Here is a 254327-nt window from a genome sequence, read left to right as displayed (position 1 = left end):
TAATCTTTTCACCAATTAAAATTATAAACTTCTTATAATTTTGTAATAGGCATTTTTTGTGTGTTCAGTACCTAATTTAATTGAAGTTACGGCTGATTTGACGATTTATCATCCTAACGTATCTTACAAGCAGGTTACTAACCTACTTGATGTGTCTGTTCAGATGATAGATCGCTGTAAACAACTGTCCGATTTAAATAATACGATACTTTCAAGCAATAGGAATAATAAATGATGCATGTTCAAGTAAGACACCCTTACGGGGGTGTACTACGTAAGTATATTAATGCCATGAAAGGATGGCAATATCGTTGGTTTATACTTGTATAAGACTGTAGAATGTCATGTAATATAACACCTCACCAAGCTCGTTTACAAGCTCGTGTAATATAGTAACCAAAGTATAGTACTTACGATAGCGTTTATACATCAATACAGGTGATATATATAATAATTAATTATTATTAATAAGGCGTTCATTATTAAAACGTAAATGTTTCAGTATAATTAATACGTTTATAGTATTCTGTAAAAAAAACATTTTTTTCAAATTTATATTTATGTCAATCTTAAAGCAAAAGGAAAAGGTCAAAGCTGCAATTCTCTCACAGAATAAATGTCAAGGACACGAAATTAGGTGAAGGTGCACAAGCAAGTGTTTTAACGTGCTTAGAGAACAGACTCGATCAGTTTCATTATTGCGTGGCCCTCGTGAAGATCATAACATTTACATGTTAAATAATGATAAAAATTTAAATGGGTGTAATTAATAGAAAATCTCGGGAAAAGTATGTCTGTTGCATCTACTTCAGAACTTTTAACTGAATCTGCAGGTGTTAAGATTTATATGGCGGAAAACAGTGCGTCAATCGATACAGCCTTTACGGGGGAAATTTGTATAATATTGGAAAATATAAAAAAAACGAAAGCAATTGGTAAATCTTGCGGATTTCATTTAACAAAATCAAAATGGGATCCTTATCCGTGGATAAGCCATATCGAAACCGGGAGTATTGCCGATCACGCTGGACTTAGGTAAGAATAAGAGAAACAACGAAATAATCTGTTTTATTTTGTCTGTTAAATTTTAGAACTGGAGATTGTTTAATTAGTATCGATGGAAAGGATTTAATAGGATTAAAAGTAAAACAAATAGCGGCTTTAGTCCATCATTATGAAGGATGTGATTTAAAATTATTTATTTGGAGATACATTAACGAAGGAGAAAAAGAAACAGGAATAGCTGTGAAAGGACCGTTGCCAGAAGTGGCCTGTAAACTTGCGAATGCAGTAGCTGGAGTGGTCTGTATACTCTAATATTAGATAGTTCCTTTAAATTTGTCTAGATACACCTTATGATATTTTAGAAAAATAATTATTAAATTCATTTAGACACGAGCTCTAGAATGCCCAGTTTGTCTGGAAAGCTCACTGCCTCCAGTTTCTCAATGTGTTCATGGTCATATCATTTGTGTTGGATGTAGATCGAAAACACATCGTTGTCCGATTTGTAGAGTTAGACTGGGTCAAGGAAGGTGTTTGCTTGCGGATAAACTTCATAAGTTATTTCAGGACATTTTTGACATAAAAGGCAATGTAAATAACGATGCAGAATGTCACACGCGAAATCTTCAAGATCGGCTTTTTGGTAAAAACAAGAAGAAAGAACTAAAACAAACAGCAGAGAAACATGATTTTACAAATACGAAAACACGTCAATTATTATTAAGCAGATTATTTCGCGGTGGATTGGAGAAAGCTGCTTCAGCGGATAATTTAACAATAGTTTCCAGTGAAAAGCCAAATGCAAATACTGCACCTGTAGATTTAAACCCTGATGAACATGCAAGTTTTTATGATCGAACGAAATCTGCAAGTACTGGAGAATTGTCAAAAGAGACTATGAAAGATGTTGACAGTCATTTGCAAACTGATGCAACTGTTACCTTAATATCAAGTAGTAATAGTTTAATGTCCAATGTATCTCCCACACCAATTTGGGGAGGCTCTATAGATTCTATAGCCTGTACCCAAATAATGTGTCCTCTTTCAAGGCAAAGTGGATGTAAAGATATTATTACACCTGTTACAGTATTGGAACATTTGAGCGGAATTCACGAACTACCACAAGTTCATTTTTATTCTATTTGCGCTAAACTTCCAGTACCTCTTCCATTTGGTTCAAAAGCTGTTTACATATTACACTATGGTGAAGATCTCTTTTTCTTTCAGGTATATTTTTTAAGCTCGATACAGTTATTTATTTCGTATACAAAATAATGTTATCAATCATAAATATACAGTGTGAAGATGAAATTGTTTGGATCAGTAGTACCAGAGGGGGAAAAATACCATGGGAATGGACTTTATATGGTAAAGGGCAGAATGGCACTGAGATAAAAATACGTAGAAGTGTTGCAAGTCTTATAAATCCCATGATGTTAACATCCCAACACATTGCCCCCTTACCAAATGCTTTGTTATTGTACACATTGGACATTCAACTAATAGAATGTCATTCAAATGAACAGTTTGAGATATAGAATATACATAAAAACTATTAAAAATTAAAAAGTACATTATATTTTAGTGTAAAAAATATATAGTATCACAATATTAATATATGTATATATATATATATATAAGTAGTTATTATATTACGATGCATTATAGAATCCACTATAAAAGAGGATAGTCATCTATTAAGATTAACATGCAGTAACAAATGGAATTATTAAAATATACATTATTAACTTTGTAAAATATATAAATAGATAGCACATTATAAAACCATGTTTCTTGTTTTTTTTAAACATAAATGTGAAAGACATAACATTCATGCAAATATGCATTTAGGGAGTTTTACGCAATATATCATCCATGTATGGTTTAAAAAAATCAAGCTGACCAGTTTTTATGGCTTGACCCGCCATGATGTCATACGCATACTTTAATACAGCTAAGTAGTTTTCTTTTCCAACAATATTTAATTGAACATTGAAGACATGTGTATCACAGGAAGGCATCATTTTTTTCCCAATTGGTATACAAAGATTTCTTTTTTTTATATCAGGTTGTCCATCTGTTACTTCAGCTTCTTCTTTCTTCTTATCTCTTTTGGGACAACTACAAACTCTAACAGGAAGTCTTCGGCGACCCAAAATTCTCCTATTACAATTTTCCAAAGTAAAAATTAGTTCTGTTGGTCTGCGATTCATTCCAGATGGACAACTGTTTTTACATAAAAATTTGAAGCACACTGGAACATATTGAGAACCAGGTTGTGGTCTATTAAGGGGTATCACTATAGACAGATGTTCACCTCTTTCTTCATACATGGTAAGATGGTGTGTACAACGAACAACATGTTTGATCACTCTGGGGGTTATATCTCTATTACTTGGGTTATTTGGTGCCATGTGATTATGACATCTTCTAACTGGATCACTAGCATACTGATCTAAACTAAAAACCATGGCAGTACGTAAAAGAAGACCATCTTCAGGTGGTTCCCACTTAAAACGTAATGGCAGTGTTTCTTCCATGTTGATAAATACTTTTTTTAATACTTGTGAATACTATATAAAATGAATAAATTTAAATTACATATTTAAGACATTATTGTATGTAATTAATAACAGTTTAATTATATACTTACTACCCAATTCTTACTGGAATCCAGATTACCCAGTGAAACCTGAAAATTATAACGACCAGGAAACTCTTCTTTTATTGGAATGGCAGGATCAAATTCTTGAAAATACTCTTCATCTTGTTCTTCTTCTTCATCTTTCATTTGCTTTTTAGATTCCAAATATTGTTGTGGCAAATCGTACTTTTCCTCCATTTCTTCTGTTATACTTTGCATCCAAGATCCACTAACTCCACTAAATAAAGCAACATAACATGTAATATATTTAATACAAGCGAAAACTAAAATATCGATATGCATGAGAATGTAATATAATAATTATATATCAACACTTCTTACATATCCTTTACTAGTGCCTTATATTCTTCTTCACCTAATATATCAGACTCTTGTGAGTCTGAAAACCCATTTGCAGTAGTCATATTCCATCAAATATTTGCTAGATTTGTCACAATAAACCCGCATATAAATATAAATCACGTTGCGGTGAAAAAGACGCCATTTGTATCCGCGGGAAAATCATTCGTTGAAATAATGGTCGATTCTCAATTATTTAAAAAATCGTACTATCTGTTGGAGCTCAAATAATAATGTATTTTATATCTGAAGGGCTTCCAGGGCAAAGAAATAAACTCATTAACTCGTTAACTCATCTCAAAATCAGTTATAATACATGAAATAGTAGTATTGTATAATCGGCGCTTGTGAGGGTATGCGTATTAGGAATGTTAAAGATAATACTCTTTAACAAAAAAAAAAAAAAAAAACAAAAAAGAAATTGTTTTCTCTTCCTCTTCTTAATTAATATTTTAATTTATATCTTTTATACATGTTCATCTGACTTTTACCTTATTAATAAAAATCTATCTATATTTAATCCTAACGGGATTTCTAAATTCTGTCGACCAATTAAAAAGTATCAAGCTATAATCGAAGACGCTTACATGCGGATACTTCATTCGAAATCGTATAATTTCCAATACATCGGTAACAGACAACGTTGATTTATTAGATATTCACGTTAGCCTCTTCCGGTCGTATAGAACAACGAGCAAGATGGGTCAGTGGTCGATGTTAAAATTACATTGTTTTTAAAAGTGTAAATCTGAAATTGATAATTATATGTGTTGTTCTTATCGACTGTTGAATTTGTTTTAATTATAGTTTCGTTAAACGTTTCATAGAAGATTTTGAAATAATAAAATGAAGATTAAATGTATTAAACAAAAATGATACATAACCTAACTTTTTGATTCACAGGTAAACCTCGTGGTCTTCGTACTGCGCGTAAACATGTAAACCACAGACGCGATCAGCGATGGAATGATAAAGACTACAAAAAAGCTCACTTGGGAACGCGGTGGAAAGCCAATCCATTCGGTGGTGCTTCTCATGCTAAGGGTATTGTTTTAGAAAAAGTGTATGTATATTTATATTATTAGTCTGTTATTATATCATATTTATATTAATCTCTTCGAATTGGAATAAATTTCTATATGAAATTTTAATTGAACGATTGTATGTTTTCAGTGGTGTAGAAGCCAAACAACCAAACTCTGCTATTCGTAAATGTGTACGAGTGCAACTTATCAAAAATGGCAAGAAAATTACTGCTTTTGTACCTAGGGATGGTTGTTTAAACAATATCGAGGAGAATGATGAAGTTTTGGTAGCAGGTTTTGGTCGTAAAGGTCATGCCGTGGGTGATATTCCAGGAGTTCGATTCAAAGTAGTGAAAGTTGCTAATGTTTCGTTACTTGCACTTTATAAAGAAAAGAAAGAACGACCTAGATCATAAAATCATTGTCATGTATTTCTAACAAATCTATAAAAGATTTTTAAATCAATTAATATTTTATTAATTAACCGTTTTAATTAATTACTAATTTACCCATACCTGTAGAAGTTTTTACTTTTACAAAAGTACAAAAATACAAACGCAAAGACCGACGTTTAAAAAAACAGTTAAAAGAGAATTAGTATTACAAATCAATAAGTATGAAAATACGCATTCTTAACTTCTATAATATATGTAATAATAACATTTTTAATAATTTCATTCAATGAAGTATTTAACTTTCCTACTATAGTACATTGGCATTCAATATTTCCCTTTTTGCTTGTAGGAACTGAACATCAAATAATTTTAATTTATATAAATTGACATTAATTGTATCAAATATAAGCAAGTATATAAAAATATACAAAATCTGCCTTAATGATGAAAAGTTTGAATTTATATTATTAATATCAGCATTCCTGGAGTATAATGCATTCTTGATACTTTTTGCATTAAATGTGACCATGAATCAATGGAGTAATGCGCGCACTTCCATACAATTTCTTTTCTCTTCATTAAGTAACAAATCTCAATCATTTTCATTAGTTGGTACAATCAGTAAAGAAATGATTCTATATGACAAATTAACTCAGAAAGTAAAATATAGCTTCTTCATTTCTGGTTCATTTTCAGAAATATACTTTCTTATAAGGAACTTTTTGTAGTTGTAGAATTAATTATAGGCAACTTTATATACATTTTTTAATGACATTATTTTTGAAATCTGTTCTATTACATTGTTGCGTGATATTTAAAAGATTCTGCCTGTGGAGTGCTGAGGCACTCTGCCTGTGTTTTAACTTCAAACAATTCGGAAAACTAATTCGACGTTTAATTGAAGAATCACACGGCAAGAAAAATTAACTTAAACAATAACTCATATTTAAAATTGAATTATAATAGATTAAGTACTTTAAAAAAAGTTTTGCCCTTTAATGAAATTTATTTAGACTCTGAGTTCAGCGTGACGGTTCTAATGATTCTACGATTCAACGATTCTAACTTTTTAGGTCGCAGAGCAGCCTATTTCTCTGCTCGGATTTTACATGACAATCTATGTTTTATTTATTATCCAATAACACAAATAGTTATTAACTAATGCCTGTAAACGTTGATTTAATTGAAGTTTATAGTATTAAAAAACGTGCGATTTATATCTTCGAAATGCATGTCTTATGTAACGAAAGTAAATACGAAATTTGAAAGTGATCACAGTTATTATTCATTAACAATTCTAACTTTTAATCGATAAATTTGTTAAATAAACTTTGTTCATTGCCTCGGCCACGCTACTGTATAGTTAAATTCGCCGCGGTAGCTTTAACCCTACTGTAGTACAAGGTATTTACGCTAGAGTGAGCCACAGGATTATACTGGGTCACAATGTTCATATACTGGTCACACATGTTCTCCCTTTTTCAGATTCACAAATAGGTGATAATTTTTTATCCTTTAGATCATAGATGCTCATTTAGATCCTTTCGCAAATTTTCAAAATAGGTATGGAATAATTTAACTTTGGTTTAGCATTACACATGAGTATACTTGAATCTTCATTGATATGATTATGTATTGATGTGATATTGATACGATATATATATTTAATATATCATGAATAGATCAATGTCCATCTACAATTTGTATACTGTATGGATATACATATGTCACGTTACTTTATGGCGGGAACATGGCGGGAATAACATGTGGCGCACCACGGCAATGTACGTCAAATGTACGAAACAAACGACTCCAATATGGCGAATGTGAGGGACAGTGATACGTCGTTGTGGCTTCATAACAAGCTTGGAACGTCAAATGATAGCTGGACTGGAAGTTCAATTTGTTCACAACTCAACGCAGAAGTATTGCGGAACATTAAAGACTGTTTTCCAGATCTTCAAACGCAAGTTAAACTTAAATTACTTCTTTCATTTTTCCACATTCCAAGACGGAATGTCGAGGAGGTAAGGCACAGTTTGTTTGTTACAAATATCTAAGGCGCGAAAAAGTACAGCAATTTGTTCTTAAAATACACGTAAAAATATTTATAACGATGGCTTCAATACATTGAATATTGAATAATCCATAAAATAAATTTATGAATTTTAATTATTTATACTTCAAAAAAATATGTAATGTATTGCTTCATTTTTAATATAATTGATATTTGATATTTGATGTTTTAAGCTTAATTCTTATGTATAAATACAAATATATATGAATATATATATATATATGTACATTTGTAATTTATAATTTTATTAAATTGTGCAGTGGCGTGTTGAATTGGAAGAAATTATTGAAGTGGCATCATTGGACAGCGAATTGTGGGTATCAATGTTATCCGAAGCGATGAAGACATTTCCATCAACAGGTTCTTTGAATACAGATATTACTGATTTAGATGAACATAGGCCTATTTTTGGAGAATTAGTTAATGATCTTCGGAAACTTTTGAAAAAACAAAATGATCCAGCAATGCTTCCTTTGGAATGTCATTATCTTAATAAGACTGCTCTTACTTCTGTGGTTGGTCAACAGCCTACCCCAGTCAAGCATTTTACTTTAAAAAGAAAACCAAAAAGTGCTGCATTAAGAGCAGAGTTGCTTCAAAAGAGTACAGATGCTGCTAGTAATCTAAAAAAAAGTACTGCTCCTACAGTGCCTGTGAGAAGTAGAGGAATGCCTAGAAAAATGACTGACACAAGTAAGCTTATATATGTAGTTCTAGATAGGATTATCTTGAAAAAACAAAAAGAATATGAAAATATAAAATAATATATTATTTGCAGCACCTCTGAAAGGCATTCCTAGTAGAGTCCCTCCAAGTGGTTTTCGCTCTCCCTCACTTACAAGCTCTTCAATGTCTAATAGGACACCTCTCAGTAGTAGAATGCGCAAAGATGGTGGCATTAAGTTATTAGATATTAACGAACAACCACTTGGCTATGCTCAAGCAAAGAAACGAAAGAGAATGATGGAATTAGAAGAACAACAGAAGAAAGTTGCGGAAGCTCAAGCAGTGGCAGCTGCCGCAGCATCAACAGCTACGGCTACAACAGAAACATCGACTACGCCAGAGTATGCTCAGGGTTTAACTTCGATTAATCCACCTGCTACTCCAATCACCCCTGTAGCATCTATGCAATCTTATACAACATCTACTCCTCCAAGTGGAGCACCGGCAGTAACCACGCCACAAACTCGTATGTTTTTGTATATAGTTACATATGATGAACAGAAAATAATTCATTTTTTTTTTTACTACAGCTACAACGCCAAGTACACCTTCAACTCCAAGTACAGTTGTACCTGTTGCGACACCGACAGTTATTACACCAGTGGAAAGTACACCTGTCGGAGTACAAACGGTTAGACCAGCTCAGACAGTTACACAAATTCGTATACAAACTACTGCACAACCTGCCAATGCAGCAGCAAACACAAGAAAAGGCTTGTCTCTCACGGTGTGTAGAAATATTTACAATATTGGATTCATACTTCTATAAGATCGTTAATTTATTTTGTGTATTTGTAGCGAGAACAAATGTTGGAGGCGCAAGAAATGTTTAGAACAGCTAATAAAGTAACCCGGCCAGAAAAGGCCCTTATTCTAGGTTTTATGGCTGGCTCAAGGGGTATGCGCCTGTTTGTTACAATCTCAAATATCTTTCAATATAAACACTCTTATCTATCATCTTTTATTGCTTAGATAATCCTTGTCCGAAATTGGGTAATATAGTCACAGTAATGCTCTCGGAAAATATAGAAGAAGTGACGCAACCGGATGGTACAAGTGTACCTATGTTAGTCGAGACACATTTTCAAATGAATTACACGAATGGTGAATGGAAAAGGATAAAAAAGAATCGACGAATCGTTACAGAAGAATCAACGTCCGCTACAACCCCTGCTTCCAATGCAAATGCAACGGCTTCCAATTAAACAAAAAACAAAATAAAAGAAAAGGAAAATAAAAACGAAAAAAGAGATCTTTTTCGGATCGCGATTATATAAATCAATGACATTGCCGTTGTTTGGATGACTATTTTTAAAGAAGCTCTGTTGTATAGATAGTTAAAGAATTTGAGTGCAGAGGGCAAGATGTGGCCTCTGTAAGCAGACCTGTATATCATGTTTTAGTAGTAAGGCTTCAAAGTGCGGTGTATATTTTAAAGTTATAAGAGAAGAACTTGTGTTACTTCAAAAAGATAATATGTAATAATCAAGAAATACATCGTTTCCACTTTTCAAAATAGAGGATGAGTCAAATGGCGAATGCATTTTTTATTGGACACAACGTATATAACGTATGAACGTAATTTTCAACAAATTTCAAACCCTATCTGAAATAAAAATCTCTATTTTTAACGTGTATCTGGTTTCACTGACAATGAACAAATTATCATGAATCATCAGTTAATTATAAAGTTAAATATTATTTATCAACGGACAGTGTGATATTTTCCATTGTAGGAGAAACCAAACGTTATTAATTTATATGCTACGATTATCGTTTATATATAAATAAAATATACATATAAATTATATGTTTCCCCACTGAATAAGAATGAACGCAAAACTTATAATATTGTTATTTGAATAAAATATGGTTATATTGATAAATATTTAATTTTATTAACAGTTACACCTTATCAATCAATCGAGTACGATCGATTATATTGTTCGAGAATTATTCAAGTATCGAGTTGAATATCGAAATATTGGCGATTCCGAAGATCAGTTTTGTATTTTAATCCTACGTTTGTCGCCCTCTAACATTTCACTGTAGGGGTATCCTAATTTCTGAAGAGAATATTTCGTAAGAAATTAAACAATTATTTTTATAATAATTTGCACGTGAATAAATCTGTATGTGATTGAAATAAATGTAATACAGTGATTTTTCGTAATTATTTCTTATTAAAATGCGCTGTTCACAAGAAAAGTGAATTATATAACCTCTAAGAACTACAAGCTATCAAACCTTCGGAGAGTAAGCTTTCAATAAGTATTATTTTGTGAAGTAGCCTCGTGTTCGTTTAAATACTTCCCCATCCACGTAACCGGTAATTTATATATTAATAATGCTTCGATTGTTAGCATCTTTACATTCCCACACATGTAAGGTAAGTCGATTAACTTGATAGAGATATCAATCATTTAATTCATTTAAGTTCTGAAGTTTATTTTAATATGTAACGTAATATATACATTTACAGACACTTGTTGCAACATCAAATTTGATGTTTAAAACTCGACAGCCGACGTTAGTGCAATACGCTCGAAGTCTTTTCGTTAGTAGCAATCTTTTTTCCTGTCAGCTTCAGATTCAGAAACCTGCACCTGAGTTTTCTGGAACTGCCGTCGTTGATGGTGATTTCAAGGAAATCAACTTGAGTGATTACAGGGGAAAATATGTTGTTCTTTTCTTTTATCCTTTAGACTTGTAAGTTTTAACGATAGAGAACGATCAGAGGAAAACAAATATTTTCTCTAAAATAAATACAAGACTTTATTTTTAGCACATTTGTGTGTCCCACTGAGTTGATAGCATTCAGTGAGAAAATTTCAGAGTTTAAAGCTCTGAATACGCAAGTAATTGGAGTTTCTACAGACTCGCATTTTAGTCATTTAGCATGGACTAATACGCCAAGAAAACAGGGAGGCCTGGGTGGCAATTTGGGTTATCCTCTTCTCAGTGATTTTAACAAGGAAATATCGGCTAAATATAATGTCCTTCTCCCGGATTCTGGAATTGCTTTAAGAGGCCTTTTCATCATAGATAAAGAAGGAATATTGAGGCAGCTTAGTGTAAATGATTTACCAGTGGGCAGAAGCGTAGATGAAACATTGAGGCTCATCAAGGCATTTCAATTTGTTGAAAAACATGGAGAAGTCTGTCCTGCTAATTGGCAGCCAGATTCTAAAACTATTAAACCAAACCCAAAAGATAGTAAACAGTACTTTGAATCAGTTAATTGAACATTGCGAACGAACCGTTTTCATTAACGTGTAACATATAATGTATTGTAATATGGAGTAATAAAATACTTGTAAATATCACGAAGACGGGATAATATGCGTCTTATAATCTTACGTAATTTTTAAAAATTATTCTTTATTTTAATTTCTTTCTTTTTCTTTCAAGCTGTGAAAAATACGAGCGATAATATGCGCGTTTATGTAATCCGGCCGCTCTTAGACGGAACTTTTTCAGCTTCCAGATGGAGGATATGTATATTCAGACTCTTGAATCAGAAGCAAAGGCCATGAGGGGACTGTTTGCGGTGCTTGAATTGAAAATAAGAAGGGGGAAAAAAAGGTACGTGAACAGTCTCGTACATACGCGCGTGATACAGAGGATTCAAGGGTCAAATCTGGAGTGTCAGTATAGAAGGAGAACAGCAATCTTGTATTGGTCAATTTTATTCTTTATGGCGACGAAAGTAATGACGATAGGACAAATCTCTGAAAGTCTGTTTCGGATTAGCTTCTCTTCTTCATCTTTCCGCAGTGAAAGTAATTCTTCCCAAATTTGTGTAAGAAAGGAGTAACGATGGAAAGGTATAAGACAGATTATTATCATAGCTTAAATGATTACGGGATAATTTCATTTAGAAATCGCTTAATATCCTCTACTAATATAAAGATATTTATTTTATCGAATCGATGTATTTTTTTCAATCAATCAATCAATAGAAAGTTTTACGTTTAGATTAATATTGATCGTTATCAAAGAGGTCTGAGTGGCGGAAAGGAGGTCGATCTAGGGAATCAGTGGAACCGCATTAGCGATGAATTTAAAAGAGAGCTTATTATTTCATAAAGAAGATACCGACGCCGGTAACGCCCCCGAAAGAAGGGATAAAGTAACCAAAGAAGAGGGGTTGGAAGACGAACGATGTATAAGATAGACCGAGAAGCAGGGAAAAACTGAAAAGCGACGCCAGAGATAAACGGCTCATCCTTTCTCGCCCTATAAAATCCAATCCTGCCTTTTGCGAACCGAAATCTTAAGATTAAACATGTTCCGTCTCCTCGAGTCCTGTAGAGTCGTCGCGCATCGATAAGGGATATTGCTCGCGTCCATTGAATAAAATCTATTCGACATCTATCAAATCATTAAAATATTGAAATATTCATTTTCTTCATTTACCAAAAAAAAAAACTAAAAACAGTTTCTAATCTTTCATTCGGAAACGTAAGTATGCCTTGATCACAGAAACTGAGAAGCTGAAAATAAAGAGATTTCGTTTTTTCGCGTTTACGCGTACCATTGCTACAATGTGCTTCATGTCGCAATATTTTTTTGTAGAGAAAAGTAGAAATACCGATGGACAAAGAGGTTAGACAAATGCTGAATAATCGGCTGAAATCGTGGCACGCACGTTTGAAAGTATCAGAAAGAAACTTATGAATTCAATCGTTGCCACGATAGCAAAATAGATTTTTTCGTCGACTCGCGCCTTCGTCTCTTAGAAAGTTTGCGAAATCGAATTACATTCTGTTCTGTTTCTTTCCTTCATTTTATTTCTCCGTGATTGTTTCGCCGCAACGATTATCGAACCACATTTTTACGTTCGCCAATTCCGTCGTAATGTCTGTCCGATTAAGAGTGAACGTGGATTATGTCATCGGCAGGCGAACGCGGATTTTCCTCCTCTAATCGACTTTCTAGTCGCCTATCGTCGTCGGTTTGTTCCGCCCCCGCGATTGTTGGGGCTGCGACCATACGGCTTCTTGTTCTAATTGCTCCTTTTGTTGCCAGTAACGAACGCTTAACTGACCTTAACATTTATCCTTAACGTCGCTGTTCACTCTAGTCTGGTTGTTAAACTTTCATACCGAACTTGATCCATTAATTTCGTAATATAAAACGGATGGTGTTTAGACACTTTAGATTAATGCATTAATTTCGAGATGAAAATGTAGATGGAATTTGGGATAGATTTGTTAGAAATATTACGTCATTCTACGTATAACTAAGGCGATTTTTTTGAAAGTTGAATTTAAAACGATTAAAACTGTTGCTATGAAGGTTTTATAAAATTGGAATAGAAAGATTAATAAAAAGAAATAAACAATTGATCAAACACAGGTAATCTTTTATTTTCATCTAATATATGAAAAAAAATCGTACTACTTATGGGGTGGTGACCTGATATAATTATAAAAGAAGATACTAGATCATTTTCGCGATAAAAATTACGACAAAAATCATGCTGAAAGTAAATCTCAAACACTTCAACGCTCTACTCGTAATCGCCGCAAATTCATCGGTGCCAAAGATCTCACGCTACATTCTGTCACGCGGATAACAATAAGCGGCAAGTCGCTTAACTTTGTTAGCATCGTCTTCACCGCGATTATAGTCTATAGTCGTGGCGCTGGTTGTGGGCGCGTGGACAAGAAGTAAAAGGAGAAGAAGAAAGAAAGCGAGTCGACTGGCGAATCGGCCGGTTGTTGTCGAGCGGAGCCGATCGAAGCGAGCGAACGCGCGCGTCAAAGAGCATCCTCTATCGTTTTCTCGTGAAATAGAACTCGCTGGTCGTTTGAGTCTCCCTTTCTCGTCCTTCCCCTTGCTCTCCTGTCAGCCACTCGTTTTTTCCCTGCCAGGGATAGGAGCCGTCTAATAACCTCCCGGCTGAGGAGTACTGTGAAGCGAAAAAGGAACATTTTCTTAAAGGAGCATTCAGAGCGCGGCTTGATAGGTGGATATTATAGTAGCTGGTGGTAACCCTCGCTGCCTAGGCCCGGTCGGTGGCGAGGAAGCAAGGCAAGGAGGGAAAACGTGGCGCGGCCACGAAAACGAGACACAGAGAGGAAGATAGAGAGAAATGGAGCGGCGGGGTTGTACCCAGTGGAGGCAGGGGAATGCATCCATCCATATCCATCCCGGGGTGGCTACTGGGGCTTTGATTACTTGTTTTAATCTTCCGACTGCCGACTGGGCGAGCATCTGTCACTCAAAATCCGTAATTGCACCCGCTACCGCGGCGGTGTGCTCTTCCACCCCCTCCACCAGTCGTTGATTCGTGGCAGAAAGCCCGCCCATGTTGCTTTCGAAAGGGGCTGGCTTTTTGCTTTGAACACACTGCCATTACTTTCTTATTGCTCGTTTAGCACTTTCACACTGGCTTTCCGGTTACAAGGCGCATTCGGAGGTGATCGGCTAATCGGATTACCCTGCTGCAGCCGCTCCACGAATTCCTCCTCCTTGACTGCTATCTCCGTTCGACTGCATCGGTGTTCTCATCTCTCTTCAGATGGATCGTCACCGTTCCAAATGGGACACGTTGGCAACGTTTCACGGTTAGATTCTCTCCGTTGCACGAAATCGTGAAGAGACTTTGAAAGAGACCCTGGTCTATTGAGAAGCTTCGATCTAGAAGCATTAGGGAAAGAATCGACCACGTTAGACTCGCGTTAATCTGGCAGTTAGCATTTGGACCGATTTATCCGATTCTTGGTCTTGTCTGGTCTTCACCAATAAATAGTCGTATTCGTAAGTAAACGCTGTATTCGAGTCGTTCGGAAACCGCATCGATCCGTTCCGTAATTCGAAAATTATAGAAAAGCGATGATATGTTATATACGTTGCTATTTAATACGTTGTGTAAATTTACCTTAGGACGGATGAACTTATGCAAATGAACTATTTGTTTCTTGAGAATCGAGTGTCGTTCATGTATTTATGTAGTTGAACTAAGAAATGAATAAAAACTCAGTTGGATCAATTCGACTTCCGATAGGTTCGTCTAGTGGTTACCGGAGGTAGAGGAAAGTAGAGGAAGGAGAGGGAGAGAGAGAGAAAGAGAGAGATAAGGTTAGATAAACAAAAAAGAGGGAAATGGCGGAGAAGAAAGAAAAGCGGCAAGTATTAAATGAACGACTCCCTTATGTAGGCAAGCTGTGTTCGACAAGGTACCACTGGCAGTCCACTCTATCCACTTACCGCACGAATGGACGAGGTGGTCATCAGATCGATGAAAAGAGATTCGCGACACGCCACCGGTACATCGTTGCACGCTAAAACTGGCCTGGTATCACGTTGGCTTACAACGAAGCCAATCCGGGCCTCCTCTGGCTCGATAGGGGGTCGAAACTATAGCGCCGGCAGCGTGATCTAATTGTACCCACTCAAACCGGATCAAAACAATGCGGTACGCGGGCTCGCGCCTTGCATTTAACTAAATGTGTCTTTTGTCATGGCCATTGCCCACCCACCGTGTTCCTGAATTAGACGACAAAGATCGGTTTCTCGTTGTTTACGTTGCTTGGCCATTGTATCAGGGTTAACTTTCCGCGCTCATCAAAGCTCGCTTAATGGCGCATTTAATTACAAATGACCCATCGATCTTTCGATCTCTTGATTTCTTCTTTCCATTCGAGGAGGTGGTTTGATAGCGATGGAATCTTCTATTTGATTTTCCGAGAGATCGAGAATCAATAGGAAGGTATCGAGCTTTTATCATTATCTGTTAATACGAGTAATTTAAGCAAACTTTGCGTATCTTTGTTATTTTAATTTTTAATAATTAGTTTACGCGTGTCATGAGACGGAAAAGGATGAAAATCGCTGCTTTATCCTACAGTCAGATACTTCAATTCCAGCACTAATCGTTGATCCAACAGAAATTCAAAAGAGATTCTAATTCTTTGGTCCGCGGCAGCGAGTACCAGCCCCTGACGGGCATTATTTCCGTCCAGACAGGACGTAATCGTTCCTCCGACCGATTTAATCTGGCCGATTCCACCCCATAGCAGGCAGGCGCAATCTCCGCGATCGCGTGAGCAAGAAAAGAAGAAGCTCGTAAAAGCGCTTCGCTGGGATTTCTGCTCTCTAATTGTCGGAGTCATTCGTTCCTTTCACGAACAACGGAACAGATGCACCGACTTTGTATTCGGCAGGCTGCGTCCGGGGAACCAGGGGGGTCCTGTGTCTCTTGGGGTTATTTTCAGTCGATTATCCGGCCGAGCGCGGGGTCAACGCCGTGATAGTTTCGCCTGACAAGTAAAAGAGTACACGAGGACGACTCTATTAGTAGGTTGGAATAGAATCACCGGGGTGGGGAGAATAATCGAGCGGACGACTTAATTTTTCGTCTTTGCTCGCATCGACCAACCTTCGCGAATCATCCACGCGTCGCCCTAGAATCGGCTCGATCCGATTGTTTCGCTGGTGCTTCGTCGACCAATCGCCGACACGCGACGATTCTTTTGTACTCGCGAGAAAGCAGCTTTGGTGGAACAATCGGTTGGTTTTAGGGGTGGAAAAACTAATAAAATGAAATTGTCCGACATATAAAGATACGAATGAAGAGTTTCATTTATTTTGTCTTTGAGATAGGATCAAGAGTAGAGGAAATTAAATTAAATAAATCGATCAATTTATTTAATACTATCTAAACATTTGGATTCGCTTTCCCAAATGTAAAGATGCTAAATTCTCCGTTAAAGTTCCATTCATTCATATTTCCGAGATACACATATCCATCGATAAATCGGAGAAAAATTTATGCGTAAAAAGTTTAAACGAAGTAAACTATGAAGTGAAACGTATCGAGAATAAACCATCGTATTTTTAAGTGGCGGCACATGCTTGTGATTCTCCTTTTTCTATAACTTTAATTATTATCTTGCACGGCTCGTTGTCCTCGGCCGTGTTCCGTGGTGAAAAGCGTCGGGAAAGAGATCGCATGCAGCAAGTAAATGGATGGATGAACCGAGGCGAAAAAGGGTGCCTTTGAGCCGAAGCGAGTCCGTTGCTGCCAGATTAATTAACGAAGCGCTCGCCCGGGGTCCGGAAAAGGATCAACAACTCCGATACCGGGATACCCGGAGCTAATAGACAGGTGGCCCTATCTGCTTAACCATCGTTTCGCCTGGATCGATCGTTCGATGCTGTGGTAATCGCGAATCAATCGTCTCCGACCCTCCGAGTCGCGGTTTTCTCTATCGAGGGATAAGTATCTGTCTTTTGAATTGTTTTATAAAATATGAAAACCGTGCAAAGTTATTTTTAATGTTTCAGATTGTCACACAAGTCAATTATTACAATCCTAATGTAAGATCAGCGTAAATGAAAAAATTCGTAGAAAATAAATTTAGAAAGTTTGGAATTTAGTTATGTTTGTTCAATTTCCGAAGGCCTTCGCCTCTAGAATCTGTTTGAAGCAAAACAAGATTATAATAACCGTCGTACAATTCCTTTAATTTATTTGCTTTTGATTCAAATCGAAACATAGAAACGATCATCCTTTTTAACTGTTCTAGAAATTTCGATTCTTCATCCGCGTAATAGCACACAGAAATATAAGAAACACGTTGCTTTTCTGCAATTTATCGCCAATCCATCGGCAATTTCTAAAACGCTTATTCTGCATTGTAAATTCGCATACAGGGAATTGAACAATGTAATTTGACGAAGAGAGGGAGAGGCAGGGGCGAATTAAGAGATATTTTCACTCGTCTATATACCAGAATATCAGGCGTAACTGAAACTTCGATAGCTTTGCTTGTACAATATTAATTACACGCTCGTTCTCGGTTTCGTATTATTTCCTTTCTCGTCGCGTTTCGACGCGCCAATCGCTCGACTAATTGCTCAACCCGTGGCAATCGCAATTACCATTCGTCCTCTCTATCTGGATGGCAACTTTCATTTAACATGAAAGTCGTCGTCGTTGCGGCGCGCGCGACGATCGATCAATGAAAAATTCATCGAACGGAATAAATGATCGGCTCGACCATTATCAATCGTTCTAATGCTCGTCCCTGTTTTCGTTTTTTTTTTTTCATCGGAAAGAAACGTATGAATAAAAAAAAGAAAAAAAAGGAAGAGGAACAAGAACAAAAATAGGATCGAAGCGTTGAAAATTGAAGATAAACTCGAGGTAATTAACTAGGGGAATGAAACTGAACGAATTCTTAAAACCGAGTATATACGATACGAGTTTTATTTGCCGCGTTGAATCGGGGGCTCGTGTCAAAGGTTCGTCCATCTAAGTAATTACCGGAGCTTAGGAGCGTCACAGTTGGGTTCAACGATGTCGATTAAATGCGAGATAAGATACAACTGCTCCACCTTTGTACGGTTCGTGCGTCCCAGAGTAGTCTATTCCTTTTTACAATGCCCCCTTAATCGGACGGTACGTTTACTTGAAATGCTATAAAATTATCTCTCGACGATTATCGTTTATATCTCTAACACCGGAACTAAACTATAAACGACTACCACCGAAGAAATCAAAGTGAAAAATATACATGCAAGAGTTAAAGCAAGCTTTTATTCGTATATGCGTTACAAAAGAATCATTCCAGTCCCTCAAGATGTATCGTTTATTGAATCGATCGTTTCCATCAGTTTGCTAGCGTATTGCGTTCAAAGTGAGAAATTACAAATTTCCGACAGCGAACTAAATTTTCTTGAAATAGAAAAATTTCATTTCGCCTGGCAAGTCTAAAAATTTGTAGATCCTTGCGAATGATCCTCCACGCGATTTAATTAACCGAATATGAATAAAACAAAGCGGCGATATTTAGCGGTATCGGGTGAAACCGCAAGTATGCCGATTGAAATTTCGTCAAAAGGGTTGATTACTGCCGCTTTCGGTATTAGTCTCTGGCCGCCGGTTTATCGTGAATGGTAATACGATCACGAGGTATTGTACATGTTCAACATATGCGGCCTGGTACAGGCTCGCGTTCATCGTGCACGCCGTCGTGTGTATGCAAGCGAAAAACCGGTGAACGAAGAGCGATGCACTTTTCGGAGAAAGGAACAGAAAGCGAGCCGCGTGTTATTTCGAACAATGGTCTCGGCCGATTTAACCTCGGTTTCGCGACGACACGCCCGAGGAATACACCGGAGCCAGTAAACATTTGCGCTGCAATTGGTCTAAAACGTTATTCTGCGAGCAGCGTTTTAAAATATGCCAATTTGTAGGGAGAAACGGTACTTGGGTAATGGGGAAAATGGTTGTTTCGCGTAAAATGCTAGATGAATTCTACAATTTGAATATTTCTGGGACTCTGACAATTCGAAGAGTCGGGAATTTGCAAATTTATAAATTCGAACGCTGCAAGATTCGAAGGTGTCAAAAATTTGATGATTCCACAACTTGTAAAACCATTCGGGTACGACAAATCGAGTAAGTAGAAGCGGCAAGTAATAGAATCGCGGTTGGTCGCGGAGTAGAAAGTCTGAGTGATACTACTGGTCCGGGCCCTCGGTCACACAGAAGAGAGCCGCTCTGACACGACGACAAAGCGTATAAAGAGGGACGATGACAGACAGCTCGGGCAACAGAGTAAAGAGAGGGAGTCAATGGGTATAAGCACTAAGCACGTAACTATGAAAGAAGCAGGGGGTTGCGAATCGTCGCTAGATTAAAAAGAGGCTCCCTTTTTCGCTTGCTCTTTTATGCCTGTGCGCCGCGCCCCACACGCATCATGTGCCTCCCATGTTCATACGTGTATTTGTGCACTGTGCGTGCTAGCGCACACATATCCACGCGAATCTGTACACGCAACGAACGTCTTCTCATGCATGCGTGTACAACAAACGTGCACGAGTATACACACGACCACGCGTTCGATATCTCGCGACCGTCCGCTGTAAAAAGCAATTCGATCTGGCAGCGCGGTCTATAAGCTAAGCCCCCCTTTCACCCCTCTCGTCTCTTTTGGTGGCAGTCTCGCGAACGCGTCAATCTTCCTGCGGGATTCGACTTTCGATGTCTGCGTTCTGGAATGAAAATCGACCGATTTCGTTGGTTACTATCTCGTCAGCGAAACAGAGTATTCCGTTTAAAATTAAACGGCGCTTCCAACCAACGCTTGTTTAAACCCGAAAAGCACGCGTGTAGATCTGTAGTTATCCTATGTACAAATCTATCCTGATACAGAATGTTCGATACGATCAGAACCTTAGAATCAACTTTTCGCCATTACATCTCTCCTCAAGTTTCTCTACTTTCATATCATCCACGTCACCCTCTTCCAAATCACCAAATAAAGAATTTGTTTCGTTGCTTTGTGACTAAACGAGGTTCCAATTGGAGTGACGTGCAAAGGGTGTGGCCGCTGTAACCATTCCATGCTGGAAGGTCTCGATAGATTTTCCAAAAAATTATTCCATTAGAGTAATTGTCGAGCTGCTGCGGAGGCAGGTAATAATAGTCACGGAAGGATCGCGTCCGCGATAATGGCCGCTATAAATTGGCCGTGTTGCTCGTACGGCGAAGCAGAAAGAGCGGGGCGCAAGGAAGGAGACGCAGGATTCAGGCGTCATCTGCGCGGCCTGTCCCTTTTTTCCCTGTTTTTCTATCCAACACAGCTGTTGCGAAGTCGTCCGCGCATTATCAGCCTGATAATTAACTCGATTAGCCGGACGATGAAGCTTTATACAAATGAGCCTCCTTTTACGGCTACAGCAATTAAGCCGTGTTATCGATTGTGTTTCATCGCGAATCACGTGAATTACGCGCACTCGCATGGACGTTCGACCGCTGCGTGTGCTTAAACAGACGTTGGATCACGCGATTTTCACCGTTGATCATCAAGGACCGCGTTTAATTTACTAAAGACCATCGTCGTTGTTGTTGTCGTCGTCGTCGTCGTCGTCGCGATCCCTTGTCCGCTCGTCCATTAGGAATTACTGATTTTTTGTTCTACTCTGGTCTCTCGATCACAGTGACAAAGACAAAAGTGGGTGTAATACCGCAGGTGGTCTATAGGACCCCCATGGTTCTGGAAACTCTGGTATTCTCCCGAGGAATGAGTTTTGCTTGATGTTTTGATGGCACACTCGAATCGATCACGAGATTTGTCGGCGGACAGCGACAGGATGGATTTTAGACGGATAACTGGCGGTTAGGGGAGCCTGAAATCGGTAATGGTATACATCCACGAAATATTCGATGGTTTCGCGGTTCATGGGATTTATCCCATCGTTCAATCGCGCAATCCTATTCGGCGCTGTTCTGCACAGATTCTGTAATTCGTCGGTGAATCGTAGATTATTTCGTTCCCAAGACCGGCTTTGGTCCACTCGCACACAATTATCGTCGTGTTCCCACTAATTTGTCTGGAATTCTTCGAATGCCGTCACGGTTACATTCAATTTAAGATAACGTGTAGAACTTAAACCTAAACTCTAACGAGCAATGAACCGACTTACAACATCGTTATGATTTTTACGCTGCATCGTATAACGTGTTATCGAAGCAAAGAAACATTGTACAGAAAAATAACTTCAGAAACAAACTTCGTAACAAATGTCGCCAGAAAAAAAATTTCATCACGCCTACGGTAATAACTTCCACCTTCTACCACCACGTCCCCATTGAAAAATTCGAAAAAGGTCTGGATATCAGGGCAGAAGTAATGAGACCAATCATTGGGAGGGTGATCGAAGAATAGATTCTTCGAAAGATTTCGTGAGTTTGCCGGTGTAACACGATCGTCACTTATACGAGACCCCGTAGGACACGGGCTTCGAGACCGTCGTCATCCCCTTACGTGTTAAATTACCCCAGGACGGGGCGCATAGAAGTATTGGGAGAGGGGAAGGTTGCAATTCGACTCTAGATTGCAGCCGACAATGAGCTGGTGAATTTTCGATCCCAGGGACAAACAAGATCCTAATACAATTTTTTTTTGAATCCTGGGCTAGTTCGATTCAAAAGTATCAGGGGTGGGGGGTTAATTGATAGGACGGAGAGGATTTTCGAAAGGTACGAAGATCCATGTGCTCGATTTTAAAACGACCATAGAAAGCTTAGTGGTGAAAGAGTAGAAGCAACGTGTTGTTTAACAGGCAGCTAGTTTGCGAAACATATATCGGGTATCGCGAGTGTTTTTTGTTAAAAAAATCGAGAATTTTACAACTCTTTTTTTTTTTTAACTCACAGAGAGTTTCGTGGAGTGGTAGTAAAATTATTTCAGAGGAGGTATCTCTAGTTTCTTGAATTTCGAATACACCAATTTCCATTATTTATATATTTATACAAATTTATTTTGACTCGTTCACGACGGGTATTCCGTCGAGGTTACGATTCCGATGTTAAAGCAGTCTCGTTAAATCGAAAAAAATTTCCTGTCATTTGACGACGCAGCATCCAATGGGAAGAAATAGTTTTTTTCCGACTCCTCCTCCTCCTCCTCCTCCTCGTCCAGTTTTTTCCCTCTTCTTTTTTTCATCCGAACTCCAGAAGCGATATCGACGAACGGCTGAATTTTCCGATCGGCTTGTTAGCGATAGGGAAACGTTGTTCCGCAACGAAGGTAACGACGGAACAAAAAGGAACGAAATTGAAATCGATCGATCAACGCTCCTCGCGGGCTACGCCGTTTCATCGCAATTACCGAGTTAATGAGTCGCTTTAAATATTCAATGCCATCGCTTATTAACGCCAATATAAATCGTGTTTAATCAATCGAACTGCGTTTAATCCATCGGCGACGGTTCCCGGCCATGCGGAGCTAATATCTTCGACGTCGTTGCGTCACGAATACCATTCGCTCGAATTCTTCAACGTGCTTCCATCGATGTTTCTCTAAACGACCATTTTTCCGATGCATTTGCGTACCAAACAGACGTAGTTCGCTACAATCTTCTCTTTCAAAACAAAATTCTGCTTATAGATTCTTAAGTCGATAAAACTAAAAAAGAGTAACAGAATTCATCGAGCTTAAATTATACTACATGTACGATCCAAGCTTCAACGTCCATCCAAGGAACTTCTCCGAGAATTGGCCAAACAACCGTTTCGCTATATCGCCCAATTCTCATAGAGATAGTTGAACACGTCGAAAGGACACTTACCAAACAGCTTGGTAGTGGAAACTCAAACGAGACCGCAGACAAACCTGCGAATTCGGACACCTCGATACGATCGAGTCCTTCCTTCCACTCAACGTGTTGCTCCTAACCAATTTACCTATCGAACCGATACCCACGTGAAAATCATACGAATAGATCGCCGATATTTATGCAAATTCGTATCTCTACGAATATAAATTAAAAATGTACAACTTACATATAAAAATGTTTTACCCACTGAATACTATAACGAGTGTTATACTTTCGACATTTTATACGCAAGATTTGTCCACCTTTAAACTTCCTACAAATGCATAAACATCGGCGATCTACTTGTAAAACGATTTATCATTCGTGAAACACATCTTCGGGAGGATGCTGGTCGAGATGGGAGGTCGGAGACAGGAATCGCAAGGATGCAGATCGAGATACGCAGACAGTAGCCTCGATATAATCGAGTCCCTGGTCGGTTTGAGGCGCGAAAGGACACCGGGTGTCGCAGAAAGGAAAACGGTAAACGTTGGGTAAAGAGGGCGCGGAGCAGAGAAAAGGGCAACGTGTGCAAGCGGAATAAAACTAAAACGAGGGACACGGAGGCCGTTTGGGAGGTTGGAGGAGGTTGGAGGTGGAGGATGTAATCGCTCGGTGGATGAAAGGTTCTCGCGGAGAAAGAGAGATCAGAGGCGAAAAAGAGGCGAAGGCGCGATGGCGCGCGACGGCCTGTGAGAACGATGATTGAAGTGCACGTACTTACGTGCGCGTACTTACTCTGGATGCTGTGCGGCGTGTGCAGATGCAGAGAAACACGGCGGTACGGACGCATTGTCGTTCCTGCTCCCTCGTGGTCGACATCCACCAATGGCGCCTCGACGTTTTCTCCTCGAAAGCGACGATGAATCGGCTGAACGTGCCTGTGAACCACCTGACACAGCATCGCCATTCTACACAGCGCTAAAACTGTGTCGCCCGTTCACCGGATATCCTCGCGAAACCGCCCTGTTCCGCCCCTCTATACTCTTTGATCGTGTTTGCGCGAACGGTCTGGGTTTATCTGTCTTTGGAGACGATTGCGGGGTGGAGACATTGATCGGGAGGAATTGTTGGGAATATCTGAGGGATGTCTGGTTAACCCTCTTTCATATTCCCGTTTCCATTGTGGTATTTTTTAGTGGCTATACATACTCGTCGGGATTACTTTTGCATCGGGATGTGTGTAACTTGAAATTAAATTCACGATCCCAATTGGAATTTTTATGTTTCCAAACACGAGAAGGAAATAAAATTACGTCTAGTAAAAGCGTAACCATGAAACTTTTTTCTCGTCTGTAGCCTTTGAAACTTTCTGGTCTCCACTCCGGGAACAGTCTCGCTGAGCGAAGTCGCGCATTTCACAGCTACTTCTGGCTTTCAGGAAATTCGAAATCAACGCATTTCAGAATGTTCAACAAGAACGCAGGAAACGATTAAACGATGGAACACAGAGTACAATACGAACCGGGTACGGCGGTGACAATCGACGAGGGTCTATCGAGCACTTTCCACTTCACGACGACTCGATTACATAGGCGTTCTAGTGGGAAAACATCGGTTGACTTTGTCGAGAAGCGACATGTTCCACGGTGTGTTAAGTCGTCCACGGGATCATGAATATTCGCGGTCTTATTCGAAGATATTTCGTTGATCGTTCGATATTTTTCTAGCTTTTCATCTTTGTTGGTACATCCGAAGTATCGTCGTTCGAAGCGTTGAACGATGGATGGCTGATCTTTTATACCCTTGAAATTTGATTATTTTTTGATGTCTGCAACTCAATATTTGTAAGATTCAGGACAAAAACACGCGTGGAAAGGGACGATGATACGTGAGAGATGGGATGTTGAACGACGTGGACTGTTGCGTTATGGTTCAACGATCATTATTAGCGATTACGAAACGATCAGCTGTACAATAGTCTGCGTGAATCTCAGATCACAAACGTCCGTACAAAACACGACGCGACAAGCGGTGTGCTTTGCTTTTCATTTTCCTTAATTGACGTCTATAGATTAGGTGGAGAGATATACAATGCGAAGGAGAGGAGAGAGCCGGTATTTCGTAACTATACCGTTCGTTTAATAAAATTAATCGTTTAAATACTTATCACAACAGGTAGAATGACGTCGTAGGAACCCTGCCTGTGTCTTACGGTGTATCTAACAATTAGTTACAATCTCATAGCGGTTACATTTACATTTTTCTTTGAGATTCCTCCCGTTTTATGTTTGCAACGTTCCCGATTAGAAAGAAGACTAAGGAAAAGAAAGAAATTAAAATTTGTGTCAACGGTAGAAACAAGTTTCGTGTCACGTATTTAGAAAAGCGTATAATAAACGAAACGATAGAAAGACATAAAGTGAGCCAGACAGCTATAGAAACAGAGGGAAGGACAGAACTGTGTTTGTCCTGCGCTCATCGACAAAATATTCTTAATAATCGTTCCACGAGCAGTTTCTTATCGACAAGTTGACAGACTAGATACATACTTATATTACAATTGTTCGACTTGCCGGAAGTCGCCAGTCGCGTTGAACCGCGGCGAAAAATCCAACCTCCGACACCGTGACGATCCTGTCCTCTTACGTTTCGATGCATCGTCGCTTGGAACGGAACGCGGATGCTAGTACACGGGCTTGGAACGTGCAATTGAAAGACGTGACGCGACGAACGTGGATAAAACGAGATCGTTTCGTTGCTGAAACGGAGACTCGAGAGCCATCGATCGTGCCGGAACTTAACGAGCCAAACCCGCGATTCCAGCGATGTTGAAAAGCTTTCGGATAGCTTGAACAAGCCAGATCGTGTTTCGGTTAAACTTCTCTCTGTTTTTTTAAAATCGTTCGGTTATTTTGTTGGCGAATTCTTTTACTTTAAATTCCATCATTTTGCATTAACTCTCGGTGATCGTTTTGTTCCTTCATTTTCTAAAGATCCGAGTGATACTCTTTTGTATCGTTCAAATAACTGTTTTTCTCAGTTACAATTTCCCATGTAGCGTTCTTTTCATTTTTTAAGATACGTTGTAATATTTGAAGTTCCTCGTGTTTCTAAGTAAAGTTATATCGTATAGAGTGTTACATAATTGTGATTAAATATTTTAAACCAAATAAGGAGAAACAAAGATGGTAGAAAATATATGATAAAATTTTGTCAAGCTTCTCCTCTCGTCGGTAAGATCTGATCGTGATAAAATATCGGATCACAGATATTCTCTAATCTACCGACTTCCAGTAAACTTTTAAAACAAGACTGACCTCAGAATACTGAAAAATCAGTGTAATTGACGAAAAAGGAAACGTTGAAAAGAAGGGACTCTACCTGGCTCGATCAAGGTCGCACGATCGACGATCCAAGATGACCGAAACGGCAGAAGAAAACGTTTATCCGGACAAGGCGATCGAGGCGAGTCGCGAGAGGGAGACCGCGGTGTCGGCGGTGGTTGGTTGCAGCGGGCCGACGGTCTCGTGAGCCGGACGGTGTTATTGCGAGGAGGATTGGGGTGGTTGGCCGTTAGGCGGCGGCGGCGGGGGTGGCGGCGGTTGTGGGTGTACCTGGTGGGGCAGGAGAGTGTGCGCCTGCACGTGAGCTGGGTGATGATGGTGGTGCTGATGGTGATGGGAGTAGAAGATCGGCTGGGCGGTGGTAGGGGGGCAGGAGGTGCCGACGCCGACACCGACGCCGACTCCTACGCCGACCGAGTGGGAGAGCGCCGACGTGGCGACCGACGCTGGCGCAGCGGCGGCCGGCGGCGCAGCGACCGACACCGAGACACTGCCGGACGTTCCGCTTCCGGCGGACGCCTCGTGATACAGTATCGGCACCCTGACTAGTCTCTGCGCCGCGTGCGCCATGTTTGCTGCCTCCAATTCGGCAGCGAGTTGTCTTTTCCACTTGTTACGACGATTCTGGAACCAGATCTTCACCTGAGTCTCGGTCAACCGTAACGATGCAGCGAGACCGGCGCGTTCAGAAGACGAAAGGTAGCGTTTCATGTCGAACGTGCTTTCTAATTGAAACACCTGCGACCGCGAGAACACAGTTCGCGTCTTCTTTTTTCGTTTCATGCTGCTGGAGTCGCGACCATCTACGCCAACCTGCACGCTGTTCTGCCCACCGCCACCACCGCCTCCACCACCTCCGCTATTCCCTGTGCCACCGCCGCTACCACCGTGAAGACTCGTCGAGTTTGTGGATTCCCCTTCGCCATCCGCCTCCGGGCAGTCGTCCTGCTCGCCCAGATCGTCGTGTCCTTCGTCGCCCGTCGACGGACTCCGTGTCCGGTGCAGACGCTCCTCCCCGTTCTCGTCGTCCAGGTCGTCTGCAGGAAAATGATATACGATTGCTTGAAAATTGTTAGCCTTCCTTGGCCTGTCGAAAATTGGTAGCCTTCAGACAGTTATATACACTGCCGACCGTAAGTATTATATAAGGACATCTGCTCGTTACATTTACTGGGAAACTGCAACAAAATTTTCCTTTATTCGATATTGCCAATTACAAGACGAAGATTTGTAGTAAACTGATTGGAAACAAAAGCAGCGAAAGACACTCGGTTTGTAACGAATATCGGTAGGCGATAGCGTACATTGTAAGAATTTGATTTTGAGTAATAAGATAAGAGGAACCCAATTTGAAAGTTTCCGAGTAAGATTGAAATCGTCGTTCTATAATCGAGAATCGATTCCGTCGTAAAGGGGAAGCTGTAAAAGCGGACGCTTGAATATCTTGTCGTCTAGAACGGACGATAATCGATGCAAAGTAGCGACAGGATAAGATAATGCGTTGGCTTTTGGTAGCCGCAGGAGGTTGCTCATCGATACCGATTAACGCCTCAATTTTCCCGATAGGCGGCCACGCATGTCGTAATGGAAACATATGCTTCCAATGTCAGCGATGATCGGTAGTTCGTTGTCATTGTGGCGAATGCAAGAGTCTAAATGGATACTATCGCCAACGACCGCGCTATAAATTGTCCCACGCTTCCGACGGAAGATATGAAACAGTTTTAGTTGCGATTTAATATTAAAATTACCAATATCTAATTGACCTAAATATATCGTATATCGATTATTACAGTTAAATCACAGTATTATAAGCGGTATGAAGGAAACAGCTTAGTACATTAATACCGTCATTTATAAAAGCTTTTGTATAGTTCATGAAGAGGTCATTTTTATTAAAATAGAATGTTACAAAATTTCCCTGTGAAGTTAGTATGTTCCGTGGTAAGACAAGCAGGAGCTGTTTTATGTATATTGAGAAATAAATATGTCGTGTATTTAAATAAAAAAACGGTGGTTTTATGGAACGTACGGAGTTCCTTATAAGTGACTGTATTTTAGCGAAAGAAAGCATTATTTTTGTTAAAAGTGTTGGCATAATTTTAGTAACGCTGAAAATAAAATTTAGTAGCCACGGTGCTAACTAATTGGTAGACTGCTTGGGAAATTTAAACGTGCAAAAATATACACAACATGCATGATGCGCAAAAATACGACGAAATATCCAAAGTAAAGAACTCGTTATATCATTTAGAGGGTGAAACAAATTTCTATTTAGCCCTGCTCATAAAAATATGAATTTGCATAAGCATCCGCAATCTACTAATTTATCATAGTCCTAAAAAAATTCAAATCAACAAGTATGTACAGGACTATGTGTAGAGTGGTTGATCGTGAGATTTATTAGACGAGATTGCTCGTTGTTGAAACCATCAAGTATATTTAAAATGTTAAATAAATAAGTACAGAAGGGCGCTCGTACTAACGGATTCGTTAAGACAGTGTATAATCGCTAAATATAATCGCTGATAACTCGTTGGTAATTCTGATATTGATTCGCGCGACTTATAACCGCTTGATAACTGTTTTCCTTATGATCGCGTTCGTTCATTTATACTGGTCGGGGGAGAGTCGGAAAATTCAAATTCGTCTTTGTTCGACGGTTGCACGTAGCGGCGACATTGTTTTGTCGGGAGTTTATTTATTCTTACATTACGTGTATCCTAACGATATTGATACCCCGAGGCAAAACAACAACATGATTTGAATTGTCCTGTAGCTCGTGTGCCGCTACAAGTATTTTCGCAAATGATAAAAATCGAAGATTCATTCGAAGGAATCCAAAGTGTTCTCATAGCTTAAATTCGTTTGATTTAATCTCACGATAAAGAGGTCATTATATAATAACGATGAAATTAGCATATTAGAGTAGGAAACGGTGTCTGCAGTTTAATCTTCGTTTCACGGTTTCAACTGGATAATTATGGAACGCGATATTACTAGTATGATGGCGAGTGACGAATCCACGCGGGCAGCATAATTTCACAAATCGTTCTATTTATTCGGGCGATCATTGAATGTTGGTGGAAACGGTTTGGCATATGCTAAACGCGTTAATTAACCGATCCTTTAAAGCGTTTTCGTCGTTGGCATCGGTCGAAACAGAATCGCAGAGATATCCCTTTCGGTATCGTCGATCAACCGGGCCGAGAATATGTGTCTATAAATTGTCTTTGGCCAATGAATTCGATAAATCAATTGGAGCTATTCATCTCGGCCGGCCGTTGCATTTAATATTTAGTCGATTGATAATCCGCTAATTAATATTCTATTTATCCATTTTGATATAATTGCCTCAGATATCGGGAGTAGCCGTGTTTCACCGCTCTAATAAAATATTTGTCGTTTCTGCATCGGTCCTTCGCGCCTTCCGCGCAAAACTCGACTCATCGAGTTGGTTGTACCGCGATCTCGCAAATCCATGGTGAACATCTCGTGTTTCGCGCCTCCATTCCGTCAGTTGACTCAAAGAACCTACAGTTTCCTCGACTGTTCCATTATACCTCGAATTTACACATCTTCCATGTAAAAGATTATCATTTTTCTGTGATTTACACACGAAGAATATCTTGTATAGATAAAGCATGTTTTACAAAAGACTTAGAAATTTTTCTCATAAATCTCGATCTCTATGTAAATCTTGACCTATTGTCCTTTCCTATTTCTTTGTCAAGATGCTAAGATCAGAATTTAAGGTATTTTAGAATGTCAACTGTTACGTGTTACATGTTACGTGAAATGTTTTCTAGGATAACGATCGAAGAATGTGAAAGCGACGAGGTGTTTACGAAACTATAAGCGGTAGGTCTCGCAGTAGGTGCAAACGGTCGTCATCTAGCAGGCTGCCAAGTATTTTGGCGAAGTGGCAGGAGTAAAACGATCGGCGGGTAAGGCGATCGACGTTGGTTTGTCGTGGTGGAAGCCGTGGAAGCCGTACTCGTCGACGTCCACGCTCGCGTTTATACACTTACGTACAACGCGTACGAGCCCTCGTCTTGCCCTTTTCTCTTTTTCTTATACCGTTTCCAGTTTCTTTTACGATGCTCGCGAATTCCCATCTTCCCAAGTGTATTTCATTGCGGATCAATTTCTCTCGTAAAACATCCCTTATTTATACTTCCTTGCAACCAAACAGTACGTCACTTTTGTGCCCTCTACCTCGCATAAAAATCGACGATTTAGTCAGAAGCTACAGGAAGAGGATTGTTTCTTTCAACCGTGAGTAATTGAGTTTTGTCGATGTACAAACAGGCCGTTTGCAAGAAATTATGTCAATCAATCGATCACGTTCTCTCCGCGCAATTTGGGATTGATGTGCAACGATAGATGCATCGTTGATGTCCACGTTCATTCAACGGTCTATTTGCAGATAGAGCGAGCGCACGATTTTCAATCAACGAGTTGTTCCGCACGAGAATGTTTACAAGCCTCTATCACGCACGAGTAGCCTAAATTTATGATTCAACAAGTCGACACGATTTCACGCATAATCATACTACTAGAATGTTTGTAGAATATTTGTACGAGTATATGTATATTCGATAGAAGTAGCTTTCTTGTCAAATGGTCCCTAATCGGATCATTTATTATGTCATCTATGGGTGAATGTATCAAGGATAAACGAGTATGCCGTTGTCCAGTTACATCGATTTCAATTCGAGAATCGAATATAGAATACAGATTGAGATAACGTTATTTGTTTTAAAAGTAAACTAATACTCTAGGATTAATCAATTTAATCCGAACTATCGTCCATCACCTGTCACTTAGTGACACTAAGAAAGGTACCTTGAATTGTTGGTTCAACTTCAAGAATCACTTTCAGTTTCCTAATTAAAGACTATATCCAAATTTTTGTTTAGTGGTAGAATTCTTGATTCTTGGCGTTGGAAACTCACCCCTTTGCGGAAAGGACGCGGAAGCGGGACTGACACGGCTCAAGCTGCCGACAACGTCGCTCGGCGACGGATGTTCCAGCGTCTGCAGGCCGTGCGTCGGCCTCCATGGAAACGGCCAACCGGCGCCACCGGGTAGAACGCCGCGGATGCCGTCGGCATCGACGATATCCGATTGGCCGGTGACCTGAACGGCGTTGCTCAAGGCCGACGAAGCGGCTGCCAACCGCGAGTGATGTTGGTGTTGCTGTTGTTGGTGAAGGTGTTGCAACGTTGACGGAAAGAATACGCCGCCGACGCCAATTCCGACCGGATATCGGCCCGCTATCAACGACGACATCAGGCCCAATCTGAAAACGAAAGATTCGATGAAGTTCTAAAACTTCAGGCCACTGAAGGCTAAAACTGTGTCGATCATTTTTCTTCGAATATTTTCTAGTATCGTGTAACTCGCTTAGTTAATAAATGTGTTACAAGCGAGTATCACTGAAGAAAAAAAACAATTCTCTCTTCCTCTGGTTATAAGAAGTTAGTCCATGAAGGAGTTAATTGTGATTTAAGAGACATGCGATTTTTCAACGATCGCTTCTCTCTTTAATTAGTTTTTGGCGCTACAAATGTCACGAGGATCGTGTAATTGTTTTTCACGGATTGTACAGAGTCTCTGATCCAGATTGATTTACTTATTTTCGAGAAAGATTCAATTTATTTTTCGTGATACGCTGCTTGTTTGAAAAGAAAATGGCAAAGAAAACTTCAGTTGTATCGCCAGTCATAATTGGCAGAGTAATCTTAACGTTCCGGGATTGACATCGTCCAGTGATCCTACTTAAACGAGACACCAGGCTCAACAACGTGATTATAAAGATCGCACGAGACCCATCCTATCAGAACTTGCAAAAAAGTCCTCGATTCTCGTATCCTTCATGCGCAAAACATTTCTGAAGACATTTACTCCGCAGAACGGAAAAAATTGAGGGATTTGGGATTAAAGGGTGGTTGTGATGGGTTCGATTAACCCGGAGGCATTCGCGTAGGATCGGTCACGTTTCACCGAGAGTTAGCTCTGCCGGATCATTTCGGGGCGCGGCGGCGTAAAAGTGAAACCGTTAGCGAAATGTTTGCGCCGGTTGCGAGCCGTTTAAAGCCGCGCTCTAAATAAAACAACGCTAAAAAAAAAAGAGGGAAACAGCGGGATTAAAACACAGCGGCCGCGTTTCCAGCGGGTTGAAGCGTAGCTGAATGCGAGCGTTGCGAGGCTTTACACAGTCGGAACGTGGCCGTGTCCGAGGCGTCGGCCACGATTCAACCTGGTCCTCTCTCCCTTCGTTTCCGCGCTCGAAAAACCGGCAAACGGTTCCAAACCCATTTATCCGGTCCACGGCCGTTTCGTCGAAAACGAGCTCCATTCTCTTTCTTGTTGCGTTACTCGCGAAAAAGGACCAAACCATTCTCTCCGTGCAACCGATTTTTCGCGATCTTCCGAAAGCCATTAACGTCTGCTCGATCTTTGCCACGATGCAAAAGAATTTTTCAAGAGTTATGCCTATTAAGGGCGACGCGAGCCGTGCCCAACAATGACACCAGTCATGGCTCGCTGTTTGTACAGCCTCGTTATTAACGGTGAAAATCCGCTTACGGGATTCCGATGAATCGGTTTACCTTCGTCGAGGATTCTTTTATTCGTTGCCTGTGATCGGAAGTCGAGAGCGTGAATGGAGAATTGGGCATAACAGATCTCGCGAATGAAATAGATGATCGATGGAATCGTAGGTCGTGACTAATTGAAGATTGTTCAGCGATCGAGTGATTGGATGCACGTAATTTTTGCAGAGTAAAAAGAATCGACGTGTAGGACGGAGTAGAATCGTGAAGATGATAACTCGTTAGGGTGGATCGTATTTGGATGATGGTAATTAGCTTTCGGACGAAGGTTTGAGCGGTGAGCGAATATCCGCCATTTGCAAGTTTTCTGGTAAATAGAGCTCTTTGTTACCGGGTTCTTGAAGGTGCTCTTAATTGTAGATTAAGGTAAATGGAGCTCGTAGTGATACCTAAACCTGTCTAAACCAGGGGCAAATCCCCAAATCCGGATATTTGTAAATGGAAGGTTACGTTCTCCTAAGTGCTGATCTCGACGAGGATATTCACGGCTGGAGCACAGCCGCTCTACAGCTTTCGCTTTTCAATGTACACGCAACCGAATTGCTCCTTGAGCTCTGGGTTCGTGAGCTGCAACTTGAGCTGCCGACGCATACAAGGTGCTCAACTACAATTAGAACTCCATTCTACAGATTATCTCGACTAAACTTTCACCGAGAGCGTCGAACTCTTCCATTTTTCGTACATCCATGCGATTTGATTATTTTCACTTTCCATATTAGTTGAACTACGAAAAATTTCCAGTCGCTCAATGGAAATTTACTAAGACAAAAGACTAGCAAAGCTGCTGCCACTTCAAACTTCCCAACGTTAGTGTCTATCCTCGAATAATAACAGCGATACTTTTCAGTGGTACTCAAGTAGAAGTTTCTAATTAGATCTTACCGCAAACAGAGCTGCCAACGTCTAACTATCTCAGGGCGTATCCCTGCTCGCGAAACAGAGAGCTCTCAATTATACCGGCCATTTTGCCGGGTCGTGTGTAACAGCCTGGCGATCGTTATTCCTGATCAGCGTTAAGTGCAGCTGCGAACGCTTGACGTTGCGCTCGGATCGAAAGAGAAACAGAGATAGAGAGATCGAGATAGAGAGAGAGAGAGAGAGAGAGAGAGAGAGAGAGAGAGAACTTAACGCTCTAGCGGCGATTTGCGGCCGGCGATTTAGTTGGTCATCAGAAATGTAGGTTCGAACACATCGTCGGGAGCCGGTACGGCAAGAAGCCCACCGATTCGGAAGCCATATCAGCTCCCCCGTTGTTCATGACTCGTTCGTTCCCTCTCAGTCCGGCCACGAGTTACGATCTCTGATCGTCGAATCGATGCACTTTTCCTCCGGCTTGGTTCATGCTCGTCGACGATCGCCGACCAATCCTCCGACGGTCGAAGCTTGTCGAGTCGACACGCTGCTTGCGGTGGGATTCCTTAATCGTTCGGAGTTGTCGAGAACTGTACAGGGACACTCGTTTCTCATTTGACGTTCCCGATGTTTGTTTGAATATAGTTGAAATTGATTTTAACGAGAGTCTTGTCGCCACTGTGCGTGCAAATGTTTGCAGAGCTTGAGTTACACACTTAGACTGCGGATATTTATGCATTTATAAGAAATTTCAACGCAAAGATCAACTCCGCTTGCAAGTAATTACTACACGAACATTCACGACGAATCCCGAAGAAAGTCACAGTGCGAGAAGCACGCAATTCCAGTTGTCTCGCATCGATAACTGGTAGGGTGGTCGACGCGGCTAGTCGCGGTATAAGAAAAAGAAAATGCAAAAGAGGAGTAGCTGCCGGGGGCATCGGCCATACAGATGCCCCGGGAAAGATAAAAGAAATCTGACAACCGCCTGTTTGTAAGCATCTACTTGGAGGGAGGCCGTTTTCTAAGGAGCCAGGTATAAACACCAAACACTCTCGGCCGTTCGAGGAGCGTGCTCCACCTTTTTCTGCCTAATTCTTGCGCGGCTTACGTCTTCTTAGGTAGCCAGCGGAATGAATGGCCGTGAGCAGAGGCTTTCTTCTCTTCTTTCTACGGGCGCTACTCCTCTTGCTCCGGCTTCTTCCTTCGCTCGATCGATTCAACGAGGGTCCTCGACTTCCTTCGATTCTACTTTATCAACACAACTTCAATACGGCGCATCCCTTTCTTTCTTCTCGCCATCCACTTCTTCTTTTTCTTCTTCGATTTCTTTCTCTTTCTCCGACTTGATCTTTCCCGTTGGCCGGTCGGTGATCTTATTGGCTCGATCGAATGTCCACAGGAAGAAACTCGTTGATTACGAGTCACCCCGGCATAATCGGATACGGACGGCTTCGATGAAACGCGACGATGAATATAATCGGAATCGAACGTCAAACCGACGATATTCTCTGTATCGATTCAACAGCCGGTCGATGGTCAAGCTTTGATTCTTCGATGTGCAGATCCTCCACCAATTTGTCCGTTAAACTTCGCTCTCCCCTATACAGCCATAGTTCAATGGATATATTATCCCTTTTTCTGTATTGATTATTATCCCACCTTTTTACTCGGTCATATTGCCCGCTTGCTCGTACGATTGTACGCTGGTACTCGCGCGCGCGCGCGTTCTAGGGCGAGCGTGCGCCTAGTAAGTGGCATTCTCGAATATAAACTCTTTATGCCGTGGTTAACGATCGCCCGTAACCCGATACGTTTTTGTCGTGTACCGTTACACTAGGGGAGGTAGTTTTCGGTGCATAGTCCGAAGAAGGAGAAGTCGATTACGCACGATGGCGGCCAATCGTTCCCGCACAGCTTTACACCGCCTCGAGACTTCGCCGATTTCCGCGGCGCAAGGGTTTCACAGCGTCGCTGGTAATTAAGGGCTCTCTGCTCGGAGACCGATCGTTCACGCCTCTCATCTTTCTTCCTTTTTTTCTCTCTTTTTTTTTCGTCTCCAGGCTTTGTGCTAATTCGTCGTCGCCGTTGGTGGTTAAACGAGAACGAAGGGTTTTCGTGAAGGGTAGTGAATTGGCCTGAAATGTCAGAACGTTCGAAATAAAATCGTACGAATCTTTTGTTCTGCATAATTTGAAAAGAATTTGCATTTTTCAATGGAAGCTTCCTTTCAATTTTATTGCCGGAACATATGCAAAAATATTGACATTAACGAGGGAAGCGTGCTCTATCCTTATTGAAAGAAAAGAAGATCGCGTCTTTGCGTGAATCTTAGTATCGATAAGGGAGCGAGTTTTGTTTTTTATCGATTTGCCTAACAGCGTTCATGGTTACGTACTGACTTATAAAGTGTCATTACGATGACCCAACAATGAGTTATTGGCTTTCAAAGTACTCGGCTAAATCCGCTACTTGGCTTCATTCCGCTGGCTGCCTGTTACAGGCCAAGTGGAGGATTTATGCTTGTGCTTACACAGGAGACAACTTCATTTCACTGGATTTCAAGGAAACAACTTAATTGCTTTAGCGCGACGCTTGCAGGCTTTAGAAACCCAGACCAGGATACATTCGCGGATTAAACCCTTCGCCAGGGGGAATTAATTACGCCAGACGCCGCTAAGATTTCTTCTCCCATTAAAAACTTGTCCGTTTCCGGTATGTACGGTTTAACCCTCGAACGGGACGTCTCGTACCCTCCAGGATACGTATTTCACTCGTAATGTTAAGGAAATTTCACCAACGTAGGTTTCCCAAAAATCTTACGATATTCGCGTAACGATGACAAAGCGAAGAAACGAAGAACCGGATAAAAATTGTTCGATTCTAAACGAACGGCATTGCTTGTGATGTACAAACGGAATAAATAACGGTAGACCGATCGTTTAAATAGCATTTTATACTGGAGTGGTTGCATATCCGTGCTTTCGAAATCAATTTCCATGAAAACATGGAATAGTGCCGACAGCTACTGCTCTGCGATTTTGGCTCGTTTTTCGACACTCGAAAATTCATCTTACGCGATTAACAGCTCTCGTATTTATACCAAAGTTACGCTACATACACGGTCAAGATTATTTACGTATAATTTCTGTATAACATACATACAATTTACGTATTAACATACACAATTTTCTTGCTCCTGATTGTACAACGAATTTAAGTTTACGCCGCATATATATAGGATTATTCGACCTGTTAAATCATGCATCGTGGATACTAGCAAAAGTAACTTTCAAAAATTGAACGTTTCGCAATCATCCCCATAAAAGACCAGACTCGCGAAATATTCCAAAGTACATGCTTCCCCGGTTTCAGTCGGGATTTTCGATTTCGGCGAGAGAACGGAGGCGTCATCAGCGTCAACGGTAGAATAAAAGGGACGAGAGCCCGAAAGGGTAGAGAGAGGAACGAATCGAAACGACACACGTACGTACAGAGAGGAGAACCGAGGAGGGAAAAACGAGAGGGAGAAACGTGAAAAAAAGGGGGTAGAACGGGAAAAGGCGGAGAAGGAAAAAGAAGGAGAGATAGATGGAAGGAAAGAAGGAGAGAAACTGTGTTTCGACGCGATTATTATTCGTGATCTATTCCCAGCTACCGTTCATTCCACATTTGTTTCCGACGCTGTAATTTACGGGCGATCATACAGAATGGGCTTTATCGTACCTTCCTTTGAAACTTGCAGCACGATCCCACGCTAATTAACGAATCATTCATCGGCGCTGTAATTAACGAGGCCGACTCTGTCGCGGATTATCCCGGCCAGATCTTTTGCGCATAGACGTCATATGCCTGCGGTTACGTTACTGAATATTGTTGCCCCCTTGCAAAGGAGCCCGCGCGACTTTTGCACCATTGCTAAAAGAGTAGTCGAGTAGGCGAGAGGGAGAAAATAAATATATATAGCGCATATATAATATAGTATGCACATAGACATATACAGATATACATCCTTACGACGCTTCCTGTATCTGTAGCCAGTTTTCAATGCCGTGTTCGTGCGAGATTTGTTCTCCTTCTCTCTTCGTCTATCCATCTCCTTCTGTTATTTTCTTTTTGATGGTTTTTCCTTTCTTTTTCCTCTTTTTAAACGGAATACTGTTACATTTGTTGCGCTTCGTTTCCCGGGATAAACACGCGGTAATTAGATTGGACCGCGAGGAAAATGTTGAAGATAAACGAGAAACGCGTTTCTGTTACGCGTCGTCCTTCTGATTAATTTACAGACTCTGACGACGCTCGCACACACGAGCTTCTACCTCTCATCACTGGGATATTATCAATTTTAATACGGCTTTGTCTCGCGCACCTACCGCCCCGCCCCCTCCCCTGCCACTCTTTAAACCTGATAGCTTCGCGCTACACGACAACTCGATACAACTTGAATTATTTTCGACCTTGCTACTCCTTTCTGCAGATTTTTGTTTCCTTGGAGCAGGATAAGAGTCTGTCTAATTGTTCTTTAAGCGATAAGGATCTTGTTATAGAGACAGGAGAAACCGTGGGATATGTTTCAGTTGCGTCCATAAAAATATTCCGCATAAGTATTCGCGGTCTAGTTATTTCATAGCGGTAAAAAAGCTTTCTAGACTCGTTCTTTTTACAGCTATAAAATAAAATACTCGTCGCTCGCAAGCAATCAACCAATTTCCAGCGAAGACGTGTTAATTAATAAACCGACTCTCGCTCCTATTGTTAATTTTCACGACTTTCAGATCGCGGCGCAGATATCGATACAAAATCATTTTCAGACACGTCATATTTTTCAATTGATCCCTTAAAACGGAGAACGGTTTAGATCGAAGGGTGTAGCGGTAGGGGGTTAACTGTTTCTGCAACCCCCTACACGCGTGTATATGCAAAAATGTGGCGAAGCGGAGAAAGATGCGAGGTAAATTCACGGACCGGCTAATTCAGGTAATATTCTACACGGGAATCCTTTCTACTGAAATCTCTTCCTCCCTGGAAATGCTATTACCGTATCAGTTCAGCAAAGGGAGAGAGAGAAAGAGAGAAAGAGAGGGAGAGAGAGGGTTGCACGTTAAGCGTCGAGATGGTCGGGGAAGATTTCACGGTGCAAGCTTTTCGTCTACTTAGCCGACCTTGGTGAGGCCAAGACTCGGATGCCGTAGGCAGCGATTTAATAATAAATCAAACCAAGAAGTGTGTTCGCTTGCGTGTGTTGCTCTCGCTTCCTCCGCGCGGAAGACGCTCGTTGGGGTGGCCGAAACGGGACGGGATAGGTGGCCGTTTCTCCCGGGAGCCTTAGGCTCCTTAACTTCCACTACGCGCTGCCGTCTCATCCGCTGATGTATTATGCACCCGTTGCCTAATTGATTCTTTTCTACTTTCCGCGCCTACGTTGATATTCGATCTTCCATGGCGTAGAGTCTACGGAACGGGGTGCAATTAGTTTTTGTCTAATGGTCTTCTAGAATGGACTTCGTCGTACATATACCGCAAATGTGTATCTCAAACAATATCGCAACACGAGATAATTTAATCTCGCGTTAACAAAATATGAAAACCATCAGAGGGGTATTTCAAGAATGTTCTTTGTATCCTACTGATCGTTCAAAAGATGATTCTTCGATCGTTTGTCGAATTTTATAGATTTATCGATTATCGGAGACATTGAAAATATTTGTGAATCTACCAAATTGTCCGAGCGATACCAAAATCAAGAAATTCTCGTGTGTTCTTCGCGCGTGATACGTATTCTGACGTTTCACAGGAGCAGATCCAAAAATCGAGGAGCACAGCAATGGTCGTTTAACGCGCCACTATTTTACCCATCTGGAAAATTATCGAGTGACGCGCCATCGAAGTACACCCCCTTGTGGTGACAAGCTCGTGCCCCGGAATAATCTTTTCTCTCGATCGAAGTGGCGGGTCCCGATGCACCGTTGGTTCGAGTGCAACTTAATCAAATGGTAAACGGGTGGAAAACAAGCAATTGGAGGCATCGAACCGTTACAAGAGCGAGTAAGCAAGCAAGTAAGCAAGCAGCCGGTTATATAGCGGGGACTCGTCAATCGGAAGGGGGTGTAAATCTGATAAAATCATCTCGAACCCTCCCTCGTCTCTGGCAGCCCCTTGTGGCTCAGCTTGGCCCGGCTCGAGTTCCTTGCCGAGATATATCCGATACAGAGCCGGACGGCCCTAAGTAACGTAAGTAATGTAAGAGGGTGGTTGTTGCTACGGTTGTTATTAAATGAGACAGCCTAATAGGCCCATTACGGACCCCTCGGTCCATTCCCACATAATATAATCCGAAGCTGCAGCCACGCGTTTCTCTTTCCGCTACTTTATCACTCCCCTACCACCTCCAACCACTCTGTCCTTCGACCAAAGTCCACATATATATATACCATTCATACGACCTGTGTATGTTCACCAAAAGAGCATTCACTCTGAAAGAAAATTTCATTTGAAGATCTTTCGTTTGATTCTTGCGCATCGTCCAATATCGTCTTCTGATTTTGGATCACGAGTGCTCGGATATTCCGTTCTCGGTTGGATGTTTCGGATCATTTTTAATGGTGTTATTATTCGAAGAATTGTAGTTTGATTTGTGGCATCCTAAATAGAGATAATGATCCTTTGTTGAACATCCTCGAACAGTAGAAGTATCCAGTTGACCGAGATCTTTTTAACGGGTATGTCTTGCCTTTCACGTGCGAAGCGGTTGCTGGTTTTTTCTCTCGACAAAGTTTGAGAAAATAAGGTAAACCAGAGGACAGCGTTGCGGATCGTTTCGACGCCACTTTAGATAAGTTATTCGAATAATTTCGTTTACATTTATTGCGTCACGAACTGGGATAATGGCACTATACACAATGCCCTCGAAGAGAAAAAAAAGTCGAATTGATCAAGATCTTTCTCCCGAATTTCTTTCGCGTTTCACGTTTGATCGGTTGTTGACGTTCCTCTCCGTGAAGTCTGGGATAAATAAGGGAGAGACGAGGATAATATCGACACACTTTCGATAAGATAATCGAAAAGCAGGATTTTAAAAGTAAATAGCGTCATTGGAGAAAAAAGTTGGCATACACGTATCGATTGCGTTGATTGTGGCCAATCGACGTTAATCGTATGCGGCGGCGTGCGATCGTCGATGAAATAGTTATCGCGCTGGCGGTCGCCGCAGATATAAAATTGATGGCGCGCACTAATTCCTTATTAGTAAACATTGATACCTAACAGCATTTAATGGCGTTGACGTATTAACACGAAATGATAGTTTCACTGGTATGAACTATATTCGACATCGGTGCAACGAATAGATGCTACCGTCGCGTACCCGCCATTCGTTCGACGAACGTGTTAAATTATTCTTGGAAGCGGGGCAGAACTATCGGTAAATGGTCGATTGTTGCGCTTTTCGAGGCTGTTTACATTTCGACGATGACGGCTGGATTTACGATCCTTGCAATTTAGAAATAATTAGTCAGATATAGCGTTATTTAGGTAGAATAAAAGGTCGCTTGGTCGCTTTCGTACGATAAAATGTTACGAGATGAATGATTGCAGAGAGATTAAACGAATTTTGTAACATCTTGCGTATACGAAAACTTTTACTAAACTCAAATTCTTTTCATCGACCTGTCATAATACGCGATACTGTCAAACACAGCTGAAGCTATTGTTTGATAATCGTTTCACGATTGCAAAACTCAGTCGCACAAACAACACGATGAAACGCAAAGCATCCATCAAACCACGGGACCGTTCAGTTCGGTGGACCACCAAAAATTGGTACACTGAAAACTACGAAAATAACCACGCTGAAACCGCACAATATTCAACGTTCAGCGTTCAACGGCATGAAGTTTCATTGAACGACATACAATGTGAAAAAAGAAACAGATCGATAGAGAGGAAAGCATACCTCGACAGCATCGCCAAGTCGGCCGACGCTTGGTGACCGAGCAGGGGGTTCGTAGAGGCGTCGCTGGGCGGAGAGAAAGTGGACGCCGGGCTGGTAGCACTGGTAGCACATACGATCCCCATGTTAGTAGCATTGTTTCTGTTATCTGTCGTGTGACCGACCGACGAGACGCCCCTTTGATTGTTGGAAAATCTCAAGGACGTAGGCGAGGACAAACCCCTTGCAGGGCTGTCGCAGGAGGATCCGATTCTCTGGGAATTCTGAGCGTTCGTCGTTGGCAATGGCGAGCCTCTGTCAACATCCGACGATTGCCTTTCAGCTGACACCGTCGATGTAGAGTCTATAGGAGGTGACTCGGGTCTTCCAAGGATGCTAGAGATGCTGAAGGACGTGTACTGAGGGTTACACGCGGGCCTGAGTGCCGGTTTGCCTACGTCAAAGCTGAAGGAATGGTGATTGTTCAACCCACAACCAGACTTTCCGTTTTTCTCTTGTAGAAGCAACTCCGCCGGTGTCGAGCTGCTCCTCGAACCTTCCAGTTCCAAATCCTCTTCGGACACTACGGATACCTCGATCTCCGTTTCACCAGACATCGTTGACTCGCGTCCAAAGAGTCCGTTCCAGCGACGTTCACGGTTCCCCGAACGGAACACGTCAGTCTCGAGTTCTGTTTCCCCTGGAATGGCACACGATTCGAGCAAACAGTCACCCGTTCCACTGAACACGGCTCGTTGTACGCGTTCGTCCCGTCAGAAGAGCACAGGATGCTCCTCCGCCGACGGTCCGACGGCAGAACACGGTCTATCCGACACGCGGAGCGGTTCGAATCGCGGCTCGCGTCGCATATCAAGCGGAGAGCGTAACACGATGATAATGGTAAACTGTACGGTGTAGACTAGCGGGTTCGTCGCAACGCCTTCAATGGCAGAACGTCCCTGGTCGTGCTGGATCGGAGACGGATCGCTCGATCGCGCGACATTCGTAAGCGATACCCTGGACGACAGGATGATAGGAGACAAGACACTTGGAAGGCCCACCCTTTCCAGAGCCACCCTCTTTCGCCCCTCTCGTCCTTCAACCACCTCTGTCCACCACCACCACCACCTTCCGACTTTATTCGCGCGTCACAGTGTGTGTTATACTGTGCGTATATACAGGCGAATGTATTTGTGTGGGTGTGTATATGTGTGTATAATTGTGCGCTTGTGGTAGCACCTCCTCCCACCACCGCCTACCAACCTGACACGTAGCTGTTTCTCCTCTCTTCCTCACCCCAAACCGATCTTCTCTTCCCCTCTTCGACCCGCTAGTTTATTCGCGAGACGTTGCCGTACGTGTAAAACCGCGAAGAGCAACACGGAGTCACTTCCTCGAGTCACTTTCTCTTCCACTGATCGTTAATCACTCGTTCGCCGGTGTTCCGTTTGTTTTTTTTTCCCACGCAAGATCGATGGATCGCATCCCTTTGTTTCTTTTAATATTTACCACTGGATCGGATTGGATCATCGTTACACGATTTACGAACTATGGTCAAGTACTCTTGCACGAAGATGCACGGTGAACGATGCACAACAGGGTGAACGTTTGGAAGAATCGGTAGGAACAACACGGTGACATCCACTCGCGGAAATCGTCGGCCGCGAGCACGAGCAACGAGGTGAAAGTAGCCGAGAATCGCGAATGCGTATCGTGGCGAATGATGGACTGCGGATGGGCACTGTGCTCGCACTAAGGGTAGGAAAACGCCGGAGAAACCACAGGTCACACGAACGAGGGCCTTACTCGAACATTCGCGCACGCAGCCGGAGCGCGCGGAGCGATGTAGGGAAGCGGAGACGGAGAGTGCGAGCGAGAAACAGCGACGAAGAAGGAGAGAGAGAGAGAGAGTGAGAGAGAGAGAGAAGAAGCATAGACAGGGTGGAGAAAGAGAAAGAGGAGGAGAAGATGGAGACGGAGGAGGGTAAAGAAGGATAGAACGTGGAGTCACGCTCCGAGACTCACGGGGTGGTAATGTTGCGCGTCGGATAGATAGACGACTACCAAAGGACAGACGAACGGTCCGAAGGGATGGTTGAAACGAGAGGGATGAAACACGAACGAAGATAGAAGGGTGGCGAACGCGTTGGAGGGGAGCAGAGAGGATGGCTAAGCTGCAAGTTGCCAGAAGGGGTGTCGTTGTTGGAGGGGCAGGGGGCGGGGCGGAGCAAATGGCTTACCGTGGGGGATGGATGTCGCGATTTCTCATAGGGTGGAGGCGCGATCGATGACTCGTGGCAGAGTGTATCCGGCACGGGGGTAGCCGTAGGTGCGGGCCAATCGCGTGAGCCGCGTCGTCCTTAACTCGAAAGATACTCGCCCTCGACGATCCTGCGGATCGCGGAATGGGGGTGGTAGCGCTGCCTCACCGAACCTACCTACTCTGCCAGAGCCAACCAAGGGGTGGGGATAACACACAACTCCGCTGGCTGGTGGCCGTGCCTCGCCGTGTTACTTATCCATTATAACACTCCAAGATCTTGATTTAAGCCTGCAGCCAGCGGTGAGCTTTTAACCAATTAGCCTTTATAGCCTACCCCCCTCGACACCCCGTTCACTCTACTACCCCGTGCTTCCCCCTGTCCTTCCCTGCTCGCCACCCTTCTCGCCCCTCGGCTCGCGTTCCTCAGTCATCCCCCTCTCCAAACGCCCATTTTAGCTTGCCTCGTCGACTACTCGCTCGCTCTCTCTTCCTAACCGGTGTGCCACACGATGGTAGTTCTCGTACACCTATATCTGCTATTCTATACCAACGTCCTCGCCGCAGTCGCGCGATGTACCCACCTAATCTACTGCTTCTCTCCCTTCCACCGCCACCCTCTAGTTACCTCTATCCGTTAGCTCCCTCTTTTTCTTTACCGTTCTGGCCCTCCTTTCTCGCTCTCTATAACCACATGCATTATGCGCGTCGGTGTATCAGAGCCGCGTATTCGCGCGTGCAAATACCCCGAGAGCACGTAGCCGGCCGCGCGGGGGTGAGTTTCTCGTTCCGAGTCAGGAACCCTCGTCGTCCTCCCGTCACTATCTATGCCTCGCTGTCGTCTTCCGGCTCTCTCGCTCTTTCGCGATACTCGCTCCGGCTTAAATAAGCGACGCCAGGCGACGGAAATTAAGAGTGGACCGCGCGATTCCATCGTGATACCGATATCGTGCTGTCGCTTTTTCTTCGCTCTTCCGCTGCCTTTGTCCACGCCATCCTTATCTTCGTCCCACAAGAGAGACGCGGCCGAGATAGAAATTTCGAGCAAACCATTTTAACGAGCAATTTTCCCCGATAAATAAATTTTTTCATGTAATTTACGCGACAAAGGGAGCAAGTATCGCTTCGGATCTCATCTCGCACCTCTTTCTGCGGAAGAATCACCGAAGGCACGGCCGACTAACGAGTCCGGAGGGCTCCTTTAACGACCCTTTCATCCCCAAGTTAAAACGCGCGCGTTGCGTGGCATAATGGGCCGGTCCTCCCGCGGATCCAGCCGGAAGGGCACAAAAGCGATTCGAGCGTCCGCGTGAAAGCGCGGCCTGCCTCTCGAAAGTAGGAGAGAATGATTACACGGCCAGCGGCATAGGCGAGCGCCACGGAAGGAAAGCGGTCCCCGGTAAAAAGGGTCAAACGCGTACGTTCTCGTCTCGCGAGCAACTCCGTCTAAAGCACGACAAAGCGAACCAACGACCGTTTGTGTGTCGTCGTTCACGTGTCTGTTACCCCACGGAGGTCCTCCGCCTACATAGGTAACGAGAAACCGTTGACCAACCTCTGAAGGGACGAACGGAAAGAACCAGAGGAACGACTCCAGTTTCACCGTACTATAACAAGGTTATATCGAGAGGTACATTCGTTCTAATCGTATCAGCGTTTCGTGAAAGCGACGCTTTACGTAGAAAATTGTCGATGAAATAGTTTATTCGACACGTTATTTGCAAGCTTAATTTTTTCTAGCCAATGTTGATCGGGCAGTTTTATCTATCGTCTATAGTCTTCTAATGAATTCTTCGCTATTTGAACATTTTGTCCTGCGATGCTAGAAATTCGATATAAAACTGATTATAAAGGACAATTAAAAAAATCGTGAATCCGTATAAGAATTACCAAATGATCGAAAATCTTCTAAATTATGTTGTAAACTGTAATCGTAACGATTTATTTGAATTCTCCTCCCGACAGAAGAATGTAATATATATAGATAATAAATGTATCGTGAAAAAGGTTAAAAAGTTAAGAGCCTCACGGATTTACAAATTTAGCGCGTCGATTTCCGAAATCGACCATGCCATTCTCCAAAAAACAGTCTGTCGTGTAACCGGCAAGGCCGGAACACGATGCGACGGAGCGGACCGCCTTGTGTTGTCCGTATTTTACTTTGTGCCCGGTGCGTAAGAGGATTATATACTCTCCGCATGGAGACGGAGATAGGTGTTCGTAAACGTAGGCGAAAAGAGAAAGAGACTCGCGGGAACGATCTGAGAGGGCGAGCGTTTGCCGAGAGACATAGAACGAGACAGCCATCCAGTATACGAAAGACGCCGGAAGATAGAAGATAGAGAGGGGTGGTGGTTGAACAGGGAGGTAAGTGGTGAGTATGCTTCACTTTTCACGGGGGCGCCATTGTTCCCTATTATCCGGCGTGATTAGTCGATGATGCAGGTAAGCTACCACGGGGGGTCCCATTATACTGCCGGCAGAACTACTCAGTCATCCGCGAACTGCGTGAGTTTCGCCTGGAATATTGCGACCATCCTCTAGCAACGTGTCCTCTGTCCCTCCTCTTCTGTTCCTCGCATTCTACCTTCGTCTTTCAACCAGTTAGACGGATCGGTATTCTTTTTCGCAATGGCCCTTCAATGGCCACCGATGCTTCTTCCTCGTCTGTTTCGGAGGCTGCCACCAAAATCGGTCGCCCCGCTGACCTGCTGTGAAATTTATACTCTTACCGTTGCCGCAACAATGATCGTGGCCTCTGCCGGCCGTTTTTACACGGCCGATTTGTATTATCGTGCCGAAGCCGCCCTTTATCCCCGGAACGCGAATCTGCTTTGCCGAGTAATTAGACCGTGCGCCGACCGTATCATCGTTCTCTTTCTCTCTCGCTATCTCGTTCGCTCCGGACAACGTGCACCTGGAAGATCGATCGGGAGGATCGATCGACGACCACGTTTAGCGGGCGACGAGATCGTGGCCGATCTCTCCCGTGGATACGGAAGAGGCTGGTTTTTAGCAGGGACGCTAATTGCGCTGGGAATTCGGTGCAATTGATGAAGCTCGTTTCTCAATTTATCGGAGATTATATTCCACTTATGAATACGTAAAGAGATGAATTTCGTAAATAGCTGCATAGGTATTATACACGAGAACGAGTTGATTCGAGTTGTTACATCGCGATTGTTCCTTCCGGTTGGATGGCTGTTGTTTCAGTGGGAAACTTAATCGCGTGATCGAACACTCATAACACACGACACTCCCGCGCGTGCATCACAATGGCGGAACGAGACGGAAGAACGAGGCAAGGCGGCGCTCGACAGAGATCGATCAGAGTCGAACAACCGTGACATAATACCTTTAACGAGGGATACACGCAGCTGACAGGTAAAGAAGAAAAAAGAAAAGCGTCAGCCAGGTTGGGAGGGCGGGGGGAGTGGTGGAGGAGAAAGATTTCAAGAGCAGCGGTTAGATAACAAGCGATTAACGGCCGGTCACACAGCTTGAAACCTGGTTGGGATAGGGGAGGGACATAATGGCGACGGAGGTAAACGAGGAGCTACCGAAGGTCGTGGAACAAGGCAACGAGAAGAAAAGCCACGGTTCGCCTGCCGGCTCTAATACCTTACATTAAATCCGCAGAGAGAGAGTAAGCGACTAATTACTTGACGCCGTTCACAGTAAACGCGAATTAAAAAGGAACCGGTGGCTCATTTTTACGAGCAAGAGGAGAAAAGACGTTGCTTTTGTCTTGTTCGAGATGGAGCGGTGTTGGTGTCCCTCTACTGGTTCCGCGCTACTTTCGCCGAGCTAATCTTCGTGCGAAGACCGATCGAAGCGGACGTCCAGATCCGCTGGAAAAAGGAACTAGCTCGGGGCTCGCCGGCCCGTGCTCGATCTCTCGTGAAAGAACCGACGCGAGAGAGATCCTCTCGTCGTCCCGGCCAAACGACCGCTCACTCGAGGAAAATTAAACGGCCGGACACTCGATCGATTCGTTTACCTAGGAATTATTCAAATAAGAGGATATTCTAACTTCGGGAATTTCTAATCTATCGTACAAGGAGGGATTCAAGTCTCGGGAACAGTTGAGGGATTTAATATTATAGAAGCTATATCGGTATTGAATATTAAATTTTCCTAGACGCCTGTTGCACGGCTATCGACACTACCTCTCGATTTTCAATGTTTTTAACATGTTTGCGTTCCATATGCAAATCGAAGGCTGCGACATTTCATAAAACTATGGAATGTATGCAAAAGAAACGATTTAGAAAAATATTAAGCGAATCCTTGGAATTCTCTTTTACAAGCACGACGTTAAAAACGCAAGATTTTCATTACATGTACCGATTTATCGATTAAATCGTTAATATTATCTCGTGACTTATGAACGAGAATCGTGTACAACGTGGAAGTATATTTCCAAGGGGAATGGTCAAAAATCGCAATCTTTCTGAATGACCTAAACATGCACCCTTCATTAGCCCTAATCTAGCATCGGTGATTACGTTATCATCTGACAAAATCATCGTCGACCACATCATCGCAGGGCGAAGGGTGACTAACTAACGTAAGAGATAATTTTTAATTCGGCGGCCAGACTAAATTAAAATTGTGAGGACGATACAACGAGAGGGGTGACGAAATGTTGTGGTCAATAATGGCGTTTTCACGTTTTGACCGTCGACGCGGGGGATGCGATCTAAATTTCCGGGACGAACACCGGGGGTAGTGTTAATGGACGAGGGCTAGCGTATTCCCTAAGGACAATCGTGCCGGTCAAATTAGGTAACTTTCGTAAATAGTCCGGGTGTATGGTTTTCTGGTAGGGACGGCACGCCAAGAATTAAAGGTTGCTCATCCGTGCCAACTTTCTTCTTTTCCCGAGGTGTTTCTGTGGCCTCCCAATAATTGGAGTAATTACGGTATTCTCAATACATGAGAAACCTAAGAAACGTAAGAAAAGAACGAGGCGTATATCGCTCAACAACACTCACATGCTTAAGTCGATTTGCAGTAATCGCGTGTGTCGCATATTTCTTTAATATTGTATGATTTTCCCGATTGCATATTTAAATTCGATCGAAGTGTAGAAATTAACGACGAATTAATAATTCGAAGCAGCATTTGGTATCTTTTTATGGACGCATCAGTCTGTAAATTTAATTCATCCATTAGCGAACCTAGCAAAATTATATTTTACTAGAAATGTTGGTATATCTCGCAAGAATGTTGGTGTTGTTTATATAAATCTCACTTACAACATTGGTGATTAGACGTACAGGTGAATAATTCGTTATAAAGCACGCAAACACGAGCTTTTATATTCGGCTTGATTACCAACCGAGCAAAAATTATGGAATAAATGAGCGATCAGATGAAAAAGAGGCATCGTTATTCCGTCGGGGGGAACAATGCAAATGGACTTGTTTGCCGGCCGGTGCATTATGATTATTTTAATAAAGGAACATTCACCGCGTGTTCGATGAAAAAAGGGAATTTAACGAAAAATTCACGGACGAGCGCGATTATGATGGTACAATTACGTAAACAATACCTGTGCGCGAAAATAAGGCTGCGGCTCGTTACGATGGCTGCATAAATGTAATATTAATACAAAGGGAACAAAAATTGCCGGACATTTTACGAACGGGGATATCATTTTGTGCGAAAGCGAGTCGATCCATCAAAATGTTCCGATACCCGATTTCATTTAAAACAGCAAACGCATCCCCTCCCCCCGCCTGTTCTCCTTATTACAGCATCATAAATGAACAACAATTATTCGCGATCTCGTGGCGAATACATCTCGCGATTAATTAAAAAAGTTTCCTGCCTGTGTGCGGGGAAAAGTCTCTGCCCTTGCAGCACTAGTCAAGCGAAATAAAGAAAACCAAAAAAAAGAAGAAAAAAGAAAGGAGGGAAAAGGGAGGAAGGAGATAGGAGAAAAAAAGCGGAAGAAACGAATACATATCACGGCGTTGGTTTTTCGAAAAACTCAATCTTCGATATTCGTTTCACGAGAAGGGGAAACATTACGCTGTATCCATAATAGAACGCGTGCATTTCACAAAACCAATAAAAACGTGGCGAATAAAAGCAACCGAAGGTTCTCGCGGTATTTCGAATCGTATCTGATTCGAACGCGAAACTTCCTTTTAACTCTTTGTGTCTGTACGTTACCGTTCCCTATTCAATACCAGATTATTATTTGAATAAATTCATAGGAAAAACGATTCATAACATGCTCCGCAGTTCTCATTAAATTTGTATAGAATGCGATAACAATGCTTTTAATGGTAGATAAGGTGCGTTTAGATAATGATAGGAAGGAACGATATTATTTATAAAAGGGACCGATATCACGTGAAAAATTATTCCCATCGATCTAACTTCCGCCGAAACCGCGACGACTGTGAAGTTCCTGCACATTCCCGTTGCCTTTTTCCGCGTACATTTTCCAGATGTATTTCGGACGGTTCCTCAACAGGATCGGAAGGAAGCCGGAAAAATTCCTCGGACCGAGCGTTTGCCCATCCGAGTCCACGAAAAGTCGTAGTTTCGACCCTCGAGACTTAAGGCTTACACGCACACCCCTGTCAAAATGCGTGTCCGGCATGTACAAACTGTGCAACAAATTTTTGCCAAACGGATTCGCGAATTTGGTACAATTCACGTGGAAATTTTTCGGACGATTGAAATCAAGTCGAGATCGGACGATTGTGATGATTAAATTGCGTGTTTAATGGAAATAAGTTTAATCACGTGTCGGAAGAGGACTTTGGCCCTTGGCATACCTTATCGATCGAATCTGCACATAATGCGGCACGAAAAACTAGAGGAGTTGTAAGAGGTCTCAGGGGAACATTAAAGTTAATTGATCTCCTAATTTGAGAAATTTCCACCAGTCCATAAACTCTCAGCAGTCGCGTCGACTTTAACGCAACTTTCCGCGCAACCAACTATACGATCGTCTTATGATCTTTATCCAATTTCGTGTTATCATAAACGTCGATTGGTATAGTATGAAATGTATCCCTGAACATCGTACTTCTTGCAAAAATTTCAGCTACTGTTAGAAGACTTGTATCTTTGAACTTAACGCGAATCGGGTTATAATAATTCATTTAAATTGATACTTGATACGATACAGCAAGAGTATGCTACTTATATACCTTTTGATCAAAAGATACGTGCAATTCGAAATTCACGATCTCTGCAAAAATCTATAAATATTCGCAGAACACGGCAGAATTAACAACGATAATTCACCAGTATCACGAAAAATCGACCGATGGATTTCAAAATTTTAACAAGCAAAAATCGCTTTGGTTATGAATTCCTTAACAAACACGTTGGTACTGGAGTGACGATTCATCGACGGCGATAACCCGCGCGACAACTCCCCCAAGTATCGTTTCCATTTCGGCCAAGCGCGTTTCGTGGCCGTCTCGCTTTATCCGGCGTTGCGCGGCGGCGGCGGCGGCGGCGGCTCAAGCGATGGCGTCCGTTCCCCATTAATCCCGCGAACCGTTCAGAAAACTTTTGAACGCGGCACGCGCGCGTGTGTGCGCGTTGTGCAAAGGCGAAAAGAAGACGGTCCGCGGGTTGGGATTTGCGTTTCGGGCCGTTTCTGGCAAACCGAGCGCGCGGAAGCAACGAGAGGCAAGCACAAGGAGGACAAGGGAAAGGAGCGAGACGCGGGGAAACAGACTTTCTTTGCGAAACGCTGAAATGGAAGTCTTGCGCGCGCTCGCGATGATTACGCGCGCGAAAGAAAGAAAGAGTTGGAACAAAGAGAAAGAAGGGAAGAAAGGAAGGTGGAGACGGTACGAGAGGAGCGAAAAAGATAGTACACTACGACCTGGGTCTCCGTGATATTGCCGCCCGGCTAAATGAAACCGCACGTGAAAAAACGCCGGGAGAAAGGTGCAAGAGCGCTCCGTCGACGCTCCGGCGAATCGTCATCCCGACGCCTACTCGTTCGATTTTCTCTACCGCCCACCTCTATCTCGTCCCATCCCAGCAGCCGCCTGCCACCCTCTCGATTCGGAAAATTCCAACCTTGCGCTGGAACGCGTCGCGAATGTTAAATCGAGCTCGACTCGGAGCCGGGCATCGACTTTTATCATCGATCGCCGGATTAATCAACGCTCTTCAGATCGTTTCTGGATTGATTGGTTTACCGTACTGCAAGTGGTTGAATTGGCAATGATTTGGCTTGGTTTTAGAACGAGTTTCGTATCGGTCTTGAGTATTTCTTGGGGAAGATGCGAATTTTCTGCGCAGAATGCGAGAACGTTGAGTCATTTTATAAGAACGTGGTTTCAAAGGCTATGGAAAATTTCATCGTGCGAATTTTGCTTCGATATTGTCATCGGCATTGTATCATATTCTCTATTTCCCGAGAGGGACTACCAATTTCTTTGATGGTAAAATGTCTCTTATAGCGTTTTACGTGCTCGATTATTTTCTCGACTAATCGATAAGAAACATGATTATTATCGAGATAATTATTTGAGTAGATAATCTTCGGGGCGTAGAAACGACCGTATAAACATTTCATGATCTTGTTCGTTCGGGAAGGAGTAACAGGTTCTGGATGGCGAAACGCTTACGTTACCATCTAATGGGATAAATAAAATGGTAATTAATGGGGGATGAATAGATCGATTGTGCATTGAGGCACTCTGGCATGAAAAGAATGTCTGATGAAGTTAGAAGCGTCTCCCTTCCGGTGTCCCTCGGCATAATACCCTTTCGAGTTCCCTTGATGGTATCTCCGAAAGGGGTGGTTTATGACTGCATTATTTGGCGCATGGTTGAGTTCATACGAATGTTATCTCGGCTTCTTGTTGTGAGAAGTAAGTCGACTTTCGTTCTTCGTTCCAGAGATAATCTCGAAACCTGGCAACTTACACCGACAATAAGAAAACCTGTAGCTATTGTAGCAGGAAAATTAACCAAGCGATATTTACCATATGCGAAACTTTGTAATAAAAAATTTCCCCAGCAAAAAAAAAAAAGAAAAGAACAAAAGGAAGACAAAAAGGGCAGGAAACATAATGCAGTGGCGAATATAAAAGGAAAACAAAATGCATCTTGGTATTGGGCATTTTTATCCGCTCGCGGCGTTAAAAGACTCGCGATCAAATTTTCCTCCTTTTCCCAGGGACAGAGGAGAGCCGGCGTCGGATTGCTGTGCGAGATAAAGACATTCGTGGAATGCCAGAGCCCTGGCCGGCAAACAGGCCGCTCCATTCTCTGGCCGTCCGAGCGCGGTTGACCGTTGCCAAAGGATCGTTCATCGCGGAAACGAAAACGCGAATCGTTGAACGCGCGCTAGTAAAAAACGAGCGGCGCACACGCTCCTCCACACAACCGAGTAACGAGAAGAACGAGAGAGGGTGAAAGAGGTGGTTTAGGAGGGGGATGAAGAGACACACGAATGGAGAGATGAGGCGCGACAGAGAAACGAAAAGAGATCGAGAGAAGGGGAGTGAGTCGTTGGTTGGTACGAGGGGGGAGGGTGGTCGGTGGCGTTGGTGCGAGTGAGGGAGGGCCGGAGGGTGTGTGGGGGGTGGGGGCGGGCGGGTGGCGCGATCGATCGGATGGCTCTGGTTGCCTCCGGTTCAAAGAAAAGCCGGCGCGCGGAATCGGGTGCGGTAGGTAAAGCGTGTATACGCGCGACATCCGGCTAATCAGAAAATGTAGGAGTGCGGGAGACTAATAGAGAGTGAAAAGGCATCGAATAAACAAACAGCGTGCGGCGAGGATCGGGAAGCACGGGCAGAGAAACGGGAAGACAAGACGAAAAGGAGAGAATGGTGGGTGTGGGACGAGGGATGATTCGTCGTGCGGAGAAAACGAAGGGAGGAAAGGACGAATTCCTGGCGGAGAAGCAGCCGGTAAGAACCGAGGGTACGAGCGAGAAGAATCGCGCGAGGGAAACGAGACGAGAAGAAAATCGGAAAGGACGGAAAGAGAAAAGAGGAACGACTAAAGAAGATGGGAGGGGGGGGCGAAGAAGAAGGAAGAGACGGTGCAGGCGAAAATTACTGGAAGAGTGAAGAAAGACGATAGACGAGGCGAGGATGCTCGAGGAGAAACGAAGCGAAGCGAGAGAGACGAGGGCGAGATAGGGCTATTAGGGTTGGGTATAGGCGCCGCCCCGGCTATTAGAGGGTTGTTTCACCCCTACCTCCCTCGACGGTGAAACGCCGCGGTACACGCAGACAGTCGACATATATACACATACAAATGGAGCACGCGTGTCCCCCTGTGTACACAGCTACGTGTACTCGCCTCGTCGTTGTCCTCCTCCCTCTCCTTTCGCCGTTGTTTGTTCCTCCCTGTCGGTTTCCTCGACGTGTGATCACACGCACACACGTTAGGCCGCCTCCACGTGTCTAGGCACACGGTCGCGTTATATCGTGTGCACACGTTTGCACGCGGGCGGGGGCGTTTTGTACACGTACACGCGTGGTCGAGTCAGGTTTCCACGGCAACCGGCCGTTGCTTGCGGGAGAGATGCCTTTAATAAGTATCTTCCGTAGAGCGGAGATGGACCAGCCGGCTTTCCCTGTATAAGTGCGCTCACCGCTGCGAGTGTGTGCGCGATCACTCGCGATGCCGAACGTATACGTACGCGCGCGCGTGTATGGACCAAGTCGTCCGACCGCCGCCGTGCCACTATAACGCACCACCTTTCGACGGTGAAGGGTGGTTGGTGCGTTAAACCATCTCTCCTCTCGCTGACTGGACTGGCTCCGCCACCGTTGATCCTCTCCGCGTCTCTCTTTTTCTACCATTTACCACGCTCCGCCGCTAATAGAAGGTGGTGAAGTCACTGCTGCGGTTCTTCGTGTGTGCGTTTTCTACCTCTGTCGGAGCACGAGGCGAGTCTCGAAGGGGCAGCAGGGGCAGGGGGAGAGAGGAGGAGGGGGGTGCAGGACGTTGAAGTTGGGTTGAAGAGAGAAGAAGAGCGGGAGGGGGAGGAGGAGCAGGAGCAGGAGCAGGAAAAGCAAGGCCCGTACCGCGGTTCGTGTGTGCGTATACACACGTGCAGATTTCGAGGGCCGGAGGGTGGAATGCGCGGGGATGGTGATACATCGGTATGCATTTCAGCGGCGGAGCCACCGCTGGAAAAGAGGGAAAGAGGACGCGGGAAAAAGGGCGGAGAAGCGAGCACGAGGAAAGTAGGGGAACCGACACACAGAAGAGGTAAAGAGGGTGAGAAGAGCGAGGCGGCGGAGGGACGGCTGGCAGAAATGGGTGGTCAGGGGGTGGAGAAGAGGCGAACGACGCCGGCGACAGCTCGTCTAAATGCTAATAGCTTTATCGACTGGATCTCAAAGTCCCCGAGTTTCGATTCTTGCTCCACCTTCTCTCGCGCGTAGCACAATCCGCATTCCCATCTGCGCCACATTTCCACGCTCTTTACACCAGCAGACGGTGTAAGGGAAGAAAGGAAACGACACACAGAACCTTTCCTTTTTCTTCTCTCGGTCATCTTCCTCTTTTTACCATCGTTGCTTCCCTTTTTTCCACTCACCGTTCCTTGCTCGTTTTCCACCCTTTGCTCTTTTCCCCCTTTTGTTCAGTCGGTGTTACCAGTGATATCCGCGATTTTTTGGATGAACATGGTCCACCTCCTTCTCCTCCTCCTCCTTCTCGTTGTCCGTTTGTTCTCCCGTACGCCTTCCGGGTCACCACCCTACATCATCTCTCTGTTTCTCTTCCCTTTCTTCAAACTTCGTTCCTACCAAACTCTTTGGCCCGGATAAACGCTTTCGTCCGTTTTCCTTGTCGTTGAATCGAAAGGGAGGAAAAAGGAAGAAAGGTAAAAAGAACGACGCGGAGAGGAAAGAAAAAAAAATATCGACCGGAAGCATGCGGTATCCGCGCGATGCTGCAACGTTGCAACGCAATCGCGATAAGTGCATCCGAGACGGCTATTAGGAAGCAGGCCTATTAAGGGTGCACCGGAGAGGCCAGATAGAGGGAGGGAACACTTTGGAATTTTTTTCGCTTTGACTTGTCGTCTCGCGTCGACAAGCGGGCAAAAGTCGGGGCCGCGCGGCTTTTCTGCCTTAAACTCGCGGCCCCGATAACTAGTTAGCCTGATATCGGATCGGTGCAAGGTTTCTCTAGCTACTATCAGAGAGATTGGCTGGCGCATTGTGACCGGGCCGCTGCATCCAGTGGAACGTTAATATTCGTAGCCAGGGTACACGTTCTGATCGCAATGGCAAGTAATACCGATGCGGAACGCGGGCCACAATGGAGCAACCAATCCTTTTGATAGATTCTGATCAAAGACTCGTTGCTGCTGCTCAAAGTATTCCTCCCCTTTGCGGCAACCCCACCCGTACTCCCGATAACATAACACATCGAGCGTATTCCTCGTTGGAAAAGAGGAGAGTGGCGTAATGCGATTCGCGAACCCGCGAGCTTCCATGCCGAAAACCCGCCACAACGGACGATGCTTTTCTCTTCGATTCGCGGTCTCCAACAGAATACAATGTATGTTTCCGCTTTGGAATAATATTTATTTCGAGGAAACATCTCGCCAGAGGTTGTCTCGATAAATTTCGAATTTTTAAAACGAGGATTAGTTTGTTCGGGGTACTTTAAAGGATAGGAAATACCGTACGGTAACGCTGTTAGGTAATGCTGTAAGGTAATGCTGCAAGGTAATTTGCGAAATGTTGTGTTTTCTTAAGGGAAGATTCGAAGATAAAGAGGAAAATTAGGGGAAATCGAGGGAAGATTGTGTTCGTTTTTGAGCAAATCGACGACCCCTAATTCGAGGTAATTCTAGATTGTCAGGGGCGGAATTATCGAGCTAATTTTCCAAGTAAGAAGGCAGCAGTAAATACTTTATCTTAGGTATCCGTGCTCGGGTATACAGAAAATCAATGATGAATAATCGCAAAGAGTTTTTAACAAGGTTTAGACAATCACGAGGTAACGGAGCGGAAGATTCTTGGATATTCTGTCGGAGGAGCTTTAATCTCAAATATTAACGTGTTTCCTTTGAAAACAGAATTTTATGACTAATGTATTGTATCTATTCCACAAACTCTGCACATCGCTCAGCACCGTTCGTCCTTTGTACTGCGATGCCTTTTCAAAGCAAAGAACCATATTGGCTTACCATAACCGAGAGACCAGCAGCCACGGACACAAAATCTGAACCAAACCTTTGGATACTTTGTAAATCCGAATCAGAAATCAAATTTCAGCCCCCTTCCATCCATCCCCTACGCTTTTAAAAGAAACAAAAAGGAAACAATCATCGTCTCCCCGATGTGGAGGCAAACAAATCATGACCATCTCCAATTAACGGGACTCACGAGATAACAGTCCGGTGGGCAGATATTCCAGTAGAAATTCCCTTCGTCGAATTAGCGAAGTTGTTACCGATCGCGTGGCTCACCGGCCCGCTCTCATCGGGTTGAAATGGTCGCGTGGCCACGAGGGTACTTCTAATTACCGATAATAGCGGTAAAGAGAACGGGCCGAAGTGCTACGGGGGGTTGGTGGTGGAAGCGGTGGTGGTGGTAAAAGCGGTAGAACGAGGAACGAGACGAAGAAGGATAAAGAGGATCGCGATTCGCAAGCAGGAAGAAGAGAGCACTATTGGACGGGGGTGGTGTTTCGATGGGCCCCATCGAAGAACCCTTCGGTTATTCGAAACAACAAAGACCCGCCGGCACCCTCTCTACCGTATCCGCTTCCCCGGCAATCATTTACTCTTGCTGGAGGCCATCGCTCGTCACAATGGCCAAGTTATCCATCCACTCCGGCTACTTGCCCGGGAAACGACCATCGCCCGGGGCTGGCACTCGTCTTCTCCATCGCCTCCGCTAGCTCGCTTTCCGCACGCCACCCGACAGAGGAAAACAAACACACACCTACACCCCTCTTGATCTGTACACCTATCCGCCTCGCGGCTTATGCACAACACCGACGTATACCTTCTGCGAGAGTTACTTTGCGCCGCGAGATTGTTCCGAGCCACTCGCTAAACGTTCCCGATCCTCCGCCGCGCTTTCTAACGATCGTCCGCTGTGTCTTTCTCTTCTTTAAGCCGTTCCCATTCAGCTTCCTTTCCAGTCCGTGCGATCGTCTCTTCTACACGGTGTTCTACGTTTCGTTACGAGTCGGTCCGAGATTTTGGAACAGATATCTTAATCGATGAAACAAGTATCGATAATTGGGTTACGTATGATAACGCCCATGATGTTGCTACTACGGCGCTATATTCTGCGAAGTGCATCGAGCTCAACGTGTATAGTCATGAAAGGAGTCACAAGGTAAATCATAAAGTTAAACAAGTTCGATCGCAAACTGTTTTTCAGCGAATAGTTTTACGATGGGAACTCGTAAGATTTCGAAACTAACTGTACGGTATTTGCCGCTAATAAATTTAGAAAGTAGGAGAAACGAAGGCTTCGTCTCATTCTGCGCGTCTCAATTAACCCCATAGCTTGCTTGCTTGCAACAGCTTTCATAAGTAATTTGCTTATCTGCGAAGATATACGCTGTTACTCCGTAAGCGTTATATTCACAGTGTTTCGCTTCTAAAACTTTTCCACCCTTCGGTGAAATTACTGGCTGGCTCGAGGAGTAAATTTTTGCCGCGCAGCTATCGCATTATGAAGCTATCAAGGTTTCAAAGTAGCAGGCTACGATCCAAGCGTTCCACTAAATCTCCCGTGTTCTCAGCCAAAAGAACTATCCTGAAAATTATAACATAAACAGGAAAACGGGCATGTTTTTTTTCTAAGGCAGTTCGAGGAACAATGGGCGGCGCGTCGGGTGCGCGCGGGGGATGAAAAATGAAACGTCGCCGCGTCGCAACGCGAACTGATTACTCCGCGGTCGACCGGTCGCAACATTTTTATGCGCATTTGCGTGGATTATTTATTCAGTCGGTGGATGTGTTTGTTAAACGCGGAACAGAGAGTGTGGCAGGTTCGCGAAACCTGATGCCGACGTCGGCGTTGTCGGTTCGCGATAACTGTTTGCGTGTTTAAACACAACGCGGCCGGTTTTCCTTCTACTCTGTTCGATGTTAGAAACCTTACACGCTCCCAAAGCTTCTTGGAACAGACTAATTACACCTCGCGATTGTCCTTCGAAACAAATGGACATTGATCCTAATTACTCTGACGGATCTTGAATCGTTTCTGCCCGCTTTTCAATGAGAAACAAAGTGTACAGAGTCAGATCATAGTGGTAAAAATAATGGAGTTTGATTTTGTTTGTAAAAAACTTGCTTCTGTTCGTCGGTTATATTCGATTTGTCGAGTGATAAAGTTGCACTCGCCTGCCATATTTCTCTCAGAAATGCCTCGTCCGTAGAACCACGTTTGCTCTAATAACGTCGAAATGTATTTCGTTTAACGCGTTATGATCTATGAAACTAAAAAATAAACTAAAAGATAGATACCAGAAGAAAACCAATGCTGCCAAATGAACATATTTCAACCGATGCTCTAGCCAAAATCTACAGCTATTGTCGTACTTTCAATCCTCCAAATAACTATCCATCCAAACTATCTAAACGATTCTCAATAACTCTTTCGCCGATTTAAGCCCGCGAAAACATTCTTAATTTCCGTGATCCAGCAAAATCGGTCTGTCGGGAATATTGCTTAAAAATTCAACATCGAGCACCGCGGCAATTTCATCCTTCTATCGAACCGGGTATCCTTAACAAGCAAATGGAAACAAGGAAAAAAGCATCTAGCAAGAGAGCAGATGCACGGGTGGGCGGGGGGATAGAAACGTTCTGTGCATTCAGAGATACGTTTTAGCCAAACTATTTCCTCTTTGGTAAAGGCAGCCTCTCTCTCTCTCTCTCTCTCTCTCTCTCTCTACCTTTTCACTCCTTTTGCACGAGAGATGCACTTATTAGACGATGGTTGTATAAAGCTTGAAACGCAGTTTACAGTCGGCAAGAGGGAAAGAAGGAGAGACGGAGAGAGAGAGAGAGTGTGTATGTGTGTGTGTGTGTGTGAGAGAGAGAGAGAGAGAGAAAGAGGAGGTTGGAGGCCAGTTTAGTTGGCAACAAGAACAGCCGAAACCACACGTACTTACACACCGCTTCGATGTGGGCGATATGTAGTGTGGCGCGGAGAGAGCGGTTAGCTTCAGCGTGAAACTGACCTCTCTCTGTGCAACGGCCAGGCTGTTGCAGCGGTAAACTGCACTTTAGTACTATGGGCCAGCTTAAGCGATATTGAAGCGAAACCCTTTATACACTTAAAATATTTAGCGTCATTATGAAGCGATCGTTCACGCACCGACGCCGTCGACGGCTCCGATAATACCCGTCCGGAATCGCCAGCCGATTTTGCGGACCAGCTTTTCCGGGCGGATCGATCTTCGCCACGATTGAACCCGCCGCGCTATAACTCCATACGTGATTCCGTTTTGAAAAATGTATCGATGTGTTTATCTCCATCAACGCGCGATATTCGCGCTGCGTTAATCTAAATACAGGTTATAGACCGTTTACGCGAGCGAAGTAACAATGGAACGATATTGGGATTGATTTTTACTCGAGTTACGATTGGACGAAGCGAAGGGAACTAGTGTGCAGATATTGCGGGTGAAAGAGGTATGGTGAAATTGTGCAATCGACTAGGTGTTCCATTTATATGTTTACTTATACCGGCTCGTGAAAGTATTTCACTTTTGCAATAATAATAAGTTGGATGGGATAACTCGAATGTAGTTTTGCAAATAAATTCTAGGAACGACGAGTTATCCGATTGTCCTGTTTGACGAAAATCGACGAAATCGTAAGATAGACAAGTGTATAGCGTATAACCTGTAACTCGTCAATTTACTAATATCGTTTGCCGCTAAACTATCGCGCAAGAAATAAAAAATTCTGATAGAGAGACACAAAGATGTGATTTTTACTCGCGTTACCGATAACAAAGGAGACACAGGCAAGAGACGAGTGAAGGTGGGGTCAGTTCAGCGTAAAGTATACGAACGAAAACGTCCAGGTCGAATCGTCCACTGTCTAACTAAACCAACTATTTCCGACACGTGTTGAACCTAGACCAGCAGGTTCGAAGATTCGAGTGATCATCGATGGAAAATGCGGTGGTCCGCGTAATACGGCGATGGAATATCCAAAGGATAGCCACGGGTGTGCCATTAAAAGGACGAAAAGAAGTCCCAGAAGGGATATTGTACCGGGCTTTACGCCGACCTACGGATAGATGGATGGATGATGTCGCACCTACGACACCCACGGACCCTGGTGTTCCCTGGTTTTGCTTCGATGAGCCCACATGTCGCCGGCGAGGAAAGGAGACCAGTCCTGATGGTAGTCGCGCCCCAAATGGACCATACTGGAAATGTATAGAGTCGCTCTAATAGGAAGCAACCGAGCGCCAAGTGGTTTACCCGGCGGGGTGCACGCGGAGAGAGGGCGCGGCCCGCCTATCTGTCGGCATTTATCATCGATTAAATTGTAAACGCCGCTATCCCGTGTCCATCGGGGCCACTATCTGCGTCTATGGAACGCGTCGCTGAACCCGGAATGGACTTTCGAGTAAATGGTGCGCGAGGCGCAAACAGACAGAGAGAGAAAGAGAGAGGAAGAGAGAGAGAGAAAGATTGCCCGCTTGTAAATCGGCCGCGAAATCGTTCACGTTAATGCATCGCGAATTTTCCTGCGGTTCCCCGCCGTTCTTTGCCGATCTCGTCCCTGATTTCAATCGGGACTGCAACATTTCATCGGGCTTCTCGCCTGAAAGACGAGAATTTATCCTAGCAAGCATTTGGGAGATTCGAGATTCGAGAAGCTGAAGCTACAACGAGCAGAAGTTTTTTTATCACTTTTGTAGGGCTAATCGAGGGCTGAAAGGATTGCCGTGGAACTTTTTCCGATAGATGTTCTCTCCTAACAAATTTTTTCTCTTGAATGACAAATAAATAGACAGATAAATAAATAAAGTAGTAATTCGATGAATCGAAGATTCACACGATTTCTCAGACCTTTTATACAACTTTAATCGAGATATGGAATAGCAGATGACCAGTGTAACGTACACAAACCACCGTTATTTCGATTTTTCCAGCATTAATGGAGCGAAAGTCGAATAGCCCGATGTATCGACAGGCGATTAACGTGCACAGCACCGTAATTAAGAATCCGGTCGCATTAGTAGAATTTTCCGGTAAATTCGGGATAATTGTCGCGTGACAGACGGCGATAGGAGAAGCGCGAAATGCTATTTCCGGTAGCGGTGTTCGCGGTTAGACGATCGTAGCTCGCGCGAAATATTTTACCGGCCGCAATAGCGGTGCAATAATTGTCTGGTGGCGGCCAGTTTAACGTTTGTAACCAATCGTCAATAACAAGAACGGTCTACAATATTTCACGATTGGCGGTGGCAACGGGAGAGGGGGATAAAAAAAAGAGAGAGCCGAGTAACGCGGCAGTTACATGATCACTCGCTTGACGGTTCGTAAATCGTTGAGCGTTCGAAAGAGCGGTCATGTTTGAACGAAATAAAAAAAAAGGATATATATATATGTACATGTATATAAATACATATATATATATGTATGTACACGTACATGTACACGGTGGCGTACATAAAACGCATAGATAGACGTACGTAACAACGAAAACAACGATTTTCAAATGCGCGAATAAAATATCGTATCCAGCGTAAAGTCTCGCGAGAAACTAATAATAAAAGGTCTAAAATATCATTGTTGGAAATTGCCAGTTAAACTGCCGGTTCTCCATTGCGATCGAAACTCGATTACTCGAATTACTATCACGAAGAACTTTAAATATCGCGGAAACAAACAAAAAATAAATAAAAATAAAAGGGAAAAAGCGAGTGCACTCGTACAACAGGCAAAAACTCGTAGAACAGAACAGAAAACAACTACCAATCACGGCAAGAGTATACCGCAGGCTGGTATTATGAGCGCGTGTATACGCCTCAGATGATTTCCGGTCAAACTCGTCGATCCTTGCTGTACACTGCTGTAATTTTTATTTAGTACGGCGGTTTATTTACGAAGCTCGTCGACGTGTAGCTTGAAACAGGTTGGAGAGAGACTCTGCCGGTGATATCCATCCATCGATGGCTTGACGGTGATTTTCAGGGGTGGATCAGGGCTCGGTGTAAAGCAGAGAAGGATATCAGGGTGACTGGCAAGGCACGCTGGAACGAACGGGAATACGACGTATCCCGTCGTATCGACTCTATTTATGGCGCTACTTGTCACCGAGTCGGGGGCTTTTGGTCGCTGAAATTTCCCTGGGAATGTTTTTCCGCGCGCAGAATGGAAAGTCGACGGGGATTGAAGTTCGATAGATTGGAGGAACTGCGGCCGGAAACGAGCAGCGAGGGGCTACATTGTACCTGTATCGACATAAACAGCCCGGCCGTATGCTCCTGTTCCGTGCAGCTCTTTGAGACGCTCCGTCGCCTCCGCTTCTGACCGAAAAAGAATTCTGCTTTTTCACAGCAACACCGAAACTCGTGCGGAAATATCGCGACTGGAAAGGCGAGGAAACGTCAAGCCCCATAAATTCCTTAATTTATACGCTCTTCGTAAAATGGACGCCGATTTATCGCGGTCGTTTCGTATCGTCCTGACGTGTCGTACCGAATTCGTCAAAACTGGTGCAAAGATGGTATTCATGGAAAAAGGTGAACCGCGAATCAAAGCGGTATCTCCTCCGTTGAAAATAATACTGGTAATCGGCTCGCATCATCCTTTCGATCGGATGAAGAACAACGATTTCTCAAATCTCAGTGCGAATGATGTCTATCTTAATTGGCGAACAAAGTCGGTGGAGAACCGTGGGCGACTACATTACGTGTTGGTGGAAGGGTCGGGTATCGTCGATGAGAACGTTCCGGCCAGAAATCCTCATTCGCGACGCGCTAATAGAAGCGACAACGGCGCTACCAATTTGTCAAGTCGACAAAGTCTGTGGGCCGTGTCGTCCCCGGCAAGTATCATCGCCCCGGCGTATCCATCCGGGCACGGAAATTTCCTGAAAAATATTCCCTCCCCGAAGGGCGAGAAGTCAACGGCGTTGGAGACAGATAGAGGACCAGGCGGGGGCGAGCGGAATGTGTAGAGAGGGTCAAATAGAGGGAAAGAAAGGGAAAAAGAGGGATGAAAAGGGGAGGAAAGAGGACAACGGAGAGAGGTGGAGGAAACAGTGGAGTACACCGGCCACATTGGCAGCAACAGTGGCAGCCAGCAGCCACCCTACAGATACTACAGAGCTGTTGGACAAGCTGTAGCCTTCACAACCGAATTAGAATGAATCGACCCTTGCCTCCTTCTCTCCCTCTCCCTGCCTCCTCCCACGGTTTTATTCTCTTTACGCGCCGCTTTTACCCTGCCCTCTGCATCCACGGCCTCTTCTTCCCTCTCTCTGTTCCAACCCCGATAATCTTCGTTTCTCCTTCCCAAATCAGGCTCTCTCTCCTCTGTCTCTCACTCTCTTCCTCCGATCGCAGACTTCTCTTCCTTCCCGTTCTTTCTGAAACGCTTCAGCACCACCCTCGGCTACAAACTCCGCAAGCTGGCTTCTGGTAACTGTCTTTCCTGCCTTCTTCGCCACCCCTCTATACGGGAATCCGACGGCGGCCAACCCCCGCCTCGCTATTCCTTCTCTACCTTTCGCTGCTTCTGTCTCTCGTTCCACCTTCCCCGCCATCCCCCTTCTATCGTGGCCGTTGAATATCTCGCTCCTTCAGCCGAGTTATATAAAGTTTTTACGATTTTTCGAGCTCTGCCTCGCCGAGGAGTCAACCCCTCGAAACCGCCCCCTCCGCCGCCAACGTCGTCCCCCGCGAACTACTGCGAACGCGCGCGCGACCCGGGGGATAATCCCGTGTATCTTTCGGATAAGAGACCTATAAATTTGTTTGGCCTGTCACCCACCCCGTTCCCCAGGCCAGAGGCATTAAGGCGGCAAGCTCCAATCTGTTGGTTTACCGGCGATATGGCTGCCGCGGATTCCGAGGACTTCCTATTTCAGGCGACGACACCCTGCAACGAAGCGAGGCGGAAAAGAGGAAATCGCGGGCGATGAAGCTCACAGGCAGTGTACTCGTTCCACGGCTGCCTGTATCCCCGGGCTTTGCCAGGATTCTTATGAATTTCCACCAACCCCGCCATTTTGTCGCGATCTCGATGCCACCCCCTGTCTTTCACGTCGGCCGCTGCGGATTCGATTACGCCCCGGCATGTTTTACAGTCAGATCGGAATTCTATACGAAAACTTGCTCGAAAAATGCCGCTACGTTTCTGTATCGCGAGATTGGCTAAAGATTAACCGTGAAAACAGCGTCTTTCGCCGATACGAAAACCACAATGCCTCCGTTGCGAGCTTTCGTTTCGCCTTTCCAACACCAGACACCGTTTAAAATCGTTCCTCCATTGAAACTCGATCGGGGCTCGGTCGTGCGAACTCTACCTTTCACGCGAATTATTTGTCTCGCAGCAAAAGGGGTTGGTCTTCAATCGTAGAACAGAACCAGCTCCCTAAAAGAGCCCGTGTTTTCCTTTCCTCGCGGCATCGATCCGCCTCCGATGAGGAGGCTAATTGCACGTGAAAACGGCGCGCCTTTAACGCGCTCCTCACTTTGCCAACCTACGTGTATACGAGTATTCGCCATTCGTGTATACGCGTGTGCGATCGTGTGTACGTTTCTAGCGACGCACTGCACCAATTTCAGCCGGCCGATTCATTAATACGTTCCTCCAGAGACCGGCTCTCCTCGCCGCTGTGCTAAACGACCTCATTAGGAGGCACGCCAAACGCATTTGTCGTTCCCGTTCGTGATTTTCCGTGATACTGCTCTCTTGTTATGCAACTCTATACGATTTCCCGTTGTCCCGTTTCATTCTTTTATTATTGCAGACATCGTCTATTCACGACGGTATCGCGCGGAACGGGAAAATTCTCGGTATAATAGAAACTTTTTCAATGATAAAGAAAAGAATGCCGGGGCCAATTTGCGACTAAGGAGCGAGAGCGCGACAGAGAACGCTGGCGAGGGAGTGGGCAAAGGGGTGGAAGGGTGGCGGAGAGAAAGGAAACGGGGCGCGTTTCAAACGGACGCATTAGAATAAAGCGGAAGATTAAAGTTAACGCGTTCCGTCGGCTCTGTCGTCGCTGGATGAATGGCTCGATCGCGTTCGTCATTAACGGTGTTTCGAAACCGTTTACGCTTGGGAAATACCAACATTTTTCCATCGATTACTTCCCTCTCCCCTTTCCGTTTCTGTTTCGTACCACGACCGTTTCTCCTGGTTATTTTTCTCGTTTTGTTTTACGAGGCTGGTAATACAACGACGCTTTTTCCAGAGGGGAATTTTAACGAGGAGTAATTTATCGACGAGAACCGCGAATGAATCACGCCACGCGCGAAAATTTCGCGGAAAATTTATATTCCTCCGACACGTGTCCACGTTCGAAATTTAACGCTCCGCGGAATTTCCCCTCTGCACTCCAACGGGTATGAGAATGTTTGTCCAGAGCGTTCAAAGTTTGCCGACTAACACCACGAAGCTGCGGAATTGGTAAATTCCCTTCTCGTTTCGTAGATAATATATTTAAAACGTGCAGAACACGTGTTATCCGCTTCTGGTAGATTACTGAACAAGGGTAAACCACCCCTGCTCTAGGGTTGTTACCATGAGAGAAAACTCACCTCCTGGTGGCAGCACCAGGCAGCTAAGGGCGCATCCCTTGTGCTGGTAAGCGATGATCATTCGTTGGTAGTTATCGTTCATCTGTAACACAGTATTTTTCATTATCCATCGTGAATGCAAGGTAGAAAGGAAATGATATTTTCCGCAGAACATATTGCGAATATATGTACCATGTGCAGAGAAATTTGTTCCCAACACATTCCGTTATAGGAAATGTACGTAACTTGGGCACTGTCGTAACAAAAGGTACATGATTATTACCATTCGAGAGATTTCGTGCCCATGTTCCGCGTAAGTCTGATAATTCAGTGAACTAAGCATAAGACTAATCCTAAGTACAGGTACAAGTACCTATCCTCACCGATATATCGTAATGTACCACCGAAGATATTTACCATCGATTTTCCAATTACATCTACAAAATTGCAAAATGACTTGTCACGTAAGAATCTACAGGAAGGTCGAAGATTAGGTTCCATAAGATTTCATAAACGAAAGCAACGATTAACCCCGTGCATCGGCGCAAGGTCGCCATCGATACGCAAACTTCCCTTACCACGGAGACCGCGTCACGCTCGATTGAAGCTTCCTCGACTGCGAACAGCCCGGACATAATTTGCCGCGGTACGAGAGACACTAAGAAAGTAGGAGAGATAGAGAGTCCAAGAGGAAGGATCTCCGAAAGCTTCTCCTCCCCCGATGTTACGCCCCTTTCGATTCGGTCTTCCGTTCAACGGTATTCTACTCGAAAGGGTTCTTCTCGGTGTAAAGCCGAGAATCCCCGATATAAATGTCAAGTTCGCCTTCCGGCTTTGCCACTCGAATCTCTTCTCCAGCCTTTTCTCCCTCCATCCGTTTGCGCGTTCCTCTTTCGTCACCGAGGGTGGTTTCGGCTCTCGTTGCCCTTGACGGGGCTGTATCTCTTCTCTCACCCCCTTTCTGTCGTTACCTCCTCCCCGCCGCGGCATACAGTTCCCGAGTTTTCCCTGTTAGTCCCGTGGTTCCTCCCGAATTACCATCCCTTTCGAGTACACGCTTACACTTCGCTTCCCTCAGTTGTAAAGTCCAACCCCCGCGATCTTTCTTCTCCTCCTCGTTGTTCCATGTACCTTGGATATTCGTTTCCTTGTCTATTTACCATTCGTCTCTTTCCGTTTCCTCATCTGGGAGCACACGTTGGCGAAACAACAAGCACAAAGTGCAGAGAGAAGAGAGGAACAACGGACGAGCGTAATCGTAGCGATCTTCGCCCAGCAAGTGAGAAGGCAATTTGGGCGAACCGCACACCAGTGGGCCGGGGAAGGTCCAGCGGATAACGAACGGCCCACGGGGAGGTAATTAACGGTGTTTTCCAACCCCCGGAGTAATGTTCGTCGTTACGACGGCTTCTGCTCGTAGAGAATCGCGTCGAGCTCGGCTCTCGAGAAATCGGCCCGAGCTTTCTTCGACCGCGCCGTTAAGCAACCATTCTACGCTTCCGACTGAATGTTAAATGTCTGACCAAAGACAACCTAATGAAGGAGAACTTTTTCCACGGGATTAACCAGTTAATATGGTTCTTAAAATGGGCAAGTTTTCCTTTCGAGGGAAATTTTCTTTCATTAGAGAAACGTCTAAAAACGTCATACACGCTTCAAAGAAGCATCCAATCCTGTTCGTATCGTAAGAAAATTTCTCCTCTTTTGTCAATTATATCCTCAAGAAAGGCATCGATCTAGTATTCTGTCGTTAATAACGATAATAACTCATTCATTGAATCGCCCCAATTCTCCAGAGTTGTCTTCTCCCGCAAGGGTCTCGATAAACTCTCCAACAGTTCGTAGAATCGGAGGTCATGTACCACATCCAGGAAAATCAACAATCTGCCAAATGCTCGGGAATGGTTGCACCCAAAAATAAACCACCCTTCGACATACATATTTCAAACCCATCGACACAGCCTCTTTTTTTTCCTCTCCAAACATCCCTTATACTTTCAGAACGGTATCATCGTACAAAATCAGCGATCGTTGCAACGATCTCCATCGCGGCGATCGTCCCCATTCTTCGTCCGTGTAACCAAGACGACGCCACGAGGCGGGTGTAGATGAACACGGCGGCAGGTATGTACGTGCATTTGGCGTCGTCGTGGCGTTCGTACACGGACGAACGAAGCCCGTGTACACACACACTTGGACACGACACGCCTACCTAACGCCGCGACTGCGGCGGAACGCGGCCAGAGAGTTGCCTCGCACCGGTAAATAATGCAAGCCGGGGTAATGGCGCTATCTCTGCGCATCTTTTATTAAACGTTCGCTTCGCCGCCCCTTCCCCCGGGCCACCCTCCACCGCCCCTCCCGCCGGCACTCAACTATCCGAGCTGGAACCCACATCCCCTCGGCTGCCGGGTTATTGCCACCCTGACTGCTCTCTTCTTCGCGGAAAGGTGTGCGCGCGGAGGGTCGCCCAGAGAGCACGAGTTGCCTGGCCGTGGCTCATTGTTCCTCTGGCCGAGGCTCGTCGACGTCCTCGATGCACGACGATGCTTCCTTTGGAAATAGGCTGAATTTGATGGTGGTAGATTGGAACGGATGTCGATCTAATTAGAGACTAATATCGAGGATTCGGATCGGTATCCTTCGGTTTACGGATGATCTTGCGTGATATATTTGGGTAGGTTGATACATTTTCGAACTAATTTGGCTTCTCAGCGAGAAAGGTCGATACAGCGGGTTGTAAAGTTTTCTTTTGATAGCGGGCTGTTAATCCAGTTGGAAAGCAATTTCAGAGATTCAGACTGGTATGCCTTGGATCGTGGTCTTTGCGCGAAACATCGGACTGCACTTGAGAGACTGTTCATCTCGTAGATTCGTAACAAGGAAGATTAAGAAATTGTCTATTTTACGCATGATTAAGCTTAGTCGAACGATTCAGAATGTATTTCTCGTTCTACGAATATCCTTTCTGTAGACGGATTATGATATTAGTGTCTCAACGAAGATCCATAAGAAGCCATTGGAATCGCGTAGCGTACCGTAGATCGAAAGACGGCCGAGTGATTCGAGGCGTTCGGAATTCGAGCGTGGAAACGCGAAGGGCTGCGGCGTCGATTTTCGCGGCGGTGCTGATTTCAATTAGCATTATTATTAGAACCGCATCGGCGACAAGGAGCGGGCGATCGTCCTGCTCCTCGTCGGCTTGCACACGCACACCAATACCGCGTCCGAACGCGCAGGTCTCTCACGTACACGTATACGCGGACGGGGACCACCCCGAGCGACTGACGCTTTGCTAGGGGGTGTTTGAAAGCGGTGAAATCAATGCTTCTGTTTGCACTGTTGAGGTCGAACCGAATTCCGTTCTCCCTGCTGCGTGTGTATGAGTCTGCTTGCCGCGTGTGCGTGTGTATGCGTGCAGGCAGATACGGCAGCCACCACGTTCACCGACACACTCCGCCGATCGCTAAGGTGAAAGTGCATGTGGATGGTTGCACGCGCGCCGCCACCGCGCCGGTTTCGCCAATTTTCGTCAGGCAGTTTTTGTCGAAACTCCGACCGCCACCCTCCCGCCCTCCTCCTCCGCCCCTTTTGCTTCGCTTCGTTCGCGGCAGCCTGTCTTTCCATTCGGCTGGAAATCAATCGACGCTGTCGCTCGAGGATTAGATCGACTTGCTCCGATGTCGATGGTAATTGAACGGGGATGGGTAATTTGCGGTGAACTCGTAGCAATAAGTGCGGTAAGTTGAATCACGTGACTGCAAGTATCGGTTATTATTGAGCGTATTCGTGATTATAAGTGAATCAGGATGATCTTGGTTAGACTACCGGGGTTCGGTCTCGTTGGCAAGTAAAATTCTCGAAAGGATAATGGTTATACCAGAACCATACCTTTGCTTAAATCGTTCTTGTTGAAGACGAATCGTTTGATTAAACGTCTACCAGTAATTGTTAGTCGTGATTGACATTATCGTTACAGGTAAAATTTAAAACGTTCTAATGGTTTTTGTAAGAAGTTTAAAAACAGCAGGGATTAAAGATCTTGTTTGAATTATTGTAAAATAGATTTAGGGACGGATACGAGGTGATAAAAATTCTAAATTAGCTAGGTATCGAGTTATTTTGTGTCGTAAATGGCAGGGCATTGATAGATACTAAGCATTCCGTTCCTTTCTTATCCTTTCTCTCTTTCCCTTTAATCCTTTCTTCTTTCCTATTTCCTTCATCTCGTTATTCATTCTACTTGTTTCCTCCTTTCTCTTCATCCCTACCATGCTTATCATTACTACACCATCTTCGTGGAATCATTCTTCCCTTTCCACACACAATTGCTAATCTTCAATAAATTTTTCAATTTAATTCATTTAATAATTAACCGATACAGAACCAAAATATTGAGAAATTTATTCACGTCAACATATGACGGTAGTAAAATTGCCCTCGCGAAATTCTACGTTGCTGTATTCAGGGATTAAACAGTATCTGGTAATTCGTGCTACATGAAATCACGGCGGAGCTTCGTGAATGAGTCTCGAGAAGAAAAGATTGACTGGCAACGTCATAATCCTCGGTGATTCCGTTCCACTAGCGCGAGACAAGCGAGACGCGTCCACATCGCGGCGGGAAACAGCGGCGCGAGTTGAACAAGGAAAGAGAGAAGCGCGGACGCGAAAGATAACGGCTCACAGCCAATCGATCGATTCGCGGAGGCTTTTGTTCGTCTACGGTCCTGCTATCCGATTTAACTACGACAGCCCGGAATCGAGCCGCCACCGTAAGAACCGACTTTATCTCACGTCCCCTCCACGGCCAAGGGATGCTGCGAAAATATTGCTCAATTGTATCCTTACTCCCGCTTGTTTACCAACTCCCCTTTCGTTAACAAAGATCTGCCTTCATCCTGTAAATTTTATCAATTCTTTCACATGAAACTCGTATGAAGCTTGAAACAAAAATCCATCATTTAAAATCCAATTTTTCTACGTTTCGTACGGTGAAAGGTTTACCACGTTTACTTCGATCGATCACTCAGTTAACAGATTCTAATCGAAACATCCCTTTCGTTGATTCTTATTTCACGGTTGTACAAGACAGGATAGTCTCGTTAACACGTTCATTGGTTGAATTTTATGTATTTTGCCCTGCGAGTCCTAATAGACAGAGATATAGTTCGCCGTAACGTTTAATTTTATCAAAATATTATATCATATTTACGTTGCCCTCTTTCTCTGACGATATTATTATTACCGTGATAGTCAACGTGTCAAACTGACGGGACCAATTAACGGGAGCAACGTCTCTGATTCTGCGAAACGTCTCGCAAGAACGAAGGACACTCGTGGGCACAGAACATCATTTTCGGGCAAGTATTTCGGTCGAAGGCGAGTCTATAAATACAGGCAGAGCTTGTACACGCGCAATGGTGACCCTCGTCGTATTCGCAGACACGGGAACGACAGCTATTGAGCTATTACACGCTTAAGTGGAGCAGGCTGACTGCAGTGGCGTGCCTTGCTGCTTCCGATGCGTGCGACTCGACGACCTCAAACTGCTAATCCGTACACGAATCCCGAGGATCGGAGTACAAGCGTTGCCGGAGCTGCACGCTTCGTGTACCGGAAGCTACCGAAGGCGGGGACAAAGGGAATAGGCGGTTGACCGTGGATAATTGGTAACTCTAGTCCGAGCGACTTCCTAACCCGCCGGCGTGTCTTTTCACGGTAATTTCTCGCGGCTGATAACGAGCCGGCCGGGAGGATTTAAGCGGAAACGCGCCGCCACAAAGACTCAGAATTTAGGAGACTTTCTTTGGTTTTAGCTAAGTACGAAGAGGAAATTTCTGTGGCTTCTTTTATGGCTCTTTTGGGTTAATTTAAACCTGCATTAATATCAAATAAAGTTAATGATAAGGTAAAAGCATCGAGAAACGAAGAAACTAAATATTTGATACTGTCGATCAGTTGACAGATCTTCGATGAGACAAGATTCAAAATTGCCGGTGAATTGCCATCGATCATTTTTATCGTTTCCAGTAACGTTTGATAATAATTACGATAAGTGTTGAAACTTAGTAACGTAATAAACGTATTTCCCTCGTAGCACTCTTTACGTTTCGATACCGTTAGAAACTGTTACGAAGAATTGTGGAAGCAAACTATAACAAATAACCTGTAATTTTTAATTTTCTATATGTCGAAATTTAGAGATGTCATTCCTTTATGCCTAAATTTCGACGATTAATACCATTAGACTCGTTGTTGGCAATGGTTCATAACGAACAGCCAGCAGTTCGATACTTTATCTTGCGTCACCTTCGTATCGTCCTATACAAACAAATTTGATTCAGTCCAATGGAGAAAACAGTCTCCCTGTAGCACCTCTGTTCCCCAAGTTCAAAGCGTCGATCAATCGTTAATTCGCGACGCTAATGAGCCAGGCAGCCCGGAAGTACGCGGGTCCGGGGGCACTAAGAGTCCCGAGACAGATCGTTAATTAGCGCCCCCTGTCTATATCCGTGTTCTCGGCTGCGAGGTTAAACGTCCTCGAGAAAGAATCGCCAGGGTACACGGGAGGATAGGTATCCGACGACGAGGTTACGCCACTGTGTCGAGGCTACGGAACGTGGGGTGCGCGAGTGTCGCGCGGGGGTTGGTTATTTCACGGTCCACTCGCTCCACTCACACCCCTTACAGGCGGCGGCAGCGGTGGCAGCCCCTTTCCAAATCCACCCCTAAGAATTAATTCGAGAGAATCGTCCGGCGGCCGAGCGACAGCCGCCTCTTCTGTTCTCTTCCATCGGCCTTCACCTACCCTCTCGGATCATCTTCCCTTAACCCACGGCCACTTTCTTTTCGTCTCTCCTTTCGCATTACGGTTCGCGTCGATCTAACTTCCTCCCGGCTGCTGGCTTGATAACACCGTCGTTTCGAAGGGTCGAGATAAAGCAACGAAGGCCTGAAACGAAGAACCGAGGCGTGGGGAACGCGGCCTTTTTCATTGTCTCCGGTTGAACGGACCGTGAGTCTGATAAGGCTAATTTTCGCTACCCCCGATTTTTCACTGATTCCTGTAATACGAACGCCGATTGATTCGTATTTGGGATTACAATGACTTCTGCCACCGACGTGTAGTGTTCTGGATTGATTTGCACGCGTATGTTGCCGAGGCCACGAACGATGGATAAAAATATTTCACGCTGTCGACGATGGTTCGGTGGAAAATTCCATTGGGCCAGCATACACCGACCATTCGAAATATCATTTTCATTAACTTGGATGACTAATAGGCGTTAGAGATATAACGCTTCCAATGATATATTAGCCTTTCATCGTCGAACAGCTATTTTTCAATTGCTAGACGCGGATCATTCTTCGAACGTGACACTGTGCGTTTGGCTTTGTGTCAATGAAACTTTCCGCTGTCCGTAATTCCGACGTTTCATTTAAACCATTTAAAACCGGTGTCTCGTTACAAAACGAAATGTTTAGGATTAGTATGTTTCGAAGTTTTAACGATAGATCATATTCATATTCATTTTTTACCTAAATTTTTTTTCCCACAATTTTTCTCTATTATCCCTTTTTCGTGTGATGATTTTTGATAACTTCTCGTATATCGAATAGTTATAAAATTTTAGTTTCAAGATCCATATGGCACTTCATCGATTTCAAATTAACCGGACTGACCTCGAATACGTAAGCAAACGCGTTGCAAAAAGTAGTGTGAAAGAAGAAGACGATACAAGCGAATCACCGTGCTGATTCACAAGGATACTGATTTCTGTGTGTCAATGGTCCGCCATTGTCCCACAGGCAGTCTTTATTCGCGTCTTTACCGCGGACCAAATCGGAGCTCCGCCTCGTGTCTTCTAATTTCGGCATCAAAGCAAGGCGCGAGCGATTTTCCGTCAATTGAACGTGGCTGCCTTGAGGACGGGCGACAACAAACCGCCGCTGTATATTACGAACCGTGCGTAGAAGGCTGGATGAGTTTGGACGAGTAACCGCTCAAAGCGTTGAATATTCTTCTTCCATCCGGTTCTAATGGCTCGACTCACTTAGCGTTCTCCTCTTGTTCGTCGTCTTTCCATTTCTACGAAAACGTTGGCTGTACATGTAACACCGTTTAAACGATTATCCTCGCAACGAGGGTTGATCGAAAAGAAGCGGACGGAATCTGTCCGACCCGAGGGACGATTAGGATTTCAGTCCCACGAAATTGATTAAAAATTACTTTAGAATGGTTCGAGAGATGTTAGTTGTTTTATACGAAAGTACGAAAACCTTCGGTAGTTTCTCACGAAGGAAAATTATTCAAGAGGTTGGAGGATGGAAGGACATAATCGAGCGAAAACAAGAGAAATATAGAGTTCGAGAACTTTGTAATGACGATAGTCGCGTAGAGTAATGGAAAATTGGAGCACGCAATACGTAAAGTACACGTAAACGGAATGTAGAATTCGTGAATTTCGTGACAACGATGGTTCCATAGAATAACTGAAATCGAGGGCGCATAATAGCCAAACTTAGAAGAGGATTCGTGATAACAATGGTTCTACAGGATCATTGAAAATGGGAACGCATAATAGACAAAGTATGCTCGATTTGCAGTTGCACCTGTATCGAGTACAGACGTGATCGATCTTTCGTTGGTGCCGCGCGTATGCTGTATGGGATAATCTGCGTGTATTTACTGGCAAAGGCTTACGAGTGTAACGTACGGTATTTTATTTTACACAGGAACGTTCCACTGCGTTCCGACGTGGTTCAGTTTTTTGCAGTTCAGCACAAAAAATTTGCTCGCTAAATCCTTTCGCGCTCATCCATTCGCGACGTGCAACAGACACACCCGGCTAACCGTTTCTCTTCCGTTTACTCTCACGCACACCTTACAGCTACCGGCGTTTTCTCCTTTCTTTTCATCTTCTTCTTCGTTTTTTCGCAACCCCTTGATGAAGTTTACTTCGTTTTTAAAACGGAAAAGGGAGGCGGGCCTCTCATTCGCTGCGACCAACGGACATATGTTACAACGAAGGTGGCGAAAAAAAAAACGACGAGGCTCGCGCGTTTCCGCTCGACGAGAAGTACAGCTTTGATTCCAGCTCTTTAATTTCGCGTTTCCCCCCTTTTCATTTGTTTTTTCGCTCTGTCTTCGTTCCTCTGGTTACACCCACGTTTCACAGTCATCGTTGCCCGTATACAAACGTCATCGCGAATATCGGCGTCGAAATGCGAAATAAGCCGACGCTCGCTGCTCCGTTCGTTTAATTTTTTAATTATACCCGAGCCAAAAGGGGAGGGAAGGGGGGCGATTTACGCGCGGAGCTGTAATCGAGCGCCTGTTATTCTTCGGCCGCGTATCACCGCGTATTTATCTTACCGCTTGGCCGACGGATTCCCCTCTCTCTCGCATGCTGGCGAATTTTAAACGAACCGACAATATCCTCCAAGAGATATGCTCGTTTTCCGCACTTCACCCTGCGTACACCGATTACCCTATCGAAAGCGTCCCACGTGCGACGATCAACGGACACGAGGTGGAAACTACGGACGAAATATCCGAGTTCGAACATACGGACTTTTACTTTCACGAACCAGAGAGCGTATTTCCTTTAGTTCGAGTCCTCGATGGTGCTGCCCGGAGGTGAAGAACGGAGTTGGTGGTCTCTCTCGTCACGGTATATACATTTATATAACAGTGTCTCGTGCAGACCTCGACGAATTCGACACTCAGGACATAACGTAAGACGTATCTACAAATAACGAAGCTAGAATCAATATCCGCAGGAGACACTTGGTCGACGTAATTAAAGCGACTCGCAAACCTCTATCATACACCATCTTACATGCCCCACCTTCTTACGTTCACCTACCAAACGCAGTCTCTTCACCCCCGTCCTTCTTTATTTTTATCGAAATATCCATCTACACAATACGCCGCAACGCCATCGGTACTCGAAACGTATATATATATATATATATAACAATATTCTCTCTTTCATACCAATCACATTCTCTCTCTTCTCCTCATCGATAATCTGCACTTCTCAAGACCTCAACGTCGAACCAACCAGCACACACCTCGACGACTACGAAGGCGAAGACGAAGTCCGCGCGATGGATTGTCGAGTTCGCTACGCGTGCGGATGCGTGTGCGGATGTGGATGCGTCGACAATGCCAAGCCCGTGGAGGATGGCGTGGAGGTGGGTGGAGGACCGGACGCCGTGGCGGTGGTGGCGGACAGGTGATGACCGAAGAACGTCGGCCCTGTCGGAGGATAAGGTGGCGCGGCTGGGTGATAATAGCCAGGTGGCGGCGGCGGCACGGGCGGCGGATGATGGACGTGGGCGTGAGGATGGGGATGTGTGTGCGAGTGTGGCAGCGGGTGCTGATGAGGATGCGTGGCGAACAGGAAGGCAGGCGCGTAAGGCGGAGGATGTGGCGGTGTGGTGGGCACCGTGGGACTATTCACGTCCAGTCCTGGGTTCTGTTTCTTCCATTTGGTTCGCCGATTCTGGAACCAAATTTTCACCTGGGTCTCCGTTAACGAGAGGGACAGAGCCAGGTTCAGACGTTCGCAGACAGACAGGTATCTAGTGGTCTTGAACTTGTTCTCTAGAGCGACGAGCTGTTCGTACGTGAACGCAGTCCTGGCTCTTCTAGGTTTGCCTCCTGTGCCACCGCTCCCGCTGGTTCCATTCTGGCTGGTTTGGTTTTGACCTTGGCAACCCTGTGCCTGCACGCTGCTGGACGACGAAGAGGATGAGGAGGACTGCCTCTTCTTGCAGTTCGACGATGGAACGTTGCTCGTTGCGGTGGTATTACTCTCCCGGCCAGCGTTCGAGGATTCCTGATCCGTCACCCTCATCTCCACGTCCTCGTCCTCGTCCTCTTCGTCAGGGTCCTCGTCCATGTCCTCCATCCCCGTGTCCGGTGTGCCCTCCTCGTCTTCCTGGCCGCTGCCGCAGGCGAACTCGCCCCGCGAGTCACCATCTGAAAATAGCAATAACACCAGAGGATCAGCGGGGAACGTCTCGCGGAGGAAGATTGCCGTAGCAAGGAAAGCGATACGGTGTTGTGTGACGAAAATTGATTACACCACGGGGGGTATAAAATTGCGCCGCGGGTGTCGGTTTACCCATGACAAAGCGGTAACGCGATCCCGGCCGTTGTTTCACACCCTGTCCTCACATCGAGACGCGGAAGATGCGCCGTTCGAATTCGATACCGTATTATACGGAAAAAGTGGGGAAAAAAAGATGATCTCCATTTATCGGAGCGGAAAATAGGCAAAAGAGTGTATAACCAAATCGAAGTTCCAACCTCGTGTAGGAACCCTTTCACCCCATCACCGCTATTGCGGAACCGCAGTCACAGGGTTCGAAACGCGCGGCCGTGCTACGTTCCACGGCAATCAGTTTAACGAGCGTGTCGTCGGTGCGGCCGCAAAAGCTGGTCCCGCGTATCGTGCCGCATTTAATTTAATTTCTGTTTGCTCGAGACACCGTAATCGCGAAAAGGTACTCCAAGCAAGATATCCCAGCGACGATAGGGCAAACCGGCAGACCGACCAACCGACCAACCGACCGACCGACCGACCGACCAACCGATCTCTCTAGCCGACCAACGATCGAAACGCGCGAAACTCGTAGAGAGGAAGCGACCGAACAGCCGGCCGCCTGGAACGAGGGAAAGAGAAAGAGCGGCCAATCGGTCGCTCAATGAGAGAGGAGATTGGAGATTCAATCAGCACGCAGATGTCCCGGGGACAGATATTCCCTGGCTCTGGTCCGTGGAGGCTGGGGCGCCCCTGGGAGGTTGGGGGAGGAGGGTGGGGATAGGTTTCCGGATAAAACCAGAGACAGAGAAGGAGAGAGGTTGGCAGTGGCGCGCGATTGAAAGAGACGGACGGAGAGGACAGGAGCAGCACAGGGTGTATCGGTAGAGAAGAGAGGAAGATACACGGAGAGCAGCAAAGGAAAAAGAGCGAGATGGTGGAACTTTATCCGAATTGGCGTGGCTCGTGGCCCATAGCCCGTAGCCTAGCACTGTGCCTGGGGGTTGCAAGTCCGTAGGGGGCGACGGATCGAGAAGGTTTACGCCGTAATGGGATTTGTATCTCGTTAACGCGCGATCGTTCTTGCCCCGTCGTACAGGCCGCCGACCGACTATCATCTCTCTCTTCCTCCTTTGCTTCCTCTTTCTTTGCCTATTTCCGCCACCGGCCTCGTATCTTTCAGCTCCACACCGTGAGCCACAGGCTACAACTCTCCCTTTCTCCTTCTCTCTTCCTATATGTGTGTACGCTCCGATTGATTGCGTCTAATTGAATCGCGTAATTTATATTGTTCCTCGATCGTCTCTTTTCATCGGCCACCAGGTGCTGCTACGTTTTTCATGCTGACCGATCTCGTGTTCGCGGGTTACTTTGCTCTCTGATTATTCGGGGAAAAAGCGAGACGATGAATTTCTCAGCGACTCGGAGCCATGCGATCGACCTATCCTCCATGCATCTTGGTAATTGACGATCGTCGAATCGATCGTACGCGACACCGACATATACCGTTATAAAGCGTCTCGGTCAATTAAGTTCGAACGCATCCATAATGAATCGCCTCTTATCGCGCTTATCGACTTTTTATAGCGGTACCACCGCTCGAAACCATTTATCTTGTTTAGATCTTCTTCATTAAGCATGATCACGGGTCCAACGCGGGAGAACCGATCGCGGGGGTTGTAGCTTCCCCAGGGGCACCGTAAGGGGGCACAGGGGACGTCAACACAGTCAGGAACACTTATTTCGGTTTTCCTCATTAAGCACAATGACAGAGTTTGACAACGAGCGCGGCGATCTGGGAATACGCGCGCACTCCCCTTTGGATCGCCGCCGATGATGACGTTGACGGAGCGTGCGAGACGTGTCTCTTGGATCGAAGCCTAGAAACGTTCTCGGCGCCACGGACGATATTAAGATCGGTGTGAATCTCAGCCAACGGGGAAAGATAAACGAGCCGGTTGATCGTGATCGATTCGATTGAACGATGCTGTTTGTTTTATTAGCCGACAGCCAAGATTATAGATGGTAAGAGTTGAATAATCATCTCGGTTTTTCGTACATACGGCTTCGTAAAAGCCAAAGCCAGAGGTTAGAAACATATGGTCACGTGTCTAAAATCTGTGGGGTTGGAAATATCGCGGTGGTGTTGATGGATACTGTAGGGGGTCGAAATTGCTTTCGTTAGCGACGATCTAAACAGCAGGCTCGACACGATTGTTCTCGTTAGCTGTAGTCTAATTATCTCCCGTTGAACAAGTCCACTATATTACGCTCCATTGTCTAAAAAGCGATTCTCTGAATTTTATCTTCCAACGACCTTCCCCGACCATTACGAAGGAGCTTGTACTTTCTTACTTTGAAGTGGCCACAAATTTCGCGCGTGTTATCGTTATCGCTAGGAGGTAGCGGGAAAATACGAGCAATTATCATATTATTTCCCCGTGCAGGAACAATGCGACGCGTCCGCGGTCTAGGAACAATGGCTCGACCGGTACAACAGTGGAATCGGTCTCTTAACGAGCGGCGACGATACCATCTAGCCGGTCTCGATAAGAAAAACACGAGAAGTGGCGTTTAACGATATCCAACGGCGAGGTAGCGGTCGGTAATTACAATTTTTCTAGAAATCTAGCGGAAAATCCAGGAGACCTCGAATCGCCGAGTCTTTCGAGGGGGTGAGAGAGAGAGAGAGAGAGAGAGAGAGAGAAAGAGAGAGAGATCTTCTCCGACGACGATCGGTGGCGTGTGCAAAAGGGGAACAGGGCGTAGTGTGGCGGGATGAAACGCGGGGACGACGAGGGAACGAGGGAGAGAGAGAAGTCATTATGATGCAGAAGAGCCAATTTTCTGGGCGGCTTGGCGCGATGCGACGCGATACGCCGCGATGCTGCGCGATTATCATAACAACCGACGATATTATTCCGTCGCCGGATTTGCCGTGGGGGCGGACACCGTTCGCCGCTAGCAGCAGTCGAAACGGATTTCACCGATCGGCCGGCTGGCTCTGATGCACTTTTAATGGGTAGCCTGACCACCCTGGAAGATGGATGGCCTGAGAATCGTGTAATCCCGATTTCATCGCCACGATCGATCCTCCAAGGAATCGTCTCGCCCTTTCGTTATACCGTTCTCTCCTCTCATCGTCCATCCGCAGACATTTCTTCGCGTCCATCGGATCGCTTTTTCCGATTTTCGGAGGTCGAAGACGCATGCGGTTCACAGCGTCGGTTGATTTCGTTTGCAGCCAGTGTCCCGTACCGGGATAAAGGGACGATAATGATGGGGTTCAAGGACTGGTTAACGCAGATTAGCGGAGCAATTTGTCACGCTCCGACAGCCCGCCCTCGCGAACCCCCTCCCCGCGTCTATAACCCCCTACATCAGCCAACGGTGAGTTCCTTTCCTCTGTTTCTACGTCGTTTCACCCTCTTCGTCCTCTCCTACCGCGTTATCGGTACCCGGGATTCTTCCTCTTATCTGTCCGCCAGACTCCATTAAATTCGAAAGTCAACTGTGAAATTGGGATTCGGCGCGCGCGGACTCTCAATTCGATCATCGAGAGAAGATAAGCTTTCCGCGGCAGATGCCCGCTCGGATTAGATCGCTTGTTGTGGGAAAGAATTTAATAAACGTGCCAATTTCTACCGTCCTTGTTTCACTCTTGTCTATTATAAATCAGAATTTCTTCTAGTCCGTTATTCTCTTATCAATCGATCAGTGATACAAAATTTTCATCAATTACGTTCGATATCGAGATTAGACGTCTAGGGTGGTGTTTACTTTCGTTGTACGTCCGATCGAATTGTTTCGGGGCTATGTCAGATGCGTTTATTATAAATAACAATTCATCAGTCATTCTTCACTTGTCGATCGATCGGCGGTACAAAACTTGGACGAATTAAGCTTGATATGAAGGTTAGACGCGAACAATGGAATTTGCTTTCTTCGAGTGGCTGATTAAATGGTTTCAAGGCTATGCGAGACGCGTTTAAGCGGATCACGACGGAACGAGTCGCGCGAGAATGGCATTAGACTCTTCTAACGTTGCCTCTGCATTAACTGCGCGACGTTTGACCGGTCTGGTTCCCGTGTTCCCAGTAAGGCGTCTACATCATCACTTTTGTCGGAATCTCCGTACACGCAAATAACTCTGAAACGAGCGAAATTGCAAGACGCATGGAGAACAAGCTATCCTTCTAGCGTCTAAAGTTAGAACGAGGAAGAAGCGAGACAGCACGCGTCACGAGGTTCGGTGAAGAGGAGGCAAGATGTACCCGGTTTACGAAGACGAAAAAATCACTTTCAAGATCATGGGATCTCGCGGGAGACGAGGCCCATATGTCGCTCGAAGAAAAAAGAGCGCCCGCTGGGCCATGTTTTGGCGAACGGTTACAAGGCGAGGAAGACCCGTTCGAATAAGGAGGAAGCAATAAACATGCAGCTTCGCGGAGAAAAAGCCACCGGAGATTAGGAGACTTTGCGAGTCACTCGAACGCGACAGATTCTTTCCAATTAATCGGTCGCGACGATCTTTCAGACGAAATTTATGGAAGACGATGACGGTATATCGTGTCTGTGATAGACTGGCCTATCGTCATTGTCGCGTAGACGATGTTCGTGACGACCAATATTCGTCAACTCTATTTAAACGAATCAAATCTCCCTCTTAACTTTCCGTACTAGCAGCGACGATATATTTTCTAAGCATACCGATTATCGCACAACGATAAAACAATGTTACAGCTTTTCTTATTCTTTATCCACGAACGTCAAAGAAAACGTAAATATCCAGCCCGAATGGAGATCCTAAAGCGGATAATTAATCACCTTCGTGCACGCTGTCGGCCCGCCGATGTCGTCGGTGCTGAACGCGATTGTGAACGACGCGTCCGCCGGTGAACTTGTTCGGATCCAGGATATTCTCCACGGAGAATGCCAGGCATCGTTTGTTCGCCTGTACGGTGCTGGCAGTCGTGGTGATGCTGCCGGTCGACGTGCCCGTCGTTCGGGCTGCGTTTCCGGATGTACAGACAGTCATCACCGTGGAAGCAGCGGCGGCATGCGCGGATATGTACACAGGAGCCCCGTGGCCAGTGGTTTGTCCGCCAGTCTGAACACACGAGAAAGGATGCACGCCTCGATTCGCGAACGGGTTAAGGAACTGATCGGATCCGCCGCCCCTGGACGAAGGAGCTGTTAAATCTACCGGGCTACTCGGGTTGCTTTCGTCCACTTCGTCTCGACAAACGTCCACTTCTACTTCCTCGTCCTCTTGATAGTTTCCGTTTCTATTTCCAGGATGCACTTCCTCCTCCTCTTCCTCTTGTTCCTCGTCGTCTTCTTCGTCCTCGACGATATTTCTCCTGACGGAAACGTTCCTCTCGTGTTCCCCGTCTTCCTCTTCCTCCTCGTCCTGCTCCTCCTCTTCCTCGACTTCGGTGTCTATCCTCTTCTCCCTGGCCGATGACGCGTCCATCTCGTGGAACTGATCCTTGTCGACGGATCGCAGGATCGGCGAGGTCGACGGCGAGTGTTGCTGACGCACGTTGTCGTAGTGCACAAAAGGTTCGCTGGTGCGTACGTGGAGCAACACGTGCCTCCTTTCTTGAGGTGGTAGCGAGAGCCCGGCACGCATATCCGCTTCCTCCCGCGGTAGCACGACCGGTCCTAAAGGCGACACGGTCCTGCCTTCCTGCATCCTCCACATAACCCTCGCGGTTATTCCTCTTTACCTTACCTCTCGATCCTCCATTCCGTCTTGTTGCTAGAAAACACTTCTCCGCCGCTTGTTTACGTGCACATCCGTGTCGATCCTTCAAACAGCGTGCAACATCCCGATTCTTCGAGACATCACTTACACCGACGACGATAATATCACATTCTACTTTCCCAAGTGGATCATCACTAACTCCTCAACTGTCGTTTTACACACCGTTTCCGATCCTTTCGCGAAATACACCGACGGCTCCGGTTAGTATCACGCCTCGAGTTTGTTCACCGAACTGGCCCGCGCACCGCGAGGGACAACCAACGACGTTCACGGATGACCGTGTGGGAGCGAAAAAAGAGGTATCGTCGCGCCGGGGGTCCAAGCGATCAGCGTGGTCGGTCGCGCGATTAGCAGTGTCTTTGGTAGGCAGAAGCCGCACGCGTCCCGTAAAATCTGCTCTCGGGACTTCCACGTAGAGCCATGGTGGCTGAATAGGTGGTATATCGGCGTATTATTAGTAGCGAAGAACCGTCGTAGGAACGTCGTCGCAGCGGAAAGCAACGAACCCTCTGGTGGGGTGTTGTTCCGCCTCGAATAGGCGTGTCCAACCCCTGCTAGCTTACCAGAGTATTCCGGTATGGTTCGAGGGGCGTGCACGTCTGCGTTCCGCGGGGGTTGCGCGCACACACGTGCTACCCCTTGTTCGTGGTGGGTACCACGAGCGATCAGTGTTGGTTCGTATGTGTGTGTTGCGTGTGTGTGCGCGTGCGTGTGTTGGTTCACGTGCGCGCGAACGTACACGAATACGAAGACGTACTCAGACATCGGCATCGGGACTGAATGGATGGGCACGAACACGAAACGGAGCCGCGTGCAGACGTTTCGCGGCCCCACGAGCGAGCTTTCGCCAGATACTCGGGTATGTACACACAGAGTCTACCTTTCCTCCCTCTCCTACCGTCTATCCAGCCCACTCTCACCCCACTCTCAGCCCGTCCCGCGATCCGACCGGCTAAAGTGGTTTGTCTTTGATTTAACCACCACCGCCGCCGCCACCGCCGCCGCCGCTGCCGCCGCCGCCGCCGACGCTGTCGATGGAGGAACGCTTTTCCCTCCACGCACGTTGCCATCGTTCAACGTTTCCCGGAGATTGTGTGTGGAGGAGTTGCACGCTTTACTCGCTCTCGGTATTCGTGATCGTGAAACGCTGCCGGGTTTGTCGATGATCTTGGTGTGTTCGCCGGCGGGGGCGGGGCGCGTGGTGCGCCTCCAGGATCGTTGTGTACAGTAATCGTGCCGGGAGTATAATCGTTCTGGCTATGGTGGGTATCTCTAACTCTATCTCTCTTCTCTCCTTCTATACTCGTACACGTATACACGGACGCGTACATATTATACAACGGAGACTCTGTTCGTTTCTCGTTCGCTCTTCCGTCTCTTCGTCCGTGATTCTTTGTTTGGCTCATGGTGGAAGCGAGAGTAAACCAGAACCAATACTATACGGTTGGCTAGTCGACCAACCGGTCGACGGGTCGGTCGACCGACCAACCGACCGACGGATAAAGGAACCAGCTACTGCCGTTGCCGTTGCTACTGTCGCCCGTTCACGGTGTTCCGTTAGTGCTGTTGCTGGTGCTGGTGCTGTTGCTGCTACCACCGCCGCTCTTAACTCGGCGCAGGGATATTGTTTACCCGACCATTTAGGTAATTGCTGGCCTACCGCCCTGCCAGCCAATCGAACGTAACCGGCGGATGAGCCTGCAATACCGAGCCCTCCCTCTCCTCCAATCAACTCTCTCTTCCTTTGTCCTCTACGCACGTTGTCTCTGTCTCCTCTTCTGTCGCGATTTTTCATCCTTTTTCTCTCTCGATCCGCCGCATCATCGCGTTGTTCTACCTTGTTTGTCGTTCGATTCGCGTTCATGTTGCAAGCTTCCCTCCGATCATCATCGAATTAGCTTGGGCCCAATCGTTCGACGAGATTGACGCCGCTGCTCTGCCGGCGATGATCGATTCTTTCCACGAAATTGGAGAGACACTCGCGCTCCCGTGGTATCCTCCCACCCTACTCCAACTCTGTCCACGATCGACCGGATCATTCGATGACCGATCAAGCGAGACGATCGCGATACGTCCTATTAATAGTTTGATCGACGACGATTGAAAGGTTACGCAAACGTTTCTCCGGAGCTAAGGGTCCAATTAATTGGCCCGAGGGATGTTCTGTTTGCCTTAAAATTGCGTAATTCCTGGGATCTGATATCGATCGCTCGTTGCAGATTCTGACGACGTGTCTCGTATTACAGATCCTTTTCAGAAAGCTTTCCTATTTACCAAACGCAAATGGATATTTAACAGTCTCGAAGCAAAATTCCTAAAGCGCGAACTCGAGCTAAAAATCCGGAGATTTTTACGCCCTTGGCAAACGCGTGAGTTGAAATATATCATCTTGCTTTGAAACCGCTTTACCAATTAACCGTAAATACCGACGACAGACGAATATAATCATTCCATGGCAAACAGATATAAATCGGTCTATATCTAACCTCAACCTAACTTCACTCTATAGGAAAATAGTTAAATGATTGAAACGTATATTGCCGAGTTCTTGAGCGGTGGAAACGAGAGCGGCTGAAAAGCTGGCTCCTCTGATCCACCGTTAATAAGCTGTAATAATAGGTCGGGGGCGGGCGCGAGTCGCGACCGCGTCGCGAATCGATAGCATAATGAAGCAGATCAAATATTTATAATCCTACGCGGCCGCTTTATCGGTCGAGTTTTACTTCGGTCGTACAGATGTTCCTGGCGGAACGGGAATCGCGTAATCGCATCGTTTTCGGCGCGTCGCTGGCGCATCGACGGATGGAACGACGAGAGCGATGGTTTTCCAGGCACTGGTAGTTGGCAGCCGCCGGACTAATTTTCGACGCGGCGCTCGCCGCGCTCGGCTAATGAGCATTATCGTAAATTTATTTCGGCCCGGCTCGCCCGGCCACCGCATAAGAACTAACAAATTAATTTAATTCGTAAATGACACGTACGGCGTGCACGGTGCATTTACTGCATTGAATGCCGGCGCGCCGGCTGCAGCTCAATTTGCAGCCGGCCACCAAAGCTTAATTAAAAATTTACACCGACAATGTAGCCGAGCAGCGACCGCCGCTCACCGTTCCGCACGTGCCTACTCTCGTCGTTGCTCGGTTTAACTATCTCGCTGACAAAAAGCTTTCTTACGAATGCTGCCGAATGGAGAAATACAAAGAGCGTTTGTGCACGGCGGGGAAACGAGGAAAGTGAGAGAGGAAGATGTGTCACGGTCGACGTGCGACTTTCAAACGCGCTTTATCATCGGATCATCATGTACGAAGGAATAGAAAAGAACAGGTTGTTATCCATCGAATAGGTTAGGGGACGAAAGGGGTTGCGAGGTCGCAGGTGAACACACTGCCGGATTACCCTACCTGGCAAAGTGATGTGGGTTTAGGCGAGCGTTCCTAATAGTTCTGAAACGGTGCACGAGTCGAGGAGCAAGCTAGGTTGATAGATAGATGGCTAGACCGGCAAAAGGAGGAGCGGAGCGAGAGGGTGGCATAGGGCGTGTGGGTGCTAGAGGAGGATAGATCGATAGACATCGGGTGAACCGGGACAAAGACCGAACGATACCGGTCGACGATCCGCCAGAGAAAGACGTAAATATAGAATAAGAGACGATAGGCGAAAGAGAGAAGGGACGATAGAAGGCAGAACTGGAGGAGAGTCGAGGGGCGGGGGGTAGTTTGGAACGGAGATCGAACAGACCAGCCGTGACCAATTTGCGCCCGTTCGTGCTCCCGATTCTGATCCCGATCCACGATTCGCTCACGTCCACATGCATACACACACGCACACACACACACACACGCAAGCATAAACACATTCTACACTATCTCATCCTGGACATCCATATACACGTACGTACACGTATTCGTATACACAAAGATAGAACGAAAACGTAGAGTCGGCCTCGATCTTCCCTACGAGCTGGCCCCTAGCAGGGCCAACGATGCCAAAAGATACTCGTCAGAGAGAAAAGTCGCGCTGTGTTGTCGCTCGTTGTACGCCGGCCACCCCAAAAGTTTCACGCCTATCTGGACCGACGGCACCACTTCTATTCGCGCCACGATAATTGGCCAATTAAAACCGGTCGAGAGCGTTCGAGTTACCTGGCATCCGATAATTATACGGTATCCTCGCGGTGGTTCGACCACGTATCCACGCGACCAAGGGGTGTCAGAAAGGGAGGCATCCGACCTCCTGGCGAAGGGAGGATTCCGAGGCGGAGGATGGATCCTGACGTGGAAGGAGGAGAAGCAAGAGGGAAACGGAGGCTGCCTACGAACGTAAGGTAAGGGGGTTGGGAATCGACTATTCCGATTACGTGGCTTCGGATTCTGCGACTCCCTTTCTCTCTGCCTGGTTCCTCTCGTTCTCTCTTCGCGCGTGTCCCACCCCTCTTGGCTCTCTCCAGGTCTTCCCTCTCGACGTCCTGTCCTCTTCTACGTAAATCAATGCGGCCAGCACGCCCTCTCCTTAACCCTGTGACGCATGACTGGAATATTCCTCGGTTCTCCGCGTTCATCCGCGGTCTGTTTACCCGGACTCGTTCCCCAGGTATCGATATAATGGCGTTCAGCTTCGTGTTCGTGCCCGTTGATTCGATAAGAAGGGTAGCGGCTTGCTTGGTCGTGAACCAGCCTCTGGTCCACTTGATCGACAGCTCGTTAGCCGGCATGTTAATTGATTCGATTTCCTGCCGCTAGGACAAGAGAATTTCCTGGCTTCGTATGGGAATATCTTTTAGGGTTTTTGGATTGTTTCGATCACAAAAAAAAAAAAAAAAAGAAAGAACGCTCGAATCTGTATTTAAAGTTGTTTCACGTGGAAATATTGTACGAAGAGTTATATCGCCATCTATAATAACGATGGGTTTCCGACACGGCAAACAGAATAGAATTATTTGCTTGTTTATTTATAGCTGCGACTACAATACCACGTAATTCACCCTTATAGTCGTTTCATGCATAATTCGAGAATATTCGATCGCTTTCTCAAACGCAAATACCGAGCGTGCCTCAATGCCAATTGGCGCGAGCTCCTTTCGCGTTTGAAATACGATCGAATTCGGTTACACAGGAACGAATATTTAATTTTTTTATCGAACAACACCCTCCGAAAATGAAGAGTGAAACTAATGGAATTGTATCGGCCACGCGATCCGTGATCTATGTCTCATTAAGAATGTTCCAGTTTGATTCATTCCAGAGGCGAGTGATTGATCGTTTATCCCTAATTAGAGATCGGGGAAGTCGTGAAAAAGTAGATGAAATTACGCGTGACACGAGCGGAAATTAGGTTCGTGGCGAACAGAATGATGTATGATCGTTATACTTCAGTAACCTTAGCGACAACTACGTTAAGATACTCGCGGGCCGCTGCTCTATTTCCGATGGAACTTCTTCTACGAGGTAATTATCCTCTTAATTAGAAGCATAATTCCCCGTTGACGTTCCGTGTTCCTTTTGAAGAGAGACTCGAATAAAGAACTAGAGAGAAAAAAAAGGAGAGGCAGAGGAAAAATGGTAGAAGCGAGAAAGGTGGAAGGTTTTTACCGTTTTTACAGTTTTTGACGTGTTGGTACTTTTGCGGTATCATTTTGCTCAAGCTCGTAATCAGCTGGCACAATGCGGTGACTTTTAATGCGTAATCGCGTAAGCGTTAATTGTTGGTGATTACCGGTTTACAATTAACATTTTCTATAGACTATTGAGCATCGATTGATGTTAATTACTAAGCCCCCCTTTGTTTAATAAAGCTCGTTTTCAAACGATTATTGCTGCGCACTCGACTGACATTATTAGCGGATAGAAACGTAATTGAAAACGCGCCCACAAGAATCAGAAATTCCACCGATTCGTTAATACTTTTCTTCTGTTTCAACACCTCGAAAATAAAATTCCGAATCCTTCTAAAACTTCCTAATCGTGTTTCAACGAACGAGACGGATGACCATTTCCACGGTCCGCTGGGATAAGAAAAAAAGCCTCTCGCCATACTGTTCACCGTACGATAATTCAAATTGGGTCGTCAAATCAAATCGATTAGTCGCTACGATTCAAATTGATTATTATAACAAGCTAATTATTATGCAGCTCGTGCACAAATTTTTCCAACGTTCGTGTCAATACCTGTCTCCGGACCTCTCAGCGACGATATACATTCACGATAGACTCGTAAACCTCTTTTTCAAAACGCTCGATCGTAAATGGACGATTCCTAAATACCTCGAAAAACTTCTAAGTATCCGCAAAAGCGTTAAACCGTATCAACGTCCATTCGGCAAATCCAATCGGATCGAGTCGGAGGGATTAAGCGTATCCGGGACAGGTTGCGACAATTTACGCTTGCCCGCAGAGTCTCGGGCTGGCCAAAGATATTCCAGCGGCCGCGTACCCGGCGTAACGGGAACAATGCCTGTAACGGGGATCATAATGGACCTAATGACGACACAGCTTTCCGGATAATTCGATGTCAAGGCAGGAGGAGGACGATTTCCAAAGGACGCGCGTGCGAAGCGTCGAATAGGGCCCAAAGGAGGTGATTACGCGACGCCTCGTACTCGAATGGTGAACGGCTGGTAAAAGGGTCGCCAGTACATATATAATATATCGCATTAGACGCGGGGGAACGAAGCTCGGGTATCGCTTACGCGTTATTATTGCAGCGATACGACACGCTACGGTGTCACCCGTGACCTCCCATGGGGGCCGCGTACCATATCATATACAATATAGGTACCAACTGTCACACCATCGGCGAGAGGCCGGGGATCCCATGGAAACCGGCTAGGCGTGCTTTATGGTGCGTCAAATTAAAAGATTCCCTCCTTTGCGTTCCCTAACTGCGATCTGATCCACTTGCCCGACTAAACGGGACGAGGAGTGTGTCTTTACGATCTGCGTGCTGATGCTCGACGCAGATCGGCCCGCGGAAGTTCTTGCGCTCGTGATTGAGCCTTAATTCGCGCCCAATGGACCGGCAGCCGCGTGAAACTCGCTCAGAGAATTTTCTAATTCCATGGGACGGGATTTCTTAATCGTCTTCGATTGGGATCAGCTACTGCGATCGTTGAATGAGCGCGCGTGACCGAGAAGTTGTGCAATTGCGAGTTTCTCGAGAAAGATAGGCTCTTGGAAAAGAATGATATTATTTTTATACCATTCTGTATTATTCTACAACATAAATTCCGAACATCGAGCAAGAATCTTTATAAACTGAATTATACTCAAACGCTGTTCGAATCGAGGCAGCAACCTTTCCTGTTCAATCGTCTATGAGATACGACGATATTTCCAGATCTCCCACGTCGGTCGTTACCGCGATTTATCGACGGCTATGAGATATTCCAACGAATCTGTTAAATCTTTGTCGACTCGTAAGGTGTCACGAGCATGGATATCGGACCGCGTAACGAATCGGTTCGATAATGCGGCCGATTAGCCACGAATCGTCGCCAAAATTCGAACGGCGCTCGATTAGTCGACCACTTTGCACGTTTCGCTCGAGAAACCGCTTGATACCGGAGGCGTACACTGTCGCGATCTTCACGGGAGTGGTACAGTGCGTGGTTAAACAGGCCGACAGCTATGAATTTCCGGGCGGTGTGCCATCTGCCGCGAATTACACCTTGATCCGTCTTAGATCGTCTCGACGAGATCGTACATCGTGAATAACGCTCGCTAGCGCATCAAATAAACGTGGCCGTTTATTTCGCTTCTTAAAGACGTACGACGAACGCTATTAGATGAGACAAGAGGATGAACACAAAGGGTAAAACGTTTGATGGTGATAATTCGCGGGAATACAATAAGCAACTGTATTCGGATAAGCGAGTGTATTCGTCTGCCGGAGTGTAAGCTATTTTTGCGGTTGCTCGCTTTGTAAATAGTCCTTGGCGCGTTTCAAATGCGGGAAATGATACTGAGTTTATAACGAGACGGTACGAGCAATTATTTGATGGCGTAAGCTATAATCATCGGTACAACATGTTGTACAAACTAGACCATACCATCCATTAAACTTCCAACGATCACTCATTCGATAAACGAATAGACTGCAATAATCATGCAAGTACGAATAGTACTCGTCCGAGGGTTTGCTTAAATCTATGGCGGCTTCCGACTCTCTTAAACGTCAGCCTGTCAGCTAGTGAAATCTCGAGACTCGCGGACTCGATTTTAATTCATCCACGAAAAAGGAGAATAAAAATCTGAACGTACGTAGGTACGTAGAAAGTCGACGGAGTCGGTGACGGAAAAAGGTCCGCGGAGTCACCACAAAGGCCACTACACGCGTCTCGTAACTTCCAATTCGTCCGCGCGTCTCTGTGACGCCGCGCGGAACGCCGCGACGCCGGAGACGTCTGAATTCTTAACGACTGTACGCGTATTAACGACGCGGTCGGTGGCAATTTCGCGCGAAACTTACGGCCGCGGCCCATCGCGGCTCGTTAGTAAAAATAATTCCGTTCCTCACGCCACTGGAGATCAGAAAGCGGCGCGGGCGATGGCGGGGGCGGGACGACGTTGGACGATCTTCGCACGCCGTTGCCGCTCGGATCGAGGGAAAACGGTCGAGAAAGGACGGGACAAAAACGCGAATACGCTGTACACGCGCTGGCAATGTAAACGAACGAGTCTATAAGTCCGCGTCAAGTCGGCCCTGGTGCGAATAAACCCGGACAGTTCTGTCTTAGCCGCCACCTCCTTCTCTTCTTCCTACCTTCCCGCCCCCGTTTCCCGACGCGTTCGTTCGGCCCTCCTCCCCGTTGCGTTGGACGTTCGCCTCTTCAAAGTGTCAAGTGACAAACGGTCCCGCTACCGAGTAGGCGTAGTCGTCGGGGTGGATATAATTTGTCAGGAAATCACCCAATTAGCCTCCCAGTTATGCGGCCCAACAGATTTAACCAATTAGTTTAGCTATGCGAGCCCTAATACATTTCTACGCCGCCGCCGGCTACCGACCGCAGCCGCTTCGCCACCTCTATCTCCCCTTCGAGTTCTTCTCTTTTCTTCTCTGCCTCTCTTCTGTGATTCTTCTTGCGATCCTTGTTTTGCCTTTTCCTTCTGTACGGTTTTACGTTTGATCGGTTGGATACACTACGCGCTGCTTCCAGGCAACGACGAATCGAACGTTCGGCGTGATCGTTCGAGGAGCGAGCAGATATCGGCTGGTTCCGATAGGACAGTGCCGGTGAGAGCTCACGCGTTCTGCACATTCTGAACGCGTTCCACGCGCATCACACCGGGGCCAGGGGAAAGTGGTTAGTATCTATTTATAGAGAGAGCACCGTCGAGCTCTTCTCTCTGTGTTGAATAGCAGTTGAAAGAGAGAAAGGGAGCGAGAAAGTGGGGCTGGTATACAGAGAGTCGAGAGGTGAAGCAATTTGTCTCCCTAATGAGATGTCACCCCATCCGTACGCGTGCAGCCGCGGCCAGTAAGGAGACGGACGGGCCACGGTGAAACCGATCGAGCAGAAATTCTCGGCAACCGTGTCCGTTCTTCCACTTTTTCTACTGGACGCGATTCTTCCACGGGGTTCTCCGCGATCGTGGTGGTGATTTTTTGACAGTGACCGATGCATCGAGCGGCATCGCCCTTTTTCATCCGCTTCGTCGATCGTGAGAAACGACGATCGAGTTATTTTCGATACATCTTAAATTCTGTTGTCCTTAACAAGTTTGGTTATCGCTATCACCTGTGCTACGTGATTAATCTTCTATACAAAGTACACATTATTAACTGTTTGGTACAAGCGGATACGATACATATTTCGATACGAGCAGTTACAATATTGAACTCATTTTCTAATATTGGGTTTCGGCTTGCTACGTGATTATAGAAATGCAAATAAACAAATGATAAATGTAAATAAACTAGCTGGCAATGTAAACAAACAAATTAGGAACGTAAATAAACAAACAAATTAGAAATGTAAACAAGCATAGCAATAGAAACAGTAAGCGAACGAAGAGTAAAAATGCACGATGTTTAACGTGATAAAAGTTGCATAATCGGATATTAATAGCACTTGTAATTGAATAATAGATTTCCTAGCAGCTTCACGTGTGTGATTTAAGAGTAGCGTAAATTTAATTTCAAAGCGAATGAATATAATAACCGAGGTGCCTGATAGGAAAAACGAAAGAAACAGATCTCATAGTTGAAATAAAAATATTGTTATTAAAGATTATTAAATATACCGTAGGAAATATTTCCCTATCTCCCCGTTCTTCAATTCGCCGTAGTAACGTACGTGTTAACTGCCTCGACTTCAAAGAATTATTACTTTTGAGTTACTTCTGATTAAGCGACCACGAGACACGGAAAGACGTCTCGGATAAAAAATGATCCGTCACTCTCTCGAACGAAGAAAAACGATTAATACCAGATTATACAAAGTCTAGCACGTCTATATAAAGCCTAAGCTCCCTGAACAAACAGCACGACGCATAATAACGTTAATGACTGTTCGGTTGCTGTTCCTTGCGTCGAATAAACCATTCCACTCTGGAAACCGCCCATGTCGCGGGCCGGGTCGCAAACGAATATACGTTCGAAGCGATAAAACGAAAGCCATGATTTTGTCAGCGACCTAAGACGTTCCGGAAATAAGCGTTTCGATAGCGCGATAGAAAAACGGGGCTGATGGCCGTGTCGTGGCCACCGTTGGAAACCTTTACGTCAACTGGTTTTTATTCACGAGGCAACGAGCCGCGGCGGCCCGGTTTCGTTAAACGCTAGGGGAATTTTTACTGCTTGGTCATTGGAGGGCGGGGGGGGGCGGTTCGTCGATTTTACACGCTTTTACGGGGTAATCGGCACGCACCGCGATGCCAGCCTCCGAAACGTTTAAGGGCATGAAATCGTCAAATAGTTGTGAAACATTTACCGAAGCGACGGCGAACAAAAGGGGGCTACCAATGGTTTGCGTTCGGTTACGAAAATACGATTAACGTCCGTGAAATATTTATCGAGCTTCCGGTATTTTTTGGTTCTTCGCCGGTATCGTGTTATTGTATTATAATATTGGCGAGTTTACAATTATTTCTGTTGTTTTTTTTTCCATTAGATATGAGAAAGACGGAGAAAGAACGTTAGCAAGAACGTTACAAAGCTTCGCGTATTTTCGTCATTATCCCCAGCCAGGGTTTTTTTCACCGGTAGCAAATCTCTGGCAGTGCTTTAATCGCGGCCAAGAGAGGTCGATCAAATGGGGTAACACGGCACATGGGTAGAGAAATAGAGAGAGGACGGTCAATGGGACCAGTTCGAGTACAGGATTGCTCTGGTCGATTCTAATTGAATCGTCCTTTGGCCTCTAAGCGATCACAGTTCCGCCCACTGTTGCCGACGAGTGAGACGTCCGACTCTCCCGGCCTCTCGGCTTCTATTACGCGTTTCCAGCCGGAGATTCCACGACTCGTCTTATTTTAGGACGCCATCGAGACTGTTTCTTCTCCTCCCTATTTTTCTCTCTACACGGAAACCTAGACTATTCTTCGTCCCAGGCGATAATTGTTGGAAAATTAATTTCCCGTATCGGGAATTGGCGTGAAACGAGGTTCCGTTAAATCGAACGACTTCGATCGAAAGAGAATCGAACGAAATGGAGGAATCGTAGTTGAAATTGGGAAACACCGTTCGATGCATACCTTCTGTGCACGTTAGACGAAGTGAAAGAATTTGGGTGATTCGAGCGATACATCGATCGCGAATTAAGATCTTTTTCTCTTCCAAGAAGACTTGTACGTCGAATCGACCTCCGCTTGCCTTCACCCACGCGGACCACAATTGCGCACGAGGTGTCCCGTTCACGCTCTGCTTCGAGCGTTATTTTTAAAAACCGTCCAAGAATTTCTCTCTCGTTCGACGAAACTTAATTCCGTCCTCGATAAAATCCGCTCCGAATCTCCTCCGTTTTTTACACAGTCAACGTCGAGTGCGAGAGAGAAAGAGAGAGAGAGAGTCGTCGAACGCCACGAGGGGGTAAGTTGCAGGTGCTTCGTGATCGGTCACGCGCTTAAAAACGCTGCCAGCCAATGTTTCGTCCCCTTTTACGATCCAAGTAAGGAGTCTCCCCTTTCGGGAACAAACGGGCCGGCGCGCACGCGTGGGTATTAAATTAATGTAGTCGACTCCTAGGTCGGCGATTAAACAAAGGGTGAAAATTGAGCACCGCGTTCTCCCCGCGGCGGCATCGTGCACGCTTCGAAACGGCGCATCGGCTACACCCACCCTCGGCTATTTCGTCGCTCGATCGCTCGTAACGCGCGCGGCTTCCGGCGTGGACAGCGGCGGTTCCGAGTATCGCGCTGCGCTATTGGCGTGTGTTCGCGTGCTCGTACCTTCACGGACGAGTAATCGTTCCTACACTCTCGTCTCGTTTACTTTCACGGACACGGAGATCAGTCTGTGTGCGCGATCGTTTTCACAAATACACAGGCTACGAGACCAGTTACCAGTTCGTTCGTGTGCGAGAACTGGTCGGTGAGAGAAAGGTGCAGCGGGGGTGTGCACACGCGTTTAATATATGTAAACTCGGCCGCGTATGTATATACGCGTCGGTTATACCTATGTACACATCGGCCGACCGCCGTGGGGCGGGCTTCGTTCGTTGAATGCGGTTTAATATTAATGGGAACTGATGATAAGCAGCGCAAACAAGCGTCGAGTCTCCCGGGAGAGATCTGCCTTCTGTTACCCGGGGTGCAGTGGGGCCCCATACACGCGTACACATCCACGTCAACGACGACGGATAGGATGGCTACGACGACGACGACTACGACCAAGATGTCGACCTGTTTCAGCGGACTAACGTTGCGCACGAAAGTGCTCGGCAGCGTAGGGCACACACGACCATCTTCCCGCAGAGTGGTACCACGATCGTTTATTCGTCACGCGCACACACGTGCGCGTAGTAGTCGTATACGGATTGACGACTTCTACACGCACAGATGCTTACAAATGAGGGAGAACTAGTGGGACATCGTTGGACCAAGGGGGAGAAGAGAGAAGGAGAGACTCGTTTGCCGGTACTTACTTTAGTTGCTTCGTCCTTTTCGCCTCCACCCTGTTCTCTGTGGACGCAACCCCCTTCTGTCGTGGCGAGCCTCTCTTCCGTGGCTCCGCGATTGTGCCCCGGCTAACCTATTCGGTTTCGGCGCGAGTGTTTGCTCGGCAAATTAGAAAACGATCGGCGATCGACTCGCCGAAGGGAGCCGAACAACACGGCGGGGGTTGTTTCGTCGATGGGGACGCGCGCGGGACCTAATGCGCTGCTCGAAATTGCTCGCTAATACGTTATAAATTCCCGGCTCGTTTGTTAACATGCTGTCCATTGTGGCTTAACCGTGTGTGTATTTCTGTTATAAGGATAAGCAGAACGCGCTCGAAGATCGTCCGTCAGGGAACTTTGAAGAAATATACGCAATGATTTATCACGGTCTAGGTCTCATTTCGGAATTTCGAGGCCCATTGCCTGCCAAATTTAGGGCGTATTCTCGGCTCTATGGCTTCCGTTATGTTTCTGGTATTCAAGCTCGCCGTGCTGTACACTATCTGTGCTTGATTAAACGGCTCCACGCTCGCCTACAACGGTTATTAGTACGCTCGACTGAGAAACTGCAATTATACCTGCTCGGCAAGTATTCCCGTTGCCTGCGAATTAATCGTTTAAGAATAAACGGAAAATTCACAATCATATTCGGTTCAATCTTAAGCACGATTCTGTAAACGAGTAATTCTTACGAACAATGAGGAATCCAATTGGAATCCGGAGGAGTCGGACGCGAATAATCGAGCATTGGCAACTAATTTGCGCGACGATCATCGCCGCGACGCTATACGATATCTCGGTGGTGCACGGATATTCTCGTCGCCGCGGCGGAAGCCGCAATGAGAAGTACAAAGCTCCCGCTAGTTTCTGTAGTAGGTGAGAAACGAGGGAATAACGGAGGAGTGAGTGAGTGAGTGAGAGTGAGAGAAAGAGAGTGAGAGAGAGAGAGAGAGAGGAGGGAGAAACGTAGAGTAAGTAGAGGAAGCGCGGAGGCGGTGGTGAGCGGGTGGGAATAGGGATTCCATTATTTAACCGAGGTAGTTTAGGCGAGTATTAGGGGTTTGAGTTTATGACACCCCTCTGCTGTCCGGATTGCCTATTAATACGATATGAGGCTCGCTGTACGGGCTCGCCTCTATTCGCATCATCGCGCCAGGCGAGAACCTACCCAGAGCACGAATTTTTTTATCACAACGACGTTTCGTATGAATGCGAAAATTCCTTTCCCCGCGACGCTCGATTCGAGCCCGACGCAACCCCCACTGGTCCGAGTGTATCATCCCCTTTTCACCGGGCCCGATATCTTTATTGCCTGTTTTCGTTCCACGCAATCTCGCTCGGTAATTTATCCGTTCGCTTTTCGCTCGTCCGATTTTATTCGCCGCTATATCTCACGGATTTTCCGCCAGGGGATTTTCTATTTTTTTCTCTTTTAATCGATCGCCATGGAATCCTCCGGTTCGAGCGCATTTCTTCGAAAATATTACCTTCCTTTCGAAGGACAAAAGTTCTCCGTTAAACTGACTCTTGTTGCGTTCGAATCCTGTTTGGAAAGCTGACCTCGATTACAGATGGTTCGCGACTCCGCTTCGTACGACGGTTTCTTTCAGACACAACGCCGATGAACAAAGGAGGGCTCCTCCGCTCGTGGAACAACAAGCTCCGAGTAACTAGATCGAGAGGATTCTCTGTTACGGTAACGATCTTTCCTGCGCCAGTCATGCTGCGGTCGCGCGATTCAAACTTTACGTAAACGTTTAAAACACCGCCACCAGAGAAGTTTGTACTTCGGCTTATATCCGCGTACAAATTGCCTTTCGCTTAAGAGCTAATTAAGAGGCAGACCCATCCCGTCGGGGAACGATTCTACCGCCTGGCACAAAATATCCCTAAACTGGCGAACGTATCCTGACCCCATGGAATCGAGAACTCGAGCAGAAGGAGCAGCCCTCCTTCTCGTCTACCTATACAGATCGGGTAATCGTTACGACGTACCGTAGACAGATAAGAGCATCGACTGCTTCCGCCTCGATTTCCTCTCCCCTGTCCTCCTTGCCTGCCCTTTCTCTTCCAACTCCCTCGACCGGTCCATCGGTTCTAGAAAGCATAGAATCCTCTTGGATTCCCCGGAGCCGATTTATCCGCGTATACTCCTAAAGTGGCGGGTGATCCTCGATGAACCGTGACTGGTCAGGATTCTAGCGATTCAGGCTAGAGTACGAGCAAGCTCGAGTCATTGAAAGCGTGTTACGTTCGATTTAAGAGTTACGAGCGTCCCGGCGTTTAGAGTATGGCGAACGATCGCTAGGGGTCCGATGGTTTTACAGCTTTTTCTCCCATTTGATTTTTTACTTAGATTTTTCGGATCGTTCGATCGACGAGCGGTGGTTAAGATCATTGCGGACGAGGCAGTTTCGATGGAGGAATGATCGGGGACAGCGTGGATAAAATGGCAGGCTAGTAAACTGTGAGAAACTCTCAGCTGATCTGGTAAGTAGATGCACTGGGGGATCACGCGATTTAAGGGGCACTTAATTGCGTGTGGATGGTGTGACATAAAGCAAAAGTAAAACGGTACATGCAATCGAAATTGGTGATCGTGGAAGTCAATTTATGGCAGACTTTTCTTCCAAAGTTATACACTGGCGCTCTGAATTATTCGTATTAGTAATCGATACGTAAACGGTTTACTTTCCTAAGTTTATTGATTGCGCGAAGTTGATGAAAATAAATGGTAAATTCTAAGTAAATATTGAAAAGAGAAAAAAAAACAAATTTTCTAATATCATCGTTCTTCCATACCTTTTAATTTCTGGACAAATCCAGAAATTAAAAGCGATATGGCTTGCGAACAAGTCCATTACGAATGATACTGTAAGCACTTCCCACGCAAAGTTCACAAACAATGTGATTTAAAACGAGTTTTGTCGCAGTCGATGGATACCAATTATTTATATCGCACAACCGTCTAAAAATCTTCACGACGTTGATTTCGTCCCAAAAACTAGTAAGTGTCTAGTGACTTACGAACAGATGTGTACAATATTTCCCAGTTGTCTCTCGGTTTACCGACGCAATTAAAATTCGCCTCGCAAGCTCAAGCACGTTCATTGCCACGCCATTAATCCCCGAACATCCTACTAAAACCAACAAGCGTCCTATTCTCCCTCCACCAAAAATCCCCACAACGATTCTAGCTCTAAATACCTCTAAATATTCGCCGCGTGCTACGACTACTCTAAAGGAGCATCTGATTCTTCGAGGGAGCTACGACGAACGAAAGAAACGGCATGGAAAAGTAGTCGGAAATCGTAAACTGCTCGACACCTCGGCCCTCCTGGACAAATAAGACGGCGAGTGGAGAAGACGAAGCGGCGACGACAACCGCGGCGATGAGTGGGACGACGCGGTTTGGTGGTACGCGTTTCCACTACGCGGCATTCAGCTTGACACCGCTCTCCGACTCGGTTTGCCTTCCATTCAGCCCAAGAGAACGACGACGACGATGCGGGCCTGGTATGGAGAGAGGCAGAAGGCTGAGGGGTCGGGACGGGACAGCTAAATAATAATTCTCACTTAACTAACTCGGTTAACTAGCTTCGCCGCGGCTAATAATAAAGGCGTCGTCGTGAGCACGGACCGGAGCGGTGTGGGTCGAGTCGGTAGAAGAGAGGATCGTTTTCAGAGGGTGCTACGACGTCGTCGAGTCACAGGCGAAGAGCATGGAGGGGAGGGAGGGACGACCGCGGACCGCGTCGAGGTCTGAAGTCAATTTGTCGGAGAATGCGTTGGCAACACGTGCGGCGCTCGAAGAGCGTCCCTCTTCTTCTCGCTTCTGTTCCTCTCGGAACAGAACAGACCGAACGTCCGTTGAAAAACTCTCGACGAGATCTCGACGGCGCGCGGCCTAGCGGCCGGGAAAAAGCCAGACAATTAGCCGGCCGACGAATTTCAATGGGCCCTAGACCAGCAGTCTGCCACGAAGGAGAAGCCGCAGGGATTTCCAGAAAGACTTCGGTGACATGTGCTCCGAAGCTTAAAGTCAGTGATCTATATCCCTCCTTCTTCGTGGTCCAATTAAGAAAAAAATGGAAAATTAAGAGATTCTGGGAAAAACCCAATTTACAGAGACCCAACGCAGAGTGTTCTCTTCGAAGAAATACAAACGAATAAACAGACAGTCAGGGATTTAATCTGTTTAACAGATCGATGTGTCAGAAGAAACCACCCTACAGATGGACCAATCTAAAACAAAGTACACAAAAGACTATCGGAGAGGGTCGACGGACTGACCACGGGGGTTAAGAAAGAAAGAAAGCCAAAGGCATCGAAAGGTATTTTTTATCGGTCGCCGGTCTATGCTCTCATGAGGTGTATCGTGCCTCTCTCCCCCTCCCCCCGCTCCACATCTCGAGCGGTCCAGGATCGGAGATCCGGGTCGACCTTTCGGTCGTCGGGGGTGCTCCGCAGCCCGCCACTACGTAGGTATCCACTTATAAACACGACCCTACTTACTCTTTCCGTAGTCCTGGCCTCGTAGGACTCGCGTCAGAGCGGTAAAAGGGTAGATAGATACACGGCACGGTATTAGTAGGTATTAGGTGTTGGCCTGGGAAAGGCTGCACGTGCTTGCGAGGAATCCCATCCCTCCTGCGAGTTCGGATAATTCTTTAAGTGCTTCCTTTCCCCCTTCACGTTGCCGCCGATCTCGCCACTCTTACCCGGGGGGGCCGATCCTCGGTCTCGACCTACCCCCTTTCTCGACACCACCCCCTCTTGGAGAAGACCGACGTGCTCGCGGTGCTACAGACTCCAGCTCCGGATCTCTCTATAGATGCGAAGTCGTCGCCTCTTTTTCCATCGTCGTCGTTTGTCGTCTTCGATGGATCGCGAGATCTTCCGCAGCCAGCCAGACGGCTTTCAGCAATTTTACGTGTGTACGACTCCGATTCGGCTTTCACCGCGTTTGAACGCCGGCACCTTCCATCGGAGGCAGGCTCCCCCCTTAATCTTCTTAACGCGAAGTTAAGCATCGTCGAAGCTAGATGCGTCGACTTTAATGCATACGATAATCGGATAGGCTCGAATGGACGTCTAACGCGAACGCGACGCTCTTCTAGATTAATTATCTATTAGAAGGCGGGCCATAGTTAGCGCGCGTCATCCAGAAATCGAACACGTCGTCTTGTAGGTGACGAGGAAGAATTCACGAAACGGTGATGTTTCAAAATTTTTGGGAAAAGATTCGACGCCTGACGCGATTAATCGAACGATCGAGAACGTGTATTGTGAAAGTTGAAAATTGGTCGCTATTTGCGAATCTATGGTTTCCGTATGATATTTTATGCAACTATTTGGCCGATTTACGTATTCCCATTCCGGAGCAACGTGTCGCGCGATAGCGGTATAAATAGAGCGTTACTTTCGCAATTTGAAACGGCAGCTTTCATAATTAGAATAATATTGCCACACGCGAGACTCGTAATTTCCGTAACGCGGCGCAGTCGAGCGGCGGCGTAGTCGGTAAATGACATAATTATCGCTGAATGAGCGCTCGTATCGTGCCGGCGCCCGCCGCCGTGCGGAGCAAAATTACTTCGTAACACCTAGTTTTCCGCTCGGAAGTTCCGCCGCATCCGGTTGACGCAGCGAACGACGAACAAAATAATCCAACACGGAGCAGGAGTCGGGCGTTCTGTTCACGGCGTATCGCCTCAACTTCGTCGACAAGGACATCTAGGAAGCCATTAGAAGGGACGACGATGCCGATGCTTCGCGCGGAAAAGTCAACGAACCGTTCGAAGGCTCCTCGACATCTGGATGAAATTAACTCGACCGGCTCTTCCGCAGACAGACTGTCTGCCGCAGCTTCTCGCCTCCTGTGATATTTTTCAGGAGCGAGGAGACTCCCGGTTTCACCGACAGACCGACGAATCGAGGATTAAGCGACCCATTACGTCCGGAGATCTTCTGTTCGCCGATCGCGGATGAACGATTTAAAGAATCTAAAGTGTAAACGCAGGCGAGCATATTTGTAAAAGACGTGCGAATTCGAGGACGGTGAATGGAAGAAGAAGTTGTACAAATTATTCCTGTCGACGTGGAAAAAGTATCTTCTTTGGTTTTCCGATCGATGACAATCGACATCGTTGGCAGGCTACGCTGACAATGGCGGACAATGGCTGGCGCGGCGAATAAAAAGCGCAAGGTACGCGTGGAACCGGTGAAAAGCATTGAATTCGTCGCGGTGGATTTATAGGTAATTATTTTTCTCGAACGTGTCCGCGCGTTCGACGTCCCATAGGGTGAGAGACGCAGAGGCGGAGGAGGTGGTGGAGACGGCGATGGAGGTTTTGAACGGGGGTTGTGGACGTGTTTCGTCAAGCGAATATCTCCGGCGAACGAGAGCCACCGCTGGGCGTGGAAACTAAAGCCTGATCATGTCGCGGATGTACATTTTCTACGGGATCGTATTCAGAGAACGACGCAGCCCGAGAGATGTGGGGTGTGGAGAACGAGCTGGTGCAGCCAAAAGGGGTGTGGGGGTGTATAACGCGACAATTGTCGGATACGACGATCCGCGCGAATCGCGCGCACAAGGACTTAGCTAGTCCGTGTATATATGTGCGTGAATCCTCACCGCGAGGCCGAGTGGAACAGCAGATCCGGGAGGATGAGTATCGGGTAAGATACACGAGCAAGAATAGGATAGATAGAAGGGAAATGGAAAGGGAAAGAGGGACGGTGAACGACAGTGAGGGCGAGGGGTTGTATAGATACATCCCTGCGGCGGTGGTTTGTAATATTATGATAACCCTCCCTGGCTGCCTGGCTGCCTCACCCCTACCTCGTTTCCCTCCTACGCGGCCCAGGCTGCGCGGCCACCCTCTTTCAGCGGCCATGTTGCCGGGAAATATGATTATTGTTATTATTTGCACCCTCCTTCGACCGCATCCTCCTGACTCCTCACCTCCTCGTGGCAATCCTCTCATCCTACCGCTGTTCTCTCTCCCTCTTTCTGTCTTTCTTTCACCAATTCGTGCCACCATCGTCTGCCGTTATGATGCTCGCAACTCGGTCCTCGCTATCCTCTCCCCTTCCTTCTGATCTACCCTCTGATTCCGTTTATTCCTTCTCTCGTTCACGTTCTCTTTACTCATCCCCTTCGATCAAACTCGATTCTTTCTCCTGCTGGCTCTCGTCTCTAGATCATACGAAGCGACGGCTCTTCTCCGCTCGACGAATTGAGAGGAAACGAACGAGAACAAGTCCGAGGCAACTAACCGTCAACGGTGGTTCTGTCTTTATCTTGTCGCATCGCTATCGAGATCTTCTCGTTTACTTCCATGTCTCTTCGTTCTTCCGTCTTCTCGTCTCTCTTCCGCGGTAGCTTGCAAAACTTTACGATGCGAAATGCCATCTCCGCGTCGCGCCTCTCAAACCCTCCCACCCTCTTCTCTCGTTCCACCTCGTTTCTTCGTCTTTTTTCGCTCCCGACCATTTTACTCTGCTTCTTTCTTCTATTCCTTTTATTTTTTCCACGCTTCTTTCTCTCTCCGTCATTTACCTCGGCCGCCCTTTTTCTTACTCGACGCGCAGTTCATCCGCAACTCGTCCCTGCGGAAACGTTTCATCGACCGAGACCATCGTTCTCCTTCCATCCATCCTTGTTTTTTCGCAGCTCTCCTCCGGGCTTTTTTTCACCATCCCCGAAACTTTCCTCGCGTGACTAATATTGAGAAGTATCTCCGCTGGTACAGGAGTAGGACAGCTATCTCGAATCAGCCTGATAAACGGAAACTTTCGTCCGCCTTTAAAAAAAGGGAGGATGCCTCTTTAAAAGTAACGCTCGTGTACTAAAGTTCGAACCTGTTTTCTGATCTTCCTCGAACATATATATATATATATATATATATGTATATATATACATATTGTATATATATATACATATATACAAAAAAAAAAAGGAAACGTGTCCTCCGGAAAATCTAGATTTCAAACTTAAATATCCTTGGCACGTATCCCAAAGTAGGCGTCGCGAGGATCGCGATGACCTGCAGGCTATTTCCCGCAAATTCGACTAATCGTGTTATTCGACTTCATCTCGGTATACGTGTCTAACGCCGACAGTAAGCAGTGTTAAGTGTAACGAGAACCGTGGCATCATGTAAGAAGGTAAGAAATAAACGAACACCAACGGGGTGGAAGGGAAATGGGTGGGTGGTGGCGCAAACGACGAAGGAACGAACTAACCGTAGGTAGGGAAGAGAAAGAAAGGAAAAAAAAGAACGATGCAAGGAGGTGGTAGTTTCGGTCTCGTAGTAGTCGCGAGAGTCATGGTAATAAATGGGCAACACGAGCGCTTATAAGGGGTAGGTAATCTAAAGCTTTCGAGGCGGCAGCGCGGCGGGGAACATCGAGAGAAAGCGAACAGGAAGATGGAAGTTGCGGAGGGAGGAAGAGGGGGTGAACGGCGTGTAGGATGAGAGAAGAACCGGCTGGAGGAGGAGACCACGGAGGAAGGGGGATAAGGGTGGTTACGGTGAGGGTGTGAGATAAGGTATAAGGTGGGTAAGATGGCGGACAATTTGCCGCTCGACTACTCTTGCCCGCACCCCTCCCTCGACGATTCCACCCCTCCCCCTCTGGCCCATGTACCGGGTAATAGATGTTCCTCCTTCGCAACCAACAGAGAAACGTTGAACGCGCGCGCAAGCACCGTTCCCTTCCTCCACCCCTTGCCTCATTCTCCCTTCCTCTCTTTCCTCTCAAGCTACGTTTCCTCTTTCTCCGTCTCTTTCTGTACGAGGAAAGAACCTACCCGCGGCTTTTCCATCCCTTTCGTACTCGACGCGTGCTAGGTGGAAGCGCGCATGAACGTATACGCGACGATGAGAGGAGAATCACGCGTGCACGCGAACAGAGACACGTACACGGCGGAAAGTTGCGGCCGCGTTCGCATATACACGGGAAACTGGCTCCGCGGTATTCACGTTCGTGGTACGTAGGTATTTTAAACGCTCTCCACACCGTCACCTGCCGCCGCCACTGCTCGCTCCACCCTTCGCGCTTGCACCCCCGCCCCACCCCTCGGCCCACCACCGACAACCTACCCGCCAGACCGCACCAGCATGCTCTCTCTTAGCATTCCATCCGCCATCTTCTCACTTAATAAAATAATTACCCCAGGCCAATTAAGCGTTCCCTTCTCTCTCGCCCCTTCGTCCCTACCATCCCATACCTAGCCACCATCTTCGTCGCACCTTTTCCCTTTTCTGTCTATCGTCACGAGGGTTCGCGTATACTCGCGCGTTCTTGCTCCTTTGAACAACGCGACCTTCTTTGGAGTCGCAAGCTATTTCGTACGGCCGTTACACAACCGTTTACTCGCGATTATTATTTCAAAAAGCCCGCCAAACAGGGTACGATTAAGCCAGGAGAGAATTATTCAGATACGATTACGCGTGCCTCGGTACGTAGTTTCCGATTCGATTCAGTTCAGGTAGAAATGATATTGTGCGCGAAAATGTCGTTCCGACCTTTTTTATTCAAAAGGTTAAAAAGATTACGATCGGTTGTTTTCCGAGTACACGGAGCAGGGGGACCGCGAGGGCGCGCTCGCGTTGTTCCCGCGTTTTATACGCGTATCGTTATTTAACGGCTCGTCACTCGCACTTTTTCCCGTGTACAGGAGAGATTTAACGTGCACCGGCGATAATGCATTTTATATTTATGCACCGGTGAAAATTTAGCATGAAACGACGATGCATTGCTCGTCAGCACGGAAAATCATTTATTGATTTCCAATATAACGCTGTTTTATCTTTCGTATAAATATAATGGCCCCGGTAACGTACCTGATGAATCCGGCACGCCCTATTTTTCATATCTGTCATTGTTTCTTCTCAGCTCTTCATTTTCCGATCGTTCGCTAGCTGTGTTCAAGTTCTTAAGAAGCGTGTACCTTTCAATGACCATTTTCCCAAGTACGTATGACGATCAGTGATACCGGATTTAACTCTGTAATTACGTTATCTGTTACATCTTACTTAGCACTTTCGCAGTACTATTAGTAACACTATCGCGTTAATTTAAACGGAAAATTCTAAGTTGACACGACGCGGAACATTAACGCGTTCTAACTAACAATTACGAATCAAGACCCATTAGAAACATTCCTAGTGACATCTACCTGTAACCGCTGGATTCAAACATGTTCTTTAGATGAGATGATGGCGCTGTAATCGACCTGAGTCAAAATGTCTGCCACGTCGTTGGTAGCTCGTGTTTTCACGAGACATGTCGCCAATGTTTGTTACAAACCTGCCTCATTGCCGGTTCAAGTGCAGCCGAAAAGAAATCAGTGGAATCTTGTGAAAGTCCCAAAACCTGGAGAGAACGGGAAAAGTTACCGAAGAATCGTCCACTATAAAGACAAGTATACGGTTGAACCTTTAAATGTTACGAATTTAGCAGGAAGAGATCCCGTTACAGGTACGTGTTACATTTAAATTTCACTCGTTTTGCTTCGATATTGTTCTCTTTTGATAAGACGTTTTCATAATTCGACGAGAAATTACTTTCTCAAAGTTTATATTCCTAATCCGCATATAGATTGCTTGTTTTCAACAGTACAGCCATCAGTCGGTAAAGGAATTTCCTACTACGGCGGGAAATTCGATTAGTGTATATCGAGACCAATGTTACATTTCTTCTCATTCGTGTTATTTACGATTAAAACAGGAAGAGTGGTGGCGAAAGGTATCGGTGGAGGGATCAAACACAAATATCACTGGATACAGTGGATCAGAGATGGGCCTGCTGATCTTGATGAACCCCCGAGAGAAGACAAAGTGTTGGCAGTATTCAAGGACGGTTGCAGAACGTCGTTCGTAGCTTTGGTTGGAAGCGGCTCTAATTTACAGTACATTCTCGCGACGGAGAATATGAAAGTTGGAGACATAATTCGTACTCATAAAGGCATTCCTGAAAATCATGTCAGAGCCTTTGAAGGAGATGCTTATCCATTGGGAGCGTTGCCCATAGGGACGATCGTTAATTGCGTGGAAAAATATCCTGGTCAAGGAGGTTCTCTCATTCACGCTGCTGGAACGTACGGCACGATATTAAGGAAGGACGGAGAGGATCGCGTGGTCGTTAAAATGCCAAGCAAAAAGGAGTTCAGCATCTACAAAACCTGTATGGCGACTGTAGGTAGACTGTCGAACATCGAACATGGTTCGACGCCAATTGGTAGCGCACAGAAGAATAGGGAACTTGGAAATCGACCGAGAAGCGGTCTGTGGCAGAGGAAGACCGGTCGATTCGGCCGAAAAATAAAACCTCCGGGTCCTGTACGGAAGGTCGGCATAGATGAAAAGGATAATATAAACATTAAGCTTGAAATGAATATTGTAGGACTGAATGCTGTAAACTTATAAATTGTATTCAATAAATGTTATTTTATTGTACCGTTTTATTGTCTCCGTTACTTTTCCTTGGCGGTATTTGGTAGTTACGACGAATAGTAGTCGTAATATTAGCGAATAGCGCTTGGGGATATGTTTGCATATTTATATATATGTTTGTATGTTTTTCGATTCTAATAGAATCACTTCTGAGTTGTCAGTGACTTTTATACATAGAAATGTCGCGATTTAAACTCTGCAATTCGCGATACGTTTCTTTAATTTTACATATTTTCCCCGATAACATTTCAGTCTTGCGACTTGTTCAAAGGCCTTTATTGTAATACACTGTTCGAAGATTAGGATTTGCGGAGAGCACCTGATCTCGTACATCTGGTTCTAAATCGTCCACCGAAATAGGTACTCGTTGTACGAACAGAGCACAACAAAGAGGAGTGGCGAACGTCAGGCAGACTCCGCAAATTAAAACTTGTATGGGGACGACTGCCCATTTCGCGTTACGTAACATTTGTCGTCGGTCCATGATATTCATTAGAATAGGCGACAGTACTAAAACAGATATAACATTTTTTAATTCTCTATTCGTACGACAAACTTCCATATCGAATAACAGATGAAAGCAATTTCAATACTTACTCATGCTCGGTGCAGACATAAGAATACGAGACAGAGTAACAGCGGCAATGGCTTTGCTTGCTGCTCGTTTACTGCTGCCGACCTTCGTACCTTCTTCCGTTTGTAATTCGATCCCGTTTTGAAGCTCCGGCATTCTCATGAAGGGAATGTTTACGCAGTTGGCAGCGGCAACTGCTGCGAACGGCACTAATCGACCTACCAAGGGTGGTGCATTCCGTAAAAGTCGATTTAACCCGAGGGCTGTCATCACAGCTCCTCCAGTTGCAATGGCGTAACTTTGTAAAATCGTGTTCATGGGGATCGGACTCGATCCACTGCGGTTTGTGTAATTGACGATCGCGTTGAACGATTGGTTTACCCACTGCCAAATGACGACGTGCGCTGTCGTTCTGAAAAATGATAAATGAAATACTCTAACAAGGTTTGCTATGAGAATATCTTATAAAATTCATCAAAACGGATCCTTTCGCTACTGTCCTTGACATGCGTTTGACATCTGCGTCTGTTATGTCGAGCAACGAAGAGTCTCGAGATAAAGTCGCAACACGATAATTGAATTCTTCTGACATAGTGATTGATTCTTCTCTTTCGCTTTTATCTGGTCGCGCGAAAACGTGACTATCGGTCGCTGTCGTCGGACGTCTGTGTTTGTAATTTGGAATTACACAAGGTGAAAGGTCTAAACGGCGTTTATCGGCGCGTTCGATAAACTCGATCCCGTTTCCTCGAAACTATATAGTATATATCGCGAGAATTTACGTCAACAATGAGTACGTACTTGTAAAACGTCAACATACAGCCGGTGATCATCATATTCATCGGAACTTGGGCACTCATGCGTCCAATTAGCAACATTTTCTCGCCCGTGTCGGGATGGTACGCGCTGTCGTACTGGTACTTGCATTTCCATAACTCGTCCTGCGTCACCTTTAATTGTGCCAGGCTATCTCCTTTCCTATGTTAATACAAACGTTATGTACGAACATTAAGCCAACAACAGCATAAACAACCTCTATTAACATACATTCTGATGTAAAATAATAACGATGTCAGATGTATTATCAACATCATACATATTAACTACCTGTACTTTGTGACGATGTCTCGGGCGTGCTCGAGCTCCTTGGCGCTGAGGAATAGATTCAATGGGTTCGTGACCGTGAGGAAGTGTAGCGCCCTACCCTTGTACGTGCTCTGATCCCAGTATGGCTTCTCGATGTCGATCTTTCGCTCGTCAGCAAACGCGCTGTCGTCCTTGTTACTCGACATTTTGCGAGTCTTTTCTGCTCCTCAAACTTGTTCCTCCTCCCACCACCGACACACACCAGTTTCTTTCCTACTCTTCCACGGGCACTCACCCCACCACGCGGTCGTACCGGTTCTATGCAAGTCAGCAGCTCCTGTCGGGTGTTGTTCGTCCGTACCTGAAGTAAGGAAATTCCTCTTGGCGTGATCCTCGCGAGAGGACGCTCAGACGTCAACGGTAGCGGATCTCGCGCCGACGACTGAACGATTCCACCGTTCACAGCGATGTCTTTCCATCGAGAACTCGGCACCTCGTGTCTCGCTCGACTTTTCGATCCACGCACTTCTCTCTCCTTTGCTTCTCACCCTTTCGACGTCGTTATCGATAACGTGCACGCGTGCGCAACCACTGTCCATCATTTCTCGCTTGTTCCTTCCGCCAAGAGATGGTGGTGTGTCTATGTTCGGTTTGCAAGTTGAAATTCTGATTTTAGGGTGGGCTGAGTTAAATTGGATGGCTTAAGATATTAGCGAAAGGTATTTTGGTAAATTTATAAATTTAATGGAGGGTTGGGAGATTATTTCAATATTTGGGATAGGAGAGTTGATAAATACTTAAGAGCAAAGGTATCAAAGGATAGTCACCCTCCTTAGTAAGACTTCAACCCTCCAATAGATGGGGCCACTTTGCTTTCTATTCTCGTAAGAGCAGTTTGAAATATCAAGAGTTCGCGAAAGTTTAAAGTTCATCGTAGAATACGAATGCTTTACTTCGTTTAGATATCACTCCCCACTATCTGGACGCTGCCTTATTCAACAAGTAGGCGTGATTTCGTGTTACTTTACGATTACGCATCGCTTGACGACAATAAAAACACTTATCGAGTAGCAGTATTATTAACGACCAAGACACGATCAAACAAATTATCCTATTGCTGCATATCCTATTTGCTTTAAACATAGTCAAGTTAATGGAAGAAAACGACAGACATATGTTGTTTCGAGGGTATATTTATTTTGTAATTATTGAAATCGAAATCTATTGCATCAAGTGGCGAAAATTTTGTTTCCCTAGTCTGAGGCATCTTCTAAAAGGCTGGTTTTATAAGGGTTGTTTCTCATGTTAGCAGAAAAATACCAGAACTAGATTCCGTGACTCAGGAAAGCCCAAAAAATTGCTCTGTTTGTATATAATAACACATAATTAACAGACGTATGAATTTAGACCGGGTTTTTACGGTTTCTGACCACTGTGCGCCATGTCGATTTAGTTCAAAGCAATAACAATGCCCACTGAAAATTCACACATTCCATGAAAGGAGTAGTGGCCAGCCAATATAACCATCGACCTCGAATACCAGCTTCTTCTTTGTTTTCAGTTTTTTAGATTATCAATTAATAGCTTCTTTCATCTTCTATCCCTACGCTATTACTAGTTTAGTTCGTAGATATTTGGTTTATCGACGGGATATGAAAAAGATCCGTGCTGCGGTTTATTTTACTGATAGTCGTATGACATCACGTTTCTCACGTTCTTTGCATACGAGACGCGCGTTACAAATAAAAAGTTAATAAGACGAATGCTCCTAATTAGTAATTTCAGGAGGTGCCTATTTCTAGGCCACCAATCCACGAAGGAATGTTTTATCGAATGTATCGCATTCATTACCTAGCCAAAGAAGCATATTTACCGTTCTAGTTGCACTTCATTTTGTACATTTCGAAACGAGGTCGTTAGCGACACGTTGCATCGCCCTAGCTATGCATACGCGTTTGCAACGTCGAATCCAGCGTTTTGTTTGATCTAATCAACCTCAGACGCATCGACATTGATTCACCATTTCCCTGTCGTGAGCTAGTTGTCCACTCTGCAACCTACTTCGTCGCCTGTGTTCGCGCATGCAACTGAAACCGAAAACGAAAGGCATGATGAGGCGCACGCGGTAACTTTATTCCGTTACGCGCTATTATGTGCGCGCGTTTATATTGATCGCATAACACGGATCTTTAAGAGATACGACTTTTCCCTGTTTAATCATACTGTCCAGTTTAATTACGAATCGATTGAATCCCGATTGTTCGTTTTTCCTCAATCCAGATCTGGATTTTTCTCAAAACGGAGATATTCAGGACGTAGAGTTTTTCTCACCTTTACACGTGTTTCCGTCAACAGAGAAACAGATCAGTTTCTCTGTATTTACGAGTATTTTTTCGCGAAGACGTTTTACACTTCACCTAGTGGCATAATTCCATTGCCGAGGACGTATCGATGTGAGAACAAAGTCGACCAAGCTGTTATTCTTTTTGTCAGAAGATCAATAATTATTGATGATAGAGTTCAGTACTTTCACCGGAATGGAGCTGCCGGCAACGATGCTCGTTCATGATCGCGTTCCAGTGAATCTCGAGAGCAATAACTGCATACTGCCGTAAATCTAGGTATCCTTGGCTTTGTATAAAATAGAGGCTACCAAAGGTGGACGATAAGCGAACCGTAAACACGGCCTGACATGACGAATCTTCTTTCTTTTTCCCTCGTCCATTTCTAGCCGCGATTTCTAGCGATCACTCGAGTTTCCGAAACAATAAAATTATTCGCAAATTATGCAAAGCAGGAAATTACTCCGGTCGGGAGTCTAGAAATTTTATTGTCCACTGCGATTTTTCCTGCGAGGCCGTTTGTTGACTCAAACCTCTATTCGTTCCGTGAAATGTAGCCCAGTTGGTTTGACATCAATTTTTGTGGTGCTTCGAAGAAACTCTGTCGTTCGTTATTATTTCTTTAAAAAGATTGGTAAGAGGCATATTAAGCATCTTTATTAATGTGTGCGCGTTTTGCTTCATAAAGAGCTATATATACACACACACACATATATATTGGTCTAACGATTAAGATACACTGTACATATTTATATCATCTTCTGGTAGATAATAAGAAGATAAAGATCCTGTTTTCTACTCGCTGCCCACATATGAATGGTACGCGTTAAAACAAGACCGCTGTTATAGTGATACCGTTTCAAGGAAGCGGTTTACTATCGCTGTCGATATTTCTTTGCGCCGAGATATTAGTTAATATTTGATCACTATAAGTAACTCCCACAATTATTACATAAAGCAATTATCACCTACTTCACTTGTATTACTGGATTCGTTTAACACGTTCAGCACATTATAAATTGTTTATACAATAGTTATTGTTTATTTATATTTTCTGCTTACATTTCTTCTTTAGCCTTCTGTCTTGTTCACAGATTTGATTTATTTACATTTCTTTATTGCCTTTACACTTTTCTACTTGTTTCCTTTTTACATATGTTTGTTATATGTTCATTTGCGTTTTTTATTTGAACCAGATGCATGTCATCATAGGATGTTAACTGCAAAATTCTGCATCATCGATTGCTCGTGATAGACGTGAAACAGAATGCATTAATCAACTCCATACTTTCGACAGCGATTAACGTGCCTCGAGTTCAAATCCGTGAACTACAATTCCCTCAGCCACACATTCACCGCAATCCTTAAATAACCGACGTTAATGAGGAATTCTGCTCTCCCTCTTCTTTTTCAGATGTCAAAATAAAATCGATTCGCGATTAAGATCTAACAATATTTTTATTCGTTGTCACGTTGTTACGATATGACGATATCTGAATTGGATCGAACGTTCGATTTGCAACGATCGACGATGACCTATCTTCTCGTCTATCGTGTAGTTGTTTTATTATATGTTCGGTCATTTCTCCTGTTTCCTAGTATCGATTTATATCATATCACATGATTTGCGAAAACTGGGTCAACGAATGATCAAGTTAAACAAATTGCATCGTGAATGTGGCTCTAAGGAATCCGCCCTCCAGGCATCGGTGTCTTAGTTTAACCTGGTCGTCCCTACAATCAAATCTACATACATTTTTTTCGAAGCGCACAGGATCATTGATAAAATGTGTTTGATTTGTCAGCAAATTACTTTTTAAAGCTGAGACATTCTTAATCATTGACTTCAAACGGTGCTCTAAAAAAGGTGAGAAATTTTTACGAAAACTGACCGTTACTATCAGAGTACCTCAAAGGTATTTTAAAGGTAGAGAAATCGCCACCTAATTAACATGATCAAGGATCATTAAAATAATTAAAATTTTAAGGTCAGCAAGATATCAATTTATAGTTATTACGCTATACGGGTGCAAATTACCAATATCGACGTACGCGGCATTTTACGTAGCTATCTACGACGTAAATAGTATTATGGTATGTAAATTATTTTGAGGAATGATTAACATCGTCTTGACAGCGATGAAAGTTTGTTAATCGCGAGATTTTATTCGCTATAAAATCTATCGGGGACTTCCTTTCCTCTATGAAACTACGCAACTCTATGTTATTAACATATCGCGCAACTAAGTTTATCGATAGTGGAACAGCCGGAGATCTTATCCAAGGTAGAAACTGGATGTACACGAAAATAGAGAAGCAAGCTCACGGTGTTTAGAGAAATCCAAATAAAAGCTAAAATCGTGCGAATATTCCTTTTGCTTGGGACAAGCCACGTCGCCATCCTAATGCATAAATAAGACCAACGAGTAACTCATTGCGCTGCATCGAGGTCAAAAGAAGAATCATGTCTCCCATAAACCGAGATCGCAAGGTGTAATGCATAAATTAATTCTGATATGGTTCTTGAATTTTTGTGTTTCGATTTTGGTCTCGTTTTAACAAATAAGATTTTAATGCTTCCAGCCCTTACGAGGTTATGGCAGTGGGACGATACGTTCCAGAATAATTTTCAACAAGATAGTTGGGCTGCCATAATTTCTGCAACACCATTAAGACCTATCGGAGCAGTGAATTATATGTACTACGAATGATTGTATATATGGCATTTTAAAAATTATTTACGATTAACTTACATTTTTTTCAAATGTGGATGTTTTATAGTCTATATTGTTATATTATTGTGTCCATCGTTGAAAGAAGAATTCATCTCTATGGGTCTAAGAAAGATCTTACCATACAATTGAAACAATACACATCCTTTCATATTTTAACTAACTCCAAATTTAAAAGTTAGATCAAAGTAGACCGAGAATATTTTCTAAGATAAATGATGCCATAAGTGGTAGTTATGTTCTGCATTTGAAATCTTATAAATCAGTTATGTAAATAGTTACAGCTGATCACGAAAGAAATATTAATTACACGTATTAATTATAATATATAATACAAAAATAGGTAATTATCTGGTCTGGTTAATAAATCAATTGGTCCAATTAAAACATACGTGACATTCATACGATACATGTAAACTTGAAATACTTTGAAAAGTAGTACATGTAAATTATATGTAAATGAAAACGTTACGCTTCTTCTGATAAAAGGTAAAAGGGAAGAACCTAATTACCTTATAATTTCTGTATATACATGTAACGTTGTGAAGATATTCGACTGTGATACCAAAACTAGAGATCCGAGCACCATTTTTGCCTGTTTGTTGCTTTTCTTTTTGTTTGCTGGATCTCGTAGTTCTTGTTTGGACAATTCGTTCGACAAACATCATAAAATTGAGACGGGTTTTCGAGAATGTTACTGACAGTTAAGAAAACTATGTCACTCATTACGACCAGTTAGATAATCAGAAGTAAGTATCAAAAAGCAACGAGAAAGTAGGCAAAACCTCTGCCTGCTCTCCTTGCAGATCGTCAAACATCGTGATAAATGTTGCAGTTTATTCTTTTTTACCACCGAATGTAAATTTTTTTCTTGTCTTTCAACTTGTCATTTGTCATAGAAAGCTTGTAGATTCGCAACAATGTATCTTTACTGATTTGAGTTATTTTTTGTGAAGTATATACGAAAGGCATTTCTGCATTTTCAAATTATTTCATTCTTATTTTTTTCGGGTAAAATTAATATTTTTAGTCGCCAAGTCTAATGTTAAATGTTTCTGTGCGTATCTTATTTCAATTTTCCCACTTCATTAACCCAGTCTTTCAAAGATACGTGTGCTCAATCTTAATTCGACTGAAAACGTTTAACAAAACCTCTACTTCAACGACGAAGGGTACTAACCGGTCTCGGAAAGAGGCTGGTCGGAAACATCCAACCATGTGCAACAGTGTATCTCCTTTCTCGTCACATGATGGATGCGCTAAACCGAAGCAGTAGGTTACATTGAGAAGAAGTCGAAAAAGTCGTCGAATGCAAATGTCTATGATTGCTATATATAATGCTAATTAATTAGATCGGATCAGTATCAGCCAAAGATTCGTAGATGCAACTTTGCTTAAGATTCAAATGTTGGCGAATGTCTCTGCAACTACGAACGAAGTCGTTTACTGGTACTATAACGACTAATTATCACAGAGTTTGCTGAAATTACTCTACGTCTTAATTACGTTTTTGATCTATTGTGATAGCTAGTTTCATTATGAGCACCGTTCGTCGGGTTTGCCATTGCCTTTTCAAACATTACAACGCGAAGAATCAAGTCTCTGTGCAGGATTATCTAAGCCATGGACCGGTACCCCCACCGACCTAAATGTACTACATATAAATGGTCAGGACACCTCGTAACTATCGTCAGAGAGCTTGTGGACTTAATCTTGTCGTCTCGTCTGCATAAACAAGGCGTGGCGCTCACGTATCTCCATTCATCTATTTCTTCATCTTGTGAATATAATTATGGAAATAAAAGTTCATCGAAAAAATTCCTGTATAAGTTCGGGATAGAGAGGGTCGTTGCGTTGACTATCTTTGTTTCTTTGGATTTTCGTTCGCAGAATCATGAAGTGCATACAAGACGATTGGAAGTTGGGCTGGTTCGAGAGAATTAGCTACGTTTTGTTAGTGACTTTTTATTGTTTTTCGAAGCACGCCTCTGTATTGGCGTTTGATAATTCAACCAATACGTTTGTCGAGAGATCTCGAGTAGACTGCAGCCTGCATAAAGATATAATCACTTGCGGGAAATACAAAGTTGCCAGATGGCTTCATGACATTGTGAGGGAGAAGGTATGACAGTGATACAACGATCTTTATTTTGTTAAGTATCTTACCGGATTACAAATGGATAGAAATTTGAACATACGATCAGCTTCTAAGAAATGTCATGCACTACATAGCTCCAAATAGAAGACCGCGCTGTTAAGCCGCATTGTACTCGTTATTTCGAAACTTGTCGTAAAAATGAAACAATCTTTTCCACAAGGTGCTTTGTTGTACGGGTAAAGACACTTTTCGAGGAAAATTAGTGGAAGTAGCGTGTAACTGATTGAAACCCGTAACGATTTCGCTGCAAACCATTATTATCATTCGTGTTCGTGCAACAGCGAGAGTATCTACATACACGTTGTACCCACGTTACTTTCGTCAACTTTTACTTTTTAATTAACGCTGTCGGTAATCGAATCGTACAGTCGTGGCCTATATGTACAGTTAATTCCAAACATAGATCTTCGCATCTCGTAACATCAGACGATGTAGAACCACGATAAAATTGTAAACAATCCAATAAAATTATAATTAATTATTTTCATTTTTATTAGGAATACAGCTATGGTTCCCTGCGTATTGTGAGAATCCCATCCATATCTGGACAACCGATACTTCCAAAGTTACCACCGTCACGTGTGTTCAAAACCGATGCGGTCGAGGCCTTGAACTTCGTCAGGGACTGCTTGGAGGATCTGCTGACGAAACGAGCTTTGGTTTACACGGTTGACAACTCCGCCACTGGCAGGAGTTTTGGTAACGCGCCTATGATCATGGACGAGGATGAACTCATTCAAATGCAGAGCAGAAAATACCCTGCTGGTAATTATATTCTTAATTTTCAGAACTGAGTCTCTCGAATGTAAACCGTGTTTTTAAGAAACCTGTATTTCGACGTTCTACCAGCATTGCAGATAGTTGCATTAGTGAATCTCTGAAATATTTTTGAAATACTGGCTGGCGAATAAATTCTTTATCAATTTTCATATCGATGATACTAATCGTTTTATCTAGATAACTGGAGACTTCTGAAGAAGAAAACCTCCATAATCCTTCCTCTTCTAATCCTATTAAATCTACTGAAAGTGAAACTGTTGCTTCTACCCATTTTCCTCAGTGTTCATTTCATCAAGAAGCTACTAGTGCTAGCTTCCATCATTGTTCCCTCGTTATTGGCGCGCCTGAAGATCTGCAAATTCGCGAATTCACATTCCCAGGGTTACCCTTATCACATGTGGGGTACGGCCGCTGATGCACCCGTCGATTATCCAACAGGTAAATGAGCACGATTATATTTTTTGTGTCACGCTTCCTTAATTCAAAGCGATGAAAATTACATCGGTTGTAAGAAGCGATTATAAGAGACTAGGATAACCGAGACGGTCGAAATATCGTCAATATACGTTGAGCCAATGCTCGATGACACAATATTTCTCTCCTTGTCAATCAACTACAGTTATATAACACTCGATGATTCCTGAACGTGGAATCGTCGTATAGAATGCATTTCGATAGCTCATTGATCGTAGTAATTTCAATAATTGCACGTGTTTCTTGGGATATGGAAAATTTGAGTGTTACTCGGGTATGACGATCGCTCCTCCATAAGCACTGTCGAGCAATAGTCGCGTTATTGCCACTTTGAACTTTTCTACCGAGACGAAATTTCAATCGCTCCGAAATTTTCTATTTGAACGAATTATTTATTGGGAAGAGTCAAGAATTACTTTAAATTATTCCGAATTATTCTACAATATTTCAAAGTATCTCCAAGTATATAAAATATTGGAAAATTATTTTAAATTAGTTTAAATTACTATGAAATATCTCAGTGTCTATACAATTTTTTTGTTATTTTCATCAGCATACGGTCAAGAAGAGCCATGGTCTCACAGAAATGATTACATCGCAGCAAACTCTCCTTACATGGGATACCAGGGTTATCGCAACCCCTATGGATGAAGTTAGGAAGCACGGAAAAACATCACCGATCAACTTCAACTTGCCATTGCATCGAAACTCAAACGGACGAACTACGACTGTGCACCTTCCGCTTTCTTCTCTTAGCAACTTTCGACTGTGTTCTCTACGCATTTGTGGTTTCCTTCTCGCGACTTGCTAATCCCCTTTCTTCATTCCTAAACATCCTAATTATGAGGCGACAAACTACAAACGAGTTATATTTAGCAATGATTATCGAGTGCGTTCCTCGTCGTGAAATGACTTTCACACGCCATGCTCGCTACCGTTACAAAATTGGTAATGAGCATCGCCGTACGTAAACGTCGAAATCACGCACACGTGTCTGATGATTTTCTTCTGCAAACTGCAGAAACTGTTTGCGAGTATTGTTGCGTGGCACGCGAGCCTCCAACGTCGTCCGTGAGTATTTGGGTACCGTAATCTAATAAAATCGAATTCGCGAACAACAACGCCTCGCGTGATGTCAACGCTGATCACTTCCGGGATAATAATCGGAGGGCGGGGTTGAAGCGTGTGGCCTGCTCGAGAATGTACAGACGCGTAGTTTGTATAGTAGCGAGCGATCGTCAGTGACCAGATAGTAGATAACTTTTGGTCAAATAAAGTTACGTATAAAAAAATGAAGAATGCTGTTGAAATTATTGATGTAAAATTATAGAGAGATTTATTATTTCCTTTAAGATAAGATAAGATAGATAGACTACATGTTTCATACTGTTCCTTTAGCGTGTAATAGTGCGGGTTTGGAAAAATCTATCCGAAGGTTAGGAACCTTTCATTCATGCAGGAATGGCCGTGCATTGTTTATTACCATAATTGTAAGGGCATGTCTCAGTATGACAATGACCTCTGATTCCGGAACAGTAAGCGTTCTACTAGAAGTTCACACTCGCAGATGCAGACTGATTTCGCGCGGTGCTTCATTCCAGCATAAAATGACGTCGACCGTCTCCAGAAATCTTTCCTCCGTTACGATCATCGCTACATACGTAATATCTAACGCAGGCTAAAAGTCATTCGTGCATTTCCAACGTTCTCCAAGAACTATATATACGTAGTTGCAATTACTCGTTGAAATAACAAAAATACATCCAATTGTTTCACGAGCTTCTAAATTTTCCTCTTCCAATCTTCCAGTGCGAAGTGGAGTCGGGCGATGGTCGATCAATCGGTGCAGGTGAACGGCGATGGTCAAGGTCATTGGAAACTTAAAGGAGGCGTGGCGGTTCCCCTTACGAATGACCTACTGACAGATTTGGACGGTCGCTCCGGCGTGTGACGCGTGCTTCCGCACGCGCGTGCTGACCCATGCACGCATGCACGCATGCACGATCGGGAAGACCGTTATAGGACCACATACGAGTTCGAGGCGAATGTGGCTCGGCTGTCCTCGCGCTCGACAAATCCGCGGGCGAGTATCGCGCCCCGATCGTTGCACGCGATAGCAGTTAACCATTCGCTGCATTTAATAACAATAATCCAGTCAATACATTGAAACAGTTGGGCCTGCGATCAGTGCGAGATATAGCCGACACGCAGCCTGCACTCGCTGTAACTCGACCGTTACGTTACAACCGACAGGGAACGGAGTATTAACATAACGGCATGCGCTATGTGTACTCCCGATGTTCGATATACCATGGGTTGGTTCGAATGGCGTTGAATTAATCGATATGCGAATCGATGATCAAGAGGGTTGCGTTTGTTGTTGATGTAGATGGAAACTAGAGGAAGAGAGAACAGAGTTTTGGACTAATCGCAATTTGGAGCGAGTAAGAAAGAGGAACAGAGTCTGAAGCAATTAGAAGTTGGAATGAAAAGTAAACGTAGATTCGAGTGAATCGATAAGAAGGATAGAATGTGAAATAAGAAGCGTCGAGGTGAATTCTGTATTCATTTCACGTATAGAGAGTAAGATAGTGAAATCTCTGTTTGCGACAGATATTCAATTCTATTTCGAACGGAGAATGTCAGGTTATCTAGAAATTCGCTTAACTTCGGTATCGAATAAATCGAAAAACTTGGCAAAAAATTGATATTTGATAAGCAGGGTGTGCTGTTACGTGCACGTTTGCTTGGATATCAATTCTCAAGAATTTGTAAGAGAACCTAAGGAGTTTGAGAAGCATTTAACCTTAACGCAACGGTTCAAGAGGTCTTTCGTTTCGTTTTTAAGGAAACGATTATGGAAGATTGATGCGCGCATGTAAAAGCTGCATGGAAGAATCTGAACGATAGAGAGCAAATGATGGAGCACTTTCTAAAACCGGTTGACTTTTTCTCTTTTACAATACTTACATTTTTCGAACTTTTTCCTACAAGATTAGATTAGTAGAGTTCGCTGCAGGCCCGATAAGCAGACACGCGTTTGTAACGTACAGTTAGTCTAAAATATGGTTGCAACAACAATATAATTTTCTCTTGAGTTATTTCGAATTGGAACTTGCTAACACGTCGATGTTCTACCTCTTTCATTTCTTTCAAAAGTTACTGAATTATTCATTAAGACTTGTCAAAACTACGAAGCAATTCATTAATAAGTTTTTAAAACGATTTCTAGAAGGTTAATAACCCGTTTCAATTCCCAATTCCACGGACGCGAGTATCTATGAAATTTATTTAATCTTGAATAGCATTTAAGACTTAAATGGATAATAAAAATTACTTTGAATAACGAGAAGCGTTACAAAATTTAACAGGTTTAGTCCACCGTTCTCTCTCTCTCTTACAACAATATACAAACATAGACAAACGTAGTCCCGTCGCGTGGATCATTTCTCTCCGCTTGATATCTTCAAACGATTAAATCAATCGGAAATCCAACCCAAACCATTACAATCTCCGGATGACATCCGTAGGCGTGAAATTCTTGAAAACGAAAAAGGGAACGATGTACTTTATCGTGACCCTGTTCTGGGACGAAGACATTTTTATTGGTTAGATGTACCTGTGTCATCGAACCAGCTCACAATAGTGATTAAGAAATCGAACCGATGCCTCCAGCTTGTTAATGAATTATAGTCGTAAGGTAAATAGTGGCCCTTAACGAGTTAACGACACTTCCATATTTCATTCGTTTCTTACATATCTTTTGTCGTGTACCCTTGTTTAATTATCACATCAAGACTTCAAACACTCCGATATCGATCTAACCCAAACCTCTCCGTTCTATTATGCTAAACGTATTTTGCTTTCTAGATACAATCTACACGATCGAATCTATTTTCTGAGATTAAAATTCTTGCCACGCGCCAATCGAATTTTCCTTGGCTCGAAGTGAAACACGCGAGTACGATCATCGATTTCGAGGAATAACCGAACCGTCCGTGAATTCGGGACGCGGCCACAGTGAAATCGCCCGTAAAAGTGTGCTCGGTGTATTCGTGTCCAGGCTGTTTGGGCTTACACACGAGACACCCTTTTCTCCTGATTAACGTCATTAACGTTTAAGATTTTTTCCACGTTCGCATCGAACAACGCTCTCTCGAGTACTACTTCAAACGAGCGCGTGATGAAAACGCTGGCTTCTGGATGCAAGATGTTTGCGGTTTTTCTCTGCGCGATCTTTTCGACAGGAAGCAAAATAAAGTCGAAACCGGATTAGCGGCCTACTTGTATCTGAAAATACGCGTGTTAATATTTATGTCGATGGTACAACGACACTGGGGACACACGAGTTGAATACCGGTGATTTTCCGTGACGAGCTTCCCGCGCGAGCTTTGGTGTCATGCGTTTATCGAATCTGATTAGATTTCTCCTTGCATTTAACGTCGCGTCTCTGACAAGCATAATCGTTACTCTTGTGTTGATTGCGCCACCTTTTATCTATCGAAATATTTTTAATTATTCGTCATAGTTCGGTGACCCGTTCATGAGAATGAACGAACGAATTGATTACAAACTGACAGATATGACAACGATAAAAGTGAAATATTCTCATCCTCGTTGTTACACAGTAATAAACAGATAAATAGGGAAACTCCTTAACCGAATTTAACTGAACTTAGTTTTTAATATTATTTTTACAGTGCATCGAGGAACAAGAAAAGTATTTTTTAAACCTGTATTTCAGAAACAAGAAAAAAAAAAGGAATAAAACTTTTCACGATACAATTAGTCGAATTTACGAATAGATATTTCCCTATTAATATGTTTGCTAACAAGTAAAACAGACATTTGTAACGCTATTATGATTTGCATAAAATAAGTAATAAAATGCTATCGTTACAATAAGATTGCGGATATCTATGTATCTGCGGGTGATAATATTTAAGGATATAGGACAATACGTAAGGATAATACGTAATAAAATATTCAAAGTACAGTGCTTGCTAAATTTTTAATAGGCGAAACACATTTCTCCTTAAACCCTTTAGTCATTTTCGTAAAAACAGCGTAACTATCCGTAGTCTGGTTATGGCATCATGTCGCGTTATTACAAAACTAGAGTCAAAAATTCGAATTGAAATCACAATTAATACGTATTTCGATTTCTGGACCAGATCGAAAAAAAGAGTAAAGAATGGTTGAGATGGAGCGTCATCAGCCGAAATTCCAACCGGTGAAATCGGTCCGGCGGTCGTTAGACCCGCGTCGAATTCGATTGGATTTGAATCAGAGGAGAACGACGACCGTCTACGTGCCAGAGAGAAAGAGACGAAGCGTTTGTGGCGGGAGCGCAACCAACGAATGAACGAACGTGGAAGAGAGGAAGGTAGAAAGGAACGGACAGAGGGACGAACAGACGGATGGCCGGGTAACCCAGATCGGATCAGCCGAGGCGATGCTACGGAGGCTCGGCAGTAGTATCGAGTCGATGGTCGCGCACCATTCCGACGTCTTCATCGTTCCATTCACCAAGGTCTTTACAGTGCTCGATTCTAAACAAAATATCTAAACCTACGCGTTCTCCAAGAATTCTTCGATATTTCTACAAGACGATTCCAAAGTTGGTTGCACACTTTCATGTCATTTACGTGTTACAACAGTGAGAATAGACAGTCTCGTGTATCTGGTGTCACTTCAAACGAACGATCATTTTGGGAACCAAGAAGTCAGAGGACCGTGAATCCCCGATTACCAATTAAGCTCCTTGATTTCCGAGAAGAACTCGTTCACGGTAATTATTACTTACTCGATTGAGATACCATCTGTCATACGTCTCCGCTACCTCAGTTCAGAGATCCGTTGTACGAGATCGCGTTGCTTTTATTATTTCAGGAGACATCGCGCGAACGTCGCGGATCGAGATGCAGTTATCTTTCGGCAACAAGAGAAGCTAGTCAAGAGAGAAAGAGAGAGAGAGAGTTGGTGAGAGAAAGAGAGAGATAGAAAGAGAGATAGAGGAAGAAAGAATCGTGCGAGACAGGTTCCAAGTCGGGGGAACATGGGTGGATCGAGAGACGGCGTGATCTTGCTCATCTTGGCGGTCGCGTGGCTCCGATTGACGGTCGGGGTCGAGGTCCACGTGGCGGCCTTGAACGAGACCGACCATCCAGTACAAGTGGATTCTATCGAAAACGAGGTGTCGTTCAGCAGTGAAGAGTTGGATCAGCATCCGCACATGATGCCCGGTAAACCTTCGAAACTCGATACGAACATTAATCAGATGATACAGATGGACGATAGGTCACAGTATCAGATCGAGGCGACGCGAATGGAGAACGCTACAGCGTTTCCGTTGGAGTCGACGGGTTGCCAGGACAACGGGACGACGCCTTGCGCGCGCAAGGATCTGTCCGATCTGTTCGACAGGTTGTCCAGGATCGACACGTACAACGTGACCGACTCGGTGCAGATCATAAGAAATCGGGACGTCATCGGCAGGAAAGACGAAAAAGGTAACGACCGGCCGGACGCAAGCCTACTCGATAAAGTTCGCCGGTTCGCAAGAGAACACGTAGTAAAGATACGTCTGAGCCAGGACTTAATACCCGGTAGAAAAGCTAGAACCTTCTTCAACGGTGAGTCTACGGAACGTGTTCGTGTCACGCTTTCGTAATCTCCGCTCGCACCAACGGCGCATCCGCGGGTTTCGCAGGATCATTGTTTTATGTTGCTATGAACGTTGTTGCCTCTTCCGCGGACCGATTTCGTTTGCTTGTCGCTGCGTTTCCCGCTCGCCGAGGAGCCGTGGAACGCGTCCGAACTGGTAAAACTGGGTCTTGATTGTAGTTGCTCGCGTTCACTCCTATACAATATTACGTATCTGTATGAAATGAAAGGTGGGCGTATCATGCGGTATCTGCCTATAGTGTTCCTTTGTGGACATGTTGAAAAATTCCTTTACAAATGGACTGGATGGCCAACACCGTCTAGAAAGTAGGCATGTTTGCGTGGTTTTTCAAGTCGACTTTCCCAAAACAAGAATCACAAGAAGTGAAAGAAACGACGGAAGAGAAGAGTAAACGTTTGACTTGTCAGAAGGTAGAAACCTGCTTTCGGTTCATTTATTTTTACGCCTGAATCTCCAAACCGCCGATTCAGGTTTTGTCCAAAGTCGGAAGACTGGTTTCCACTAAATGACACTGCGATCAAGGCCCAAGCATGCTTTTCGAGAAATGATACACGCAATACACGAAAATACACGCTGCCCTGGCGCCGACAGGGCGAAGAGTCGCGTAACGAAACGAACGGGCAACACCGCCATCGCGCGTCGACGATACGCTTTTCACACATCACTGATTGGCTTCTCGCTAAAATATGCTAAAAAAGACGGTTAGCTGGTTCATCGCTGATTGGCAAAACGAAAGATTCGGCTTCATTCGCGATAATCACCAGGGTTGCGTAATTGTATTCATTTAAGATCATCGTGGCAATTCGAGAAATACCTTACATGTATGTTGAATGATTTTTCAGAAAGAGATCTTATGTCTGCCACTGTGTGAAGTAACTGAGAAGGCGAGTGAGAAAGAGAGATATATATATATATACATATATGCTGACTGCAGCATGGCTTACAGGACTAACCGCAAGGCTTTAATTTGCTGGTACTTTTGCTTTCAGCCATCTTTCAGGGAAAGAGTACCTTTTTAACAGGATTCGGACTTGGTTTTCTAGCATTTGGCCTGAAGAAGCTGCTGCTACCTCTGATCTTTGGTGTACAGATCATTAAGAGTGTCCTACTGGCGCTTTTCCTGCCCAGTATCATCGGAAGTATCGGTAATATCGTCGGTAAAGGTACGTACTTGTACACTTACTTTAATTGACAATGTAATTCTGTAATTCTAGATATCCAAAGTGTTTCACTTATAGTAATCATCTTAAATTGGTAACTGAAACGTGCGATAACAGATTTAGTTTATCTGTTTGTCTTGTTTCGTGGTCGAATTGAGAAAAATCCGGATATTGATCCAATTTTATTTTGTAGGAGTTTCATCGTTTGCGCAATCATCGCATACCACGGCGCAGCCAGAAGAAAATTTCGAGTTCAAGGATAATTCCGATTTGTACAGCGATGACTACCTGACGCGACAGCCGGTAGGAACATTACCAGCCTCTGTAATGTACGATGAAAGTATGATGCAGTCTCAGAAGAGTCCAGAAATCGCATCGAGATATTCCTTCGTCGATCCTAGAATAACCCACGCCAATGCTGTTGCTGATCGTTATTACACTCGCCACGTTGCTGCTCATGGACTTTCTAAAAAGCAAGACTTTAAGGTAATGTCTCTTTTTCTAACAAATTTTCTAATTCAATAAATCATCAACTGTTATAATATTATGTTCACTGACGATTTCATTATTTTTCTTCAAGATCTCTCAATCTTCTTTTTACCCATATAGTTGTCGATATTTTATCTATTTTATTCAAAATTTTTCCAACGAATTTCCTAGTTCAATTAATCGTTAACGTTATATCCATCGAAGATCTCATTTTCACAAATCTTCATTCAGATGTTAAATCTTCAAATTTCGACTTACGATATATGGTAATAATCAACATTTTATTCAGTCTATTCACACTGTCCTACGAAAATACAATTTTCATGTATCAAAATTCTCACAAAAGTTCTTGTAAAAAATAAGCAGGTGTTCCACGAAATTCCAACGAGTTCGCTGCTGCTAACTAACTACGATCCCTTCTACTCTCCTCTGTTATCTCGCCTGGATGCCGTGTTCTCTCGTCTGGGCCACACGACGGAGGGTTGCAGAGAATACGCCGTTTGTGCGATGTACCGAAGCCCCGCCAGATACGCACCGTATTCGAATCTGGTCTCAGCACAGCTGTCCAGAGAGCTGAACGAATTAAGAAGACCCAGCAGCGACAATCCCGATGTCCTGAGGTTCTTCCGGTACATGAAGGCCGCGAAAGACGGACAAGATGGCGTGAAATGCGAGGATGCGTACGCGAGTTGCGCAATTGCACGAGAGGATCAAACCCTCAGGCAAAATCAGGCGATGTTGGCTACCTACCAGGACATCGACAAGCTCGTCCACGCGAGGAAGTTATAAGAAAGAAGATAGAACAGCGAGGATTCAATCCTGGGACTGAATGACCGTTTGAAACCAAATCGTGTTTTTATTCGGTTACCTGTGATTCGTTGATCGTCGTTGGTTGTACTTTGGTATACAGGTATCGAGCACTTTGAGCGAGTTTCTTTAGCGATTATAAGTGGTAGGGTACAGTTCTTGAGAATAGTCTGAATAGTAGGTATAATAGTAATTTAGGAAATCGGTGAATTTACCTCGACTATGAATTTTTATTATTTGACTCCATGGATCGACCATTTATTCACCGAGTACGTAATCTGGGTATTTAATAACTCATTAAATTATATTAAATTTTTAAAGTTTTACATTATAAAAGGTTTCGATTAATTTAAATGGAATCTGAATATCGAAACTTTTGATATTTATGGGTTTAACGAAAGAGTAGTTCGGAGAGCGCTTCCTATGCGGACGTTGAGATCTCCGCGAGGTCGCTGTAGCGCCTAATTACACGCGGCCTTCTTACATATATTTTCAGGTTCCTTGCTGTTCAGAATATTCAAAAGATCACTCACCAAGGCTCAAAGATCGCTATCTCTGTACCTGCTTATCTCTGTACACGATGACATATATTGTTGCTCGGGCAATTACGTACTCAATAGTCCAAACAAGATCAAAGATGCTTAATGCGAAAAAATTTCACGCAATTAATCGGTCAGAAGGCTGACAAAGAAGGAAACAAATAGCAATCATTAGGTCGACCGTGATAACGGTACATGATAGCTGGATCGCTGTATATTATTACCGGTATTCGAATGTTACGCTCTTACGTAATAGTCGACTTACCATGGTCAGAAGTAGGTCTGACAAATAATACGCGATTAGAGACACGCACGATTTACCAAGAAAGAATTTTATGGCCGTGTATTCGTGGAATTCGATGTTTCGAACTGCCAAGTTCGAATTTCCTTATAGGGACGCTCGATTATATTTAGTCGAGTAATCATGGAAAATCGTGGTGTCGCGACGTCGACGACGCCACGATTTTCCACCAATGAAACGCAGTCATTCGCGATTTAGCGGTTTAATTTCAATAACATATCGAATGATTGTACGTCGCGGAACTTGAGACCACGACGTCTCTTTAATTCCTACCTAATTCCAATGTGCGTCGGCCCACGCTCCGCGGACTTAGATATTTATTTATTAGCCACGAAGAATCGTGGTTCTTAATTTATTAATTAACAGTGCGAGGCGTATGAACACTCACGCATCGTTACTGTCTATTTATTTATTCGATCAGGATCAGAGGCTCGATCCGACGCGGGTCAACGCAATTAATTCTTGTACAGTGCGTCAATAAAACGCTGTGAATTTCTCTTCTAGAAATTGTTCTATTCACTATAAGCAAGAGAATTACATAAACTAGACGTTCCACGTGTGCTATTGATAACCTGAAAAGTTGTATTACAGTCTTGGTGAAATTTTACTTGCCGCAGAAGCTCGAGGAAGCTGTTACCTGTAGAATGGTTCCAAGAAACGACGATCGTCAAACAGAAGACACAAACACACGTACTATGTGTGCGTGCGCTGGACACGAGAGAAAACGAAAGGGGCAGAGCGATGACGCACGCTCGATCATGGATTACGAAGGAAAGTCCGACGACTCTGTTTCGTTCGTCGCTCTTGCTCGTCTCTCTTTGTTCAAAACCGCCCGGTTCCGGACCTATATCCGGGGACCACTTTCACTTTTGATTTTTTTTACGTCTTTTTTCTCCCTCTGCTCCCGCGTCAACCCACATCCTTCCCCTTTCACTGTACCCCGTATGAACGCTCGTTCATATAAATGAAGTGGTCAGACGCGAGCGGATGCATCGCATTGCTCTAAGTTCATCCTCCGGTGTCATTAGCTGTAATCACGTTCTATCCTGCATCTCCGTCGAAAAGGTGAGAATCGCGCTCGCGACTGTAATTCGCGTAGTCTCTTCCAGAGTGATATTCATTTGGCAGTGCAATTTTGTTGTTGCGGTTGAAGTATAGCCATTGCGGTAGCTTCGTGATAAGGTTAATATTTTTGTACCGGTTTAGTAAACGAAAAGTGGTTTGGTTTAAAATAATGGAATGAATTATTGAAATTTGTTTCGTCAGTGGAACTTTATGGTCACTGGGTTGCGGATTAAAAACGTATCTTTACGTATTCTTTTCTATTCCTTTGGCTTTTTATAAAAATATAAATTTGTATAAATCCCATAGTCTGATGATCGCACGTAAAATGCGTATGGAGTTAGATTATTATGTAATTGGAATTATAAGAAGATGTAACGTTTACATAGATTAAGGGTTGTAATATCGATATACGTGTCAAGTCTTCAAAGTTGGATCTTGCAAAATCCCACGAAATGCTAAGGTCTAACGAAGATTAATCCCTAATGATCAAGAAATAACGTATCGTTCGCTGTATATTTTACAAATACGCAATTGTTTGTAAAACAACAAAGGTTTCCACGAGATCGTTCGATGTATTGCAGAGTCGAATAAAAAGTTAATCATAATTACGTGTGGTGGTTGGAAAATTTGGGGCTCGATCAAAGAGAGTGCGTGATCGGCGTAACAAATACTATGGACGCGCGACCGGAATACAAGGTTATGGACCCGGTTCCTTTGAACCAGGACTCCGGATTGGTCCGTCGAGGTAACGGCACTTCGATATCTACCGCGCGGTTACGATCGAAGTTGGTCTCTGCCAGACACTCGAGTGCGGTTCGTGAATCACGATCAGCGTTCTTTTTTCCACTAAATCGTGAAACGATGTCGTGCTGGGATCCAGTCGGTTGATGGAGTCTGGTAAGAGATAGCTATCCGTTTTTCATTCGAAATTATTCGCTGCTCCCTGTTTTTGATTTTGATTGTGAATCGAACAAGGCGCAGCTATTTTGACAGAACGCGAATGGCGCTACGGTATCCGTCGATTCGTTTGTTCGTTTTGGTTCTTTGTTTTGTGTGAATGACGTATCGAAGGATATTGTTTAACGAGCGTTTCACGTGAAACTAGTGTCGATAAAGAAACGTGACTGCAGGTACAACATTCAGGTGAGAAGCATGCGACTAGTGCAATCGCTGGTAACACACGGTCTGGTGCTGCTGTTGACACTGTTGGTACCCTGTTTGTCGGTTACCTTCGAGGATGGAACTTCCGATGAGCGGTCCGAAGCGCGCGGTAAGATATTTCATATTTGAAATGAATAATGTTTACTTTAAAATTAAAGTATAAGTTAATTTATAGATATAATTTTGAGAAATATCTGTCGTCAGTTTGCTAGAAGAGAGACACGTTTAAAGAACCGTCAATTTTGAGATATCCGTAAAATGAAGTTCAAAAGCAAGCTATTTATTAGAATAGCAACGCTATAATTATTATATAATAATATTTGAATTTATAACTCCAGAGAACCACGTGCCAGAGCCGCCAGAGCCGCCAGAGCAGGTCGTTTTCAATAAAACGCGTCAAGGTAAAGGGCTTTTCGACTGGATCGGTCTAGGCACAGGACGAAATGTAGATCCATACATAGCGAAAATAAATCAAGGCTGCTTAAACGGCGACCTGGCGGAATGTTTCAAATCTCAGGCTTTGAGTTATTTCTCCGATTTCTTTGACCACTCTCATTACGACCTAAATGATTACGTGAAGGTCGTTAGGATGTCCAGAGACGTGGTACAGGAAGTCAATCGTCGACCGTACGAATATTCTGGGGAACCAAGGTGAAATTTATTCTAAGAACGTCTACGTAGTTTCCTCTGAGATCGATACGATGCAAAATTTCTCTTTACTAATACTTTTATCATTTCAGGTCTAGCGACTCTGAATGGGATCATCTGATGAAATTCGCTCTTAGAAAGGCGGAAAAATTCGTGAAAACCGTGGCTATCGAGTTGCACATCCCTTCCGAAGAAACTGGATCAAATGAAGTGTACGCTCCACGGTTTTTGGATGAAATTGCCGACGAAATTGACACTCTTGAGAATAAAAAAGACACTCTATTCTGTGAGTCCATCTCCAACAAAAATTGTATCCCCTTTTCACCTTCGATACTAATTAGTACTATTATTAACTATTATTAATTTTATTCCATTTATATATTATTATATCATTATAATACTATAATTATGCATATCATTAACTCCATTTTTTTTCTTCTAACAGCCCGTCATCAATTGAAGAAACTCTTTATCCCAATGCTGATCGTACTGAAGCTCTTCAAATTGAAGTTACTCCTGTTTCTGCCTCTGATCCTGGGTTTAGCGTCTTTCAAGAAATTCCTCGCTTTCTTAGCCATTGTGATACCTGGTCTAATTGGATTTTTCAAATTGTACAAGCCACTCACGCAGAGTTATCATCCACCAGTGTATAGTCAGAGCGGTATAGCTTATCCTTATTACAAAGAAAATTCCAATAGTTATCCTTATCCTGAACAGGGTGACCACCATGGTTTCGAGTATGCAAGTGGATATCACAGAGATAGCAGCGTATCTTTTGGTCAGGATCTTGCTTATCGAGGCTATCGGCAATACCAATCGTAAAAATTCTCAATTTTGAAAAATTGTTTTACATTGCCTCTCTTCGCTCTCTTTCTTAATGTTAAAGGACCTGATAGTATTATGATATTTGCATCGATTATAACCACTGAGATAAGGAATTTTTCAGAAACTCTAATTCGTAAGAATTTATATGTAAATTTTCGATATGAAAATTTACGACACAAGCTCTCTTCCTAGATTAGAAATTATATTGTGCTGAGACGCGTTGCCATTTTTGAACAGCCTGATGTACAAGCTCTAGCTGCTCACCCATGTTTTTGGTTGTAATAAGCGAAACTTTTAATTCATCTATTAAGTTCTGTATATATTATTTAAGTGCGAATGTAGATACTTGTATGATCAGTGAAAAGTACCATTCTTATGTTATACGTATGGTATTATTTATTGTGTACGTCGTTTACAGGTTTGTAAGCCTAGCTTTATAATATAATTAATTATTATTAATAAATTGAATCGTTTTCTGTACGAATTTCATAATTTGATATTATTATTTACAATTTGATAAGTATTATCTATAATACAAAATTATATGACAATAAAATAGAATATTGAATCGTATTTCGATATTAATGTCAACATTAATAAAATTTCAACATTAATTTCGCCAAAAGTATCTACATGTCTTCATTTATGTAAAACAATTTCTCTGATAATAACGATGCTTATGGTTTTCTATTATTCTGTAGTTGTTTTGGTGTTGCATTACGATAACAATCGAATGAAACGGGAATTGCAATAAAATTGGGCCATTGGACATGAAAAATGAAATCTTGACCAGAGGTGGAGCAATAACATTGTCGATTGCAGTTTTCTTAGCTGATAGGTATAGTGAAACGAAAATAATGAATAGTAGGTCGACGCGAACAAATTCATCGACCTGATTCATTTAATTTTTCTATTCTTTATTTTTGTATTACGTTCATGTGAATTAATGTTTACATTTATTATAAGATTGTCAAAATCTGTTAGTTTAATCAAAGATATGGTTATCGTTCTATCGAGCATTGAATATATTTCTCAGTGGAAAATCGCTCGAGAACGGTCTTGTACAACGTTCCATAAATATCACATTACCTTGTTACCCCTTTTTCTTCATTTTTACAGCTCATCATAAGTTTTTCGAGCCGGAAGTCGCTGAAAAATAAGGTCACGACACTACTAATATCGTACAGAAGATCACATTCAGTTTCTGATTTTATAGATCTTGCACATTGATATGAATTACGATATTATTGAGGAAGTACGAGAAACGAAGAGAAGCACGCGACTTCTCATAGTTTATTGCTACTCCTCTCTTTTGAAATATCCGAGGCTATACTCATAAATAATTAACAGCCAGTCTTCAATGGATGGCCAAATAAAAATCTAAATTCACGACGTTAAAGCCTACTATAAAAAATTTTCATACCTCAAAGTATACCTCAATTAATCATGTAAATATAAAATTCAGACTTCACCTGCGATTTTTCTTCTTTTACAATAAATTATCTAACTTTAGATGACCAATTAAAAGTTCAAATTCATTACATTAAAATCTGATATTGAAAGTTCTGTAAAGCGTAGCTCAATGAATTATTTTACGAATAAAATTTCTCTACGTTTCACCCTTCGAGTTAGCAGAAAATAGTGTGTCATCAAAAGCCGTGTTAATTGTCCCATCGATAATATTAATTTCCACGTTTTCGCCTACATTACCATCCCTTCCTTAAGACACAATTTCTCTTCTTAACATTTCCAACGTACTGACGACGGAGAAGCAGTGGAGTTACAGTAATAATTGTCCCGATCAAACGCCAAGCTCTTCCATTCGACTCTTTCATGTCGGTGGACGTTTCAGCGTGGTTCACGCGTCCCTTCCCTCTTTTCTCCGCGCGACAATCCCGTGACAAGCGACTCGAATCGCGTGAAAATCTTGTCGCAAGGATCACGCTTGATTTTTTCTCTCTTTTTTTCCTTCGTACGCTTGAAAAGGAGGAACAAGCATGCACGCGGCAACCGGTTCGATGCGATTCTCACTCGCGATCCAGAGAATCGGATGAAACGGACCTGTTGACCAAGTGACCTCATTCGATCAGAAGACCGGAAGCGGCCCGCCGTCCCCAGCTAATACACGGAAAACACGGAAAGTCATGGCGTATTGCCTGGCAAAAACAACCGATTTTGTAAACCAGTTTGTACGAACGATGAAATCCCGCATTTCCGTTACACGTGCGACACTCGATTCCTTAGATTCTTCAGGGTGGTCGAAGAGTAGCTCGAGTCTGGAGAATTAATCAGAACTAAATGTAGGTTTGACTGAATACGGTTTCTATAATCATTCAAACGTCTTTCTTCTTATGAAAACCGCGAGAGAAGAACACGGCAAGTCACACTTTCCATTTTTCTTTTTTTTTTTTACAGAGAAGTAATTTTAAAACTTATTTATGTCGTCAATTACTATTTACTTTTGTCGAGTATCTTGCAAAAAAGTCGCGATCGCCGTTTCCGATGTCCGATCCGCTTCTGTGGTCGCAACCGTGAGTCCTGAAAGACGACAGATCCGTTCTACTGTCGTTATCGATCCTTTCATCCGGAATTACGATCCAAGTCGCGCGTCAACCATCTGAACGCGTGAAAATGCTCCTAGTTTCACTTTTAAACGACCGACCATCGATACAGGACGACGTCGCCTATACGAATCTCCTTGATTGATATTGATGACTTGAAATCAAGGTCGTTGATGGTCTTTCGATCGAACAGTGGCTATCGTGACCTTGATACACGCATGGATTCGAAGGGGTGGCGCGGAGGGAAGCGAAATTTCCCGTACGGCACGGTCGACCGAGCCGCGGAACCAAGTCGCGCTAAATCGCCGATACGAACGGTAACGTGCGAAGGAAAAAAAATGAGGGAACAAGGTTACCTGGGAGAAAGTTAACGAAACAGGTAGATATCAAAGGCACTCGAGCAATGCAAATCGACGAGGGATCGCACGTGATCGTTCGTGATTTTTTGTTCGATCAGGCGAAGAATTAAATTCCTCTTCTGTTAGCTAGCTAGCTAGCTGTTCCGGAGAACGGTTCTTCGTCGATGGACTAAGATCTGCGATAGAAAATGTTGAGTGCGATATGATGTATATGTATTTACGTACTCGTTAGATGAATGAGACTTTGACACGAAAGTGTGCCTGCTTTTACCTGGTAGATTATAATTGATGTACCTTGTGGTTATTCTGGTTCGTTAGTCGAATTTCGCGAGACAGAACGCGGGGCTTTTAGCGTAATAGACATTTCCGAAAGACAGATGTACCGGACACGGTTTTCTATTACATTGTCGTGGTTGGACTTGGCAGAGATATTAATCGATGCTGGAAATGAAATATTCCTCCGCATATCTGATGGCATTTCAACGTATAACTGTGTCGGCTTGAATTTTATCACATTGTACTTCCTCTTTTCTTTACTTTTAGTATCGAAATTTTCGTTTTACGTCTCTTATCACGATGAAATCCGTGATATGAAAACAGTATGGAGAAATTTATGACATCTATAAAAGTATATAAAATCAAACACACCACATTGATTGTAACATTCACTACATAAAACACATCCTAATCTATTTATTCATTTCTATTCATAAAGATATAAATTCGCATAAGCATTCGTAGTATAGTCCTTACCGGACAAGTTTAAAGATGTAAGAATTCGTGGAATTCGCACGTAAGATGTAGGTGAATATAAAATATCTAAAACCTAGTATTCCTGATGCTATGTAGTAAGTGTAGCCAAATATCTTTTTACGAAAACCACTTAGGCTTGGCCATTTTCATAAAAATACGAATACGCACGAATATCCAAGTAACGAAAAATATCTATTAGTTCAATATGAGGCTTTAAATTGAACTTGTGGATTTCTTTGAAAACCGGTCACCCACGCTGTCTGGATGGCAAGACGGCCCCCGGTTCTGACGAATCGTCCGATAGGAATTCGATGTAACGGTCCGTACCAAAACACCTTCCGGGGACTGTGAGATCGAGTCGACGTCGAATAATCGGTTGCCATATACGATTCCACGGCGGCATACTTTTCGTTGTTTTTTTAACGCCGGTTGTTTCGTCGATCGGGCCTCCGGCTAGTTTAGGTTTCGTCATTTCTGAACGGTGTCCGAGTTTTCGGCGGCAGGGCGCTGAAAAATGGATAAGAAATATGGAACGACCAGTTGACGACGAGTCCAACGCAATTTCAAGTTTGTAATGTAAATTGCAGAGCGAATGATACTCCAGTGGCTCATTTTAGATTTCGTAGGTTGGTCGCTGGCTTGGCAATCGAATTAAAATTCTATCGTTGGGATTTAGTTTCACTATGTGATTTATTGAGAGGTTGACCGATTATCTTAGCGAATTTGAATATTTGAAAGTTCGGAATATTGGAAAGTTTCAAGTTCAAATGTTTGCAACAGTTAGAGTAATTGATATTTTAAGTACTTCAACATTGTAACAGTTTAATGTTTGAAAACGTGAAGACGTGAAAATTTGGACATTGAAAATACAGATGTAATTTTCCATCGATCTACTGTTCGATAAGAATTATCATGACTAGACCACTTGTTTGCCGTTCGCGAAAACAGCTTGTATCAGGAACCGTCCCCGGTTCAAGAATGAAAAGCGGATATCGTTGTTTTTCCGCATGCTTCCTCCCCTTCTCTCTGACCGATCCGATCTCGACGAGACAAACCCAAGATGAACTCGCGATATCGCTTAGCGATCGTTCGATCTCGGCAATAACGTTAAACACGACTAACTGTTCTTATACGAAACTATATACATAATTAAAAACGGACATGCAGAAATTCTAGCTCCAACTTTCTAGCATAATTCTTTCGAGTCAGAAAAATGTTTTAATATCCAGGAAAACATGTTTAATACACGCGACAAATATCTTTCATTTCTATCACCTATCTCTATATAAATAGAAATGAATCTTCCATCTAGAATTTAATATCCGAAAGTATTGTTTTAGTTCCACAAAAATTAGGTAATCGAGTTTTTTAATTATTAATTATACCTATGTGACTAGGACTTGAATTTTTCAAGGACATCCTAAGTCGAAGCTTTTCTTTCTTTAAGAAATCAGGTGAACAAAGTCACCTGTACAAAGTTGCACTGTTTCACGAGCACACGGGGTTCGAACTTGGCACACTTCGTCACACACGCCTTCTTCCTGGCGTAATTGTTTCTTGTTACGGCACGCGGTGCCGCGATATTTACTTTCTTTACGAGCGTAATATAACGCTGGCCCGTTGCTTTCTAGCGTGTTTTTCACCTCGATTCGAGTTCTCGCTTGCTCGTAGTCACGGAATCGTTTCCGTGCACGTGTCGCGTCATTCTTTTGTTCGTGAATTCATTTTAATTGCCGGTATAACGAATCAAGAGGAAAAGTCGGGAAAACTGACGAGAAATAAAAAGGTCGAGACCACGAATTACACGAGTAAAGAGTCCGTGAAATGGCATTGGTAAATCGTGTTTTCCCCGCGAGTTCCGATTTCAACAGTTGTTTACGCGTCCTACGTGCGTGTTCTACGCTCTCTGCCCGAAAAATCAGTAGGTGAAAAGATGATGAGCGATAATGATCGTTAGCCGAATACCAGTTACATCCGGAAAATGATTATGTTTTCAGATCTCCTCCGATATATCCTGATCCATAAATTCATATTTAAGAACAATATATTCAAGCAGCCTACAGTAATACCAAGTTAACGTCCAAACGACTCAAATTACCACCCGGTTAGCATCCGAATCTTCTCGTGTCAAATTCACCCCGCGATTCTTCAACTAACACTTCTTCAAACCTAATATGAATATGAATATATAATCCATAAATTATGATCCATAAATTAATATTGAAAAAAACAGTTCAAGTACCATAGCCAAGTTAGCGTTCAAGTGATCCAAAGTATCACCCAAGTAGCATTCAAACCCAGCCCTAAAATACTCTACCAACAACCAAGATTCCAAATAACTATCATACACTATAGACATTATTATCAACATTGGACAAACTCATCAATAGCTCGACGCGAAAGATCGTGATCGAGACGTTACTGATAGCATCGACGGATCGTGTCGCAGTTATTGCGCCTGCAAGCGGCTGCTCATTCGGCCGCTGGCGTGCGTGCTCCACATCCGTGACACGGTTCTCGCGGTGGGTCGTGGCTGGTCCCTACGCGTCCAGGAATCTGCGCGTTTGTGTACGTAAAACGGCAACAAACGACTCGACGGCGGTCGATCTCCGTCGATGGCGTATCCGAAGGTGTCCGGCAAAGGGGGAACCAGTTTACGGATAAGCGAGCCCTCGCCTTGGGATCTCTCGGGTCGGTGCTCTTTTCAGCGAGATCGAGCCGCGTAGAAGGAGGTAGTTCGTGCACGATGGATCCCACCACCGGGTACCGTGTCGACCAGTCAGCCAGCCAGCTCGTATCAAAGGCAAAAGTGGGCACCACCCGCCCCCGTGTGTGTTGTAGGTTTCCGCGCCTCCCGTAGGAAGGTGGTGCTTGTGTAGCACGTTTTCGCATACGCAACTTCGGCCTGTCGTCTAGGTATATAAAGTGGTTGGGGCGAGACGACAGGTTCAGAATACTCGCTACGCTCGATCCACGCATCGGGTGACACCGCGCCGTAAAGGGACACCTCTGACCAGCGATAAGCTCAAACAGGAAGGGACAGGCAAGAGGTGCCGTCTCTTGGTAGCGTGCCCTCGACTCTCAGCTTCCGTTTTCCTGATCAGACGATCGAAACATTGGTGGGTACCTTCATTCCGGTCATCTGTACCCTTTTCTTTATTTTTGCATCGTTAACTAAGCAACTAGTTTTGTTCCTCTGTGATTGTTGTCTCTTTGTTTCGAACTTTCGTGAGAATCCTATATTCCGGCGAATGGAGATACGTTGTTCGCCTTACTTCGACTCAATGATGTAGTTAATTAATAATTTAGAAACAACTTAGAATCAAATCAAACTTAGAATCCATTGCTTGTCAAACTCAACAAACAGAATTACCACTGTCAAAGAAGAACCGAATTACTATTTATAACTAAATTGTACGTGTTTTTACAGAAAAACAGGATGAAGATTATTCTGTTATTGTTGCCGATCTCGTGGCTGGCCATGTGCCTGGCGACACCATTGGAAAAGCTCGACAAGATCAGCGTGCTCGAGCAGCAGTCTGTGACGCTAACGGATCGGGCCAAGTACGAGGAGGAGTTGCTTCGAAAGCTTAACTCCAAGTGCTCGCAAAACGACATCAGCAGCTGCGTGATGTTGAAGTTGGTTACCTACATGAACAAGCTACTGAAGAAGGCGTCGATCGAGCTGACAGACGATATCGAGATCAGAAAAACCAGCCAAGCCTCCGAGGAGGTGATTACGTTCGAAGCTGGCAGAAGCAACGACGATGAGTCTGAGGTCCTCAACCTTGTCGCGAACAAGGTGTATGCGTTCATCAAGTCTAGAAGTATCAAATGGAGAATTCTACCGGAAGATGACGTAGTTGTTTCCGCTTCGGAGGATGAGAACGGATCGTTGAATCTTGGCTTGTCCATCGAAAGGGCGGACAATATTCCAGTGCAGGATGGTAATAATATTTTTGCTATTCATAGATATAATAGACATTTAGGATGTAAAATTTAAGGTGGTGGTAGAAACGAAATAATCTTTTTTATCATCCAAAAGATTAATGAATCCATTTATAGACAACTTTTCTTCATGCGATCTAAAGACTTTCTTTCATTCGAAGAACTTTTCCTTTTCATCTCAGATTTCATGAACAAGAGATTCCTACCCTTGACACCTACATCGTTCATCTCGACTTTTACTCTCTGTTTTCCGATTACGTTCAAATACAAAGCGTCCGATGTAGCAATCTTGTCACGCCTCGCCAGACTTTATTACCATAGAAAGTCTTAAGCGTTTTGCCTTCCTTGTGGAAAGTGACATCACAGGCTCATCCAACATCCAACTTTCAGGTCGCGGAAAGAAGAACAATAACATGGGTCCGTTGATCGCGGCGGCGGTGCTAAAGGTCGGTCTGATCGGTGGTCTGGCCTTCAAGGCGCTCGCGTTACTTGTCGGCAAAGCGTTGCTCCTTTCCAAGATCGCTCTTTTACTGGCCGGTATAATCGGTCTGAAGAAACTGTTCTCGCAACAGAAGCACGTGACTTACGAGGTGGTCGCTCATCCTCATCACACTTCCAGTCACACGTTGGATCACGGACACGGGGACAGCTATTCCAGCGGCTGGGCCAGAAGTTTCCACGGTCAAGGCCCGATTTCCGGGCAGACAGACGCTCACGAACTAGCCTACTCGGCGCACGCGAAGTGAGTCGAGGTGTTAGACCCGTGGATTCGAATTCGTGGTACCTGATGACACCGTCTGCTATCTGTTAGACCTTGTCAGATCCACTGATTCTTGCCAACACTCTCTTGCCGTTAGATTTAGTATCTAATTCCTCTCTGTTACCCCTTTTTCTTTATTTATCTTCTTCATTTTTTTTTTATTCCTCGTCTGTCGAACTTTATCGTCCTACTTGGTCTTTTCTTCTACCTTTTTCAATGGTGATCTTCCTTTCTTGACTGTGGACGGACAATAGACATAGACGGCATGCGACACAGTCTACTTTGGACAAAAAGAACTTAAACGAAGATTTCGACTATTTAATGGATTGTTTAAAACGACACGATGGCATAATTCGTGTGTATTTGTCGTTCTATTGACTTCTAGCGACGAATCGCATACTCACGAGCTATTAGAAAGTCGAATCACGATCGTAGATAACCGACGGACAAACGAGACGCTCCCATAGAGATGGAAAATTACGGACGCACGAAAACGGACTACTGCATACTCCCTCTGTAACTATACTTTATTTATCCATTAATTTATGATTAACTTATTCGCCTGTTCCACCATCACTGGATGCAGATTGTACAATAATGTTATGTTTATGTTATATTTTACTTGTATAAATAAATATTTATTGTTTTTTTTTTATAAAACGTGTATGCCTGGTTAATCCTGTGTAAAAAATTAGTCCGATATTTATTTTCCTCTTCTTTTTTGAAGACAACTAAAATAATAATAAACAAAATAGTACTGCATGTTGAAAGATAAAGAAGGTCATTGAATTCTGAAAAAATGCTTTATCTAATTTATTGTTATCGCTCTTTGGTAAACGAGTCGTGCGAGTTTTCGTTCTTCGCGTATTTTCACGTAATTTAAAAATCATTGCGAGAGAGACGAGTGACACACAATTCAATTATTTCTTTTCCCAACCAGAAAGGAAAGGTAAGTTGTTAATTGTGGACTATAAGCTTGAATTGCGGTACTTGTGAATAGTGATAGAAATTACACATTTAGATACACGTGTCATTTTATCATAATTTATTACAGCTATTATGCACAGCAATTATGATTAAATCCGAATAAGAACGTGGCAACGGAACTCGTTAAGTAGCTTCGCTAAACAAGATTGCCATTTTTTTTCTAGGGATCTTAAGAACGAAAAAGGATATTCAATTTGAAGCAAGTATTTCATGTTCACATTCTTGAGGTATTTTATACTATCATGAAAAATTAACGAACTAAATAGTTCGTTATCCTTGGTCTGTTTACCGTTTGGAAATTTAAATCGATTCCGTTTGAGGATCTTTATGATTTCACTAATTGACAATTTACCGGTGGAGTGTAATTAAAAATGTAGGAATGTTCATTCAAAACATTTGGATGGAAAACAATCGTCACCATTTATTTCCAGTATATAAAGTACACAGAGAAAACTTAACCGTTTTAGAATTTATTTATATACGATTAGACGTAGCATCGACTATATGAAAGTTGGATGGCGTATTTCTAGCTGTTCGATTGTAAAAATATGCCGAATGTCTCGTGGTATTCGTCACGTCGTGCTTCGCTTTGCGGAACTTAGCGGGACTTTAACATCAAGTGTGACGACGGCGTCGACTTATCCTAGAAATTTGATTTAATACCATCTTTTTTTAGAAGCATTTCAAATTTCTAAATCCGTCAATTCACTGAAAATATCTTCTCGATTACTCAAACAAATAATTGCCATTCCCTAGACCCCTAAAAAATAAAAATAAAAATTAGTATTAAAAAAATATAAAAATATTCAGGCTTTTCATAACTTTCAAGTGAGGGATTTTTGGAAAATGTTTAAAAATTACTTTTCAACGTCATCGTTCACAAAAGCATAAACGTTCTCAGGCTCCCATACCCCAAATTCTCGACGCCTCGAGGTGTTCCCCACCCTGAGGAATGTCAACTTTCGGAGATGTCAAAGATGATCGGAACGAAGGGAAAACTACCGGAGGACCGCGATGCACAAAGTATCTCTCTCATTCGAATAAGTTGTCCTCGTTTCGCGGTAGCCGCTTTCTCCACCTCGATTGGGAAGGATCGGAAAGGAGATGAAGGCTCGATAAGGGACACTCAGGAGAAAGAATCTCTCTATCCCTTCCTCTCTCTCTGTGACATCAACTTTCGGTTTCGGGTACGGGAGAGAGGTGGCCGTCATCGTTGACCCAGTTACCGATGCTCGGAAGTCGGAAAAAATCGACACGTGGGTCAATCGTATCGTATGAACATGAAAAATGATGAATTAATTTTTCAAATTTGAGATTTAGAGTTCATACGATTTGATCAAACTGTTATATAATCGAAATAGAAAATACGTCTTCCAAACGTCCACGATATACACTTCCTGATTATTTGTTAATTATTAAAGTTGGATAATTAAATCGGCCTTGAGTTAATTTTGGTAATTTTTTAATCGAAATGAAATGTCATATATTCCACGTTAAATGCAATGGATTGCAACTGTCTGTTAAAAGTTTATATTTTAGTCTCTTTTTGGTTATCGCGTGTGATCGTAATTATGATACGTTCCTCGATCGAAAATTCGTGGCCTGGTTTCTTTTCGGAAGCGTGTTTTCGCCGGATTCGGAGAAATTCGTCGCGAGAGGAGAAAGTATCTAGATGTATCGATCGGATCTTCTTATTGCCGACGCAGGAGGATGTCGAAGGAGCGTTAACGGTGTCGACGAGTCTGTGAATGATCGATTGCACCGCGTCGACACACATTTCGTCTATCGAAAGGAGAAAACGTCTCCGCGATAAATTCTAACACCCTCCCTACCACTATGGCAGATTACAGAAGTTTCTGGAGAAACTTGGAATTGATTAAATGCTGTTAGCTTTTTTATCAGAGAAACGGGGACACTCGCGTGCGTGAATTTTATCCAGATAAATTTATATGCTATAGAACCGTAATATTTAGAACCGACGTTACAACGAAATCTATGAACATTTCAAACGAAGATATAAAAACAAACTACTCGTTAATTAAAGATTGCTATGTCGATACATTGGGAAAAATAGTTCTAACGATTGAAATTCTAGGTGTATGGAACTTTAAATTGAGAAGACGCAGAGTTACTCTGACAGAGGTCATAAGTGGCAAAATTTCAAAGGAAATCTCGAACGAATTTTTCGGAAACCCATGGAATTCCCACCTAGTTCAGTATAATTTCATAAACTTTCCATTATTTAAGAATTCAAGGTATACACCTCCAAATTATCGCAAAAGTTTTCTCGTAATTTCCCAGTTTCAAGAGGCGGAAGCTCGCCTTCGCCCTCGAAGGATCCGCGAAATCCAAGTACGAGAAACGTTCACGCACCCTCCCCATTGCCTCGGTAGCCAATCAATGTGAAAGAAGAAACGAAGGAGAGAAAGAAACGAAGAGAGGAAGAAGACTCGAATCGATCGCGAATCGTCCCATGCGATCGGGTCGATCGGGTTTCAAGGATACACGATCGTCCGTGTGGCGTGGCGTCGTGGCAAAGAACGAGCGAATGATTTCGAATCGGGCCTAGTTATACCTACCAGCCGGCGTTACGTATATGTATACCGTGTATCGTTCGAGCAGCACACGAAGGGAAGTGGAACAGAAGAGAAAGGTATGCGCGGAGATGAACTAGTTTTGTTCGACGATCTGGCCCGGTGCCGATCGAGCCAGACCGATCGTTCCTCCCGCTGGTTCCGTCTGTCGGAACCAGAAACAATCGTCGTTTAGAGTCTCACGCGATTATCCTATTGCATTCACGGTGTTACGATGAGTTTCCCGGCCGATGGAAAACAGACTTCATGGTTGCTAATATCTGGCGCGGACGCGAGAGACTCGCGTGGCTCTGTCTGTTAATTGCATATTGAAAGATGAACAACGAACAGGCACGCGCGTATAGAGAGATTCGAAATCGGCCACGTTCTCTTCTGCTCCACTAAAGCACGGAAAGAGGGAAAGGAAGTCGTATCCGGAGACGTGGGGCAGGCGGGGTACGATATCAGAAGACGCTGATATCTACTGATCTAGAATAAAAGAGACGCGAAGATGAGAGGTATGGGATCCGGCAACGGAGGGAAATCGAGAGGCGAGTGAAAGATGAACGGAGATAGGAAGTGGAGGCGTAAGCTCGTGTTGTGTGAGCTAGTCGCGCCTGCTCGCTCCTTCGCTGGAGAGGCCTCGCAGCCAACCGCGGCGTAACGCTCTAAAACGCTTCGAAAACAAGAATTAAAAAAACACAAGCTACGAGAGGATCGGCCGAGCGAACGAAAAATTGCAGGCTAATGCACACGGCCAACAACACGAATAAGAGAATGGTCTCTGGCCGGTCTCGAGTGGCGATGCTCTCGTTGCTTTTTTTATAATACAATCACCGACCGGCACGTACAACTATATAAATGAGATTTGAAGACCGACGAGATGCAACACTCGGACCTCCGCCGTAGGTTCCGTAGCATCTCTAATCTCTCAGCGCGTGTCTGCCCGCGAATCGTGAAGTTTGATCGATATCGCAACAGTTTGTTACTTTAACGGACGTTTTACTAGCGGACTGGAAACTTCGAATCGAGGATCGACGTGGTTACGATCGACACTATGGATTGGTTCAGGAGCGCGTCTATACGCGGACAGCAACGTCGTTGTTTGGCCCTCTGTCTGCTGATCGTTTGCCTACTTTCTACCACGACACAGGCCTACTCCGCGGACGCCAACGATACGAAGGATCCTTTCAGCGGATTTGCGACCGACTGCTCGACAACGGACTCTAAAAACGCATCTGTATCCTGCTACGGAGTCAGGATAGTCAGGAAGATCATGCAACAGCTATTAGAGAAGTCTAGCAAGGAGCCTAATATCGAGATCTTTGATGGCGTCAGTTTGGTCGAGGTACCAGGAACTGGCCCCATTCGTAAAGGAAGGTTCATGAAAGGATTTGGAAATATGGGAACCCTGATGCAGTTTCTGGAGGGAAGAGAACTCAGAATTAAGCTGCCAAGCTTCTTGCCGCAAAATATCGAGAGTGCTCTCCAAGAGAGTCTACCGGCTGATCAAGGTTGATTGCAGGTTCCATTTTTGGGACGATAATCGTGGTTTTTCGGAGTCGGCTGTTTGACAAATTTTATTTCAATTTCAGCCAGAGCAGGTGGTGGTGGCGGTTTTGGAGGCGGCGGATTCGGAGGCGGCGGTGGTGGAGGTGGCGGCGGAAAGAAGGGCGGCAATGGCGGAATAATGCTACTGGCGCTGATGATGGGTAAAATGATTCGCTGAATATAATATATTACAATTTTAGATGAATCTTTGGATACATTTTTATTCTGTAATTTGGACAATTTATATTTTTTTAAAGAGTTGTAAAAAAGTATCTTGTCTCTTGTTTAAGTAGTATCTCGCAGCCTCTTGTTTCGAAATCTGTAAGTTTTTTGATAGCTAAGAATAGTTTGTCTTTTTCTTTTTAAACTGGAATTAAATTCTCGTAATTAATGATACAAATCTCTAGATTTAAATCGTACCATATTATACTAGTTTCCCGCGAATAAAAGCTCGAAGTTCACTGCATCAAACTGGAATCTTATTCCTCAAGATCGGTAAAAATGTCCGCTTAGATTTTATCTTCACAGTCCGAACATCGCCGTTTATAGAACTATCCATATTTAAGCTTTGGAATCCACGCTTCAACATTCACAAAGATATTTATTCATAGATAAATCTCAGAATCCAAGCACCAACATTTACATAGGATAATCAATCTACTTTCAGATTTCAGGATACGAACGCGAATCTCTACAGAAATATCTATTACGATCTAAATCTCAGAGTCAAACGCTAAATCTTTTAAATTACGCCTTATCCAGTTTCCCGGATCTTAAAAGTTGACTAACTAATAAGCATTCTCGTGATTTCCAGGCAAGATGATGGCGGCGCTAGGATTCGGTGCTCTCGGTTTGCTAGCCATGAAGGCGTTGATGGTGTCGGCATTGGCGCTCATGCTCTCGTTGATTGTCGCCGTGAAGAAGTTGGCTAGCAGCCACGATAGCGGCGGTGGACATCACGTAGTCTACGCGCAGGACGTCGGCCACCATCACTACCGGAAGAAACGGTCCCTCAGCGAGGAGGACCACGATCTTCCGTATAGAGGCTACGCGCACCTGTTCGGTGATTCGCGGGTGTCCTGATCCAATCGATCTTCCACACACGTACACAGAGCCGTTCGTCGTAGATCTTCTTCGAGAGTCAAGCCGATACAGTATAATTAAACCGCGTTCGAAGAGACTTTACGAGCGTGCCGCGAGATACCACACGAGACAAGGACGGCCATTCTCAACAGTGACAATGACATCGACACGGTAGTAGTGACAGACATGACGGACAGAATGTTAGAAAGTGACGCTTTAGAGATTCGTTTTGCACGTGAAACGCGTATACACAGTATAGTGATGAAAATGTAACGATCGGTTGTGGACCACGATGATCATGGGACGGAAAATCGACGACACGGACGGACGCTGAAAAAACCAAAGTACACCCTGTCGAAGCATGTTTATTTATTATTCTTCATTCTCTACACACTCATCCATTCAGCCTCTTTTGTACTATTTATTTATTGCGCAATCGAATAAAAAGTATCCAACTAATTACCTGACCAAAAGTTCGCGCGTGTGTTCCATTCAATCAAGTCACCCAGTCAAGATAGAAAAGAGAGATAGAAAAAATATCTTCGTAAATTCCATCTATTGGAAGAAAATTCGTAAACGAGAACGATGGACCAGATGTGTTGAGGATTTATCGGCCGGTAGGATTTGATCGAGCGTAGGAAAATCGGGCAATGGAATCGGAGCCGATCGAAGTAAGTGTGCCAACGAGTCGCCATACCGTGCGTTGCATATTTCTTTCTGCCTCGTGCTTACGATGCTTGAAGCTCGCGATTAAACTCTCTAGTCTAGTCTATTTCTAATCGAACGGATTAACGAGCATAAAGCGGTAAATAAACTTTGTGCGAAGGATTCTTCCTGACCGCTCGTAATCCGGATGTCCGTGTTGGTTGGTCGGTTGTGGGTAAGCGTGTCTCGCAAGTAGAACGACGCGATTGTGTAAGAAATCGTGCAAAGTGAAACGTTCTTCGAGGTACTGAAGCCTTTAACAGCAGTGTAATCCGTAGTGTGATCGCAATTACCATAAGCGTCGGTATTAGATCAGCCAGATGTTAATTAATGATATTCGTGTATCGATTTAATCGTTCGCACCTACTTAACGAAACAACCGTGAATATCGCTTATCGTTCTTGTGATTCGATCGTATATACGAATACAATTACTTATTGTCTGGCATTTTAAAAAATTTTCCATGAAAATCGACTCGATTATTGGTTTGGACGATCAGTTCCTATCTTTAGGAAACTTCTTCGTGACGCAAATTTCGATACGGACTGTTTCCTCGCAAGAGAAATAGCGACGATCGAAACCGCTCAGCGGTCGATCGAGAGAATCGGCGCAGTTTCACAGAGCTCCTCTTTCTATGCAACTTCTCCTCCCCACTCGCGGTAACCTGTTCCCCTACTCGACGTGATTTTCTTCAAACTAGGCTCGTTCTCCGCGTTCTTCTCCTCGACGGAGGCCTGGAGGGAGGAAAAGCGCGTTCGGGGGCCGAGACCCACTGGCACACATTCCGGACGATTCCTTTTTTACGTCTGAGATATCATAAAACGGGGGAAACGCGCTGGTAATCGACTCAGATCGCGCAGTGATCGCTGCGCAACTCACGGATGATGAACCGATGGCGGAAATGCAGTCATTCTTCGTTCCGTCGATGTAATCTTCTGCTATTAATATTGAAATTTATTGCTACATAAATCTCTCGAGAATTTCTTCGTCTATTTAAAGATGGATTATAATTTATAATTTCACTCTTTTCCTTATTTTTCTGCCATTGTGGACATCCATAAACTTTCTCACTATTCATCGATGGGTTAGGTATTTTTCTTTTTCTCATTAGGAAATAAGTTACGTACTTCGCTATCGACTTTGTATGTACATAGAAAATTCCTTCGACTGAATTCCCCGCTCATTTTTACTCACTCGACTACTACCATAAATTGCAATAGATCACTAACGGGAATAAATTTCTTCTCTTCTTGATATTTTATCTTTGCTTACTATACTCGCAACTTCCTCTGCTTTCATTTTCGTCCCTTTCTTGCATTCGACAAACCCCTGTCCAGCATCTGGCTTTATCAAAATCGGCACGTAATTCTCGGTCTCCTTTCGTTTTCTTTCGCCGCCCGAGGACAGCGACACGGCGATTAAAGTTTTGTAGCGCCGTAAACTCGAGCGCGACGCGTCTGACGTCAGCTGCATCGCCAAGGGAAAACGAAAGTTAGAACGTTTTCGTGAATGGACCGGCAAAACCGCGACACTTCTCGTTTCCGAATACGAAAGGAGCGGAGTCAGGTCAATGGATCCAGCAAGTTTCCTCCTCTTAAAATTCTACGCGACATTTTCATCGATATTACAACATCCAAGAATACCGAACATAAAGGAAATACTTTAGTACGAAAGAGTAGTCCGTTACATTCCACGCTCGTTATTGATCGAAAGAAAATTTAAAATTCAAATGCGACGACGTCGACCGATTTTACGAAGGCGCGCGTGTCAACGATGACCTATCGTTGCTCTGAATAATCTGAGATTCCTGGTTGAAGTGTTCATGCTAAGGGTATTATAGAATGGAAGTTGCTAATTTGAAAACAGAAATATTTGTAGCTCTGTAAGTGGCGAGATCGTGTGAATTACGCTAGTGATGAATGGGAGATAGAGGATTAACGATTTGATATATAGAGGAGGATATAGGAATCTCGAATTCCTTGAATTCTTCTGTTATGGAATTTTAAAATTTCTGAAGGAATTTCCGACGGAGTTTCTAAGGCGATAGCGACACTAGTTGCTTGTTTGAACTCAGTTTCGAACGTGAAGAAACGTAAAAAATCGCCAGATGATAGTAATTGATTAAAACGTAAAGATCTTAATGTGCAAAAGCTTAGTCCATAAACCCGATACTAACTAACGAGAACAAAAGAAGGTGGATAAATGCACGTTTGTCGACAATCCACGTCGGATTTGTGTCACGAGAACAAAGGTACGTCACAGAATTACAGAATTGGTAACAAGTTCTCAAAATCGGTGACTCATTCCAAAAAGTAGACTACGCGAAATTCTTCGACTCTTTCGTTTGACCAGCCTTGACTCTATTCTTATTTAATATTTTCTATTTTACTGTTAAAAGATGGAAATTCCATTTCCTCCAAACGCCTCTTGCAGCAATGGCTATGAAGAACATAAAAACTTTACTTGGTACAATTTTCCTGTTTCTTACGGACCGACTTCGTTCTCGACTATTTTTATGAGAAGTTTGCAATTTAGAAGTTCGTCGAAGTGCAAGACAAATCACAGGGAATTTGCAAGAAATTTTGCGTGCACGATGCGTGCCGTTCTGGGTTAATACGCGGTCCGCCATTAGCAGACGAGTGTCATCGGACGTTTCTCTGGTTTGAGTGAAACTTCGAACGTGTATGCCAGGCGAGTCGAGCCAGAGAGAAACGTTAACGTCCAGGCTAACATGTGTGTGCTATGACACTTATTCCGAGTTCTCGTTTTTTTGGAATGTCGTTTCGCGAATCGTCGAAAGGATTCGTGAAAGGAATCAACAAAATTCGAATATTTCGATCTAGACGACAAAACATGGCGTTTAAACGTAAATATGGATAAGCTATTTTGAATCGCTATCTAAATTAGAAACAAAACTCTGTAGCGTTGGAATAGCAATAAGTCGAGGTAAACACGAAATAAAATTGTAAATGAAGGAAACGAATTTCTTCTATCCTTCTCCCACATAGTCAAACCGAAAAACTTTGTAGGTCCCATCAGCCATTCACGAAACATTCCACTACGATGTGACACTTCGCTCATTCGTCAAATAATCCTGCATCAAATCAATTCCTATGTATGGAATTCTTCTTACGATTATTACACCTAGCAAACAATCGCGTGTCAGCATTTCCAAGTCCCCTGAAATTACTGCTAAAACTGAAAGTGGCTGCACTATGGTGTACGAGAAGCTTGCTTGCCCTACTGACACTATTTCCAGCACTCTCAAGCCTTAAAATATAACGTTAAATCTTTCCTTCCAAATTACGCCACAAACAATTTTCTGAAACAAATTTCGATAATCATTCAATAGCGACAAAGGCGCTCGTATCCCCTCCAACGAGCAAACTCAAGGGAAAACGCACAAAGAGGATGCAGGAAATCGTGGAGGCTCGGTGAAAGTTTACATAATCCGCTTAACGAGCGATATCAGGCGCACCTAATTTCGCGATCCACGTTCAGATCATCCGAGCGTTCCTCTAGACGCGATTTTACCTGCGGCTGGGCGTGTCTGTTCCTTTCTGTTGCACGGTACGAAGGAGAAACCTTCGTTTTACTTTTGAACGGCTCTCCTTCTCCACGAGAACGAAGGATCGACGAAAGGATTGCGACGCTCGAGAAAGGATGAATGAGCACTGACGTAAGATCAGCCAGATTTCCTTTTCCGATCCGGTCCCTTCACCGTCATTGTGCGAGAAGAAGTCTCGTTTTATTAGTACGGCCGTCGCTCTCAGCAATTATGTCAACGCGACACGTCGTGTTACGCGACGCCTTTGTTTATTTGGGTAATTAGTATAGGGGAATTAATATATCCAAGCTATATAACACAGAATATAGAATTATGGAGATTTGACCGGATTAAAAATTATCTGCCGGCAGGAGATTAGAAAAGTGCCCGATCAGACAGCCTACTGTATTATTCGTTGCGAACGAGATTAAGAAGGTATCGAGACTGTATAACACTACTATACTGATGTTATGGGTGATTAAAATTTTTGTATAATTATTTTTACTAAATAAAAATTGCAAAATCGTGACTCTCTAGCACCTGTATACGAACAGACAAATTCTTTTATGCAAATCATCCACAATTAAGCTGAGCGTCGTACAGATTCCGTATTCGAAAAGCTTCTGTAGTTAATTCACCACATAAAGAATAGAAGCAAAAATAAAGAGACAACATCAATAAACGTGGAAAGATAAGAATACAAGATGCAGAATAAAAATGGAAATCGAAACCAAAACTTTACAAACGTGTAACTACTTTCTAAGATCGTTGTTACGATCGATTTCCCGGATTTATCCAACTTGTTCGACGAGAGTGTCGGTGGTACGCGTTCGGAATTTCAATGACCTAGCGGCCGGTGGTCGGCACGAAATTCCACCGATGGCACCTACATGCGCCGCTATTTCGCAACCGAAATTCCACGACCGCTTTGTAACCGCTTCAGGTCAGAAGGAGCGAAACGAAAACGACAAGAGGTGTGTTATCGACACGGACTCGTGAGAGTCGCGCGGGGTCAGAGTAGAAAGTGGTGTTCGCGTGTATACCTCGTCTCGCGATGAAGGTCGGATCCGGGATGTTTGAACCTGATCTATACCAGTTTTCTTTCATTCATGACGATCGCGCTTCGCGATGGTCACGAAAGGAGAGAGTCACACCAATTTCTGACCTCTTCCTGCGGAAATTACGATTGACAAGCTACTACGAGACTCTTCACTTACGTACACCAAGCACCGATACGATGAATTTACTGCTTCGAATCGGATGCAGTTACTTGTACGCTTAGTAGGACCTCTGCCTTAGTATAGCTCTGTGGTCTATGCCAATGGCCTCTTTGTTTTTATACCTTGTTTAATTATCTGCTGCGGTTAGTGCTGTTAGCTCATGTACACGTTTTACCGCTCTCTACTAGCTATGGTTAATTGCTGGATTCTTGTTAATTGCTTCTCCTGGCTTCATAACACTTCTCTCAAGAGAAACCATGTTAGCATGTCGAAGTATCGAACTATATGATTTTGTACCTTTAGAACAATTTGGGCTTTAGATACGTAGTTTAAATTAGTCATAGATTAGTCCAAGATTCTTCCTAAACCTTCAAACACAAGCCATCACCAACATGCTACCGAACCACTAACTGTAATTTTGGGACAATTTCTAAATGTAGGTCACCCTTATCTCAATCTGCCCTATCTGCCTTCATCTGCCCTTAATTTCCCAACGAATTTCCACATGAAAGTTAACCTTCCGTGTTAAGTGCTACGAGCAAACTATGGACGAAGCGTAAGGCGATAGGAGTAAAGTAACGTACGTGGTCGTAAGATGAAAGGGAACAACGGAAGAGAAGGTCTCTTTGAGCGTCCCACGGTCGTCCCGCATTCGTTGGCCGTGGGCAGGTCGCAGGTCGTAGCGGATGGATGGGCGGCTGTAACGCGTGGAGGAACACCTATCCGCGTTCGCCGTCCGAATACTTTCGTCGGTTAGGCCGGCTAAACGGCCCGGACGGAACACAGCGACGCGGTCGAAACATCGTGACGACACTCCTGCATGGCAAATAGGAAGAAAAAAGAGACAAGGTGGGGCGGTGACGTGTAGGGGCGCAGAGGAGGGGCCCGCCAAATATAAGCTAAAGAGATTGCACGATGGACCACACGAAATTTCACTACCGACGGGCGGGCTTCGAAAAAGGAAAATAATCCCAATCGTCGTGACACCGACCGTTATATTTCGTTTTCGTGTTTTGGACTTTCCGTTTCGTCGTACGAGAATCATGAAGATAATCGCCGTTGTGGTTCTATTATCAGCCGTTGTTCTGGCCGCCGGACAAAGCTTGGAGGATTGTCTGCAGAGCGACAGCATCTCTTGCGTGCAGAAGAGCTTGTACCGGAAGGCGAAGGAGTTCTTCGACAAGGACAGCTTCGAACTGTTCAGTGGTGTTAGCTTGGTGAAGAGCGCGGACAGTCAGGGAAGAAGCTCTAGAACTAGTAAAGAGTTGATGTACGAGCAGGAAATCGACGCGGCTAACAGTGTCACAGATAGACAGAGTGCTCTCGAGAATTTTGTCAGCGAGGAAGCTGGAGAGTTCCTCACTGGTCGCAGTCTTAGGGTAAATAGACGATCGTCAAGAAAATTATTTATATTTATCTTATTCAACACGATATATTTGACGTAATATTTATTCGATTCGTAGATCAATTTCGCTCCTGCTTTTGAAAAGATCGGAGAATCTGCCCGTGCCATCAGCGACTCTGCACCGGAAGAGATTCGCCAAGCCGTTAATGAAGTCGTTGAAGGTACACACACGTATATATGTACTTTTAGTTGCCAACAAAATCTATATTACAAAATCTGTACAATTAAAAAATTTCACGAGATCTTTCGCTTTTATTCCCTCATTTTTATTTGTAGGTCGGGGCAGGAAAAAGATGCTGAAAACGATCTTACCTCTGCTGATCGCGGCGAAAGTGAAAATCGGAGCCCTCGCTACCCTGGCGTACTTCGCCATCGGTATCATAGCTAAGAAGGCCATCCTCGCCTCCCTCGTTTCACTTGCCATTTCTGCGTTCATCGGTTTGAAGGCACTTTGGTCGAAGAATTCCGATGTCACCCCCTACAATGGGTGGAACGGCGGCAATGCTGGATGGTCCGCGCCAGTTGCGAGCGGAGGATGGTCTTCCGGTGGCTCGTGGGACGATTCCCACAATTACGCACAGAACCAAGCGTACTCCGGATATCATCACTAATTTCAAATTAGATCTATTCGTGTAAACTATCCGTTTCTCCCTCTTCCTCTTCCTCCTCTTCATTTCCTCTTATCTTTCTCCTTTCCCTTTTCCTTTCATCCTTTCTTCTCATCGTCGATCCAGAAATTATGGAAGCATCGATGAAAGTGTCGGTAATTAATGGGTCGATTAAAGCTATTTATTGTTTATTTATCCAATTTTTGAATAGTTAAGCGACCACCATCCCGTGGTCCCACGTGTAAATAATGTTATCGTTGTAAGGGTATACGAATGGAATGGACAGACAAAGGACTTTGGAATCAAACATAGAGGCTAGTCGCGACGCTTCCGCATCAATCCGGGGCTCGTTCAGGCGTGACCAATGTCGCTCAGTACCATTTTTTCTTTCCAATCGCAGCCGAACAAAACAACATCTAGTCCAATACGATTTAGATGAACTTCGTTGAATTACTCCTACCTGAAAATCATTGTAATACTGATGTTCAGCCGTCAAATATAGAAGTTGTAGAAAATTATATGATACAACGATATTTTCATTCGGCTATCCCTTCTCCGTTCGTACAGCGAATCTTTTCCTTGGAAAAAGATCATTCATCCGTTCCTTGAGAAAAGGAGAAAGGAAAAATCGTTTAATTATCGTTGATCGAAACAAAAAGCAATCTATCAAATTGTCGAACGAGTTTCTCATCGTCGAAAATCTTCCCGGATCCACGGCGAAAAGAGAAATCACTCGCCGACTTTCCAACCTTCCAAGAACCTCCGAAACTGACTTGTTTTTTCTCTCTCTTTCCTTCGCGCGTTTCGCCGGCGAAATTTCAGAGCTGTCGGCCTCGAAACCGGCCCCGCGCGTCGCGAAATCGAGCCGACGCAACGCTGAGATGGAAATGCCAGATGGTTATCGCGATCGAGCAGTGCGCGGCGGACCACAGCCGAGGGGAAAGTGCACCGGCAAGGTGCACATCCGGTCGAGCGAGACGCACGACGATGCGTTAGAGCTTCCTCGCGAGACACACGCGGAGGTCGAGAGGCCGAGGCTCCCGTTCGTCATTCTTAATCGGGTCGAGAGGACGGACATTCTACTAAATCTTCCACGACCGATGTCCTTAAGTCCCACATAGAGGAGGAAAATGTGCGGCTGGAAAGGAGGTTGACGCAAAATTGCCGTTTCTTCCGTCGTCTCTGGTCAAGTCGCTCCGGGGCCCGCCAGTAAAAATCCTTTTTGCCGAGGCTTTCTGGGCCAACGTTCGACGTGCGACCCACAGGCTGATTAGTGGTTGCAGCCGCCGACCAGGAGCGAATGTAAAACAGTCACGATTCGTACGATGGATTGCTCGAGTTTTATTGTTTGTTAATGTCACGAGCTTCGACGTGACTCCAGTGCTTTGCCACTAAACATTCAGACTTGACGAGAATCGCAATATTTGCAGAAACGAAAAAGTACAATTCGTCCCTTGTATCTACGTTTACTTTTTGAATTCTTCTAAAATAAAGATCGACGATCTGCTCGCAATTTTCATTCGATATTCGCATTGAATATAAATTGCGTATCGGCGAAGATATTAGTTTGCGATTAAGATAATTAGTAAGAGTTATGTCAAAGGATAGAACCGTTTGATAGAACGAAGGTGAAACGAATCGGAATGGCAAGAACACGAGTGTCACGGCTCGTTACGTCTGCCCGTACCGCGACAGGATCGCGAGAGATCCCAAGGAAAAAAGATACGGAATTATTTTGAAAGGAAGAGGAGACTTTCGTTAGTGGCGAAGTCACGCGGCGAGAGACACGGTGCATTAATCGCGACGCGGTGTTGAGGCATCTCGTCTTTATTCAGGCTGCTGTCTCTCTTTCCACGATCAAAGTACATTAACCACCGCGAACGCAAGCTATCCTGTTGCAATCGTTGAAACATCGTCGAAAGATACGGAACTAGTTCCAACTTCCAGAATCGATGAATCAACGAAAAGAATCTGTTCATTTATTGCAAAAACGCATCGGCAGTGTAATATATTTTTATTCGTCGACGTGTACCCAAGACCGTGGATTCTGTAAATCGTCCAATTTTTTCGAACGTGGGGAGCAAACGCGAGCAGAAAAACGGGAACGCGACGTCCATTAAGAAAGAAGGGCGATGCAGTCGGGACAAACAGAAAGGAAAAGAACGAAAGAGAGGAAAGAAGGAAAAAAAGAAAGAAAAAGCAGCCATGAAAATTGGCGCTGCGCCCCGCGCGCGTCACGGATCTGCAAGCGGATGAATAGAGGCTTTCTTTTGGATGTCACAAAAGTGGAATTTCACCTTGTGCTCGTAACGCGAGAGCCTTCTATCTCATTATTAGAGAGTCGTAAAGTGGCGGAGCCGAACGAACGGCTTTGCTCGTATCTAAATCTCGGTACGGTTCTCACGTCACGATTAGCTGCGGCAGTTTCTCATGCGTCACTGGGTTACTAGATTCTCTCTGGTCGCCTGTAGGTTTCTTAGTGCCTTATTAGCCGCATACCGGCCCGCACCGTGCGCCGACAGATGTTCGTCGACATCGACAGGTCACCGTGATTCGAATCACGCTGGCCCTTGTAAAAATCTGGTAAAAGCGCGCGACACGGATTCCATCGTGGAACGCTGCTTCGGAGTCTGTTTCCAACAACCCGATTGGAAATTGGAAAGTTTCAATGTTCGATTTTCAGAAGCCTCTTCTGAACCAGGTTACCTATCGAAAATAACGTATTCGGCTCTGTTCGTGAGCCGCAACGTTGCTTCATCGTCTCGTAGTCGAGAATACCGTTTTGCCTTGGAATAATTTTATACCAAGAAAATCAATGCTAAACGAGGACCAGCATAAGTAAGAGAATCTATATACATCCTATGTAATTTTGTACTCCGTGTTTTATTAGGTTATGTTACGCGGAAACGAGAGAGGCAAAACGAAAATTCCAATTTCCCGAGGAAATCGTGCGATGCACGCCATCGCGCGTGTGTTCCATCGACGTTTCGAGTGGCATGGCACGCAACACCTTGAACTTCGCCGTGAATTTCGAAACAACAATCGGTAGTCGACCCGTTACTCTTCCCGCAGTTCCGTTCGCTCTCGTCCAGGTCGCCTTTCAGACTGCTCGTCTGCATTCCGTCCAAATCTAATTACCACTACGATTCTTCCGCGTATCAAATTACACTCTTCGTCTCTTTCGCGTCTCCCATCTAGTCTCTGAACACACAGACTTTCGATAACCGTCTAACTTTGGTACGTCTCGAGACTCAACGACGACGACGTTTCTGATCGGATGAAAGTGTGTTGTCTCTTTTCAGCTACTCTCTCACACGGGCTCTTAACCTTTGATTCCCGAGTTCTCTAACCATAATGTCCTCGATACCGCGACTTCCGCTACTAGAAACCGTTCTCCACTCCATCGGGTTTCTCCGTTTTCACGATATCTGGTCAGTTCACAATCTTTTCATTCAGGGTGGCTATCCACCGGCCGAGGTACCTTCGCTTTTCTTCACGTGCACGCGTTCGTCAGCGCGGCGAGTCGTGAACGCCGCGTCAGGTGGATGATTCCGCCCGGGGCGACGTTCGCTCTCGAGGACCGGCAGATCTTGATCCCCGAAACCGGCTGGACCAATGGAGACCGTCTTTCCAGAGGGAAAGAGACATGGATCGAGGTAAGATGAAGACAGGTTGGAAGAATGAGAGAGATAAAAAGAGACAAGACAGCCGAAACGAACGCCCGGCACTCGACCCAGTTGTAAATGGGTGAGCGACCCCGTTCCCGAGATAATATCTCGCGTCCATCATTCGCCGATGAATTTTTCGATGCTTCATCCACGTCAACCTCTGTGGCCGTTAACGATTGTCCTAGCATCAGAATCGTTTCGATACCTTTTTGCATTCGGACAAACAATGACGAAATTCACACGTAGTTTTCTATGGGAACGGTAAGGCGATACTTCTAACTCGTAATTTGATGTTACGAAGCTACAGAAAGAACTTGGGATCCCTAAAGTAAATTATGCCGACGAATAACGGGCAGAGAGCACTCAAACGTAGAAATATGTTTCAAGGAAAGAATATAACGACATTAAATTTCGGGTAACTGTAAAAGACCCAATACCGGTCTAGGTAACTTCGATTCAAAGCCAGTGCCATGCTATTCAGGGAGACTGTAACATTTCCGAACCTTCGTGCGACAACGCTGCCAATTTACCGAGAACTTTAAACCATAAACGTTCGTTAAAATAGGTCGGTAAGAAGTTTCGTGCATCCCATGACATCCGGAGAAAATCACCACGAGGAACGATTAAAGGAGAAACGTCTTAGTCTCCTTGTCATGATTTCGATTCTCGTTGTCAACCGTTTATTTACGAGTTCTTCTGTAGCATGCAAAAAGGGACTGGACGTACGGTGGACGAGCACTGGTATCGCGCTCTCCTGCTAATAATAATAGACACGATCGAAGGAATCGGTAAAGAGAGGCACGTCAAGTCGTGCGAGAAATCACAAGGGAGCTGCTGCTGTGTATGCTCGTGTTCCCCACGACCTCCACCGCGTAGATTTCCCTCGTTGAATCTCCATTCGACCGAGGAGGGAGCCTCCCTTCTACCATCAAACCTTAATGGAGGCCGAAGTAGGTCTGCTGCAGACGGCAGGATGAAGAAGAGGACGAAGGAAACAAGGAGACCAAAGTCATGGGGGCCATTGACGATGGAAAACGACGGGGAAGAAAATGCAAGTGCCTCCCTCTTCTATTCCCCTGCGGCTATTTCCGGTATCCTGCTCCTATGTGTTTTACTCTGTTTCTACTCGAGTTTAGAGAGGAATTTTTGCCTCGCCGAAATAACCAGATCGAGGAGAGGGATGACGAAAGGGGAAGGAGAGCCTCGTAGAGAGGCCTGCGAGGATTCGAGTCGAAGAGAGGGGTAGGAGAGAGGAGCGAGGAGGCGCAAGTAGAGAGGACATAGGGGGGATTGCAAGTAGTATGAAAGAGAGAGACAGCTCTTGGTAAGCGAACGCGAACGCGAACTCTCGGTGGCCTGTGCCCACGAGGTCTCCCCTCGTGCGATACTTCGGTATAAAAGCAAAGCAACCTCTTTTGGATGTAACACACGAGGTTCGATCGACGCTCATCCTGGCGTCCTCTCCAACCGTGAATCGGCTACGACACATCACCGCGCGATCGTATCAAGGATAATACAGCAACTTTTTCGTCTTCTTCGATTCGAACTTTTTCGTAGACGCACGGTGGTGATTCTTTCTCTCTTTCTCCCTCTCTTTTTTCCTTTATTACCTTGTACGTTTCGATCGACACTCGAGGAACATGAGCAAGTACTTTGTGACCATTTTGTGGCTACTTCCGGTGCTAGCCGCGGCCCTGCCAGCCAATGACAAACCTGGAAACGAAAACGACCTCATGGCGACCATCTACAGCGACTGTCTGAAGAAGGAGTCGATCAACTGCATCAAATACAAAGTATTTTCGTACGTGGACAAGATGCTCGTTGATAAGGAGGATATCACGCTCACGGACGGCATCACTGTGGTCAAGACGTCGAACGCCGAGGAAGGTGCACCTAGGTCGGTTTTCTTTCGTCAAAAGTTATACCTTGCACGAAATTTAAAAATCGGACGTCAGTCTCGAGTTTGATTTAATGGAATTTTGTGTTTCGTAGAATACTTTTCAGATACGATTTGAATATTTCTGTCTGTTCGGTACATTCCAAGTTGTTTCTATCGTTATATTAATTTACCGATATTGATTAATTTTGATAGACATTAATCGATTAACGTGTTCTTGCAGATCAATCGAGTCTAGCGATTTGGATACCCTTTTATTCGACCGTCTGGGAAGATTCTTGAGGACGCATTCTGTCAAAGTCGACCTCAAGGGAACCGATATCCTTGGCGCCATTGAGTCTGCCGGTCGAAGTTTCGAGGACTTTACCGACAATGCTGTTGAAAGTCGTGGCAAGAAGAGTGAGTATAAATTGATCCTTCAACTAACTCGAGCCCTCAACCGTATCGATTAGCGATAAAAGGCACTTGAAAACATTCGCTTCGACTCCAGCTAAATCTATCTACTCAGCTTACAAAATCACGAAATTCCTTTACAATATACTTCTTTCATTTGACATTAACTCAATTATCTATTGCGAACTCAAAGTATTTTCTTAATAGGCCAAGAGGCTATCTATTTATTATTAGAACTCAGGCATCGTCGAGTATTTTGATCGCGGTTCGCACGATAGGCTAATCAGATCGCTATATAACGCAACAAGTGCATGGGTTATTGGGATTCACTCGATGTTAGAGTCAACAGCACCGTGCCAGCTCCCAAGCCTCGTCGTTGGCACTATTCAATGACAACGCTGACGACGATGCCGGTGAAGCTGCTTGCAAGACGTTGACCCACTGAGAAACTGGTTCCGCTTCCCCTTGAAGCGACTCGAGCGACGAAGATGCGATTACCTGCGAGCAGAGAGAGAGAAAAAGACAGATAGACCTCTCGAGATCTCGCTGCGCGAGATTTTTGACATACTTTCCTTTGTACGCGGGGTACGTCGCCTTGACCTTCGCCTATTCTACTTCGAGATCTCTCCGCGCGCATCGTCCTGAGAAAGGTCGGGTCGTGTTCTTTCGAGAAACGTTTTCAGCCTCCTCGTGAGAAATTCAGAGTATTCAAACGTCGTATTCCCGTGCTCATGAGAATACTTATTCGGTTTCCGTACATTGTATGTTCGTAATCGATGAGAAATTGTAGTCACGCTACGTTAAGCGTCGTTTCCGCGCGCGGCTGACCAGAAAATTACCAATAAAACGGCCACCACCTCCAGGAGCTCCTCGATTCTGCAACTTTAACGTGTTACCCAAACGACGAAGAAATCGAATGCTTCTAAGTTTTTAGAACATAAATTTTTTGATGGTCGAGAAATTGAAATTTCTTCATTGTTATACACATTGGTATGGTGCTTTAAAATTCTTTCGATTGTTTCAAGCGAACATTAACCCACAACATTCTACCCAACGTTACCGTTACCACCGTTCACTTAACGATCGTCGAATTCCTTTGCAGAGAAGGCACAAAAGATCCTCGGTCCGTTGATGATGGCCCTGGCCCTGAAGGCAGCAGCCCTGTTGCCCTTGGCCCTCGGTGCGATCGCCGCCATTGCTGGTAAAGCTCTTCTGGTCGGCAAAATCGCCCTTGTAATTTCCGCCATCATTGGGTTGAAAAAGCTGCTCAGCTCTAGCGGAGGAAAGCACGTGACATACGAAGTTGTGTCGCATCCTCATCACAGCAGTAGCCACATTGTCAGCCACGATGACGGCCATGGTGGTGGTTACGGTGGCGGTGGCGCTGATTATGGCGGTGGTTATTCCGGAAGCAGTGGCCACGGCTGGGCCAGGAGTTTACCTCAAGATGCTCACGAGTTGGCTTATCGCGCTCATCAACCTCAATCACAAGCATGAAGAATCTCGTAAAAAATGTTCGGTCTTCGACGTTCCTCATTTTCCTCTTTTCCTCGTCCTCTCAACATCTCCTCCCTTTCGTTTCCTCTATTCTTTCCTTTGTTTCCTTTCTTCGTGACTCTACCGCTCTCTGTTTTATGTATATTTATTATTCCTATCCTCATCGCTACCTGAATATTTCATACGTTCTGTCCTGTTCTCCTATTCTTCCCTAGAAATTAATTCCCTAGCAATTCCTTAGAATCTAATTCTCTTCTGTTTCTACGACGAACCAGTGCCTCCACGAGATACTCGTTCCATGTATAGCGTAACTCGAGCCTTTGTTATTTATTCATTGCGCCTAATATGATTTAGTATTTATTTAATTTTGTTCATTCGACGTGTGCTATTTGTTATTGCCTGCATTTGTTCTTTATAATAAAGAGATGGCGAACGGCGCGCTGCGTCTTGTCCAAAGGAAAACGCAACATACGTGAGTGTGAGAATGCGGAGAACGCAAAACCCTCTTCAGGAACGTTTGCGGTTACGTCCGTCTATTCTCTTTTATTTATGCCTTGTTCTTACACTTGGAGGAATCTTGCGCGGATCCAACGATCTTCAAGGCAAGAAATCTTCTACGTGCAACATATGTCACGTGACAGGACTCTCGCGAGTTTGATATTTACGAAAACGAGTGAAAGTAGTATAGGAACGCGTCGGTGCATCCATTGATACTCGAGCCAGATACGACTTAATGAGCTGCTAGCAAGTACGACCGCTATAGAGGATTTCGGATGAACCAGTAGAAAGTACTTTCATGCAACCGAATTATATTTGTTTTTTTTTTTTTTTTTTTTGAAAAAAGAGAAAAAAAAGGAAAAAGGACAAGTTCGGAAATTTCCCCGTAGTAATTCGTCTTATTCTGACACCATCGATCGACGAGACATTCCATCTGTCTAGTAACATCCAGGCACATTGCGATGTCAATTTTACGGCATTCTGTAGTAAATAATGGCGAGCGTTCGCTCGACCGTGTCGCTACTGACCTAGCTCCGTCCAGCGGTCGTTTAATGGCTCGTAAAGCTTACCTGTTTTTCGCCAAGCACCCTCATTACTACTGCATAGATTACTCATGGTACAGTGAAACCGGATGCACCGCGAACTTCCAACCGGTAACCTGCATACCGACCGTATAATGAGAGGCAAATTGACATACGTGGATTGTGTGTGCATGCTCGTGTTCACTGATCGGAGCAAAGCCAAATGCGAGTGAACACGACGGTCTCATTGGCGAGCAAGTGACGCGTGACACGGGGTTTCATCAATAAACATGGCGATGCAGAAAATCATGGGGTCGCCGGTGTACACGCTTTTAGCTCGTCGAACCGGAAATCATGGTTCCTGCCGATGTCAAGGTGGCGCTCGCGACATTTCGCTTTCGCCATTTCTCACATCATTTTTACGTACGTGACGCGAACACGACCGAGGAACTTGTGACGAGACATAATATACTAATTTTACTAATTTATCATACTAAGTTCTGTTGACCGGAGATTTTTTCGTTTGTTTCTTCTCTATCAGTGATCTCTTTAGATTCGCGAAAATTCATTAGCATTCGAATTATAAAATTCGTCGAGTCATTGAAACGATCGTCAAATCATCGACCGACTCATCGAATCAAAACGGCAGCCAAGCGTGGGAGAAGAACGAGAAAAGAAATCGAGGCGGATCAGGGCCAGTTCCCCACCGAAATTTCATTGCTGGCTCGCTGCTTTCCGATGCTTCACTGCGCTCATAAACCAGAACATTAAGAGAAGGATACCCCCTCCGAGGGTCCGTGGCCTACGCGTGTTTACCACATGTAACGCGTTTTCACTTGGTGTGGCCCAGTTAACCAGTCCGGTCGCCATCAGCCAGGACGAAGATGGCAAGGATGCGTGGTACCACAGGATAAGAGGGAAAACAGCCGCTGCAAACGCTAACCAGGACGGCTGAAACGCTGGCAATGACTAACGGTTATCTTTAATTAACACAGTTTCGTTTCTATTTTTGTTCGTGTCATAAATGTTGATTGTATTGTCTCGAAATATATATTACGCGCGTCATTATACCTCCGTTTTATTATAGAATAAAAAGAAAGAGAAAGAAAGAACCTAGCTATTCGTGATTACAACATACGAGCGTATCATGATCTGGTTAATCCGATACTTCCAGCGGATCAGGTCGATCAACCACCATCTCTCCCGCGATGCTTTCGATTTCAGGCTTATCGAGACACGACGATAACACGAGGGAAAATCACAGCAGAAGGACATTCGTGTAGAAGACACGTACACACCTGGTTGCCACGAACTTCCGATCAGAAACGCTGATGTCTGATCTGGTCAGACCGGTCGAGCGGAAGAAGTCGAACGACAAGGGCGAGGACGACGATCCGGTCGAGAGTAGCGAAACGATTCGCCGGAATCGTCGGTTTTATCGATGGCGAGTTGGTGGGGCTGGGACGGTAGGAGAGGAGGGATGCGAATTCCGAGCTGATCTGGAGAGCAACTCTGCTCTCTACCTGTGGTGGACCCCAGGTGGTTAGCGAGACGCGGTCTCCGCTCTCAAATGATCCTTGGCAATGAAAATTCTCCCACAATGGCGGTATTCGTACGCGCCGCACCGCCACGGTGGGGAGAATATCACCGGCCACGGAGGTACACCTGACCAGATATATAGAGCTAGGGCAGGGCTTCCGCTACGGACAGTCCAGTTACAGTGCTCTGTGTAAGCACGCATCTCGCGGCCCAAAGTGTCAAACAACTCGAGTACCGGTGGCTAACAAGCTTCGACGCTTGTTCCCAAAATACCGCGCAGAAGTCCACAGAAGTAGGTTCTGTTAGTTTCTACTCTCGCACATTTCCTTGCTAAATTTCCCTCTTAGTGTGTGCGAGGGTTTAGGACTACCAATCGAAAGATCTTTCTCTGGAACATATAGAAACTTTTTTTGTTTCCAGGTTCTTTAAATTGTACAAAATGAGAGATTTTGCATACTGTTCCGTGTACGTGGCCTTTTTACTGGCCATGGCTTCGGCTAGATCAGCCGAGACCAATCCCACGACCAATTCCATCAACGAAGAGACAGCAAGGTCTAGCGGAAACAGCAACGTGTTTGGAGATCTTCGACAGATGTACCAGATTTACAAGGAATGCGCGGACGAGGATATCAGTTCTTGTTTGAAAGTGAGGTTGCTGTCGGCCGTAGACAGGGTGTCTAGGAGCACTCAGTTGAACGTTGCCGACGGTGTTACCTTCGTTCAGGACGAGCCTATCTCTAACGCGGAGGAACCACCGAAATCTCTTCAGGAGATTGAGGCCGGGCTACCTAGGGCTTTAGACGACAAAGAAAATGCGTTGAATACCATGATCTTCGACAAGGTGATGAAATTTTTCCAAAGCCATACGTTGAAGTTGAAGCTGCCCAATGTAGAGGAACTTCAACGGAGTTTGGTGGAAGAAGGTGAGAATTTATACAATTGTCGATATACAACGTTAGAACTGGTCTTATCGTGTCAACTCGTTAGAGCATTCATCCGAAAAAAGAAAGTTTCCAGTTCTGATTTCCCGGTCCAGTAGACCGTACGGCCCACTCTTTTTCCCTCTGCAGTCTTTCATACAACAAACATTTTTTTTCATACAAAATTAATTTTCCAGCGATCTAATATAAACCATGGAATTCGTTTAATTAAATTTCGATTATTTTTCTTTGCAGGCCGCAAAAAGAAGAAGAATATGGGCGGTCTGCTAGCTATTCCTCTGTTGATTGGTGGAACTTTGGTACCATTGGCCTTAGGAGCGTTAGCTCTTTTAGCTGGCAAGGCTTTGATCGTTAGCAAGCTGGCTCTGGTATTGGCTTCCATCATCGGTTTGAAGAAACTAGTGTCAGGAGGCGGGGATCATGGCCATGAAGTCGTTCAAGTTGCCGGAGGCCACGGATCCAGCGGATGGGCGAGATCGAGTCACGATCTCGCCTATTCCGCCTACAAGCCATCGTCTACTTAGCAAAACAAAGGGACAACAGCGAGACGTATTTTCAATCTCGTTAGACTTCGCTTTCACGAGGCATCCGTGTGATGTTTGTCGGATGTCGCTTTCCTCTTCGACCGTTCACCTTTCTCATCTTCCCATTTTCTACGACTCCTTCTTTCAATTCGTTCCGCTTCATTCTTCCTCTCCCTCTTTATCGCCTCTTTCTCACTTTATCATGTTTCTCCTCTTCGTATATACTAAATGATCATCGCTATCGACCATTTGATCGTCTCATTCACAGTATTTATTGTTCTACGCGGAGCTGCCAGGCAGCCATGTATATTTATAGATATGGAAATATATTAAGATTAACTTCTTTGTACCATCGGCGAACTCGTTCTTTATCTTGCTCGTACACCCGTATTCCCAAACAATTTCCCAATTCAATTAATCGAACAATAACATCAATAAAGTGGCAACATAAATCGAAGAAGGAACTCCGAGCAATTCTATGCCACGGAGTAAAGTTTCAATAGACCTGTATGAGATTCTACAGTTCGCGAATTCCAAGGCTCATCGAAAGTAACGCTGAATGAAACGAACTGCAACACGACCAGAAGATTCGATATCGTGTTTTTCGCGTCGCTCGATACAGGGCACGAGAACGTCCCCTACTTCCGCCTTCTTCCTCTTTTGCGTCGCGATCAAGCCAGAGACGAGACGAAGAGAGTAGAGACGCGTTACCTACATACTGGAAACGCGCGAGCACCTTACGCACTTGCCTCGGACCTGGAAGCTTCGCGTACTAGCACACACACGCGCGGTCGAGCCAGACACACGATCGAGAAGTAAACCAGGCCGAGCAGGCCGACCAGGCCAGTCAGCATCCGCGCCGAGCCTTTTCAACGTGAGTCTAACACTCTCTATCGTTCCGAAGAAAAGGCTGTGTCTCTCTTTCTCTCAGCATGCGTTGGCACAATCCCCTCCTACCCATCGGTCGATCGATCCTCTCCCTCTACCTTCTTGACGATGTGAGGTTCATCGATCCTCAAACACATCTTGGGTCAGGTGGTCCCGTTCTGAAGATGCCTCGGCCCTTTTCGACACTTCCGAAAGTCGTCCCGAGAGTCCACGAATCATTTACCTCCTTTTTCCGCACCGACTTTCTGTCTGTTCCACGTGTTGCACGAGATTTCATTAATGGGAAGATTGCTGGAGTAGAATGGATTAGGTTCTTGTGTTTGATGCGTAATATGAAAATTATGATCTGTTCGAAGTAGTATCAAAAATGGAACGAATACAATATTTCTTCTTTCTTTCATTCTATTCGAACGTGGGAGGCTAATAGCCTAGTAGGAATGTAATGTAGAAGATTGAATTAGAATCATTGATATGGTATTAATTGGTTATTAGTATGATATTATTAGAATTTATTGAGTTATTTGTGCTGAATATGGGTTATGGTTCGAGCTTTTTTATCTTCATTGTGTATTTAGAATTAGAGTTATGATCGGCTAGAAGTAGTACTGAAAGTAGAACGAATGTGCGTTACCATTTGAGTTCTTTCTCTTCTTTATTGCGTTCGTATTATATTTGGGGGTTAATATGAGACTGCAGAAGAATAGATCACAGTAGTTAATCGTAGGATTATGATTCGTTAAAAATGGGATGGAAAGTGGAACAAATATCGGTAACAATTGAAGTTGTTTTCCTCTCCATTATGTATTTCATGATTGTATAGGATGATGATGCTATAAATTACAGAAGCAAGAATGTAGAAAGAGAAGAATGAGAACTCATTCACGTAGGTGCACATATGTATATGGAAAGCTTTCTTTTTTCGGCTAATGGCAAGTGGGCACAAAATGCGCGAATCAGAGTTCACGGATCAGATATACGTAAATCGCGTTCATTCATTCGTGCCAGACGCGTCTCCGATTCTCCGTCGTGTACTACTTTTTCTTCTCCGGAGTAGTTTCATTCATAGACCGAATTTAAGCTCGAAGATCGTCTGTTTGGAGTTCCAAAGTAATCAAGAAGCTGCGTTATCACGATAGATTTACTCCGTACAAAAGCGAACAGTTAACAAAATTGTCAACGAACACATAATATAATTCGTCAACCAATAATCGTACACGTTGAAACCTCTTTACGAACTAAATTCATCCAACTTGAAACTTTATTTCTCTAGAATCAAGTGACTGATCGTTTCAATGGGACATTCTATTGTAGAGGTTTAGACATGATTTAAACACAAGGAACCGTATTTCCTATAACGTAGGAATCGACATTTTCTGTATTCACAGGGTTGCACGATAAAGAAGAAAGCACGAGAAAGAAAGAGAGAAGCACGAGAAGCTCGAAGCCTCGCTTCGTGAGGGCCTTGACCTGACCTCGATCCTCGGGCGAGTTCACTCTCGCCGGCGTCGTCGAGAGGAAAGTGTTCCATTACCAGTCACGCTCAGTTCTCAGCCACCTCCTCGTTCTGCCATCGAGATTAGCGTTTTGGTCCTCGAGAATATCTGCACAGTCGTACAAACCATCCGCAATAATCATCAAAATAACGTGCTTTGCACTTTCATTCAGGATACGTTTCATCGATCAGTCGATCGTTCGATCTATCAATGATAAGAAAGTTTTGCCTTAAGAGAGAATCGAAATTGACGTTAGTAGCCAGCCATGAAGATAAAGTGAAAGTTCTTCTTGGGAGAATGTAACGTTGACGATTTTGTCTTATTTTGGTCCTGTTGAGTTTTCTCGTCGTTTGGTTCTATTGATACGCGAGATGTTTGCACACACTTTCGCTTTATGGAATGGAAAATCGCGAAACTCGTTTCTAATGACTAGGTGGTTGGATGATGGCTGCGTCGGAATCTGTAATTGCTCAATCATTACCGAAGAATTTTTTCAATAGATGTTTTTCTACGTTATATCTTATGATCTTAAAATTCTTTATTATAATTACAGATTTTTATGCATTTATAGGAAATTTCAAAGCGCAAAATGGCACAGAATGCACACAATATGAAAAAATATATGGCATATCCAAAGTATAGTATTGTCTATAATACTTAGCATATAAAACACTTTTTTGCAGAGGTTCCACTTTTTTTTTTTGCATAAAAATCCGCAGTCTAATAAAAAATTATTAACACTCATCGGCAATAAGACACTTACTCGTTATATTCGCTGCAAAATTCTAATAAATCTCATCTTAATTATTACTGTTCGTTATAAAATACATGTGTGTGATGCAAATGAGAGAAATGATATATTCATAATAAAATAACTAGAAAGTAAAAGCAGCGGGCATTTAATATGTACTAAATACGAGTAGGTGTTTTAATATTCATAGCGGGCAATGTACCTAAAATAAAAAAAAAAATAAAAAATAGATGAGATTCACGTCACCATATTAATATCTTCTTTAAATTACTTTCTATTAAAAGGCAAGATAAAAAAAACTCTTCGCAGAATTAAGTCATAAATAAAGGTAGCGTGGAATTAAGGAATTTGAATCAAGGAAGTCCGTTCGCGGAGAAAGTAGCGGCGATCCAATCCCGTGTTCGTGTCGATCGGAAACGACGCCTTTGCCCTCTCATCTTTTTCCTTCTCAATACATTTTTCTAGGCGTCTTCGGGGTCACGTCGAGGCGCGGCCGGTTGTTCTCCTTGACGAGGTTTGGCGCAGTCCCAACTCGTCCACGCACTACGGACATTCCATGAAAAACCGTTAAACGTTACGCGCGACTGTCGCAGGAATACATTAATTTCAAACAGTCTACCCGAACCTGTCGCGTCGCTACTGATATTCGATTTTAACGAATAAGATGCTGAACAGGTGGACAAATCTACCCAGCAATGCGAGACTTGATGATAACTTACGGGCATAGAGAAAAAATCCATCGAGATTCTTTCGTACACCGAAGCGAAATAGAACGATGAAATTTTGAATAGGTAGAATAAAGAAGGAGAAAAGAATTCGCGAACTAGGTGCGTATGATTCGCTGAATAGGAGGTCGCTGCGAGGAAAGTTGCGAAGGCGTGAGATTGAAGTATCTTCTACATAATGCGAGATATTATACGGTTTGTTGAAAGCGAAATCGCGGCGGTTATCGCTCGATGCTCCGTCTTCTCGATCCTTGCATGTACCCCGACTTTCAAAAAGTATCACTCGTGAAATTTTATGATTTTCTCGGGCAAGCTTCTCAGGAAGTTATTTTATGAACTACTATATGGAAGTGGTAATTATATTCAAAACTAAATTTCAATATTTTAAAATATAGGTGATTATTCTAAAATACAAACAGGTTTATAATAACATTCTGTGAGAAAGTAACTCCATTGTGTGGTATATTTATAGAAGAAATTTTGAGACAACGCTATGAGAAACCATTACAACCGAGTTCTCAGCACCAGCGATCCCCCGTGAATATCATTGACCCTGAATATTCGATTTCTAAATACACCTTGCTCGTCTCTCTCCAGAAACAAATACGGTACCCTACAACGAGAAAGTAACCGAATTCTACGAAGCTTTTGTCGTTTACACAAATAATTATCACGTTTCAACACTGATTTACCTAAAGATTCAACGTGGAACACAGCACCCAACTAAAATGTACCCAACTAATTAACAAATTCAAGACAATCAAACCGGTGTAATCAATCAGTTTACTTCCTAAGTGACCGAAACCACAATTTCACCCTCGTCGATAGTACAAAATGCTATTTAATGATACCAAGAATTCTTTATCAAAAAGTCATAGAACATACTGCAGCCCTGAGGCAAGAGGACCGAATCTTCTCGGAAAGGGCTGCGACGCGTGAGCACGCTTCTTCCAGTAATGTCCTCTCTCTCTCTCTCGCTCTCTCTCTCTCTCGCTCTCTCTGGCTCCCAATGACCAATCGTCCGATGGGCGAGTGTGCGCGTGTGCAGAAAGCGTCAGGGCTGGTTCGAGCTTGCCACAGCCAAAGAGGAGAGAAGCGAGAAGGACCGAGCGAGCAAGCGCGCAGAGGCGCGTCAACGGGAGAGACGCGCGCGACAGGGAAACACGGGACGACCGCCTGGAGGAGAACCAATAGCTCGTATGGGTTGTAACCCAGGCGGGGACCCGGTCGGTGGGGGCCATCAAAATTTCAAAAACGTACGCGGACCCCTTTCGCGAGGAGGATAAAAGGCAAGCAATCGTGATTCTTTCAGTCAGTGTCGATACGATCGTTGCAATAATTCCAGCCGTGCACGCTTGTGAAAGGACCAGTATATACATATACATCTCTTTTTGGATTTTCCACCTGGTGACTCCGGAGTATACGATCGTAGAAGATGTTTAAGTTCGTGGTAGTCGCCGCACTCGTCGTCTCTTCGGTGTTAGCTGCCCCCGCGAGCCAAGATGAAGGCCAACAGCCGTCGATCCTCGAGGAAGCTTTGGACGTGTACGCATCCTGTTCCGGTGAAGAGGACATATCAGTGTGTTTGAAACTGAAGGCGTTGCGATTCGTCGACAGAGTAGCCAGGTCTGCGGATATCGATGTTGTGGATGGATTCAAGATCGTGCAGACCGAAGAAGCTAAGAATAGGTAAGGCTCGCCTGTGAAAAAGTGAATGGATCGTAGAGACGATTCAATATGAATGGAGATAAGTGGGAGTTCTGGATCGATTCGTGAAATTTCATAATAATTTACGCAAGGGTTTTACTTTTCAGCCGTGCTGACAATGGCAGATCATTGAACGATATCGAAAGTACTCTACCAGCCGAAGCGGAAGCCAAAGAAGCCGCCATCGACGAGGCCATCCTCGACAGAACTTCCAAGTTCCTTTCCACCCACACTGTCGAACTGAGTCTTCCTGAAGAAGTATCCCGCTCGTTCGACGAAGGTAAAATTATTAATAAGAAAATATTAATAAGAAAAATTTGTGTATCGAGTTGGTTGCTCTAACCTTCTTCGTTTTACTGCAGCTCGAGGAAAGAAGAAGAAAATCGTCAAATCTCTCATGCCAATCTTACTGCTCTTGAAACTTAAGGCTGCAGCCCTCATCCCTATCGCTCTCGGTGGTTTGGCTCTCCTGGCCCTTAAAGCACTCGCAATCGGCAAAATCGCTCTAATCGTCAGCGGTATCATCGGTCTTCAGAAACTTCTCGGCAACAAACAGCAAAGCTACGAGGTAGTGGCTCACCCAGTGCATTCATACGGCCACGAAGAACACCACGACCACCACGGATGGGCGAGATCAGCAGGTTCTGATCTCGCGTACAACGCGTACAAGCCCTCCAAATAGTTTATTTTCCGCCATAGTTTCTTCGTTTCAACTCACTACCTTCGTTCACCAAAGTGATCGGTCAGTCGCTGACGATCACCCGAGGACTGCACGACTCGATCCTTCGAGGACTTCGAAACTCATGTGTAATCGATCTGATTGAACGTTTCAATCGACCAGCAAACACTTTATTAAGAGGCTATCGTTCCATTGCGCGTGACCAGTGACCAAACGTGACGAACTGTGACGATTGACGATCGATCAGACTGTTCGACGTTAGCTCAGACTGTTAAAGACATGTTGTTAACACGTGGTGTCCGGACAATTCACTGCCGGATTACGATCGTTACGGTGACACAAGCGGCAAGCTGTCAGACAGACTTTACTAGTAACAGTGGACGGTGATAGTCGAGTCATCCACGACTCACCCCCGAATTGTGGTATCTTTCTAAGAGTTAACGCTTCGAAGCGACCTCGATCGCAGATCTCGGGTCGAACGCGCTCGGACTTGTAGTCAGTACCTGTACAGGGCTACCAGATTTCATCCAATGATTATTTATATCACACCCTTCCCGGGTTGCCATATAACTTAACGAAATATTTATAAATAAATATAATTTTATACGGAAGCAACGCTTGTTATGTTATTATATTATAATCCTTCCCCTTTTCTTGTAAATTGAGTTTCACGTGTCTCATGTGACGTTCTGAACCTTATTCTTCGAACGTGCTAACGAATCATTATTACATTAACACGAATCGATATTTATTCAAACACTGCTTTCTTCCAACATATCCACTCTCTATCGGTCCACGTCAATATAGACTATCGTCATTCTTACAATTAGTTTTATTCGTCCTTCGTGGCAGAATTTCTCTTCGTTGCTTCCCGACCGACGTTCTGACAGTTTAACGAGATTCGCCTCTCGTACTCTCGAAATTGACCTGCTCGGGTGCATCCGGTGTATCGAGGCACCCTCGATCTCTCGTACGAAATGAAAAGAGCCAGACGTACTTTCGCTGCTCGTAAGATCCGCCGAGTGAAACCGATTGTTCCGTCGCGTGTGAACGCCCCCTTGGCGCCTATATAGTCGACTGATCGTGGGTGTTGGATCAACAGTATCGTTTTGGAACCCGGTCGCCTTACTTCCACTTCGTTACATCTTAAGAAATTTTCCATCTTCGCGTGATTTCCTTCCTTCGACAACGAAAATGACGACGAATAATTTCGTTAGGTGAGAATCGACTACTTTGAGGGAAAATGGATCGATCGTACGTTCGATAAATTTACTGAAACACGAACTCTTTTACGCAGAATGGAACGATCGGCCTAGTCGTATCCAGGAAACTTCCGTCACGGAACAATCCATGCGAAAACTTTATCAACTTTCTCTACGATCTTCTAAAAGTTTTGTTCTCATTTATGAAACCCATATCGTTGTCATGAAGCACGGATTGAGAAGCTCGTGTCTTTTAATCTTCATTTCCACGGGTATCACAGCGATCATGGAGCCAACCGAGGAATCGATCTTGGATAGCGAAGAACCAACCAGCTTCAACGAAGCTTTCGCTGCCTGTTTGGCTCGAAAAGAATTTGGGACCTTCGAATGTGTCAATCGTGGTACCCTAAGTGCTCTTCAATCGCTTAATCACAAGGATGATCTGGATTTTGGAAACGTGCACTTGGAAAGGGCTGACGGTCAAAGTAGACAACTTCTAGATTGGGATTACGATCCAAAGGATTTTGGGAACATCGTGAAAGCGACGACTAAATTGATTGAACGTAGAAGTCTTAAATGGAATTTAGATAACCTGTATCCAGGATTGCAGTTGCGAGCTGGGCCGATGTTAAATGGGAATGGGATTATGGAATTCGTCATCACTGAAAGAGCAACGTCTTTTGGTGATAGGCAAGCTGGTCCAGGTGAATCCTACATGCTCTATGAACTATTTTCTTATCAAATATTCTCAGTTTCTGTTCTTTTGTTATCTGTTCATGTTATCTGTTCTGTTCATTTATTAATCGTCTGTAAGTTTGTTATCGTCCAGGCAAATTCTAGATGTTCTAAATTTGATCACTGCTAGGAAAAACTTAAATTATCTCGATTTTATGATAAGTAGTTCGTTCAACCTTGAAATAAGCGCGGAAACGAACCCGCGTTCTCCAGGGTTCGCATCCTCGCTGAGGCGGCGTTCGCCACGTGCTACTTTCAGGAAGCACCTCTAGTAGGCAGCACGGTCAAGGCCATTCACGTTGAAGAGGCTTAACGCTCCATTCATAATTCTAGAATATTTTAATATTCATAGAAAACATATTACTGAAATATCTATGACATTACGAATCTGATTTTCGTCTGCTGCCTATTAATAGTTTCTACCACTTTGAATATTTCTATTTTTGGGTAACAAGATTAAGAATGTGAATACGGCATGTCTAAATCCTGTCATACAACTTTTTCAGGAAGGCAAATGATGAGGCACCTGTTGATACCGTTCCTCCTAGGCTTCAAATTCAACTTGGCATCTCTTATTCCATTGCTATTTGGATTTTTGCTGATACTCACGAAGAAAGCTTTATTATTGACGAAGATAGCGCTGGTGATTAGTGGTTTGCTGGGTTGGAACTCTTTGTTGTCTGCTGGCCCGTCTCATTATCCAGGGGGAGGATTCCATACGCATGGACACGAGATACCAGTCGGAGGATTTCCGTACTACGAACATTATAATTTCCATCATAGACCGTATAGGGTATTTCAGGGCAACGACTTCGAACCGTACAGTCAGCATGTGATTAGAGAGGTCGTCGACGTTCACGATAACACGGAGGAACTGGTGAAGAACAAACGGAATGGCAAGAATTTCGTCTGGGTAAAAAGTAGTTGATGTGACCATTTATGCTTTCTATTACTGTGATCGATATGGTAATATCTCGTAAAAAATTGACTTCGTTTGAATGTTTCTACATAATGTAGCCTGGAAAATGAAGAAACTTTTAAATTCACACGATATTGCACAGTATTATATACCCGTTGCTACTGACAGGATGTGTTTATTCAATATTACAACCTTTTCCACGAAACGTACATGTTTAAACTGAACCACTGAATAAAGCTTAACTTCAGGAACAAAACTATTCAGCGCGCAACCGTTTCTTACGAGCCCGTCCCAATTACACAGAATTTTCTTTCCTTCTTAATAAATATCATTGCTTTTTCCCCCCATTTTCCAAATAAGGATACTCCTGACAATTAAATATTTTCAACCGAATCGCATTTAACTTCATCAGCATCTGCCCAATATAGAAGAATTGCAGATGATGAGACTAATTAATTATGATGGAATCGAGAAGATGAATTACTAAAAACTTTGAAATTACACTCAATACCCTTCAGCAATAATCCAAACCTCAATAAACCCTCTTCCTTTTAACAGTCGTTTAAATTCTCTTCACATTTGCATTCCCTCCATTCACTGATCTCTGTTTCATATACCACATCATTTCATATCTCTCACTGTCGTTTTCGTATGCCTTTCGGAGTTCGTCCTAAAGGAAAGACGGGTTTCACTCCTTCGCAGATCCATCACTCTCAGTTCACCGTCGTGGCGTGTAACTGTATCGTCGACTTCCTCCTTCGCAGGAACGTATCGTGTCCGGGAAACGCTTTTGCTCGTAAAGGCAATAGCGTTCATGGTCCCGTGAACGCCCACGTAGCTTCACCACGTGATTGCAGAGCTCCTTATGTCAAGTGTGACGATGAACACGGCATACATTACCAGGACGACGATCGACGGTCGACCGTAAAAGTTAGTCGTTTTCCGCCACCACCACAGCCCGCGACTTCTACTATTCTTCATCGCTGTTTGAGTTATTTCTGCACTTGGCTGCCCTGATCGAACGTGCGTGACGACGGGATTCGTTACGATGTAACGGTTCATTCTTTTCCATCATTATGGAATTCGTTATCATACTTAAATCTCCCCGTGTTTAAACGCAGGAATCTTTTATAAAATCATTCCATCGTAAAAGATCAAATAATGATGATAATCCATTTCCTTTGGTAATTGTTCTCCCTCGCCCGAAGTGGGGTAATTGTGGTCATCATCTGCAACAAGAAACGACGAAATCGACGAGATAACGAGTAGAAAAAAGGGCGTCCTGAATTTTGAGACAATACTCGTTGTTATCTGTGTCGAGGTTCCGACGACACGTCGGAATTTTGGTTTTTGCCAGGCACCGTGATAAGGCTGTTAAGGTTTCTTCTTTCCTCCGGTACGAAGTAGGGTAATTGCGTTTGCTACCTGAGAGATGACGCATGGAGAGATGACGAACCATCGGACAAGGAGGTACGATAAATGTTGAGAAGAGTGTCCTGGATTTTTCAGGCCACAACTCGAACAGCCGTGAACAGTGGACATTTTTCATATAAAATTTCATGCGCGCATAATTGCCCAGGTCATTTGTCGGATGTGGCACGTCATGGTCTGTAATCCGTGTCGGATTAACAGTATCTCGGCGAATCGCCTTAACTAATTCGTGGTGACTAATTCATCGGCGTGCATAATTAAAGAATTATCTGTTTGGTACGATGCATCGTTTACCGAGCATTCATCTTTAACGAATGCAAACAGGAACTTTCGCCGCCTAATAAAAACACTTCGAATATGAAACTTGATTTCTCTAGTTTCCTTTCGTTATTCAATTCTCGTTACATAATAAATTTTTATCCTATTACGAGATACTTGCGATCTTCAAATCATATCTGATTACGCGCCAAAACTCCTAAACCATAAATAAATTAAGAACTTTTATACCAAAGAATTCTTATACCAAATCCTTTAGATTATTTATTAAGAAACAGAGAAACCGGTGATTATATATAAAAAATAATGCGTGAAACGCAAGGAACTTTATTTTAGCCTGGATTCGCGATACTTGTTAGAAGCGGCCTTTAATTTCCATTTGAGAGCCATTCCACGAGGGTTTCTGCTTCACTTGGCAACAGGGTCAGAGGGATACTTACTTACGGGGCTGTACGACATTGTTTTGGTTCAAGAGTCCCTACTCCTGGAGGAGGAGGCGTTAAACAGCGCGTAGATCAGGTGTGAGTTAACGTCGTAAGGACAACTTGACCGCTGGTAGGAGAAACGTGAAATACCCTTATATAAGAGCGACGACGCAGCGATTCGAATTAGTTCGCAATATTTTTCGAGCGGTTAACTTGATCGGCGCGGAATGTTACGCGACCAAATTTAAACTCTTCGGTGTTTCTCGATTTTATAGTATCGCGTATTTTGAAACACGATGGGAAAAAACAGGACTGGTTACATCATTTTTATCACTCACTTGATGCTATTGTTTAACCTGGCGCTGAGTAAGAGCGAGTATACCAAGTTATTCGACAAATGCGTCAGAGAGAAGAACGCCTTCGACTGTTTAAAACGAAAAGCTTTGGACATTCTGGATTCAGCGATCAACGATGATACCGTGTACGTGTTGAACGATTATATCTCCATTGGAAGGGATCCTGCAGCGATTGCCAGGAGCGATAGGTCGTTCAAGGATGAAAATGGGACGGAGCTTACTCTGGATCAAAAGCTGGATAACAAGTTCTACGAGTATCTTACTTCTAGGAACGTGAAGCTTACTATTCCTGGAGATGCGTTTCAAGGTATGCAGGTTATTCGAGTTATTTAGACTATAAATTCCTTTCGAATAAAATTAAATTTAATTAAAGAGAATTAAAAAATTGGATTCTTCACTTATAGGTCGAAAGAAGAAGGACAAAGGATACGGTGCTCTCATGATGGGTGCTCTAGCAGTGGGAGGTAAACTACAAATTAATAAAAAATACAACAAAAATTATAATATAGAGGTATCATATATTCAAGTACTGGTGAAAACTTAATTTTTAGCTATGATGGCGCAGCTAGCTTACGCTAAAATCGCGTTCCTCGCTGGCACTGCCTTGCTTACTGCTAAAATAGCGTTAGTTTTGAGTGCAATTATTGGATTGAAGAAACTGGTGTCCAGTCAAGGAGGCGGAGGTCACGAAGTGATCTACGCCACAGGTAGCGAACATCATGGTGGCGGTTATGGCGGAGGAGGATACGGGGGTGGCTGGCAAAGGTCCGTCGACGGTGTTTCTCCTACTTGAATCGATTAAACCCTGTGGAACTTAATTTATTTCATGTACGATACTTTGTTTAGGATAAGCTAGTATAACGGATAGAGACGTTTCTCGTTTGTATATAAAATAAATCTTGACGTTGTCGATAGTTGTATTTGAGTAATATTAATTGAAGAAATTATTATGTGAAATAAGACTACGTAATATTTATTAAGAGTTTAAGTGTACTTTTTAATTTAGATATTCTTAAGTAACTCGCTATTTCTTCAGAATAGCTGGTGAAATACTCTATACCAAAAATTAATAATATTGTATTTATTTAATTTATCTTGTGTATACGTCACCCATATATTATATAAACATGATATGAATAAACAATGTTAACAGAATATATATCTTCTAGTGATTCTATATATAAGTAATTCTATATTTTCTGAAAACCTTTCTTGTTTTTTAATTCAATAATAAAATAATAATCGACAAATTTATTTTGTACTGTTTATTATCCAAAATAGTTGGTTATTTATAACATTAAATATTTCAGATTTCTTAGTAGAAAATTCTTCGTCGTTTCCGATAGTTATAACCATATTCCCCAAATCCACCCTGGTGGTCGTAGTCCACGTCTGTGCTGAAACTATGCTCGTAACTATGATATGGATGTTTGATTATCTCGTACGATACTTTCTCTTTGTGTTCTGAAAGTAAAATGAACATTTATTAACGCTCTAGGAATAAAGGATATATTTTAATAGATTTCACTTACCAAAGGCTTTCTTTAATGCGATCGCGGCTGCAATCACTAGAGCAACTTTGCCTACAATTAGAGCTTTCCCAGCAATCGCAGCAATAGCATTGACTAATACGTAAAGCATAGTCAGCTTAGACGCACCTAGGAAATACAGCAACATCTGTCCATACTCTCTGTTCTTCTTTCTTCGTCCAGTAACTGAGAAAACGAAGTTGTATATTAATTGTTAATAATGCGGTTTCCGCAATACTAAATTCAGATGCACATCTATCTACAACAGAAACTAAAACATGAATAACAAGAAGCCTCTCCTGTCACGCGATGTGCAAGATTGTTTGTAAAGATAGCGTTAAAAGGAAACACTGGAACGGTAGCGTTAATTGAATGATTACCATGTAACTTAAGTAACTACTTAAAATCATCTTCATGAAACGGGACTTCATATTTCTACGAGGTGTACACAACAAAACGAAGCGAGATATCGTAAAAAGAATCGTTCGACACGTCTACTATGAAGTTACTCAGTGTCTGACCGGAACGTTCTCATTTTCCTTAACGCAAGATGTCACGCGCATACGTAAATTTCGCAACGAAGATCTTTTATGAATGATAGTAAAAGAATAAATAAAAATATAAAATAAATAAACACAAAGATAAGCAAGAGTATAGAAACACGTATAATAGAAGGTATTAAATTAGATTTACATCCGAGTTAATTAGTAAGAACCAAGTATTTATAGAAAGATCCGAGTGCTTCCTATCAATGGACACTTCAATTCTTCAATTATCTTATTTTTATCACATTCTACGACTCACCCTCTTCGACACCAGAGTTAGCTTTCCTCAGTTCCTCTTTCGCAATCATCCTGGCTTCTCTACCCGATACTTCATTCCTTCTATTTTCAGTATGCTGCATAGTCCTGGTTATACATTCGGTAGAATTCTTACCCTGACTGCAATCGATCGGAGTCGGCACCTCGTTATACGTATTTCGATATAGCAAGGTGCAACAGCATGTGGCCAGAAGACCAAACAGCTGTACGACGAAGATCGTACACCGAAGCATGTTCGACGCGAACTGACCGGCCGAACGAATGATCATTTTTATAGGAACAGATATAATTAGTGATTACGACATACAGACCGTGAATCTAGCTGCGGAACGTTTTTCTATGCAACTTGTTTTGCGGTATCGTTCGATCCTACGTCGCGGATACGATACATGCCGAGTCCGTTAGCAAATCCAACCCACGCTCTGTACTCCCTGTTAATTGCACCATGGTCGTCCAGTGTGAAAAAACGATATCTTGATGCATTGAAATCAAAAGGATCTGTGCTAATTACGCGAGGTTTGGAAAAAGCGCGTAATACGCGGAGTAACTAACTGTTAGAAGAAACACGATGGTCGAGTTACTGTTCTGTGGGATAAACCGTTTTTTAGTATAAAAAAATTTAATGTTGAGCAGAATATTGAACGTAACATCAAACAACAAGTGCCAATTAACATCTGTTACATCTTACTGCTTAGTTAAGTTCCATCTTCCATATTTTGAATTTTTCGACTTTTTCGAATGGAAAATATCATCAAGTAGCAGAAATTACTCACGACTGACGATGAGTTACGAGAAACATGTACTTGATGTTGAAAGTAGGAATGGAAGATTGGTTTCGTAAAACATATTGTGGAGAACACTTCAAACGTGTAACACTTAACGCGTCTATTAAGCACTGCGAAGTTATCGTTGGAAGTTGCCATCGTAGATAGAATGAAACACTGTATCGGAGCTGAGGCTACTTCCCTAGCTCCGCCTTTCGCGTGGTTTATACGACAGGAAGTAGAAAACAAGGTTTAAAAGGTAGCACCTTTTTCTTCGGTAGCTTTGTGTGCCACTGGGCCGATCGAGCATCCTCGATTCACTGCTCCGAGGTATGCAGGATTATCCTCGTAGTTTGCGAAGGTCGCGGGTTACGCGCGACTTGAAACTTGAAACCGTGCAAACAACGAAATTTCTCCGCACCTTGTTCCACGAAATGTTTAATTTTTCTAATGAAAATTCTACATTGGAGGTGTTTATTGTTTATTCACGGGGGGTTGGATAAAATGGAAGACAAGAATTTATTCTCATTAACTCATTAACGAGTAAAAATTCTTTAATAAACCTCGACTATGAACAACGTAAAACAAATAAATAGTACAAAATTCTACAACAACCGGTGGATGACTTAATGCAGAAATTACATCGGTCATCGTAAGATTACGCTTGCTGCTTCACCTTCGCCATTCAATTTACGTTGCTAAAGGCAACCAATGAACAATTTCGCGCATCAGTGAACTTTCATCTCATGATAGAGATCCGAGCATGATATCTCGAGAAGTATATTACCACGAGAATTTATAGCAGAAAGCTAGCTCGAGGCAAAATCAAACAGTAGCTAAACAACGAGAATAAATTCGTGGCTCTCTCATGGAGCTAATGAGCCAGGTTAAAACCTTCCAAACATCTATTGCGGATGGCTGACCTGAATCTAACGAGAGTCGATTATTTGCCGAGAATTATTTCCGGAGAGTATTCTCTCGTCGTTATTGGATTAGTTGCCTCATCTTATACTTTGAAATGTTCATCCAGCTTCTGTGAAGTTGTATGTTTGTGCCACGCGTGTAAACATTTGTGTAAACTCGCGGAAAATAGATTACAGACGGAAATGATCGAAGAGATTCTTGGAAACGAGCTTCTAGGTGCGATAAAACAACGAGGAATTCAAAATGAACGATTTAAAGAACAAATGTCTAAGACATAATGTCGGATTAATTATAAACTAGAGTAAGAATTGGATTAAAAATACGTTCAAGTTTCTATAGGAAATAATTATTAACAATTGCGTTGTTACGTACCATCATATTTATGATGTGAAATTTATAGCACTTTCAAGTTAAAGAATTTCTTTGTGTCATGAGAATTGTTAATAATGTTTTGGGAGATATCTGTAATCGTGGACACATTTTCGTCTTTTAAACGCGTTCAGGTTTTATATCCTGTGAATGGAAGTGAATCTTCGCGTTTGTAAAGCCACTTGAAAAGGAACACGCGGAACTATTCATGCTGTGACACTAACGTATTCGGTCATTAATTTCGCGCGTCCCCGTTTACTAGTAAACCAAGAACTTTCCTTCCCAACAATAGGAAACGTACCAGTGTCACGTTTACTACTTGATTGTATTATAACAAAGTAGACTGCGTCTTCCTAGCAAACATGAGCCGAATTTCTTAGTTTCTAAACATCAAATCATGATAATGACTTTATTATGACTATAAGCAAAAACATAATTATGAAATAAAAAAGAAAAACATATAAACTACGGTATTAAAAGAAAAAGTAGCACAATGATATTATTACAGAAGGAAAAGAAATAAAGAAAGAAAGCAGAGTACCAAAATGAGCGACCACTCTATTACACGAGCAGTGCTTTATTACATTAATTCGAACGAAACACCAAATTTACGTACATATTCTCGATATATCTGAAATAGCAAGATAACATTTCCAATCACCACTGACACGTTTCTCACAAACTCACCGTAAAATCAGATCATAGCCAGACACGTGTACTTTCACACGTTTCAATGTAATTGCCATGATTCCTTGGAGCATCGGCTGTTCGATCTTGCTAGTGCTTTTACGCGCTGCGGAGATTCAGTTTTCGTCCCATTCTTCGCCATAGAATTCGTCTACGACGATGTTTGTGTGAATTCACCTGCGTGCCGCGAATGTGGCACGCGCGTTAACACTGTTCGTCTCGGTTCGCCGCGACCTTAGCTATGGGATAATCGCTAAGTAGGTAAGCGAGCATCGAGGATGCGTCGTTGTCGCATTAGAGATGCGTTAACCTCGATCGGGTGTACACGAATATTGCCGCGAGATCGCTACGGTGACTCATACCGTTCGATCGAACTATTTTTCATAATCCTCTCAAAATTTCAAGTTCAATCCATTCACGTGCAGTCCGGTCGGTTGGTCTGAAGCATCGTGACCGTTTCTTATCGGTTTAAGCGTTTCGCTGCTCTTTCTAAATTTTTACGCTTTACAGATAATGAACTTCTAAATCAACACTGCAGACTTGGAAAGAACATGTTGAACATGGAAAATTAGAGAATATGTCGGTAATTTGTCATTTGTAACCAGATTCTGACAAGAGAATCCACATTGTCCCTTATTTCTTTAGGTGAAAATTTAAGCAGATTTTTATGAATGTTTGGAGTCAACCTCTATGGAAATCTGCAAGTTCAAAATGGGGAACTAATGGAATGAAAATTGTATTCAGGTATGATAGCGGTTTAGAATAGGAGAGTGAAGATCTTGAGTTTACTAGGTTCCAATAAATCTCCACTGTCTACAGGCGTTTGTTTTCCTCGCTGCGGACACGCCCAGCTGGCCGCGGAAAAAGAGGAAGACTGAGTGAAGGTGAGGAATTGCAGTCTAGTGCAACAGACGAAAAAGGTACAAAGCGAGGTCTCGTTCTTGACGAGACGACCGTAATTTGCTCTCGTTGTTACGTGATTCGTTGCACTGTCTACATCTCAGGATTACACACCGAAAAACAATCTTCCAGACCCTGTTCCATAATTACAACCTGTCTAACGAAACACTAATTCATCATTCACGGTGAAACGATCCAAATAATTTCCATCGCTCTATTACTACATACGTTATCCTAATATATTGCGTATTGTGCATATTACTGAAAACCGCGTCAAACAGGATTATCAATTATATTAATAGACAACGACCATTTATACAAATTCATATGCTTCGTGCGATTCACAGATTAAATACGCGTATATATCAAGGAAAACCTGATCAATAATTCCAATCAAACGATTCAAGGAAATTCTCGTGTAACGGCCGCATAAATCGCTTTAACATCGTTCGATTCACTATAGACCGAATCTGGACCGGGATCTCGCAAGATACGGAGAGGAAGAAACGATAGGTGGAAGGGACAGGCGCGAGAGTTAAGGCCGCGGTTCGTCCACGACCTAAAACTACTTCCAACCATCGTGATGGCAGGTCAACAAGGTCACGGTGCCAGGCGCTTCTATGAGATACATCCTTCTGTATCTTATCCCCTCTCTTATTCCTTTAGACATCAGCGAAACTTAATGTCAGGTCGTTCCACCTTCTTCTATCTTGATCTCGATGCTTGAGTGGGTCTGTGTGTCAGAGCGAATCGTATGCTCGCGGTGTGAGAGAATCTTCGCGGGGAGCGAGTGCCGAGCGAGGAAGGAGATACACAGATAAAGTAAAGCGAGTGCGACTAGACGAAGCGACAAAGAGAACAACAGAGAAGGTTGGTTGTTTAGAGACCGTTCCAGGGGAACCCTCAAGATGCGCGGGGTATTGTCATGTGTACCAGTGGTACAGTCTTCGGGCTGTTGGCACAGCTCCTTACGTGGGAGACAACTCAGCACGGTTCGCGAGGGACTGCGGATCGCTGGATGGTATATATTTGTCCGGCCGCATGCTGCTTACCGCCAGTACCCTGTCTAGATCCTGAAGACCGCGGAAGTGCGCTCAGTGATCTCGTGAATATTCACGTTCTTGTGACACAACGCTCGTCCGTATCCCTCGCCGAGGATTAAAGACTCGCGGAAGATTATTACCAGGAGAACGATGAAGATGATCGATTTGTCCAAGTGTGTGTTCGTCTTGTTGGCGTGCTGTGTGGTCTGCTACGCGTCTTCGATAGCTAAAGAGGAGGACAGTCTCGTGGACAGGAGCTTCAGAGCGATGTACAGGGTATACGAGGACTGCCAGCATCGAAACATAGCAGTCTCGCCTTGCTTGAAGAAGAAGGCGATCGCGTTCTTCGAGAGATTAGGCAGAATGCATACCCTTCCTCTGTCGGAGAACTTTGAATTAATCAGGATCACGGACGAAACCCCGAAGAGTTCTGTGTCCGAATTAGAAGCCACCCTTGGCAGAACTATGTCCAGCAAAGATGAGATTCTGAACGAAATTCTGTTCGACCGAGTGGCTTCGCTGCTGAACAGCTTCAACGTTCAAATTCGATTGCCTAGAACCAGTCCTGGTGAATTGAAACAAGGCATGGAAGAGGGACGTGGTAAAATGAAGAAGATGATGGGCATGATGATGATGGGAATGGCCATGAAACTCGCGGCGTTGATTCCCATTGCCCTTGGAGTGCTCTTCTTGTTAGCTGGAAAGGCTTTGATCATCAGCAAGATCGCTCTTGTCTTGTCTCTCATCATTGGACTGAAGAAACTCTTCAGTCAGAAGCAGAGCCACGATCACGGCGGTTGGCAGCAGGGTGGCGGAGGTTGGGACAGGAGTCTCAAGAACGTTTTCGGCTCCACGGAGTCGTCGACGACGACGGAACTAACCCGCAACTACGCGCAGAATCTGGCCTATTCGGCGCGACATCAGCACTGATCGCAGCAAACGAGGGGAATAGCAGGCCTTCCGGTTTCGTTCGGCGTGCATGGCACCTCAATGGTAGCCGTTCTACGTTCTAGACTGACCGACGCATTTACTATGCATAGATGAGAAGATAAGTAAGCGAAAGAATGCGGATCTGATTGATAATTTTTAATTGATAGATTCAATGGAATCGTAAAAATAGGCACGTATAATAAAGTTTCATATCTATACGCAAGATATACATCTTCTCGTCTCTGCATAGAAATTTCGACTAACAATTCTACAGCGACGATGCGATTTTCTTTGTTACATAGAGAGATATTCGTTGAGCGTTAGACGTTTATAGATTCTTCGTGGAAGGGAATATTATAGCCGTGAGAACTTCCACGAGAAACACCAAGCCTCTCTTCAAGAAATCGTTGGCGCTTCTATGTATATTGTTCAATTATTTATGAAGAAACATGCGAATCATCTAACTCTCATAGTTGATTAATTATTTTCTTCTAAATTTTACCCTGTAGAAATTAATTTGAAAAGTATCTAAGCGACACAGATAACAGTGAATGCGGGAAACAAGCGTGATAATTGTTAGCTAAATGCATATCGTGAACGTTAGCGACATTTTCAGATGCCGTCACGCGACGGACGATACACCGTATACCCTAGCTGTCACTCATTTTCGTTTCCCGTCAACCGGGAAAGCATTCGGCATGATAATAGCTACGGAATGGTTTCCACGCACGCGAGCTTCTAACGGAACCGAGTCGAGACATTTTTGCGTTTGAAACGACCTGTAAGCAACGAAAATAACTTCTAAATCCGATTCGTAATCGTTTCTTCGCAAATATTCTGAGCTTCACCTCTCGAATAACTTAATTGCCTAAGATACGAGTTATATAATATTTATTGAACGCCATGATATTTATTACTACGATATAACTATTGTTAACCCATTGATTTTTGTAACATCGACTTTGCCGATGGATCAAGACTGAGATCGAATAAACAGGCACGTAATCGACGTGAATAAGGAAGATACAACGATTTAATCATTTTTATCGCTTATTCTATCGCTACACAAACGAGATACATAATATGTTACATTCTTACGCCTACGTCCGATAGGATCGTATGGTTCGCGGCAAGACGATACGTGTTCGCGATTTACGCGATCGAGAATTCAAAACTAAATGCATCGACCAATCGTGACGATCGTTCTGTTACCGAAAGGAACAGTATCGATCTCGTACTTTGACAGCGGTGTTGTTCTCACTTTACTTTCAGACCGAGAACCGCGGCGAATAACGCGAAGAAGAAGCCCGCGAGTAACGCAGTGGCCTTTAACAGGATTAACCCTCCGACCATGGTTGGAATCAGAGCGACGAATTTCAGCTTGTAGGCCATTAGCAGCGCCATTATTGTGCGATCCATCTTCCGCTTCCTTCGGCGAGGACGGTCTGTAACCGATTGGAAGAGGTAATTGTCATAGTTCTTCGTTGATTGCCGCTGCTTTGCAATCGATCAGTCTGTTATAGATGTTAGAAAATTATTTATTTAAGAATGAATTTCCTTTTGTTCATAACTAATGACTACGTATCTTTTCGAGAAGTTCTCTGTGTGTTTTAATGTAGATGATAATGAATTAATAAATGACATTGAAAATTGTATAATTAATTGTTGTTATTTGGTCATAAAATCGTTATCGATTAATTCCTGAATTTTTACCAATGAAAGTATTCAAAGATATTTAAGCTCTGTAAATGTGCGAAATTTAGATAATTCTAATGAAAGAGATCTCAACGTTATGTAGCTGTTATATACAAAAATATTAAGAGAAATCGGTTGGATTAATACAAGGATTGGATATTACCTGGTGCGTGTAAATAATCTTTCGACAAACCCAAACCAGTATTCCTGGTTAGAGTTTTCACTACTTTCGTTTTATCCTCCCCACGTAGCAGAGCCGTAGGTGCAGCTTTATTGTGAACCTCCTTGATAACCTTTTTCGCAACAGGATACTCTTTGTGGTTTGCATGCTGATTGTCCGACTTCAAAGCTTCCATCACGCGTAATACGCAGCTCAGAGTTAATAAAATCGTAACTAGATTCACTTTCGATTTCATCTTCTCGAGCTCGTGTGAGTTTTATTCACGATCAAACACGACTCCCAGTTACATCGTCGATGCATTCGCCATCAATCCCTCGGCCTACAACGATCCTCAACCGCATTCGATCCGTTAAAAGTTTCTTTCTTCCGGTGATTACGATAGAGCCGTTTCTTCCAATACTACCCGAACCATGGCTTTCCTTAATTGCCTATTTCGATGTTTCTGAAAGCGTGAAATGATAACTTAGTTTGGTGTCCTAGTAGAATGACTAACTTTAAGAATAACTATTAAGCTATACTCATAGCCTTGCGAAATAATATTTCAAAATTACAAAGATATTAAAATTTGCTCAAGGAACTAATTTCATCTAAAAATTAGAAAAGGGAAGATTCACTATCGAAGAAGCTATCTCAAATAGTCGCCACGTCAAAGTATATAACTTACGATACGTACGATTTTACTTAATCTCCGGAGACGATTATTCGACGAAGCTTCCAAAAACACCGTGCGAGTGCTCCTTCGTGTGTTCCTCGAATTCCATCAACGCCTGTATCTGATCTGTTTTGAGAAACCTTCACGATGACAAATTATAACACTCACGTTCAAATGCAAATGACGAAATGATCGTTGCCAGGTTTGTAGCGGACGGCAACAGCGTGCAACCGCGACCGCGAACTAACTGATGCGCTCTTGATTCCTCGACGGCGACCTGAGGGGCTGGGCAGGGTACCACGCCGGGCACGCTTCAGTTACCAGCAGGATCGACAGTCCGTGAAAAATGAGCACCGTGCGACGAGGCGGCAATATATGCGTGCGGTAAGCGCTATGATCCAAATTGTCGACGGCAATATATGTGTCAGGTTATATTGCCGAACGGTACAGCGGATTACCCTGACGTTCACGATGAAGAAGGAAGAACAATGGGCAGGTGGTGCGCGCGCTTGTATCGCGAGTAATCACATAGTACCAACGATTGTGCCATGTAAACGATGATTTTTTAGTTACGCTGCACTGCTAACCGGGCCGATGACAAACCGGCTAGTGGGATTGATCGATGACTGCTTTGTATCTGGGTGGTGCAGTTTCAGTACAATGTATAAACTTTGGTATTTATATAATGGAAGCACAAAGGGAGGGGATTGAGAACGAAAAATGGAAAAGTGAAGTTGAATGTCTTTGAATCTGGGTGGTGCAGTCTAAATAACACGTATGAACGCTGGTACTTCTGTGGTAAAAGAACAAGGGGAAAGAAAATTGGGGATAAAAAATGGCCAGAATCGAAGCCTTTTCCTTCCAATAATAGTAACGAGGCGAGGAAAATAATATATCTCTAAATTTCCGAAATTACAAAAGGAAAGTTTAGCAGGAACTTTTACGCATTTTTGATGCAAATATAACGGTTTCTGGTCTCAGTACGAGATTAAGGGGGTTGACAATCGTTTGCGTAGAACAATAATAACGAAGAGAGGAAAAAATGACTGCCAATTTTCGAGATTGTAAAAGAACACAGTTGACATGGGTAAAATGTATTTTGGTGTTAGTGTGGCATAGGAAGAGTTGAATCTATTTTGATAGAGTAATGACAGCAAGCTGAGATAAAAAAGCGAATTTTTGAAAAGATAAGAGTAGAAGGGATGAAAGGTGTGCAGTTTTAACAGTTCCGCTTGTTACGAGGTTTGTAGCGCGGAATTCCTGGAATCGAGGAACCGCGATTCCATGGGAAATCGGTGGACAGCACGCGATACAGTTTACGACGATCTAACATGAAGACAGAATTCTTGTGTTAATCGCGTACGTACAGATATAATCGTAGAAAGTTGCTCTCCTCTAAATAAATGCAGTGTACATCACAAGCATTGACATTGTATTGTTAATTGGAAAATTATGTTACGATTATTGCCCATAAACACACTTTCCAAACCTTCTTTTCAATGTTATCGTTTCTATCTTTATAATTTATCGTTAAAAATAATAGTAAGCTAATAATAATAGGGGAGGATTATTCGAGGTCACAATTAAGATTAATATAATTTCTCAAAAGCTTGGATTTTCGTGAAAATGAAATTTTAAGAAATCGAACGTTCAACTAAGAATGAACGTTCAATTAAAGAAATGGAGTGAAGATTAACACAAAAGTCTCGTTTGAAACGAGCTTTCCGGAAAAGGGCCACCGGAGCAGAAATAGTCATGTCGTGTACAAATCGAGGAAAACAGAAACGTTGTCGGAGCAGTTCTATTCATGTGCCAGCTGAAAAAGCATTGTAACGTTCCACGAGGAAGCGAAGGGCAATTTCGTAGCTTCCTGCGTGAATACGGTGACGCGAATAATTGCGCGAGAAACGGGACAAACAGCAAAAAGAAGGGGAAACAGATGAAAGAAAGGGAAGGACGAAAAGCCTAGACCTGCAAAGTCATAGTCATCATTGCGGTCCTCTTTTGTTCTTTGTTTCGAGCGTTGCATGTCGTTATAATGATCGATATTGCCGCTTTATTTCCAAAGAAATATAACGGTCGAGTGTTGTTGACGATTAAATGGCGAAGAACACGAACTCGATTCTAGATGTCTGTGCAAAAACTATCGGAAACGGCGCGATAACCAGAACGATCGTGGTATCTTTTCAGAGAACTCAATCAGAAAGATGATTTCTTTTATACTTTCTTCGGTCAATCATAATTAAGTAATTGTGCGTATCACTTGATTCAGAGCGCAAGAAATTTTAATTGATCCCATAGTAAAGCATATTATAATTAAGGATAATCGGGAGATCCGTTGTGCACACGCAACACGTTAAACAGATCGTGTTTACATCCGGAATCACGAAAGCTTATCCTTCTACTTGCAATTACTCGGCGATTTAGCATGATACACCGTGAAAATTTATAGACGATCCTTCTTACGTGATTCTGCGTAATTAACGAGTAGATGATTTCATACACGTTAATCAAACAATTAACAAAGCATGCATAAACACAAAGTACTTCTTCTTCCAGATTCAATGAATCTCCGCTATACAAGTTAACCAACAATTTTCCTTAAAATCCGAGTCTCCATATCTCAGCAAAATCGATTTCCACGATTAGCCAGAACGTTTTCTTTCGCGATGCGATCGTTTTCGTTTTACATCGCGTCGTTATATAAGTCATATTGCCAGCCTCCACTTTGCTAAGACACGTCCCTGTAAACAGACCACGCTTGAACAATCCAGATCGATTACTCGAGTGTGAAACGAACCTCGATTAACGATCGAGAACGGGACACGATCTCGCATCGTCGTCGACGATCGACAGATTCTTCCACCGCTGAAAATGTTACAAAGACCTATCGTCTTCGACGTCGTCCAATGATCAGAGAGAACAGAGACGGAGGTGGACGTGAATGGACAGTGAATCCTTCGTCACGCGTCAGTACCAAGTTAGATGGCGGTCTCCTTCTCTGGGCTTTTCACGTTTCACCTATATAAACTAATGGTCCGGCCTAGGGCGAATGTCAGTTAACATTTCATTTGCCAGCTGGACAGTTCGCCTGTCATCATCTTGTGCCGTCATACTTTTTTCATCGTCAGATCTTTCGATGATCGTGAATCATAGTTTACTACAGCTTTCAGGTAGCATCTATTCTTTTTGTGAATTTTAGTGAGATAAATTGAATCTTTTTATTTCTCACGAAGTGTGTGCCGCGCTGCTTCTCGATTCTCCGCAGAATATTAACCACTGGTGAAAGAAATTGTCAGATGAGACAGAAGAATGCTGATGGTGTACCCGCTGTTTCTTCTGCCTTTGTTAACGGCGACCGAAACCACGCAGCCCACGATGATGCAGGAGAGTTGGAAGCCTCAGTTGGAAAATTCGACGACTGCTACGGACTGGATCAGTGATAGCATTCTGAACGCTGTGGACGATGTTCTTCCTGTGACTCGTTCTTCTTTCGAAGGTATACGGACTAGACTATAGATTCTCAATGGTCCTTTATTACCAATTATAATGGAGCCTTTACTACCAGTTAATAACCTAACCCATTAGTACTAACAACTGTAATCTGATTTAGTGGATTTAATTGTAAAAAATCGAGTATTTTTCGTGAATGTAAGAATGTGAATGTAAGAAATTCGTGTGATCGATAGCTTGGAGAGCGTTACGTTGATGCGTTAATCGACTGATTCCATGTAACAAAGGAACGTCACATCAGCTAGTTAGCGATGTCTAATGCGTATCATAATGTGAAGCTCGGTCGTTTATAGTGCGTGGTCGGGTAACACAAAAGCCATAAATGCTTTCCACTCCAGTTCACCTTATTACCTTGTACATTTCATGAACGTGACTAATAAGAAGTGCTTCCTTTTTGCTTCCGATGACCTGCGTTTTCTGGTGCATCTCCGATGACATAGAAACGGTACCCGATTTTATAGCGATCGAGAATATATGAAGCATTAAATGACCAAATATCATGAAATAATCAAATTTATACTCGAATGTTTCTCCGACCACAATTATAATATTTCTTTCTCACTACAATCGGAAATTAGTTTATAATACACATATAACTCATTTTGTTGCAGCTCGCAAGAGGAAGAGACACAAGCTGAACAAATACATCCTCCCCTTGATTGTGGGAGTTATATTAATCAAATCGATTCTTCTGCCTATAGCGTTGAAAACCTTGGCTATATTAAGTGGGAAGGCAGTGGTTCTGAGTTTGATGAGTCTAATTCTGGCAGCTATCGTAGGATTGAAGAAGGTCGCTCAGGCTCACTCGGCAAGTTACGAGGTGGTGAATATGCCAGTGAATAAATACAAGAGACAGGACTTTTTCGAGGGCGACGACACAATGGACACTGAGCCTTACAAATTTTACAGGGAACGCCACAGGAAAAAGTAAAGACTCATTATTGTTGAAAATGTTGAAAACGTTTTGTTCATTTCACCCTCGACCCCTACGTATTTTATAATTCGTCGGTCGATAGAAAATTAAATATTAATTTTATTTCGAGACTTAACTATACTTAACTATACTTAAAGCTGATAAAACTTTCCTCGTTCAAACTGACGCAAACGAAATTTGCTAATTATTCCGTAATGCAACAGGAAGAAGCCGAGAAGTTAGTAAACGAAAGACTAAGCGAACCGTAGAAAGTGTTTTCGAACGGTAGCGAATCGTCATTTTACGCTTGTAAATGAAATCGTGCTTGCAGTAAGGGATGCTCGATTCCTTGGAAACGATGCGTATAATTCTATACAATGCGTATAATTAATTGCTCTAACCTGTTATGATTGTGATTACATAATTGCGCTGCTTGAACGCCAAGTGAAAGTTCATCTAGAATTGCCAGAATTATAAACTCGTGTGGCAAGCATCGCGACTGATAAATCTTATCGACAAATCGATATTTCCATTGTTAAATTTTCATAACTATTTTAAGTATTTTATACCTTATTTTAAAAATTACTCGTATATCTTCTTTCACTAGATTGTGAATAATTAACATTTTCTACCGAATCGTATTTTTCATTTAATTTATTCACTTCAGCTTAATATCGTTACAAAGATTGCTAAATTTGAAGGAAATATGAAAGAACATTTATTGTAATACGCATAACTGTTTGTTCCAACTGTATCATAAAGATCGTTTTAAAACATTAAAAGTCTTCTTGGTTGAAACTAAAGCGGTATTGAGAAATAAAAAGTTTCAAGACCGTAGCACGGTTAAAGAAGGAAGAAGTATGAACTTTGACAGATATTTTCTAAGTTGGAGATCATTATTTATAAAACTGTGAAATCGTCGTTGTCTAGAATAGATAAAAAGATTAACCACGGAAGATACCACAACCATTTGAGAAATCCAGGAAATGATAAAGATAAAAAAAGAATGAGCCACTATTAAATAGGACAAGTCATCGACCTTAAAACCTACAACCTTCCACTGTGCTTTAAAATTCGTGGAAAGGTAATCCGATTCGCCAAACTTTTATTCACTAACTTCCAATGGTTCCTAATATTACATAGCTTTTAAACCTCGAAACACTTATTAATCACAGGTTTAGATAAACCGTGTCGGTTGAAAGTCGAAATCAGATGAGACGACGATCAGAAGAAAGTCATTCAGACGTAACAGCAGAAATTGAATCATCGTTGAAAGCAAAGTGAGTAGTCGCGAAGAAATTTCTCCGTTTAATATCCGATATACCCATTCAGCATCTTCATTCTACCTTTCTCGATGTATTCTTTTCTGTTCTCCATAACTGTACAAAATTTACGCTACTAGAAATAATTACAGCATTGCTACTATAAATGATTCTACTGCGTTAACCAAGCAAATGAACGTGATGAGGTTCTAGAGAATTGGTGGAAAGCACGATGGTTCGTTGTAACAATCGGAAGTCACCGACTTCATGAACGGACGTAACCTAGAAAATTAATCGCGAAAATTCATCGAAGGGATACCGTTAACGCGAAGATGACGAAGTTCCTCGCAACTGTTAAATATTTAAAGAGACCCGGAACGAGACAATGGAGCAGCGCCCGCGAATAAGGCAGTTGCCATTCCGAGGCACGCGCCATTCGAAAAAAAGAAACGGTCCCGATGAGATGTACGCATTGCTGGACATTGTTTATTGTACGAATGACATCGGCTGGACTACTTCGCGTCCATTATCGAATCAGGAATTCGCGTTAAATTCTTATTAAAAAGAGAACAGTTATCCAAGTGCTTAGGTATAATATCTAATTAATAATTGCTATTATGCACTATTTAAGAAAGCGATAGAAAAGGAATATCGAGAATAATTACCAATGCACCTATTAAAGCACTGACAAGAAATATGCTTATCGTAATTTTTACTCTGTCCCATTGAGCCACACTTTAACATACCGGCTATTGACAGAGCAAACAATGTCGGAGAAAGTAGAATTTTCTTCGACGATCTGCGAATGGTACAACCTTAAAAGCACGAAAAATTCCATATCCCACGAAAACATACTTTGTAAACGTTGTATTTAACAGTTTATACCGAAAGGAAACGATTACCTGAATAAAATACGCAGAACTGAATACAGAGAATGACACCGGTATTCACAAGAGGGAAACTGTTTAGAGTGGGTCTTATATCAGAAAAAATGTCCACGATGCAATTTGTAGCTTGAGATGACCGATGACCGATGGGTCAAGGCGAGCTGCTTGCTGCACGTGGAAGTGTCCGAAGACATCGGTCTCGATCGTGGAAGATTTTCCAGTTGAAGGATTTAGAGAATAGAATTTACTGAATGCCCGTGAAGATTAAGGTGAATTATATGCGCAGAGCCTCGATCAAACATGTTCTCGACATTAAAGACGGTAACCTATCGATGGGTACGCTATAACCGTCTGACGTCTTTGCAATTTATATTAATAATATGCAATTAATAATATACAATATACACATATCACAAAATTTAAAGAGGAATACCGATGCAATTTAATTTCTCAGAGGTGGATAAGTTCGAGAAAAGTTGTTACAATTATTTGGATATGCAAAATAGGAACCTCTTGTATTATTTTTCCAATAATTAATAAAACTATGAGAGTAATTTTTCCTATAATTATTAAAACAATGATTTTCCCTCGAAGAATTCAGCTTCTCTTCGTCTATACCATGGTATTAATATAATTCATTTCGAGGTGCATCGATGGACCATCGAAGTCCCTTCGTCTATAACGTCATCGTCTCTCCTACTAACCCAAATCTTAGAATCTTGTTGGGCCACTAATATCAGGGATCGCCGATGCTAAGGTCCGCCCAGCTTCAACTACTCCGTTGATCCATGGAAGTGGTCGGTCGTTTGTTTAAAAAATTGTTGAAGAAAGTTTCTTCTGACGGAGAGGTGGGCAACGACATGTACCAGTGATGACGCCTTGTGTGCCTTAGTCGTTTGTCGTCGTCACATGCGTCATCGGTTAGAGTGGGGATATTGGGGAGGGTCCCAGCTGGTGAAGACCTATAAAGATAGAAGCTACGGAGGGTCAGATCACACTTTGCTCCGAAAATTTTCCGAGGGACGTGCTCGATCCTCTTCAACACGTTTTCTTTGCAATTATCGGTTAACACGTTGAATCAGGCACAAAAGATGAACAAAATAGTGATACTGTGTCTTTTCGCTACATCCGCGCTGGCTGTACCCACGCCGGAAGTTAACAACGTTGAGCTCAACAGGAATCTCGATTGCTTCGAGCAAGAGAACGCGCTGTTCAGCTGCATGTTCGTCAAGACCGTCAGCGCGCTGGATAGAGCCGCCAGGTCTAGCGACATCGAGATCATCGATGGTGTGAAGTTCGTGAGGGAAACACCGAGTAAGTTTAAGTTCAATTCTGTTTAACATTTTTTAAGTCCTTCGCAGAGTTGTTTAAATTTGTAGCTACTTCGTTCTTGAAAGTTTAATCCCTTGATAATGTCACATAAATCGTATCTAATCTATTTTACGATTTGCAAATTTTGACATTCAAACAAACATCGTTGAGTTCCTTGAAGTTTTATATATCATTCTTCCTCTTAGTGGAACGCAGCGGAAAAGATTTGAAGACGGAGGTCGATATTATGAATGAATTACCAAGAGACACGTCGGACAGGGCCATCAAGCTCGCCACTATGCTGGTAGAATCAGCCCTGTCGTTCATGAAGTCCCATAGTTTGAAGCTGAGCATGCCCGAGGAGGGCTCGATATCCCGCGCTCTGGATGAAGGTAACTTTCTATCTTGCGCTATGATAGAGATGCTTCTATTACGTAATCTTTCCCACCTTGATGACGCCCCGACGCGTCACCGGTATGAACGAATAAACTGTTCACCGCGCCTTTCACCTTCGTGATATCTATACGCGCCGCGGTAACCTGTTCCGGATAAACCCGTTCCTCGCGCGCTACCTCCTCCATTCGCTTTCCTTCTGAAATTATACATCGCCTCCAGAGAGAGAAAAAAAGGGGCTCACTGCGCTTGATAACACGCAGGCTATTAATTAGCGACACTTAGGATCGGGTAGCTAAGTGACGTGAGCAAATATGCTTCATTTGTTATGTGTTGTCTTTCGTGTCTTCTTATTCTTCAATGTTCCGTTTACAGATTAAATTTTGGGGAAGTGAAGTTTCATTTTTAGTACCGTGGTATTCGATTTTTAAGCAAAACATATGAAATATACGGGGAATATATTGGCAATTTTTTAAAGAATGGTGATATCTTTACTTTTAAATCTTCTGCTTTAGATTTTCTCTTTTAGATTTTCGCATTAAAATAATTCTAATTTGGAATAAAACTATCAAATCTCCTTTTCTACGATTATCCATCGTTCTCTAAATTCGATGCTTCAATTTAAAATTTATCTATTAAAGTTTCGAAATTTCCATTTCACCTCTTTTAAATTAGAGACGTCTCCGCTACCAAAATTAATTTTCATTCCGTAACTCTTGTTTCCAGGTCGCGCCAAAATAAAGAAAATAGCACTTCCTTTGATCGCCGCCGCAGGAATAAAATTGTTCGCCTTAATCCCAATTCTCCTCGGAAGTCTTGGCCTCCTGGTCATGAAGGCCCTTTTCGTGGGCAAGATAGCCCTTCTGTTAGCTGGAGTGTTGGCTTTCCAGAGATTATTCGGCGGTAGCAACTCTGGAGCTACTAGTTTCTTCAGCAAGAACCCTCAACCAACGACTGGATGGTTTGACAACGCCAACCAAGGCTGGACAGCCAATGTGGCAGCAGGTGTTCAACCTCAGGGCTACTACAAGAGAAGTTTCGACGCTGAAAATGGAAAAATAGACGCTCATTCGATGGCATACTCTGCGCAAGCGCCGATCACGAACGAAACCAACTGAAACGACGATCCTGAGTCTACGTTTATGAGGAACGAAAGAATCCAGGCTACCTGGGGGCCATATCTCTCGAATCTAGTGCGTGTAATACTCGCTAGACTCGTTCTTGACTGTTAGATTAATATTTAAGCGAATAACTTATGGACCGAGTAAATTATTAATAATCCTTTGTATTAATAAATTATTTGTACTATTGCAGATTGTCTATCACATACTTGTCGTGTATTTGAATCACTTGAAAGTCACTGAGAAAGCTGCAAAATTTCAATAGTTCGATATAACCGATTTCAGAATTGGAAAGTAGAGAAAAGTAATAACGTTACAAGCATCATTTTTGAAAATTCATCTTGGAATTTGCTATCATTTATGTCATATGCGAATAACTAAATAGAATACAACTAACGAAAGTAAGTCAATCGTTTCTTGAGAATCGACGATTAATCGTGTAGCTGAACAATCAAATTGTGACACTTACAAAGGTGGTGTCGGTCATTTTGTCTTCTGAGAGGTTCGTTTATCAGTTTTCATCTTTTTAACCAGTTGGGATCGAGCGTTAGGTCGAAAGCAGAGACGATTTCTAATTTGAAGAGATTATTTATGCATGTGCGAGCGATGCAAGGCGAGATGATGCATAGAAAACGGTATGTACGTGATTAGTGTTTGCCCTGCGCGCGAAATATCGATATGATCGTGGATCGAGCCGACAATCGGTCTGGCTCATATGCGATTCCGATCGGACATACCATTTCGTTTGCACTCCCACCGCGGTTGTACCCTATTTTCGCGCCTTCTCTTTCCCCTTTCTTCGCTTATCCTTCCATTCCTTTCTCTCCTTCTTTCTCTCTCCTTCTCCCACTTCCGACCGAAAACAGATTCGGGACACGACGGTCGGTTCTGCATGCCGTTCCGTGTCACACGCGCGAACAGACACGGAAATCTAATTTTCACCGAAGAACTTATTACCAACTGTCACGTGAATATGATGTACCGCGAGAAACACGCGGGAGTGGCTCTGTCATTGTCGAAGCCACGATTGAAAGAGCGGATTCTGGTCGTGGAAACACGCCATTGTGTCAGCTCGACAAAGGAACGCTCGTTTCGGCGCCTCCCTTTTATTCTTCCAACTCCAGAAACGAGACGTTCCGTTGTACGCTGAAGTACGATACTGTCTTCTGTCCCTTACCGCTTCGTGGACAGAATTTAGAGAGAGTTTTACAGTTTGAACGAGGAACAACAGTTCCACGGATTGGTCCCACTTCTCGAATAAATCACGCTTGTAATTTCCAACTTTTCTCTTTGGTAAATGAAATGCTTGAAAGAATACTTCCTACTTTCCTCCAAAACAAATCAGTCGCACCTTCGACAAACCTTCAACTTTTTCCAGGCTTCAATCACTCTAAAGACAGTCCATTCTAGTTAATAGCTATTTATCCTCAAGGTTTCTACAAACCTGTGTTTCACGTTTATATTTCTCGCACTTAAAAAATGAACGGTACTGTTGTTGAATTTCTACCACTCCAAACAAGTAGTAAAATCTGTAATTCATCGATTCTTTTATCAGTCGATTAAAATTTAATTCGAACACAAAAGTTGCTTATTAAAATTTAATAAGACTGGTATTCGGTGGCTTCAGTACAATAGCTGTCAAACTTGTATTACTCGTGGAAGTAATAAAATTAGTATTCCATCGATTTTTACTTTCAATTGATTAAAGTCTAATTTAAACACAGATCATAGACGAAGTTAATAGATCGCTCGAAAGTGATCTCGCTGAAAAGGAAAATTAATTTCTATCGATAGACGATACGTCACGAAAATGTACGCGTTGTGCAGTGGCTAGCCGGTGAGACGCCGAAATTAAAATTCTTGACACCACAGCCCTTGCACGTCGCTTGCCAAATGGTTCAAACCGACCCCACCATCGATCACGAGTCGAAGTATAAAAGAAAAATTGCCCTCGAGACAAACAGTCAAAATCCTCGTGTCCGTCCAGTTCAATTGATCATCATGATGAAATCATTGATCGCAATATTGGCGTTGTTTTTGATCGCCATCGTCGCGGCTGAAGACGCCAGAAGCGTGGAGATCAGCCTGACCAAGACGATGGACGAACTGAATAAAAGGGACACCATCAAGATCTACGGTGATATGATCACCTTGGAGAAGGTAGACATTGTGGAAGATGAAGAGGCTGCAAGAGCTAGTCAGGACCCTCTAGTGAGCAAGATCGAACAATTCCTGAGGAACAGGAAAATTCATGTACATCTACCTAGCGATGGATCTTCTGCCGACATGTTTGGCAGAGCTATGGGACAGAAGGACATGGAGATTGGCCTCAGAGGTCTGACTACAGGAGCTTCTGAAGGTAAAATTAATTTTGTAGAAAATATGTTAGAAGATTTTTAAGTCGGTTGAAGAAATTTAACGTTTCCAAACGTCATTTTGCTTCGAAACGGTGAGGTTTAAGTACAATTTTGGTTGTATGAAACTTTTTTAGTACTAGTATGAAGGTTATTAGAAATATTTGATTACTTTCTAGGCGAAATTCTGATTATATAACTTTTTGAATATTGGTAATCAACTTTTGCAGTCGCGATGAACATCAATCTTGATTGTAATTTTAAAGATTTCGATCGTGGATCGAGCTTGGACACACGTACTACGTGATTGTTTACGATGCGCTAAATTCTACAGTTTTCTTTCAATCTCTTTTAATCATCGAAAAATCTACATAGAAAGGGAGATTATGTCCCAAGAAGAAAATGAAAATTCACTTAAATCGTGCAAGAGGTACGAAGCTTTTTCTCGAAAAAGAACCAATCAAAAACAGACAACAGAAGTAAGAACCTATCACGAAGAAAGATCGAAGGAACTTTCTATTACAAGTATTCCTTCGATCTCTCCTTTAGCCTACATTAACATCTTCAGCATTCGAGACTCACTCTCTCGACTACCAAAGCGTAAAACACTGAAAGAAAGGGGAAATATTCATGATTTCCCGGAGTGATCTCGAGGAGGAACTAAATTCCAAGAGACACTTTTACAGTTCAACGTCAAGACGAGTGGATCTTCGTCGCGTCGAGTCGCTGCTGTGACTCGACTGGACCACGGCCACGAACTTATAGTACCTCGCCTTTCTAAACTCTCTCCAATACGATGGAAGTAAGCCACGAAGACGAGGAACGATTGGTCGTAAAGTGGGACTTCAGATGGCGATGTTTCCGATTGGCTTCGTCGACGAACCAACGCCTCTGCCTGCTGCTCTTTTTCTCGGCCTCTTTTGCGCGCCTCGAAGTTTTCACAAATTTTTTCTTCTCCCCGAACCGAGTCGTCGGGACGCATCCTACGTTCCCCACGCAAGGAATAAACGCTTGGAACGCGATGAAGAATGGAGGGAGGAAAGTAGCAGTGCGTCGAGCATAGAAAGCCACGAAGACGCGTCCCACTTCCTCTGCATCCGCGAAAACGTTGCCGTGGCAGGGATCGAGATAAAGTGGGCCATCGATGGGATTCCGGGTTTCTGGGACGGCTGCCTGAAGAACACGACGGACGAGGACCTTGAACGAGAGTGCCACATGTCGAAGAAAGTAGATAGCCGATAAATGGCCATTAGAGGCTTCTAGATACCCCTTCCAGATTCGCAGTCTGATCAGCTTGATGAATTTCACTTGACGATTCATTGGATCCATCAAATTCGTCGATACGCATTAATGAACACTTTTGTTCTTTTTTGTTCAATTTCTTCTTATTATTTTTGTATTCGTTAACAAATTTCTAAGATCTACGGGGTATCTACGATAGAAATAATGTACGAGGATTACGTAAATTTTAGATTTTGCATCGTTTCGCTTTCGTTCCAGCCCGAACCAAGCTGAAGAAGATCGTGTTGCCGTTACTACTGGCTCTCAAACTCAAAGCCATGATCGTCCTTCCTATTGCCATCACTCTGATCGGTCTGATAGGCATCAAGGGACTCGGTGCAGGTCTACTGTCCCTTCTTCTTTCCGGGGCGGTCGCTCTCAAGGCTCTACTAACACCACCACCACCCTCCTATCCCACCAGGGTCTCGTACGGAATAGTAAAACCTGAAGTTCACCACGAACATTGGCACAGGTCACAGGAAGAAGTGAATCAACCGTACAGAGGGTGGGCCCCGGAATTCGGGCCTGAGCAGTATCCCTACCAAGACATCCCTTAAATTCGGTCTTCAAATTAAGATTCATCTTCTCATCCCTTCATTTTATTTATTATCTCCTCTCTGTTACTCCCATTGTGTTGAATAAAGACATCGCGTCCTTTCTTTTCTACGATCTTACGCTTTCTTTTAATTTCCACCCTTCCTAATTTTCGTGTTCTTCGCTATTCTCATTCCTCGAATTTTCCACGAGTCTTCGAATACATCAACCATAGAACACATCGGTGCACTTTCCTCTCTCCGCTGGAGCGGGCAGCCATTGACAGCTAAAATAATTAAATAAATAATTGGAAATCTATAACCGCCGAGGTAAAGCAGGTTATCACGGCGAAGGGGAAGGCTAACGACCCAAATAGGAGCCGTGCGACGCGCTCGGTGGAGAGAGAACGACAGGTGGGGAGAAAGGAAGAGGTAGGGGAGTAGGAACAGGAAGGAATCGGGGTCACTGTGACAGGAAAGGTGGGAAAAGTGGCCGAGCCGGTGATTGGCCATTTCTGCTTCCCCCTGGGTGAATTCTCAGGATCAAGGGCACTGGGTCATTACCTCCACGTGGACTCCCACCTTGCGTTCTCCCCTCTTCGTCGAGCGATCATTGCCTCCCCCCATTCAGAGTGGAGAGACGGCGAGTAACGGTATCAGTTGTGATTAGGTTGCGTGGAGAGGGCAGAAACCTTGGGTATATACAAGCCGATCGAGAGGACAGCACTGTCAAGAGCATGGAGAACTCGAGGCGAAAAGAAGTTAATGAGTCGAATGCTGGGTTACGGTTTTGTTGACAAATTAGATTACCATCGGGCATTTTAAAGTTCTTTGGAAGTATTTCGGGAAATCGATAAGAATACATACTTAAAGTATTTTACAAAGCCTCCTTTCTCTTAAATCTTCTCTTCTCTATCTTCAGTAGGAAAGGGTTAATTTAATGAAGTTGTTGATTCATTTTTATCGAAGAATGGTTTTGTTACAAATGTCTTGGTTCAAGAGTGAATATAGCTTGCTTCTCTTCCTTTATCGAGTTTAGAAGTTGATTGAAGTATTTCTGAACGCTCTTTGTTGATTTCCGAAGTCGATAAAAAGTTTATTAACTGTGATTTTTTAATTCGTTAAAAGTTTTATTTAAAACATACTAGTCATGTATATATCTCTCAAAAAAGCAAGATTTTCTCTGATAAGTAAAGTGAGCAAACGATTTAAAGCATACTATATCGAAGTCCTTTCAATTAACACACTTCGCATCATTCTACGAACTATCATAAAAATATTTTCAGGCTAAATCCTCGTAACCTTCAAGAGATTTCGATAAACTTGATCTTTCAATACGATAAAGATTTATCAGCGACATTGCTGAATATTTAAAATATAGGTACCAGAACGATCGCTCGGACAATGGCTAGATATGAACGGGAAACTCATGAAGTTTACAAATTGACTTTGAAAAAATGCGAAAGTATGATCGCGCACGATGCATTTTGAGCGCATAACGGGTGCTCTGTGTCGAATTAATGAGGTCTACGCAGCCGCTCGGCCAGCAACCGGCATCAGTCGTTGTTGATATACCTCGGACTTTTTTTGTACCGTCTGACCCACGGTTCGATAACGCAAATGCGCTCAACAAACTTGGGAACATTAAACTAACCGAATGCACGTGCGCATGAACCGCCCGAGAAGGTGTACGGTTTAGAGAAACTACACGATATTTGTGTAAATCACGATGAGAGCATATTAATATAAAATAAAGGTGGATTAAAGGATAGTTTCACCTAATCCATATTCCACTTTGGAATGTTATTCTGGTGCAGCAAATTTAATCAATTGCAAGCTTTCGGAATTGCAAATGTCCAAAATATTGCAGGCTTTTTATACTGTAAACAGTTTTCAAGCCTGAATTGCTCTTCAACGTACAAATGTCGAACATCGACAAATCTTTCAGATAAATCGGAGCTCAGGTGTTTTGAAAATTACAAACTTGCAACACTGCAAATACGTCTCTATGAAAGTTTCGTATGTCAAGTAAAAGCTTGGAACGAAGGAAAAAACAGAAAATATCAACAAGAACGATATTACAAAAAGTACTATCAGCACGTTCTCCTGCATGCAGAGAATTGAAAGTTCCAAATCCATAAGGAGTATACAAATCGCAAATTGCCCAATTCCGAGCGGAACAATAAAGCGATCCGTCCTGGTCAGACACGCGGTCGCTCTTCGTTCCAAGCGACACGGTTTTCCAAATAACGCGCCGTTCACCGGCGATCCTGGCCGGGAAACGATCGGACCGTTTCCTTCGAGGATCTCCACTGGATCTTACGGGAATTCTCGTGGTCCATGTGCATTAGCGACTAATAGCGACTTTCTCAACGTCCATCTCGATTTTCGAAACGAAAATGGGCTAACCGCGCGCGATCAATCGGCAAATGCTATGCAATTACGTTCACCGTTTCCAATGTACAAAGCGTTGAATCGAATCCAGCGACCAAACACGTACAAAACAGAATCGTATGAAGAAATCGGAAACAAGATCTGTCCCAATTGTGGCATTGACAGGGACAGTGGAGTAAAATCGAACAGCTATCGATTGAATGGGCAATTCGATCGTTCTAACCAGTTGTTTTCTCTGGTTTCCATGTTAATTACTACGAAGTTGAAAGCCTTCCACTTATTAACTCCGGTCGTTTTCCATCGATTAATTCGTCCAACTTATTTCACATTTATCGAACGATATTTCGATAATTCAAGCGGTCGAAAGCTGGCAAATTCTGTTATATCATTCGGATGATGGTTGTAGAAACTTGGCCAGAGAATTAAGGACGCTTATGAAATTGCAAATCGATCGTAAAATCGTCTAATGGTTTTAATTTTCGCTTTCGCGGATTCTGGAAAGTAGAGTAGAAAATGCCGTTTCTATTTGTTATAACTTTTTGTTCAGCGTGACTCTCCAACAGAAGGTTGTCGAGGACAGGAAGATTTAATAATGCACGATCGGCATCGTCGAGGAAATTCGGCCGATGTTCGATATACTCGTTCGAGTTACGTATTAAACGTATTAAAAGGATAGTAACAGTATATCAGGAACAGTTATGGGAAACAGAAGGAGCGCCCATTCACGTTTCACTTGCGGCACAGTTCGCGTACGTTCGGTACTTGCCGGTGATTGGAAAGGCATGACCAGGATCGATCGATGAAAATCAAGTATCAAATCTAATCGGCGAACCGTATAACATTGTAACACGACATTTTTCATTAACTCTACCAATATCGATACTATATGTTTAAACTTTCGCAAGCTCTCAAACAAATTTCATGCCAATTGTCTCAACTGTTTAAAATGGAGTTTCACTTTTCAGCCACCTGTTTAAAATAGAGTTTTACTTTAAATTTGAAAGAATATGATATGTTGTGGGAACTTACACGATTCGATAGACAACGGCCGCAAAGGACAGAGCGACTGGCCGACTCTGCACCGAATCGAAACAAGAGTAGCTCAGCGGAGATCGCGCGATTATTAACGAAAGGAAGGCGTTGCGGTAAAAGGAAGTAACAAGTAGCGAAATAGATACCTGGAAAAGAAGGCTAATCCTCTCCTTTCCGACACACCTGCTGACCGAGCATGCGAGCGCATCGTTTCGGCCGTACGAAACGTCCATGAACGCCTTACGCGGTGTTCACGCCGCGAATTCACCACGCTCGAAACTGCACGCCCTATTGACGATAAATAATTTCAACGGAATGCGCAGCCTGGAATTTTTCTCGAGTTTGCGTGCGGCCGCGTAAATGTAACACTTTAGTTCAAATGCGACGATGAGAAGCTCTCAATGTTCGGTGAAACTTGATCAAATACGTATCTCTGAGTTTTATCGGAATTTATTTTCAGTAACTCGGAGCGATGATTCTTCTTTATTTTCAAAATAGAAATTAATTTATCCAAACTTCTTCTTCCTTCAATTATCAATTACTTGGAAGAAATACCTTTATTTAATGAAGATTATATTCAGGATTATAGTCAAGATTATATCGATCATAAAAAAAATTAATGCGCAATATTACAAATATTATGTCATTTTATTGTATTCTTCGTACTGTATCTTTTTTGTTATTTTTAATTCCTTTTCCCCGAAATCATTCAAGAAACTAATTTTCCTAACCGTCGTCACGCGATTGACCCACAAAAGTTCGATAAAATCGAACAGACTATATCGAGTCTAAAGTCATGCGAGTTCTTCGAACGCGTAAGCGGCCACGCGATTTCCAAAGCGTAGTAAACGTTGGATGCATCTCTCGCGCGTGGATCTTGTGAAAATTGACCGCGCACTTTCTCGCCGTCAGATCCGTCTGTAGCGCTGTCGTTCGAGCGTGGCGCGCGAAAATCCGATCTCCCGCGAGTTAACTGGGCTAATTTAAAGTAGGCCTGCTCCGTCTCGTTTCGCTCAGTCGAGGGAAATAATACTTCGTGATTTCCCTCTCCCTTTGTAGTTTTCTTAAATATTCAGATGTTCTTCGCATAGCCGGATATGGAGGCTCGATTTTGTCCGACCATCGACCGCCTCGATTTCGTCGTCGAGATCGAAAGTGGTTCATGTCGAGTCGTCACTGTCGCCATCGGCCACAGACGATCCGCGATCCTAGCTTATTCGATTGATCTGTACGTTCGAGTACGAAAAAAATCACTGCTAGCAATATCCAATCGATCAAATGAGCTGAAATGCGTCCATAGATACAGGAGCTACTTTTCTCTAGTAAAACTAGGAATTAAACTCTAACAACTAGTGATACAGATGTTGATTTACTTCATTAATATAATTAAACGTGACAGAATTATCGATGCAGGAAGAATCCACTCCATCTTTTAACAGCTGTCTATAATTCCCTGTGATCAGCGTACGAAGCGCGATACGAGTACTTTCTGAATCCAGATTGCGAGTGCAACGATTTCTAGAGCAAACGGAATCGATATCGAAGAAAGTTTGGCCGAGCAGCATCCACAACGACCACCGAGCGAATTCACTGAGATGGTCCCGTGGCGACAATTGAATGGAAGTCCAAGATCACGAGGCTTCGCTCTCATTAGAACGTCTCCGGTATCCTTTTTTTTTCCCTGCGAATTCGACAGAGATTCGAATTCTCCGCTCTATTTGACGCTCCCTCTCGCCGCGTACGAACGAGGCAGCGGCGGTGGTGGACGCGAGAGAGCCCCTCGCCTCCTCTCTTGGACCACCGTGAAAGAAGAGAGCACGCCGTCGCCGGCGCGTTGCTCTCGACTTAGGAGAATGTATGGAACGGCCGAAAGGCAAAAAGGAAAAAGGACTACCCGGTGACTCGCTCTATATATACTGCAACTATCCGAGGGTATGTCCAGTGCACGGTACGCGTCTCGTCCGTCAGCTTCAGTCAGCAGATCGAATCCTAACCACGTGCAACAAGTCCGTTTTACGCCGTTTGTCCCAACCGCCGGACCTTCTCCAGCAGGATCTCTTTAAGATCAGAGTTTGTCGCGTCCGGGTTCAGAAACGTCGCATAATTCGCGCAGCACGATGAAGGGATTTGCGATATTCGGTCAATCGTCGGTCCATCGTCAGCAGGCCCTGCTGCTGCTGCTTCCTCTTCTTTTCGTCGGCTCCGTTGTCGGCGAGATAGAGAGACGTACCTCGAAACAAATGGTTGAGGAATCTCCAGAGACTTTAGCCTCTACTCTGAGCAAGGATTGTGGCAAATCCTACAGTGCCACTTGCCTGAAACTAGACGTGGTATCCTTCCTGGATAGATTATCTGAACAGGAAGACATCAATATCCTACCGGGAGTGTCGGTGATCAAAGAAAATAGTTCTGCCAGTATGCCAGCTTCCGAGGTTGTCGCCAATCTGGCTAGGGATTTCCCTAACGACGTGGAGAAGAGACTGGACGCGTATCTGGTTCACAAGGTCGGAAGCTACCTGAACAGCCACTCGATATCCATCAAATTGTTCGATCCCAGGACCTTCGAGGCTGCTAGGAACTTTAACGAGGAAACGTTGGCTCAACTTGGCCTTGGCGGTGGACAGAGTGTCGGAACTGGTAAGGAATTACTCTCCTTAGAGAGAGATTAAGATTAGCGTGAATGAAAACACATGATAACGATTTCATTGGTCATCATATAGGACGTAAGAAGGAGAAGGGCGGTATGAACGGTTTATTCGCTGGTCTGATGATGATGAAGGGTACCCTCGGCGCTATCGGTTTCGGTGCCCTCGCCCTACTCGCCGGAAAAGCTCTGATGACCGGTCTGATGGCCCTCATGTTATCAGCCATCGTTGGTTTGAAATCTTTGGCCGGTGGTGGCGAAAAGAAGACTACCTACGAGATTGTCAGTAAACCCGTATACTCGAGTTCTCATACTCACAGCTCCGAGGAGCACCACGGCCACGGCTATGGACATTCCGGATACGGGAGATCCTTGGACACGATCCACGACAGCGTCCAGCAGGCCGTTCTGAAATATGGCAACGCGCGGGATCGTCGATCGCTATTCCGGCAAAATTAACGAACTCGTGATCGGAGGAGCCGCCAGCGAGGAGCAGCTGGTGGCACGCGAGAGATCTAGTAGCACGTCTCTACCTCACCGAGTCCACTTTGTTTCCGTTTATCCTCTTTTCACACTTCACGGTTCCTTTCAATCTGTATCTAGCTCCTACTCCACCTCCACCTCTTCATCACGCTCTCCACCGCCATCAACTATATTTCTCCTACTCCTCCTTCACGTCTCTCCCATCTTCAACTTCGTTTCGCTTTCTTGTTGCTCGTGCCTCTGTCCGTCACTTCAGTCACATCGCCTGGTCTCATTTCATCGCCCCGTCTCTCCACCATCACCATCACCACCATCACCAATTTATATTCGTAGATTCGTAGGTATTTATTTGCCAAGCATGCTCCCACGTACCTCTACTCCCCACGGTCACACGGCTCGAGCTGGTCGTCGTTGCACATGGACCATTTTCGTATCATGTACATGATTTCTCCTTCTTGTTATTTATATGTATTTATGCGCAGTGTAAAGTTTTAATAAATCACGTTTCTAAGAAGCTCCCTGGCCCTGTCGTTCTTATAAGATCGTATTACGTTTTACGAGAAGAACCAACTATGGTTTCTAAAGATTTATGACGAATCTTTTTTCTGTTTGATTCACTATATGATAGATTACAGTGGAAGAAAAGGTGGCTGGAATCAAGTAGCAGTTTGCGCAAAATAAAGACAGCTCTTTGCTCGGTCTGCTGCAAAGAAAATTATATGTGTCGCATCGTAATTACGAGACGAATGGTTACTCAATTAAATTGATGCGAAACAAGGTCGTCCGCTTCTAGGCGCGTGCGTTAGGCTACCTAGACATTCTCTGGTCATCGAGGTGCGCACGGTCATAATTTCTCAGATGCAGCCAACAAATGTAATCGGATTCGAACGTTCCTTATTGAGAAGGAATAGAAAGGAATTTTTTAACATACACAAGTGAGTCACCTCGTTTCGAATGATAGAGATCTTTCATTTCTTTTGGTTTTCTTCAGATATCCCGATTTAACTCAAATATGCGCAAACATCCGCGATTTAATTATTATTTATTTCGAAACTAAAGAAAAAGTGAACTAAAAATTATAATCAAGATACTTTATACAACAAAGAAAGTAGCTAATCAATTAACGATACTACTAAAAAATACATATAATTTAAAATACATAATCTGCATTAAATATATTACATTTTTCTAAAAAATGAATTAAATTATCCTAAGACTTTTGAACAGCAGCGTACATACCACTTCCTCTAAACATTCTAGATGCTTTCAACCATCACTCAGCGGACGCCAACAACTTTCGAATAGCTAACAAAAAAATATTTCAGTTCTATAGACTAGATCTGGAGCCCTGGTTATTCTTCACGCAGGAAGTCATCGAGTTGCCCCTGCAATCTCGAAAGGCGGGATCTTGTTTCGCAGGTTAGGAACCGCGGTAAGACCAAACTACGAGGCAGACGTATTATTATGTTATTTTCCTAGCGGCCTGGTAAATGGCAATCGTGACAAGGCATTGAAAAAATCTGATGAATGACATAAATCCTATTGTATTTAAGCGATTACGATCTGACGGAAGTCAGTTTTTGCTGACGGTAAAGTACGAGATCGATCATCGCGTTTCGAGCGATGTCAACGCTAAAGATCATTTACACGGTGCACAGATCCATATTCATCGCGATTGTAGTGCTTTCGATCGTAAAGCAAGTTCGAAATCAAGTAAACAATGGAACACAAACGGATGGCAACGTTAACGTGGATCCTTACAAGATTATTGGGACCAGCGGTCGTCAATAGTACTGTGAAATTTATTTTATAATCGTTGCTCCCATTTCATTATTGAGTGTTATGTAGCTTTTGCTAAGTGGAATAATTAAAGAATTAGCTACAACGGTGAAGGAAATGAAATTTTCGTTGAATTATTAAATAAAATGACGGTCAATTCATAAAATGATATTTGATATTCCTGCTATAGTTTACCGTTGCTGATTTGTATTGAAATTTTTAGTAGCGCTGGTCGACAAGTGCTCGATTTCCGAAGGAATGGCTTTAGAGTGGATATTCGAGTGGTACCGTCACTGAAAAACGATTCTGCGAAAGACGATGACTTCCCAGAGTTCCCAACGACAGACATAGGCCGCTGTGTCATCGATTTCTCGCTAATCTGCGCGAAGAAACGTCTCGGCCGATTCCTGGACTCTATTAGGGACTTAAACGAGATTTATTTAATGGGTCAAGATGTTAAACTAGTGAAAACCAGAGTAATTAACGACCGTAGATCCGTGAATGATAGCAATGACACTATAGAACGAAGTATCAATGACTTCTTCGATACGTTTGCTTTAAGAATTACGCTACCCAGGTGGAATGGGAACCGAGAAAAAAATCAGATAGATGTTATGTTTGACGAAACTCCTGTTTCCGAGGGTTTGTAACATTTCAAAATACTTGATGTACGAGTGACAATTAAATGTTATATTAACTATGGAAGGGAATACTAAGGATACGTTTAATAATTTTTGCATCACTGCTTCTTCTACGCTAGATTTCCATTCTGCACTACACAAGATTTTACAATTTTACAAAATTGAAAAATAATTGAAGTATTTCTAACATTATTATAAGTGTTATCTTAATTGATTCTTAATGGGTTAAAACATACGCTCTCCTCTAGGGCGAGGCAAAGGAGGAGGCAAAGGCGGCAAAGACAAAGGTGGCAAATGTAAGACAATGATGATGGCTGGTCTTATGATGCTCAAAATGAAATTCATGGGTAACGCATAAATTGTAGCTCTCTATTTCTTTACGACATTTTAAAATACCTAATCAAATTTGGAAATATCAGGAGTAGCAACGATGAAGGGTATGATGATGGCTGGGATGTCCCTAATGATATCCATGGCAATGCTGATGCAAAAGTATATGAAAGGAGGAGGCAATGGCGGCGGAGGAGGAGGAGGAGGAGGTAATGCCACAAGTTACCAATATTATCATGAATTTCCGTAAATTGCCAACGTTATTACGATATGAATTAAACGCGATATTACTTTAATATTTTCAGGTCAGTACAAGGAAATTGTCCTTCTAACAAAATCTAGTGGAGGCAGAGGAGGAGGAGGAGGTTATGGTGGTGGAGGCGGCGGAGGTTATGGTGGCGGAGGCGGCGGAGGTTACGGTGGTGGAGGTGGAGGAGGTTATGGTGGTGGTGGAGGCGATTATGGTGCTCCACCGCCTTCGAGCTATGGTGCACCGTCAGGCGGTGGCGGTGGTGATGGTGGTGGTGGTTATGGTGGTTGGGGCCGCAGCTTCGGAAGGCGGTTTATAACAAGCAATCTTGGGAAAACAGGATATGCAACAGAATCGAAAGATTCGTCCCTTAAAACAGAACAACTTGTATCAAGGGCAGACTCTATTGGCCATCAGAATCATGGACATCCTTCTGTTATTGCCAATATTACATACTTGAACTGGAACTCCAGCAATACCGTGGAACCACAGAAGTACCAATATTTGACTAACAACGTCGCTAATGTGGTAAACAGTAATAAAATGGAACCATCATCGCCCTCAGAATCCGATAATTACGACATCGAAACGTACCAGGTTGATGATTCGATAGGTGATTTGAGAGACTATGTGACAGATTCGAAGCCAAACTATTTGGACAATAGTGGTCATATCACTTCGACAAATCATATAGCGAGCAATCATGATACGAGTGTAATGCATTCGGCATATAGTGATGAATGGCAACCCACGGAAGAAAAGTTCTCATCAAATTTGAGCAGAATTCAAGAAAGTGAGAGTTCGAATATTGAGAATTCCTCTGTATGGTGAATGTAATATAATCCTAGAGAAATTGTCAATTTAAATGTATCATTTGGAAATAAATTTAATGTTGAAAGTTTAGTATTTTGTCTGTAAAAGTGGCTTGAAACCAATAAATAATTTCATGTGTAAGCGACCGTGATTTCAAACTCGGTATCACTGGCCGCAAGGCGGTGGCGCAATCTTTCGAACAATTGACTAAGACTCTTCACAGGTAAGAGTTGTACCTGTTCTCGCTAGGTGTATTCCTCGTAGCATTGAAGCAAAGAGGAAGCATAAATGCAGGCGAGCTACAAGATAAACTTATCGTCCCATGTACGTTTCAACACTCTAGAGCGCTTTTAGCACTTTAATGTTTGAACAATTTCTAACGTTATCAATTCCAAATAAATTTCACATTTTTAAATAAGTTTTGCAAAATGTTTGATCTTTCGATCGTTATAAGAAATGAACAAGAGAAGAAGCTTTGAAGGAGACCACTTACCTACATAAATATCTAAATATGATAGTGAGAAATCAAGAAGATATCTGCCTACATGTATGGTACAAAAGTGCTATGGTTCTCAGCTGATGTCTGAATAGATTTTATCTTTTGTTTGTGACTACAGGATAGCGCGATATCGACTGAGTAAGATGTTGTAAGTTGAAGAACACTGTCACTAGGTGTCCAAAGCCATCGGCCGACCTCAGCTATGAAGTTCGCAATAGTTCAAATAATATGTATACAATAATAATATATGCGGTATAGCTGTGTTTATAAAATGCGTACAATGTGCGAATTATCTCCGGAAAGTCGAACACCTTTTAACTTATTTGTGACGATGCAGCGATGTCTTCTAAGACTGTATAATTGATATTCATTAAACTTTTTTCTACGTTTCTTTCTTCCTTCTCCAGTGGTTCGTAATCATAAGGAAGTGGAATTTACGATCCAGTATCAGGTCTGTTTATAATTTATAGGCATCTTTCTTAGCGCGAAATCTAGATTACTCGTTCAACGATCTTAAATTGCAAAATTATCAAAGAAACTTTTTAAAATCTCCCTCCATTTAATCTATTCAATTTTCTTTTTCTGTTCTGTTTAATCCTTCTCTATCGAAATATCCTAAGTTTATTGCATCAAATTCTATGCAAATCGCGATTTTATATTACACGTCTGATGTTTACATCAGATATTTTATATTAGATGATAGTAGTATGCAGAGTGCGAATCTCAAATTAGCTACCATCTAAGTAACCCACATGGAACGAGCACCTTGAGCAACGTAACAGATCGATGATTCCATAATGTACACAACCGGTACGCATAGAAATGACTCGTACATACATTAATTGAGCGATAACTGTACGTCGCGCAATTGAACCGCACATCGAAATGCGTGTCTCGATGCTGTACATAAGAATGTGCTGACGAGCTTGTCTTAGAATCGACCCTGCACAATAACTGACCCACATCGGTCCACGAGTTTAGCCACTTTATACTCCTAACACGTAGCATTTTTGGAGACAACGCGATCTGATTTGAAAGGTATAACGGATTTTTCAGCTACGACGCTTGACGATTTCAACTGCTTCTTCGTCGTCAATAACTTCAAAGAAACGTTCTTCTCTGGTAAAAAGATTCAAGTATCTCGAAACTATTACGAATGCAAATGAATTTTATCTTAATTGGAGTGTTAGGTTCAAAAAGATCACTTCGAAATATTAAGTTACATTAATTCTCCAAACTATCTTCACTTAAGTTTGAAGTATTTTAGATTAAATTTACGACACGCTTGAAAACTTTCATAGAATCGATGATTCGAACACACATGATCAGTAATGTAAATACAGGAAGCACTGAACTCTTAATTAAGAAAGTTATACGATAAAAACGTAAAGGGAAGGATTTAATTATTTAATGGATAAGTCATCGACCAACAAGAGAATAATAGAAACCAAAGAATTGGAAAATCGGTGAAAGTCACCGTGTAGGAGTCCAGACGGGACTGCTACCACGCCAGAAATAGGTAGAACGTGTCACGCCAAGAGTTCGCGGATCGGTTCACTTTCCTATGCGCGCAGCACGTGTCTCGCGATGAATCTTTGCCCGATCCTTCGTTGACGTAACAGAAATTACCCGCACGAAGAAGCAACCTGAGAGTAAAACGAACACAAATGTGAAACGATTGCATTGTAATCTAGTCATTTCCCATGACGACATAAATCGCGGATGATGGATTAAAGAGTACAGAAATTGTATCTTTTTTCACATATACACGATGTTTGTATGTTTTCAACGTACACGGTGATGATTCCGATGAATCCTGGTAAAAGCCTCGTTTTATATTTTATTCTTCTTCCGTATTACAAATGTATGTCGCGTTCCGTTCATTTTTTCTCAGAACACAAACTTTCTTGACCTTCTATTTCGGTGAAGGCCTTTATTAATTACTTTGAATACGCTATTAACGTTACGCAAGCTTCGATGGCAACGATTATAGTTCACCGACCACTTAGTCGTTTGCTCTTTTATACGGGGTGTTGAACACAAAGCATCGAATAGTTTCATGCTACTTTTTATCCCATAAAATTAATAAATCAAATATACAGATGGCAATATTTTTAGACTTTAGTAAGTCTATCTTGCCTATACATATAGAAACATAAATCACAAATTTAGGACTCTCGACAATATACATGTTTCTGAATTCGTAAATTCATCATTTCGATATTCCTCCCACCGTTTTTTCTATTCCGACATTAATCATCCCGTGTTATTTCAAATATTCGAAGCTATCACAGAGGATGATTAATAATACGTATTAAACTCTCGATCTTAATTTTCGATTGTGTACGTGACGTCAAACAGGAGTGCCTTGCACGCACGGAATTTTTCTGTCCACCCAATATATGTAACGTGTCCCAGTTGCTTGGTTCACTTCAAGCACATGCAAACCAGTTCCGATGCACCGTGTCTGTGCAAATACTTTCAGCCGGCCGACGCGACGCGGCCTGCGTTTCTCACTTGAGAACACGCATAGGCTTAGGATTCGAAGCAGCTTACGCGATTCGCGCGTTTTGGGGAATTTCCTATTGCACATAGCGACACAGTTCTTTCAGCCTACTTCGACACTTGAGTTTCTCTTTTTTGTTTACCCGCCACATCTAGTCGTTTTTCAAGTTCATCCATGTCTATCCAATCCCTATTCGTTATCGGTTCTTAGAATCTCATGAAATCGTTAATGAAATTTACATAAAACAAGCAATCAGAAAATTCCAATCTAATTGAGTTCCGTATATCCCTAGGAATTGTAGTAAAAAAAGATTTCATTCTACAATTTCCGTAGATAACTGCAGATACCAGCTTTCATTTATTCAACAACATAAATAACTTGATAGTTTCCAATGTGTTTTAGTTTACGTTTTAGTCAACTACCGGTTTTGATATACTCATTCATAATACTGCTGGCATCGTTTGATTTCGTCCATTTTTTTATTATGCCTGATGTTTTGTATCAATATTTCAATAGAGATAGAAATGAGCAAAATTTGATAAAATGAAAAAGTTCGTAACCCGAGCAATGGCGATCGGAGGGTTAAAGCGATCCACTGTTATGAATAACCTCCTGACTAATTAGATGGTAGAGTGTGTACTATGTGAAACCACTGTTAAGGAATTCTACGCATTGGTACTAATATCTAGGCTGGTTGAAACGTACCCGTTCTTCCTCCATGAGTATCGAGGGCCGCAGGAAAAAAGGAGGCAGAAGTCGCGCGTACGAGCGTTCGTTTCCGTGAATGCTTGTGCGCTCTACAAGATCGCTTTTCGGCGGTCATTGAGCGACCAAGCCGGTCGTCGCTCAACCTACCTACCTACCAGGCAGATCAATAGTAGGTCAATGGAATTCATTCGGCCGGACCACGTTCGCCACTATTGACCCACCCGATCTTCTTTACGATTTTGGAACCCAACATAACTAAACAAGGTGGAATAACGTTGATCGATACGTCATGTGTTTCGTAGCAAGATGTACAGATTGTGTAAGATACTTCAGATAGTTCTCAGTTGCAACATTTTTCTGAGTTCAAGTAATAAATGATGTAAATGAGGTGTAATAGTAGTTCAGTTTCTATGATGTTAATTGATTTTGTATTGAAGTTTTGTAGTGAATTGTAGGAAATAGAGTACCAGTGAAATTGCCCTCTTTCAAAGCCACATTCTGTAACTGTGCATAACTCACTTCTATAATTATCCGTAATCTAGAAGGTGTTCCAAGCGTGCTGTGAAATATGTTGCTGCCACGTTTCCGGTTTCTCGTTTCAAGGCCGCATTTTCCTAGCCGAGAAGAAACGACATTGAAATCATTTTTCCTTGACAAAAACATTGATCGAGAAAAATCGTGCCTGTAGCCACGCGACGATACGCTTATCGACCGTTCTTCTCGAATGTAGGTTGTCCAAGTGACGTCGGAGTCGTCGATCCCGATAATGGGAACACCTTCACCAACAATCTATTAGTGAAAACTCCGGTGTGGAGCCTGGCCGAGAATTCGTAACAGTGTGATGTCCATGATAAAGCTATTACATTCATTAACAAGAACTAAAGAATTATTATTTGCAGATGAAGTTTGTAGATAACTCTAGAATGATGCAACGAATTTATTCTAACAAGTAGAACAACTAATAACATTTGTTCCTTTGCAAAAGCTTACTAAAGATCCAATCGCGACTAATTAAGGGAGAAACGCAATGCAATTAAAATATCCTCCAAGTACATGACGACGCTATTTAAATAAAAAATATGAACACAGAAACGGACACTGATTGGAAAGACGCGGCGATTATCTTTTATTTTGCTCCAGATCGCTGTGTAATAATTACTTCCTCTTCCTAACCGAGTCAAATCTCTAATTTTGCCACGATAGTTAACCTCGATATGAAAAGTAACGAACAGATAGTATTACTTAATATTCCACACAGTGGACTTCTTCATTTAGCGCTTCGTTTTTCACGGAACGCTCTGAATTTCACTCTCGCGTTTCACTTTTTTACTTTTGTGTTGTGTTTTGCATTTATTCGAATATATGGCGACTCTTTGGTAGTCGATGACGATCGCAAGAAGCAATCCTAGACGTCTCGCGGCTATAATCGAGAGATAATCGAAACGGGATCACTTGCGAACTCGCACCAGACCGGTCTAATGGCACATAAACAGCAATCTGCAACGGTCCAACGATTTGCAGTTTCTGTTGAATCCATAGAAGAAGTTTAACGAGAAACGACGACATTTGTCGCAAGTTTACGAATTCTTTTTGTCTATCACGACAGTTACAATGGATAGTTGTTAACGGTTTAATATGTTACACAGAAAATTGTTTATCTAATACCGTTGCAGTAGCTTTTTAACTTCTAAAATAATTGTTAGGCTCGAGTCCTCTCAGATACAACAATAAAACGAGTTAATAATGTCTAGCGCTATTCATAATCCTGTCATTAAATGCAAGTAAGCTTTAAGTTAATGCTTAATGAGTTTATATAGCAGTCATATTCATAATAGCAGTAACAAACTGAATCAAAGAGATTCCAGTACTTGGTATAACTTGTAATTTTCATATCAGCGTCGAGAGCCGTCGCACGTGACCAAAATGCCTCGGTGACCATAATGCGATTCACACGGTTCAACTCGACTGAAAACGTTGCAAAGAGAAGTTGACAGGTTTCCCAGCCGCTTTCACCGTGCGTATTGCCAAGGAGCTTGGATTGACGTTGCATACAAAGTCCAAAATCCTCGTCAACGCCTTTTAACACGCGCGCGCGTGTAGCTGGACGCGTGGCCGGTTGCAGTCGGAGAGGAGACGATAATGACCTTCCACGGAGCGGCCGTAGACGGAGTAGGAGGGTCTTTGACACACTTGACGCTCAGGTGAATTGTAACCGAGAACCGAGAAGCTTGTGGTTAGTTTTGAGCGGGAGATCGAACGGAACGCGTCTCGCGAGAAGGAACGGAGAAGGCAAACAAATTGGACGAAGATGATGTGACATGCCGGCTAGGTGACACGGACATGTCAAACGTATCGATAAGCAATTTACGATGCGACTGGATTGCTTGAAATTGAACGAAGGAATCGTCGATCCCTAAAACGTTTGAAGGAGGTGTGATCCATTCAGATTGATATCGAGGTCGTGATCATTGGAGGGGGCAACGGAAGTGATAAAAGGTGCACGTGGATAGGGTAATATCGGTGTGACGAAATCAAAAGTGTATTAATCGTCGTTCTGATTCCTGATCTATACACGCTTCAACTATCTATATCTTTGATTGTGCTAAATTTTGTTCAATCAGATACAGGTGCAGTTCTATTTAAATATTTGAAAAAATACTTATCCGGTGAAATCTAGTCTTCTTCAAGGATGCATTTAAGATCCGTGATCGTGATCGTATATTTGTGCGTGGTGCATGCAAACTGCCAGTTCTTCGATGTTAAGAATTTGAAGAATTACGCAAAGATATTTAACTTCGGTGGTTGGTCGCTAAACCAGACTGAAAATGAATTGTGGAAAGGGTTGATCAGGGACTGTGATCGATCCGTAACGTTCTCCTGCATACAGAAAAACGCTTACACGTACCTAGACAATGTTTTCGTGGAGAGAGACAATATCACGGTGTTTGAGGGGTTGACCATGACGAAGAATAATTTGGACTATGGAACGTGTCGCAGGAAGAGTGATCAAGATGATTCCATGGATGAGAATCTGGTGGAAAGGTCCAGTAAGGATAATTGCGACGAAGAGGAAAGTGAAGAGGAGAAGGGGGAGGAAAGAGGTCGACAGTTCGGCGAGGAGCAGTCACCTTTGGAGGAAGTGACTAACGCGTTACGGAAGAGGGCGATGAAATTCCTCGCGACCAGGGATTATCAGATTCAATTACCCGATTTTTTCTTCGAAGGAGCCACGATTCGAATAAGTCCTCGTGAGGTTGATGAAAATGGCGCTCTGGTTAGAGTAGACTTTGGCCAGCAAGCCTTAGAAAGTCAAGGAAGATTCTTCAAGAAAATTAGTACGATGAATAATTATTCAATTTGTGATAATACATATCAATATCTTTTTAGCGAGGTAAACGTTTTGAAGGATTTAATCGACGCTTTCTATTTCAGGAAAATTTATACAGAACAAGCTGTTGACAAGCTTGTTAGCCCTGTTGCTCATCGTCAAGCTAATCAAATTGAAGTTTATGTTCGTGATACCGTTCCTGTTCGGCGTGGGCACAGCGAAGAAGCTCTTCCTGAAATTATTACTTTTCTTTATCCCGGCATTCGCGCACGTTTTTAAGCTATGCTCGAGCTACTATTCTGCGCACAGTACAAAGTACCACCACCATCATCATCAGGTGATTATTACATCACTCTAACGACACTTTGAGGTCAATAAGGGCTGATCTCTCGAATATTACCATTAATTAATATTAACATTACTATTTCAGGTAGCTCATCACCATCATCACGTACCAGTTCCAGTACCAGTTCCAACTTACTACAACCATCACCACAACCATCACGACGATGAATTCGATGGCTACGATTATGCTCATCCTCATATTCAATATCGAAAAGACATCGAGGAATTGAAGGAATGGGGCATCGAACCTTACGAAGAGTCTTACGAAGTTCAAACCGAGCCTGTAGGAGCTGGCACGGCACCAGCCCGACCTCCACTAGGAGTGCTGCCGGCGCCATTCCCAGCGCCCACTTACTCTGGAACGTATGGCATTCCTCAGTATGCGCCGAACGCGCAGCCAATAGCTTCTCCGTATTTAGAAAAACGTCCACTGACATCTGCTCATAATCTGGCCTACTCAGCATACATGGATAATAATCGTAGAACAGTTGTTCAACCAGCTTCGCCAACTGTCGTCAATGTTCCTTTAAATCCTGCAAACCTGCCGTCAACGATGTTGCCAACTGCGACAAATATAAAGAATTCGTACATTGCCTTTGGACAGCAAAATGCGAGACAAGTTTCGGCGAAGAGCAGTCAGGTAGATTCAAAAGCAACAGTGGTTACGCAACGATCAGGATACGACGATGAATATTATGGACCAATAATTAACAGACTTGAAGATATATTTAAGCAACTTAGATTCGTCGAAGAAAGTTGCAAAGAGAGGCTCGTGTGCAGTATGTACAAGAATCCGGCTGTGTATTCGCCGCACAGCAACCTCGTTTCGAACGAACTGTCCAGGTAAGAGCAAAAGATGAATCATACGGTCAACTAAATCCATCGTTCGTTATTATTATCTGGAGGAAGCTGATTTAATTTATGAACGTATTGGAAAGCGTGGAAAAGAGAACGAATTTATGTAGTTTCGTCTACCGGTAAGCAAATACGAAGAATAGCTTCCACTACCATTGGAGTTCTTCTAAAACTAATTTCTTTTAATGTATAAATTATGCAAAAATTCGATCGTTGTCGTATCGATCATCGTGCTATTAATTATTCATTCACCTGTGTACTACGTTCGAATTCGATCACTTCGGGCGTCAATCATAAAGAGAAAGGTGGCCACTGCTCCGAATCGCTCGAATCGGAACGTTGAATCACGTTCCATGCGGATTCGACTCTTTTTTTTCTTACGCTCTTTCCGTTGACTGTTCTCTGACAACAATAAACGCGGCTCACAAAAGAATCATTAGTTCCAGCAGGAAGTAATGCAATCTCTTGGCAAATTCTTCCGTAGTTCGTTTATTAAAGAGAAATTATCTTGTTAGCGAAGCTAGAGCCGCTAAATGGCGAAAGTATCACGCGTGTCGACTAGATGCAAGCGTTGGTAAGGAAAACAGGGTCAGGGTTTATGTTATAACATGATTATCGACTGATTTCGATGCGAAAAGGTGTCAGGAGTACATTAACAACTTGATTTTAATTTTTCTTTTCTATTTCAGAGATCCACAGGAGTTGAAACGTATGGGGACCGAAAGCTCGTCCAGCAAGAAGTTCCACAGATATTTCAACGCGGCTAGATTGGGTCAAGATGGTGGAGATTGCTTGAGAACGTATCCATGTCACATAAATACCGAATAGACTCGGTGTGAATTTTTGTTACTAAGTAATGAAGAATTGTCGTGGGGACAAGAACGTATGTTGAAGTCGCCGAATTCTGGCATCACATTGCCACGCGTTGAAGTCTCCGACATGAGTACGACTGGTGGATCTGTTCCGCTAGGCGTTATCAAGGCGGCCACGGACACGGCTGTAGGCTATTAGATAGTGTCAAGGCCATGAATTGATTATTTGGGTAGAGAATGTCAGATAATTTTACGTCCAATTTATTAAAGTATTTTATGATAATAAGGACACTTTTTGTAATATGTAAAAGTACTTCGATTGTTCCTTGTGAAGCTTAGTGCTTGCACTCATGGCAGCGTTACGTGAAATTTGTGATGGGATGAATACTAAATCGAGAAGAAACGAGCTTTCTATTCGATTTCATTAAATACTTTCTATTAGGAATGTAAATACAAGATCTTTTTGGAGTTTTTGTTACGAGGAGTTTCTTAAGCACTTGTTCAGTCTTCGGTACTATCTGAAGCAGAATGAAATTTTCTGATGAAATGTCAAACTTCGTTCCTTTGACACTTTGTCAGGAAAGTAACAGAAATGTAACTCTTAGATAACAATCCTCGATCATGCACTGGATTGCGTGATTATTATAGTTTCACGTTTTTCCAAGTACTGCTGTTCAATAGTAGATTTTCTCACATATTTTATGCAATTAAAAATTCTTTCTCTGTGACATTTTACCCAGTACGATATCGTTGTGTAGTCACAAGAAAGTGATAATTTATGTATGTGTAATTTATAAATAACTTAATTCAAATGTAAGTCGATACATTATACGTGCGAATGGATCGAATACGGGAATCTTAATACTACATCCAATGATTTATTTATTTTTGGATATGTTTATTTATTATTACCTTCTCGGGTGCCATACCCAACTATTATTTATTGTACGCGTTAACAACTAGATTATGTATAGTCTGTAAGTTATGTATTGTACAAAGATAAACTAATACTTCGATTACACTACCTCGAAGTTGTAACGTATATTATTGTTTCGTTCGTAATAAATGATGTAAAAAGAACAACTACTATTGTATCATACTTTATATTACCAAAACCAGTATAATATAATGCAATGCTCATCGAAACCTTGATGTTAAAAATTTATTATTTCCTAAGCATTCAACGAACACATTTCTATCGTAATTATTAGAAGAATGAAATGACAAATTCATTTAATCAATATACCGACAGTTACCTATCTTTCACTGGGCAAAGCTAAAGTTCTACTACGGTAAGATCAATTTACGCTTGTGATTCGTACCTTATTTAAGAAAACAAACAATGCGCCACCCATTCACACGAATCTTACGTAAGCGCGAGCCAAATCCTCGTATAAAATTACTTTCTACCAGTTTCCACCAATCCTCATTGCTCCTCACACATAAACAGTTTTTACTTTCATCTATTCTCCTCTCACGATCGACCCTTGTACAATTTCACTTCGTCGTCGTTAGTTTTCCTTTGCTCGAAGTAGCTATCACGCTGTGCCTTCTTTTCTAAACGCTGTCTTCCCGAATCGTCCATAATCGTGTTATTTCGCGAGCGCCACGACAGCTAGAAACGAGAAATTTCCTCTATATAATTTCGGGTCATATGTGCAGCTAAAATAGGCCGGAAATAGTGAATGTCGAAACCAAAATCGTCCCATAGGGAAAGGATACGGAGCCGTGAAAACATCGGCACCCTAGATAATGAGGCTTTCTTCTTTCTTTTCAGCCGGGCACACGTCCCTGATCAAAATTCATCGGCCGTGCGTGGCTTCCATCGACTATAAAACCGCGTTGTCTTCGTTCGAGCCGGCATTCGGTGCTTAGACTCGCAAATCGGTGGGTACCGTCATGAAGTTCACAACGATCGTCTCGTCTGTCGCCCTTCTGGCCGCCCTCACCGCTGCGCAGAGGACTGAAACAACAGCTGACGCTCTTCAAAACATTTATTACAGGTGAGCACGAAGATGGAAACAAAAACATTACTCATTAAAAAAATAAAGTTATTGCAATATATTTTAAAAGTAACAAATATAATAAAATTATGCTCTGGATTTAACGATCAATAATTAATTTCATCTTGCAGATGCATCGACAACGAGTCCATGTTATCATGCGTGAAACCCAAAGTTCTGGCCTACCTTAGCCAAGCTGTAAAAGAAGACAGACTAGCCATTACGGACGACTTAGCAATAGTTAAATCTCGAAACATGCCGGAAGAAAGCAATGAAGAATACTACCCCCCGCAGTACGACTCAGTAGATCCTGCAAGGAAAGAACTTCTTAGGTCTTTGATGTTGGAGAAACTAGACGCGTACCTGTCGAGTCACCAGCTGGAGGCTAAGCTGCCTGAAGCTATCGTTGGCTCCAATATTGTACCGAGAGCCTTAGTGGATACCATGCCCAGAAGCTTGACTGTTCCTTTGTCTGACTCCTCGAACGGTCAAGGTAACAAAATTTATTCTATAAAGAGGAAGAAATAAAATACAACTCATTTAATACACTTATCTGGATGATATTTATAGGCCGTGGATTCGTTAAGAAGGTTATGATACCGTTCCTGCTGGGTCTGAAGTTCAAAGCTACCGCTCTGGTGCCGCTCGCTCTTGCCTTGATTGCTCTGAAGACCTGGAAAGCTCTCACCCTTGGTCTCCTCTCGATGGTGCTCAGTGGAGCGATGATGATCTTCAAGCTGACGAAACCCAAGGTCGCCTACGAGGTCGTGCACTATGGACACCCACCAGTAGAGCACCCACCACACTGGGAAACGGCAGCTCATGGTCCCTACAGGGGATACAGAAAATAGGCTGACGAAGAACCTCAATTTTTTCCCCCTAGAACCGTTCTATTTATTATTTATTCACGCGCGACTCTGACTTATTTATAAATAAAATTTCTTACATGGTCTCATCATATCTTGTCTCCATCTGTCATTCTCACCCTAATCATCAAAGAAAAAAAAGAAATGGGCGAATTTGATCACTTTCCTTTTTATTATTTGCCTACGCGATGAGAATCGATCAAAGTGGGTGTTTAATGATCGAGAAAGTGGAAAAAGTTACTTTGGCATTCACTGGTCGTTCAGGTAGATCCGCTGGAAATCGAGTATCGTGGGAGTAATTAAATCGATCGATTCGAACAGCAAAGTCTGAGATTGTTCATGACATAGTAAAAGTAGATATTGTTCTTGCCAAAATCGATTTATGAAGCTAAGTAGAATTAGTTCTCCATTTCCGTTCTAAATAGTTCCGCGAATTTCAGAGTGCATTTCATTAAAACCCGTGTTTCACGATTCCATATCGACCAGGGCTCTGCGTGGACAAGAAACCAAAAGGGAACGTAAACGGGGAAAATACAGGTCGCGAGCGTGGAAATTCACGAAGGAAAAATTAGAGTGTTCGAAGAGTCGGAAAGGTGACATCGATGGCACTACAACGTCCTGAATGCTTATGCAAACTTGACCCAAAATTCCAATTACCGGTTCATTGTTACGAGCAGAAGGAAGTCGGCAAGGCGGACAAAAGTGTCTTGTCACAACCCCACGCGCACATTCTCGCACGAGAAACTCGCACGCAAAGCGCATCTCTAATGTGATTAGAACAACTCCTTTATCAAATCTGATAGTACACGTGATTTAATTGAGACACTGAAGAGTAAAATGTACGCATCAATCTTCATTAAACTTCATTAAACATCATAATCCAAATAGATCAAACAAATATACTTCTCAAAAGCTAGTTTTAGAAAATAAACGAAGAGAAGAAGATTTGCGTCTATAAATATTATTCGTAGATCCAATTTTTTATTATATTTAAGATATTTCGTGGATTTTATAAATTGTAATGAAATTGGAAGCTTTATAAGGTTATTCTATATGAAACAAAGATTAATGTGTAATAAAATGAAAATTTTATCATTCAGGTATGCCTAATTTTCAAAGATTGATTCAAAGGGTAGATATCTTGTCGTCATTCGAAACGGGGTGGGGAGCACTCAAGTGTTGATGAAACAGACGTGTGGAAAGTACCGTGTTCGTGGTATGAATGAACGATCGATTCAATGCCAATGTTACGGTGGCATTGGTGCCAAGGATGAAGGGTCCTCTGTTCTTACTGGCCTGCGCACGCCACTTCCGCTTTGCTAGCTAAAACGATGCTGTATGATAGCAGGCCAAATATTCGAAAGTTTCGCCCAGCTTAATGCGTGAGTGGATTTTTTTATGAATACATGATCGAGGTTAATGAAATGATAGATATTTTGATCAATTTGGTATGAATGTCAAGCGAACCCTCAATTCTCACATAGAGTAATATCAACTGTACAACTTCTATATCAATAGCAGAAGTTTTAAAAACTAATCATAGATAAAATACTTATTAACCAAAACCGCAATATGGTAAAGTTACCTTTCTCATGTCTTATTTTCCATTTCAACCCTAAGATATAAATACTAAATGTAATTTATACCAAATCAATATTAAACTTGATCTCACAATCGAGAGTAGATTACAAAATAATGCACAGAACACGTACAGCTAATAGTTAACAAAATTCTACCTGGTGGGAATCAACGTAACACTTGTCGTTATCGTGTAGCATAATCGCGTGCCTTTGACGTAGCACGCGACCCTCTTGACAGATATCGGTCGCGGCGAAGCTTTCTTTCGGCTTTGCTGATCTTGCGCAATCCCATATTCCCGTCACGATCACGTCGAGGCCTCGATAATCGAACACCATACTGAACGAAAAGAAAATTCGTGGCCGGATGAAAGTGGGGGCGTCGTGTATGTCGGATGCTCCGCTACTCGACGAACGTCCGACGATTCAACGACGGGGGCTTCGTATAAATAGCCTGATGCCCAACCCATTGGCATCAGTCGTCGTGCAATCGTCCTCAAGACCTTCTTCAGGGTACCACGAGTTCTCGTCTCCATATTAGGAAAATCATGAAGCTGTTTGTGTTGTGCGCCATGTTGGCCCTGGCGGCCGCTCAACCCGCGAAGAACGACCTCTGGAAGGGTAGTGGTATAGACCAGATGGTTGATCAGACGAAAATCGAGTGCTCTCAAAAGAACGACGAGGTTTCCTGCATGAAATTCAAGGTCTTAAATCTCCTGGACCAGATCTTCCGCAAAGACAGCTTCAAGGCAAGTGTCTGCTAAATCGTTCCAACCCGGTTATGCAAGCAACCATCTTTCCATTCTCGCTTTACTTTTATCACCTTATCCACAATCAGTTACCACAGTGGTTGTGACCCAATCACTTTTACGGTTTGGTAGTTTTAGAGAGTGAAATGGCGTTGCATGATTCCGTTTAACCCGGTTTGAACCCAATGCCCCCGAAAGTAGATTCACTTTCCTCTTTGTCGGTCGCAGGTCTCTGAAACCGTGGAGGTGACTCGCAACTCGTACCCAGTCGAAGAAGTATCCGCTCGCAGCGAGGGCTCTTTCCTGGACAATGTGCAGACCTACCTGACCTCTCACGACGTGACCTTTAAGCTGCCTATGGACTCGTCCGTGAAGGTGAGCGCCAGGGACATTGAGGACGATCAGCTCACCTTCAACGTCAAGTTCGGCCAGGGTCGTGCCGTCGAAGAGGCTCGCAAGTCCAAGTTGAAGAAGGTCGTCATCCCCATCCTGGTGTTCGTCTTGCTCAAGGCCATGACTCTCATCCCTCTAGCCATCGGTGTCCTTGGTCTTAAAGCCTGGAACGCTCTTCAACTTTCATTCTTCAGCTTCATCGTCTCCGTCGGTATGGCGATCTTCCAGCTGTGCAAGAAAATTGCCGCTGACGGTCATGCAGCTCCATTGACCGCTCACGGACCGTGGGAGTACCAAGCTCAATACAGATCCTTCCAAGACGACGAACAACCATTGGCGTCGTTCGCGCAAAACCTCGCGTATTCTGGACACGCGCAATCGTAAAACACTCACCCGTACATCTTGTTTACTGTCGCGACTTTTGTAAAATACCTGTCTTCCACCTCTCCTCTATGCTCTTTATTTAATAAATTATTATTGCAATTTACTCGGCCTGTTTGACTTTCTTCTTATATAGACTCCTATACTGCAATAATAACTTCATAATCCTTATGAAGTATGTACTTAATGTGTATAAGTAGTGGATAATAACAGGATGAAATCTGTTAGAGAAAATTATTTATAAGGATTGAAAGGGGTATTTTAGATTAAAATTAGCAATCTGAGTCTGAAGTAAAAGTAATAGAAAGTTCTTCATAGTAAATGTTACTACGTACGAAATAATTCACAGAAGGTGATAATCTAGATTATCGTTGCAATAATATGTAGCCTTAGGTTTCGATCATGTTACAATGATGTCTTTGTAGGATCTAATATAACCGTGTTACAATAAAAATGTACCTGTTATTACTATCATTATCCTAACAGCCCTGGAACCCAATCTTGAGAACAAAAAGACATCGACGAAGATTCAAAACGATTCATTAAGTGATATTATTAAATGGCTCCGTGTCTCATCTAACACGCAAGAAATCAGATCTTCGTTCACGGTAATGCGTGAAACTATTTCAAGCAACGTTTATCGCATCATGAACGTAAATGGCCCATTAACGGTGTAGCTTATTTCATAGCTTAACGGCATGAATGGCGATGGAACTTCTCCTCTCTAATTGATACGATCCATCCTTGTCGACGATTAATTATAAAAACACGATATAAAATTATTGTTAAGTAGAATCATACTCAGTCCGGTTTTGCAAGGAGATTATGCCCGATAATAATCAGACGCGGCTACTTGGCTTGGCTGGGAAACCATCGCTTTGTTCCGCGCATGTGTTCCTGTAAAATGGAAATCCACTTTCGTCTTTGCAGCGACCTTCCAGCACCTTGTGCTTTTCTTTTTCTTTAAACCTGAAACATCGTTTGTTCGAAACTACGTTTTCCGATTATGTCGTTATCGTAGTAAATGATATGCAATTATCACACTAAAGTGCAACATTTCACTCAACGATTTACAGCATTTTAAAGTTATACACATCTCTTGCAGGCCACTAAGACGTCAATTTTTTAATTATCTTAGGAGTGATAGTTGATATTTTGCAATTGAAGCTTTAAATCGAACTCAATAGTCTAACGTATCTCTTGCAAGTAAATCTCGTACGCACAGTTGAAATTATAAGGTTCCATCTTTACGTTGTTTGAAATATTGACCGAAATTTGACATAGAATTTTTTAACTGATATATAAAACAGCTTAATTGGTACATTTTAAAAATTACATAGACTTTTTTGCAAATGAATCTTATACATATAGCGAGAAGAATCTACGAGTTCTAATTCTGAAATTGTGTGAAATATCAAATAAAGTTTATTTAAAAAATTCTAAACTTTGTGAAATAATCTTTCCACATATACAGAACTCTCCTAAAAAACACATTCTTTAAAACAGAATATCTTTCTTAAAATTGAACTACACGACGAGTTTTTTTTCTTAGAAAGATCAGTTAGAAGAATTAATTTACTAGATGTGGAAAAAAATTCTAAGGAAGTTGCACTTTGTCAGAATTTTAAAAAACGTAGCGAAAGTCACTTCCTTCACTTTTTAATGAAAATTTAAATACGTTTCTAAATTCATGTAAGTTATATACGTGTACAATATATCATCGAAATCTGTAAACGTTGCTATGAGATACAAACGGTTAAGGCTAGAGAAAATCGCAGTTTTTCATAACTTTCGACCTATAATTGTAATAAAAAATCTTAAAATTGTTAGTTTCTTTCGGTGCCTGCCGCTTGTTTCTGTCAATCAATCGATCTCGATGAAATTTTTAATATGTATGCAGCTGACAAAAATCCACGAAACGTATTGTTTGAATTTTCAGTACAGACTAAGATAAAAAAATGGTAAAGAATGTCTTGTATTATTTCTCTTTCTTTTTTCCCAGTTCTGGCCAATTGCAGCTTTTTCAAAATCTTTCGTGCACGACATTTAATAAACTGATTCTTCCAAGTTCTTAAAAAAACTCAAGTCGTTTAGTCCAATATTAAAAAAGTTACACCGTTTTAAAGAGCTCGAATATTAATGAAAGTAATTGTACATATAAATAATAATATATCTAGATCGGTTCACCTTATGAAATGCCCTATAACAGTAATACCAGCCAAGAAACCTGCATACCAACGACTTATTGAAATAGCACAATCTATTAAAACCCAGCAAACATTCCATCGATCCATATATGATCGCGTCAAACGATCAAAAATCGTCGGTGGAAACTAAAACGTTCCCGTTCACCGGCCATCTGTCGACGTACAACGAGAACGGTTATCCGTTGTCCAAAGCGTGTGTTCTTTACAGATCATAGAAGGCATAGAGATCGCGTGCTTGCGAGTGGGGCGTTAGAAACGACGTCCAAGTTGAGGAGAGCACGAATCGGCGGTGAACGCGGGACAAGTTCCGTTTCCCGTGTGGCGAGGCGTCGCGCATGCCATCGTGTACGCGATACGCGACGCTACATACGTATACGCGGTCGTAAACGCGTCGGGACGCGTGCACGCACGTACTTAAGGAGGAGAGAGAGGGGTGTAGAGGAGAAGCCGCTCTATGTGCCAGTGAAATTTGAATAATTTTCCTTCGATCGTCGATTCCCGGCATGCGCGACCGAATAACATAGATTCGCAGGGGGCAAATTAAATAAAAGGGGCGGGCCACTCCTCTGCCAGTCGCAGTTCGATCGGCGATCGCTCGCTCGCACACATACGGGTGGACGATCGATCGTTTCGCGTTTTGTTCGAGAAACGAAGTGTAGAAGTCGTGCAGCGAAGACCACTTTGGGATAACTAATTCCAGGGATAATCAAAGGATCAATATGAGGATTTTCGTAGCGACAGTAGCAGTTGTGTTGATGGCAGGAAGCTGCCTGGCCAGTCAAGATTTCCTCTCCAAGTCTCTCAACGAGTGCATCGCCGCGGACTCTTGGATGTCTTGCTTGAAGCAAGAGGTGCTTGGATATTTAGATGGAAAACTCGGGACTAGCACGGAAGCTAGGTCTTTGGATACAGTGGACGAAGCTATCGTTGCGAGGACTTTCAAGTACCTGAAGAGCTTTGACTATGGAATCGATTTACCCTTCGTGGATGCTAGCCTCAAGTACAGACCCAGCAGAAGTTTGGCTGATTTGGATATCGAATTCAAAGGAAACGAAGTTGCTACCAGTCAAGCTAGGGGAATGTTAAAGAAGAAGCTGCTGTTGCCATTCCTGTTGTTGTTGAAACTGAAATTGAAGGCTTTGATGCCTATCTTCGTTGCTATCATTGGTTTGAAAGCATTGAAGGCTCTAGTGCTCTCGAAACTCGCGATCCTCCTAGTCGTTGGATTCATCGCTGTGCAATTCTTCAAGAAGGGTGGAATGATGATGCCGATGGGTATGTATTGCGACTATAATCAGATAGATTCCATTTGGTATCGAGGAAACCGAAATTGTATTCAATATCATTACAATGCGAACAACAATTTTCGACGAAAAAGATAAGAACAGCGAAACTTATTGTTGCAGGAATGTCAATGGAACCAGCTGCTTCACCGGCATACGGAGCTCCACCTATGCCCTCGACCACGTCGAGCTACGATCCAGCGAACACATGGGACGGAAATGGACCGTATTCCCGCGTCTGGACGCCGACCAACGGTGTGGAAGCCCAGAATCTCGCATACTCCTATTACTCACCAGGCAGCGGATCGAATTCGTATTCTTCTTCCTCGTCCTCCTCGGCCTCCTCGTCGTCAGTCAACTCCGGTAGCTCGTCAGGAAACTATTAGATCGGGGTTACAAAAATGCGTCGATTGCCACCGGCGCCACGATTCATTCTCTGATTAACTCATATTCTTAACGACGGATCGATCGTACGATCGAGAGACCAAAGAGACGCACGCCAAATAACCACCAGAACCACAATGGATGATCGTCGATCGATGTTAGTTTGGGATACACGACCGATCGATCGAAGATTGTCGATCATTCTGCCATACAGAGCGGAAGAAAAGTTCTATTATCTCGTCGTGCGAACAAGTAAATTATTTATGACTCTTTCGAGATCAAAGTTGATAAATTAGAAACTGATAGTTTAGAGACGAGAGAATGGAACATTAGGACCGTTCGTTCAACAACACGTGTACGCGGTAAAAGGTAACTGATTCGGTAAGAAATTGATAGGATAAAGAGACGAGCACCTGGCTCGATTGACGACGAGTCGAAGAGGTCGATTTCGAGGCTGGCTCAAGAGAGTTTCATTTTTTAACAATCGCCAGGACGTTGTTGTATTTTATTTATTACTCGCGCGACACGATTATTTATTATCCCCTCGCATTTGTTAATAAAGACATGTGAATAACAAAGTATGATTTCCTCTTTTTTACACACTTTTCCTTAGTGAATAATCGTATTCATTGAAATTTTGTTCCAAGAGAAGGATTAATAAAATTTCGAGTATGTGACGTGCAGTGGAATGTGCTTTCTCCGTTAATTAAAGTAAAATAATTCTGATCGCGTAGGGAGTATAAGCGCCAGAAAGTGCCATACTCCATAAATTACTGTAAGGCAGGTAATCTTAAAAGACATACGTTTAACCAAAAAGTCATTAGACACATAAGCAAGCATAATTTATTTCTTCCCAGTCTATGTCATTTTTAATAAATTTTTCTCAAATTGATGTGAATAAACATTTTTATTTTTTAAAATCTGATGAAGGAAATACAAAAAACACAGTATGAATATTGAAATAACAAAAAATTATAAACATTAACGAGATAAAACCAAAAGTTTTCACGAAAAAATTATTCTATTTCATATAAAAAAGAAATAGTTGATTATTATCTCCAAATATTAATTAATTTCGTATCTTCAAACCGAGTATGTAAATCTACTGAGCAGTACTATGTATATAGCTGTGTTTCGAAATCATATACACAGGGTATTCGGCTACAGATGTCAGGAAATTTAAGGAGTGATTTTTGAAGCCGAAATAAGAATAAATCACGTATCAAGAGGACGAAAATCAACAATAACGTGATTGTGTTTTCGGCTTTGTTCCTTAGTAATTGACAATTAAAAATCGACCAAAATATCCCCGCACGTGAGCAAACCTCCTTACACGAACAAAAGAAGGTCAGCCTAAGTAGCGGGGCGGACAGTATGATCATCAAACATCATGACACATGGGCGGTAGCTTACCTCGTACAAATCGTAAAGTAAAAATAATATTCAGAAACGTAAACGATCCCGCGCGACGTTTTGCGAAAGCAATGCTAGATTGAACATTAAATCTACTTACTCATGGAAATTCAAAAAAGCATACCGTGCGATCGCGAATGTCCACAGCAACACTAACCTCTTCATGTATCTCTAGAAACAAAAGTCGAGGGGATATAAATCTGGGGACTAAGCAGGCCAAAGGCACTTTTACAATTTTACGCATAGTGTAATAAATATTTACCCTAATCCAAAACTTATTCATTCAACGTCATATTTCTAGACCCACCATTCAGAATCTACCTTAGCAGTCATGGTAACGTTAACACTAACAAAGGAATATGTCTCATAGCAGTATTTTCAGTAATAAACGTAGTAATAAGGGGCGCTGAAAAACAAACAAAGCAGTAGCCAGAAGGGCTACTAAAATTCGATCGTCTTTCACTCTATATAAACCCGATCAACAAACCGTGAGTGGAATGGAATATTCCTGTTTTGCAACGCTAATTTACTACTAACATTTATGAAGCAGAAAATTCTTAAAACAAAACACGACGAGTGCTTCGTTATATCTGCAATATCAATTAAGCTACCATTAAAAAAAAAAAAAAAAAAAAAAAAAAAAAAAAAAAAAAAAAAAAAAAAAAAAAACAGAAAAGTCTGAAAACTCCCGAAATTTGATACGCAACGCTAATAAATATAAATCTACGCACTCGTATTTAAGCAATACGCTACACTAATAGCGAGAGATCGAAGTGCAACCATTTAAGAGGTTGCTGATAAATGACCACACTTGTACAGCTCTTGCAGTTGTATCGTGTGATCTAGGAACAGTATCCGACAAATGCAGTCGGAAGGCTTAGGGATTTCGTAAACGCAACTCTAGTTAATAAAACGCGATCATTCATTATCGCAACGCTAGAGAGAAAAATTAGTAGAACTCGCGATGAAATAATATCGCAACGCTAACTCTTAAAGTGAATTCAATGAAAATTACTATTTACTATATGAAAAATATTCTGGTATTGCTACTTGCAATACTATAAAACTAATTGAAAACTGACATTTTAATAATCTAATTTTAAACAATGGAAAACTGGATAAATTCTGATACGTGTAGTTGTATAAGAAATTCTAAAAATTCATAATAAAAATTGAAAAAGACAATCGCGATATCGTAATTCGCAATTCTAAGGCAAACGCGATTATCATTTCATTGCAACTCTAATTGTAATTAATCTGTCGCGACACTAATAAGAAAAATCGCGATTTGCCCAGTGGGACGATAAACCGATATATACATCGGCCAAAAAACAAAAACTACTACTACCACTACTACTACTACTACTAAAAATACTAAAAGCGAGCATAGTGACAAAGTAGTAACAATAATGACTTCCCATGTTCTGGATGTCCCAGAGGATGGGGAGCCATTAGTAGTTGCCCTCTTGAGTGGCAGTTTGCGGGCCTCTTCGGCTTATAGCCTCTTCTTTCTTCGGGCGCAATGCCCGCTGAAACTTACTTCTAAGCTCGAGACTTCTAAATCGCAAACAAAAAAAAAAAAACGTATAAAGGTAAAATAAAAATATAAACTGCGGAAGCTGATTGAAGTGCACATGGACTGGCCAACGATCACAGCGGTGCTCGAGCAATAAACGTTCGTTTCGAGCCCACTCGCGACCGCGACCGCGAAATTCGAAAAATCGGTGGGCAAAACCAAAAACGAGAGCATGCTCTACTCGTGCCGGTTTCACCGTCGATTTTTCAAATAAATTTCCAGAAACAGGTTGGACACACGAAAACGCGCCTACCCGACCAGAGACTGTGCCAACCTGCCCGGCCCTACCTACTTATAGTTAACAGACACACCAGAAAGTATACTACCTATCCTACCTAGCGCTATATTTAAAAAATAGCAAAACAGGCACACCAACACACTCGCTCCACGGTTCTCACACAAACGCTCGGGCGCAAAGATCCTACACTAGAGAGGACGTCCCAGGACGTCTCCGACACCCGAGCTTAACACAACATGCACTCTCTAATGTACGTACCTTTTTCCTGAAATCAACTGACGAAGGCTAGTGACTATTGCGTATAACGTGATAAAACACGTCTACAGAAATTATATTTTTAAAATAAATGTAAGCAAACTTGAAATTATAATTGCAATCGATAGCAATATTAAGAGTGTGATTACACTTAACCGTATGGATGATATCAGAAATTGTGATTGTATCGTAAATTGAGACGTAAATTGAATCGATATATGTCTCCACATGTTTTATATTTGAGGTTGTAACGAATGAGAAAAAGCGACGCAATTCCACGGCTTAACAACACACACACGCAATGTGGAAAATACGTCGTGTACAATACACTAACACATCGTCAGTCGCTGAGAAATTAGTACATTAAATATGATCATCGTGCCGAATGTCTTTTTCCCATTCAAGTAGCTCCTGGGCACGTGAATGGGATCCTGACAATAGGCATGGAAAGGGTTAAATCTGAAAATCCTGATCCAAAAAATGGTTAGTTTGTCTAGTTTTTATTTAACGGACTAACGTTCTTTGATGTTATATTTTACTACTTCGTTTTTGATTAACTCTACTTTATTAATTTAGTCAATCACAAGAAAATTTTAATATTGCAAAAAAGGTAGCGTTAATTGAAAAAAGACTGAGATTCACTCAAATGGAATAATTCACTCTAAATGTATTACCAAGATAGAAATAATCTGAGGCGATTTCTTCATCAAAGCGTATTTTCGAAAATATAGAAGCAACGTTCAAAATCATCGCTTTGATTAAGAAATCTGCCTGTCGTCGAGTGTCTTATTGCACGTAAAATTTCACACATCCTTGTATGTGAAAAATTAAATTAATTCATATTTTAAATTTTATCCGAAGTAAAATAAACGAACGTGATTTAATATTATCACGAAAGAGAAAATTAAATTGAAGATTATTTATTGTGTCGTACATTGCATGTATCGTAATTATAATTAAGTGATAATCGCAGCTTTCATAGCAACGAAATCGAAGGGTATCCGATTTCTCCACTACAAAATGCTCAAACGAGATCATTTCAATATCTCTATTTATAGTAAAATTCATTGCTTAAAAATCAACTATATTTATGTCATACTGATATATTTGTGTAGATATTTGCCATTTGCAAATATTTATACCGAATATTAACATGCATATTTATAAATAACACGAATATATTCTCCAGTGTATATGTTTAACCTAATTATTAAAAAACTAATTATTATAATCGCGATGTGCAAGAAGACCTATCCTAAACTAATAAATTTGAAAAAATGAGTGTTACTACTCACGGATATAAAAAATACCCGCGGTCACTATGCTTGCAAGAATGCAACATAATACAACCAGTCACCCATGCCGATTCGGACCTTTCATCCTACGCCATAATTGAGTGACCGGAGGAACAGAAATGCATGCGAATCACCGTTCGAAGCGTAGAAACAAAGGACGTTGCCATGGATGCTGCGCTATCCCAGCGAATATCATCAGGACGACAAATATCAGGCAGGAAACGTTGAAAGTCAATGGAAATGGAGGTTGCGAAAAATCTGTTACAAAACAAAACAGAATGAGTGATTGCTGATTATTTGAAAAGTTGGAAATAATGAAAAATGGAGGTTTATTAACTTTAGTGACTTTAGTAGTAATAAAGATTGAAATTCCAATAAACTTTAATAAGTAGTGTAAATTGAAATTCTAATATAAAAGTTTGAAATAAAAAATTGAAAATTGAATTGAATTGAATGTTCAAAAAAAGAATATATATATAAAGAAAAATAAAAGGCTACGTTACCACGGCCGCTTAAATCATAATCGGCGAATAAAGACTCTAATATCGCGTACAAATTTCTTTTCTAAAATTTGATTACTTTCGTGTGTGATTATTCGATTGAATTTAATCAAAATTATCGTGATTTGAAAGTATTGAAAAATACTTTTACGTAGCAAACACTGACTCTGTAAACCGCATTGCTCTCGGTCTCAGATATTCTTTAAAAATAAAGTTGTGTAATGGCGGACTGGGGGGGGGGGGGTGTAAACAAAGCGAAATATCGTTTTGGTATCGTTCTTCTTTTCTCTATCGAACGTTTATTTAGAAAATACTGCTATTCTTTGTACACCTAAAAAATTGTTATTAAGAAATTAGAATACGTATGAAAAATATTAGTTGAAAATTATAAGATATTTCTCGATATTGAACAAATGCTTACAAATACCGTGAATGCAATGCAATCATTTACAAGAATTACACTGTAAATGTCCGTTACTAGAATATGAAATATACACTGCACTAAGACACTATAGTCGCGTAGTATAAATATTCGAAAATATTTGCAAGAATCCAAAAGTTCACAACTAAATATACTTAAAGAATACTATAGAAACGCGCATGAAACTTTGCTTTGAAGTGTTTGAGCCTACTAGCGCGCCACCTCTATGAAAGAGATATAAGCTACGAATTTGCAAGTATATGACGTTAACTGTAGAAAATTTACATAATATACCAAAATAATTTGAATTCGATATGTGAATGTTATGATGCCTATCAAAATAAGTTAAAGCTATTTTTATTAAGATTTCTATGTTTCAAACTGTCTACAAGAAGCTATCGTTAAATTATCAAGAATTCTATATCGCAAATTACATTGAAACAGTAAAATAATTCGTTACAAATTCGTTTGGAACAAGAGAATAATTTCATATATTCGAACTAGAACAATGATTTATTTAATCGTATTTACTTTCATCTTAGTATTCCAAGTAATTACGAAATTATCCATTATGAAATATGTATGAAATATATTTTAAAGTAAATATAAACTGTGTATCAAATGTTACCCATGCTCGTATAACAAGGCAACAGAATTGTTCATACACAGCTGTCTTGGTTAAAATAAACATTACCAAATTTCCATGAAAATTCATCGGATTGATCATTAGTCGTCGTTGCGTCCACATATTAATATTCCAGTTAATTCTATATTATCTCTGCTATCGATCAATAACCTGCACAAAGAATAACTACGAGTTAAAACAAATGTATAAAATAATTAAATGAAAACACAATCAAACTCAAATGTGTATTAATCAAACGATGTTAATAACGAGATATAGACGATGTTAAAAGATATAATAATGAAAAGTACAAAACATATAGTAATGATAGCAATAAAGAACCGACCAATAGGTTAGAATACGTTACAAACTTGACACAACGCAACCCACGTTATCGGTACGAAATCAGACGACTGAATGACTTCTTGTACCTTAGTTTCGCTGTACATCTCCCAAAGTGGTGGGGGAAGGAGCGAAGACGCACGAGCTGATGGCACGATCAGGTACACAGTTAACGATCTACAAAAAAAATGTAAACATCAACAAAAACATTCATCTTCTGCGCAGCGCTTACACGAATCTTTCCAAATTTCAAACAAAGCATATATACACGCAATCTTTACATTCTACACAATGATTACATCGAACTTTATAAACATCGTACAATAAGTTGCAATCCTACTGGCAGCAAATCATCACATACTGGCATGTATCAAAGACACATTTATCTAACTTGGAACGAGAAAAAGAAAATATAGCTACTGACATTGTATATACAATTTCGTGTCTTGCAAAAGGGACATACGAGCCATTGTACTAAATTGTTTAACATTTTATTTTCACGACACTAAACTTTTGAAGGTATCGAAAAAAAATTCTAACATGACCGCAATAAGCTTCCCTGAAAAATGGGAAAACACGAAGAAACCCGAGCAATCAGACGATAAAATAAAAATCGCGACGCGCCTGGAACGAACGAAATCGCGATCTCTCGAAAAAACTGGCAAACCTACGCGATGTTCCCCCGTGCACCGGATAGCCCTAAAGATCAGCGGAAAGCTCAAGCATTGACCTTCGCTCGATTCCTGTTTCGCCGTTCGAAATTTACACAAGTCGCGGTCGATGATGTCGACCGATGCTGCCAGTGATCCACTGGTCATCCAGCTGTGGATCCAGCACATAGACGGGCAACTTAACACACTCCAACTGAACAAGTGGAACCCGGGGAGGGACCGCTGAAGAGGAATACGCGCAAGCGAGTACGCCACGCAACAGTTTGAAAGAACTGAGTGGTCGCGAACCGATAAATCGCGGGTACAACTTTTCCTGTGTGGTAAGCGAGGGGATCAGGACAGACGAGATTTTCATTTTTCGTTCCAAGATGGATAAGTATCGATGTACAGAATGGGCTCACAATGTACTTGATCGTCGTGCCCAATGTCTTTTTCCCATTCAAGTAGCACCTGGGCACGTGAATGGGATCCTGACAATAGGCACGGAAAGGGTTAAATCTGAAAATCCTGATCTAAAAAGATGATTAGTTTGTGTAATTTTTATTTAACGGACTAACGTTCTTTAATTTTATATTTTACTACTTTTTATCTGATTAAATATACTTTATTAATTTAATAGTAATCAAGTAACTCTACTTTATTAATTTAATAAATCAGAACAAAATTTTAATATTGTAAAAAAGGTAGCGTTTATTGAAAAAGACTCAATGAAATGGAATAATTGACTGTAAATATATTACTGAGAAAGAAATGATCTCAGCCGATCTCTTTATCAAAGCATATACTCGAAAGTGCAGAGGCAATGTTGAAAATTATTGCTTTGATTCAAAAATCTGCCTGTCGCGAAGTGTCTTCTTGCACGTAAAATTTCACACATTCTTGTACGGGAAAAAATGAATTTAACTCATATTTGAAATTCTAGCCGAAGTGAAAGAAACGAACGTGACTTAATATTGTCACGATCAATTCATTGCTTAAGATCAAGTATATTTATGTCATATAGATATATTCGTGTAGATTTGTCATTTGCAAATATTCATACGGAATATTAACATGCATATTTATAAATAACACGAATATATTCTCAAGTGTATATGTTTAATCTAATTATTAAAAAACTAATTATTATAATCGCGATGTGCAAGAAAACTTATCCTAAACTAATAAATTTAAAAAAAGAATGTTACTACTCACGGGTATAAAAAATACCCGCGGTCACTATGCTCGCAAAAAATTCTACGTAATACAACCAGTCACCCGTGCCGATTCGGACCTTTCATCCTACGACATGAATGGGTGACCGGAAGAACAGAAATGCATGCGACTCACCGTTCGATGCGGAGAAACAGAGGACGTACCATGGATGCTGAGCCACCCCAGCGAATATCGTCAGGAACCGTGCAAGGTCCGGTGGTGGAAATGGAGGTTGAGAAAAATCTGTTACAGAATACAACACGATGAGTAATTGCTGATTATTTAAAAAATTGGAGATAATGAATAATGAAAGTTTATTAACTGTAGTAACTTTGGTAATAATAAAGATTGAAATTCTAATAAACTTTGATAAGTATAAAAACTGAAACTCTAATATGAAAGTTTAGAATTTAAAAATTAGGAATCTAATGGTTTCTGAAATATGTTAGTCATTTGTTGCATAATTCGGTATTAAACTTCAACACTTATTTTATTTTAATGAAAGAATAACCTCGAAAAATGCTAACCTTCCAAATTTTTAATCAAATTGTATTTCTTAATTGATAGTGATCAAAGAAAAATATACGAAATAGACAAAATTGAAGTACGATATGGAAAAATACTTACATTTTTGGCTTTTGAGCCACTGTTAGAACATCCCTGATGAAGATGAAGAAGTTGAAGCAGTGGTATGTCTATAACAAAACATAAGATACCATTAATATCGTTAATACATAATAACAAACATGGAACTTTAGCAATAATAAAGACTAAACTCTAATAAATATGTAAATTGGAACTCTAATACAAAAGTTTGGGAATAAAACATTTAGTGATTTTTGATATCACAAGTATCAAGTATCACACGTATCAGACAGTTTTATTGTACTTTAATGTTAAGACTTTAAGACATTATTTCAATGAAAAAGGACATTTACAACCTAACCCCAACCTAACCCCAATCATTTTTATTTTATAATTAAAAATATTTCAAACAAAATATAATAAATAGAACAAATTGAACTACAATAGATAAAACTACTTACATTCTTGAGCTCCTGGAGAGGCTTTATCCTCTTGAGGGAGGCACTGACTCTAATACCTAAAACGAATATTCAGAAAAATAAATATATAAAAAAAGAAAAATAAAAGACTACGTTACCGCGACCGCTTAAATTATGATCGGCGAATAAGAACTCTAATATCGCGTACAAATTTGATTGATAAAATTTTATTACCTTCGCGTGTGATTATTCGATCGAATTTAATAAAAAGTATCGTGATTTTAAAATATTGAAAAGAAATTATTGCGTAGCAAACACTGACTCTACAACCGCATTGCGCGCGGTCACAAATATTCCCTGAAAATAAAGCTGTTTAAGGGCGGGGGTGGGGGTGAAAAAGAAGCGAAACGTCGTTTTGACAATTTTCTTTTTTTTCCTATCGAACGTTTATTTAGAAAATACTGCTATTTCTTTACACTTAAAAATTATTATTAAGAAATTGGAACAAGTATGAAAATATAAGTTGAAAATTGTGAGATATTTCTCGATAGCGAACAAATACTTACGAATACAGTGAATGCAATGCAATCGTTTGCAAAAATTATACTATTCGCAATTAGAATATATACTGTGAATTTTCGTTATTAGAATACGAAATATACATTCCACTAATACACTATAGTCGCGTGTTATAAATATTGGAAAATATTTGCAAAAATTCAAAAGTTCGCCACTAAATATACTTAAAGAACACTTGACAAACGCACGCAAAACTTTGTTTCGAGGTATTTGAATCTAACTATTACTAAGTTGCAACTTTATAACGTTAACTGTAGCAAATTCACATAATACAACAAAAGAAATTGAATTCTATAAGTGAATTATTGAGATATAACTCAATTTGTAATAATAAGATAATTCGTTAAAAATTCGATTGAAATAAGAGAATGATCTCATATATCGGAAATAGAACAATAATTTATTTAATCGAACCTATTGACACTGCATATACAATTTCGTGTCTTCCAAAAGGAACATTCGAGACATTGTACTAATCCGTTTAACATTCTATTTTCGCAACTCTAAACTTTTGAATATATCGAAAAATTATAAACACCAACATGACCGCAATAATCTTCTCTTAAAAATGGGAAAATAAGAAGAAGCTCGAACAAACAGACAATGAAAGAAAAATCGCGGCGCGAACTCGCTCGTTCGCGATCTTTCGAAAGAATCAATGGACTCACGCGACGCACTCCCGTGCACAAAATAATCGCAAGATTCAGAGGAAAAGAAGAATCAATTTTTATATTTCGTCCCAAGTCAGATAAGTATCATTGTACAGAATGGGCTCAGAATGGATTTGAGAGCCAAGACTTATCCCACGGTGTCCAACGGTGTCCAACGGTGTCCAACGATGTCCCACGGTGACCAACGGTGTCCCACGGTGCAGTCCAGTCTAGATCATCCAAAATTCTTTTGGCGGCTTTTGGTGACCCAAACTGGACTGGTGCGTAGTTCTTAGCTTGGCATCGTTTTCTAAAGATTAATCAACTGATTAATTTTTGGAAAACGATGCCAATTACCGGGTCTCACCACGAGGAGGTGACTACGCAAGAGACCCGCCCATGAGTTATTTAACGTTATGCATCGGTCTCGACATTCGACCTATTGGCAAGAATGTCGAGTTCTGACTCTATTTGATCATGGGCCTGCGTAAAGAGATAGTTATTTCGTAGCCTGACCTCGAAACACCTATCTCCTACGCAGCAGTTACACGAATCTTTACAAACGCAAAACAAAACTGGCGCAACGCAACTTCTATCTCCCACACAACGCAACACGTATCTCACACACAACGATTATATCGATCAGTACATTCATCGTACAATAATTCGCAAACCTATCGGCAACATTCAGTATCAAAGACACATTTGTCTAACTTGGAACGAAAGGAAAAGAATGAGACTACTATGGAATTGGAGCCTCAAGAATCAGACGATGAAAGAAACACCGCGACGCGTCCGGAACGAACGAAATCGCGATCTCTCGAAGGAACTAACAAACCTACGTGACGTACTCCCGTGCACCAGATAACCCTAAGGTTCAGCGGAAAGCCCAAGCATTGACCTTCGCTCGATTCCTGTCACGTCGTTTGCAACTTATCACGGTCGATAGCATCAACCGATGATACCAGCGATCCAGCAAATGGGCCTGCAATTTAACACACTCCAACTGAACAAGTAACAGCCCGGGGAGGGACCGCTGATCAGGATTACAAAGGCAAGGCCCCAACTGAACAGTGGGGTCCACCCCCGCGGGTTTGCCACTTGAACAGAATTACGGAGGACGTTAAATGCAGGTCCTTGCCCAAGTACCGAAGTACCAATCGGACAGGACTGCGAATCTACGATTCAGGTATCACCAGCGCGATGACATCTCCCGCGATTCGCGGCAAACGACGAGCAGTTGTCGAGTAGTCACCAAGACAGAGGTGTCCTTGGGGCGACTTACGAATCCAAAGAGTTGTCCAGTGCACGTTGACCCACACGCATCCGGAATACGCGCGAGCGAGTACGCCACGCGGCAGTTTGAAAGAACTGAGCGATCGTGAACCGATAAATCGCCGGAACAATTTTTCCAGTGTGGTAAGCGCGGGGACCAAGAAAGATGAGATTTATATTTTTCGTTCCAAGATGGATAAGTATCTTTGTACAGAATGAGCTCACAATGCACTTAACATAGATATCTATCTTACGATTAATTAAAGCTAAAACGCACGCATCCCACGGTGTCCTGCGATGTCCCACGGTGTCCCACGATGCCCCCGCGGGGGGTTGTTAGTCCAGTCTAGATCATCCAAAATTCTTTTGGCGGCTTTTGGTGACCCAAACTGAACTGGTGCGTAGTTCTTAGCTTGGCATCGTTTTCTAAAGATTAATCAACTGATTAATTTTTGGAAAACGATGCCAATTACCGGGTCTCACCACGAGGAGGTGACTACGCAAGAGACCCGCCGATAAGCTATTTAACATTATGCATCCAGACACAATAGTTATTTGTTATAACTTAATGCTTCAATTATTATAAATTAATGGCTTAAATGTTATAAATTAATGGTCCAAATGTTGTTAATTAATTGTTTAATTTTTATAAATTAATAGTTTGTGTTCAAAATTAATGGTTTAAGCGTGGCCAATGAATGGTTCGATTGTTATAAATTAATGGTTTAAATGTTATAGATTAGTGGATTAAGTGTAATAAATTAATGGCCTAAATGTGATAAATTAATACCTCAAATGTTATAAATTAATGGCTTAAGCGTTATAAATTAATAGTAAAACGTTATAAATTAATGTCTTAAATGTCATACATTAATAGGTAAAACGTCATAAATTAATGGCCTAAATGGTATAAATTAATACCTCAAATGTTATAAATTAACAGCTTAAACGTTATAAATTAATAGCTTAACTGTTATAGATTAGTGGTTTAAATGTTGTAAATTAATTGTTTAAATGTTATCAATTAATACCTCAAATGTTAGAAATTAATAGCTTAAACGTTATAAATTAATAGCTTAAATATTACTAATTAATAGTTTAAATGTTGTTAAATAATAATTTAAATGTTGTAAATAAATGCCTTAAATGTTATAAATTAATAGTTTAGATGCAATGATGTAATGGTCTAAATGTTATAAATTAATACCTCAAATGTTATAGATTAATACCTCAAATGTTATAAATTAATAGCTTAAACGTTATAAATTAATAGCTCAAATGTTACAAATAAATAGCTTAAACGTTATAAATTAATAGCTTAAATGTTATAGATTAGTGGTTTAAATGTAATAAATTAATGGTTTAAATGTTATAAATTAATATCTCAAATGTTATAAATAAACAGCTCAGACGTTATAAATTAATAGCTTAACTGTTATAGATTAGTGGTTCAAATGTAATAAATTATTACGTTAAGTCGTAGAAGTTCTTCTTCGATCTTCACTGCACGGGGGTTCAGACACAACAGAGCTCGAGCGCGAGGCGCGTGTTTCTTATATACCTGATGCCATGCACATGTCAAGGTTACGAAAAGTCAATCAAACTACAACGGTTTGTTAATATCACAGAACTTTGTTTTTCCATTCTAACACAATCAAATTTAATAATTTTTGAGTTTTTATTGTAAGTTGACGCCTTCAACAATTAATAGCAATAACCATTTTTACAATTTTAATAGTTTTTACAATATAAAATTATATTCACACATCTGTTGTACTAGTTTTTGAATGCCAGTTTATAATGAAAATATTTCTATTGCATCTTTACAAGTTATTTCTTGTTTCGCGATCAGGGAGACTCGAGCCTAGATTTTAGTTTTAGCGGATTGTTCTCGAAGAAACGAGCGAAAATTGCGATAGGAGAGGGCAACTACCAATGGCTTTTCATCCCTTCGGTTTCCCACTCAGAGCATTGCAAGTTATTCTTGTTACTACTTTGTCTCTATACTCATTTTTAGTATTGGTAGCATGTCGTAGTAATAGTAGTAGCAATATTTCTTGACCGATGTGTACGTCGGTCTATTATTATCTTGGGCAGATCGCGACTTTTTTATTAGTGTGGCGAGTAATTAACTCCAAGTAAGATTTGAATTGCAAACTAGTTTATTTCTCATTTTGAATTAGAGCTGGGAATAAACGTCGATTTCAGTTTGAATCAGAGTTACGAAGGAATATTAAAAACGGATTGAATTAGTGTTGCATTGAATTACATTATATCGGGATTATTCATAGTACTTTTTACTATCAATTGCTATTATTTTTTAAAGAACAATATTTGCTACAATGTAAGAACGTTTGTTTTATTTCAATTAGAAAGATGTAATTTGTAAGTAACTTTATAGCATTACGATTTTTGAGTGTCGCGAGCAATGGAAGTAATTTTTTATTAATTTAGAAATAGTAACATTTATTGAATTCACTTGAGAATTAATGTTGCGGTACTTTTCCATCGCGATCATTTGAATAATTTTCTAGTTAGCATTGTAAAACGCGTAACGCAAATGATCGCGTTTTGTAAAGTATTGTTGCGCCTTTGAAATGTCTGAAACTTCATCACTGGAACTTCCTGGAGGTTCCTGTTCCTCGATCACTTAATGCAGTTAGCTAAATTGTACAGATATTATATATCAGCGATCTGCATTGTAACTTTTTTGATACTAATCCAATGAACAAGTTTGATTCAAGATTTGTAACATGTACAAAGTATCCGTTATTGATGAATATTTAATATCATCTCAATTAACATCAAAGGCTTTGGAGTGGAATGATATGGGTTAAAGAAAATTACTAAAAGAAATCGAGTAACTATTGCGAAGTCCCGTTCATTTAAATATTAATTAAATATTAAATTTTTGACAATTTGAGTTAAGTTCAAGAATCATTTTCCTATCAATAGAAGGCTTATGTTCTTATACCATGTGATACCCGATGTAATATCACATTCCAGTTTGTTTATATGAAAAAGAACGAAGGAAAGGGCAGAAAGGACCAGGAAATTTCAAATTTCAAAAATTTTAAACAATGGAGATGCTTCAAAATAGTAAAAATTAATTGTGCCTATTTCATAATTTCATAATTAGATTTCATTGTAGTTCTAACTGCGAATATAATCTTACTTCGTGCTAGATCGGTAACGTTGGAAATTATATTCAGTACGGTAACTCTAGCGTTCCCAGAGTCTTCGTAGAGTATATCATTTCATTATGAGATATTTATTCTGTATCTCATCTACTGTACATACATCTGTGTATTCTATAATAAAAATCGAAAATATATATTATCTGGTTTATGCCGTAATCTTGTACTGTCTGCTGTCCCATGGTCGGTAACTTCTTCTAACTGCCTCGAATTTACTTTCAGTACCACCTTTCCAAGCTTCAGGATACTACCTGAAGATGGTACCTGCTCCGCTTCTATAAAATTCTAAGTGTTATCTACGGACGTTTACCAACTTACCATAGATAATACATAACGTTGTATGCCATCCTTGTTCTTCTCCAATTTTTATGCTATTTCACTTATTCAACTATTTCAACTACCTTCAAACATACATCAACTTTCCTCAAAACCAATAGCATCGAACATAAATAAAGAAAGAAAGAGTAGAAGACAAAATCAAAACGTTGTATGCCATCCTTGTTCTTCTCCAATTTTTATGCTATTTCACTTATTCAACTATTTCAACTACCTTCAAACATACATCAACTTTCCTCAAAACCAATAGCATCGATCATAGATAAAGAAAGAAAGAGTAGAAGACAAAATCAAAACGTTGTATACCATCCTTGTTCTTCTCCAATTTTTATGCTATTTCGCTTATTCAACTATTTCAACTACCTTCAAACATACATCAACTTTCCTCAAAACCAATAGCATCGATCATAAATAAAGAAAGAAATAGTAGAAGAAAAAATCAAATTGACGAGAATCAACTAAGATACATTTTGTCCATAGTCTATGAAACTTAAAATTGCTCGAGCAAAGAATTACCGTGACGGATTATAAGGGATTGTTCTTTAGGGACTCCATGAGTACAAGGGTTGTACGGTGATCTGTCATTTACGGATTTATGTGGACCTTTCTCGACTAAATCGTACCAAGTAACCCTTCTGTCGTGTGTCCTTAACGAGACATGGCACTAACGTCCCTTTTAATCCGCAAAACAACAACCCTTTCACCTTTCGGTGGGCAGATCCAAAAAACCGCACTGACCAGAAAACGCAATAAAAGTTTATGACCAGCCGAAAGGTAGGCCAGACAATTCCCTGTTCTCGCGTGTTGAAACGGACACGAAAAGAGTTTCACCTCGGGTACCATCCGTCATCGTGAATAGTAGCGTAAGCTTATAATATCCGCTTTGGGTCTTAGTTTTTTAGACCGCTCGACCACAGGATTTTCTTCTCTACTGGCATAAACATGGCTGGATAAGGATTGTTTAACACGTATTTTATTATAACAGGTATTTTACAAATGAGGGGACCATTACTAGACGAAACTGCAGAGTTTCCGTAGAAAGTACAGAGTTCCGTGGATAGCGTCTATTCGACTACTTATATCGTCAATTGTGAAGCGTAATTGTGATAATATATTTCTGTGTGGGTTGTGAAGCTTGAGAATTTATTCACATTCGATAATGCTGTTATTATAATATATACCGTTCGAGACAATTAGAAGATCCTTCGTCTTATCACTTTAACTTTTATATCAATTTCTTGTATCGATATATTTCAAAAAATTTTTTAATAATCGTTATAATGTCAATTTATATTGAGAAATTTATATTAAGAAATTATTGATCAAATTTTTTAATACTACTGTTTTAATATCATATGAAATTATCATATGAATTTATTTATTAAATGTTCACTGTACTGGAGCCATAAAACCGTTCATGGCAACGATCTTCTTCTTTTTTGTCAATAAGCATAATACAAAATTTCGTGAACTTTTAGTTGTCTTCATTTATTGTACTATTGTACTAGATTACGAGCAAAAATAAAAGTCAGTGATTTTAAAGCAAGGATAAGCGCAATCGATGCGCAAAGTTTCAGCGAATCTATTAATAAATCTACCAAGGTCTATAAAACGCATCTGCGGACTTTTGATGCAATTTTCTCAACATGTTGCAACGATTTCCTGTTTCTACTTTATTTGTATAATGTCGACTATCGTTTCATCTCGCAAGTTTAAATCGATTCCGAAAGAAACACCGGTTCGATTCGGCGGAAGGAAGGCGCAACCCTTTTTCCAGAAACCTTCTCCCGCTTCTCGTTCGGCCTCGTTTGTACCCCAAATCATCGTCATCATCCTGAATGCCCTGTGGCTTTCTTTTAAACCACGAATTCTCACGGTCCACCGAAAACCACCATGATCTTCCTCGTTTTCTTATTTAACAGAATCATCGTCCGCATTGTGCAGCTTGCTAACAAAGCGTTGCTAAACACTCTCACACATTATTAGCGTTATCTCTCACGGTGAAGATTTCTTCTATAATAATTGCTTCTTGGAAAGATTAATGTTTTCTTCTGGAAGCAGATCGTTAGCGAAGCATTGATAATTACATAAGGCATTAATTTCCACTAAAATTAAACATAAAACAACAACATAGTAGAGTGACACGCAACAAACATAGATATCATATCGCTCCTCTAAGAAATATTTGATGAGAAATTCTGGACTGTAATAATTCATTTTCTAGACACGTAGCATTTGCCTTAGCAAAAGTAAAATTAGAATGGAATATTTGAAAGTATTCTAAGATCGATGTTCTCTATCTGCGTCTAGAGTGTCCAGGACCGGTCGAATAAAGGCCGAAGCACGATCCTGCGAGCGATAGATCGATCGCACAGGATGCGTAACTTCCTGCATTTGTATTCCCTCCCGCTTCTGCATGGACACTCGAGGGACCGAAAAACTGTCGGCGTTTGTCGACAACCATCCAAGCAACCGCTGCACCGTTCGTTCTCGTTTTTTTTTTCCTTTCTTTCTCCCCCTCTTTTCCTAGATCGGTTGGAAACTATTAAAAAACGTTCTTCGAAAACTGCGGATCCTTTGTCGATGACAACACAACGAGGGGGTGCTGACTAGACGAAGGGATGGGGTGTAACCGGGCGCTTGTTACACAACCGGAAGGAAATCTGTAACACAAGGAATCTACCTTCTGCACTTCGTATCATATCACGCGTACGAAGATACGCAGATGAAACGTGCAACTTCACCGGGAGTCGCTTGCGTAACTTCAACGTCCTTACGTTTTCTTACGCATCTGTCACGGCAACATTGTTTACAGTTTACACGACCGATCAGTGGAACAAAATCTTCTGTAATACGCCTCTTTTACCGGCGATACTCGATCACAATTTAAGCAACGTTGCTTTTAAATAAGCGAAAAACGTTACTACCAATCATCGCTTGCTCCTGTGATAAAATACTGCAATTATGACAAAATCCTAAATCATTACAATAAAAGGATCTTCCTATTACTTTCGAAAAACCTTTCGGTTTTTGCATTTCCTTAATTTATAATTCTTTGCTTTCACCATAGAGTACTAAAAGTACAACAAAGCGAACGGCACGCGAATAAATGAATTTCCCTATCACTCTCGAGGAGAAAACGGTAAAAGGTTACACGGCGGATTTCCTCTTCGCAACTTTCCTTCCACTTTCCATCATATCGCTCCCCTAATCGTTAAAAATCCATCTAACGTAGCCCGTCTGTCGATGGCGATTTTGCGGAAGAGAGGAAGTTGCTTCGTGTCGTTTACGATGCAAGAAAGTTCCTGAACCGCTAACGCTCGTCGCCACTTTCTTTCTACCCTCTCCATCTGTGCGCGATTGCGTAACGAGAAATCGATCTTCGTTGCATCGATACGCAGCGGGACGACAGGATACATACGGTTGCCAATGCGGCTTTTGCGGTGAATTGCGTAATTTCCTTTCGTCGAGCGATCTTTTCTACGTGCGCCGCCAGGCCCTCCAATTTAATTTCAACAAGGACGCGCCGCGTATCGAGTGCTACGGGCCGAGAGTCGCGAGCGCCTCACTGGCGACATTTAATCGAACCGCGCGGATATGTGACATTTGAGGCGTCCAATTTCCCCGCGGCTCGTGCTCGGCTCCCTTGCAAAATCGTCTTCGAACGAGTCGCTCGTCTCTTTCCCGTTCCTTTTTTTTCTTCCTTCCCTCCGGCTGCGTTTTCCCTCCTGCCACGGTTGACATTTGCGACTGGAACGGCGCTCGCTGGAAGCGAACGGTCGTCGACTGGCGAGCGGGTCGATCGGTCGAGTAGAATCTCTCGATACTCGTAGAAGCTACAATGTTGATGCTTTGGGAATATAAACTTAAAGACGTATATCGTGGTAGTGATTTTGTAAAGAATGAAAGGTTATAGGTTTGAAAATTAATATTTCTTTCATAAATTTGAGTTGGGTTCGGTATAGTAATCCCATTTATTGGCAATCATCGATGGTACTTGAAGAGCAATCTTTAGAATTCTTGTCAAATTCTCAACGAGGTCGCCCTTTTCGTCTCTCCAGATCGGTAGCGGCGACAGGTGCGAGAAAACAGTTCGGTGGTCTATTGTTTCGCGGGCTTAGATCCGATATGGTCGATAACGAACGCTTGGAAGGTGGCCCTTCGACGAAGAAAGTAATGGATGGAAGAAGGCGAAGAACAAAAAAGGAAATGACTAAGGGCGGCAAAGGAACAGAGGTGAACTAGGTTTCGGAGAAAGTGAAAGGAGCAGAAAAAAAGATACAGGAATAGAAAGGGGCACCCTCGAGGGAGATACGACACAGGTAAAAGTGAAATGATGCAAGATCTCCGCGGTTTGACAGCCCGCTAACGACTCTATTCTCCGAGTTTCGTCGAAGGGTTGCTCATAAACTTTGCGTAAAACCAACCGACAGAACTCGAGTTCTCTTTTCACATTACAAATCGGCGGCAGGATAGAGATACTTGTCACTTCGACCATGGTCCTTGCGGATTGGTTGTGCCATTATCTCGTCGAAGATCGAGCCTTCTTCGATACGTTCTTCTGACGAGGATGAAATGAGAGGTTACCATATTGTTCTACGACTGTCCTACACCCTCAGTCGTCTGCCTGTCCGATTGGCATCGATGCTGTTCGTCGTTGCGAAAGGACATGAATTTATTTGGTTTCCGATGTGAGTAACGGCCTTACCTAGGATCTGACCACGATGGAATTGCCGTGCTCCTATGCGAAGAAACTAGACGAAAGGAAGGAGGAGGGAGATACATCCTCCTTGTCCTTGCTTCGTCCTTTTTTCCTTTCTCCCAGTTCTCGATTTCGATCCAGCCGGTTCTTCCTCTTTCCCCGTGCCGTTTCTTTCCTTCTTTCGTTCACGTTCTCGTTCCGTCTCTGTTTTCCGTCGTGTCGTTGGCGATCCGCTGCGATTGCATTCTTCGCCAGGGATTTTTTAGACGCAAGCGCTCGCTCTTGTGTAATCGATCGCGATCAAGATTTATATCTGTCGGGTAATTATTCGAATTTATTATTTTAATCGATGCACCTCCTTGCTACGTCGCGTTTCTCCTTGGATTGATTTTAATTAACGAAACTCGATGCTGGAGCCGGAATTTATTGAAATCGCGGCTGGTAAAAGGGATGCTAGCTTTCAAGACTCTCCTCGATCATTGCAACAGTTCATAGAACGCAATATCGTTGCGACAAAAACGCGATTGACGCTCTTGCGCTTACGTTAACATCGCCACTACTAAGGATACATCGGCAAAAAGGAAACTTTCCGTTCGATACTTTGGTGATCATATCGATCGAAGCTGAAAGTAGGTTCATTCAGATCCGAATACACGGTCCATTCATCGGCGGTTTCGCGCGCGAAATGAATTCAATCGCGTCGGAAGCGTCTAGACGATCCGACACGGACGGTTAGCAATCGCTGCATTCGAAATCAATAGGCTTCGTGTTCGTTAAATGGACTACGGTCGATGAATGTCGTCCGCTGCTTCCTCTATAGAACCTTTAGAAGCTTCAGGACCACCAACGATATGTCGAATGATACGCGGAACGATGGACGATAATGAAGCTTCACCTTCGGCAAGATTATTCCAAAATTAACGACACAACTCTCTCATAATACGGTATACTACAAGTGTTTTACTATATTAGCATCTGGTGAATGACCTTCCCAGTTTATATATTTACATTTTACTTGACCATTTTATAGTTGGTACGCGCAACCAGAAGCATACCAATGATTTTGTACGAGATCACGTTTCGCAAATGTTGTCCCATTCAAAGATCAACTGTTACGCACTCTAATTGAAAGATTTTCTTCTCCTAAGCCACAGACATTAATAGCAGATTAAGATATCGATCATGAACGCACGTAAATTCTAATAATTATCGTCTTATGCGTCATTTCGCGTAACTTGTGGCCGTCTTTCTCTTCTCGAAACTGTTGGTTCTGGCGAAACGGCTAATACGCGACGTGGCAACCCTATCCTCGAGGCTCGTTTCGACAACATAGGTATATAAGTAGCGGCGATTAGCGCTCGAACAGGACAGCGTGTAATTAAGGCGCCGGTGTTAAAGCTCGTTGCACAGTTCATCGGTGATGCGGTTCTATCCGGCGGATGAGCGCGCCGCGCTTGAGCATCGATGCGTCACGAAATGTTGAGCCGGCTTGAATACCGGAGGATTCCTCTGCTTATCCGCATATTTTCAAGGGTCAGCGAGTCGGCGAGCGAACGTGCCTCGTCTTTTCTTCGCGTTCTATCACGGCCACTCGCCGACGACACTGATTAAGGGTGGTAATGTAGCGGCACACGAGTCAATGGAAGATTCGAATCGCAAGTGACTCATATTGTTGTGATTTGGAGTGTCAACATTGTTTTGATTTGCTATGTTCAAAAGTAAACGAACTCTGGGCAAAATATTATCGCCGTTATTTGTAATCGTCAACCAGAGTTGCATTTGAACTTTTTGTAAGCCCACCGATCGATACAAATAGACGAACGTGATCTCTAAGATAATCAGGATCAGTATAGCGACGAGTATAGCAAGCGTTATAGCGAATCATTATAGCGAGACATACAATCGAATAGCGAGCGACGATAACGATTGGCATACACTATCTCTGTACTTGTATTTAAAGTGATTTTAATATACACTGCTTATTACAATTTCATCACTTGTCTCTTTAATAAACTAACGCGTATAACAATCCACCTCAGTAATAATACAAATTCGACGAAACTCCCCCTTTTACGAGTACTTTGCGACGATGTATCGAAGAAAGGTGCAAAAATAACGATAAGATAACTTCCACAAAACAAAATATGGTTAATATCAGTCAGAAATCATTGATAACCGAATTTGGCAAATTGCAAGACAAATTACTACTCAACTTCTGACTCAAATAATCCTATCTTATACTAATTGAAAAAGGGTGTAATACTGTCTTTTATGGTTATATGCCTGAATCGCTCCTGTGCCGGGTACATCGTAAAAGGGTTGAAACTCGGCTGAAAAAATTGACGAAGAAACGTGTATTACATGGAGTCTTGTAAACGTCATAATTGCACGAGTTCTCAGGGTCGAAAATCAGGGTGCGTTTCTTTTTCCTCCATACAATCTTGTCAATGTACAAGTATTTTGTAACCTTCCACCGTGACTATTTTAAGCCAGCCTCGTCGATTACCTTGAAAAAGTGGTAAAGGGGATGGAGAGGGTGGAAACGATGTAAGTAGTCGATACGCGAGCGTTTTTTTCGTTGCTTCGGGGCAATCTTATCAGCGTGAAAGGGAAGAGGGAGCCCGCGAGCGGGCGTCTACGTCCTCGACGATTCGAAAGGGAGATTCCTTCGTGGTGCCGTCACGGATTTCATGCATTCCTGCGCGGACGCCGCGGGAGGCTTCCTTAAAACCGAAAGTGATATGGAGTGGACGCCGGGAAAAGACGAATGAGCGGCGCGTATACACAAATACACGCTCTTGCGTGACACCGCACCATACAAGCCTCAGCTCAGGAAAACGAACGAAGAAACGGCAAAGGATAAAAGAACGGACAAAGGTGCGCGGCATTTTCTCCACGATCACGTGACAAACGTGGACGAGTTAAGTGCACCTGTGTCTCTCGAACACACAGCTATCGATCGACCAGATAGCTGAACAGGGGCAAACAGGTGTAAATGAGTCGAGCAGAACACGATTGAGCGTGAAATCGATGTTCTTCCCTTTGAAACATCTCTGGACGTTGTCACGTTTGGGATGGTCGATCCAGGCTAAACGTTTCACTGTAGTTTACAACTTTGGGATTAGAATTGGATATCGGGACATTGGTAAAAGATATTGTTTGGGTTGATGAGGTAACTGCTATAGGAACAACATAAGCCATTGTCTATAAGGTCACTTTTTTTTATCAGGCTTCTAGGTCATCGATTTCTTCGATCGTGCGTTTTTGCTTTATGCAACATTGCAGTGACGCGCAACGAGACCTTCAAACGATCTTGAGAACAATCATTCTTCTTACGTGCCTTTGCTTCGTAAGAAATATTAGCGATAAAGAAT

General features: G+C 42.9%; 31 protein-coding genes across 36 annotated transcripts; 25 read left to right on the top strand and 6 right to left on the bottom strand.

Annotated features, from left to right (window-relative positions):
• The first annotated feature begins 6 nt into the window (after window positions 1–6).
• On the top strand, window positions 7–2793 carry LOC122575580. Of its 2 annotated transcripts, none has more exons than XM_043744686.1 (5): window positions 7–274; window positions 834–1035; window positions 1092–1302; window positions 1393–2232; window positions 2304–2793. In XM_043744686.1, the coding sequence occupies exons 1-5, from the start codon at window positions 232–234 to the stop codon at window positions 2541–2543; spliced, it is 1536 nt and encodes a 511-aa protein (XP_043600621.1). In that variant the 5' UTR covers window positions 7–231; the 3' UTR covers window positions 2544–2793. The 2 variants fall into 2 exon arrangements, with proteins under 2 accessions (XP_043600621.1, XP_043600622.1); XM_043744687.1 differs by having other exon boundaries at window positions 7–1035; window positions 1393–1957; window positions 2093–2232.
• LOC122575581 (tumor protein 63) lies at window positions 2564–4160 on the bottom strand. Of its 2 annotated transcripts, none has more exons than XM_043744690.1 (3): window positions 4026–4160; window positions 3659–3887; window positions 2564–3578 (listed from the first exon to the last, which is right to left on the bottom strand). In XM_043744690.1, the coding sequence occupies exons 2-3, from the start codon at window positions 3866–3868 to the stop codon at window positions 2853–2855; spliced, it is 936 nt and encodes a 311-aa protein (XP_043600625.1). In that variant the 5' UTR covers window positions 3869–3887; window positions 4026–4160; the 3' UTR covers window positions 2564–2852. The 2 variants fall into 2 exon arrangements, with proteins under 2 accessions (XP_043600625.1, XP_043600624.1); XM_043744689.1 differs by having other exon boundaries at window positions 3992–4159.
• A 399-nt stretch (window positions 4161–4559) lies between these two features.
• LOC122575435 (40S ribosomal protein S23) lies at window positions 4560–5499 on the top strand. Its single transcript, XM_043744329.1, has 3 exons — window positions 4560–4712; window positions 4913–5072; window positions 5183–5499. The coding sequence occupies exons 1-3, from the start codon at window positions 4709–4711 to the stop codon at window positions 5448–5450; spliced, it is 432 nt and encodes a 143-aa protein (XP_043600264.1). The 5' UTR covers window positions 4560–4708; the 3' UTR covers window positions 5451–5499.
• A 1666-nt stretch (window positions 5500–7165) lies between these two features.
• On the top strand, window positions 7166–10118 carry LOC122575433 (negative elongation factor A). The gene is made up of 6 exons (XM_043744327.1): window positions 7166–7456; window positions 7767–8199; window positions 8285–8698; window positions 8763–8959; window positions 9031–9130; window positions 9205–10118. The coding sequence occupies exons 1-6, from the start codon at window positions 7223–7225 to the stop codon at window positions 9435–9437; spliced, it is 1611 nt and encodes a 536-aa protein (XP_043600262.1). The 5' UTR covers window positions 7166–7222; the 3' UTR covers window positions 9438–10118.
• LOC122575434 (peroxiredoxin-like) lies at window positions 9662–11562 on the top strand. Its single transcript, XM_043744328.1, has 4 exons — window positions 9662–9802; window positions 10138–10621; window positions 10715–10941; window positions 11018–11562. The coding sequence occupies exons 2-4, from the start codon at window positions 10580–10582 to the stop codon at window positions 11475–11477; spliced, it is 729 nt and encodes a 242-aa protein (XP_043600263.1). The 5' UTR covers window positions 9662–9802; window positions 10138–10579; the 3' UTR covers window positions 11478–11562.
• A 13245-nt stretch (window positions 11563–24807) lies between these two features.
• LOC122575583 (homeobox protein Hmx) lies at window positions 24808–43956 on the bottom strand. The gene is made up of 3 exons (XM_043744692.1): window positions 42063–43956; window positions 31598–31944; window positions 24808–27676 (listed from the first exon to the last, which is right to left on the bottom strand). The coding sequence occupies exons 1-3, from the start codon at window positions 42653–42655 to the stop codon at window positions 26838–26840; spliced, it is 1779 nt and encodes a 592-aa protein (XP_043600627.1). The 5' UTR covers window positions 42656–43956; the 3' UTR covers window positions 24808–26837.
• A 31786-nt stretch (window positions 43957–75742) lies between these two features.
• LOC122575354 (homeobox protein Nkx-3.2-like) lies at window positions 75743–84263 on the bottom strand. Its single transcript, XM_043744156.1, has 2 exons — window positions 82897–84263; window positions 75743–78005 (listed from the first exon to the last, which is right to left on the bottom strand). Exons 1-2 carry the CDS (start codon window positions 83774–83776, stop codon window positions 77146–77148), a joined length of 1740 nt encoding a protein of 579 aa, XP_043600091.1. The 5' UTR covers window positions 83777–84263; the 3' UTR covers window positions 75743–77145.
• Window positions 84264–107176: 22913 nt separating this feature from the next.
• On the top strand, window positions 107177–108408 carry LOC122575358 (39S ribosomal protein L2, mitochondrial). The gene is made up of 2 exons (XM_043744163.1): window positions 107177–107426; window positions 107676–108408. The coding sequence occupies exons 1-2, from the start codon at window positions 107192–107194 to the stop codon at window positions 108371–108373; spliced, it is 933 nt and encodes a 310-aa protein (XP_043600098.1). The 5' UTR covers window positions 107177–107191; the 3' UTR covers window positions 108374–108408.
• Window positions 108375–110518, bottom strand: LOC122575357 (sideroflexin-1). The gene is made up of 4 exons (XM_043744162.1): window positions 110082–110518; window positions 109776–109952; window positions 108998–109386; window positions 108375–108910 (listed from the first exon to the last, which is right to left on the bottom strand). The coding sequence occupies exons 1-4, from the start codon at window positions 110264–110266 to the stop codon at window positions 108666–108668; spliced, it is 996 nt and encodes a 331-aa protein (XP_043600097.1). The 5' UTR covers window positions 110267–110518; the 3' UTR covers window positions 108375–108665.
• Window positions 110519–111065: 547 nt separating this feature from the next.
• On the top strand, window positions 111066–119842 carry LOC122575359. The gene is made up of 4 exons (XM_043744164.1): window positions 111066–117256; window positions 117790–118057; window positions 118250–118510; window positions 119100–119842. Exons 1-4 carry the CDS (start codon window positions 117029–117031, stop codon window positions 119195–119197), a joined length of 855 nt encoding a protein of 284 aa, XP_043600099.1. The 5' UTR covers window positions 111066–117028; the 3' UTR covers window positions 119198–119842.
• Window positions 119843–119982: 140 nt separating this feature from the next.
• LOC122575355 lies at window positions 119983–127676 on the top strand. 2 transcript variants are annotated; one of them, XM_043744157.1, is made up of 6 exons: window positions 119983–124080; window positions 124208–124338; window positions 124440–125182; window positions 126225–126398; window positions 126589–126881; window positions 127251–127676. In XM_043744157.1, the coding sequence occupies exons 3-6, from the start codon at window positions 124606–124608 to the stop codon at window positions 127671–127673; spliced, it is 1467 nt and encodes a 488-aa protein (XP_043600092.1). In that variant the 5' UTR covers window positions 119983–124080; window positions 124208–124338; window positions 124440–124605; the 3' UTR covers window positions 127674–127676. The 2 variants fall into 2 exon arrangements, with proteins under 2 accessions (XP_043600092.1, XP_043600093.1); XM_043744158.1 differs by having other exon boundaries at window positions 119983–124338; window positions 126279–126398.
• A 2715-nt stretch (window positions 127677–130391) lies between these two features.
• On the top strand, window positions 130392–132698 carry LOC122575356. Of its 2 annotated transcripts, none has more exons than XM_043744159.1 (5): window positions 130392–130493; window positions 130727–130866; window positions 131096–131408; window positions 131498–131691; window positions 131851–132698. In XM_043744159.1, the coding sequence occupies exons 2-5, from the start codon at window positions 130749–130751 to the stop codon at window positions 132225–132227; spliced, it is 1002 nt and encodes a 333-aa protein (XP_043600094.1). In that variant the 5' UTR covers window positions 130392–130493; window positions 130727–130748; the 3' UTR covers window positions 132228–132698. The 2 variants fall into 2 exon arrangements, with proteins under 2 accessions (XP_043600094.1, XP_043600095.1); XM_043744160.1 differs by having other exon boundaries at window positions 130426–130493; window positions 130740–130866.
• Window positions 132699–138898: 6200 nt separating this feature from the next.
• LOC122575341 lies at window positions 138899–140597 on the top strand. Its single transcript, XM_043744133.1, has 3 exons — window positions 138899–139022; window positions 139334–139850; window positions 140242–140597. The coding sequence occupies exons 2-3, from the start codon at window positions 139343–139345 to the stop codon at window positions 140595–140597; spliced, it is 864 nt and encodes a 287-aa protein (XP_043600068.1). The 5' UTR covers window positions 138899–139022; window positions 139334–139342.
• Window positions 140598–145124: 4527 nt separating this feature from the next.
• LOC122575342 lies at window positions 145125–146805 on the top strand. The gene is made up of 3 exons (XM_043744134.1): window positions 145125–145685; window positions 145767–145883; window positions 146537–146805. The coding sequence occupies exons 1-3, from the start codon at window positions 145229–145231 to the stop codon at window positions 146803–146805; spliced, it is 843 nt and encodes a 280-aa protein (XP_043600069.1). The 5' UTR covers window positions 145125–145228.
• A 6420-nt stretch (window positions 146806–153225) lies between these two features.
• On the top strand, window positions 153226–154774 carry LOC122576114. The gene is made up of 3 exons (XM_043745993.1): window positions 153226–153656; window positions 153741–153843; window positions 153959–154774. Exons 1-3 carry the CDS (start codon window positions 153321–153323, stop codon window positions 154291–154293), a joined length of 774 nt encoding a protein of 257 aa, XP_043601928.1. The 5' UTR covers window positions 153226–153320; the 3' UTR covers window positions 154294–154774.
• A 4824-nt stretch (window positions 154775–159598) lies between these two features.
• Window positions 159599–161800, top strand: LOC122575334. The gene is made up of 3 exons (XM_043744120.1): window positions 159599–159855; window positions 160079–160254; window positions 161351–161800. The coding sequence occupies exons 1-3, from the start codon at window positions 159599–159601 to the stop codon at window positions 161743–161745; spliced, it is 828 nt and encodes a 275-aa protein (XP_043600055.1). The 3' UTR covers window positions 161746–161800.
• Window positions 161801–164484: 2684 nt separating this feature from the next.
• On the top strand, window positions 164485–165971 carry LOC122576061. The gene is made up of 3 exons (XM_043745850.1): window positions 164485–164595; window positions 164724–165226; window positions 165479–165971. Exons 2-3 carry the CDS (start codon window positions 164743–164745, stop codon window positions 165766–165768), a joined length of 774 nt encoding a protein of 257 aa, XP_043601785.1. The 5' UTR covers window positions 164485–164595; window positions 164724–164742; the 3' UTR covers window positions 165769–165971.
• Window positions 165972–170873: 4902 nt separating this feature from the next.
• On the top strand, window positions 170874–172532 carry LOC122576062. The gene is made up of 3 exons (XM_043745851.1): window positions 170874–171314; window positions 171440–171612; window positions 171695–172532. Exons 1-3 carry the CDS (start codon window positions 171061–171063, stop codon window positions 172012–172014), a joined length of 747 nt encoding a protein of 248 aa, XP_043601786.1. The 5' UTR covers window positions 170874–171060; the 3' UTR covers window positions 172015–172532.
• A 967-nt stretch (window positions 172533–173499) lies between these two features.
• LOC122575896 lies at window positions 173500–174876 on the top strand. Its single transcript, XM_043745385.1, has 2 exons — window positions 173500–173917; window positions 174455–174876. Exons 1-2 carry the CDS (start codon window positions 173500–173502, stop codon window positions 174874–174876), a joined length of 840 nt encoding a protein of 279 aa, XP_043601320.1.
• Window positions 174877–177295: 2419 nt separating this feature from the next.
• On the top strand, window positions 177296–178444 carry LOC122575375. Its single transcript, XM_043744199.1, has 3 exons — window positions 177296–177662; window positions 177760–177819; window positions 177907–178444. The coding sequence occupies exons 1-3, from the start codon at window positions 177296–177298 to the stop codon at window positions 178146–178148; spliced, it is 669 nt and encodes a 222-aa protein (XP_043600134.1). The 3' UTR covers window positions 178149–178444.
• A 184-nt stretch (window positions 178445–178628) lies between these two features.
• On the bottom strand, window positions 178629–179974 carry LOC122575369. The gene is made up of 3 exons (XM_043744179.1): window positions 179689–179974; window positions 178888–179070; window positions 178629–178819 (listed from the first exon to the last, which is right to left on the bottom strand). The coding sequence occupies exons 1-3, from the start codon at window positions 179972–179974 to the stop codon at window positions 178671–178673; spliced, it is 618 nt and encodes a 205-aa protein (XP_043600114.1). The 3' UTR covers window positions 178629–178670.
• A 4455-nt stretch (window positions 179975–184429) lies between these two features.
• On the top strand, window positions 184430–185399 carry LOC122575374. Its single transcript, XM_043744198.1, has one exon. The coding sequence runs from the start codon at window positions 184543–184545 to the stop codon at window positions 185320–185322; it is 780 nt and encodes a 259-aa protein (XP_043600133.1). The 5' UTR covers window positions 184430–184542; the 3' UTR covers window positions 185323–185399.
• A 307-nt stretch (window positions 185400–185706) lies between these two features.
• LOC122575326 lies at window positions 185707–188232 on the bottom strand. The gene is made up of 3 exons (XM_043744108.1): window positions 187872–188232; window positions 187181–187640; window positions 185707–186767 (listed from the first exon to the last, which is right to left on the bottom strand). The coding sequence occupies exons 2-3, from the start codon at window positions 187431–187433 to the stop codon at window positions 186580–186582; spliced, it is 441 nt and encodes a 146-aa protein (XP_043600043.1). The 5' UTR covers window positions 187434–187640; window positions 187872–188232; the 3' UTR covers window positions 185707–186579.
• A 2626-nt stretch (window positions 188233–190858) lies between these two features.
• On the top strand, window positions 190859–192294 carry LOC122576071. Of its 2 annotated transcripts, none has more exons than XM_043745871.1 (3): window positions 190859–191023; window positions 191119–191349; window positions 191975–192294. In XM_043745871.1, the coding sequence occupies exons 2-3, from the start codon at window positions 191163–191165 to the stop codon at window positions 192292–192294; spliced, it is 507 nt and encodes a 168-aa protein (XP_043601806.1). In that variant the 5' UTR covers window positions 190859–191023; window positions 191119–191162. The 2 variants fall into 2 exon arrangements, with proteins under 2 accessions (XP_043601806.1, XP_043601807.1); XM_043745872.1 differs by having other exon boundaries at window positions 191087–191349.
• Window positions 192295–195244: 2950 nt separating this feature from the next.
• LOC122576069 lies at window positions 195245–197373 on the top strand. The gene is made up of 3 exons (XM_043745868.1): window positions 195245–195739; window positions 195943–196128; window positions 196856–197373. The coding sequence occupies exons 1-3, from the start codon at window positions 195517–195519 to the stop codon at window positions 197245–197247; spliced, it is 801 nt and encodes a 266-aa protein (XP_043601803.1). The 5' UTR covers window positions 195245–195516; the 3' UTR covers window positions 197248–197373.
• Window positions 197374–199251: 1878 nt separating this feature from the next.
• LOC122576070 lies at window positions 199252–201442 on the top strand. The gene is made up of 2 exons (XM_043745870.1): window positions 199252–199609; window positions 201105–201442. Exons 1-2 carry the CDS (start codon window positions 199252–199254, stop codon window positions 201440–201442), a joined length of 696 nt encoding a protein of 231 aa, XP_043601805.1.
• Window positions 201443–206961: 5519 nt separating this feature from the next.
• On the top strand, window positions 206962–207947 carry LOC122575363. Its single transcript, XM_043744170.1, has 2 exons — window positions 206962–207481; window positions 207565–207947. Exons 1-2 carry the CDS (start codon window positions 206962–206964, stop codon window positions 207945–207947), a joined length of 903 nt encoding a protein of 300 aa, XP_043600105.1.
• A 9570-nt stretch (window positions 207948–217517) lies between these two features.
• On the top strand, window positions 217518–221968 carry LOC122576047. Its single transcript, XM_043745821.1, has 4 exons — window positions 217518–218832; window positions 218930–219162; window positions 219256–220013; window positions 220715–221968. Exons 1-4 carry the CDS (start codon window positions 218187–218189, stop codon window positions 220851–220853), a joined length of 1776 nt encoding a protein of 591 aa, XP_043601756.1. The 5' UTR covers window positions 217518–218186; the 3' UTR covers window positions 220854–221968.
• A 130-nt stretch (window positions 221969–222098) lies between these two features.
• Window positions 222099–223798, top strand: LOC122575333. The gene is made up of 3 exons (XM_043744119.1): window positions 222099–222840; window positions 222972–223333; window positions 223411–223798. The coding sequence occupies exons 1-3, from the start codon at window positions 222737–222739 to the stop codon at window positions 223689–223691; spliced, it is 747 nt and encodes a 248-aa protein (XP_043600054.1). The 5' UTR covers window positions 222099–222736; the 3' UTR covers window positions 223692–223798.
• Window positions 223799–225825: 2027 nt separating this feature from the next.
• Window positions 225826–226849, top strand: LOC122575327. The gene is made up of 2 exons (XM_043744109.1): window positions 225826–226032; window positions 226261–226849. Exons 1-2 carry the CDS (start codon window positions 225832–225834, stop codon window positions 226807–226809), a joined length of 750 nt encoding a protein of 249 aa, XP_043600044.1. The 5' UTR covers window positions 225826–225831; the 3' UTR covers window positions 226810–226849.
• Window positions 226850–229732: 2883 nt separating this feature from the next.
• On the top strand, window positions 229733–231223 carry LOC122576122. Its single transcript, XM_043746011.1, has 2 exons — window positions 229733–230288; window positions 230420–231223. Exons 1-2 carry the CDS (start codon window positions 229733–229735, stop codon window positions 230680–230682), a joined length of 819 nt encoding a protein of 272 aa, XP_043601946.1. The 3' UTR covers window positions 230683–231223.
• The last annotated feature ends 23104 nt before the right edge of the window (window positions 231224–254327 follow it).

The sequence above is a fragment of the Bombus pyrosoma genome, linkage group LG15 (genome assembly GCF_014825855.1).
Source record: "Bombus pyrosoma isolate SC7728 linkage group LG15, ASM1482585v1, whole genome shotgun sequence".
NCBI classification, from domain to species: Eukaryota; Metazoa; Arthropoda; class Insecta; order Hymenoptera; family Apidae; genus Bombus; species Bombus pyrosoma.
This window is presented reverse-complemented; position numbering and strand designations above follow the sequence as displayed.

Coding starts and splice junctions, on each gene's coding strand:
- LOC122575583 (XM_043744692.1), bottom strand. CDS start 42,655: ATGTCTGGTGAAACGGAGATCGAGGTATCCGTAGTGTCCGAAGAGGAT. Junction 31,945..42,062: donor GACTTGGCGATGCTGTCGAG/GTATGCTTTCCT, acceptor TTTCGTTTTCAG/ATTGGGCCTGATGTCGTCGT. Junction 27,677..31,597: donor CGCGTCCTTTCCGCAAAGGG/GTGAGTTTCCAA, acceptor ATTTTCCTGCAG/ACGACCTGGACGACGAGAAC.
- LOC122575357 (XM_043744162.1), bottom strand. CDS start 110,266: ATGTCGAGTAACAAGGACGACAGCGCGTTTGCTGACGAGCGAAAGATC. Junction 109,387..109,775: donor TGTATGTTGACGTTTTACAA/GTACGTACTCAT, acceptor ATCATTTTTCAG/AACGACAGCGCACGTCGTCA. Junction 108,911..108,997: donor TATGTCTGCACCGAGCATGA/GTAAGTATTGAA, acceptor TATCTGTTTTAG/TACTGTCGCCTATTCTAATG.
- LOC122575356 (XM_043744159.1), top strand. CDS start 130,749: ATGCGACTAGTGCAATCGCTGGTAACACACGGTCTGGTGCTGCTGTTG. Junction 130,867..131,095: donor TGAGCGGTCCGAAGCGCGCG/GTAAGATATTTC, acceptor TTATAACTCCAG/AGAACCACGTGCCAGAGCCG. Junction 131,692..131,850: donor TAAAAAAGACACTCTATTCT/GTGAGTCCATCT, acceptor TTCTTCTAACAG/CCCGTCATCAATTGAAGAAA.
- LOC122575581 (XM_043744689.1), bottom strand. CDS start 4,074: ATGACTACTGCAAATGGGTTTTCAGACTCACAAGAGTCTGATATATTA. Junction 3,888..3,991: donor AAGGCACTAGTAAAGGATAT/GTAAGAAGTGTT, acceptor TGCTTTATTTAG/TGGAGTTAGTGGATCTTGGA. Junction 3,579..3,658: donor ATTCCAGTAAGAATTGGGTA/GTAAGTATATAA, acceptor CATTTTATATAG/TATTCACAAGTATTAAAAAA.
- LOC122575359 (XM_043744164.1), top strand. CDS start 117,029: ATGAAGTGCATACAAGACGATTGGAAGTTGGGCTGGTTCGAGAGAATT. Junction 117,257..117,789: donor ATGACATTGTGAGGGAGAAG/GTATGACAGTGA, acceptor CATTTTTATTAG/GAATACAGCTATGGTTCCCT. Junction 118,058..118,249: donor GAGCAGAAAATACCCTGCTG/GTAATTATATTC, acceptor CGTTTTATCTAG/ATAACTGGAGACTTCTGAAG.
- LOC122575363 (XM_043744170.1), top strand. CDS start 206,962: ATGAAGGGATTTGCGATATTCGGTCAATCGTCGGTCCATCGTCAGCAG. Junction 207,482..207,564: donor TGGACAGAGTGTCGGAACTG/GTAAGGAATTAC, acceptor GTCATCATATAG/GACGTAAGAAGGAGAAGGGC.
- LOC122575341 (XM_043744133.1), top strand. CDS start 139,343: ATGAAGATTATTCTGTTATTGTTGCCGATCTCGTGGCTGGCCATGTGC. Junction 139,851..140,241: donor CAATATTCCAGTGCAGGATG/GTAATAATATTT, acceptor TCCAACTTTCAG/GTCGCGGAAAGAAGAACAAT.
- LOC122576071 (XM_043745871.1), top strand. CDS start 191,163: ATGCTGATGGTGTACCCGCTGTTTCTTCTGCCTTTGTTAACGGCGACC. Junction 191,350..191,974: donor GACTCGTTCTTCTTTCGAAG/GTATACGGACTA, acceptor ATTTTGTTGCAG/CTCGCAAGAGGAAGAGACAC.
- LOC122576114 (XM_043745993.1), top strand. CDS start 153,321: ATGAAGATAATCGCCGTTGTGGTTCTATTATCAGCCGTTGTTCTGGCC. Junction 153,657..153,740: donor TCACTGGTCGCAGTCTTAGG/GTAAATAGACGA, acceptor TTCGATTCGTAG/ATCAATTTCGCTCCTGCTTT. Junction 153,844..153,958: donor CGTTAATGAAGTCGTTGAAG/GTACACACACGT, acceptor TTTTATTTGTAG/GTCGGGGCAGGAAAAAGATG.
- LOC122576062 (XM_043745851.1), top strand. CDS start 171,061: ATGTTTAAGTTCGTGGTAGTCGCCGCACTCGTCGTCTCTTCGGTGTTA. Junction 171,315..171,439: donor ACCGAAGAAGCTAAGAATAG/GTAAGGCTCGCC, acceptor TTTACTTTTCAG/CCGTGCTGACAATGGCAGAT. Junction 171,613..171,694: donor ATCCCGCTCGTTCGACGAAG/GTAAAATTATTA, acceptor GTTTTACTGCAG/CTCGAGGAAAGAAGAAGAAA.
- LOC122575375 (XM_043744199.1), top strand. CDS start 177,296: ATGGGAAAAAACAGGACTGGTTACATCATTTTTATCACTCACTTGATG. Junction 177,663..177,759: donor TCCTGGAGATGCGTTTCAAG/GTATGCAGGTTA, acceptor CTTCACTTATAG/GTCGAAAGAAGAAGGACAAA. Junction 177,820..177,906: donor GGGTGCTCTAGCAGTGGGAG/GTAAACTACAAA, acceptor CTTAATTTTTAG/CTATGATGGCGCAGCTAGCT.
- LOC122575327 (XM_043744109.1), top strand. CDS start 225,832: ATGAAGCTGTTTGTGTTGTGCGCCATGTTGGCCCTGGCGGCCGCTCAA. Junction 226,033..226,260: donor TCCGCAAAGACAGCTTCAAG/GCAAGTGTCTGC, acceptor TGTCGGTCGCAG/GTCTCTGAAACCGTGGAGGT.
- LOC122575369 (XM_043744179.1), bottom strand. CDS start 179,974: ATGATCATTCGTTCGGCCGGTCAGTTCGCGTCGAACATGCTTCGGTGT. Junction 179,071..179,688: donor TAACTCTGGTGTCGAAGAGG/GTGAGTCGTAGA, acceptor TCGTTTTCTCAG/TTACTGGACGAAGAAAGAAG. Junction 178,820..178,887: donor CGCATTAAAGAAAGCCTTTG/GTAAGTGAAATC, acceptor TTTTACTTTCAG/AACACAAAGAGAAAGTATCG.
- LOC122575434 (XM_043744328.1), top strand. CDS start 10,580: ATGCTTCGATTGTTAGCATCTTTACATTCCCACACATGTAAG. Junction 10,622..10,714: donor TACATTCCCACACATGTAAG/GTAAGTCGATTA, acceptor ATACATTTACAG/ACACTTGTTGCAACATCAAA. Junction 10,942..11,017: donor TTCTTTTATCCTTTAGACTT/GTAAGTTTTAAC, acceptor CTTTATTTTTAG/CACATTTGTGTGTCCCACTG.
- LOC122575354 (XM_043744156.1), bottom strand. CDS start 83,776: ATGTGGAGGATGCAGGAAGGCAGGACCGTGTCGCCTTTAGGACCGGTC. Junction 78,006..82,896: donor GGCCGACAGCGTGCACGAAG/GTGATTAATTAT, acceptor TGCTATTTTCAG/ATGGTGACTCGCGGGGCGAG.
- LOC122575580 (XM_043744686.1), top strand. CDS start 232: ATGATGCATGTTCAAGTAAGACACCCTTACGGGGGTGTACTAC. Junction 1,036..1,091: donor GCCGATCACGCTGGACTTAG/GTAAGAATAAGA, acceptor GTTAAATTTTAG/AACTGGAGATTGTTTAATTA. Junction 2,233..2,303: donor AAGATCTCTTTTTCTTTCAG/GTATATTTTTTA, acceptor ATAAATATACAG/TGTGAAGATGAAATTGTTTG.
- LOC122575433 (XM_043744327.1), top strand. CDS start 7,223: ATGTACGAAACAAACGACTCCAATATGGCGAATGTGAGGGACAGTGAT. Junction 8,699..8,762: donor AGTAACCACGCCACAAACTC/GTATGTTTTTGT, acceptor TTTTTACTACAG/CTACAACGCCAAGTACACCT. Junction 9,131..9,204: donor TTTTATGGCTGGCTCAAGGG/GTATGCGCCTGT, acceptor TTTATTGCTTAG/ATAATCCTTGTCCGAAATTG.
- LOC122575896 (XM_043745385.1), top strand. CDS start 173,500: ATGGAGCCAACCGAGGAATCGATCTTGGATAGCGAAGAACCAACCAGC. Junction 173,918..174,454: donor TGATAGGCAAGCTGGTCCAG/GTGAATCCTACA, acceptor CAACTTTTTCAG/GAAGGCAAATGATGAGGCAC.
- LOC122576122 (XM_043746011.1), top strand. CDS start 229,733: ATGAGGATTTTCGTAGCGACAGTAGCAGTTGTGTTGATGGCAGGAAGC. Junction 230,289..230,419: donor TGGAATGATGATGCCGATGG/GTATGTATTGCG, acceptor TTATTGTTGCAG/GAATGTCAATGGAACCAGCT.
- LOC122576070 (XM_043745870.1), top strand. CDS start 199,252: ATGATGAAATCATTGATCGCAATATTGGCGTTGTTTTTGATCGCCATC. Junction 199,610..201,104: donor GACTACAGGAGCTTCTGAAG/GTAAAATTAATT, acceptor CTTTCGTTCCAG/CCCGAACCAAGCTGAAGAAG.
- LOC122575334 (XM_043744120.1), top strand. CDS start 159,599: ATGAGCAAGTACTTTGTGACCATTTTGTGGCTACTTCCGGTGCTAGCC. Junction 159,856..160,078: donor GCCGAGGAAGGTGCACCTAG/GTCGGTTTTCTT, acceptor GTGTTCTTGCAG/ATCAATCGAGTCTAGCGATT. Junction 160,255..161,350: donor TGAAAGTCGTGGCAAGAAGA/GTGAGTATAAAT, acceptor ATTCCTTTGCAG/AGAAGGCACAAAAGATCCTC.
- LOC122575342 (XM_043744134.1), top strand. CDS start 145,229: ATGGATTGGTTCAGGAGCGCGTCTATACGCGGACAGCAACGTCGTTGT. Junction 145,686..145,766: donor GAGTCTACCGGCTGATCAAG/GTTGATTGCAGG, acceptor TTTCAATTTCAG/CCAGAGCAGGTGGTGGTGGC. Junction 145,884..146,536: donor GCTACTGGCGCTGATGATGG/GTAAAATGATTC, acceptor CGTGATTTCCAG/GCAAGATGATGGCGGCGCTA.
- LOC122576047 (XM_043745821.1), top strand. CDS start 218,187: ATGCATTTAAGATCCGTGATCGTGATCGTATATTTGTGCGTGGTGCAT. Junction 218,833..218,929: donor AAGATTCTTCAAGAAAATTA/GTACGATGAATA, acceptor TTTCTATTTCAG/GAAAATTTATACAGAACAAG. Junction 220,014..220,714: donor GTTTCGAACGAACTGTCCAG/GTAAGAGCAAAA, acceptor TTTCTATTTCAG/AGATCCACAGGAGTTGAAAC.
- LOC122575358 (XM_043744163.1), top strand. CDS start 107,192: ATGTCTGCCACGTCGTTGGTAGCTCGTGTTTTCACGAGACATGTCGCC. Junction 107,427..107,675: donor AGGAAGAGATCCCGTTACAG/GTACGTGTTACA, acceptor CGATTAAAACAG/GAAGAGTGGTGGCGAAAGGT.
- LOC122575333 (XM_043744119.1), top strand. CDS start 222,737: ATGAAGTTCACAACGATCGTCTCGTCTGTCGCCCTTCTGGCCGCCCTC. Junction 222,841..222,971: donor CTTCAAAACATTTATTACAG/GTGAGCACGAAG, acceptor TTCATCTTGCAG/ATGCATCGACAACGAGTCCA. Junction 223,334..223,410: donor TGACTCCTCGAACGGTCAAG/GTAACAAAATTT, acceptor TGATATTTATAG/GCCGTGGATTCGTTAAGAAG.
- LOC122576061 (XM_043745850.1), top strand. CDS start 164,743: ATGAGAGATTTTGCATACTGTTCCGTGTACGTGGCCTTTTTACTGGCC. Junction 165,227..165,478: donor ACGGAGTTTGGTGGAAGAAG/GTGAGAATTTAT, acceptor TTTTCTTTGCAG/GCCGCAAAAAGAAGAAGAAT.
- LOC122575374 (XM_043744198.1), top strand. CDS start 184,543: ATGAAGATGATCGATTTGTCCAAGTGTGTGTTCGTCTTGTTGGCGTGC.
- LOC122575435 (XM_043744329.1), top strand. Junction 5,073..5,182: donor GGTATTGTTTTAGAAAAAGT/GTATGTATATTT, acceptor GTATGTTTTCAG/TGGTGTAGAAGCCAAACAAC.
- LOC122575326 (XM_043744108.1), bottom strand. CDS start 187,433: ATGAAATCGAAAGTGAATCTAGTTACGATTTTATTAACTCTGAGCTGC. Junction 186,768..187,180: donor AGATTATTTACACGCACCAG/GTAATATCCAAT, acceptor AATCGGTTACAG/ACCGTCCTCGCCGAAGGAAG.
- LOC122576069 (XM_043745868.1), top strand. CDS start 195,517: ATGAACAAAATAGTGATACTGTGTCTTTTCGCTACATCCGCGCTGGCT. Junction 195,740..195,942: donor GTTCGTGAGGGAAACACCGA/GTAAGTTTAAGT, acceptor TCTTCCTCTTAG/TGGAACGCAGCGGAAAAGAT. Junction 196,129..196,855: donor ATCCCGCGCTCTGGATGAAG/GTAACTTTCTAT, acceptor TCTTGTTTCCAG/GTCGCGCCAAAATAAAGAAA.
- LOC122575355 (XM_043744157.1), top strand. CDS start 124,606: ATGGGTGGATCGAGAGACGGCGTGATCTTGCTCATCTTGGCGGTCGCG. Junction 125,183..126,224: donor AGCTAGAACCTTCTTCAACG/GTGAGTCTACGG, acceptor TTTTGCTTTCAG/CCATCTTTCAGGGAAAGAGT. Junction 126,399..126,588: donor CGGTAATATCGTCGGTAAAG/GTACGTACTTGT, acceptor TTTATTTTGTAG/GAGTTTCATCGTTTGCGCAA.